Source organism: Rhinoraja longicauda, chromosome 10, assembly GCF_053455715.1.
Source record: "Rhinoraja longicauda isolate Sanriku21f chromosome 10, sRhiLon1.1, whole genome shotgun sequence".
NCBI classification, from domain to species: Eukaryota; Metazoa; Chordata; class Chondrichthyes; order Rajiformes; family Arhynchobatidae; genus Rhinoraja; species Rhinoraja longicauda.
Genome location: NC_135962.1, coordinates 51,131,244 through 51,415,921, shown reverse-complemented (window position 1 = coordinate 51,415,921; position 284,678 = coordinate 51,131,244). Strand labels below are relative to the sequence as shown.

General features: G+C 47.5%; 1 protein-coding gene across 2 annotated transcripts; it reads left to right on the top strand.

Annotated features, from left to right (window-relative positions):
* The first annotated feature begins 58,466 nt into the window (after positions 1-58,466).
* LOC144597445 (B-cell lymphoma/leukemia 11B-like) lies at positions 58,467-264,209 on the top strand. Of its 2 annotated transcripts, none has more exons than XM_078406849.1 (4): positions 58,467-58,986; positions 66,943-67,284; positions 255,730-257,814; positions 259,138-264,209. In XM_078406849.1, exons 1-3 carry the CDS (start codon positions 58,932-58,934, stop codon positions 257,799-257,801), a joined length of 2,469 nt encoding a protein of 822 aa, XP_078262975.1. In that variant the 5' UTR covers positions 58,467-58,931; the 3' UTR covers positions 257,802-257,814; positions 259,138-264,209. The 2 variants fall into 2 exon arrangements, with proteins under 2 accessions (XP_078262975.1, XP_078262976.1); XM_078406850.1 differs by having other exon boundaries at positions 255,730-257,680; positions 259,138-264,208.
* Positions 264,210-284,678: the final 20,469 nt, after the last annotated feature.

Here is a 284,678-nt window from a genome sequence, read left to right as displayed (position 1 = left end):
GTTCTATCATGGCTGATCTATCTCTCCCTCCTAAGAGTAATGCTGCATGGTAACGGGGCCCTTCGGCCCAACAGTAGAAAAGGTATAAGCTGCACTGCATCATTGGAGCTTGTATCTGGGACTGAGGAGGCTACTGAGAACACAATGGGAAGTCGTGCGATGGGCATTTATTGTCCTGGTCCCAAAGGACCTCAGTTTTCTAGCACAGCAGCAAAAGCTGATGGCACAACAGCAGAAGTTGACCTGCATTCAAAAGGCTTATTGTTAATGAAGACAATTGTTTGACCAGTACACTTTGCCCATCATGTTGACTTTACTTTCACACAAGAGGTGGTGGGTGTGTGGAACGATCTGCCGGAGGAGGAGGCAGTTCAGGCAGGTTCTAGCGCAGTGTTTAAAAACATTTAGACAGGGACATGGATGGGACAGGTTTAGAGATATACGGGCCAACAGCAGGCAATAGACAATAGACAATAGGTGCAGGAGGAGGCCATTCGGCCCTTCGAGCCAGCACCGCCATTCAATGTGATCATGGCTGATCATTCTCAATCAGTACCCCGTTCCTGCCCTCTCCCCATACCCCCCTGACTCCGCTATCATTAAGAGCTCGATCTAACTCTCTCTTGAAAGGCAGGTGGGACTAGTGTGGCGGGGACATGCTGGTCAGTGTGTGAAAGTTGGGCCGAAGGGCCTGTTACCATACTGCACGACTCTTAGAAGGGAGAGATAGATCGGCCATGATTGAATGGCGGAGTGGATCTGATGGGCCGAACGGCCTAATTCTGCTCCTATCACTTATGAATTTATGAACTCTATGACTCTATGACTCTACAAATCTATGACTAAATTAACCTGGATTCAAAAGCCATTGTTAATTAAGATAATTTAGTTTAGTTTAGAGATACAGCGCGGAAACAGGCCCTTCCGACCCACCGGGTCCGCGTCGACCAGCGATTCCCACACACTAACACTATCCTACACCAACTAGGGACAATTTTTTAAAAACATTTACCAAGTCAATTAACCTGCAAACCTGTACGTCTTTGGAGTGTGGGAGGAAAACGAAGATCTCGGAGAAAGCCCACGCAGGTCACGGGGAGAACGTGCAATGACTACGGGCGCCGTCTGTACGGAGTTTATACGTTCTCCCCGTGTCCTGCGTGGGTTTTCTCCGAGATCTTCGGTTTCCTCCCACACTCCAAAGACGTACAGGTATGTAGGTTAATTGGCTGGGTAAAATATAAAAATTGTCCCTAGTGTGTGTAGGATAATGTTAGTGTGCGGGGATCGCTGGGCGGCGCGGACTCGGTGGGCCGAAGGGCCTGTTTCCGCGCTGTATCTCTAAATCTAAATCTAAAATCTAAACTCCGTACAGACGGCACCCGTAGTCGGGATCGAGCGGCGCTGCATTCGCTGTAAGGCAGCAACTCTACCGCTGCGCCACCGTGCCGCTCTAATCTTCTAACCGGTGCACTTTTTCCATCATCTTGACATTATAAAGAGAAACAATAGTGGCCGTGACTGTCTGATAGACCGTGACCCTCCTGTTCCAAGAGGTGGTAAATGGGAACCATGGGGCCCACAATAAGCTGATCAGATATTGTGGTAAGGCTCACATTGACTTGGTTCGCCCTCTCAATGTACTGTACTTGTGCAAAAAAGCATGTACGAAAGACGACAACTTGGAGAAACACAGTTTATATATTGGGAGACTCGAGGGTGCTTTTAGGAGTTAAGCAGAAAAGGCGCAGAATCCACGTCTTCGGCCTTCGTCCGTGACAGAGGACTTGTTCGTCTGCAACTCACTGGTGCGTTTCTCCAGTGTTGTAAGTTTTGTAGATAGACGCAAAGTGCCGGAGTAACTCAGCGAGTCGGGCAGCATCTGTGGAGAAAAGGAATAGGTGGCGTTTCGGGTCGAGACCCTTCTTCAGACAGGGGAGAGGAAAACTAGAGGCATGAAAAGTTACAGAACAAATGAATGAAAGGTATGAAAAGAATCTGAAACGCCACCCATTCCTTCTCTCCTGAGATGCTGCCTGTCCCGCTGAGTTACTCCAGCATTTTGTGTCTATCTTCGGTTTAAACCCGCATCTGCAGTTCCTTCCTACTCTTTCTGTAAGTATTGCACTTGTGTTTTGGAAATCCTTTGTAAATTAGAGCCTCTAAAGTAATTACCCCTCAGAATTAAACGCACTTCATTTTAAAATATAATTGTATTTAAACAGCTTTGTTAGTTGGAAGATTTTTTAAAAAGTGTAAATTGTCCCTAGTGTGTGTGGGATGTTGCTGGTATCCTGGATGATCGGCGGTCGGTGCGGACTCGGTGGGCTGAAGGGCCTGTTTCCGTGTTGTATTTCTAAACTAAACTAAACTGAAAATTCCCCTTCCTAATTGCCTGTTGGACTTGCATGCTAACCTTCATCGATATGTGTGGGACCTTGTCAAAGCACTTCTGCAAGTCCAAACACACCACATTAACTGGTTTGTTCTGATCGATTCTGCTGGTTAAAAACTCAAAACATGATAGCAGGTTTGTGAAGCATTGCTAAACTTTCATAAATCCATAATAACTATGTCCAATCCTGTAGGAAAATAACTGCAGGTGCCGGTTTAAATCAAAGGTAGACACAAAATTCTGGAGTAACTCAGCGGGTCAGGCAGCATCTCAGGAGAGAAGGAATGGGAGATGTTTCGGGTCGAGACCCTAAACGTCACCCATTCCTTCTCTCCTGAGATGCTGCCTGACCCGCTGAGTTACTCCAGAATTTTGTGCCAATGTCCAATCCTATTCATTTAGAGGGGATCTTATCGAAACGTATAAGATTATTAAGGGGTTGGACACGTTAGAGGCAGGAAACATGTTCCCAATGTTGTGGGAGTCCAGAACAAGGGGCCACAGTTTAAGAATAAGGGGTAGGCCATTTTGAAAGAGGCCATTTTCAGTCAGAGAGTTGTGAATCTGTGGAATTCTCTGCCTCAGAAGGCAGTGGAGGCCAATTTTCTGAATGCATTCAAGAGAGAGCTAGATAGAGCTCTTAAGGATAGCGGAGACAGGGGGTATGGGGAGAAGGCAGGAACGGGGGTACCGATTGAGAATGATCAGCCATGATCACATTGAATGGCGGTGCTGGCTCGAAGGGCCGAATTGCCTACTCCTGCACCTATTGTCTATTGTCCATTGTCTGTTTCCAAGTACCCTGTTACTGTTTCTTTAATAATAGATTCAAATATTTCCTCTACAGTTGTTATCAGGCAAAAAGTATTCTCAGTTTTTCCTCTTTCCTCCCTTTCTTAAATTTATAGAGACACAGCATGGAAACAGACCCTGTGATGCACTGAGTCCAGCCTGACCCTCACCCACCCATTTACACTAATTATATTCTCTCCATATTGTTATAAGGTCACAAGGTCATAAGTGATAGCAGCAGAAATAGGCCATTCGGCCCATCACGTCTACTCCGCCATTCAATCATGGCTGATCTATCTCTCCCTCCTAACCCCATTCTCCTGCCTTTTCCCCCATAACCTCTGACACCCCGTACTAATCAAGAATCTATCTATCTCCGCCTTAAAAATATCCACTGACTTTGGCTCCACAGCCTTCTGTGGCAAAGAATTCCACAGGTTCACCACCCTCTGACTAAAGAAGACCAAACCACTTGTAAAGCAATGCTGACGTGACACGTGAAATGGAACTGATAACATCCATTGTTATCAAGTTCTTGGTCACGACTCGCAAATGGTCCATGGCCTGAAAAAACGTTAACTCTTTTTCTCTGCTTCTCTGTTCACAGGTGCTACTTGACCCGCTGAACGTGTCCAGGTTTTGTGTGCTGTTCGGCACCTCTAGCGACAGCAAGGCATCACTCAAGGCGTTTTACGTTCGCTTCGACGGGGAGATCACCGACGAGCCGGCTGGGTTCCCCCATAGCTCCTGAAGGCAGTGTATTTTGCTCAAGATTTCAGCATCTGCAGTCCCTTGTGTCTACACTTGATTAGGTCCCATGGATTTATCCACCTCTATGCGTTTTAAGATCTCCAGCACCTCCACATCTGTAATGTGCTCCCTCTTCAAGCCATCGCTATTAACTTTCACAAATTCCCCAACATCAATAGACAATAGACAATAGACAATAGGTGCAGGAGGAGGTCATTCGGCCCATCGAGCCAGCACCGCCATTCAATGTGATCATGGCTGATCATTCTCAATCAGTACCCCGTTCCTGCCTTCTCCCCATGCCCCCTGACTCCGCTATCCTTAAGAGCTCTATCTAGCTCTCTCTTGAAAGCATTCAGAGAACTGGCCTCCACTGCCTTCTGAGGCAGAGAATTCCACAGATTCACAACTCTCTGACTGAAAAGGTTTTTCCTCATCTCAGTTCTAAATGGCCTACTCCATATTCTTAAACTGTGGCCCCTTGTTCTGGACTCCCCCAACATTGGGAACATGTTTCCTGCCTCTAACGTGTCCAACCCCTTAATAATCTTATACGTTTCGATAAGATATCCTCTCATCCTTCTAAATTCCAGTGTATACAAGCCTAGTCGCTCCAGTCTTTCAACATACGACAGTCCCACCATCCCGGGAATTAACCTAGTAAACCTACGCTGCACGCCCTCAATAGCAAGAATATCCTTCCTCAAGTTTGGAGACCAAAAACTGCACACAGTACTCCAGGTGTGGTCTCACTAGGGCCCTGTACAACTGCAGAAGGACCTCTTTGCTCCTAAGATTCATTTAACACCCCGGGCAGCGCGGTGGCTCAACGGTAGAGACGCCGTCTTACAGCGCCAGAGTCCCGGGTTTGAACCCGACGGCAGGTGCTGTCTGTATGGAGTTTGCACGTTCTGCCTTCTGCCTCCGGTTTCGTCCCACATTCCAAAGACGTGCAGGTTTATTGGTTAATTGGCTGCTGTAGATTGTCCCTAGTGTGCAGGATAGAACTAGCATATGGGTGATCGCTGGCCCGCGTGGACTCAGAGGGTCGAGGGACCTGTTTTTCTTTTGTGTTGTGTTGGTTTGTGATTGTCTGTGTAATTGCTTATTTGTATTGCTCTTATTGTTGGACTGTGGGTGACGAAATCTCGTCCAAAAGACTTGTTTTTTTTGGATGACAATAAAGGTAATTCTGATTGTGATTCTGATTCCACACTGTATCTCTAAACTAAACTAAAAACCTCACCCATCTACTCCAGGTGATGGCTCCATACATGGATGACCTTGTCGATTTTTAAGAGCTCCTACTCGCTCCCTCTTCACTCTTTGCCCTGAATATACACACAGAATATATTTTGATTCTCCCTAACCTTATCTACCAAAGCTATCTCATGCAAAGATACTAGAGGAGCAAGATGAACCACTCCGTTGAAATCGCCTAAACTGAAGTGTAGTACGCAAAGGAGCGTAACGTCCGCCATTTTAGTTGGCAAAACCAGCCGATCGCTACGCCTCTCGCAGTGTTATCAGTGTTTTGGGGGAACAGTATGTGTGATGATACCATAAAAATGCAGAATATGTCTCATCAGTCAATTCACAGATTTTTGTTATTTTGCTTTTTAAATGTTTCTGCAAGTTTCTGCCTACTAGAATTGCACCGTAACATACTACGGTTTTTAGGGCCGAGTGGTCTATCTTCCTCTGCTCCATTATCTTTGATCTCATGTCCCCTCTTTATCCTCTTGATTTCCCTTTTAAACTATATTCCTATGCCACCTTTATTTCTCAAGGCAATTAGTTGATCTCTCCTGCTTATACCTGATCAAGCCTCCTTTGACTCCATTTACAGTTCACGCTGCCTCGGCAAGGCCAGCAGCATAATCAAGGACGAGTCACACCTTGGCCACTCCCTCTTCCCCCCCTCTCCCATTAATACAATACAATACAATACAATATATCTTTATTGTCATCGTACAGGGGTACAACGAGATTGTTAATGCGACTTCCATACGATGCAATAAATTAATTAGCTAATCCACAGAAAGGCAAAACGTACACTGTAGATTCAGGGACAGTTTTTTCCCAGCTGTTATCAGGCAACTGAACCATCCTACCACAACCAGAGAGCTACCATCAACCTCACTTAAGACCCTCGGACTATCTTTGATTGGACTTTATTGGCTTTTCCTTGCACTAAACGGTATTCCCTTATCGTGCATCTGTCCACTGTGAATGGCTCGATTGTAATCATGCCTCGTCTTTCCACTGGCTGGTTAGCACGCAACAAAAGCCTTTCACTGTACCTGACACGTGACAATAAACTAAACTCAACTCAACTTTTTGGTCAAACTTTTTCTTGACCAGAGACTCAATACCTCTTGTCAGCTAGAGTTCCTTCCTCCTACCACCATCGCCCTTCACTCTAACAGGAACTTGCTGATGCTGATATCTCCTTATAAGGCACACACCTGTCAGACGTCCCTTCACCTACAAACAGCCTTCCACTATCAAGTTTTTTAAAAGTTCCTGTCAAATACAATTAAATCCAGTATCATTGTGTGTCGATGAATGTTAACTCTCGAGGGCATTGATGGAATGGAGTTAGAATGCAATTAATGTGGTAGTGGTGTAAAGGAGTGGTAGTTGGTCGACATGGGCTCGTTAGGCTGGAGGGCCTGATTCTGTGCTGTACACCCCCGTTCAGATAAATCTTAGTTGCAACTGGTCGATTACTCCACGTCACCTATCAGTTCAGTACAATCATAGAGTCATAGAGGGGGGTGAGGGGAAGATAGGGGAGAGAGGGAGACGGGGAGAGAGAGAAAGAGAAAGAGAGAGAAAGAGAAAGAGAGAGAAAGAGAGAGGGGGAGAGAAAGAGAAAGAGAGAGAAAGAGAGAGGGGGAGAGAAAAAGAGAGAGAGAGAGAGAGAGAGAGAGAGAGAGAGAGAGAGAGAGAGAGAGAGAGAGAGAGGAGAGAGAGAGAGAGAGAGAGAGAGAGAGAGAGAGAGAGAGAGAACCCTTCGGCCCAACGTGCCCACACCGGCCAACATGTCCCAATTACACTACTCCCATCTTCCTGCGATTGGTCCATTTACCTGTCTAAATGTTTCTTAAACTTTGCAATAGTCCCTGCCTCAACTACCTCCTCCGGCAGCTCGTTCCTTACACCCACCACCTTTTGGGTGAAAGATTACCCCTCAGGTTCCTATTAAATCTTTGCCCCCTCACCTTAAACCTATGTCCTCTAGTTCTCAATTCTCGTACTTTGCGAGAGAGACTCAATGCATCTACCCGGTCTATTCCTCTCGTGATTTTGTACACCTCTATAAGATCACACCTCATCCTCCTGCGCGCCAACAAATAGAGTCCTAACCTTCTCAACCTCTCCCTATAGCTCAGACCCTGGAGCGACTAGGCTTGTATACACTGGAATTTAGAAGGATGAGAGGGGATCTTATCGAAACGTATAAGATTATTAAGTGGTTGGACACATTAGAGGCAGGAAACATGTTCCCAATGTTGGGGGAGTCCAGAACAAGGGGCCACAGTTTAAGAATAAGGGGTAGGCCATTTAGAACGGAGATGAGGAAAATCCTTTTCAGTCAGAGAGTTGTGAATCTGTGGAATTCTCTGCCTCAGAAGGAAGTGGAGGCCAATTCTCTGAATGCATTCAAGAGAGAGCTAGATAGAGCTCTTAAGGATAGCGGAGTCAGGGGGTATGGGGAGAAGGCAGGAATGGGGTACTGATTGAGAATGATCAGCCATGATCACGTTGAATGGCGGTGCTGGCTCGAAGGGCCGAATGGCCTCCTCCTGCACCTATTGTCTATTGTCCAGACAACATTCTCTGTACCTTTTCCTGCTTGACAACATCTTTCATATGACACGATGCCCAGACCTGAACACAAAACTCTAAATGCGGCCTCACCGACGTCTTATATAACTGGGTGGTGCAGTGGTAGAGTTGGTGTTTTACAGCGCTTACAGCTGTCGATTCTGACTACGGGCGCTGTCTGTACGGAGTTTGTACGTTCTCCCCGTGACAACATGGGTTTTCTCCTAGATCTTCGGTTTTCTCCCACAATCCAAATACGTACGGGTTTGTAGGTTGAATTTGTAGGTTAGATTTGTAGATTAATTAGCTTGGCATGAATGTAAATTGTCCCAACTGTGTGTAGGATAGTGTTAATGTGCGGGGATCGTTGGTCGGTACGGACTCGGTGGGCCGAAGGGCCTGTTTCCGCTCTGTATCTCTAAACTAAACTAAACTGCAACATGACTTTCCAACTTCTTGTTGAAAATGTAAAAGAGAAGTGTAATAAAGTCCACGCTAAGATACAACGCATCATTTTATTGAATCACTTACATCATAGGACCTGCAGTACATTACAGCTCCGAGCTGGTACATCTACTGCCTGACGTAGGCGAGTTCTTAATATTATAAAGCACCTACTACTACTAACAAGCACTACGATTGGCTAGCATGCAATAGCCCATCTGCAAGAAGATTATTGAACATTTCAACCACCTACAGGTAGTTCGAAGCTCACTTGAACTAGCAGAAACAAGCACTCCAACATTTATGCAGCTACTTTACCTCAAGTATCCACTTCGACTTAGTGACTAACTTTATTATTTCACTGAGTAAAAGAGTCCAAACTAATTATAAACACACAATTATATCAACTGGCGGTACTGCAAGGCAATATAAATTCTGTCTGGAAGGATTGGTACAAATTTCCCAAATTACTTGCTCCATTACTCTGCTTCTGGCTATTTGTGTTTTCCATCTCGGAAGTGCATTGGGACCTCACGACGGCCTCTCTCCACGAACCGCACAGCTTTCACAGCGGGAGCGGGCAGTGCACATCGTGGCTCTGGCATGTCTCTCGTCGTGACTCACAGCATTCTTCATCTCCGCTCTGCGATCACGGCCAAGTGCGTTTCAGCGGCGACCGCTGAGGACGTGAGCGGCTGCCTCGGAACGCGGGGGGGGGAGCGCAGCTTTCAGCGCCTCTGCCCAGACGCGTGCGGAGAGGAGTTGACATTGCCTGCGTTGCTTCATCGACTTCATTTTGGGTTACGACTCCCTGGGCACCAACAGCTCGCTGGTAGCTGGTCCTTACTCCTTGAGTGAGCCTCGACACTGAATGTTATTAGAATACTAGACCAAGTGGACCCGTTGGGCCCAAACCTCTCCTGCATTGGTGCAGCACCCTGTCCTCTCCCCCACTCCCCTCTCTCCTCAACCCCCCCCTCCCCTCTCCCTTCTCCCCCACTCCCCCCTTCCCCCCTCCCTCCCTCCTCCCTCCTCCCCTCCCCTCCTTTTAAACTTTAAAATGTGAATAATTTAAAAAACACCGATTTCAATAAAACGACTTGCATTATCACTAAAGTGACAATGGTGAGTAAGGTGGGCCTAAAATTGTTGCGCTATCGTGTGCCGTTTTGGCTGAAGTTCAGTCACAAACAAGATAACAAACGATAGTTTTAGTATATAGATTCAGCCATGGGAGATCCGGGAGAGTGCCAGGGGCCAAGACTGGTCCCATCCCATCCGAACGAAACTCGGGGCGAATGCAGGACAATGGGGTTGGGAGGGAGAGCTAGGGGCGGTCACGGTGGCGCAGCGGTAGAGTTGCTGCCTTACAGCGCTTGCAGCGTCGGACACCCCAGTTCGACCCCGACTACGGGTGCTGTCTGTACGGTGTTTGTACGTTTTCCCGCGTGGGTTTTCTCCGAGATCTTCGTTTTCCCATCGCACTCCAAAGACACACAGGTCTGTAGGTTAATTGGCTTGGTAGAAATGTAAAATTGTCCCTAGTAATTGTCCCTGTTAATGTGCAGGGATCGCTGGTCGGCGCGGACCCGGTGGGCCGAAATCCCTGATTCTGCGGTGTGCCACTAAATTATACTGAACTAATCAGCCATGATTGAATGGTGGAGTAGACTTGATGGACCGAATGGCCTAATTCTACTCCTATTCCTTATGACCTTAGAACACTCCAGGGTTGGAGTCCGATCAGCTGAATGTGTTGTAGAGTCAAAGGTGAATGCAGCGTCGAAACAGGCCCTTCTGCCCACCATGCCCATGCCAACCTTTAGACTTTACACATTATAAGTTCATCAGTTCATAAGTGATAGGAGCAGAGTTAGGCCATTCGGCCCATCAAGACTACTCCGCCATTCAATCATGGTTGATCTATCTTTCCCTCTCAACCCCATTCTCCTGCCTTCTCCCCATAACCCCTGACACCCTACATTAGAGATATATAGCGTGGAAACAGACTCTTCGGCCCGCCGAGTCCGTGCCGACCAGCGATCACCCCGTACACGAGCACCATCCTACACACTCGCACACACTAGGGACAATTTACAATTTTACAGAAGCCAATTAACCGACAATCCTGCATGTCTTTGATGTGTGGGGGGAAACCGGAGCACCCGGAGAAAACCCACACGGTCACATGGAGAACGTGCACACAGTCCGTACAGATCCCGTTGTCAGGATCGAACCCGGGTCTTTGGCGCTGTGAGGCAGCAACTCTACCGCTGCGCCACCGTGCCGCCCACTTCATTGAGATAGGGCAACCGTCAAACCTCCATCTGTTTCAGCATCTCAATAGACAATAGACAATAGACAATAGACAATAGACAATGGACAATAGACAATAGACAATAGACAATAGGTGCAGGATGAGGCCATTCGGCCCTTCGAGCCAGCACCGCCATTCAATGTGATCATGGCTGATCATTCTCAATCAGTACCCCGTTCCTGCCTTCTCCCCATACCCCCTGACTCCGCTATCCTTAAGAGCTCTATCTAGCTCTCTCTTGAATGCATTCAGAGAATTGGCCTCCACTTCCTTCTGAGGCAGAGAATTCCACAGATTCACAACTCTCTGACTGAAAAACTTTTTCCTCATCTCAGTTCTAAATGGCCTACCCCTTATTCTTAAACTGTGGCCCCTTGTTCTGGGTTTCCCCAACGTTGGGAATATGTTTCCTGCCTCTAACGTGTCCAACCCCTTAATAATCTTATGCGTTTCGATAAGATCTTCTCTCATCCTTTTTCGATCTCCTCTGCGCTAATTCAGTTTTTTTCTTCCAGGAATGATCCATTTCCCTCACCGTCCCACGACTCTCTATGTTGTGTTTCTTGATGGCTTTACCCTCTTGCCCCACTGTTGAGGAGCTTTCAGTTGCCTCACTAGTGTTGCATTCCAGAACGTTGCGTCAAAACAGCTACAAGTACCTCACTTCCTCCCACACAGAGTCTTTAGGAAACGAAAGCAGGGTGCCAGTAGAGAGGGGCTTGCCATCTAAAGAGAGCCCCAGGGAATTTGGCCAAGTTTGGGTGGAGCCATTGACTGTATACCAGGCCCTTCGGCCCACCATGTCCATGCTGACCATCAAGCATCGATGTAAATGAATCCGTCTGCACTAATACGGTTTTTTGAAAGAGCTTTTTCCAGGAATTATCCATGCGCCTCACCTGCCCGCTGGCTCTGTATGTAGTGTTTCTTGATGGCTTGATCCTTTTATTGCTATTATTGAAATAGCTTCCAGCAGCCTTGTAGGTCTTGCCTTCTCACTTAGTGCATTAAATCTGCTGTAAGCGCTTCACCTCATCTCACGCACGGTCTTTATGAAATCAAGATAGAGAGCCAGTTCAGAGTGGATTGCTATTCCAAGAGTGTCCCAGTGAATTTTGTCAAGTTTGGATTGAGCCATTGACAGTTTGTCGGTGTTTCAGTAAGGGGGGGGCACGGTGGTGCAGCGGTAGAGTTGCTGCCTCACAGCGCCAGAGACCCAGGTTCGATCCCGACCACGAGTGCTCTCTGTATGGAGTTTGTACGTTCACCCCATGACCCGTGTGGGTTTTATAGACAATAGACAATAGGTGCAGGAGGAGGCCATTCGGCCCTTCGAGCCAGCACCGCCATTCAATGTGATCATGGCTGATCATTCTCAATCAGTACCCCGTTCCTGCCTTCTCCGCTATCCTTCAGAGCTCTATCCAGCTCTCTCTTGAATGCATTCAGACAATTGGCCTCCAGTTTCCTCCCACACTCCCACACTCCGAAGACGTGCATGTTTGGGGGTAAATTGTAAATTGTCCCGAGTGTGTGTAGGATAGAACTAGTGCATGGGTCAACATGGACCCGGTGGGCCGAAGGGCCTGTTTCCACGCTGTATCTTTAATTTTAGTTTTAGTTTTAGTTTTAGAGAAACAATTTGATCTGAATGCGAGGAGGGAGATCCAACGTTAGCCTTCAGTTAGACTTTCGACATTAGAGATACAGTGCAGAAACAGGCCCTTTGGCCCACATGCCGAGCAGCAATCACTCCATCCACCAACACTATCCTACACACACCAGGGACAATTTACAATTTTTACCGAAGCCAATTAACCTAATAACCTGTGTGTCTTTGGAGTGTGGGCGGAAACCGGAGCATCCGGAGAAAACCCACGCGGTCACACGGAGAACGTACATAGGTGATAGGAGTAGAATTAGGCCATTCGGCCCATCGAGTCTACTCCGTCATTCAATCGTGGCTGATCTATCTCTCCCTCCTAACCCCATTCTCCTGCCTTCTCCCCGTAACCTCTGACACCAGTACTGATCAAAAATCTATCTATCTCTGCCTCACAAAATATCCACTGACTCGGCCTCCACGGTCTCTTATGTGGCAAAGAATTCCACAGATTCACCACCCTCTGACTAAAGACATTTCTCCTAAAAGAACACCCTTTAATTCTGAGGCTATGACCTCCTGTCCTGCAGACAGCACCCTAAGTCAGGATCGAACCCGGGTGTCTGGCACTGTGAGGTAGCAACTCTACCGCTGTACAGTTGATGAAACCTCAGGTTCTTGCTACGATATCGTCCGGACCTGTTGGTTTTTAGCTTATGGTTTTGCAACTTACCTGATGTAGTCAGGCATCGCCATGTGCTTCAGGGACTCATAGGTGATGAAATGAGGTAGGGAAGTGCCAGAGATAACAAGCGCTGGTGCACCATTTAACGATGCAGCCATTAATTATACACTGTTGGAGGACAGCCAGAGTCAACAAGGTGTGGAGTGATTTTCATTTATTTCCCCAGTTAGAAATATTCTCAGAATGTTTTCAGCAGGTTGAAATTGGCTACCGCAATTAAACGCACAATTAGTCAACTTTGGCGTGGAGAAAATCAGGAGCTCCGGAATACCTCCCTCTCCCCTCCCTCTCTTTCCTGTCCCTCCACCCCCAACCCCCCCCCCCCCCCCCCCCCACCCACCACCTTCCAAGTCAACCACCTCTGTATTCCTCCTTTGTACTCTCATCTCCCAGCTCCAAGTCTCTCAGAGCAGCACGGTGGCGCAGCGGCAGACTTGCAACGCCAGAGACCCGGGTTCGATCCTGACTACGGGTGCTGTCCGTATGGAGTTTGTACGATCTTCCCGTGACCTGCGTGGGTTTTCTACGTGTGCTCATAGGGGGGACTTTCCAAACCTGTACAGACAGCATTCGTAGTCAGGATCTAACCCGGGTCCCGGGCGTTGTAAGGCAGCAACTCAACCACTGTGCCTCCTAAAAGATGACCGCAAAAGTCGCACTGTTGTTTAAACTCATCTGGTTTGTTAATGCACTCTGGGGAAGGCCATTTTTACTGAGTCCATGATCCCAGATCAACAGCGATGTAGTCGATTCCTAATTACCCTCGAATTAGCCCAGTGTGTGTTCAGTTCACCAGGCAATAGCAACTGGGCAATCAATGCAGATCTTGCCGGTGACATTCGCAGTACATCAGTATATCAATTGAAAGGTTTGGGTGCTGCTGTGGGGGTAGCTTTGTGGACATTGCTTGTTAGGGGCAGCACAGTGGGGCAGCGGTCGCGTTGCTGCCTTCCAGCACCAGAGACTCGGGTTCGATCCTTACTACAGGTGCTGTCCGTACGGAGTTTGTACGTTCTCTCTGTGACTGCGTGGGTTTTCTCCAGGTGCTCCAGTTTCCTCCCATACTCCAAAGATGTACGGGTTTGTAGACTAAGTATAATTGTAAGTTGTCCTGAGTGCGTGAAGGATAGTGCTAACATGCGGGGATCGCTGGTCGGTGCGGACTCGGTGGGCCAAAGGGCCTGTTTCCACGCTGTATCTTTAAACTAAACTAAACTGTGCCTCATCTAATTGTACAGCCATGAAATGCTGGCCACGGAAAAGCTTGATGTTTAAGATAGTGGCAAAGAGCCAGTTAAACAAGTTCTGTTGTTCCGAGATAGTGCACATTCAGTTTAGTTATGCTTAGTTTTGTTCAGTTTAGATCAGTTTAATTTAGTTTAGCTTAGTTCAGTTTAGTTTAGATCAGTTTAGTTTAGTTTAGTTAAGTCAAGTTTAGTTAAGTCTAGTTTAGTTTAGTAATACAGCGTGGAAACAGGCACTTCAGCCCACTGAGTCCGTGTCGACCAGCGATGTGCGTACACCAGCACTATCCTACACACACAAGGGACAATTTACAATTTTTACCAAAGCCAACTAACCTACGAACCTTTGGAGTGTGGGAGGAAACCGGAGCACCCGGAGAAAACCATCGCGGTCACAAGGAGAACGTACAGGCTCCGTAACGAACAGCACCCGCAGTCAGGATCAAACCTGGGTCTCTGGTGATCTATGTCAGCCACTCTGCCGCTGCGCCACCGTGCCGACCCATGGATGTAGTTGCAGAAGCTCCCTTCATAATGAGGATTATTTGATCAGCCTCCTGACCAATGCCTTGTTGGTGGTTAAGAAACTTTGGAGAGTCAGGTGACGAGCCACTGATACAGACTATTCAGCTGTGATCAGCTATATATAGTCATAGAGTCATGCAGCGTGGGAACAGGTCCTTCGGCCCAACTTGTCCACGCTACCCCTTCTACACTACTCCCACCAGCCTGTGTGTCGCCAACTACATTCAACTGGCTGGTGCAATTGAGCTTCGAGTCACCCTGAGGATGTTTTGATGAGGTGCTCTAAGAAAGTATGTGGTTTGATTAGTTTAGTTTAGTTTAGTTTAGAGATGCAGCATGGAAACAGGTCCTTCGGCCCACCGAGTCCACACTGACCATCGATCACCCTAGCCCGCACTAGTTATAGAGACATAGAGTCAGAGGTCATACAGCGTGGAAACAGGCCCTTTGACCCAACTTACCCACCCGACCAACATGTCCCATCTACACTAGTCCCACCTGCCTGCGTTTGGCCCATATCCCTCTAAACCTGTCCTGTCCATCGACCTGTCTAACTGTTTCTTAAATGTTGCGATAATCCCTGCCTCAACTACCCCCTCTGGCAGCTCGTTCCATACAACCACCACCCTTTGTGTGGAAAAGTTACCCCTCACATTCCTATTAAATGTTTACTCCTTCACCTTAAACCTCTGTCCTCTAGTTTGCGATTGCCCTACTCTGGGCAAGAGACTCTGTGCATCTACCTAAACTATTCCTCTCATGAATTTGATGCACCTCACTATAAGATCACCCTTCATCTTCCAATGTCTTGTCTTTTTGGAGATAAACATCATCTGAAACAGTTTACTATCCATAATTCAGCTCAAGCCGAGGTGTTACCCAAGGCTTGAAGATTGTGGATATTTGAACTGCAAAGAAGCCCCATTTTTGACCTGAGGAGAATTACTGAAGGCAATGGGACCCAATCAGTTCTGGCGAGTGCCAAACTCACTTAAATTCCCACTAGAGTAAATGTTTGCAAAACAGGTTTAAGGTGGATTTCCAGACGTTCAGTATATTTAAGGTGATTTCAAGCTTTCAAGGCCACATAAACTGAACTAAACTAAACTGAACATTAAAATCAGCAATCAGCAAGATTACCACTTTTCCATCACTAGATGGCAGCAGTTCCCTTCTTTCCAATTATGTTCTCTCCCGATTTTGGACAAACGAGCTCTTAGAAGCTTAGAAGCTCAGTCTGAAGAAGGGTCTCGACCCGAAACGTCACCAATTCCTTCTCTCCCGAGATGCTGCCTGACCTGCTGAGTTACTCCAGCATTTTGTGAATAAATACCTTCGATTTGTACCAGCATCTGCAGTTATTTTCTTATATATATATATATATATAGATATATATATATATATATATATATATATATCTTAGAAGCTTAGAAATTTTATCACCGCCATCAAATAATTTCGAGAATAAGATATGAATCAACCAACTCATTTAGATTTGTTTGTAAACCCTAACAATGATGAGCCTGCATTTGGACAAACACATGGATAAGAAAGGTTTTGAGGGGTATGGGTCAAATGCGGGCAAATGGGACTGACATAGACTGGCACCTTGATCGGCATGGATATGTGGGACCATCGGGCCTGTTGCAGTGCTGTACGACTGCATTACTTTATGACGTCTACCCAAAATATTCCAGCCTCCTTACAATTCAGATTAACTTTTCCATGGTCCAATTAGCATGGAAACAGGACCTTCGGCCCATCAAGTCCATACTGGCCATCAAACACCCATTTACACTCATCCCATTTCTTCATTCTACTCACATCTCCCCATCTCCTCCACAGTTTCTATCTCTCACCTACACACAGAGGGTGGTGGGTGTATGGAACGAGCTGCCAGAGGAGCTAGTTGAGGCAGGGACTATCCCAACGTTTAAGGAACAGGTACGTGGGCAGGACAGGTTTGGAGGGTTATGGGCCAAACGCGGGCAGGTGCGACTAGTGTTGCTGGGACATGTTGGCCGGTGTGGGCAAGTTGGGCCGAAGAGCCAGTTTCCACACTGTATGACTCTCACTCTATGACTCTATGACTCTATGACTCTATGATCTACACACCTGAGACAACGTACAGTGACTAATTAATCCACAAGTATTTGGGAAGTGGGAGAAGATTGGAACACACTGAGGAAAGCCACATGGTCACTGGGAGAAGGTGCAAACTCCGTACAGACAGCACCAGATGTTAGAAGTGAACGAGGGCCACTGGCGCTGTCATGTAGTGGATCCGTCACTGTGCCACCCATAAAATCTGCTCGCTCGTGACATCAGAAGGCCTTCCAGCCCAGCTAGTTCTTCCCCAACATCTATCCACTGTGCCACAATATAATTTGGGCAGCACAGTGGCTTAGGGGTAGAGTTGCTGCCTTACAGCGCCAGAGACCCGGGTTCGATCCTTGACTACAGGCACTGTCTGTACGAGGTTTGTACGTTCTCCCTGTGACCGCTTGGGCTTCTCGGTTTCCTCCCACGCTCCAAAGGCATACTAGGTTTGCAGGTTGATTGGGCCTTCGGTTAAAAAATTGCCCTGACTGTGCCTAATTTCCAATTAGGTCTGCCTTCCTACTACCTACTTACCAAGGTATGCCTCACCAGTAGGCCTCTTGGCCCATCATAGACAATAGTCAATAGACAATAGGTGCTGGAGTAGGCCATTCGGCCCTTCGAGCCAGCACTGCCATTCAATGTGATCATGGCTGATCATTCTCAATCAGTACCCCGTTCCTGCCTTCTCCCCATACCCCCTGACTCTGCTATCCTTAAGAGCTCTATCTATCTCTCTCTTGAATGCATTCAGAGAATTGGCCTCCACTGCCTTCTGAGGCAGAGAATTCCACAGATTCACAACTCTCTGACTGAAAAGGTTTTTCCTCATCTCCGTTCTAAATGGCCTACCCCTTATTCTTAAATAGGAACCTAAGGGGCAACTTTTTCCACACAGAGGGTGGTGGGTATATGGAAGGAGTTGCCAGAAGTAGTTGAGACAGTTACTATAGCAACATTTAAAAGACATTTGGACGGGTATATGGATAGGATAGGTTTAGAGAGATATGGGCAGGTGGGGCATCTTGGTCAGAGTGGGCAATTGAGCCAAAGAGCCTGTTTCCGTGCTGTATGACTCTATGATTCTTGACCCACCAATGTGGTCGGCTCAAGGCTGCATCCAACAAATCAATTGTGATCATTCACAAAATGCTGGAGTAACTCAGCAGGTCAGGCAGCATCTCGGGAGAGAAGGAATGGGTGACGTTTCGGGTCGAGACCCTTCTTCAGACTGATGTCAGGGGGGCGGGACAAAGGAAGGATATAGGTGGAGACAGGAAGATAGAGGGATGATTGTGATCATGGCTGATCATCCACAATGATCATGCCTGCACTGGATGTTTTGAGTCGTGCGGTGTATGAGTGCAATTGAGGGCATGGACAGAAGGAGAACAGGAAGAGGGCAAATGTGCCACAAATATGTTTTGCCGGTAACAAAGGCGCAGTTGAGGGTTTTTAGCAGCTGAGCTGGGTGACGTTACAGAGGTGAAAGTAAACACTTTTTGATGATGCTGGAATCTAAAGCTTATCTCAATTATGTTTCCTGCACAACACATGGAAACATCCCCTTCCAGGTTAAATGCACTCTGTAAGTATTACCTCTCGAAGAAGGGTCTCGACCCGAAACGTCACCCATTCCTTCTCTCCCAAGATGCTGCCTGACCTGCTGAGTTACTCCAGCATTTTGTGAATAAATACCTTCGATTTGTACCAGCATCTGCAGTTATTTTCTTATACCTCTCGAAGCAGTTGGGTGCACTTTGACAATGCTGGATCGCACAGCTGCCTCAATAAGTTACGTAGAGTTTCAGACCAAAGCGCCTTTTAAGCCTGATTATCTCACGAAGGATGGTATGATTGCAAGTATGTTTCCCGTTACTCTTTGAACGGCCGCTTGTGGCTGACCGGGCTATATTTTTTATCTTTTCTAAGCTTTCCCTTGTGAAATATAAGGTGAAAGCTCTGCCAAGTTGCTGCTGATAACATTTGTCTGGCCCGGGCGACTCCTGACAGTGCCAATGCCTGAGGAGGTGGCAATACAAAGGTCAGTCGCAATGAGCCCAGGTGAAGATAGATGAGTCATTGTAGGTCAAACTCACACAACAAGCAGGAACGATGCGTCACTCCCAGCAACAGGGAAAAACATAGAAACATAGAAAATAGGTGCAGGAAGAGGCCATTCGGCCCTTCGAGCGAGCACCGCCATTCATTGTGATCATGGCTGATCATCCACAATCAGTAACCTGTGCCCAACTTCTCCCCATATCCTTTGATTCCACTAGCCCCCAGAGCTCTATCTAACTCTCTCTTAAATTCACCCAGTGATTTGGCCTCCACTGCCCTCTGTGGCAGAGAATTCCACAAATACACAACTCTCTGGGTGAAAAAGTTCCTTCTCACCTCAGTTTTCAATGGCCTCCCCTTTATTCTAAGACTGTGCCCCCCCCCCCTGGTTCTGGACTCCCCCAACACTGGGAACATTTTCCCTGCATCTAGCTTGTCCAGTCCTTTTATAATTTTTATACGTCTCTATAAGATTCCCTCTCATCCTTCTAAACTCCAGTGAATACAAGCCCAGTCTTTTCAATCTTTCCTCATATGACAGTCCCCCCATCCCAGGGAGAGGGCCCAGCAGGAATGAATCTATTTTGTTCCAAGTTCAACAGAAGCACTTTCCAATCTAAAAAAGCCAAGACACCGAAGGGGAGACTGGAAAGCCGAAGTGAAGGCTAACAAGTCTTTATTCAGCGAGTCATTCAGCCGGCTCTGGGAGAGGCACAATTGACAGTTCAGGTTAATGACCTTCTGTCAAGATTCATATTTACAATCTAAAGTTAATTCGAATGGGAGGCAGACACAAAATGCTGGAGTAACTCAGCGGGTCAGACAGCACCTCTGGTGAAAAGGAATAGGTGACGTTTCGGGTCGAGACCCTTCTTCGGACTACTCAATTTAAAAATGGGATCCTCTTCTTCAATCAGCGGGTAGTCTGTGTCTGGAATGAGGTGCCAGAGGAAGCTACAGAAATCTGAAGAAGGGTCTCGACCCGAAACGTCACCCATTCCTTCTCTGCATCTCTGAGTTGCTCTGGCATTTTGTGTCCATCCTCGGTGCAAACCAGCATCAGCAGTTCCTTCCTGCACTATAGAAACAGATACAATTCTGACTTTCAATAGACAATAGACAATAGGTGCAGGAGGAGGCCATTCGGCCCTTCGAGCCAGCACTGCCATTCAATGTGATCATGGCTGATCATTCTCAATCAGTACCCCGTTCCTGCCTTCTCCCCATACCCCCTGACTCCGCTATCCTTAAGAGCTCTATCTATCTCTCTCTTGAATGCATTCAGAGAATTGGCCTCCACTGCCTTCTGAGGCAGAAAATTCCATAGATTCACAACTCTCTGACTGAAAAGGTTTTTCCTCATCTCAGTTCTAAATGGCCTACCCCTTATTCTTAAACTGTGGCCCCTTGTTCTGGACTCCCCCCAACATTGGGAACATGTTTCCTGCCTCTAACGTGTCCAACCCCTTAATAATCTTATACGTTTCGATAAGATCTCCTCTCATCCTTCTAAATTCCAGTGTATACAAGCCTAGTCGCTCCAGTCTTTCAACATATGACAGTCCCGCCATTCCGGGAATTAACCCTTTCAAAAGACACTTGAACAGTTGTGTGGAGAGGACGGGTCTAGAGGGCTACGGGCCAAATGCAGGCAGAAGCGGACTGGCCCAATATGCCAACTTGGTCAGCATGGACAAGGTAGACCGATGGGCCTGTTTCCGTGCTCTATGACAACAAGAAACTGTGGCTTACATTGAAATAGCAGATCCCTCTTTATTTCACCGGCGGTGAAGTATTTATGTAAAACTTTGACACTGCTGTGATGTGAGAAACATGGCTGCCGATGCATATCCCCCCTATTCCCTGCATTTCCATGTGCCTGTCCAAAAGCCTCTTAAACGCCACTATCATATACCTACAACCATTAGATTCTCCTATCCACCTACACATCCTGGTGGGTACAAGGAATGAGCAGAGGTAGTTGAGGCAGGTGCTGAAAGAGCCTTATAAAAGACATTTGGACAACATACACAGATAGGAAAAGTTCAGAGGGATATGGGCCAAACATGGGCAGGTGGAACTAGTGTAGATGGGGCATCTTGGTTGGCATGGGCAAGTTGGCCCAAATGGTCTGCATTGATTCAAAGACTTTCCATGCTGCATGACTCTAAGACTTTAACTCTAAACCTACCTGAGCAATGGAGCAATGGAACACCTGGCACGACAGGAGACTTTGTTTCTCTTTGTGTTTTGCACTGATATCTAGTTTTTGCACATTCTTTTTCTTTTCAGTCTTGCAGAATTTATGTATAATTGTGTGTATTTTTATACACAATTCACACACACGCACAGACACACGCATGTACACACACACACACACACACACACACACACACACACACACACACACACACACACACACACACACACACACACACACATATATATGTCCACGCACTTATCCAAATGTGTACAAAGGAACTGCAGATGCTGGTTTACACCTAAGATAGACACAAAATGCTGGAGTAACTCAGCGGGACAGGCAGCATCTCTGGAGAGAAGGAATGGGTGACGTTTCAAGTTTACCCTCCTTTAGACCGATCTTATATATTCAGACCTATATATACATTCCTATTATTATTATACACACACACACGCACACGCACATGCACGCACACACACGCACACATGCACACACGCACACACACACATGCACACATGCACACGCACACACACAGGCACACACACATGCGCGCACACACACACACACACACACACACGCACACGCACACGCACACGCACACGCACACGCACACGCACACGCACACGCACACGCACACGCACACGCACACACACACACACACACACACACACACACACACACACACACACACACACACACACACGCACACGCACACGCACACGCACACGCACACGCACACACACACACACACACATATATATACATGCATATACATATAGTCTGAGTCTGTGTTGTTGCTGAAAGGACCTATTCCTGACAGTGACAATAAACTCGACTTGACATAAAACCAAAGGGCAAAGCACCCTGTAAATTTTATTAGTGTTCTCCAAGATTATTTTACTTCCTTCCCTGCTTAAGCTTTACAATCCACACTATGATACTGATAAGGGAATTGGCAGGACTGGGTCGGTTCAAGGTTGTGGACCATGGTATTAGCAAGTTAGCTGCAATGCAAGAAAGCTCTGTTCAGGTCAGCAAGCACAATCTGTACTGTAAGCGGTTACTTAAGTGCATGATCTGAATCAACGTCTGCACCTTATTGCAAATGTATAGGGCCCTGGTGTGACTACACTCATTATATTGTGTAGGCATCCGGACTCCAAACTACATCATCGTCTATACATCGCTCGTTTCCCTTATCCCTAATACAATACAATACAATACAATACAATATATCTTTATTGTAATTGTACCCAGGGGTACAACGAGATTGGGAATGCGCCTCCCATACGATGCAATAATTTAGGTAATTTAGACAGCAGCAACCCAACGAAACGAAACAGTTGTAACAGTTTTGGACAGGGTAAAGTGCAAGTTGATCTATGCGTTGTGGCCATCCGGCTCAGCAGGACCAGTTCATAGCAGCTATGGCCCTGGGGATGAAGCTGTTCCTGAGTCTGGAGGTGCGGGCATAGAAGGCCTTGTATCGTCTGCCCGATGGAAGGAGTTCTAACAGACTGTTGCAGGGGTGTGAAGAGTCTTTGTGGATGCTGGTGGCTTTTCTGAGGCATCGTGTGTTGTAGATGCCCTCCAAGTCTGGTAGCTGTGTTCCGATGGCCCTCTGAGCTCTATGGACTACCCGCTGTAGAGCTTTCCTTTCTGCCTCCGTGCAGCTGAGGTACCACACAGGGATGCCATGCGTTAGGATGCTCTCTATGGTGCAGCGGTAGAAGGTCGTCAGCAGCTGTTGGGGTAGACCAGACTTTTTCAGTGTTCTTAAGTAGAACAGTCTTTGTTGTGCCTTCTTGACCAACGCAGCAGTGTTATTGGACCATGTTAGGTCCTCCGAAATGTGAGTGCCCAGAAACTTGAAGCTGGACACTCTCTCCACACTGTCCCCGTTGATAGAGATCGGGGCATATTCCCCGTTATGTGACCTACGGAAGTTGATGATCAGCTCCTTGGTCTTGGTGGTATTTAGGGACAGGTTGTTATCCGAGCACCAGTCCGCCAGGTTCTGCACCTCCGCTCTATAGTTTGTTTCATCCCCGTTGGTGATCAGCCCGATCACCGTTGTGTCATCTGCAAACTTGACAATGGTGTTGGTGTCGAATGCAGGAACACAGTCGTGTGTGAAGAGGGAGTAGAGCATGGGGCTCAGAACACAGCCCTGTGGTGTGCCGGTACTCAGGGTGATAGTGGAGGACAGGTGCGGGCCCATTCTCACTGCCTGCGGTCGTTCCAGCAGGAAGTCCAGGATCCTGTCACATAATGACGAGCTGAGGCCTAGCTGGTGGAGTTTGGTGATGAACTTGGTGGGGATGACCGTGTTGAAGGCGGAGCTATAGTCTATGAATAGCATCCTCACGTACGTGCCCTGTCTCTCTAGGTGAGTCAGGACAGTGCGAAGAGCCAGAGAGATGGCGTCCTCTGTGGATCTATTTGCCCTGTATGCAAATTGATGTGGGTCCAGTGAGTCAGGGATGCTGGATTTGATGTGTGAGAGGACCAGCCTCTCAAAGCACTTCATGACTATCGGCGTTAGGGCAACCGGGCGGTAGTCATTCAGGTTGGAGATCTTTGTTTTTTTCGGCACCGGAACTATGATAGCCGACTTCAGGCACTTGGGGACCGTAGCCAGAGATAATGACAGGTTAAAGATCCTGGTGAATACCTCAGCCAGCTGTTCAGCACAGTCCTTCAGTACCCTTCCTTGAACTCCATCCGGTCCTGCAGCCTTGCGTGGGTTGACCCTTTGCAGAGCGCGTTGTACCTCCTGTGTGCTCAGTTGCAAGACCTGTCCCACCGCCTCGGCTGGGGTTCTTTCACTCAAGGTGGTTTTGCCAGTTTCAAAGCGGGCAAAGAAGGTGTGAAGCTCGTTGGTCAGTGCCATATCGCTGTGGGGGCAGGCAGGGCTGCTCTTGTAGCCAGTGATGTCCCTGACACCCTGCCACATGCTTCTGGTGTCCGTGGTGTTGAAGTGGTCTTCCACCCGTTGCCTATGGGTGTCTTTGGCCCTTTTAATACCTTTGCTCAGGTGTGATCTGGCAACACTGTATGCTGAAGTGTCACCAGATTTAAAGGCATTGTTGCGTGCCCTCAGCAGGTTCTGTACCTCCTTGTTCATCCAGGGTTTCCGGTTTGGGAACATCTTTATCTCCTTGTCCTCCGTGACATTCTCCACACATAGTCCGAAGAAGGGTCTCTACCCGAAAAGTCACCCATTCCTTCTCTCCAGAGATGCTGCCTGTCCCGCTGAGATACTCCAGCTTTGTGTGTCTATCTTTGGTTTAAACCAGCATCTGCAGATCCTTCCTGTACACTAAGGAGGTATATGCTTACTACAGAGTAGGTTTAGTTTAGTTTAGTTTAGTTTAGTTTAGTTTAGAGATACTGCATGGAAACAGGTCCTTCGACCCACCGAGTCCAAGCAAACCATCGATCACCCATTCACACTAGTTCCATGTAGTCACACTTTTGCATCCTACACACTAGGGGCAATTTACAGTAGCCAATTCACCTATGAGCCTGCACATCTTTGGAATATGGGAGGGAACCGGAGCGCCCGGAAAAACCCCCCACGCGGTCACGGGGAGAACGTACAAACTCCGCGCAGACAGCACCCGATGTCAGGATCAAACCTGGGTCTGGGGTGCTGTGAGGCAGCAAATGTGTCTTTGACCCACCATGCCGTGTGCAGACAGATTCATCGGTTTGATTCCTGGTTGATTGAGTTTAATCAACAGAGAAGTTCAAGGTGTCGTATTTTTGGAAGTCTAACCAGGGCAGGTCGTACACTGTGAATGGTAGGGCTCTGGGGAGTGCATTGGACAGTGCTCGTGTACGGGGTGATCGCTGGTCAGCGCAGACTCGGTATAGCGAAAGTCCTGTTTCCACACTGTCTAATATCTTTCAAAGATCACAGGATCACGGACCGCATTGGTAGGTTGCAGGTTTCAGGATGAACCAGACATAGCCGTTGTCTGTGTGAGACTCTCTGCGTCCATCTATCTTTACAGCTCAAGTCAGGGTGTGCATCAGTTGAGAGTGAAGCAGAGTTAATGTCTCAAGGGAAAAGCAATGAAAAAAGTAAGAGAGATGCCGATCTTAGGATGTAACCGAAGATAGACGCAAAATGCTGGAGTAACTCAGCGGGACAGGCAGCATCACTGGGGAGAAGGAATGGGTGACGATTCGGGATGAGAGCCTTCTTCTGTTGAACTTTTCCCAATGTTTGATGAAAAGTCTTTGACCTGAAACAGTTTAGTTGAGCTTAGTTTCGAGCTACAGCATGGAAACAGGCCTTTCCGCCCACGGGGCCCATGCTGATCATTGATCAGCCGTTCACGCTCGTTCAACGTTACCCCACTTTCTCCTCCGCTCCGGACACACTAGGGGGGCAATTTAAAGAGGACAATTAACCTAGAAAACCCGCGTCGTCTTTGGGATGCGGGAGGGAACCGGAGAACCCGGAGGCAAATTGTGTAATCACTGGGAGAACGTGCAAAACTCCCACGCAGTCAGCACCTGAGGTCAGGATGGAACCCGGGTCTCTGGAGTGGGTGAGGCAGCTGATATCGGCAAATGGCAGATCTTTTTTTTTTTTTCAGAGATACAGCGCGGAAACGGGCCCTTCGGCCCACCAGGTCCGCGCCGGCCAGCGATCCCCGCACACTAACACTCTCCTACACCCACTGGGGACAATTTCTACATTTACCAAGCCAATTAACCTACAGAAGCTGTACGCCTCTGGAGTGTGCGAGGAAACCGGAGATCTCGGAGGAAAACCCACGCGGGTCACGGGGAAGAACGTACAAACTCCGTACAGACGGCGCCCGTAGTCGGGATCGAACCCGGGTCTCCGGCGCTGCATTCGCTGTAAGGCAGCAACTCTACCGCTGCGCCACCGTGACCGCCCCTGCAGGGCGCTGGCTGACTGCCTTTATTGGGCGTTTCCCCCCCCCCCCCAAAAAATCCTGAGTTTTATTTCTTATTCTCAGCATCGGCAGCATTTATTTATTTCCGTCACCTCACCTCTCACCTGAGCAAGTGCGAGTTTCTGGCAGGCCATGCGTTTCCTCTTCCAGCCTCCGGAAACCTTCTGTAGGAAAATAACTGCAGATGCTAGTTTAAAATCGAAGGTGGACACAAAATGCTCAGCGGGACGGGCAGCATCTCTGGAGAGAAGGAATGGGTGACGTTTCGGGTCGAGACCCCCCCCCCTTCGGACTGAAGAAGGGTCTCGGCCCGAAACGTCAACCCATTCCTTCTCTCCTGAGATGCTGCTTGACCCGCTGAGTTACTCCAACATTTTGTGTCTACCTTCAAGAAACTAAAGGGTCTCGACCCGAAACGTCAACCCATTCCCTTCTCTCCTGAGATGCTGCTTGACCCGCTGAGTTACTCCAGCATTTTGTGTCTACCTTCAAGAAACCTTCTCCTGGTTTCAGTCGGCATCACATGCTCCATTGCCTCAGAGAGGGGCACCAACAGGCCCCAGCATATATATGTTGTTATTACGAACTTCAGGTGCTACCCTGTGCATCTAGAGCAATGCTAGTGAGCACAATTGTTCGACCGCAATACCGAACAAGAGTAAATAAATGAAGCCTGCAATCGAATGACTGCAGAAAACCACCAACCTCTGGTCCCTTTAAACTCAATTTATTTTTCATTTTGGGGAAGAACGATTTACACAGTGTATTAGTTTATATTTTCATTGAGAGAATTTGCTGGCAAATAGAAGGATTGCTGTCAACAGGAGAGAGTCACTTCTATTATTTATTTCGTACAACATCTCCAGAGGTGCGCGGTGCTGTTATTGCCTGGGCGCTGTTATGCCTTTCCATAACTAAGTTATGATATGTACAAATGACTTAAAATTATATAAAACAAGTGAAAATGATGAGGGAGCTACTTACTCCCTGGGCTCCAGCGACATTTTCTGCAGCATTGTGGACTGTGCTCAGTCTTCCTGTACGATACAACTTCTCAGCTGCCGGGGCAGATTGCCATTTGATTGCAGGCTGTGAATTTGCCGCACTGCACTGGTCCTAAGGTCATAAGGAATAGGAGTAGAAATTAGGCCATTCGGCCCATCAAGTCTGTTCAATCATGGTGGATCTATCTCTCCCTCCTAACCCTATTCTCCTGCCTTCTCCCCATAACCCCATTCTCCTGCCTTCTCCCCATAACCCCATTCTCCTGCCTTCCCAGAACCCCATTCTTTCGCCTTCTCCCCATAACCCCATTCTCCTGCCTTCCCAGAACCCCATTCTCCTGCCTTCTTCCCAGAACCCCATTCTCCCGCCTTCTTCCCAGAACCCCATTCTCCCGCCTTCTCCCCATAATCCCATTCTCCTGCCTTCTCCCCATAACCCCATTCTCCCGCCTTCTCCCCATAACCCCATTTTCCTCCCTTCTCCCCATAATCCTATTCTCCTCCCTTCTCCCCATAACCCCATTCTCCCGCCTTCTCCCCATAACCCCATTCTCCCGCCTTCTCCCCATAACCCCATTCTCCTGCCTTCCCAGAACCCCATTCTCCTGCCTTCTTCCCAGAACCCCATTCTCCCGCCTTCTCCCCATAATCCCATTCTCCTGCCTTCTCCCCATAACCCCATTCTCCCGCCTTCTCCCCATAACCTATGACACCCAGTACTAATCAAAAATGTATCTATCTCTGCCTTAAACATATCCACTGACTTGGTCTCCACAGCCTTCTGTGGCAAAGAATTCCACAGATTCTCCACCCTATGATTGAAGAAATTTCTCCTCATCTCCTTTCTAAAAGAACGTCCTTTAATTCTGAGGCTGTGACCTCTAGTTCTAGACTCTCTCACTAATGGAAGCATCCTCTCCATATCCACTGCCAGGTGCAGGAAAAATGTTCCCGATGTGCTAGATGCAGGAAAGAAATTCCCGATGTTGGGGGAATCCAGAACCATGGGTCACAGTTTAAGAATAAAGGGTATGCCATTTAGGACTGAGATGGGAAAAAACTTTTTCACCCAGAGAATCTGTGGAATTTTCTGCCACAGAAGGCAGTGGAGGCCAAATCACTGGATGTATTCAAGAGAGAGTTGGAATTAGCTCTTAGGGCTAAAAGGAATCAATGGATATGGGGAAAAAGCAGGAACAGGGTACTGATTCTGGATGATCAGCCATGATCATATTGAATGGCGGTGCTGGCTCGAAGGCTGAATGGCCTACTCCTGCACCTATTTCCTATGGTTCTATGTTTCTACATTTTACTCTATTCCAAGCTTTTCACTCGTCTGTACGTTTCAATGAGGTCCCCCATCATTCTTCTAAACTCCAGCGAGTACAGGCCCATTGCCGACAAACGCTCATCATAGGTTAACCTAATCATTCCTGGGATCATTTTTGTAAACCTCCTCTGGACACTCCAGTGCCAACACATCCTTCCTCAGAGATGGTGCCCAACTGAGCTATATTATGGAAGAAGAACACAGGGATAAACAGAAACAGGATAACGTGGAAGGTCCAGTCTTCCAAACCAGACCATTCGTCTCAACACGATCCTCCCAAAACCTCTCTTGAGTTTTTTAGTCTTAGTTTTAGAGATACAGGGTGGAAACAGGCCCTTCAGCCCATCGAGTCTGCGACGACCAGCGATCCCTGCACTATCCTATACACACACTTGGGGACAATTTACATTTATACCAAGCCAATTAACCTGCAACCCCTGTACGTCTTTGGAGTGTGGGAGGAAACCAAAGATCTCCAAGGAAGCCCGCACAGGTCACGGGGAGAACGTACAAACTCTGCACAGGCCACACCCGTAGTCAGGATCGAACCCAGGTCTCTAGGGCAGCAACTCTACCGCTGCGCCACCGTGTCACCCAGGTGTTAATGGGTTTGGCTCCTATCTATAACTATTGGGTGGTGCAGCGGTAGAGTTGCTGCCTTACAGCGTGTACATCCCCGGAGACCCGGGATCGATCCTGACTATGGGCGCTGATTGTACGGAGTTTGTACGTTCTCCACATGACCGCGTGGGTTTTCTCTGAGATCTTCGGTTTCCTCCCACACTCCAAAGACGTACAGGTTTGTAGGTTAATCGGCTTGGTATAAGCGTAAGTTGTCTCTAGTGTGTGTAGGGATGTGTTAATGTGCGGGGATCGCTGGTCGGCGCGGACTCGCTGGGTTGAACGGCCGGTTTCTGTGCTGTATCTCAAAACTAAACTAAACTAATCTAAAGAAACTGCCCACGTGTTGATCCATTGAAATTTCATTCAAATGGACCCTTCAGCAAACCATCAGACAGCATGTGGAGTGGAGGGAGTCGGCAATGGCGGCAGATGCTGGACAGAGGACCATTTTTCAAGATGGCGGTGGATGGAGGAGAGGATGGTGTCGTCAGGGCAACGGGCCTCTAAGGCCAAGGTAATACCGCACTCTTAAGAACTTTGTTGGCGCCAGAAACGTGGCGATCCTTGGTGTATTGTCTTGGTGAACTCTACTGTTACACTACAACCGTTGCAGTTTTGTACTTATCTATGACTGTGGTTATCTATAGAATGATTTTACTGGATTGTACAACTGGAAAACAAAGATTTTGACTGTGCCGAGGTATCTAGGTACAAGTGACAATAAAATATCATCATCATCATCGTCATCATGTGAGGCTGAAAATGAACCCCTGTTCTATTTCCCACTGGATTTCAATTCCATGAGGACTGATGTCTTCACAGTGCTTTACCCAAGGAGCCATTTCATAAGCCTCAATCCGGCCAAACAACACTAGTTTAGTTTAGCTTAGCTTAGCTTAGCTTAGCTTACTTTACTTTACTTTACTTTACTTTACTTTAGTTCAGATTAGTTTAGTTTATTGTCAAGTGTGCCGAGATGCAGTGAAAAGCTTTTATTTCACAAAATGCTGGAGTAACTCAGCAGGTCAGGCAGCATCTCAGGAGAGAAGGAATGGGCGACGTTTCGGGTCGAGACCCTTCTTCAGACTGATGTCAGGGGGGCGGGACAAAGGAAGGATATAGGTGGAGACAGGAAGATAGAGGGAGAACTGGGAAGTGGGAGGGGAAGAGAGGGGCAGAGGAACTATCTAAAGTTGGAGAAGTCAATGTTCATACCGCTGGGCTGCAAGCTGCTCAAGCGAAATATGAGGTGCTGTTCCTCCAATTTCCGGTGAGCCTCACTATGGCACTGGAGGAGGCCCATGACAGAAAGGTCAGACTGGGAGTGGGAGAGGGAGTTGAAGTGCTCAGCCACTGGGAGATCAGGTTGGTTAAGGCGGACTGAGCGAAGGTGTTGAACGAAACGATCGCCGAGCCTGCGTTTGGTTTCGCCGATGTAAAGAAGTTGACATCTAGAGCAGCGGATACAATAGATGAGGTTGGAGGAGGTGCAGGTGAACCTCTGTCTCACCTGGAAAGACTGTTAGGGTCCTTGGATGGAGTTGAGGGGGGAGGTAAAGGGACAGGTGTTGCAACTCCTGCGGTTGCAGGGGAAAGTGCCCGGGGATGGGGTGGTTTGGGTAGGAAGGGACGAGTGGACCAGGGAGTTACAGAGGGAACAGTCTGTGTGGAACGCAGAAAGGGGAGGGGATGGGAAGATGTGGCCAGTAATGGGGTCCCGTTGTAGGTGAAAAGCTTTTGTTGCCTGCTAAGATAGTCAGCAGAAAGCCAATACACGATTACAATCGAGCCGTCCACAGTGTGCAGATTCATGATAAAGGGAATTACGTTTAGTGCAAGATAAAGTCCAGCAAAGCCCGATTAATGATTGTCCGACATAGACAGTAGCTCAGGACCTCTCTCGAGTTGGTGATTCGGCGGTGGGGGGGGGGGGGGGGGGGGGGGGAAGAATGTGGCCACCTTATCAACACACCCATGTTCTGATGGGACACAGAAGGCCTCTACCTAAATGGATGTTTTTAAGGCGGAGATAGATAGATTCTTGGATAGTGCGGGTGTCAGAGGTTCTGGGGAGGAGGCAGGAGGATGGGGTTAGGGGGGGAGAGATAGATCAGCCATGATTGAATGGCGGAGTAGATGGGCCAAATGGCCTAATTCTGCTCCTATCGCTTATGAACTGATGAACTTGTGAACACATCAAAATTTCACGTTGTTTATTGCAGGATGCTGAAGAGTGAAGGTCCCTTAGAGCAAGTCACCAGCGTAATGCCAGCGGTGCCATATTCAGTGAAACAAGGACTACCATCTGCTATCACCAGGATGAGTAATGCACTGGAAATACTCAGCAGGCCAGGAGTTGTTTTGTTCGCTATTTTGTTCGTCCTCCTCCTCTCTCTCTCTCTCTCTCTCTCTCTCTCTCTCTCTCTCTCTCTCTCTCTCTCTGTTTATCGTCTCCAGCCTCTCCCCGTTTGGGATGAGCTGGCATCCAGAGCTGGAATGAGGGTGTGTGTAGGCCACTGGGGGGCAGCGGAGACAGGGGACCAGGCTAACGAGTCACCCCCGTGGGACCGTGTGCCTCCACTGGTGCTCGCAACTGGCCGGCACGGAGGGGGAGCCAGCAGGTGCCTGGGACCTCGTGAGACGCGGAGAAAACAAGAGAAAAGGTTGCTGTTGTTGTTATTCTTCTGCATGGGGGTGCATTTAAAAAAAAAAAAAATCATGCTGGGGACTTTTTTTATACAAAGGGGTTGGGGGGGGGGGGGGGGGTGGGTGCATGGAGCATAGAAACATAAACAATAGGTGCAGGAGTTCGAGTTACCACCGCCATTCAATATGATCATGGCTGATCATCCAAAATCAGTACCCCGTTCCTGCTTTTTTCCCCACATCCCTTGATTCCGTTAGCCCTAAGAGCTAATTCTAACTCTCTCTTGAAAACAGAAAACTTTTTCAGTCAGAGAGTTGTAAATCTGTGGAATTCTCTGCCTCAGAAGGCAGTGGAGGCCAATTCAATATGATCATGGCTGATCATCCAAAATCAGTTCCCCGTTCCTGCTTTTTTCCCCACATCCCTTGATTCAGTGAGCCCCATGAGCTCATTCTAACTCTCTCTTGAAAACAGAAAACTTTTTCAGTCAGAGAGTTGTAAATCTGTGGAATTCTCTGCCTCAGAAGGCAGTGGAGGCCAATTCCCTGAATGCATTCAAGAGAGAGCTAGATAGAGCTCTTACGGATAGCAGAGTCAGGGGGTATGGGGCGAAGGCAGGAACGGGGTACTGATTGAGAATGATCAGCCATGATCACATTGAATTGTGGTGCTGGCTTGAAGGGCCGAATGGCCTCCTCCTGCACCTATTGTCTATTGTCTATAACATCCAGTGAATTGGCCTCCACTGCCTTCTGTGACAGAATTCCACAGATTCACAACTCTCTGGGTGAAGACGTTTTTCCTCGTCTCAGTCCTAAATGGCCTGCCCTTAATCTTAAACTGTGGACCCTGGTTCTGGATTCCCCCAACATCGGGAATTTTTATCCTGCATCTAGCCTGCCCAATCCCTTAAGAATTTTATATGTTTCTATAAGATTCCCTCTCATCCTTCTAAATTCCAGTGAATACAAGCCCAGTCGCCCCATTCTTTCATCATGTGACAGTCCCGCCATCCTGGAAAATAACCTGGTGAACCTACGCTGCACTCCCTCAATAGTAAGAATGTCCTTCCACCAAAACTGCACTCAATACTCCAGGTGCGGCCTCACCGGGAACAAGCAGTAGGGAGGTGGTAGCTGAGACAGGGACTGCTGCAACGTTTAAGAAACATTCAGGCAGGCACATGGATAGGACAGGTTTAGAGGGATATGGGCCAAAAGCAGGCAGGTTGGCCTAGTGCGGATGGGGCCTGTTGGTCTGCGTGGGCAAGTTGGGCCGAAGGGCCATTTTCCATGCTGTATGACTCTATGACTCTGAGGAGTTTTGTGACATGCATCTCACCGAAGCAATCTGTTTTGTGCAACAACAATAATAGTCTTGACTGAAAAAATGTCGCCACCAACTTAAATTTGAAAAGAGATATTCGGAGGAAGAGAACGATTCAAAGCAAGATAGTTGGTGTCAGGGGGACCGAGCACAAGATGAGAAGTATTAGGCAAAACATGTCCCAGCAAAATGGTGCAAATACTCAACACAAAAGGGGTGCAAGGAGGAGGGCCGTCGGAGAGCGAGGGGGGCCGGCAAGAATGAAGGTGGGCAGGCGGGGGGGGCGGGGGGGGGGGGAGGGGGGGGAAGGCCTGCTGCCACATACAACTGCGCGCAGTAGATAGAACTGTTTGATGAACTTTTGTAACTTTGTCAGCGCCAAAACACAGCGACCCTTGTGTACTGCCGGGGCAAGGTCTACGATTTTACCGGGTTGCACGCAAAGCAAAGCATTTCACTGTAACTAGCTACACGTGACAATACAGTGTCGTTGAATCATTGATTCATTGAGCAGGGAGGAGATGAGGTGAGGGGTGGTGGGGTTGGGGGTGGTGGTGGAGGGTGGGGGTGGTGGTGGGGGGGTAGATCATCTCACAGTTGGGAGCTTGGGGAACCGGGAGCTGGAAAGTTTGCTGAAGGAACAAAGATGAACCAAAAGGGGGCAGTGTGAGTCAACAGTTCAGTCACATTAGCCCTCATCCGGAGATGCAGAGATCTCTGGTGATACATGAGAGCGAACGAGGAATAAAGACAGCAGAGAAATCCAAAACCATGCGGAGCCGTGCTTGTTAATGTCTCTCGATGGACCGGCCAGGCACCTGCACCGTCACTTCGGGTCCCAGTTTAGTCTATTGCCACATGTGCCGAGGCCATTTAGAACGGAGATGAGGAAGAACTTTTTCAGTCAGAGAGTGGTGAAGGTGTGGAATTCTCTGCCTCAGAAGGCAGTGGAGGCCAGTTCGTTGGATGCTTTCAAGAGAGAGCTGGATAGAGCTCTTAAGGATAGCGGAGTGAGGGGGTATGGGGAGAAGGCAGGAACGGGGTACTGATTGAGAGTGATCAGCCATGATCGCATTGAATGGCGGTGCTGGCTCGAAGGGCTGAATGGCCTACTCCTGCACCTATTGTCTATTGTCTATTGTCTATAAAAGCTGTCGTTGCGTGCTAAACACTCAGCGGAAAGACATAGAAACATAGAAACACAGAAAATAGGCGCAGGAGTAGGCCATTCGGCCCTTCGAGCCTGCACCGCTGAGTGGTTAGCACGCAACAACAGCTTTCCACTGTCCCCCTCACACGTGCCAATAGACTGATCATCCAAAATCAGTACCCCGTTCCTGCTTTCTCCCCATATCCTTTTTATTCCATTAGCCCAAAGGGCTATGTCGAATTCTCAAAAGACTGTACATGATTACAATCGAGCCCTTTACAGAGTATAGATACATGGTAAGGGAATAACGTTTAGTTCAAGGTAAATTTAGCAATTTGTCTGAACAAGGATAGTCCGAGGGTCACCAATGAGGTAGACGGTAGTTCAGGACTGCTCTCTGGTTGTGGTAGGACGGTTCAGTCGTCTGAGTGCTTCATACTTCAGACAGCGCCAGCATTACCAGACCGGACCAGGCCAGGCTGACCCCTGCAACACCGACCCAGTGCTGCCATCAGGAACGTGGGCCTTTAAGGCCAAGATAAGAACTTTTAAGAACTTAAAACGTGAAGAGGACAAGATAGCGGCAGAAATATGCCGAATCTTTGTGTCCTGCCTCGGTGAAGTCTACTATTCTTACACTGCCATCTTATTTATGTGTACTTATTTATGTGTACTTATTTATGTGTACTTATTTATGATTGTGCTTTTGTATTGTATGAATTTACTGAATTCTATGCCATAACAAAGAATTTAATTGTATCTAGGTACACGTGACAATAAAGTACAATTGACGCCTGGAGTCGTTGTTGACTAGATATGTCTTTAGACTTTAGACTTTAGAGATACCTGGCAGAAGCGGGCTCTTCGCCTCACTGAGTCCACGCCAACCGGCGATCATCCCGTACACTAACACTATCCTACGATTTAGCAACGTACTGAAGCCAATAAACCTGCAAAACTGTACATCTTTCAAGTGTGGGAGGAAACCAGCGCACCCGGAGAAAACCCACGCGGTCAAAGAGAGAACATACAAAGTCCATACACACAGCGCCCGCAGTCAGGATCAAACCCGGATCTCTGGCGCTGTAAGGCAGCAACTCTACCGCCAGCCCGAATGTTGAATGTTGGCAGGTTATTGATACGGTACGGTGAAGTGGGAGGAAAGGATGGTGGTGGGGGAGGGGTGGGGGGATGGGGGATTTAAATCCTATTGAAACAAGATCCTGTGTTAATAGGATGTTCAGATGTGAACACTTGCAGCAGGTGCCACTAGAGAACCATCAGGTTGAAGCTGGCTTTCTTAGACTCGAAGCATTGAGTTCACTTGTAACCTCCTTATCTCTGCCGATTCACTGTGGTCATTGTTAACCTAGGGGGCTCAACAAAATATATGAGGACTCACCTCCTTAACCTTCTGCACGTGCCCATCCAACGGACCTATCTGGGACTCATTAGGTCTTCAGCCTTGTTCTTTGGCAATACCTTGCATCCAAGAAGGTTTAGTGGGATATTGGGCCAAACGCAAGCAGATGGAACTAATGTAGGTGGGGCACTTTGGACAACATGGGCAAGGTGGGCCGAAGGGCCTGTTTCCATGCTGTACGACATTATAACTCTAGAACTGACTTACTTTCATAACGTTTCTGTATATTCCAATGACATAAAGTCACTCGTCCCTCAGAGTCGTGACATTGTAATGGCCATTCGTACCATCAAGCTGATGCTGGCTCCCAGCACAGCAATCTGACAAGTCGGGAGACTCGAGAGAGAGAGAGAGAGAGAGAGAGAGAGAGAGAGAGAGAGAGAGAGAGAGAGAGAGAGAGCCTGCAGATGCTAGGATCTTGAGCAAAACTGCTGGAGGAACATTTTCTCCAGAGATGCTGCCTGGCCCGTTGAGTTCCTCTGGCACTTTGTCTTTCCATCAGAAATCTTCCTTCAGGGAAGGTGAGAATATTGCTATCATTTTACTGGGCTGGTACACGTGATTTCGGATGCAACCACTACCCTGAAGCATTTCTGGAGCATTTAGGGATGAACAATAAATGTGCGCGGTTTCCAGTGATAGAAAGCCTCCTGAGAACAAATAAATCTGAGAGAACTGACCTGTCCGATTCAAAGAGGAAACTGCTGGAAGAACTCAGCAGGTCCGGCAGCAACCGTGGAAGGGGACAGACAGACGATGTTCTAGGTCTTCACCCTTCCCCTCAACGGCTGCTGCCTGACCTGCTGGAACTTAGAAGATTGAGGGGGGATCTTATAGAAACTTACAAAATTCTTAAGGGGTTGGACAGTCTAGATGCAGGAAGATTGTTCCCGATGTTGGGGAAGTCCAGAACAAGGGGTCACAGTTTAAGGATAAGGGGGAAGTCTTTTAGGATCGAGATGAGAATGGTTTTTTTCACACAGAGTGGTGAATCTGTGGAACTCTCTGCCACAGAAGGTAGTTGAGGCCAGTTCATTGGCTATATTTAAGAGGGAGTTAGATGTGGCCCTTGTGGCTAAAGGGATCAGGGGGTATGGAGAGAAGGCAGGTACGGGATACTGAGTTGGATGATCACCCATGATCACATTGAATGGCGGTGTAGGCTCGAAGGGCCGAATGGCCTACTCCTGCACCTATTTTCTATGTTTCTATGTTTCTATGTTTAATCTGAAGGAAGAATATTAATGAACCAGCCGGATTTTTTTGTTAACAAAATTCATACTGAGTGAGATTTACATTTTAATTCTAGATTCATTGTTAAATTCCCCAGCTGCCATTGTGGGCTTGAAACTCTCTTCTCTGCATCAATGGTCCAGAACTTGAGCTGCCAGTCGAGTAACTTAACCAATGTGCTACTGTACCTATAGACACCGTTACTGAACTTCTACTCGTATCATCCCAGCATTTAGCATCTCTGGCTTTTATCCCAAGCAACACAAATATCAGCCAGGTTAAGATTCTTCACCCACTCTCCTCCTGTCTTGAAGCAGTGCATTCTTATCCAAATCCGCACGATTCTCTTCGTGAGATTTTTCGATCCCAGATTCCATTATTTTGGTCTCCTTCTCTCGTTTCCTCCTCAGCACAAAACAAGGGTGACCTCCTCTTCTGAACCACTGCACTGTTAACGATCTCATTCATGGTATCCTGGAAAGGCGCCTGTCTGGCCAAATCTTTTACCCGCTGCTTACTGTAAGTTCCAAAGCATACCTTGCAACCTTTACAAAGCCACCAGGTAGATACCAACAATTAGCACTTAAATTGTACATTGCACTTAAATGAACATTGTAAAACATTCCAAGGTGCTTTGCTGATGAGAGAGCAGGTCTCGGCCTTTGCTGGCTTTACCTTGCACTAAACGTTATTCCCTTATCATGCATCTGTATGCTGTAAGTGGCTCGATAGCAACCATGTATTGTCTTTTCTTCTGACTGGATAGCGCGCAACAAAAGCTTTTCACTGTACCTCGGTACACGTGACAATAAACTAAACCATTATTAGGGAATTAGGGGCAGTAAGACAGTCACGAACACCGTTACATGAGAGCATAGAAGACTGCTGTAACGTACCATAGCACAAAGTGCGAAAACACAGAGGTTTCTGATATGCTCACAGTTTACTATGATTTAAAGAAAGCAAACTCCCTCCAGATGATACGTACCTTTCTCTGGTTACATGGTGAAGAATTCCTAGGCTTCATTGAAAAATGTGCTCTTGCTTTATTTATTAATGCCAGAATCCATGAACCACCAAACTAAGAAATTGCATTTAACCTAGTGTACTGCCTTCCAGTGCTGTACAATGGAGAGAGGACCACAGTTTGATCGAGACGATTGTAATGAGTGGGTAGACGAAGACATTAGACGTTGAAGATAGAGTGTAGGATCCAGCAACTCCAATTACAATAATCAGGGAGGTTTCAATATGTATCTCTTGCATCGTTTATTCTGAAAAAGAAATATAACATCTTCCACAACCTTGAGCTTTTCCAAAGTGTTATCTTGAAGTGATGGCACTGTGATAATTCAGGAAACCACTCGGGACCACTTTACATTCACACAAGTAACAATCTGGGTAATGTCCAGCTAATCGACTTTTCTGTTGACATCGGTTAAACCAGGCAATATTGATCAGAAGACACAAGAAACTGCAGGTGCTGGAACTTTGAGCAAAACACAAAGTGTTGGAGAAACTCAGCGGGTCAGGCAGCATCTGTGGAGAGAAATGGACCTCCAATGGAGGATTAATGGAGGACATATGGAGGTTAGGTTTTCAGCTCGTGACCCTTCTTCAGTGTTCGGGTTGCGACCCTTCCCATATTGATCAGGACTCATACAAAACATTGTATACATACATAACAATATGGTAATATGGTAAAGAGTCACCTTCAGTATCGCATGCATGGGTAGTTGTATCTTTGGTGCAACTCATTGTACCCGGGCCTCATTGGACTTGTGCACTCAACTCAACTTAACTTAACTCAACATTATGTTGCAAAATGAAAAGTAAATGTTTTCTTTCCAATTTTGGAGGGGATAGTTCACCAGACAATAGGTGGAGAGTTGATATGTCTCCGCAGAGAAACAGCAGGCATTTGTTCAGTCTAATTGTTCTTTGCAAGTGGACCACATAAAGTGGGAAAACAAGGAAGGCCAGGAGAGCACTCAAATTCATTCATTGTCCAATTAAGGGTCTCAACTCGAAACGCCACCCACTACTTTTCTCCAGAGATGCTGCCTTGACCCACTGAGTTACTCTAGCATTTGGTGTCTACCTTCCTTATCTATTGAAGCTGGTTGTAGTTGCTGCTGTGGCAAACACCTACCGTGAAATGGTGGTGGTCAAATTGATGAGGGACCCAGCAAAGGACTTGCCATCCCTGAGCCATGCCGTTCGGTTACAGAAAATGATGTCCTTAGCTATTTGCAAATTCTCACCTCTTTACCTTGGTCCTAATATATTTTTTGTTGTTGTGCTTTACAAATGTGGCTCCAGACCTACATCGATGTGGCGAACTCTCCAAGGCCCTCTGAAACAGCCCATCAATTTGCAAGATTCGAGGGACAAGTTGGCATGGACGATAAGTGTTCAAGTTCATAAGTTATTTTTTAGTTCAGAGATACAGCGCGGAAACAGGCCATTCTGCCCACCGAGTCCGCACCAACCAGCGATCCCCGCACAGTAATTAACACTATCCTGCACACTAGGGACAATTTGTACATTTATACCAATCCAATGAACCGTCAAAAAACCCGTAAGGTCTTTGGAGTGTGGGAGGAAACCGAAGATCTTGGAGAAAACCCACTCAGGTCACAGGGAGAACGGACAAACTCCGTGCATACAGCGCCCGTAGTCAGGATCGAACCCGGGTCCCTGGCGCTGTAAGACAGCAACTCTACCGCTCCACCACCATGCCACCCAAGTGAAAGGTGCAGAAGTAGGCCCATCAAGTCTACTCCGCCATTCATTTTCAGTCAGAGAGTTGTGAATCTGTGGAATTCTCTGCCTCAGAAGGCAGTGGAGGCCAATTCTCTGAATGCATTCAAGAGAGAGCTGGATAGAGTTCTGAGGGATAGCGGAGTCAGGGGGTATGGGGAGAAGGCAGGAACGGGGTACTGATTGAGAATGATCAGCCATGATCACATTGAATGGCGGTGCTGGCTCGAAGGGCCGAATGGCCTACTCCTGCACCTATTGTCTATTGTCTATTGTCAGGCAGCTTCTGTGGGAGGATATGGACAGGCGACGTTTCGGGGTCAAGGCCCTTCAGTGTTAGGTCCATGTGAGTGTCATGTTAGCGGGGGGGGGGGGGAGAGAGGAGAACAAGATTCTGTATGATTGCCTCCTGATGTAATTTAGCTGGGGGTTCTTTTTGCTCATGGTTCAGTGGGCTTGGCGCTGCTCCTCCATTGATCTCCTGCGACACAACCTGCTGCCTGCCGTGAAGTGAACAGAACAGAACTTGGGAGCGGGACGCGATAGTTTGCATGCACGAGGGCCTATTAATTGTACAAGGACATTGGAAGAGAGAGGCACCAAAACATATTGTAATTATACAGAGAATAATAGGTGCCCAGGGGGGTGAATTACTAGGCTGTAACCCAATTAGGGGCTTGGATGACATCATAAATCATTACAACGAAACCTGGGCAATTGGTAAACAGCATCGGAAGCCCAAGATCAGGTTGCAGCCTTTTTAAAGATTTTTTTTGCTATTCATTTATTTTTTGAAAATATATATACATTATAGGCCGGGCTGACAGCTTCAACTGAGTTGCTGTGGACTGGTAGTGTTCTTCAGTGTGCACGGTTGGACATTAATGAGCTCATGTGACTCAGAATGATATTACTAACTCTTCATGATGTGATTACACCTTGGTGTGACTGACAGAAGGGTATCACAAGGTTGCCCATTCAAAGTCGACCGTAATTTTATTTGTTTTTCGAAGAGGTGGGTATCATAATTGCTTTATTCTTTCCGATGCATTGAAATAAGGCAGCAAATTAAAAAGAGAGATGTTTGGTTTTTTTTGTTCATTTTGCTAATGCTCTTTCTGTCGTGGAGATTTACCGGGATAGGTAGTGGGGCTGATCCATGGTGTTGTCTGATGAATGCCTATTTCCCTTGTTTGCAAACTACTCCGCGACTGTTCAAAAGCTCTGGGCATCTCCTTTGACCCCTATACATTGCCCAGCCTTTGCCCCATCCTTGATCGGACTTTGCCGGCTTAACCTCGCACTAAAAGTTATTCCCTTATCAATGCAGACTCAAACAGCTGTAGTAACTCAGCGGGACAGGCAGCATCTCTGGAGAGAAGGAATGGGTCGAGAGCCTTCTTCAGACTATGTATCTATTTGGTGTAAATGGGTCGAATTTTTTGGTTTAGTTTAGTTTAGTTTAGAGATACAGCGCAGAAACAGGCCCTTCGGCCCACCGGGTCCGCGCCGACCAGCGATCCCCACACTATCCTAAACACACTAGGGGCAATTTTTACATTTACCAAGCCAATTAACCGACAAACCCGCATGGGAGGAAAGCGATCTCAGGGAAAACCCACACAGGTCAAGGGGAGAACGTACAAACTCCGTACAGACAGCGCCCGTAGTCGGGATCGAACCCTGGTCTCCGGCGCTGCATTCGCTGTAAGGCGGCAACTCCACCGTGACCGCCCTAAAAGACCGATTGCAATCAGGTGTTGTCTTTCTGCTGACTGGTTAGCGCGCCACAAAAGCTGTTCACTGTACCTCGGTTCACGTGACAATGAACTAAACTGAACTAAACCAAAGGAAAGAAATCCATCCCAATCCAGAACCGTCTGAAATATCTTTTATCCGCCCCTACCACCCAGAGTTTTGGAGAGGCTTCTGTTAGTTTTTAAATGTTGATGCTCAAGACTTTGGTGTGTAAATGTTTTGCAAGATAAGTATCCAAACACCGCGTAAGATCACAGGTAACATACCTGCCATGTGATGAAACGGGGCTGCCCTCGGGGAAAGGCAACCCAGGCAATCTCTCCCAGGAAGATGTTTTCCAATGGAAAACGTTGCTCTGAAAGTGGAATCGTTCTCATGAGGATCTCTAGTTATCACGGGGATTTCTGTCGCCTACACACACACACACACACACACACACACACACACACACACTGACGTTAGGTATTGTGTAAGAAGGTGACTGCATATGCTGGTTTACACCGAAGATGGACACAAGATGCTGGAGCCACATCTGGGGGACCAACTGGCAGCATCGCCGGATAGAAGGAATGGGTCTGAAGAAGGGTCTCGACCCGAAACGTCACCCATTCCTTCTCTCCCGAGATGCTGCCTGACCTGCTGAGTTACTCCAGCATTTTGTGAATAAATACTTTCGATTTGTACCAGCATCTGCAGTTATCTTCTTATAGAAGGAATGGGTGACGTTTCAGGTCGAGACCCTTCTTCTGAAGAAAGCACATTTAAGATGCTGAGTTACTCCAGCATTTCGTGTCTCTCTTAGACTTAAGTATCAATGGGAATCCGCTATCGAAACGTGGAGTTTCCTGGCAAGATATTGAACAGTGGCGAGGGGGGAGGTGATGGAGACTAACTGAGGAAGGAGCTGGCGACAGTGTTATGATTCTGGGGCTGAATGGGGGCGGAATAACAGTGAAATGCAGGGGACGTTCAGTAAACAAACACACTCCAGTCCACTCGCAGGTCGCAGATCGAAGGCTGATTGAGGACACACATCCTTCTTGATAGGACGATGTCAGTTTAACAACTGCTCTCGCCCAACCCTCCCTCCCTCTCTCTGTCTCTCTCTCGCTCTCGTGTAGCGTGGAACTGCAGATGCTGGTTTAAACCGAAGATATAGACACAAAAAGCTGGAGTAACTCAGCGGGACAGACAGGCAGCATCTCTGGAGAGAAGGAATGGGCGACGTTTCGGGTCGAGACCCTTCTTCTGACTTCAGTGTCCTCCAGAGATGAGGTCTGATCCACTGAGTTACTCCAACTTTTAGTGTCTCTCCTCTCTCTCTCTCTCTCTCTCTCTCTCTCTCTCTCTCTCTCCCTCTCTCTCTCTCTTTTCTCTCTCTCTCTCTCTCTCTCTCTCTCTCTCTCTCTCTCTCTCTCTCTCTCTCTCTCCCCCTCTCTCTCTCTCTCTCTCTCTCTCTCTCTCTCTCTCTTTTTACTCTCTCTCTCTCTCTCTCTCTCTCTCTCTCTCTCTCTCTCTCTCTCTCGCTCTCTCTCCCCCCCCCTCTCTCTCTCTCTCTCTCTGAGTTCAGTTCTCCCTCTCTCCCCTTGACATTCTCCAAGTTGTGTTTCCGCGTGTCTGAAGAAACGTCACCCATTCCTTCTCTCCAGAGACGCTGCCTGTCCTGCTGAGTTACTACTCCAGCATCTTGTGTCCATCTTCGGTTTAAACCAGCATCTGCAGTTCCGCCCTACACTGTATTTCCCTCAAATGTACATTATTCTCCATGCAATGGGGGCAAATGAAGGGGGGAATACTTTGCAGGAATGGGTTGATCAACATTTTCTCGTTTTTGTTGTATTGTTACAGTACAAGCAGAATATCTTAGGGCGCTCGCATCCAGTTCCAGTCCATTTTGTACCTTTGTAATCATGTAGATATGTTCAGTGTGGGGTCGAACCGGGGTAGTACCCACAGATTTGATATGACCGAGTCCACGCGAAGTCTGAGTCGATTAGGAGAAAAGATTCTTGCCAAACGGTAAAGGGCAAATTAAAATAACAATAGAAATAATAATAACGGTGTGTGTAGGAAGAAGGAACGGCAGATGCTGGTTTAAACCGAAGATAGACACAAAATGCTGGAGTAATCCAGGGCAGCATCTCTGGAGAGAAGGAATGGAGTAAAAAAATCAGAGTCACAGAGTGATACGGTGTGGAAACAGGCCCTTCGGCCCAACTTGCCCACACCGGCCAACAGGTCCCAGCTACACTAGTCCCACCTGCCTGCGTTTGGTCCATATCCATCCAAACCTGTCCTATCCATGTACCTGTCTAAGAAGGACACAAAACTCAGCGGGCCAGGCAGCATCTCTGGAGAGAAGGAATGGTTGACGTTTCGGGTCGAGACCCTTCTTCAGGGCGGGTTCTGCTCGCTGACTACAAATGTCGTAATCTTGCCGGCAAAATCCCGCTGCCAATGGTTTAGTGGTCAGGGTGGTCCATAAAGACCATGTGTGAGATAGACACAGAAATGCTGGAGTAACTCAGCGGGACAGGCAGCATCCCTGGAGAGAAGGACTGGGTCTGAAGAAGGGTCTCCAACCGAAACGTCACCCATCCCTTCTCTCCAGTGATGCTGCCTGTCCCGCTGAGTTACTCCAGCATCGTGTGTCTATCCTCGGTGTAAACCGGCATCTGCACTTCCTTCCTGCACGTTTCGTCTTTGTATAAGAGGTGTTCGTGATTGCACCTGCACGGCGAGCCAGTACAAATTCCCAACAAGATGTTTTATTTTAAGAAAATGTAAGATAGAAAATACAAGTGAAAAATTCCATTGCATTGCGCCCTAAGTTGTACAGGGCCCTAGTGAGACCGCACCTGGAGTACTGTGTGCAGTTGTACAGGGCCCTAGTGAGACCGCACCTGGAGTACTGTGTGCAGTTGTACAGGGCCCTAGTGAGACCGCACCTGGAGTACTGTGTGCAGTTGTACAGGGCCCTAGTGAGACCGCACCTGGAGTACTGTGTGCAGTTGTACAGGGCCCTAGTGAGACCGCACCTGGAGTACTGTGTGCAGTTGTACAGGGCCCTAGTGAGACCGCACCTGGAGTACTGTGTGCAGTTGTACAGGGCCCTAGTGAGACCGCACCTGGAGTACTGTGTGCAGTTGTACAGGGCCCTAGTGAGACCGCACCTGGAGTACTGTGTGCAGTTTTGGTCTCCAAATTTGAGGAAGGATATTCTTGCTATTGATGGTGTAGGTTTACTAGATTAATTCCCGGAATGGCGGGACTGTCATATGTTGAAAGACTGGAGCGACTAGGCTTGTATACACTGGAATTTAGAAGGATGAGAGGGGATTCTTATCGAAACCTATAAGATTATTAAGGGGTTGGACACGTTAGAGGCAAGAAACATGTTCCCAATGTTGGGGGAGTCCAGAACAAGGGGCCACAGTTTAAGAATAAGGGGTAGGCCATTTAGAATTGAGATTAGGAAAAACTTTTTCAATCAGAGAGTTGTGAATCTGTGGAATTCTCTGCCTCAGAAGGCAGTGGAGGCCAATTCTCTGAATGCATTCAAGAGAGAGCTGGATTGAGCTCTTAAGGATAGTGGAGTCAGGGGGTATGGGGAGAAGGCAGGAACGGGGTACTGATTGAGAATGATCAGCCATGATCACATTGAATGGCGGTGCTGGCTCGAAGGGCCGAATGGCCTCCTCCTGCACCTATTGTCTATTGTCTATTGTCTAACTTCCAGGGTGAGATATTGCTCTGATATACTTACAGCTATTAAACATTACCGATGACAATCAAAAGATAGACACAAACCGTGCTGGAGTAACTCAGCGGGACAGGCAGCATCTCTGGAGAGAAGGAATGGGTGACTTTCTTCAGACCCGAAACGAAACGTCGCCCACTCCTTCTCTCCGGAGATGCTGCCTGACCCGCTGAGTTACTCCAGCATTTATTTTTTTTGTGTGTCAATCGTCGGTTTAAACCAACATCCGCAGTTCCTTCCAACCCACGACAATCGCAAATTGGCCCGGTGTGTTTACGAGTGTACAGTGTATTGTGATTGACTGTGTTGGCTGTGTGATAGTCAGTGCGTGCCAACATTTATCCCTCTTTGTTACCCAATTTGAACTGAAGCTCTCGCGGGTAGAGGGGAGAGAGAGAGAGAGAGAGAGAGAGATTGCATCGCACAGAAGATTTTTTTTAGTTTGTTTTAGATCATCCATAGACGCCGACGTTATGTGAAACATGCGAGGCTTAGTTTTATGTGCTCGTTTATATTGAGGGGAAACAATATTCAAACAAGGGATGCGGTGCTCAGCCGTCTCCCAGTTGACAAGGATCTACAATTACAGTGTTAACTCTGGAGAGTAGCCACCGTATTAAACGGAGAGCGATTTATCTGCTGTACTAGGACTTCTGCACATAACATTACAGGACCTGGGACCACCCCCGAGATAACAGCGTAGACAATGAAGCCTATTTTGGAAGGTTTGCTAAGGGGTTGTGTCATTGTAATTAAATACATATTTGGAGAAATACTCAAAACCTCGTGGGTTTTTAAAAAACTAATTTGAGAGTGTGCGTAGGTTTTTGTTTTGTGGGGACGGGTCAGGGAAGGATGCGGGTTGGGAAGGCGTTAGTTCGTCTCTGTTATCAATAATCAAATCACCCGAAGCTCAGATTTAAGCCGGCACCATATGGCATGTTAGGCAGGGTCGCACTGGGGAAGACAGATACCATCCGATACCTTCCCCACGGCCTTCAATCAATGCTCACTCACTCGCTCACTCACTCACTCACTCACTCACTCACTCACTCACTCACTCACTCACTCACTCACTCACTCACTCACTCACTCACTCACTCACTCACTCACTCACTCACTCACTCACTCACTCACTCACTCACTCACTCACTCACTCTCTCACTCACTCACTCCCCCTCACTCTCCCCCCTCTCCCTCTCACTCTCCCCCTCACTCTCCCACTCACTCACTCACTCACTCACTCACTCACTCACTCACTCACTCACTCACTCACTCACTCACTCACTCACTCACTCACTCACTCACTCACTCACTCACTCACTCACTCTCTCCCCATTCCTCCCTCCCTCCCATTCCTCCCTCCCTCCCTCCCCCTCCCTCCCTCTCCCTCCCTCTCCCTCCCTCTCTCTCCCTCCCTCCCCCTCCCTCCCTCCCTCCCTCCTTCCCTCCCTCCCTCCCCCTCCCTCCCTCCCTCCCTCCCTCCCTCCCTCTCTCCCCTCTCCCTCCCTCTCCCTCCCTCTCCCTCTCCCTCCATCCCTCCCTCCCTCCCTCATTCACTCACTCGCACAATCACTCACTCGCAAACAGTGTGAAATTGGAAGCCAGCGTTGATTTAACAAGCCGATTTCTTCCTTGCAACTTTACTTCCAATCGCCCATGTTAACTCTGAGCGGCGTGTACTGAGTGAGATAACCATTCTTTTGCTCATCGTTTCACTAAACCCCGTGGTTTTCTTACCGGTGCGCTGATGTTTCGGGAAGTTCTTTTAAAAAAATCAAGAATGGGTTCCCGTGATAAAGTTTCAAAAATATAACAACCACGCTTTCTTCTCTCGCTCTCCCGACCACTAAAATGCCCTGGACAAATCCTAGAGCCGCAGAATGCAAGATGATGCGGGCATTACCTGCAGCAAATAAAAAATGATAATTTCCGCTCTTTTAAACGATCATCATTTTCGAATAATTTAATGCATTGCTGAGTTTTCACGGTGAACATTGCTCTGCATTGTAACAAGGTGAATGGGTGGACAATGAAAGCTCTTGCAAGCACAAGGCGTCCTGTTTGGTTTTCATGAAGAAAGCAGCTAATTGCATTTACTTAGAGCGCTGATTGCCAATGTTGTTGGTACAAGTAGCTATTTTTCACTGCGATGGTTCGCCCGCGTGTCTATTGTCTCCGAATGAATGCCCCACGACATGAGCTCCAGGTTTATATGAGTGTGTGTGTGTGTGTGTGTGTGTGTGTGTGTGTGTGTGTGTGTGTGTGTGTGTGTGTATGAGTGTTTGTGTGCATGTGTTTGTGTGTATTTGTGTGTGTGTGTGTATATGTGTGTGTGTGTATATGTGTATGTGTGTGTGTGTGTGTATTTGTGTGTGTGTGTGTATGTGTGTGTGTGTATGTGTATATATGTGTGTGTGTGTTTGTGTGTGTTTGTGTGTGTGTATGTGTATGTGTGGTGTGTGTATATATGTGTGTTTGTGTGTGTGTATGTGTATGTGTGTGTGTGTATATGTGTGTGTGTGTATGTGTGTGTGTGTGTATGTGTATATATGTGTGTGTGTGTGTGTGTGTGGTTTGTGTGTGTATATGTGTGTGTATGTGTATATATGTGTGTGTGTATGTGTGTATATGTGTGTGTGTGTTTGTGTGTGTGTGTGTGTGAGTATGTGTGTATATGTGTGTGTGTGTATGTTTGTGTGTATGTGTGTATATGTGTGTGTGTGTTTGTGTGTGTGTGTGTGTGTTTGTATGTGTTTGCGTGTGTTTGTATGTGTGTGTGTATGTATGTATGAGTGTGTGTGTTTGTGTGTGTGTGTGTGTGTGTGTGCGTGTGGCTGTGTGCGTGAGAGAGAGAGAGAGAGAGAGAGAGCGAAATTGGTCATACTGTGAGATAGAGCACAGAAAATAATTTGGCCAAGGCGACGCTCCAGTATCTGCCCCCCCCCCCTCATCGTTCAATGACTCCGTCCTCCCAAGACCAATGAAACCAACAGGAAAGTCAATTCCCGTCGTTTTTGCCATTCCGAATGTGGATATGGGTTGTGTGGGAAGACAATAACTACGGGTTGTTGCACCAGCTCATGTGCCCGCAGGCCTCAGAAGGTTATCTCCCTCTGCAAGTAACAGCCCAGAACAAAAATCAGGAGACTCTCTGATTAAATCAGCGAGAGAATTTATTCACAAAATGCTGGAGTAACTCAGCAGGTCAGGCAGCATCTTGGGAGAGAAGGAATGGGTGAGTTACTCCAGCATTTTGTGAATAAATCGATTTGTACCAGCATCTGCAGTTATTTTCTTATATTATAGGAATGGGTGACGTTTTGGGTCGAGACCCTTCTTCATACTGAAGAAGATGCTGGTACAAATCGAAGGTATTTATTCACAAAAATGCTGGAGTAACTCAGCAGGTCAGACTGAAGAAGGGTCTCGACCCGAAACGTCACCCATTCCTTCTCTCCTGAGATGCTGCCTGACCTGCTGAGTTACTCCAGCATTTTTGTGAATAAATACCTTCGACTTGTACCAACATCTGCAGTTATTTTCTTAAATCAGCGGAGAGAGGGTGGGTTTGCAAGCACAGCCGAGTTTATGGTATGGTCGAGCACTTTATTTCTCACATGTACCGAGATGCAGTGAAATTCATGTTTGTATACAGTCCAGTACAAGTATCACTACATATAACCACTATAGAGTTTGCGCCCCTCGTTTCTGTTTTTTTTTTAAAATTCAAAGCTTCCTACAAACCCCTGTGTGAATTCAGGTCAACTACACTGTGGCCACTGCTAGGATTTATTGGGCTCCATCGTCTTGTGCGTGACCCGAACTCTTTGCCTCCACAGTTAGAGGAGTAGCAATAGCGTACGTGGACATCGGTCACCCACTTGCTGTCAAACGCAGGTCCTGGGTCAAAGGTAGACACAAAAATGCTAGAGTAACTCAGGGGAGACCCTTCTTCTCGGCCCGAAACGTCACCCATCCCTTCTCTCTGCCTGACCCGCTGAGTTACTCCAGCTTTTTGTGTCTGTCCTCGGTTTAAACCAGCGTCTGCAGTTCCTTCCTACACAGTCAGTCTTGAACCATTAGTTAGTTGTTTACTCGTGGAGTGATATCGAGACCACATCTCACGGGCAGTTTTTAAAAGCTCAAAGATGCATGCACCATCAACCTCTTAACATTTTTAATTCAACTAAGGCGCATTTGACGATTAACCCTTGCTTTAATGGCGGAGGCGTGGAAGGTTTAAAATCCTACAGTGATGTAGTTAGTGATCAATATTAAAGTCGAAGGTATTTATTCACAAAATGCTGGGAGTAACTCAGCAGGTCAGGCAGCATCTCGGAGAGAGGGAATGGGTGACGTTTCGGGTCGAGACCCTTGTTCAGACATATTAAACTGGCTTAAACTTTCCAAGTTGTATCCATCCAACAAGGTGTATTTTGAGGTGTGAGTTTAGATACTGTGTCAGCGGGTGTGAGCTGAAAAAAAATCACAGTCCAAACCTCGCCACGATGTGTGTTTTCTTGGTGAATGTTAAAAGCAAAAAATAAGCGACACGCCGCAGGTACATGGACAAATCAAAGCAATTCCGCACATTGTTTCGCGAGCAATATATTGCTGATCGCAGTGAAAGTCGCCCGTCCCACCAGTGTGTGACACACGAACTCAGTGTGGAAAGTGCAAAGCCACCAACCCGCACAACCACAACCACAGCAGTAGACGTGAAGCCCAAAGCATCGCCAAAGTGGAAAGATGCACCTGAGGTGAAGTGGCTCTGGGTTCCTGGGCTGGGAAGTTTTAGAATTCAAGTCGCCGGAGGCGCGGCTGCCAAAGCTGGATTGATCACACACACACATCCGACCCGCACAAGAGTCCAGCATTTCAAGAGCTCAGGCGGCGGTGGGTGTTGAGATACAAGCTATCGAGGAACTCGCAAAAACACAGGAATTTAAACACGCAGTTCATTGCTGACAAAATGCCTGGTAACCGATAGATATCAACAACACTGGCCCAAAAGGTTTATGGCTGACAGTTTTTTTGTTTTTTTAGCACAGCACCACAATCTGACTTGTATAAGAAAATAACTGGTACAAATCGAAGGTATTTATTCACAAAATGCTGAGTAACTCAGCAGGTCAGGCAGCATCTCAGGAGAGAAGGAATGGGCGACGTTTCGGGTCGAGACCCTTCTTCAGACTGAAGGACCACAATCTGACTCGGTCCATAAGGCTTACTGTTAATTGAGATAAGCTTCTGACCGCTACACTCTTGCCATCGACTTGACCATAATCGAGAGAAACCGTACTGACCAACGGCGTCTTAAATAGTTAGATCCTCCTGTTCCAGGAACTGGTCAAAACGGGACCGTGGGGTCGACTGTATCCTTATCAAGATTGTGATGAGACTCTCATTGACTTGGTTAGGTCAGGCCATCATCCACTTGGGCTTCTCAATGTAATCGCATAACAGCACATACAAATAACGCCAACTAGTAGTGGGGAAAAAAAACCCAGTATAAATATTAGAAAGACAGGAGGCTTATTTTAAAAGATCAGAGAAAAGACACAGAATCCATTTCTCAGACTCCTGTCCTCAAGGCACGACTTGTTTGCCCGCAACACTTATTTGGTGTGTGTTTCTACTCTTGTAATTAATGTTTAGGAAATCCTTTTTGTACATTTTTAACCTCTGGAGAAATTACTCCACTAGAACTAAACGTGCTTCGTTTAAAAATCAAGTGTGTTTAAACTGCTTTGTTAGCTGGAAGTGTCTCATTCTTGGTTTGAAGGGGGAGACTCAACGCTCAAAATAGCGATTATTGGCAGATAAATCCATTCAGAAAAGAGACCAAGATAGCGAAGGTAGACACAATAATGCTGGAGTAACTCAGCGGGTCAGGCAGCATCTCTGGAGAGAAGGAATGGGTGACATTTCGGGTCGAGACCCTTCTTCAGACAGTGAAGATAGTGAAGTGCATTAGCCTTTGAAATATAGGTTGAAGCAGTATAATATCCCTAAAGTAAGGGTAGTGGTACATACTTATAACATACAGGGGTTAATTTCTTGACTGAGGGTTAGGATTCTAGAAAAGGGAGGAACTCAACAACATTCAAGGTAGAGGTTAGGTATGGTACTTTATTTGCTACATACAGTGAAATTCATTTCATTTCATTTTTGTAATTCATTTCATTTTGTGTACATTTGTGTGGGAAGGAACCGCATATGCTGGTTGAACCGAAGGTAGACGCAACCATCAGCCTGAAGAAGGGTCTCGACCCGAAACGCCACCCATGCCTTCTCTCCAGAGATGCTGCCTGTCCCGCTGAGTTACTCCAGCATTTTGTGCCAATCCTCATTTTGTATCCAGTTCAGTGCACATAGGTATCACTTATACACCAGGTCGGCAAGTCACAGGGCCGATGAGTGAGTGGACTGAGTGTGAGTTAGGTCACTCCCAATAAAGGTGAACAGGCAGCAGAAATAGTGGGGGCAAACAGTAGTGGAATGGATGATAGGTCCAGTGGAGACAAGAGCATGGGTGAGATTGTCAGGCAGAGAAACTGTGCTGTAAATAACAGCAAAAAAATGGCAATTGCTGACTTGCACTTCTGCATCACACACGTTGGTCTATGTCGTCCTTTAATTTAGAACTGAATTCCCGATAAAGCCAATTGATTGTCAGGGGGGTAAGCAATTGATTGTCGGGGGGGGGGGGGGGGGGGGGGGGGAGAAAGACAGAAGCATTTAAGTTGTTATAAGCTGCAGCTTTAAAATCTGACAAGCCCGACGCTAACTTCAGCAGCTGTTGCCAATTCAAGGGCTCAAGCCAGATGCATGGCATCTCACAGTGTGTCTCCTTGTCAGTCTCAGTCATCTTTTTTTAATTGTTCAAAAAAAAGGATGGTAGGGGGGTGTGGGGTGTGTGTGGGGGGTTGAGGGAAAACATTTGCCATTCAGAAAACTCGTGCAAAAGCAAGTGCACCAAAATAAAGGGGTAAGGAGTCAGATGTCATTTGGGCACAGTGCAACTCAGCTCTGAATGTGGAACTGCATACCACCTCGGCTTCTTTGCATTTCTCATTGCATGTGGGGGAGAAGAACGTGTGTATGGCTCTATGCAGTTAATTTATTTTACAGCACCGGTTTTAGCAGACCCAGTCATATATTCAGTTGCTGCTGTTGCTACGACAGAACACAGATTTGTGTCGCATTGAACTCAATGTATGATAGAATTTATGGCAAATACAATTCACTGTCATTGGCAAAATAAGAGTGATGGTTCGGGAAGAGGACGTTAGAACATACACGCGGGCACACACACATACATGAAGGTACGATTCAAGGAGACGTGTAGGAAGTAACCGAAGGTAGACACAAAATTCTGGAGTAACTCAGCGGGACGGGCAGCATCTCTGGAGAGAAGGAATGGGTGACGTTTCGGGTCGAGACCCTTCTTCAGACTGAAAGTCACGGGAAAGGGAAACGAGAGATATTGACGATGATGTAGAGAGGTGTAGAACATGAATGAATGATATGAAAAGGTGTCACAAAATGCTGGAGTAACTCAGCAGGTCAGGCAGCATCTTAGAGAGAGTGAATGGGTCGAGACCCTTCTTCAGACTGGTATGAATAAAAACCCTTCTTCAGACTGATATGAATGATATGGAAAAAAAGGTAAATATGATAAAGGAAACAGGTTGTAGCGGGTTGAGAACGAAAAGCTGGCGTGACTTGGGTGGGGGTAGGGATGGATGAGAGAGAGAGAGAGAGAGAGAGAGAGAGAGAGAGAGAGAGAGAGAGAGAGAGAGAGAGAGAGAGAGAGAGAGAGAGAGAGAGAGAGAGAGAGAGAGAAAGAGAAAGATAGAGAGGGAGAGAGAGAAGGAACGCCTGGGTTACTTGAAGTTAAAGTGTGTAGAGGGGGATGTGTCTGGGATAGCAGTAATTCAAAAACCCCAGGACTCCTGCCTGATTAACCAGTTAAGCTATTGGCTTCCACCACACCTTGACGTCGCCCAGGTGTGAGTTAGGGGCACTCTCGGCGTAGTCTCGGGTCAATGCAGGGCAGGAACGAAGTAAGGATGCAGAGGGACTATGTCGAAAGAGTCAGGCACACACACACACAGTGGAGATGGTGCGGAGGAGAGTGTCAGACAGAGAAATCTGATAATAAACAGCAGGCAATTGTGGTCACAACTGACTGGTGCCAATTTTTATTGTTCCACATTTTCTTCTATTTTCGAATCGCGAGAGTTTCCAGGAACTATTAAAAAGCCGCGTGCCAAATGTGTGAGGACATTAAAATATAAAATTCGCCGTTGATCGTAATATCTTTGAATGTTTTCAGAAGATTTTATAAAAAAATGGATTTGGAAGTTGCAAAGTGGGCAATTGTTTGAACAGGGAGGTTAGCTGCGTGTGGCGATAGTGCCTTCAGTAAATGAGGTGTTAACTATACTTCTCAGATTGTCCACACCATCTTATTTTTTTTTGTTTTTTGTTGCATATCTTTCATTCATTTGTTCCATATCTCTCCATGCCATCGCCTGCATCTCTCGTTTCCCCTCCCACCCCCCCACCCCAGCCCCCCAGACTCTCAGCCTGAAGAAGGGTTTGGACCCGAAAAGTCACCCATTCCTTCTCCCCAGAGATGAGTTACTCCAGTTTTTTGTTGTTGTGTGTGTCTACCTTCAGAAAGACGAGTGTCCTTTTCTCGCAGGGAGATATATGCGGCGTGGAAATACCAAGCTGCCAGGGATAGTGTGCCCTCCACGTTCAACCTCCTTCCTACCAAACAAAACAAATAAATAACTCACTTCACTTGAGCGTTCTCCCGGACTCGGCCGGGCAAGAAAGTGCAGGTAGCGGACACGAAGGTGGGCATTGGTCAGGCATTGGTCAGGCATGGCTAGGATGAAGGGGAGAGGGTATAATCTTACTCCATCGACCCCACGTTTGATTTCAGCTGCGTTGGAGATGATTTGTGGTACCTGGAGGTGGGAGGGAACTAAGCAGTCTCATCCTCCCCTCCCATCTCCAACATCACCCCAGCATGTTTTGTGTCCATCTCCCTCGCCTTCTTCACCTGACAACTGAAGGTCTGAAGAAGGGTCTCGACCCGAAACGTCGCCCATCCATTCTCTCCAGAGACGCTGCCCAGTCCCACTGAGTTACTCCAGTATGTTTGTGTCTGCCTCTCTGTTGATAACATTGCATTGGCTTGATAGGAGAAGGGAAAAATACTAACAACAAGCTATATTGTCTGGCCGTGCGGAGAAGTGGCAATCTTATTTATTTCCTATTTAATTCCTTTCAATTATATTGTATCCCTCTCCTCCCCCCCTTTTAGTTTTAAGGATTTATTTGAATAGACTGCTACCGGCCGCGGCATAGAAAGTAGTCAAGTTAAATCATATCGTTTGTCCGGCTTTGTGATCAATTCACTTCTTTTCCCCCACATTCTCTTCTATTTAAAATCAACACCATTCATTTAGACCGAAGCATTAACGTTGAACGTTGCCACGCGATGGTATTAACAATTCAGCAGTTTCTGTCGGGGGTTTGATTTGTGTGAGAGAGATTATACTTATGTAATAATCTAACAAATATGCTCCACTGTTAATCATCCTCACCTCTGCTAACGAAATACCCGTCTCCTGCAACACCATGTGTGTACACACACGCGTGTATGCCAATCCCTCGCTGTGGTTTAAATTATTATTATTTATTTTTTTGTGCCGGTGTTTAAAGACTCTTAAGTACTTCCGAAAATAAAACGTGAAGTTTTCCTTTTTTTTCACCCCGGCTGCAAAAAAATAAATAAGAAAGGTTCGCGATATTGTTTTCAAATGGGATTATCTCCATTCCAAACGCAACTGGGATTAGTGTAAAGATAATGCTAATCAATACCGAGGTGTGTCTTCGCACACGGGAAGTATATGGAGCTACTTGTCATTCAGTGGCTCGTGTTTTCTGTTGCTGCTTAACCCAACCATTGAGCAGCGAAGGGCGATAATGCCTTCCATACCCAACCATAAACACAATTTCCACTCATGATAATTGATAACGTGTGCGGTGTTTCCTCTCTCTCTCTCTCTCTCTCTCTCTCTCTCTCTCTCTCTCTCTCTCTCTCTCTCTCTCTCTCTCTCTCTCTCTCTCTCTCTCTCTCTCTCTTCTCTCCCCTCCTCTCCCCTCCCCTCACTTTCTGTTGAATGAACGCACGCCTGGAATATGGTTGGTGTTAATTTAACAAAACCAGAAAGGCAGTTCATTTCTCACTGTCATTTCTGCGGACTGTGTGTGTGTGTGTGTGTGTGTGTGTGTGAGAGAGAGAGTGTGAGAGAGGGAGAGAGAGAGAGAGAGAGAGAGAGAGAGAGAGAGAGAGAGAGAAAGAGAGGGAGAGAGAAAACTCTTTCACAAAAAGAAAAGAAATGCGTTGGAATCCGATTCCCTCTCAGTTCCCGCGCCGCTCTGAGTGAAACTGTACACCCGTGCTGAAATCGCGGCTAAACGAACGTTTTCAGTGTTTGCATTTGCAGTCCTCAAGAATAACATTTTCACGAGGGGGGGGAAGAAAAACGCACTTCAAACAAAAAATAAACCCCAGCCAGACCTGTATGCACATTGCAGTAAGTAAGTGGTCGATATTTCTCCACCCGTGCCTATTCCAAATGAGTGAATGGGAATTTTAACGTGGCTTGAGCGAAGGAAGATGTTTAAGTGAAGGCATGGTGATTTTTGTTTTATTCTACATACATTTTCTTGGGGGGGAGGGGGGGGGGAGGGGGGGGTGGGTGGGGTGGGGGGGGGGGGGGGGAGGGATAACAGCAAAACATGTTGAAACATGAAAAGGAGCAGTTGCAGCCAACTCTACAGCGTTGGGCTCGTGTGTATATACATTGTGTGTTAGTTAAGTCAGTGTGGCAGTAAAGTACAATGCACTCCGCCACCAGTAGTAACAGCATCTCCCTGCTTGAGAGAAAGAAAGAACTGCGAACATCGTATTAAGTAGCTTCTCAGGTTAACCCGCGTGTACGTGTGTGTGTGTGTGTGTGTGTGTGCATTACAGCGGATGAATGAACACCTTCTGGCATTCCACCCCCCTACCCCCTCCACACACACATTCACACCGCTCTTTAAACAGTTAAACCTCTCTGAAATCGAAGAATTAAACAACAACAACAACAACAAAATAAAGAACAGAAATAACTCCGTGTGCTTTATTGGACGGTAGTCAGAGTCCACCTCATGATGGATATTGGCTATCCAAGCCCCCAAACGCTTGTTTCTCAACCTCTGTCTAGAGCTAGTGGAAGCTGACCTGGGTGGAACAAAAAAAAAAAACCCCCAAAAAAACGTGCTCATCGTGAATTAAGATAAGATTCTGACCAGCGACAAGAGAAACGACACCGACCACGGTCTCCCTTAAGATTCCGAACACTCCTGTTCCGAGAATTGAGACATTCAAAGAAGCACTCGGTCCACGGTCATCTTATCAAGATTGTGATAAGGCCCCACATTGACTTAATTAAGTCACGCCAGCCACTTGGCCTGGACAATGTAACTGCCAAACAAAATATATAAATATAGATATATTTCACAAGCACACACAGATCATCAAAACAAAAACAAGTGTTGGAAGAACTCAGCGGGCCGGGCAGCCTCTGTGGAGAGGGCTGGACAGGGGAACGTTTGGGGTCGGGACCCTTCTTCAGACCTTCTCTCTCAGCATCTGCACACAGTCAACTGGTAGTGGAGGGGGGAAGAAAGCGGTGTAAAAGTGAGAAGGCATTAAGGGGTGGTGTGTGCGTGTGGGGGTTGGGTGAGAGAAAAGACACAAAATCCACCCTCGACCGAGGACTTGTTCGCTTGCAACTCGTTTCATATCTTTTGTCGTGCTGTTGTAAGTGTTGCACTTGAGCGATGGGAGTCATTTGTGAATGATAACCTCTGTAGAAATTACTCCTCGGAATTAAACGTGCTTCATTTAAAAAAAATATATATATATATATATGTGCATAAGTCTTTAAAACTGCGTCCTTAGCTAGAATTATCTCTTAGTTCTAGAAGGGAGGGGGGTGGGGTGGGGGATCGAAATAGTGATTATTGATAGCTAAATCCATTCAGAAAAGAGACTAAACGACAGGGAAGCTAATTACTCTTTGAGATATAGGTTGATACAACACAATCTCTTCAAAGTGAGATACATAACAGATAGGGCTTAACATCTCGACTTGATCTTAGAAGAGGTTACACTTAAGATCACAACTTTCAGGATGCAATGGCGATGAACGTGAACTTTGCAAATCAATTGAGCACATTTCCCGTTTCTTCACCAATGGTCGGATCGCAAGCATGTCTTCTTTAAAAAATAAAAAAAATTAATGGAAAGGGCAACTTCGCATCAAAGTTTCACCTGGAAAGATTTTTTTTTAAACCCACACACAATGCATTTCCTCCCCCCCCCCTCTCTCTCTCTCTCTCTCTCTCTCTCTCTCTCTCTCTCTCTCTCTCTCTCTCTCTCTCTCTTTTTCTCTCTTTTCTCTTTCTTTCTCTCCCCCCCCCTCTCTCTCCTCCTCCCCACCCTCTCCCTCTACACCTCACCTTCGACCAAACAACAACAACAAAATAGAAGGTATTTATTCACAAAATGCTGGAGTAACTCAGCGGGTCAGGCAGCACCTCGGGAGAGAAGGAATGGGCGACGTTTCGGGTCGAGACCCTTCTTCAGACTGAAGAAGCCTAACAAAATATGTATATATATATAATGTCTTGAATGCAAAAAAAAAAAAGACAAGCCCCCCCTTTTGATGCAAACATACATCTTTGCTGCCCCCCTCTCCCTCCCTCCTCCCCACCCGCTCCCCTCTACACCTCACCTCAATCAAACAACAAATATATATATATATATATGTATAATGTCTTGAATGCAAAAAAAAAAAAGACAAGCCCCCCTTTTGATGCAAACATACATCTTTGCTGCCCCCTCTCTCTCCCTCCCTCCTCCCCACCCTCTCAACTCTGCACCTCACCTCAATCAAACAACAAATATATATATAATGTCCTGAATGCAAAAAAAAATACAAGCCCCCCTTTTGATGCAAACATACATCTTTGCTGCCCCCCCTCTCCCTCCCTCCTCCCCACCCTCTCCACTCTACACCTCACCTCAATCAAACAACAAATATATATATAATGTCCTGAATGCAAAAAAAAATACAAGCCCCCCTTTTGATGCAAACATACATCTTTGCTGTTCCCCCCCTCTCCCTCCCTCCTCCCCACCCTCTCCACTCTACACCTCACCTTCAATCAAACAACAAATATATATATATATATATATATAATGCCTTGAATGCAAAAAAAAAAACACAAGCCCCCCCTTTTGATGCATCTTTGCTGCGGGTCGTTTGTGTTGTGAGAGAGAGAGAGAGGGAGAGAGGGAGGGAGGGGGGTGGGTGAGTGAGTGAATGGGAAGGCTGGCTGTCTACAGTGTGATGCCTTTGCCAGTAGTAGCCCTCATTGAGCTGACGGCCATTCACCGCCTTGACGCTCTCAAGTTCGGGGGAGCGTCACGTCCGCACTTGAACTTGAATGTGTGTGTGTGAATGTGTGTGTGTGTGAATGTGTGTGTGTGTGTGTGTGTGTGTGTGTGTGTGCATGTGTGCGCCGCTGCGCTGTGCTGTGCGCTGTGCTTGTTTGTGTGTGTGTGTGTGTATGTGTGTATGTGTGCGTGCAATGTGTGTGTGGTAGTAGCAGCTCTTTCTCTCTCTCTCCTTTCTCTCTCTCTCTCTCTCTCTCTCACTACTCTCTCCTTCTCTCTCTCTCTCTCTCTGACGGCGATCCCACAATCCATCTCCATCCGCCATCTTTGCATTATTTCCAATTTATTTTCTGTCAGGGGCTTCTGATGAAGATATTTTTCTCTGGAGTCTTCGGCTTCCCGCTCCAGATGTGATCGACCATGTCTCGCCGCAAGCAAGGGAACCCTCAGCATTTAAGTAAAAGGGAATTTTCGCGTAAGTAACAAAACATCCAAACAACACGCACGCACACACACACACACACACACACACACACACAAAAAGCAACAAAAAAAAAAAAAGAAAACCCCATCCACTCATAGGAAAAAAAGATCTTTAAAAAAAAAAAAAAAAAAAAAAAATTCATAACAAAATATTTATTTTAATAATAATATGCATTCATTTAAATAATGTTTCAGCTTTGGAGAGATATTGTTGCTTTGCAGCTTGCAGAGAGGAAATCTGAAGTGCATTTCATACTTTGCAATAGTCAGGGGTGACAACAGAGTTTTAATTCTGCAGAGTTAGTTTTTGCAAATCGATTGCGAAGGAGAGAATAATTGCGCTGTGATGTATTTCGGAAAAGGGTTTTCTTGTTTTAAAAAACATGTCATCTTCAGAGTATTGCATGTGTGTGTGTGTGTGTGTGTGTGATTTGTTGCAAATTTTTGTTGCAGTTGAATATTTTGCACCTCCAGTCTTTTTTTTGATAATTTTTGTAAAAAAAACCAATTTTTTTTTTTGGTGCTCAAAAACAAAAACCCCCCAAATCCTTCCTTTCCCCCACCTCCACCCCCCCCCCCCCAAAAAAAAGTTTGTGTAATTGAGAGTTGGAGCTAACCTTTTAATTGTTGTTGTTGTTGCATTGTTGCATTGCAATGGGTTTCAGCGCGTAGTTTGTTTTCAAATTCCAAAGTGTGGACGGTGCGTTTCTCTCTCTCTCTCTCTCTCTATATATATATATATATATATATTTATCTATAAGGTATAAAATAAAATGTTTTTGAAAACTTGCCAAGTGGCGCGTAAGCTGGGGCTGCCAAACGGAGACAGTGGATGGGGAGACGCGGCGGATAGCAACGTTGCAAACGTGGCCAAATAAGGAGAAAGTCGGAATATTTATGGTTTTTTATTCTGCAAAAAATTTAAATAAATATATTCCTCTCCCTCCCCGAAAAAAAAGAAAGAAGAAATAGCGTGTATGCACTTCGCTGCGGAGGCAGGCAGACAAGCGAGGTAGCTCCTCTTTTTCAAACCGTGCCACCTTTTTCTTTTTTCTCCCCTTTTTTTATTGTTAGCCTTGAAATTCTGGGGAGGATTTTGATTTTTTTCTCTCTCTCTCTCTGTGTGTGTCCCTTTTTTTGTTGTTGTTGCAAAATTGCGACTGAATTTCATCCTTGCAAACCCACCCCCCCCCCCAAAAAAAAGAAACATGTTTCTTCTTTTCGCTGCTGTTTTGTGTTCGTCTTCTTGCAAAGGTTGGAAATCACATTTTATTTTTATTTGCTGTTGTTGTTGTGTTTGGTATCGGTTGCATTTTCTTTGCAAACTGGAGGAAGGTAAAATGCGTTTGAAATAAGACGATGCATTTTTTGTTAGTAGGTGTCAAAACCTCATGCTTTTAATGCTTCGGCGGGAGATTAAATCCCAGGCGTTTGTGTTTTTCCCCTCCTTATTTTTGCAATTAATTGCATGCATTTTCACCTTTTTAAAAATTATATATAAATATATATAGAATAAACGCTCTCCTCGCTGCACGCTTCGGTCTTTATGGGGTTGGACTTCTTATTTGAGAGATCTGTACTCTATATCACCGAAAGGTAAATGAGTCTGAGACACATTGCAATTCCTAATTTTTTGACAGCGCTGTGTGTTTCTTTTCTTCTTCTGGGGAGCGGGTGTCTGGAAGAAATGTATGGGGACTATTGCCCCCTTTCTGTAAACGACCCCGGCCCTGATTTCAGTGAATGCTTTTAAAAAGCGACAAATAGATTGATTTGGAATTCGGAAAGCCACGTTCAATGCCCCCCCTCCTCTCTCTCTTTCTCTTTCTCTTTCTATCTCTCTCTTTCCAACACCCCCCCCCCCTCCACCTTTTCTCTCTTAAGTTTCATTTATTTAAATGCTGCACACATTTGTGTTATATTAGATATTTCTCCATCCATCCCTCCCCTCCTCTAAGCTTGCTCTTCCCCCCACTGTCTCTCAGAGCAGAGTAGAGAGGGGGAGAGATGTAGCAAAAATTATGCTGGGGGAATAGCAGGAGGAATCTGGCGCTCTCCTCCCCAATAATACCTTTCACTCGCTGACAAGAGGGATTGCAATCTCACCGCCGCTGCAGTTTCACTCCCTCCCCACTCCCCCACCCCCCAATTTCACTCGCAATGCTTCGGACTCTTGCAACTTGCAACCAGAGAGCTTCCAAACGCCGCCAACCGCAGGCACTCTTGATTCTGTGCAGAGTGCAATGTGTGCTTTCCGTTTGTTTCCCGATCAAATCCTTCCCTCCTAACCCTGCCGCCTGGTCGGGTAGTCTTGAGTTGTGTGTGTGTGTGTGTTTGTGCAAGGACCAGGGAGGGGGGTGGTGAAGAGAGAGAGAGAGGAGGGAGGGGAGGGGGGGGGGGGGGAAGTGTGGGTGCTAATGCCTTAAAATGCAGGTTACAGAAAGTTGTGTGTGTGTGTGTGTTTGTGTGTGGGTGTGTGTGTGTGTGTGTTTGTGCAAGGGGGTGGTGGTGGAAGAGAGAGAGAGGGGAGGGGGGGAAGTGTGGGTGCTAATGCCTTAAAACGCAGGTTACAGAAAGTTGTGTGTGTGTGGGTGTGTGTGTGTGTGTTTGTGTGTGTGTGTGTTTGTGTGTATGTGTGTTTGTGCAAGGACCAGGGAGGGAGGTGGTGGAAGAGAGAGAGGGGAGGGGGGGGGGAAAGAAGTGTGGGTGCTAATGCCTTAAAACACAGGTTGCAACGTGCAAGGTGTTTTATTTATTTTGTTTTGCACGACTTTACGACTTTGCAAACCGAAAACCTTTTTATTTGTGTGTGTGTGTGTTGTGTTATCTGTTGCAACGTTAAAGCTGGGTCTGGGGAGGGTGAAGGGTTAGCTAGCAGGCTGCACAGATGGGAGCAGGAGACATTGAACTTGGGCTTGCTTGCTTGCACCAGGTCTCCTTGCCTGTCTTTGTTTTTGCATAAAGAGCTTTGGGGAGGGAGGGAGGGAGGGAGGGGGGTTGGGACATGGTGTGCGTTTGCAAGTATAAAAAAAAATTCAAAGAGAGAGAGAGAAGGGGGGAATTATAAATCAGATATGGGATTGATTCTGCATGCAATTGGAAAATGCAATTTGCAAACAAAAAAATACAACGCGACAAAATAAATATCCGTCCGGGGTAAATTTTGTAGATAGTTGCAATTCTATTAAACTTTGTGCAAGGGCTCCAACTTAAAACGCGTGTCCCGCGGTTGTGGAGCTGCAGCGATGCGCCGCCGCCGCTCGGGGGCGCTCCAAGTCAACTCATCACCACTGTAGCTCCTGGTTTAGCTCCATTGACCAGTAGCACACACAGCAGCAGCAAGAGCAGTTACCTGTGTTTCAATGCACCGGGCACACATCATACACCCTTTACATGCATGCACATTGCATTCCAGCATTGGATTTATCTTCAATGCAACATAGTGCATGTTTAAAAAAAATTTTTTTTTTGTCTGGACACCTCTCTGAACAAGAAGATTAAAAAAAAGACCACCTTTTAATTTTTTTTGTTGCTGCTGCAGTTTTTTTTGCCCATTGTTTCAGCACAACACACATGCAGTTTTGTTAAAGACCAAAGGCATTGCTTTCAGAGCAACTTGAATCATTGCAGACAGGGGTTATAATTAAAATAATGGGTCGAAACATTTCCACCCTCCCCCCTCAAAAAAAAAAATGTTGGTATTGTTTATTAATTTGAATTAATTTCAAGGGCTTGTGGCTCCCGCATAATGAAAAATGTCATTTTGTCAAAAAGATCTGTGTGTGTGTGTGTGTGTGTGTGTGTGGCGGGGAGACGAAAAAATATTGGTCGTATATGTTTGCAGAGATACTTCTTAAGCTGCAGTGTGTGGTGGTTTATTTTTAATTGTGCGTGATCTGTGTGAGAGAGAGAGAGAAACGTTTTTGAAGGCGATATATGTATTAATTTCCCTTCAACTTTGAGACGGGAAGGAATTAAGACAGAAAGGAATTGTGTTCTGGTCAGGTTAGCTCCATGGATTAAGACGTTCCAGGCCGATGTGATAAACGAGGGAACAACACACACATTTTTACTTTGAAACGATCTTCCCTGTTTCCCTGCTTTCTCGCTGGTTTCGGGGTTGTAAAAAAACCGTGGACGAAAACACAAAAGTGCCTTAAGCAAGTTATTTAGAAATAAATTAATGCAGAGAGGATACACTTCAGCAGTTGTATACATGTCAATGAGTAGGTTAGATGAATATCATCATTTTCTTGCAAAAGTGACAGCAGATGTGGGAATTGATTAATAGAACGGCCGCCAAGAGCATATTTGCCTCTATTCTGTTCGGGAGTCTTCCGATATTAAACATCGTAGATTTTATTTTGTGTGTTCAAATGCGGATTTTTTTTTAAAATTACGTGTCGAGAGCTGGTGGCAGTGTGTGTGTGTGTGTGTGTGTGCAAAATCTAGAGCACCGGCCTAGATTTATGCAATTTCTTTTTGTAGCACTTAACAAAAAAATAAATAAGATCGCACCGTTCACACAAATCTGACTGTGGCTGCCGTCTTCCTTTTCTTGGAGGAGTTTCAGTGCTGATTAATATGCCTTGAAAACCTGTTAGGTCTTTTCAAATAAACCCCTCCCCACCCAAAAAGAAAAATCGTATCTCGCGAAATAATGAGGCTTCCTGTAATTCTGTGACAGTGCAAGTTGTTAAACTTTGAAGGACTGTCTGCAGAGAGCACTAAAATGTTACACGCTTGTCGCTACAATGGCCGGGGAGGCTGATGAATCAGAATATTCCTAGTCACGCTTTGTTTCCCAATCTCTCGTGCTCTCTTTTTCTCGTTCTCTCTCTCTCTCTCTCTCCCTCTCTCTCTCCCTCTCTCTCTCTCTCTCCCTCTTTCTCTCTTTCTCTCTCTCTCTCTCTCTCTCTCTCTCTCTCTCTCTCTCTCTCTCTCTCTCTCTCTCTCTCTCTCTCTCTCTCTCTCTCTCTCTCTCTCTCTCTCTCTCTCTCTCTCTCTCTCTCTCTCTCTCTCTCTCTCTCTCTCTCTCTCTCTCTCTCCCTCTTTCTCTCTCTTTCTCTCTCTCTTTCTCTCCCTCCCTCTCTCCCTCTCCCTCTATCTCTCCCTCTCCCTCTCCCTCTGTCTCTCCCTCTGTCTCTCTGTCTCTCCCTCTGTCTCTCCCTCTCCCCCTTCTCCCTCTGTCTCTCCCTCTGCCTCTCTCTTTCCCTCTGTCTCTCTCTTTCCCTCTGTCTCCCTCTCTCTCACTTTCATTCCTTTCTCCACCCTCCCACCCCCACTCCTCCCCATCCCGATTGCACCTATTAATGTGGAAACGTGCTGCGCACATTTTTTATTGAAATGTTCTTATTTATCAGGCGCACTACCTAATGAAGTGACTTGGCCAATTTATTTACATGTCCAAAGGCGAACCTGGTTGGGGCCGTGAAGTAGAATTACTGCATGCTAGTCTCCCGCTCCTCTACAAAGGGTCTTGCATGCCACTGCTTGTGCTCGATGTCTTTGCATGTTTAAAAACTGCGCTTTTATTTTTCTCGTTGCAATAAGGTTTTTTTTGTTTTTTTTTGCATTGCGCTGGGGGGGACACTGAGACTCGGCTGGTTTCCATTCCTTCTCACGAGGGTCAGGGAGGGGAGTGGAGAGGGTGGGAGAGGAGGGGAGTGGGGGGGGGGGGGGGGGGGGGGTGGGGGAAGAAACTGTTTGTCGGTAAAATAAACGACATTCATTTCCAAAGCAAACTGGGGAGGGTAGACATGTGTAAACCTCCCTCCCTCTCCCCACCAAAAAATAGCCAGCCAATCAACCATGAGCCTCTGTAAATAACGAACCTATCCAATGCTGAGGGGAATAAGAAACGATGGCACTCTTAAACGTAGAATTGCACACGGAATTAAAGCAGGAAGTTAGTGGGGGGGGGGGGGGGGTGTCTCGTCCAGAGTGGCGACTGTTCTGGAACGTCGCTTCGAGAGAGGGCCTCCCGAGTCAGGATTTCCGTTCGAACGTTGCTCGTCCAAAATTAAAAAAAATCTGCACTGCCCTTCACTGAGCCGACCAGCGCAAGGAGGGGGGGGGAAAGGCGAAACGAAAAAAAAACAAAAACCAGAGGAAAAGGGGCTGCGTTTGAGTGGTGGGCTCGCTGATCGAGCTTTTCCCCTTCCCTGCAGTTCAGCACGATTGCAAATGAAATTATTTATTCATTTATTTTTATTTAAAAAAAACCCAAACCCCTTTTGTTTAGTTGACTGAGGGGATGGCGAATCCGTGCAAGAGTTTGGAGGCAATGCTACTCTTTCTGTGCATTATAAAAAAATGCTTCATTAATAATTTATCCATGCAAACATGCATTCTCTTTATATAGACACACACACACACACACACACACACACACACACATCCCCGGGCCGGTAAATAATTACTCATTAACTCTCGGAGAAATCTATGCAACGATAATAATACAAAACGCATATCGCAATTCCTCACCCCTCCCTCCCTCCCTCCCCGCACACCGATGAAATAAAATTGATATGGTACCCAGTGATAAACCTATGTAGACATGAATATAATCTGCCCGTGGTATTCAAATTTTACGATGGCAATGTGTTCTTTCATAAATAGACAGGGAGACACATAAAGCACATTTATAGCACCGTCTTGCACCTTATAGATATAATATATATTTTATAATTATATTGCAGGGGTTATGCTTTCCTATAGTGTGCGTGGAGTGTGTTGTGTGAGGTGAATATTTGTCTAAAAACTGGCTCTCATTTAATAAGTAGGCTTGTAAACCACATTTATAGCACCATATGTGCAGCCAGTTTGGATGTAACATATATTTATAATTATATTGTAGATATTAGGTTTTGTTATAATGCATGTGGACTGCGTTGTGAGGTGAATATTTGTCTAAAAGGTGGCTCTCCCTTCGTGTGTAGATAGTACTCCTGAAGTACATTGATTGAATAGTCTGCAGCCTATATAGATATAGATATTAGCAGGGGTTATGTTTTCCAATGAAGTATATGAACTGTGTTGTGAGGTAGACGTTTGTCAAAAAAGGTGGTTCTCCTTTCATTAATAGACAGTGCTCCTAAACTACATTTAGAGAACAGTAACCTGTGTAGGTATAACATATATCCTCTCTTCGACGAGAGTTTAGCGCTCCACTATCATATATTTATAATTATATTGCTGGGGTTATGTTTTGTTATAATGTATGTGGACTGTATTGTGAAGTGAATATTTGTCCAAAAGATGGCTTTACTTTCATAGGTAGACATAGCAACTCGTAAACTACTTATATAGAGCCGTATGCAGCCAGTATAGTTATAATATATATTTATAATTATATTGTAGATATTATGTTTTCCTATGAGCTGGATATTTGTCTAAAAGGGGATCTTTCATCAATAGGCAGTACTCGTAAACTACATTTATAGGACAGTATGCAGCTTGTATATATATAATATATATATTTGGAATGATATTATAGATATTATGTTTTGTTATAATGTACATGGACAGTGCTGTGAGGTGAATATTGGTCTAAAAGGTGGCCCTTTCAAAGATAGGCAGAGCAACTAATAAACTACTTGTATAGCACCATATGCAACTTGTATAGATATACTAGTATAAGGAAATAATTGCAGAAGCTGGTACAAATTGAAGGTATTTATTCACAAAATGCTGGAGTAACTCAGCAGGTCAGGCAGCATCTCGGGAGAGAAGGAATGGGTGACGTTTCGGGTCGAGACCCTTCTTCAGATTGATCACTATTTGTATACTATTTGTTTTGATATATTGATATGCTATTTGTAATGATATTGTAGATGTGCTGTTTTGTTATGATGTTATGACGTGTCTAAATGGTGGCTCTCCTTTCTCTCCCTCTCTCTCTCCCCCTCTCCCCCCCCTCTCTCCCCCTCTCTCCGCCGGGAAGCAGAGGCTAACCATGTGGAGATGGCGAGCACGGACGAGGAGGACGCGGCGGCCATGGTGGGCCTGGGCAGCGGAGACCGTGACCTGCTGACCTGCGGCCAGTGCCAGGCCCACTTCCCCCTGGCCGACATCCTCGTCTTCATTGAGCACAAGAGGAAACAGTGCAACGCCACGGCCGTCTGCTTCGACAAGGCACTGGATAAACGTAGCCCATCGCCCCCACACACAAAGCCCCGGAGGGTGTCGGAACCCGTCGAGATTGGCATCCAGGTCACCCCCGACGAAGATGACCGTCTGCTAACGCCTACGAAAGGAATTTGCCCCAAGCAGGAAAACCTTGCGGGAGGTAGTGTGCCAAAATACCACTCAGTGAACTGATAATTGGCCTCTTTCGTATTGTGTGTGCGTGTGCGTGTGCGTGAGCGTGCGCGTGCGCGCGTGTACATGTGTGCGGGCGCGTGTTGGTGCGCGCGTGTATATGTACGTGTGCGTGCGATTGAGTGGTGTGCGCGCGCACGCGTGTGTGTGTGCGTGCCTCGGTCACGTGCCGCCAAGCGAATGCAAGCATGACAATAGACATGCCGTCACCTCGGTCTCGGCTGAGAGACCCAGTCAGAGTTTGCATTGAGTCTTTGCAGGGTTTATTCTGCGATCCGCCGTCCTTTGAACGATCCCTTCTCTGTACAAAGCTCAGCGACGAGAGCGGACAAACTACCTTTTGTGCAAACCGCCCTGGCGCGCTCTGATCATTGCTGTGTACAGGACAATTGTCGTGTTGTGCGTGCGAGTCCTCGTGTGTGTGTGTGTGCGTGTGCGCGCACATGCACAATTTTTTATTACCAGGTTAAATTTCACCTCCTGTGACCACTGTGTGCATTTTTTATTTGAAGCATTTTCAGGGGTTGATATTTTTTTATTATGGTGCCACTAGAGAACGGGTTCCTTCGACACCTGCACACACTGTTGACTACAAAACTTAGAAAGGAGACGACTTTAAATATTGACAGTGCTGATTTTATTTTAATTTTTTTATTATTTCTTATTTTTAAAAACGGTACTCCCAAGCAGTTTGTGCAACACCCCGTGTTTTAGTTTGAGCTGGCGTTTGCCAATATTACGTCTCTGTTTTGGAAGGGGATAAAGTTTCCCTGGTTGTCGAAGGATGATAATCCACATTTCTTTCTTGTCTGGGTTCATGAGAAAGGGTCTGGCCTGGTCTTGAAAGGGATTTTTTTTTTCTCTCCCGAGCTTCTTTCCTCTTGCCCCAGGAGATGCAGGAGGAAGCTTGAAGTTTGTTCATCAGAAGGGGAAAAGGCACTGTCAGAATGAACGTTAGGGGCTGAGGCAGGTTGGTTTGGATTTCCCTGTTGACGTTGTTTATCGGGGCTGAACATTTCCACTGCAGATGTCCGGGCCGCGTTTCTCTGCCTGTCGGTTCTTACACCGCAGCGGGAAACCGGAAGAACAAATGCTTACGATGGCAAGTTGTGAAATCGGTTCAGTGGTGTTATGTCAGCAGAAAATCAAAACGCCCTTCCAGGTTTGAGTGTTGGCGGGGTGGTGCAGCGGTGGAGTTGCCGCCTTATAGCGCCAGAGAGACCTGACTGCGGGCGCTGACTGTACGGGGTTTGCACGTTCTCCCGCGTGGGTTTTCTCCGGGTGCTCCGGTTCCCTCCCACACTCCAAAGACGTGTGGGTTTTGTAGGTTAAGTGGCGTCTGTAAAATTGTCCTCAGTGTGCAGGATAGAACACACAGGGTATGGGGTCGACATCGACTGGGTGGGCCGAAGGGCCTGTTTCCGCACTGTATCTCGAAAGCCTAAAGTAAAGCAAGACGTGACCTTCCGGCAGCTTGGCCCCAAAACACTCCGGCATCGTGACTTGCAAACATCTTGCCATTCCTCCACAGTCTTCGGACCCCTTCTCCCTCACACTTCAGCAGGAGGAGTGCAGCGCTTTAGGAAGGTGTCTCACCACCTTATTCCTGAGGGTATTGAGGGACTGAATGGTTGGCTTGCGTTCCTGTCCCCCCCGGCATGTACGCCTCTAGCATCTGAGAGGTGCATCTATTTAATATGTCCCACGGGAGCTGGAGAACTACACGGGAGGTTTTGGGTGAGTGGGTGTCACTGGTCCCATGACGTTGGGTTGGTTCATCGGGACTCTCTGCAGGGTTTGTGTGTGCGTGTGTGTGTGTGCGTGTGTGTGTGTGCGTGTGTGCGTGTGCGCGTGCGTGCGCGCATGCAAGGAACTGCGGATGCTGGTTACAGCACAAAGTGCTGAAGCAACTCAGCGGGTCAGGCGGCATCTCTGGAGAACGTTTGAGACTGAAGAAGGGTCCCGACCCGAAACGTCACCTCCTATCCACGTTCTCCAGAGATGCTGCCTGACCCGCTGAGTTACTCCAGCACTTTTGCGTCCTTTTGTGTGCGTGTGCGCGCGCACACATGTTTGTGCACGTGTGTATTTGCATGCACGCTGGCATGCACACCTGTCTGCGTGCGGGAGTCCACAGCCTGTACATACAATGCCCCGTGTACAGTTTAACCATGACCTCAGGAATAAGCAACTGCCGTGTCTGTCTTTAAACCTTCGCCCTGAAATGTCCACTGGGGGAATGTAACTGCATTTTTAAAATGCCTTTGAAGTCATTTTTCTTCGGCACTGTTGTGAGTGTTGACATTCTGTTGGAGTTTATATATTAAAAAAAAAAGATTTAAAAGCTCGAATGTGGATAGAATTCTCTTTTTAACCATTTAAGAACCTCTGGAATTGGAAAGTCTTTTTTTTTCCATTTAGGCGATAGCAGGTGTGTGGTTGGGTGAACTTTGAACCCGCCTCAGGCGCCCATATCCGTGACGTTTGCCGTAACCCCGTTGGGAGAGGAGGAGCTGGTGTGTTATTGTTGGTCACCGGTCAGTGGTGTGGAGCAATGCCTAGACTGCCCAGTCTCTCCAACCCTCTCCAGTGCCTGTCACAGCCTGTTGGTGTTTCAGGTGCTAACGTCTGTTGTCGGTTCAAGTCGATTGGGAATGTGTCGCGGGGGCAGGCGAGGATTTTGACTGTCGCCTGCTCGCACTGTCGTCTGTCTCCATGGCGGAACTGGAATGAAATGGAATATTCCTCGCCGCTGATGAGATGGAGGAACGATTAGATAGGGGAGATGTTTTCTTGGTACTGCCAGGGGCAGTGTTGGAGGCAGATACAATAGTAGCATTTAACTGGCTTTTAGATAGGCACAGGGAGGTGCAGGGAACAGAGCGATACGGATCATGTACAAACAGATGAAGTTGGTTTAACTTGACATCATGTCCGCGACTAACATTGTGGGCCAAAGTTCCTGCTCTGTACTGTTCTGTATATTCCATGTGGTCTGCAGAAGGGTCTCGACATGAAACGTCACCCATTCCTTCTCTCCAGTGATGCTGCCTGACCCGCTGAGTTACTCCAGCATTATTGTGTCTCTTTTCGGTGTAAACCAGAATCTGAAGTTCCTGGCTACACATCTTTATTCTACGTGGATGAGGGGGTTGTAAGGTTACTGATAGTTGTGATGCCATGGTTAAGTTCAGCTGCTTCTTCCTGATCCATGTGAAAGGGTTTATTTTTGTGAGCGGGTGGAATATTTTTTTGTTCCCTTCGCGATCTGCCATTGTCTTTAGAGTTTAGTTTTGAGTTTAGAAATACAGCATGGAAATAGGCACATTGGCCGAATGCGCCCACGATGACCAGCTAGCAGTGTCCTACACACACTAGGGACAATTTTTACCAAAGCCGATTAACCTAGACGTACCTAACCTGTACGTCTTTGGAGTAAGGGAGGAAACCGGAGCACCCGAAGAAAACCCACGCAGGTCACGGGGAGAGCGTATAAGCTCCGTACAGGCAGCACCCTTGGTCAGGATCGAACCCGGGTCTCTGGCGTTGTAAGGCAGCAGTTCTACCGCTGCGCCATTGTCATTGGATGTAAAGGAGCGAGCTAGCGCTGGAGAATGCCAACGTCTGCACGAGGCTGTGCACTTGTGAACATGCTTCAAGGGTGCGGGTGTGCAAATGTGCGTCAGTGCAAGTGGCCTCTCCAGAATGAAAAGGAATAAGTGGGCACCTTCAGAAAGGAGATGAGGAAGAATTTCTTCAGCCAGAGGGCGGTGAATCTGTTGTGGAATTCATTGCCACAGAAGGCGGTGGAGGCCAAGTCAATGGATAATTTCAAAGCGGAGTTTGACAGGTTCTTAATTTGTCAGGGGGGGGTCAAAGGTTAAGGTGGGGAAGGCAGGTGAAAGGGGTGGAGAGGGAGAGTAGATCAGCCACGATTGAATGACGGAGTCGACTCAATGGGCCGAATGGCCTAATTCTGCACCTGTGACGCTCAAACATATGGCAGTGCCGATCATCCTACCCCCCCCCCCCCCCCCGAACCTTACACAAACAGCGGCCATTTTATTGATACGTAGTAGAGAGAACAGGAAGTGAGTGACTTCAACACGATGTTACATTATTCAAAGAATATCCTTAAAAAAAAAAACACAATTAAAAAATCATATTCCACCGAGCCAGAACGCTGAATGTCGGCACGAGTTTTGAGTGATGATCTTTGACTCGTCTGTTTTGTTTGTAGTGAGGTAGAGGAAAATATTTTCTGCAGAACTTTGGAAGTGGGGCCGTGCCAGTGTCTGGCCTGTCATGTGGTTTCATATTGTTTGACTTAACTTGGAACGCAGTGCTGGTGCTTTCTTCCGCAAGGCCCATAATACCGGGTCACCGCTGCCCGTTTACAGACGGGGCAGGATTGTTGTTTGTCAGAAGCTGCAGCTTTCCACCGCTGCCCCCCCCCCCGCTCTCTGTCCTCCTCTCCTCGTCCCACCTCAAGCTGCACACGCTCAATCCCTCTCGCCCGCGGGCGCTCCCCTTAGCACCGGCACGCTCCTGTTAGCAGACTGGCAGCCCTGGCACGGGCACCCTCATGCACACCCTTGCACAACGGCACACATGCTGACACAAACATGCTTCACTCACGGCAGCACATATTCACACACACACACACACACACACACACATATTCACACATATATATTCACAAACGCACGCATATTCACGCACATACACACACCCACACAGAAAAACACATACTCACCCACTCACATACACACACATACACAGAAACACATACTCACACACACGCACACACACATGTGTGTGCACACATACAGAAACACACATTCACACACACGTACACACACACACACACAAACACACACACACACACACACACACACACACACACACACACACACACACACACACACACACACACACACACACACACACACACACACATACATACAGAAACACACACTCATATTCACACCGACACATATGCACTCACAAATACACACATATTCACACACACACACACACAGGGGCACTGATCAGTTTTCTCCAGCAGTCTGTGTGTGAGAGTGTCTGTGTGTGAATGTGAGCAGGAGTGTAAGTGTTGCACTGTGTGTGAGAGTAAGTGTGTGAATGTGAGAGAGAGTGTGTGTGAATGCAAGCATGAGTGTGTGAGTATGCATTGTGTGTGTGAGTATGCATTGTGTGTGTGTGTGTGAGTATGCATTGTGTGTGAGTGCATTTCTGTGTGTGTGTGTGTGAGTATGCATTATGTGTGTGTATGTAAGTGTGCATTGAGTGTGTGAGTGCATTGTGTGTGTGCGTGTGAGTATGCATTGTGTGTGTGTGCGTGAGTGCATTTGTGTGTGAGTATGCATTGTGTGTGTGCGTGAGTGCTGTGTGTGTGTGAGTATGCATTGTGTGTATGTAAGTGTACATTGAGTGTGTGTGTGTGTGATTATGCATTGTGTGTGTGTGTGGGCGTTGTGCGCGCATGTGTGCGCGTGTGTGTGTGTGTGTGAGCGTGTCCAGGTGGGGTTGGGACCCTGTAACTGGGGCACTCCAGAGTTGTGCAGTTTATCTTTGTGTTTCTGTCTGGGGAAGTGAGTGTACAGCTTGGATGTGCAGGGCTGCAGATGTGCAGAGGCAGCCAGCACTCAGCTGTGAGTCAACGCTGCTCTCCACAACCTCTCGGTCGCATTGCAACTTGAAGCCAGTAGCTAGTGCATGGATGGCAGCCAGCCTTGAGTAAGCTGTGCTTGAATTCCCGGCCGCAGCATCAAAGTTTATTTATACGGGCTGGCCCCGATATACACATCCAGACGTAAAAGTGGAAAGCGAGATCTGTTTAAAGCGGAGGTGTCTCAACACCGGAAAGAAAGTTGTCTGGTTGTGTGTGCGTGCGTGTGTGCGTTCATGTGTGTGTGTGTGTGTGCGAGCGTGCGTGTGTGTGTGTGCGTGTGCCTGCGTGCATTCATTAGTGTGTGTGCTTGTCTGGGTGTGCGTGTGTCTGTGTTATGCATGCACTTGCATGTGTGCCTGCCTATGTGTGTTTGTGTGCTTTTACCTTGTTTGCAAGTCTGTTTGTGTGTGTATGTACGTGTGTGAACGTATGCACGTGCATGCACGCTTGCCTGTGTGTGTTCACGTGTTTTTAACCATGTGCTTGCAGCTCTGTGTGCGCGTGTGTGTGTTTGCACATTTGGCTGCTCGTGTGTACTACCATGCGCCCCCGTGCATCAGGGTGCATGCATCAGGGTGCATGCACGTGTGCGCATGCAAGCGGTCCCTCCGTGCCGCTCTCTCCTGTTTTTCTTCCTCGCCTCTGCGCTCTTTTCTCCCCCTGCCCCGCCTCCCCATTTATGGAGATGTTTGCCACCTCATTTGATGCCTATTCACCAGACTGGCCCGTTGAAGAGATCAAATAGCAGTGGGAAAGGAGGTGGTCATCTGAGGGCAGGAGGATAGATCCGTGTGAAGATCTGTAGAGCGTTGTATATTTTCATAACTGGTTGCCCGAAGCCATCGCTGACGATGACATTTATTTGCATTGGCTGTTGGATTGGACTCCATTTGCAGCCAAATTTTATCTGCCTGGCTTTCAGCTTGCAGATGGGGCAATCAATGTGCAGGCTGCCTCCTAGTGCTCGCTGTATTGCAGCAAGGGATGGGAAACCAGGAAGCTTGCCTACTTTGCTCCCGCGATGGCTGAATCACACCCCCCTCCCGCTCCACCACCCCGACTCTCTTATACGCGAGGAAGGATGAAAGGGAGGAAAATGGACTCACGGTTCTCACGGTTTCTGTTGCTGGCAAATTGGCCAAAACAGCATTTCGAGCAGAATGCTTTCGTTCCCCCCCTCAAACTGTGAGAACATCGAGCATCAATGGGAACTGCAGGGAATAGAAGGACTTGAACCGGCGACAGGGGACAGTGGCGCAGCGGTAGAGTTGCAGCCTGACCAGCGCCAGAGACCTGGGTTCGATCCTGACCACGGGTGCTGTCTGTACGGAGTTTGTACGTTCTCCCCGTGACCTGCGTTGGCTTTCTCCGGCTGCTCCGGCTTCCTCCCGCACACCAAAGATGTGCAGGTTTGTAGGCCAATTGGCTTCGGTAAAATTGTGTTAGCGTACCAGGGAGATTGTTGGTCGGCACGGACTCGGTGGGCTGAAGGGCCTGTTTCTGCACTGTATCTCCAAGGTCTCAAAAGTCTAAAGACAGGACAAAAATACTCCTTGATCTTTCATCAGCTTGAGCTACACCCAGCTCCTCAATTCCTATCCTGTCCTGGATACACTATCACTGACCATCACAGTGCATCGTTAAGTGGAGACAGAAAGCAGTATAGTTTTGATGTAATTATAATTCCTGCAAATTCTCAAATCCCGTTTCTTTTCTTATTTTGAGGCCATTACAGATTTATTTGCTTCACTTCCCTTTGATTTTAAAGAGCAGTTTAACTTAGTTCAGTTTATTATTGTCACGTGTACCGAGGTACAGTGAAAAGCTTTTGTTTGTGTGATATCCAGTCAAGGAAAAGACTATGCATGAATACAGTGCACTGATAAAGGATAAATTGTACAACATTTAGTGCAAGATATAATTTGGAATAATTCCCTGGGCATTGGACCTCTCCTTTATATCAAGAGCATAAGACATCGGATCAGAACCAGGCCATTCGGCCCATCAAGTCTTCTCCACCTTACGATCATGGCTGATCCATTTTTCCCTCTCAACCCCATTCTCCTGCCTTCTCCCCGTAAGCCTTTGACCCCGTACTAATCAAGAATCTGTCTATCTCCACTTTAAAAATACCCAATGACTTGGCCTCCGCTGCCTTCTGTGGCAATGAATTGACCACCTTCTAGCTAAAGGAATTCCTCCTCATCTCCTTTCTCAAGGCACGTCTTATATGGGACCGGAATTATACTTAATTTTATAGGACTTTAAACCTCGGTGCTGCCGAATTCTGGGTGCTCAGCTTTCAGAACCGGTTGCTGGTTCCAGTAAATTAAGCTGAATGGTGGGACCTTGACTGGGGAGTTTATTGTTGGGTTCCAGTTCTCGGGGAGCTGCCATGTATTTCTGCAGGAGAGGCTTTTTGTCTTTCATACGACCATTCACTGTCCTGGTCCAAAAGGCTTATTGCTGGCTGACCTTGGCGTTTCTTGCACAGCACCAGAAGTTGACCTCAGTACAAAAAATCCTTAAGTCCCGAGACTCAGAATACACCTCTCGGCCTCTGTTCTCGACAGACCACACTTGTTCGCCTGTAACACATTGGTATGTTTCCCCCCCCCCCCCCAGTGTTGTAAGTATTGTACTTGTGTCCATGAAATCCTTTGTAAATTATAACCACTGTGGAAAATTACTCGTCAGAATTAAAGGCGCTTCATTTAAAAATCTAACTGTGTTTAAACTCCTTCGTTAGCTGGAAGTACGTCCTCTTTGGTTGGGAAGGGGAGGGGGAGGGGGGGGGGGCACTGCCCTAAATGGTGATTATTGATAGTTAAACCCCAATCAGACAAGAGACTCAAGATTAGTGAAGTAAATGAGTCTTTGAAATATAGCTTGACATGGTAATAATCTGTCTAAAGCGGGGATACTTGTAGATACTTCTAACAGATAAGGCTTAACGTCTTCACTTAAGGTTAGGACTCTGGGAAGAGTCATTGCACTCAATATCGTCACACTCAAGGGTATACACAATACAGCAGCAGTGGGCCGTTCAGTTATAGCCACTGATTACACCACAGAATCAGCAACCGTGGCATTTCCCACTGAATCGTTATAAACCTCCAGACACGAGAAACAAGAGGTGGCGTAGCAGGTGGGGCCGCTGCCTCACAGCGCCAGAGACCCGGGTTCGATCCTTACCCCGGGTGCTGTCAGCGTGGAGTTTGCACGTACTACTCTGTGACTGCGTGGGTTTCCACCTGCACTCCAAAAGACGCGGATTAATCGGCACTGACAAAAATGTGTAAACTGTCCCGTGAGTGTAGAGAACAGTGCGAGCGTAGGGGGCCATCGCCGGCCGGCGCGGACTAGGTGGGCCGAAGGGCCAGCTGTTTCAGCGCTGCACAGGTGCTCCCCGACTAACGACTAAAGTACAGCGAGCCGCAGCGCGTTTCCCGCCACGTGATCAGGTGTTTTAAATGCATTTCGACTTACGATGTTTTCGGTTTCCGAAAGGGGTTTCTCGGAACAGAACCCCATCGTAAGTTGAGGAGCACCTGTATCGCCGAATGGTGACTGGGCGTGCTTGTGGGCCAGTCTTCCTGGTCGGCCAAGTCTAATTAGCCTTTTGTGTTTGCAATCTGCCAGCTCTCAACACCAGGAATGTTGGCAAACACTCTTGACTGTAAAAAGAGGCTGCCCCTGCCCTGATAACTTGACGTGGATTAATGAGGCTAAACAAACCACTGGATTGGAGTCACGAACTGCCCCCTCTCCTCACTAAAAGACATCTCCCGCCAAGGTGTGGAAGTCAGGGACCGCACTCCTCTTGGGTTGCTGGGACCGTGCTGACAATAGACAATAGGTGCAGGAGGAGGCCATTCGGCCCTTCGAGCCTGTACGCACCGCCATTCAATGTGATCATGGCTGATCATTCTCAATCAGTACCCCGATCCTGCCTTCTCCCCATACCCCCTGACTCCGCTATCCTTAAGAGCTCTATTTAGCTCTCTCTTGAATGCATTCAGAGAATTGGCCTCCACTGCCTTCTGAGGCAGAGAATTCCACAGATTCACAACTCTCTGATTGAAAATGTTTTTCCTCATCTCAGTTCTAAATGGCCTATCCCTTATTCTTAAACTGTGGCCCCTTGTTCTGGACTCCCCCAACATTGGGAACATGTTTCCTGCCTCTAACGTGTCCAACCCCTTAATAATCTTATACGCTTCGATTGCGTATAAAATCATGAGAGGAATGGATCGGGTGGATGCACAGAGTCTCTTGGCCGGAGTGGGTGAATCGAGGACCAGAGGACATAGGTTCAAGGTGAAGGGGACATGATTTAATAGGAATCCGAGGGGTAACTTTTTCCACACAAAGAGTGGTGGGTGCATGGAACAAGCTGTCAGAGGAGGTGGTTGAGGCAGGGACTATCCCGACATTTAAGAAACAGTTAGACAGGTACATGGATAGGACAGGTTTGGATAGGTTGGAGGGATATGGACCGAACACGGGCAGGTGGGACTAGTGTAGCTGGGACATGTTGGCCGGTGTGGGCAAGTTGGGCCGAAGGGCCTGTTTCCACACTGTATCACTCCATGACTCTATGGTGCAACTCCCTGGGGCTGGCATGGATACAGGCCCTTCGGCCCAACTTGCTACTGCTGACCAAGATGCCCCATCGACACTACTCTCATTCGCCCGCATTTGCCTCATATCCCTCTAAACTGTTCCTAAATTGAATCCACACTTGTCTCTGTTGAATGAAGTCCTGACATTGTTGATGTAGAGTAACCTATCCACGTTCTCCAGAGATGCTGCCTGACCCGCTGAGTTACTCCAGCACTTTGCGTCCTTTTGTGTAAACCAGCTTCTGGTGCCCAGCAGCAGGTGTCAGAGGTTACGGGGAGAAGGCAGGAGAATGGGATTAGGAAGGAGAGATAGATCAGCCATGATTGAACGGCGGAGTAGACTTGATGGGCCGAATGGCCTAATTCTACTCCTATTCCTTATGACCTTATGCTCTGCAGTTCCTTGATCCACATCTTCAACAGAATATTATCGTCTATTATGGGGGTGGTGGGGGGGGGGGGGGGGGGGGGAATTGAATACAAAAGAGGCAGATAGACACAAAATGGCGGAGTAACTCAGCGGGTCAGGCAGCATCTCTGGGGAAAAAGGAATGGGTGGCGTTTCGGGTCGGAACCCTTCTTCAGACTGGAGAAAGTTTCCGACCTGAAACATTACCTATTCCTTCTCTCCGGAGATACTGCCTGATCCGCTGAGTTCCTCCAGCATTTTGTGTCCATCTTAGGTGACCAGTGGAGATGGGCTTGCGCTAATTAACAAAAGCGACAAGAGACCATAGTGGCACTAGGGTCCATTTTGAGTGTGCCGGCTCCTGGCTTTAAACGGGCCTAACAATGATTCTCTTTTTTTTTTTTGTTTTAGTTTCATAAAACTCCGATGAATTCTCTTTCCATCCTTCCACTTTGTGAGTTCCAGGTCCTAGCCAGTCTCTCCCCTCGACAAAGAGTGTTCCTCACGCAGTCTGGAGTTCGAGGCGTCAAAGTGGGAGGGGGGAATGGAATGAGTTATTCACACACAGGGTGTGGGTATCACAAGCATTTATCACCCATCCTGAATTGCTGCCTTGGTGGCGGTGAGCATCTGGAAACGCCACGGTCCTTCTGGTTAAGATCTTTCAGACGTTTTTTAGACGTACAGCGCGGAAACAGGCCCTACGGTCCACTGAGTCCGCGCTGACCAGCGACCTCCTCGCCCCGCGCACTAACTTCCCAACAAACTGGGGACAATTATACAACTTACCCGAGGCCGGTTAACCTGCAAACCCACACGTCTTTGGAGTGTGGGAGGGGATCCGAACGTCCGGAGAAAGCCCCACGCAGGTGACGTGGAGAACATACAAACTCCGTACAGACGGCACCCTTAGTCAGGATCGAACCCATGCCTCTGGCGCTGTGAGGCGGCAACTCTACCGCTGTGCCACCGATCGCCAGGTGATCCCTTTTGAAAAGGGAATGGGATGAGCAGAGCCATTCAGCGCGGAAAAAAGCCCTTCGGCCGACCACACCCACACCGACCATCAAACACTCATGAAAGTGCTCAGATGACCTTGCTCCCAGGCCTGCCAGAAAGAGCTGGAACGTTCTATTAAAGGGATGATAAATGTGATGGGCTGAATGGCCTTGATGATTTCGCAGAGAGGCATTGCTGCACTGAATTAACAAAGAAAGTAAAAGCCAAAGCACCTATGAAGTTCCCTGCGTATAGTCTCAGCAATCTGTTCCTCAGCGAGGGCGGCACAGTGACGCACACTGCCTGACAGCGACCCGGGTTCCATCCTGACCACGGGTGCTGTCTGTGCAGAGTTTGTACGTTCTCCCCGTGAACAGCGTGGGTTTTCTCCAGGATCGTCGCTTTCCTCCCACACTCCAAAGACGTGCGGGTTTGCAGGCTGGTTGGCTTCGGTATAGTTGTAAATTGTCCCTTGTGTGTGTCGGATAGCGTTAGCGTGCGTCGGCGTGGACTCGGCGGGCTGAAGGGCCTGTTTCCGCGCCTTACCTCCGAACTAAACCAAAAACAAATCATCGTTCCGCCATTCTGTCGGGAAAATTAGCTATTTATTTTTCCATGCTGTTCACGGAAGTCCCCAGTGTAACAGTCCCGATCACCGGCTGGGTTTAAGATAGACTGCAGGAAAGTAATTTCAAGCTGAATTCCTAAGTCGACGTTGGAGAACGGCAGACTTGAAAGCCTGTCTTGCAAAGCCCAAGATACCTTCTTACACTTCACTTTGTCACATTTCAGTGAGGACCCAACCACACTAAATCTTTAATATGGAAAGTTACTTCCTCTCTTCCTTCCTTCATAAACCCCCCGGTCCTCGGCACCTGCCAGGTGGTATTTGCAGACACTCTCTCACTCTCCCGTAATATCTCCTTCCTGATTGTACTCGTGTGACTGGCGAAGCCATTTCTCTCCTCTCCCGGTCCCTCGGAACAGTTGTAATTAATGTTGTCACTTCGCTCATTGGCGTTAACCTCTGAAGTGATTTGCTACTCGTTAAATCTGCGCTGATCTCAACGGCTGCCGGTGTTGGGAGGATTTGAAGGAAAAGTCGAGGCTTTTTCTTTTCCACGTTCAATCCTGTTACGTTGCCGAACCCTGAAGAAAGCAGCCCGTCGTTCACAAGCTGTTGGCTTTCGTGGCAACAGGACACAAACTGCCGGAGTAACTCAGCGGGTCAGGCAGCATCTCTGGAGAACGTGGATGGGTGATGCTTCAGGTCGAGAAACTTCTTCAGACTCTCCTTCAAAAGCTCATAAGTTCATACGTGATTCGAGCAGACACTCTCATTTCAATACATACATATATACACATACACACACACACACACACACATATTCACAAACACACGCACAAACATGCGCACACATATATATATGTGTGTGTGTGTTAATGTATGTGTGTGTATATATATATATATATATATATATATATATACGTGTCTGTGTGTGCGTATATATATATATTTGGTTTTGTCTTTTTGGAGTATTTTTGTTTCGTACTCCAAAAAGACCAAACCTATGCCCCCAACAATATATATATATATATATATATATATACATACATTTATATATGTACACACATACACACTCCAAAGACGTACAGGTATGTAGGTTAATTGGCTGGGTAAATGTAAAAATTGTCCCTAGTGGGTGTAGGATAGTGTTAATGTACGGGGATCGCTGGGCGGCACGGACTTGGAGGGCCGAAAAGGCCTGTTTCCGGCTGTATATATATGATATGATATGACATACACATAAAATCAAACAAACAAAAATACTCCACAAAGACAAAACCAATTCCCCCAAGTCTATGCAGTTCAGAGCTTATTTGGAGGTTGTAGTGTTTAATAACCTGATGGCTGTGGGGAAGAAGCTATTCCTGAGTCTGGACAATACAGTATTCAGGCCTTGCCGATGGCAGTAGTGAAGTGAGAGAGTGGGGCCAGGGTGGTGTGGGTCTCTGGTGATGCTGGCTGCCTCTTTGAGGCAACGACTCGGCCACAGATTCGCCTGCTCTTTCCGCAGCTCGCCAACAAAAGAAAATCACCTGACGTTACCGAGTGAGACGATAGCTCGGCAGGATTGAGTACGTACGGGTCCCGGCCTCGTCATCAGATACAATGTGTTTTTCACATTGATGGGGAAGCTGCCAATCCAGTTTGGCAGTCACTCAAGCCGAGTTACGAAGAGCCGTTTATTGGAAATTTCATAACGTGGAAATAGTTTGAATGCTTGGAGGAGGAAAGGTATTCCGTTCCATGTGGCGGGGATATCGGCTAGTAGCATTCCTCGGGCTTGCCGTGAAATTTATTGTCAGCTCAAGTCAGAATATCGCAACTGCTGGCAGCATTGATCCTGGCCAAGCTAAACCTGTGGCCTCGCTGGAAACAGAGCAGGCTTTAACTGGATGCCCCACGATGATGCCAATGGACCTCTCCATATATATTACAAAGCCAGAAATTAGCATTCCGAATTTATTAAATCTCATAACTCAATTTGGTTCCTTTTCAGGTTATAGAATTAACTGGTATAAAAGTGAAATTATGCCAATAATGGAGCATAATCCGGCCATACTTCAACAATTTCCTTTTAAAATTGCCTATGAAAAGTTTAAATATCTTGGAATTTACGTGACTAGGAAATATACTTCTTTATTTAAATCAAATTTTCCTCCTTTACTTGCTAAATTACACAGAAATATCCAATTTTGGAAAACACTTCCTATATCATTAGTTGGTCGTAGTAATGCTATAAAGATGATCTTTCTTCCACAGCTACTATACTTATTTCAAGCAATTCCGATCTACCTTCCAAAAAAGTTTTTTAAAAAAATTGATTCAATTGTTACTAATTTTATTTGGGACTACAAGACTCATAGAATAAATAAAAGACACTTATGTAAGTCTAAAATTAATGGAGGAATTGCTTTACCTAACTTTTTATTTTATTATTGGGCGGTTAATATTAAAAATATAACCTGCTGGTTGGATGATTCTGATCAACAACCGGATTGGTTAAAGATGGAGAAAGAGGATTGTTTACCATTCGATATTGGTGCGATCCTCTTAGCTCCAATAAATTTAAATAAAAAAACATATGGAGGTAATCCCATTATACATAGTGTTATCCGTACCTGGAAACAATTAAAGCTTACGTTAAAATTGAGTAAATTATCTGTTTTCCTTCCTATTGCGAATAATCCTTCTTTTAAACCGTCTGTCTTAGATAGAGGCTTTGCTCAATGGAAAAGTTATGGAATCAAAAGGGTGGGAGATCTTTATTATAAGGGAACTTTTCTTTCGTTTCAGGAGTTACAGCAGAAGTACGGATTACATGTTAATAATTATTTTAGATATTTACAATTTAGAGATTATGTAAAATCACACATGCAAGAATATAAGTTTAGAGGTCCAGAAATATTTGATGTATGCCTGAATCGACATTATAACTCAAATAAATTAATATCTTTTATTTACAATATTCTCCTTAACATTGACATTCCGTCATCAGAATCTTATAGACGAGCATGGGAGGACGAATTGAATCAATTTATAATGCAAGATATATGGGATGAAAGTTTACAACATATACATCAATGTTCATTGAATACTAGACATTCCTTAATACAATTTAAAATAATACATAGATTACATTATTCGAAGACGAAATTAAATAGGATTTTTCCTAGTATCTCTCCTATGTGTGATAAATGTCAATTTCAAGAAGCTAATTTAACTCATATTTTCGTAACTTGTATAAAAATGCAAAACTTCTGGTTGGAGATTTTTAAAATAGTTTCTAAAGTTATTAATAAAAAATTAGATATGGACCCAAAATTAATTATATTAGGATTATCAGAACATACTACAAATTTTACAGTAAGTCAGGTACATTTTCTTGATTACATTCTAATAACTGCGAAAAAACTAATACTTAAATTTTGGAAAAAACCAATAACCCCCACAATTAAAATGTGGACTATGGAAATGACAGAGACCCTGCATTTGGAAAAAATAAGGTTTGCCTTAATCGACAAACCTGAGTTATTTTTAAAAATATGGTCTCCATTTATTGAATTTTTAGAAAAGTAAATGGGTTTGGCACAGGACTAAAATTAAAAAAAATTAAATAAAAAGTTGAAACTTGAGTTGGGGGTTGGATGTACAGCTGTGGTTTTTGTCTCCCGGATCTACTCCCGTTAATTTTTATTGTTAGATCCTTTTTTTTTTTAACCCTCTTACTCTCTCTCCGCAAGTTTATAGTTTTATATTTTTATTTTTACTTTCTCTCTTCAAAAATTTAAAAATTGAAGCTATGTAAGGACTTTGTAACAAATGTGTTTTTTCTTATTTCGATTTGTACATATGCTTTTCAAAAATAAAATATTTTTAAAAAAAAACAAACATGCACACACATATATATATATGTGTGTTTGTGTTAATGTATGTGTGTATATATATATATATATACGTGTCTGTGCGTATATATATATATATTTGGTTTTGTCTTTTTGGAGTATTTTTGTTTCGTACTCCAAAAAGACCAAACCTATGCCCCCAATAATATATATATATATATACATACATTTATATATGTACACACATACATACACATAAAATCAAACAAACAAAAATACTCCACAAAGACAAAACCAATTCCCCCAAGTCTATGCAGTTCAGAGCTTATTTGGAGGTTGTAGTGTTTAATAACCTGATGGCTGTGGGGAAGAAGCTATTCCTGAGTCTGGACAATACAGTATTCAGGCCTTGCCGATGGCAGTAGTGAAGTGAGAGAGTGGGGCCAGGGTGGTGTGGGTCTCTGGTGATGCTGGCTGCCTCTTTGAGGCAACGACTCGGCCACAGATTCGCCTGCTCTTTCCGCAGCTCGCCAACAAAAGAAAATCACCTGACGTTACCGAGTGAGACGATAGCTCGGCAGGATTGAGTACGCACGGGTCCCGGCCTCGTCATCAGATACAATGTGTTTTTCACATTGATGGGGAAGCTGCCAATCCAGTTTGGCAGTCACTCAAGCCGAGTTACGAAGAGCCGTTTATTGGAAATTTCATAACGTGGAAATAGTTTGAATGCTTGGAGGAGGAAAGGTATTCCGTTCCATGTGGCGGGGATATCGGCTAGTAGCATTCCTCGGGCTTGCCGTGAAATTTATTGTCAGCTCAAGTCAGAATATCGCAACTGCTGGCAGCATTGATCCTGGCCAAGCTAAACCTGTGGCCTCGCTGGAAACAGAGCAGGCTTTAACTGGATGCCCCACGATGATGCCAATGGACCTCTCCCTGCAACACAGCGGAACACAAAGGCCAAGGCTTGGGGGTCTTTTATCAGCCTTGAAGTACGAGGGGTGGGGGGGGAGGCCCTACACAGAAGGACAGGTGGGATATAACCAACAGCCGAAGTAATGTTAAAATGGCAGACCTATGACTACGCGTGTGGTAACCAGGGTCAAAGAACAGGGACCCTCAACGCAACCTGCCCCCAATATACTTCCAACTTCAACTAAACCCTTGCTTTCCCTCTCACCATCCCTCCCCCATCCTGGTTCTCCAACCAGTCCCACTGTCCTCCTGATTAAATTTTATATTTCTATGCTTCGTTGTCATCTTCCCCCTCGCTAACAATGATCTCATCTACATTTCCCTCGAGCTTTGTCTCCTTTGATCTCTCGTTTTCACACCTTACCCTTCCATACCTCTGGGTCTCCCTCTTTCTCCCCTGACTCTCTGTCTGATGAAGGGTCTCTATCCAAAACGTCTCCCATTCCTTCTCTCCAGAGATGCTCCCTGCCCCGCTGAGTTACTCTGGCATTTTGTGTCTTATCTTCGGTGTAAAGCAGCATCTGCAGATCCATCCTACCCAATATAAGTTAATCGGGAGATAACTTTGACTGCTTTTAACTCCAGTTAAACTGTGCTCCAGTCGTTCGGAAGATGACAGCAGTGGGAAATAAGGAGCAGTGGCTATTAGGGCTAACGGAATCAGGGGAGATGGGGAGAAAGCAAGGACGGGGTTCTGATTTTGGATGATCTGCCATGATCATATTGAATGGCGGTGCTGGCTCGAAGGGCCGAATGGCCTACTGCTGCGCCTATTTTCTATGTTTCAGTCAGGTTTGCACGGTAGCGCTCCTCACTGCCTCACTCCGCCAGATAGCCCGGTTCGATCCTGACCGCGAGAGCCGTCTGTGTGGAGTTCGCACGTTCTCCCTGCGACCGCGTGGGTTTCTTCCGGGTGCTCCGGTTTCATCCCACACTCCAAAGGCGTGCGGGTTTGTAAGGTGATTGGCATCTGTGTATTACCCCCAGTGTGTGGGTGGATGTGACTGTGGGATAACATAGGATCAGGGCAATAGTTGATTAGTACTTGTGTAATACGTGCGGGGAGAAGGCAGGAGAATGGGGTTGAGCGGGAGAGTACGATCAGCCATGATTGAATGGGGGAGTAGCCCCTGATGGGTCGAATGGCCTAATTCTTCTCTGATCCCTTGTGAACGTATGCAAACATATGATGGGACGGTCGGCGCGGACTCGGTGGGCCGAGGGGCCTGTTTCCACGCTGTATCTCTAAACTAAACCATGGCTCATCAGACAAGGTTTACTAAGCCGTCAGACCGTTGTGTCAACTGGCTTCAGCCGCTGCCAGATTAGACATCTTCGCTGGGTAGGACAGGTTTGGAGGGGTATGGACCAAACGCAGGCAGGTGGGACTAGTGTAGTTGGGACATGTTGGCCGGTGTGGGCCGAAGGGCCTGTTTTCACACTGTATCATTCTATGACTCTATGAATACTCGTGGTACGCAGTTGTCAAAGTCTTTCTCCCCCCCCCCCCCCCCCTCCCTGTGATATTCTCGCCTCCAATGCCGGCGCCATTTTACGTCGGTGAGGGTTCGCCCAACTTTGAACAGGCTTTGCTCCACCTTGCTGTTCGCACTTCATTAAAACCCGGCCCTCAGTCCCGTTTCAACCCAACACTATAGCTGGAAAAGCAAAAACGTATCGCAGGCCAATTAAGTGTGTACAGCCTCCCCTCCCGAACTCAGACCTGTGTTTCTCAAGAGGTGAAACTCGAAGGGTTAACAGCAAGCCCTGTGACTCCCCTGAGAAGACACACAGTTAAACTCTGGGCCGACGAAGTCAGGTGGAAAACCAGAAGGTGCCGCTGAGTTACTCCTGCAGTTCTTTCCTACACACGAGTCACTTTATATATATATATATATATATATATATATATATTTTTTCCTTTTGATTTCCTCTTTCCTCTTTTTTTTTTAAGAGGTGTCTAGGGGGTGGGTTTTATGAGCTTGTAAAGATCTGTATACTGGTCGAGTAGCTTCCTGTGCAGGAAGCACAAAGTTAGCTCAAGTTGGCAGCCAGCCAGTTCACCTCCACTAAAACCAAAGGAGCTAGTCCAAGCATTGATTTGGGCCGTAGGGAGGGAGGGAGGGGTGAGGGGAGGGGGGAGGGGGGGAGGGACACAAGTCCAAGGACAGATTCATTCCTCGCAAACCTTAATCTGTTTGTTGCAGACAAACGACTCTGCCTTGTTCAACGTGTGCGTGTGTGTGTGTGTTGGCGTCTTTGTCTTTTGTTTCTTCTCCCCCCCCCTCCTCTCTGTGTCCTTGGCCTACAGGTTCTGCTGGGTGAAGCCTTTGTTAGGCGGGCAGGTGCCTTCAGCAGCGGGAAGTCGAGGAGCATTCTTTGCTCTTGGAGCCTAGAGACATAAATACCAATGCAAAAGAGTCACTGCAACAGGCCGGCGAAGCTCCCTCTGATCCTCACCATGTATATTAGTTTAGTTTAGTTTATTGTCATGTGTACTGAGGTACAGTGAAAAGCTTTTCGTTGCGTGCTAACCGGTCAGTGGCTTCACCAAGTTCCTCGGACCTGTTCTCCGTACAATAGCTGGGCAGAATGTGCTGCTCTGTTTCCTCGAGGTCCACGAGGACTTTTTATAACTCAGGGAACAGCCAGGCAAGAAATCAGATCTCCCAAAACCTTTGCAATTCGTTTTTTGTATTAAGTTCCCTTTTTAGGAGGAATCTGATACTACGGAGTCTGAAGAAACTCCTTGATTAGTACTGGGTGTCAGAGGTTATGGGGAGGAGAATGGGGTTGGCAGATCAGCCATGAATGAATGGCGGAGTAGACTTGATGGGCTGAATGGCCTAATTCTATTCCTATCACTTATGACCTCATGAAGGGTCTTGACACGAATCGCCACCCATTCCTTCTCTCCAGGGATGCTGCCTGTCCCGCTGAATTACTCCGGCATTTCGTGTCTGTCTTCGGCTTAAACCAGCATCTGCAGTTCCTTCCTGCACAGGTGCACCAAAGCCTTGCACTAACGTCATCTGCGAAATGCTGGAACAGCCGAGGAAAATGCAGCAAGTGTCTTCGGTGGCACAGCGGTAGAGTTGCTGCCTTACAGCGCCACAGGCCCAGGTTCGATCCAGACCACGGGTGCTTTCTATAAGGAGTTTGTACGTTCTCCCCGTGACCGCGTGTGTTTTCCCCGGATACTCCAGTTTCCCCCCCATGCTCCAAAGACGTAGAGGTTTGTAGGTTAATTGGCATCGCAAAAAACTAGCAAGTGGTCCTCAGCTTCTGTCCACCTCATTGGAGACCCCTGGTCTGTCTTTAATTGGACTTTACTGGACTTAATCTTGCACTAAACGTTATTCCCTTTATCATGTATCTGCACACCGTGGATGGCTCGATTGTAATCACGTATTGTCTTTCCATTGACCGGTTAGCACGCAACGAAAAGCTTTTCACTGTACCTCGGTACACGTGACAATAAACTAAACTATAATATACATGGTGAGGATCAGAGAGAGGGTTAAGCATCTGACAAATAATTCACTTCGAAGAAACACGAATATTAGAGTATCCAGAACAACAAAGGCTTCATACGGCGGCACGGTAGCGCAGCGGTAGAGTTGCTGCTTTACAACGAATGCAGCGCCGGAGACTCAGGTTCGATCCTGACTACGGGTGCTGCACTGTAAGGAGTTTGTACGTTCTCCCCGTGACCTGCGTGGGTTTTCTCCGAGATCTTCGGTTTCCTCCCACACTCCAAAGACGTACAGGTATGTAGGTTAATTGGCTGGGTAAATGTAAAAATTGTCCCTAGTGGGTGTAGGATAGTGTTAATGTGCGGGGATTACTGGGCGGCACGGACTTGGAGGGCCGAAAAGGCCTGTTTCCGGCTGTATATATATGATATGATATGATAACAGGAGGGAGAAATGTTCCATATTTAGTTGGACACAAGATGCACTAACTATATTAATAACACAAATTGACGTTGCCAAGTGACTGAATAACGCTTTCAGATCCCTGAAGAGAGAGGAATAGAAAGTTGAACCAGATCGAATAGATGACGGATTCAATACTATTAAAGCGTAAATAGCCAGGAAGTAATCCGGCAGCAAGTGATTCATCTGGGAGGTAATCCTGGAAGAAGGGGATGTCTGTCTAGAAAGATGAGAAGGGGATCTTTGTCTGGAAAGACGCACATTTTCTAAGTGGGCAAGATACTTGGAGGTTGTGGGGGAGTAGTTGAGGAGGGAGGGTAAGAGGAGATTATCGGGAAAGGTCAGATTTGCTGACTAGAGGAGGTTAGTAGGTGTTTTAGGTGATTTGTTGGCAGTGTGTTGTCAATAGACAATAGACAATAGGTGCAGGAGTAGGCCATTCGGCCCTTCGAGCCAGCACCGCCATTCAATGTGATCATTGTCAGTTCAAACCCGCAATGAATTTTAGGGAAAAGGGGTGTCGTGAGTGGGTGGGACGTGGTGACTAATATTTTTGCAGTAAAGTAAACTGTGTCACATGGATGTGTGCTGCATTATATATACACACGTAAACACACGCACGCGCACACACATATATATATATATATATATATACACACGCACATGTACACACATACACAAACACACACACATGTAAGCACACCCACGTAAACACACACACACATACATATATACACGCACATATACACACATACACAAGCACACACAGGTAAACACACACAGACACACACACATGTAAACACACACACATGTAAACACACACATGTAAACACACACAGACACACACACATGTAAACACACACAGACACACACACATGTAAACACACACAGGTAAACACACATACACACACATATATACACACACATATATACACCAACATACACACATGTAAACACACACACGTAAACACACGCACCCATATACCCATACACACACATATACGCACACATGCACACACACACGTACATCGTTCCTGTTCCTCATTATCTCAATCTATGACTTGAAATGTAATGTTTGGCATTCTTTAAAAACAAAATTCTCAATTCATAAATCCTCTAACTTTATGTAAGGTCTCATTAGTTTACCTGTTCTTCAAAAAGTCAAATGTGCAGGGATATTCAGACTGAAGTTTTTAACCGGTTCATCCTGCATGTATTTCTTTGCATTCAACGGACCTATTAATATTGGACTTGAAATTATGTAAGACCAGCCCACTGGCTGGACATATTTTCTTTGGATGCAGAGTGTAATGTTGTTATCATTATGCTCCATCATTACATTCCCCTTTTAAAAATACGTGTACAGTTCCTCCATACACATACGATTGCTAATTAAGTCCTTTACACTCTTCCAATACCTTTGCCTCATCTCTCTCTCTGCCTGTCTGTCTGCCTGTCTTTCTCTCTCTCTCTCTCTCCCTCTGCCACTCTCTGTTTGCCTATCTCTCTCTCTCTCTCTCTCTCTCCCTCTCCCTCTCCCTCTCTCTCTCTCTCTCTCGCTCTCTCTCTCTCTCTCTCTCTCCCTCCCTCTCTCTCTCTCTCTCTCTCTCTCTCTCTCTCTCTCTCTCTCTCTCTCTCTCTCTCTCTCTCTCTCTCTCTCGGTCTCTCTCCCCCCCCTCTCTGCCACTCTCTGTCTGCCTTTATCTGTCTCTCTCAGTCTCTCTCTCTTTCGCTGTCTCTATCTTTCTCCCTCTTTCTGTCTCTCAGACTCCTTACTTCCGCAGAGCCTATACCCCCTCCCACACCCCCCACCCCCCCATCACTTACTTTAACTCTGCAAGATCTGCCTTCCTACCGTGAGGATGCAAACAGCACTGGCTACAATGCCCTGTGCGTGTAATGGTGTCACCGTGTTGCCTTTGCCACACAGAGCCACCATTGGACATTTGCCTGTAAAGTGCATAGTCTACCTAGAAAGACCATCGTTCACAGCTCCGTAATGCACCCTCAGCCCCCCCAACAAAAATCTGCTCACTGCCAAGATTGTTTTAAACTACACATTTAAATCCCAACATTTAAGAAGCAGTTGGACAGGTTCGTGGATAGGACAGGTATGAGTGGGTATGGACCAAGCACAGGGCAGGTGGGACCAGTGTAGCTGGGACATGTTGGCCAGTGTGGGCAAGTTGGGCCGAAGGGCCTGTTTCCACGCTGTATCACTCCATGAAACGCTCGGCCATGACCCGACTATACTCAGGGTCATGGCACTGGACAGGTTAAACCCCTGACAGGTTAAGTCCGTGCTCTAGCAGTCTTGGTGAGGAACATCTTTCACTCCAGGTACAACGTAAGGTTGCAGTAGCAGCCAGCAGGATTTGTGATGCTGAAGATAACCGTCTCTGTGATTATAATCCGACTATAATTCACAGCGATGTTTTTGTCTGGCTCCTTGTTGAACTTTAAGGAATAATATAAAACACAGAGGTCTGTCGGTGAGCGTGGGGCTGGCTTGTGGGATTTTGACCGGACACAAGGCGTAGTTTTCAAACTATGTTGACCCCGGCGATATTGTGCATGCCCTCGCCAATAGGTTGCCAATACCTGCTCACAGTTCGGTTTCGACAGATTGCTGCTCATGCATTAACAAAGGGTGGCCAACAAAGCCTGCCCATCTCATACCGTCATTCGCACGCCATGGATCTAAGGCAGGTCTACGGAGGGGCTAATTAAGTTTTGTGAAGGTATGGAGAGGGACGACAGAACGTGGGATGATCGGTATTGGGGGGAGGTGAAGTCTGCAAAGGGCCTTTGTGGACAACTGCTGCCGGGACTGTAAAGTGGTGCCAAAATGGCGTCCCTTGCACATGGACTTGGTGGGCTGTTCTGCACGTTCTGTACTAACTGGGGCCATTGTGTTTATGAACTGGGATAGTCTTGCAGATCTGCAGCATGCAACAAATATATTTCATTGTACCTGATACAGTCGGCAGATCAATTTCCCTCCTGGGATAAATAAAGTTCTATCGTATCGTATCGTACTTCTGAAAGGACATGCGACAAGATGGAAACCACATGGACCATCGACCGTTGCGTAAGCAGGGGGGGTTGTCTTGTGAGGAAGGGGTTCTTAAAGTTAATGTTCCAACCTCAGGCAAGAACAGGTTCGCATGGAATGAGCTGTCAGAGGTCAAGTCAAGTCAAGTCAAGTCAAGTCAATTTTATTTGTATAGCACATTTAAAAACAACCCACGTTGGCCAAAGTGCTGTACATCTGATTAGGTCGGGAACAACTATTAAACTTAAACGGCACTTTGACAGGTGCATGGGTAGGAAAGGTTTAGAGGGATATGGGCCAAAACGTGGGCAAGTGAGACCAGCTTTGTTCTTGATTAGTCCGGGTGTCAGGGGTTACGGGGAGGGAGGAGGCAGGAGAATGGGGTTAGGAGGGAGAGATAGATCAGCCATGATTGAATGGCGGAGTAGACGTGACGGGCCAAATGGCCTAATTCTGCTCCTATCACTTATGGCCTTATGGCGACTTGGTCGGCATGGATGAATTGGGCCAAAGGGCGTGTTTCACTGCTCATTGACTCTGTGAGTCTATGGATAGGTAATGTTGGGAGGGATAAATGCTGGGAGGGATATAAATCAGATGTAGGCAAGTGGGGTTAGCTCAGTTAGACAGCTTGGCCGGCCTGGGCAAGTTGGGCTGAAGGGCCTGTTTCAGTGCTATACAGCTGCAAACATTGGAAAGGCAGAAGTGTCCCTGGCATGAATAGGAAATTGGAGGCAGTAAGTCTGGGCCAACTTTTACGCTGATAAAACTAACAGAGTGGCACAGCTGGTAGAACTGCTGCCTTTCATCGTCGGAGACCCAGTTCGATCCTGACCACGGGTGCTGTCCGTGTGGAGTCTGCATGTTCTCTCTGTGACCGCGTGGGTTTCTGGGTTTCCTCTGGGTGTTCCGGTTTCCAAAGACGTGCGGGTTTGTAGGTGGATTATCCTCTGTAAGTTTCCCCCAACGTGCAGTAAGTGGACACGAAAGTGGGATAACAGAGAACGAATGTGATCGACAGACAGCATGGACTTGGGTAGGAATGAACTGCAGATGTTGCTTTAAACCGCAGAGAGACACAAAAAGCTGGAGTAACTCAGCGGGACAGGCAGCATCTCCGGAGACAAGGAATGGGCGACGTTTCGGGTCTGAAGAAGGGTCTCGACCCGAAACGTCACCCATCCCTTCTCTCCAGAGATGCTGCCTGACCCGCTGAGTTACTCCAGCTTTTTGTGTCTTGTCTTCGATAGCATGGACTTGGTGGGCCGAAGAGCCTGTTACCATGCTGCATCAATCAATCAATCAATCAATCAATAAATCAATCAATCAATCAATCAATCAATCAATCAATCAATCAATCAATCGGGTCAATCGAAACTCTGGTAGTTTTTTTTTTAATACAAATACTTTTATTCAGAGAAAAAATAACCATACAAAAAAAGTCACACGATCAAAACTGGCAGTTTACAAAACAACAGACATCAATTTTAAAGTAACGTCATCATCATCAGTATTACACTCGACCTCCCCCGGCCACCAGCGTTCGCGGAAGGCTACCAAAGTCCCCATGGACACCTCGTGTTCCCTCTCCAGGGACACGCGGGCACGTAAACCCTGGTGTTGGGAGTGTGGGTTTGGTGGAATGTTTGTCCATTGAAAGCCATGGCAAGCACAGGAGAGACAGGTGCTGGCGTGGTTGGCAGACCACTTGTGGCAAGGAAGTGACCACAAATGGTTGGCATCGATCGGTTGATTCATTGCAGCAATGTATTTGGGTCAGACTTTTATTCCAGCCATCTGCCCTATCAAACCCCCTCCCCTCACCTGTGTCGATTTATTGCCTATCTTTGTCCTCTCTCCCTCTCCCTCTCCCCAGCTCTCTGCCCCCCCCCCACCCCCTTCCCCCAATCATTCTGAAGAAGGGTCTCGAGCCGAATCGTCACCTCTCCACGTTTTCCAGGGATTTAGATTTTTTTTTTTAGATTTAGAGATACAGCGTGGAAACAGGCCCTTCGGCCCACCGAGTCCGCGCCGCCCAGCGATCCCCGCACATTAACACTATCCTACACACACAAGGGACAATTTTTACAATTACCCAGTCAATTAACCTGCATACCTGTACGTCTTTGGAGGGTGGGAGGAAACCGAAGATCTCGGAGAAAACCCACGGGGAGAACGTACAAACTCCGTACAGACGGCGCCCGTAGTCAGGATCGAACCTGAGTCTCCGGCGCTGCATTCGCTGTAAGGCAGCAACTCTACCGCTGCGCCACCGTGCCTCCTGACCCGCTGAGTTCAGCACTTGGGGTCCTTTTGTGCATAAACCAGTATCCGCAGTTCTTTGTTTCTACCTCCAGCCTTTCCATTCTGGTTAAGAAATAAAGTCAAATTACTCCTGTCTGGAGCAGCCCAGCAATTGCTGTCAGAGTTGGGTCTAAAAAAAATTTTTGCCGATGTTTGGCGGCTCAGTTAAAAAAAAAACCACCTGGTTTTTCTCTCCACTCCCCGAGAGCAAACGGCTCTTTGTGCGAGCGAGCGGAATGCTGCATGCCAGACAATAAACGCTCTGTGTGACTCCGGGGTAGCACCGGGCCATTACCCGTTGGCCACATCCCTCCAGTCGGACTTCTACCTGCTCTGCAAACGTACCTTGCCCATGCCTTTGGTCGTGCCCGGTCGTAATGACCCGGTGACCCGCTAATACCACCATGTGCAGAACTCTGACCCACTGCCCACTGTCTTTTATGGCAACAGACCTATCCTTTCTGTCTTAATTGCATGTAAAAGAGGCAAGAGAGTTTTAATGTTATATGTCCCAAACAGAACAATGACATTCTTAATTCTTACTTGCAGCAGCACAGCAGAATATGTAAACATAGTACTGTAAACAGACTAATAAATGAAAAAAGTTTGTTTGTGTATGTGTGTTTGTATATATATATATATATATATATATTATACACACACATACACACACATACACAAACACAAACACACACATATGTACATTCATTTATTATATTGTATGTGTGTACGTATACTGTATATATATACACACACACACACACACAAACACACACACACACACACACACAAACACACACATATGTATATTCATTTATTATATTGTATGTGTGTACGTATACTGTATATATATACACACACACACACACAAACACACACACACACACACACACAAACACAAACACACACATATATATATTCATTTATTATATTGTATGTGTTTACGTATACTGTATATATATATACACACACAAACACACACAGACACACACACACACTCACACACACAAACACGCACACACACACACACACGCACGCACACGCACACACACACACACACACGCACGCTGCCTGTCTCACTGGGTTTCTCCAATATTTTGTGTCTATCTTTGGTGTAATATATATATACATGTGTAGGGAGGAACTGCAGATGCTGGTTTACACCGAGGATAGACACAAAATGCTGGAGTAACTCAGCGGGACAGGCAGCATTTCTGGAGAGAAGGAATGGGTGATGTTTCGGGTCGAGGCCCTTCTTCAGATTGTATATATAAATATGTATATTTATATGTGGACATACACATACGCACACGCATACATATATATATATATATATACATGCACATAAATCCATACACACACTTAAAACAAACAAATAAGCGATAATAGTGCAAAAAGACATAACGTTTTGTGTTGGAAAATTTAAAAATGAACATAAGATGTGCAGCACAATGAAACATGCAATTACTTAGCAGACAGGGTATGTTTTGTGTGGACATATTTTGGGGCAAGTCATTGCTCTGGATACTGTGGAATAAAACAAATGAAACCCCACCTTGATGTACAGTGCAGGCATGAAGAGAATGGGTCGAACGTCAGTGAATCACTGCACATACCACACAGGGGAAGTCTGAAGAAACATTGAACAAATACTGGCTTAATGCGGTTAATTGCGCCAAATTGAATAAGTTAAAACTGTCATAAGGTGCACGGTAGTGTTAAATCGAACGGGGTGAAATGCTCATGATGATCTTTTGGGTACCACCGATTATTTAAAAGGCTGTGCTTTAATGTAGTGAACAGAAGCAATGTTTTATTGCGCGGTGCAGACTGAACAGAATGCCAGGCGAGTGTACGTCGTGCAGGACAGGATGAATAGAATGGGTAATACATTGCTCTCGTGTGCGGAGCAGGATGAATAGAGGGACTGCAAACCTTACCTTGATGTCTCGGGCAAGATAAACAGAATGGCTAATGCACTGCTTGAGTGTACAGTGCAGTTTGAATACAATGTGGATCAAGTCAAGTCAAGTCTTTTGCCATCTGCATAAGTTTGGTTCGGCGCTGGTACAATGAAAATCTTGCATGGCTAGTTTAGTTTAGTTTGGAGATATAGGGTTATGTAGAATCAGACAACAGGCAGAACGTAAATTATACATGAATTATACAAGACAGTGAAAAGACACGCAATTAGGAAACAAGTCCCTGGTTATGCAAGTGGTGGTTTATAGTGTTCTGTGGCTGACACTGTCTCGCCAGCAAGGGAATCATGCACATCAGATCGGCCCGAATGTGCAGGGCAAGAATGGGACCGCAGTAGGCTCCACATTTCCTTATTCATCGTTGCTTTCTGCATTTCTTCCATTCATTTCTCCCAAGTACCGTCTATGTCTCTCGTTTCCCTTTCCCCCCTGACTCTCAGTCTGAAGAAGGGTCTCGAGCTTGGAAATCAAGAGATTAATTTTAACTTAAGAAAGACACAAAAAAGCCGGAGCAACTCAGCGGGTCAGGCAGCATCTCTGGAGAAAAGGAATGGGTGGCGTTTCGGGTCGAGACTGTCCGTCAGACTGGAGAAGGGTCACCTTCAGAGATGCTGCCCGACCCGCTGAGTTACTCCAGCCTTTTGTGTCTGTCTTCGGTTTAAACCAGCACCTGCAGTTCCTCTCTACAGAGAATGAGTGAGAGAATGTTTTAATTTGCAGGGAGGGGTGTTTGATGATCGGTGTTTTTTGCTTTAGTTTATTGTTACGTGTAACCGAGGTACAGTGAAAAGCTTTTGTTGCGTGCTGCCCAGTCAGCAGAAAGACAACACATGATCACAATCGAGCCCATTTACAGTGTGTAGATGATACATGATCAGGGAATAACGTTCCGTGCAAGGTAAAGCCAGGATAGTCTGATTAAGGATAGTCCGAGGGTCACAAATGAGGTAGATAGTAGTTCTGCACGGCTCTCTGCCTCTTGAGTATCCATCTTCCGATTGCTTTCTTCTTGTTCCTGCCAGATATCGTTGGGTACGTTTAGTCTCCCTGTTAGTAGTGGCTCATTGCTAAGGATCTGCATTCTGCAGCTGCAAAGCGTAATCGAGGGCTGAAATTAGTTCGGTGTCTCTCATTTTGCCGTAACGGCTGGTTTGGGTGCATCACGCGTTACGCACAGAGCTGTGAATTTGAGTAGCAACCCGTGCACAAAAATATTTTTTACAAGCACTGAAGAAACATTCCCTCCTTTATTTATTCCCCCCCCCCCCCCCCGAAACCGTAAAATTATCAATTTTATTTTTTGAAAAAAAGTGTTGGCCATCAGAAATATATAAAATCTAAAACTATGCAGCTTAACATTGCGGTCAGGAAATTACAGGAATCAAAAGAGCGTGGTTAATGTCAGGATAATTGAAAAACGCAGACGGAAAACATCCTGGAATTTAAATGCAGGAGGATTACAGGTTAATTATTAAAATTATTACTGCTTAATAAAGCAAAACCCAAAGGCTTCTGCAGCCCTTAATAGGGATTGTCCGATGGAGTAGTAGGATACCCTCTTCGTGATTTGTAGCCATGCAGATGGGAACTGCACAGGGTTAAATATGCCGCCAGCCAGCCTTCTGCAGAGCAAGATGATTTGTCATGATTAGTTCAATTGTAGTCGGGGAAAAAAGGGGCTGCTAAAAGTAGCATCCTTAATTGCGACATTTCTTCTTTTTTTTTTTTTTGAACACTTGCATGTGAATGGGGGAAGGAGCTATTGTTTGGCACTGCGAACTTGAGCGTATCCTCCTGGGCCCCATTTATTACAATCTAACAAGATACTATCTACTTTTGAAAATCTGTAAATATACTTCGGGATAAGACAGCTGTATTCATAATTCATGGCGACTAAAGAGGGAAAATGCTGTGTTTGATTTTTGTGCAGATAGAGCAGGGAGATGAAGGGGCAAGGGAGGACGAGGAGGATGTTTAACAAAGTGCTTCTTTATGCATGAGCCTTCAAAAGGCTTCTATCGAAAAGTAAAGTGAAGATTTCCTCTGTGCACTCAACGCCACAGAATTGTAAAGCTCGTCCTTTATAAATGTGTTGGTGATACACTAACACTTGGCACACGAGAACCCTTCCTGTGTGTTCTGTACCTGTAAATATAGCCCTGTCTGTTTTTATAACTTCGCTGCCTCTCAATTGACTCTGCTGCTTGCCCAGCCAGGATTTTTCAGTCTGTAGGATCACATTATGTTATTAAATTAATATTCTTTTTATTTTTTCTTTGCCGTGGAACTTTCTTGCCAGCTCTGTAGCTGGTGCATAGTCGACGTGCACCAAATCTGAGCTCGCCGATGAGCCTTTGGAGAATCGTTATTAACAATCTGACAGCTGTATCACAAAGGGCCGGTTTATTTTTTATTTTTTTAAGAAGTGTCTGAGGAAGGGCCTCGACCCGAAACGTCACCCATTCCTTCTCTCCAGAGATGCTGCCTGTCCCGCTGAGTTGCTCCGGCATTTCGTGTCTTAATTAAAAACTCTTTCCAACTGCTCACGTACCGTGTGTTTTAACCGTGTGAGTTAAGAGAACGGGATCCAAGTGCATTTCATTTGAGTTTCCGATTGTAAATGCCCGCTTTTTAAAATGGGATAAATCTCGACCCCAAATCACCGACGCGACGTCTCTGTTCGGAAACATAAACCTGTCGCGTCGCCTTCTCCTGACCGAGTCGCCTGTGATTTCAACACCTCGATGTGCAAACCAGACCAGAATGTAAGTCTCACGGAGGGCACGGAGCGGGGCATCGTTCCGAATAAATTGTGCGGGGCAGCTGCAGCTGAGGTGAACGCGACTCGCTGCCGATCCCCTTGACTTAAGCAGAGGGACCTGCTTTCTGACAGGTGCGCTGGCGATTCTGCCTTTGACAGCGGTCTGTCGACGGAATGTGCAGCGTCGCTGGAGGCACGGCGCAGAATTGCGTCTTGTCTCTCGGTTGCATTTCGAAGAATATCAAACTCGATAGGTTAACATAAAGCGCTGTGCAAAATCACTGCCAGTTTGCACGAGTAATACCAATTGAACCTTATTCGTACTGGTGTCGGTGGAAGAATGATTCTGTTCCTTTGTGTTCCCCCGTGAAGCACTTGTCATGGGTTGGGTGGGGAGGGGAGGGGATGGGAGGGGGAACGATTGAAGATTGCTTAGTCTATTCTCCTGGACCAGATGACCTCTCAATGTTTTAATGCCTCTGCCTGCCTCTCCGCTTCCGGTGGGTGAATGGAAGTTCAGGAGTCAGACAAACCACGTCTCTCGAGAAATGAACAAAATTTGTCACCAGGCACAGGGAAGACAGATGACACAATTGACCTAATTTAATGGCTGAAGTGTCTCGACCCGAACCATCATCCATTCCTTCCCTCCAGAGAGTTTTGTTCAGTTTACTGTTGTGAATCTGTGGAATTCTCTGCCACAGAAGGCAGTGCAGGCCAATTCACTGGATGTTTTCAAGAGGGAGTTAGATTTTGCTCTCAGGGCTAATTGAATCAAGGAATATGGGGAGAAAGCAGGAATGGGGTACTGATTTTAGATGATCAGTCATGATCATATTGAATGGCGGTGCTGGCTCGAAGGGCCGAATGGCCTACTCCTGCACCTATTTTTCCATGTTTCTCGGTTGTTATTGTCACGTGTACCGAGGTACAGTGAAAAGCTTTTGCTTCATACTATGCAATGAAAGAAAAGACTGCACGATTCCAGTCAAGCTGTCCACGGTGTACTGATACAGGTTAAAGGTTACAACATATGGTGCAAGATAAAGCCCAATAAAGTCTGATTAAAGATAGTTCGAAGGTCGCCAATGAGTTAGATGAGATAGTTGCTGACAGGATGGTCCATTGATGCTGCCTGTCCCGCTGAGTTACTCCAGCATTTTGTGTCTGACTTCGATGTAAACCAGCATCTGCAGTTCCTTAGTCTGAAGAAGGGTCTTGACCCAAAACATCACCCATTCCTTCTCTCCAGAGATGCTGCCTGTCCCGCTGAGTTACTCCAGCATTTTGTGTATGTCTTCGATTTAAACCAGCCTCTGCAGTTCCTTCCCACATATCACCTAATCCGCTCTTGACATCACTGGATTTCATTTAAAAAACTCAGGTCAAGGCCCGAACACCAGGACACCCCCGGGCTCCTGCCGTTTTCCTCTCAGGTTCCCATATCCAAAGGAAACAAAACCTCCCTCGCCGTGCTTGACTGCACCGTCCTCTTTTACGTCTTTGGTAGTGGTGTGACGGGGGTCTAGTATTCTGCAGTTGTACAGGGCCCTAGTGAGACCGCACCTGGAGTACTGTGTGCAGTTTTGGTCTCCAAATTTGAGGAAGGATATTCTTGCTATTGAGGGCGTGCAGAGTAGGTTTGCTAGGTTAATTCCCGGAATGGCGGGACTGTCCTGTTTGAATGGTACATCTTGGTCGGCATGGGAAAGATGGGCCGAAGGGCCTGTTTTCGCGCTGTTTTACTCTGTGACTCTTTATGAGTGGCCTGACGTTTTTGGTGAATCCTATTCTAAACCTTTTTATACTGAAGCCTGCTTGTGCATCAGTTCACTTTGTCTGCAGAAGGATGCACCATTATGGGACGATCCATTGCCCTGAAGCTTCCTCCCGCTCCCTCCACTCAAGCCTAACGGGCAGTACAAACATTTAACATTATGCCTTGGCTGTCCACTCGTTAGGCGAGGTGAGCGATTAGGCCATTCGGCCCATCAAGTCTACTCCATCATTCAATCATGGCTGATCTGTCTCTCCCTCCTAACCCCATTCTCCTACCTTCTCCCCGTAACCCCTGACACCCGTACTAATCAAGAATCTATCTACCTATCTCTGCCTTAAAAATATCCAATGACCTGGCCTCCACAGCCTTCTGTGGCAATGAATTGCACAGATTCACCACCCTCTGACTAAAGAAATTCCTCCTCATCTCTTTCCTAAAGGAACGTCCTTTAATTCTGAGGCTATGCCCTCTGGTCTTAGACCCTCCCACTAGTCATAAGATCATAAGGTCATAAGTAATAGGAGCAGAATTAGGCCATTCGGCCCATCAACCTCAACCCTTCCATTGACTCCATTTACGCCTCACGCTGCCCACGGCAAGGCCAGCAGCATAATCAAGTGCAAGTCGCGCCCTGGCCACTCCCTCTTCCCCCTCTCCCATCAGGCAGAAGGCACAGAAGAGTGAAAAATGCATACCTCTGGTTTCGGGGACAGTTTCTTCCCTGTTGTTCTCAGGCAACTGAATCATCCTCGCACAACCCGAGACCGGCCCTGAGCTAATGTCTACCTCACTGGTGATCCTCGGACCATCCTTGTTTGGGCTTTGTGGACTTTACCTTGCACTAAACGTCATTCCCTTATCATGTATCTATGCACTGGACGGCAATCATGCATTGTCTCTCCGGTGACTGGATAGCACGCAACACAAGCCTTTCACTGTACCTCGGTACACGTGACAATAAACTGAACTAAACTAAAAAGTGAACAGTGATCTGGCCAATGCTTCTATTTCTGCTGCACAATTTTTCCCTCGTTTTCCATTTCAGAGAAACTGTAGAGGTAATTATAGTTGATTTTCATTTGATTTTCACGTGCAAACTCTTCTGCATTCTCTGATATGCTTAAATCAGACTCAAGGTATGCATATTAGTGTACAATGAGACAAGGTTAACTAATAGGTCTTTTTTTGGCATATTCTTTCTTTTCGCTGCGGAATTTATGTATGATTTATGTTTATGTGTGTTGTCTGAGTCCCTGCTTCCGTGATGCTGCTGCTGCTGGGAAGATTTCCATTGTATCAGTTCCTCACTGTATCTGTGCCTCTGACAATATACTCAACTCAACTTGACTTGACTCGACTGAGCTTGCGTCAATAAGCTTTAACCACCAATTAAGTGGCGGTGGCGCTGCGGTATGTTGCTGCCTTACAGTGCCAGGGACCCGTGTTCGATCCTGACCTTGGGCGCTGTCTGTGCGGAGTGTGTACGTTCTCCCCACGACCTGCGTGGGTTATAAGGGGACGTTACAGAGACATATAAAATTATAAAAGGACTGGACAAGCTAGATGCAGGGAAAATGTTCCCAGTGTTGGGCGAGTCCAGAACCGGGGGCCACAGTCTTAGAATAAAGGGGAGGCCATTTAAAACTGAGGTGAGAAGGAACTTTTTCACCCAGAGAGTTGTGAATTTGTGGAATTCTCTGCCACAGAGGGCAGTGGAGGCCAAATCACTGGATGGATTTAAGAGAGAGTTAGATAGAGCTCTAGGGGCTAGTGGGATCAAGGGATGTGGGGAGAAGGCAGGCACGGGTTACTGATTGTGGACAATCAGCCATGACCGCAATGAATGGCAGTGCTGGCTCGAAGGGCCGAATGGCCTCCTCCTGCACCTATTTTCTATGTCTCTATGTTTCTATCCCCGGGATGCTCCGGTTTTCGTCCCACACACCCCCCAAAGACCTGCAGGTGTGTAGGCTAATTGACTTTGGTTTAAAAAAAAATGTAGGATAGTGCTCGTGTACGGGGATCGCTGGTCGGTGCGGACTCGGTGGGCCGAAGGGCCTGTTTCGGCGCTGCCATTCAATGTGAACTAAACTGAACTAAACTAAAGCAAACTAAAAAAAAGTGACAGGGCCAAACACCATATCAATGGCCAATGGGGTCAGGGAAGAGAGGAGGTTTACAACAAAGATAGGACACAGTGAAGGGCAAGTTCAAAGTGATCTCGGCCTGGTTCATCGGAATTGCGTGCATGCGTATAAATGCCAGGTTGTGTGATCCATCTCCAGTTCTCTTCCAACTGTGCTATTCCAAACCTCCCTCAGTGTTGGCCGGGGACTGCATTAAAGACTGCAATTAAATTGATTTGAATTTCCAGCTCTGTAATTCACACTCGGCTATCTCCCTTGTTCTCCGCGTAGCCAAGGCTGGTGACAGCTGCCGTGCCTTACCGAGGTGGATAAGGTCTTTGATCAATTGAAAAGGGGGAGAGAGAGAGAAAAAAATAAAAATAAAATTGAGTATGAATCTGATTGAGTTTGGTTTTCTGGCTGGAACCTAGATTAAAAAGGCACATTGTAGATGCTGGGGACCCGAAATTAAAAACAGAAAGTGCTACCAGTTCACAGCAGGTCCTTCAGCTTTTGAAAGGGAAGAGGCAAGGTTAATGCCTTGGAGTCCGAGCGCTCTTCATTTTTTGGAGTTTTCATCACAAACGCAATAAACCAATTCAGAAATTGAACTCTGATAACATCCGTTTCTTGGCAACGGTGAACCAGATGATATTTAACCCATTGCCCGCTGGATTTGCTCCAAGACGTTCAGAGGCAGGGCTATGGAGCAAGAGTAGGCAGTGTATAAGTCCCAGTGGTGGGAGCAGAATTAGGCCATTCGGCCCATCAAGTCCACTCCGCCATTTAATCATGGCTGATCTATCTCCCTCTCAACCCCATTCCCCTGTCTTCTCCCCACAGCCACTGATACCTTTCAAACTTCAGTTCTTCACACTTTATCCGGCCATTCATTCAGATCCTGGCCTGACTCCGCACGCTTCGTCTGCGCTTCCCTTATCATGTATCTGTACACTGTAAATGGATCATTGTAATCATGTATTGTCTTTCCGATAGCACGCAGCGCAAGCTTTTCACTGTACCTCAGTACACGTGACAATAAACTAAGCTGAAACTGAACTGAACAACCCCAAGCCTTTGATTAGTGCGGGTGTCAGAGTTTATGGGGAGAAGGCAGGAGAATGGGGTTAGGAGGGAGAGATAGACCAACCATGATTGAATGGTTGGAGACTTGATGGGCTGAATGGCCTAATTCTAATCCTATCACTTATGATCTTATGAAGCCCTCTTTCCATTTCTGTCCTGTTGCTTTCTGTGCGTTGTACAATAATTTTAGGTGAGCTTTTCTGGGAGGGAGTATGAATGCATGTAGACTTAATTCCATTCCCAGAGCAACAGAGAAGGACTAATGTTTGGGCTGTAGACCATTCACCTGCATGCCGTTCTGATAAAGGGTGTTGTTCTCTCTACAGACCTGCCTTGTACCTCCAACACTCTCTGTAATAATCCGCTATTCCCAGCTTTTGCAGTCTCCCCCCTCTTTTTCTCGTGATTCCCTGCTTTGATTTCCGCGCCTTGCTTCTCGAGAGCGGCCTTGCCCACTCCACGAGGCGTCCTGGAAGAGTTTGGACCTATTTTCAGGTAAAATCAACAAAATTATGACTGATGCCCAAGTCGAGCCTTTCTGAGACTTTGGTGCGATTTTGATTTAAAATCTGAGATATTAGCCCAGCCTAATGTGACGTGTTGCGTAGGTCAGGCAAGTGCATTAGTTGGTTGTATGAGAAGGAACTGCAGACGCTGGTTTACACCGAAAATGGACACAAAATGCTGGAGTAACTGAGCGGGGCAGGCAAACTCTCTGGATGGAAGGAATGGGTGACGTTTCGGGTTACTTCAGTCACGGCCCCAAAACGTCACCCATTCCTTCCCTCCAGAGATGCTGCCTGTCCCGCTGGGTTACTCCAGCATTTTGTGTCTACCTTCTGCATGTGTTGGTTATTCCCCCTTCCCACTTTTGTCCCCTTTTTAAAGAAAAAAAACCTTGAAATCTAAAGCTTAAACTTTGCATTGCACTCATTCGTATTCCAGTTCATTCGTGAAAATAGAGATACTTTAATATTCCACGGAGACCAGGAAGTGCTTTTAGATGTGTATCATCGTGATAATGTAGGAAACATAGCTTCTAAGATGCCAAAGTCTTCACTTGTGAGGTGTGTGGGTTCAAAAGTCAAGAGTGTGTTATTGTCACAGGTCCCAAACAGATCAATAAAAATCTTACTCGCAGCAAGCAAACACAACAGATATGTAAACATGTGTAGGAAGGAACTGCAGATGCCGGTTTACACCGAAGGTAGATGCTAAATGCTGGAGTAACTCAGCGGGACAGGCAGCATCTCTGGAGAGAAGGAATGGGTGACGTTTCGGGTCGAGACCCTTCTTCAGACTGTATATTTATATATGGACATACACATACGCACACGCATACATACATATATATATATATATATATGTATATATACATGCAGATAAATACATATACACGCATAAAACAAACAAATAAGCAATAATAGTGCAAAAAGACATAAAGTTTGGTGCTGGGAATTTTAAAAACGAGCAGAAGCTGTGCAGCAGAATGAAACATGCAATGAAATACTTAGCACACAGGGTATCTATTGTGTGGACACATTTTGGGGCAAGTCATTGCTCTGTACACCGTGGATTTTTAAAAAAAATCTGAAGAAGGGTCTTGATCTGACATGTAAACATTGTAATCTGTGAACACCATAATAAACAACAAAAAGAAGATGTTCAGTATAGCAATGCCCCCAAGACCATGTAGTTCAGAGATTAATTGTAGGTTGCAGCCTTTAATGAAGAGATGGCTGTAGGGGAAGAAGCTGTCCCTGAACCTGGATGTTAGTTTCCAGGCTCCTGTAACTTCTTCCCGATGGCAGGGGTGAAGTGAGAGTGTGGCCTGGGTGGCGTGGGTCTCTGATGGTGCTGGCTGCCTTTTCCAGCACAGCATAGGCTTGGATAGGTTTAATGTCGGGGTATCTTTACTGAATTGCTCCCTTTTTGTCTTCCCCTCCCACCTTTTCAGTGCTAATCCAGTCACGATTTGGCCTGGATATGTTTGTTTGAGCCGCGATATTTGGCTTAGTTCCTCTTAGCTCCTCAAGGCTATGCTGCAATATTCCGCACGTGCGACTGGCTTGGAAATCCGGCAAACTTGGAAATCCAGCAAACCTTGGGAGGCCGTGCTAGCTTTCACGGTTTCTGCCCTTGTGTAGATCCTCCGTCAGATTTACTGTGACCGGGGATATTCTTCAAAACTGCTCTGCTCCCCGTTCCTTTGAAGCCCACTGCTATCCAAAGCTCCTCTCATGTGAAAGGCAGCAAACATGCCAGCAATGCGTGGGTAAATATTCCGTCTCGGAGATTGATGCTTAAACTACCGCAGGTGGGCATTCCAACCCAAATGGCCCTCATTCGCCAAAGCCAGTCTTGAGGAAGGGTCTCGACCCAATGGACAATAGACAATAGACAATAGGTGCAGGAGTAGGCCATTCGGCCCTTCGAACCAGCACCGCCATTCAGTGTGATCATGGCTGATCATCCACAATCAGTACCCCGTTCCTGCCTTCTCCCCATACCCCCTGACTCCACTATCCTTAAGAGCTCTATCTAACTCTCTCTTGAAAGCATCCAGAGAATCGGCCTCCACTGCCTTCTGAGGCAAAGAATTCCACAGGTTTACAACTCTCTGAGTGAAAATGTTTTTCCTCGTCTTCGTTCTGGATTGCCCTACCCCTTATTCTTAGACCTGAAACGTCATCCCCGTTCCTTCTCCTGCCCCGCTGAGTTCCTCCGGCAATTTTGTGTCTGCCCCCAAAACTAACACCCTTACCGACCCCAACACGGCCCTCTCCCAGATTGGAGCTGTGCGTGGGAGTGGCGGGAGGCAGAAGGAGTATTGCCTTGCTCGTGGCCTCTCCGCCAGCACGTAAATTAAAGTTTTGACTACATTTACGCAGGAAGAAAAAAGGCTCTTTGATAAATGCAGTTTTTAAAAAAACACGGAGAATAGACAAATTGAGACGTAGCAGGGTGTCGTTTAGGGAGGAGGCTTGTCGTGCTGGCTGGCTGGCTGGTGGGGATGGTTTGAGATCAGTGAGCCCTTGATGCCCACACAAGGGTAACTCACAATTGCATGCCAGTCAGCCATTTTATATTGTACCTGGGATCTAATGCTGATTGTAACGATGCTGATGATGAAATTAAGTTCTGTCTTGCATTTTGTTTGTCCAGAAAGAGTTCGGTAGGGGGGGAAACAATACTTCCATCCTCCCCCAACCTTTCCCTTCCTGAAGGGCGGCACAGAAGGGCGGCACGGTGGCCCAGCGGTAGAGCTGCTGGCCCACAGCGCCAGAGAACCCAGTTCGATCCTGACCTCAGGTGCTGTCCGTACGGAGTTTGCACGCCCTCCCCGTGACCCGCGTGGGTTTTCTCTGGGCTCCCCGGTTTCCTCCCACACTCCAAAGGAGTGCAGGTTTGTAGGTTAATTGGCTTTGGTTAAATTGTAAATTGTCCCCAGTGTGTGTAGGTTAGCGCTCGTGTACGGGTTGGTCGCTGGTCGGCGTGGACTCCGTGTGTTTCCGCCCTGTATGTCTAAACTAAACTAAGCTGAACACCGTGGGATTGGTTCCTATTTTAGAATCCTGTCTCTCTCTGAATGTTGGTCAGGCGGATTTTTTCCTCACAGCATTGTCGGGTTGAATCAGACCTTCAGCCACAGCGGGCTTCGGTTTCCGTTTACGTTCGGCGCCTCCTGACGCCTACTTGCTGAGAGACATCTCAGCCGGTGTGGACTTCTCCCTTCGTAAACAAAGCTGTCAGCCTCTGCTGCCTCTCACAGGCAGCTGGCTGCCCAGCTCACATTCCCCGTCGGAGAGACAGGTCGAGGCCCACCTTCAGAGCCACCAGCAACATCTCGGCCTGTGCCAGCTGTGAGGACACGCCTCCCTTCAGCCCGGCTGCCCCTTGACCTGTTTTGTTTCATAATCTTCTTTCCTCCTTCCACCTGCATCGCTCCGGAACCTGTTGGACTTTTATCAGTCAGCTCTTTGGCACCACCTTGTCTATATTTAGCCACGAAGCAGGAACTTGTTGAGGACAATTCGAAGGGCAACCTTTGCTCGCTGCAACTTTCTGGCACCGAGCTGCACAATCTTGCACCGCACAACCGGTCCTGTCTCAAACCTGGAGAAGGACAGCCCCAATCTGTCTTCCCCTTCTTTATAACATCCAGGTTTAGGAACAGCTTCTCCCCTACAGCCATCAGGCTGCGAAACACTACAACCTCCAAATAAGCTCAGAAGCACATAGACTTGGGGCACAGGTTTTGTCTTTTTGCACTATTATTGTTTACATTTGTTTTTATGCTTATGTGTGCATGTGTGTGTGTGTGTGTGTGTGTGTGTGTATATACATATATATGTATGTATATGTATATATACTGTATATGCACACATATACATACACCCCCTCAGCTAACGATGAACTATTCTACCATTCCGTGTCATCGTCTGCTTTGATCTGTCGTTTTCACACCTTACCCATTCATATACATACGCAAACACACGCATATATATAGATGTATATATAGGAAGGAACTGCAGATGCTGGTTATGCACTGAAATGTATAAAATTCAGTGTGTATAAATATTCATTAAAACACACACACACACACACACACACACACACACACACACACACACACACACACACACACACACACATAGATATCTATATACTAAAACTCTCGTTTGTTATCTTGTTTGTGACTGAACGTCAGCCAAAATGGTACACGATAGCGCAACAATTTTAGGCCCACCTTACTCACCATTGTCACTTTAGTGATAATGCAAGTAGTTTTATTGAAATCGGTGTTATATTTTTAAAGTTATTCACATTTTAAGGTTTAAAAGGAGGGGAGGGGGAGGGAGGGAGGGGGGAGTGGGGGAGAAGGGAGGGGGGGGGGGGGTTGAGGAGAGAGGAGAGGGGGGAGGACAGGATGCTGCACCAATGCAGGAGAGGTTTGGGCCCAACGGGTCCACTTGGTCTAATATATATATATATATATGTGTGTGTGTGTGCGTGCGATTCTATATTAAGTGTAGATATAGACATTCTATATTATGTGTTATATATTATGTGTTATATATTATGTGTGTGTGTGTATATATATATATATATATATATATATATACCTACATAATATGTGTGTGTGTGTTTATGTGTATATACACACAGATAACTTTTTTTCTCGTTTACTATATTGTTTACAGAGTGCTATGTTTACACATTCTGTTGTGCTGCTGCAAGTAAGAATTTAATTGTTCTACCTGGGACATACGACATTAAAAACACTTGACTCTTTGCTTGGCTGGAGCCAGCACCTTATGTCTGCCGCAGAATCGCCGGCCCAACAGACCAGTGGCCTCTGCACCGATCCAGGCGGCAGTCACACGGAAGGGCCTTGGTTACAAAGCCTTACCTCTGATCCCCCCCCCCCCCCACTGTAAAACACTTTGTGTGTGTGTGTGTTTCTTACTCGAGGATCTTGTTTCCTCTGGTGGGATTTGCTGGTCAGGAATTTGGATGAAAAGTCCAACCCACAGGAATTTCCATCTGTTAAAATTTTATACGGGGTAGCAAAATCCCACAGGCCTCCCTTGCGGGAATCTCTGATCCGCGCTCCTGAGAGAAAGGAAGTTTGCGCCTTGCAGCCCGAATCGCTCCCGGAGTTGGTTCCCTCCCTCCCTCCCTCCCTCCCTCCCTCCCTCCCTCCCTCCCTTTTGTCCACCCAGCACAACACAGATTAATCCAGAGCACGGCTTTTGGTGTTTACAACATGTTTACATCCCAGCGCCATCCGCGGAGAAACGACTGATAACATATCGATAGTGCACTTGTTCCTTGGCTGCAAAGCGCATCGCAATGTTCAGAGGTTGTAAACGGGTCTTCGGAAATCTTGTTTCGGAGAATGTAATCTAATCAAAAGCTGTTTGATTTCCCTTGAACTGAAATCCAAAGGAAAGCCTTCAATATTTCTCTCGGTTAAAGGGGAATATCGCAGCACTTGAAAATTAGTTGCTTCGTGTGAATGCATTGTTTAAATGCATTGAATAAAGTATCGGTCGTTCATTCATTCATTTGTGCACAGGTGCCTGTCTTGCCAGCTTGTTGCACCACAGTGCAGCCATTCGGAAAGGTTGCAAAACCTCTCCAGATAAATGTGACCTCCTGCGCGATTTGATCTGGCTCTTTCCAAATACCATTTCTTGCACTAAACGTTATTCCCTTATCACATATCTGTACACTGGGAATGGCTCGATTGTAATCGTGTATTGTCTTTACGCTGACTGGCTGGCACGCAACAAAAGGCCAAGTCAGTGGATATTTTTACGGCAGAGATAGATAGATTCTTGATTAGTACGGGTGTCAGAGATAGACAGATTCTTGATTAGTACAGGTGTCAGAGGTTATGGGGAGAAGGCAGGAGAATGGGGTTAGGAGGGAGAGATAGATCAACCATGATTGAATGGCGGAGTAGACTTGATGGGCAGAATGGCCTAATTCTACTCTTCCTTATGACTTATGACTTAAAAGCATTTCACTGTACCTCGGTGTACATGACAATAAATTAAAACTAAACAATGATTTGGCCAATGCTTCTATATCTGCTGTGCAATTTCCCCCTTGTTTTCCTTTAGAGGGAAACTGTTCATGAAAATGTATAGATAATATCTGATTTCATTTGATTTTGACATGCAAACTCTTCTGAAACAGCTCGACAGTTCGGTTATATTCCTTGAGATGGTGTCTGCAATGGACCGTACAAGCATTTAGTAAAGGGGCACAAATGGATGCGAAAACAGCAATTTGGATTTTTTTGTTTCCGTGTTTGTCTTTCACCCCACTGGTTACTGTTGGCAAAACTGAGTCCTTGAGTGGACGATGGACTAGATGCCAGGCCTTCACTTTTAATGTGGGATTCATTATTTGAAGATCTCCAGAGCTCATTACGAATGCTTTCAGGTTTAATTTCTCTCTTTCTTTTACCACGGGTGATGAGGAATAACAATTCCAAGCCCCCCATTTACGGGGAATCAGTCTCTTGACTTTAGGCTTGTATACACTGGAATTTAGAAGGATGAGAGGAGATCTTATTGAAACGTATAAGATTATTAAGGGGTTGGACACGTTAGAGGCAGGAAACGTGTTCCCAATGTTGGGGGAGTCCAGAACAAGGGGCCACAGTTTAAGAATAAGGGGTAGGCCATTTAGAACTGAGATGAGGAAAAACTTTTTCAATCAGAGAGTTGTGAATCTGTGGAATTCTCTGCCTCAGAAGGCAGTGGAGGCCAATTCTCTGAATGCATTCAAGAGAGAGCTAAATAGAGCTCTTAAGGATAGCGGAGTCAGGGGGTATGGGGAGAAGGCAGGATCGGGGTACTGATTGAGAATGATCAGCCATGATCACATTGAATGGCGGTGCGTACAGGCTCGAAGGGCCGAATGGCCACCTATTGTCTATTGTCTATTGACTTGCGGCAAATGTTAACTCTCTTTATTTGCTCGGCGCTTCGAGGGAAAAAATGGAGATTGGGTGGGTATGCAAATTTCAATCAGATGTTTGAGTCCAGGTTGCAAAGGGAACAAGGAGGTGCTCACCGAAGACACACACAAAAAGCCGGAGTAACTCAGCGGGACAGGCAGCATCTCTGGAGAGAAGGAATGGGCGACGTTTCGGGTCGAGACCCTTCTTCAGACTGAGAGTCAGGGGGAGAGGGAGACACAGAGATATGGAAGGGTAAGGTGTGAAAAACGAGAGATCAAAGGGGACGAAGTTCTGGGAAAATGTAGAATGGATCATTGTTAGCTGAGGGGAAGGTGACAACGAGGCATACAATCAGTAAAAAATTTAATCAGGAGGACAGGGAAACTAGTCGGAGAACTAGGATGGGAGAGGAAGGAGAGAGAGGGAAAGCAAGGGTTGCTTGAAGTTAGAGAAGTCAATATTCATGCCACTGAGGTGCGGGCTGCCCAAGCGAAATATGGGCCTCACTCTGACAGTGGAGGAGACCCAGAACAGAAAGGTCAGTGTGGGAATGGGAAAGGGAGTTAAAGTGTTCCTGCTTTTCTCCGTGACAATGGGGTTGTCATGTGCTTGCTGTGGTTTTGCACCTTACTAGGTGAGCTGAAGTGTAGGAAGGAACTGCAGGTGCTGGTTTACACCGAAGATAGTCACGAAAAGCTGGAGGTTAATTCAGCAGGTCAGGCAGCATCCGTCTCTGGAGAAACGGAATAGGTGATTTATCTGGTCGAGACCCTTCCTGCACGATCTCCCATGGTTGTCAAACATCTCAACTCTCCTTCCCAATCCCACACTGACCCTTCTGTCCTGGGCCTCCGTGATTCTGTGCCTCTTGTCCTGAGTTGGGGCAATAGAAATGCAAACTCTTCTGGCAAAGGTTGAGGACCTGCAGAGAATCTTCTTTCCCCTGCCCCAGTTATTTATTACAGCCCTAACATTCTCTGTCTTAACTCTGAATGTATTTGCTCCAGTGCTCCATCCATCCTCCATTTATGAGGATGTCGGCTGGGCTTGAGGGCCTGAGCTATAGGGAGAGGTCGGGCAAGCAATGGACCTTATTTCTAGGAACGCAGGAGGATGAGGGGTGATCTTACAGAGGTGTGCAAGGTAGTGAGGGGATTAGATAAGGTAGATAAGGCACAGAGTCTTTTACCCAGATAGGGAAATCAAGAACCACCAGTCCCAGGTTTAAGGTGAGAGGAGAAAGATTTAATAGGAACCTGAGGGGAAACCTTTTAAGGCAGAGGGTGGTGGGTATACGGAACGCGTTGTCAGAGGGGCTAATTGAGGCAGGTACGATTAACAGCATTTAAAAGACGTTTGAACAGGTACATGGATGGAAAAAGTTTAGAGGGATAAGGGCCAAATGCGGGGAAGTGGGACTAACGTGGATGGAGCAGTTTGGTCAGCACGGGCAAGTTGGGCGTAAAGGCCTGTTTTACGCTGTATGACTCAATGGCTCGATGGCCAAGTCATTGGGTATTTTTAAAGCGGAGGTTGACAGATGCTTGATCAGTAAGGGTGTCAAGGGTTACGGGCAGAAGGCAGGAGAATGGGGTTGATCAGCCATGATTGAATGGCGGAGTAGACTCGATGGGCCGAATGGCCGACCTCTGCTCCTATGACTTCTGACTTGACTCGAAGCCGATTGATTCCGAGGCCCTAAACACTGGAAACTTCACTCGAAACCTCCCCGCCACTCTTCATCTTTTGTTGATTTTCCTTAAAAGTCGTGTCTTTGTCCAAACCTTTTCTGTATCTCCTTAACGGGCGACGGCAGTTTCTGTCCGCTGACCTCTTCCGCTGCCTTCAAGATGTCGTGGAAGTGTAAAGCCTTGTGGGTGACGGATCTCTAAAGCCGTCACCATGGTGACATGTGTTTGGGAGGGGGCCCCACCTATGCCCGGATGTCCAGTCAAGGGATGTCCTCCCCCGGTGCCCGCTCCCCGATCAAACGGTCCCACGCGTGAGTAGGTTGTCGCTGAGGGTGGAGATAGGTGTCGGGGGAAGGGGAACAATTAAGGGTTGAGGGGGGGGGGGGCTCTGATACGTCTCCGATGTGCCACTGCAACTCTGTACGAGACAACAGTAACTGGGAGAAGAGGTCCAAAAATACCTCAAGTAATGAATGCCTCCTAAAAAGCAGCACTCGAACCATGATAACCACATGGACGCAGCCCGGACCATCACACAAACCAACCTCCCTTCTATTGACTCCATCTACACCTCACGCTGTCTCGGCAAGGCCAGCAGCGTAATCAAGGATGAGTCGCACCCCGGCCACTCCCTCTCCTCCCCTCTCCCAATGGGCAAGAGGTATAGAAGTGTGAAAACGCACCCTGGCCACTCCCTCTCCTCCCCTCTCCCAATGGGCAAGAGGTATAGAAGCGTGAAAACGCACACCTCCAGATTCAGGGACAGTCTCTTCCCAGCTGTTATCAGGCAACTGAACCATCCTACCAGCAACCAGAGAGCAGTGCTGAAATATTATCAACCTCATTGGTGACCCTCGGACTATCCCTGATTGGACTTTGCTGGCTTTACCTTGCATTAAAAACGTTATTCCCACTGTAAATGGCTTCATTGTGATCACGTATTGTCTTTCTGCGGACTGGATAGTCCGCAACAAAAGCTCTTTTTTGACTGTACCTCGGTACACGTGACCGTAAACCGAAACTGAAACTGATAGCAGCTAGGTCCTGCCCATTCCTTAAAAAAATTCATCACCTCGAAAAAGCAATACTCTATCCACGATAGAAGATCGGGCGCTGTTAACCTTCTTTTAAATTCATCGTCTTTTCTTTCTTTACACGGTGGTTGCTTTGTGTGTTTTTTCAGTTTGGCAATCTATCTTTAAAAACCAAAATGTGGGCACCGAGTTGTGCATTGCAGCCCCTCCCTTCCCATTCCCAAATTCCCATTTTCCATTTTCCGTACACTTGCTCTTTGTTAATAATTCGGCAGGCTCTCTCATTTGAATATTAAAAAATTTCTTTAATCATCAAAGGCAGGAGCGGCCTCATGAATATTCATATTTTGACGGGATTTTAGTTCATTACCCTGCAGAAAAGCCAAACACTCATCAATCGCCTTCATTACGCCTTCGCTGCAGTTTTGATTGGGCGCTTGCCTCTCATCGATTCTTGATGAGTGTCCTCTCCCTGCGTTCCTGTCAAAACTTACCGCCACGCCAGAGATTTCCTTTTTTTTTCCCCCTCTTTCTAAAAAAAAAGCTGTTTCCCCATCCACAACCCTCCCCCCTCTCCCCCTCCCCTACCACCATCTCCCTCCCCTTTCCTCCCCACTGCCCCTGCCAACTTGTCTCTGCCTCTCCTCCTTTGCTCCTACCCCGACCACCTATACCTTATATTCCCCCCCCCCCCACCACCACCACCTTATTCCCAATCCACCCCACCAACAATATCAGCCCAGCCCATCTCCTCCCCTCACTCCCATCTCTCTATCTCTCTCTCTCTCACTCTCTATATATATATATATATTTTTTAAAATCTTGCCGAAATTGATTCTGGTGCTGAATATTTGTCAAGAGAGTTGACGTTGCTATAATTTGCATAATGACTTTGTACTTCTGCATTAATAAAATTTGCATATGAAGCTCTGTTAATTACTTTTGATCATGCCTTTTGCATTCATGCATGGTAATTTTCATGACTTTTGAGAATTAATGTCGGAGTGGGGGAGGGAGGGAGGGAGGGAGGGAGGGAGGGAGCTGAGGGTGATGCTTTTGCCATGGAGCTACTGTGGCTCCCCGCTCTACCCTGCCCGCCTGTCGATATCAGCCCCCCAGCCCCCCCCCCCCACCACCTCAAATCTCTCCTCAGAAGCACTCCGGACCTGCTGCTTTTTAACCCTTCCACCACCGGTCGCCGCCCTCCGTTTCGTTCCTGCCGTCCCGCTAAATCGATTTTCTTTTTGGCTACCCGCTTACTTACATTTTCTAAAAAAAACTCGCAAGTGACATGCGCTTTTTCTTTTCCCGCTGCGACTTTATTCCCGAGCATTTTCACCATGACTGCAACTCGCGTTGATTGAATAATCTGCCCTGTCACATTTTTTAAATCCTGTCTTCCCCCCCCCCCCCCCCCCCCACCTACCTCTCTCTTGTCTATCTCCTCAACTCAGTGTTGTTGAGGTCTGTTTTAATCTCTAAACTGTGCTGGAGGGGGGAGCGAGAGTGTGGGTGGGGGGGGGGGGAAAGACAACGCTCTTAAGAATCTGTTGCAAATTCTTTCCCCCGTCCTTGTGTTAAGGTGGGTGAAAGATTACAGAGGCTGTCACCTCCATAGTGCTCTGTGGATCAGGTACAGTGAGTTGTGTAGGAAAATAACTGCAGATGCTGGTACAAATCGAAGGCATCACAAAATGCTGGGAGTAACTCAGCGGGTCAGGCAGCATCTCTGGAGAGAAGGAATGGGTGACGTTTCAGATCAAGACCCTGAGTTGGTCAGGTATAGTGAATAGGATCAGCCCAATGTGTTAGTAAGGTGCCAAGACTATTGAGTGTGACACCATTGAACGTATAGCCAGTGCAAGAAGATTTTCTGCACAGTTTTCCATTTTGTATGTATTTTTTAATTCTGTGTTCCAAGTTTATGTTTGCAAAGGGGAAGTGCATAACGGGAGTTGTAGGTGACACTCCTGCAGAGTGGCTGATGGCTTCAAACTGCTCTACTTAGCTGAGATCTAACCCAGGTCGTGGAGAACATAAACATAGGACAGTACAGCACAGGAATGGGCCCTTCAGCTCACCGTGGTTATGCCGAACATGTTGTCTTGCTGAACTGATCTTATCCGCATGCATATGATTCATATCCCTCCATTCTCTGCAAATCCATTTGCCAGTCTAAAAGCTTCTTAAACGCCACGATCGTATCATAAGGGGCAGCACGGTGGCACCACGGCAGAGTTGCTGCCTTTCAGTGCCAGAGACCCGGGTTCCATGCTGACTGCGGATGCTGTCTGCACGGAGTTTGTACGTTCTTCTTGAGACCACGTGGGTTTTCTCTGGGTGCGCTGGTTTCCTCCCACACTCCAAGGACACACAGGTTTGTCGGTTAATTAGCTTCAGTAAAATTGTAAAAATTGTCCCTGGTGTGTGTGTGGGATAGTGCCAGTGTACGGTGGGGTGATCACTGGTCAGCGCGGACTCGATGGGCCGAAGGGCCTGTTTCCGCGCAGTATCTCTAAAGTAAAGTCTAAAAGCACCTCATGACGGTTGTCCATTTTTCTTCTAAGTTTTTTCTCTCTGTTCTGGGATTACCATTGTGTTCTGAATTGGAGGATAGGAGTCAGCCTGACACCTCTTGAGCCTTCAACGAGATCATGGTGGACCTGAATCCCACAGGCCTTTATTCCACATCACTTTAATACCTTTGGTTAATGTAAACCTATACACATCTCCAATGGAAAATGATCAGTCTGCCAGGCCATAAATGGCATCTGTGAGAAATGTTCCCAAATTTGTTATCCTTGGTCTAGAAGGGTCTGGCTCAAATTTTTAGATCATACACTTTACTCCTTTACTCTTGGACAGTATGTTCAATGGTTACACGATGAATGTATCCATAGTCTCCATCCCTCCTCCCCATCCTGGTTCTCCGACCAGTCTGACTGTCCTCCTGATTAAATTTTACATTGTATGACTCGTTGTCACCTTCTCCCAAGTTAACAATGATCCATTCTACATTTTCCTTGATTCAAGCTTTGTCCCCTTTGATCCCTCGTTTACACACCTTACCCTTCCATATCTCTCGTTTCCCTCTCGCCTGACCCTCAGTCTGAAGAAGGGTCTCGACCCGAAGCGTAAGCCATTCCTTTTTATCCAGAAATGCTGCCGATCCCGCTGAGTTACTCCAGCATTTTGTGTCTTTCTTCAGTGTAAACCAGCATCTGCAGTTCCTTCCTGCACGATGTATCGTTTGCTTTAGTGTAACCGTAGCCAACCCTGTTGAATTTTAATCCTTACCAGCCCAAGAACTATTAGGCTTATTAACCTAATAACCGGGTACTGTCTACGTGATAGTGTCTCTGGGGGCTAGTGGAATCAAGGGATAAGGGGAGAGGTTGGGCACAGGTTACTGATTGTGGATGATCAGCCATGATCACAATGAATGGCGGTGCTGGCTCGAAGGGCCGAATGGCCTCGTCCTGCACCTATTTTCTATGTTTCTATGTAAGACCTGGACTTCAAAGTGAAAAGCAATGATGGGAATACACAGTAGGTCAGGCAGCATCTGTAGATAGAGTATATTCCAAGTCAATGATCTGGCATCCCCTACAGATGGAAGGGTCATTGACTTGTAACATTGATTACGGATGAAATGTTGTTGACTTAAAGCTTTAACTCTGCTCTCCTGAGAGGTGAAATGTGCCAATCTGTTTTTGTGTTCCAAGACTATTATGCCTTTTTTTTAAAATATAGTACTTTAATGTAGTAAAACATGTCAAAGTCCATTTAGTTAAATAATTGAACCAAGCCAAAGCTGGGATCATTAGCACAGGTGACCAATACCTTATCTAGTGGTGTAAGGTTTTTATTGAATCACACAGCAACATAAAAGGAGCAGGAGTAGGCCATTCGGCCCTCAAACCTGCCCTGCCATTCTATATGTGTAGGAAGGAACTGCAGATGCTGGTTTAATCCGAAGGTCGACACAAAAGGCTGGAGTAACTCAGCGGGACAGGCAGCATCTCTGGAGAGAAGGAATAGGTGACATTCTCGAAACGTCATCCATTCCTTCTCACCAGAGGTGCTGCCTGTCCCGCTGAGTTACTCCAGCATTTTGTGTCTATCTGCCATTCTATATAATCGTGGCTGATACATGCTCAGCTAGCCTCAACTCTTCTTCTGTACCAGTTCCCCATCAATCTCTCTTCCCCCTGATGTTTCAAATATGTCTGTCTATCTCCAGCTTCTCCACCCCCTTTAGCCTAACCTTACCCACACCGACCAACATGTCCCATCTATACTACACCCACCGGCCTGCATTAGGCCCATATCCCTCTAAACCCATCCTATCCATGTACCATCCAAATGTTTCTTAAACGTTGCACAGTCCGCTGGTTGCATACTCCAGTCTGAAAAGGAGCCATTTCTATATGACAGCCAGTTTTCACTCCCTGCTAACAGTTCAACAGAGCTTTATTTGTCATTCGGTACCAAGGTACCGAACGAAACTACATAGCAGTCACACACAAAAAAGAACACAAGACACATGACCCCAACACAAACGTCCATCACAGTGACTCCAAACACCCCCTCACTGTGATGGAGGCAACAAAACTTCCACTCTCTTCCCCACGCCCACGGACAGACAGCTCGTCCCCGACCGACATCTTCCAGCACCTTGGGATCTTAATTAATGCACCAGCCTCATGTCAAATGCCTTCTGGAAATCTAAATTCCCCATATTTATAGAATGGAACAAATTTGTCGAACGTTATTTACCTTTCATGTCTGAAGAAGGGTCTCGACCCGAAACATCGCCCATTCCTTCTCTCCTGAGATGCTGCCTGACCCGCTGAGTTACTCCAGCATTTTGTGAAATATTTACCTTTCATAAAATCACGTTGATTAGGTTTGATTATATTCACCTTTCCCATACGATTATTTATTTCCTCTGAGACTGTAGTATCTTGCCAACTGTAGATGCTAAAGTAATTGGCCTCTAGTCGTGGAGGTGTGCAGTGGTGGATAGGTTCAGCAGAGGTATTTGTTTTGGGGAAACAACAGGCATGGGCAAAGTATTAGCATGATTTATTAGCACTACCAGGGGTGGGTAAAGCATTAGAGATTAGGACTAACACTGACCCTCTCCCGAAAACACTCGCCGCTACCAGGAATATATCGTTTTAAAGATACAGCACGGAAACAGGCCATTCGGCCCGTGCCGACCATCGATCACCCACTCACACGAGTTCCACGTTGTCCCACTTTCGCGTCCACTCCGGACACATCAGGTACGATTCGCAGCGGCCAATTTATCCACAATCCCCCGCGCCTTTGGGATGCGGGAGGAAACCGGAGCGCCCGGAGGAAACCCACGCGGTCACAGGGAGAACGCGCAAACTCCAGCGCCTGTTAGTCAGTCAGGATCGAACCTGTGACTGTCTCCGGCGCTGTCTGTGAGGCAGCAGCTCTACCCAGCCTTGTCATTGGTGCCGCTCCAGTTTGACATGGGTCTGTACCCTGTGGTGACAGCACGCACACCTTCACTTTATTCTGTCAGCGTCGTCTTTGAATTTAAAGATGACTTTTCAAACCCCATCAGTAGAAATGATGGGATGTTGTAAAATACACCACGCAATTTTTATACGGATATTTTTAAAGCAGAGACAGATAGATTCTTGATCGGTTCGGGTGTCAGGGGTTAAGGGGAGAAAGCGGGAGAATGGGGTGAGGGGGGAGAGATAGATCAGGCATGATTGAATGGCGGAGTAGACCTGATGGGCCGAATGGCCACAGTTTAAGAATAAGGGGTAGGCCATTTAGAACTGAGATGAGGAAAAACTTTTTCAGTCAGAGAGTTGTGAATCTGTGGAATTCTCTGCCTCAGAAGGCAGTGGAGGCCAATTCTCCGAATGCATTCAAGAGAGAGCTGGATAGTGCTCTTAAGGATAGCGGAGTCAGGGGAGAAGGCAGGAACGGGGTACTGATTGAGAATGATCAGCCATGATCACATTGAATGGCGGTGCTGGCTCGAAGGGCCGAATGGCCTCCTCCTGCACCTATTGTCTATAATGGCCTAATTCTGCTCCTATCACCTATGATCTTATGAAAATCTAGGGTTTCAATAAGATATGTGTCTTTAATAATTCTATTATAAAAATGGTGGCAATTTTTTATTCTTCAGCCGATTTAACGCTATTTACGATCGGCATTATAGAGCAAAATTAAGCCTCGACACAATTTAAATCCTGTGAAAATAAATCATCATACAGTTTGTACCAATTCATCAGGAGAATTGATTGGTGAAGTATTTTTGCACGGCAAATTGTTCCTTACCACGGGCTAAAAATAGTTATCGGAACTTGAATGGAATTAACAAATATAAATAAAGCTCGGAGAAATCATTTCTAATTTCCACTGAATTTGTACTTTGAAGAAAACGCAATCCTTCATGCCCTGATGGTTTTAAATATTGTCTCTCGCCTGCGTTCAAAGGGCCTTTTGCAAGGAAGTCTTTTCGGCATTGAGAAGGGAACTCGCTGCCAGTGTATTGATGTAGGTAATTCAGGTCCGGGAGTTGGGGGCTTTCAGCTAACTAGCACAAACGAGAAGTGGTGATCTTCATCGAGAGCCTCCCCTACCCCCCCCCCCCCCACCATCTCCCTCCACCCCACCCTCGTGTTTGCTGAGGGATATTGATTGAAGCTCCTCTACCTAATTATTATGCCAATTAAATAATCTGTCAGACACTGAAAGGAAGCGTTGACTGTTCTGTTTCAGTGTATAATCACTGCTTTTTTGTTTGCAGAACGACAAGCTGACGTTTTTTAGTTTAGTTTAGCTTGGAGATATGGCCCGGAAGCAGGCCCTTCGGCCTACTGAGTCCGTGTCGACCAGCGATCCCCGCACACTAGCGCTATCCAACACACACACACACGCACACACACTAGGGACAATTTACAATTTTTACCGAAGTTAATTAACCTTCAAACTTGTGCGTCTTTGCGATGTGGGAGGACACTGGAGCCACCAGTGAAAACCCATGCGGGTCACGGGGAGAACATACAAACTCTGTACAGGCAGGCACCTGTGGTCAGGATCAAAGCCGGCTCTCTGAAAGGTTGGGCTGAAAGGCCTCCTGTACTGGAGCGATTCTCTCAGTCCTTGGTGTTATCAGGATTGAATGGATGTATTGTCCCTCTCGAATCCTGTACACTAACAACTCTGCCTTGGGATTATAAAACCCTAGGGCACTGGAAACTTTCTGAACGATTGTACCTCTTCACTTGGACCCTCGGACTATCTTTGATCGGACTTTGCTGGCTTGTAAATTTCCCCGGTGTGGGACGGATAAAGGAATATATTACCTTGCACTAAAAGTTATTCCCTTACCATGTATCTGTACACTGTGGACGGCTCGATTGTAATCATGTATTGTCTTTCCGCTGGCTGATTAGCACGCAGCGAAAGCTTTTCACAGTACGCGCGATTAGTACGGGTGTCAGGGGTTATGGGGAGAAGGCAGGAGAATGGGGTCAGGAGGGAGAGTAGATCAGCCATGATTGATGGGCCGGGGGGGGTTTGAAGGTCAGGCAGTTTCAAATAATCGTCCCAATTAGTTATCATATCATATCATATATATACAGCCGGAAACAGGCCTTTTCGGCCCACCAAGTCCGTGCCGCCCAGCGATCCCCGTACATTAACACTATCCTACGCCCACTAGGGACAATTTTTACATTTACCCAGCCAATTTACCTACATACCTGTACGTCTTTGGAGGATTATTCAAGGAGGATTATTCTTCGGAGGATACGCCGAAGTTCTCGGAGAAAACCCACGTGGTCACGGGGAGAATGTACAAACTCCGTACAGCCAGCACCCGTGGCGAGGTCTCTGGCGCCTCAAGCGCTGTAAGGCAGCAACTCGACCGCTGCTCCGCCCCTGAATTCCCAGGATTAAACTCTCGCCTCCAGCTAATTCCCGGCGAAGGTTTCACAAAATGCTGGAGTAACTCAGACGGGTCAGGCTGCGTCTCTGGAGAGAAGGAATGGGTGACGTTTCGGCTCGAGACCCTTCTTCAGACTGAGAGTCGGGGGAGAGGGAGACACAGAGATATGGAAGGGTAAGGTTGTGAAAACGAGAGATCAGAGGGGTCAAAGACGAAGGAAAACGTGGAATGGATCATTGTTGGCTGAGGGGAAGGTGACAAGGAGGCTAACAATCAGTAACATTTAATCGGGAGGACAGTGAAACTAGTCGGAGAACTAGGATGGGGAGGGATGGAGAGAGAGGGAAAGCAAGAGTTTCCTTGAAGTTAGAGAAGTATGTATTTCTGTAGCTTCACGTAATCCATGCATCCCTCTCTCCGCCCCTCTCCTACCCAAGTCGTTATACTAGTTTCAAAGTCGTCCTGTTGAGTCTCATTGTCTGTAACTTGTTTTCACCTAGCCCACAGCTAACAGTGGCCCGTTTCCTTTATCATCGTTACTTTTCTGCACATCTTTCATTCATTTGTTCTACATCACCGTCTATGTCTCTCGTTTCCCTTTTCCCCCGACTCTCAGTCTGAAGAAGGGTCTCGGCCCGAAACGTCACCCTTTCCTCCAGAGACGCTGCCTGTCCCGCTGAGTTGCTCCCAGCTTTGTGCGTCTACGTTCAACGTTCGTACCGCCTCGTGGGTGTGAGCTGTCCAAGCTGAACCTCACGAGGCGCTGTTCCTCCAGTCTGCGCTGGGCCTCACTCTGACAGCGGAGGAGGCCCAGGACAGGACAGTTCCCGGTGGCTTGTTTTCTGTGAAGTCTTGTTGCGTGGAAGGCTTGCTGTGCTGTGCCGTTGGTACGTTGGCGTGGCATCAGGCGCGGAGAATGTGCAGGTGTACAGCTGGCGGTCCACACGCAACGGTGTTCACACCGCGGAATTTAACGGCTGCTTTCTCACTGCCTCACAATGTAGAATCCAAGGCCAGGCCAGCGGCACGACCGAGGACGAGTCGCACCCCGGCCACCTCCTCTCCTCTTCCTCTCGCATCGGGCGAAAGGTATAGAAGTGTGAAAAGGCGCACCTCCAGATTCAGGGCCAGTCTCTTCCCTGCTGTTATCAGCCAACCTGACATCGGTCTGAAGAAGGGTCTCGACCCGAAACGTCATCCGTTCCTTCTCTCCAAAATGCTGCCTGACCAAAATGCTGAGTTACTCCAGCATTCCGAGATACCTTACCACAACTAGAGAGCAATGCTGAACTATTATCGGACTATCTTTTATTGGATTTAACTGGCTTTACCTTGCACTAAGCGTTATTCCCTTATCATGTATCTGTACACTGTGAATGGCTCAATTGTAATCATGTATTGTCTTTCCGCGAGCAAGCAACAAAAACGTTTCACTGTACACGTGACAATAAACTCAACTAAACTAAAACTATTTTTAAAAATATGTATTTTTTTTATATACAATATATATTTTTTTGTTCCTCGGGAGTTGGCAAAGGTGCATCTCGAGCTAATTATTGTTGAAAGATTGGAGTGGCTAGGCTTGTATACACTGGAATTTAGAAGGATGAGAGGGGATCTTATCAAAACATATAAGATTATTAAGGGATTGAACACGTTAGAGGCAGGAAACATGTTCCCAATGTTGGGGGAGTCCAGAACAAGGGGCCACAGTTTAAGAATAAGGGGTAGGCCATTTAGAACGGAGATGAGGAAAAACCTTTTCAGTCAGAGAGTTGTAAATCTGTGGAATTCACTGCCTCAGAAGGCAGTGGAGGCCAATTCTCTGAATGCATTCAAGAGAGAGCTAGATAGAGCTCTTAAGGATAGCGGAGTCAGGGGGTATGGGGAGAAGGCAGGAACGGGGTACTGATTGAGAATGATCAGCCATGATCACATTGAATGGCGGTGCTGGCTCGAAGGGCCGAATGGCCTCCTCCTGCACCTATTGTCTATTGCCTATTGACCACTTTAAAAACGGCTGTAAATTCTGAGAATCAGTTTTAGACTTTTTTCAAATTCTGCCCTTGTATAAATGGCTCCATGATCAGTGTTGCTGTGCAGGTTCAGCAGCAAGCTACAAAAAGGATGCATGTTTGAAAGGGATATTTTGTATTTCACGTATGAAGGGAGGGAGGGGGCTGACCATCAAAGAACCAGCGCAGGTATAAAGGGCGGAGGGATTATCTACCGGTGCCGGGCAGTTTGTTGTTGCCGATACTCTGACTTGTGCCGCTGGGATTTACTGGGTGAATGGGGAGGAGCAGTTCATCCTGTTCATGAGCGATAGGAGCAGAATTAGGCCATTCGGCCCATCAAGTCTATTCCGGCATTCAATCATGGCTGATCTATCTTCCCCTCCTTACGCCTTCTCCCCGTAACCCCTGACCCCCAAACCAATCAAGAATCTATCTATCTCTGCCTTAAACGTCACCCTTCCCTTCTCTCCAGAGATGCTGCCTGACCCGCTGAGTTACTCCAGCATTTTGCGTCTGTCTTCGGTGTAAACCAGCATCTGCATGCTTCCTTCCGACTGATATCATATTATGGGATCTTTCTGCGAAGGCACTCCCAAAGTCTTGGTGACCCGCTATGAGAGAAGGGGTAGGCAAAAGCTACCCGGTCGGTAATGCTGAATGGTTGGGAAAGTATAACGGACTCCACTCTGACTAGATATAAGAAAATAACTGCAGATGCTGGTACAAATCGAAGGTTTTTATTCACAAAATGCTGGAGTAACTCAGCAGGTCAGGCAGCATCTCGGGAGAGAAGGAATGGGTGACGTTTCGGGTCGACACCCTTCTTCAGACTGATGTCGGGGGGGCGGGACAGAGGAAGGATATAGGTGGAGACAGGAAGATAGAGGGAGATCTGGGAAGGGGGAGGGGAAGAGAGGGACAGAGGAACTATCTAAAGTTGGAGAAGTCGATGTTCATACCGCTGGGCTGCAAGCTGCCCAGGCGAAATATGAGGTGCTGTTCCTCCAATTTCCGCTGGGCCTCACTATGGCACTGGAGGAGGCCCATGACAGAAAGGTCAGACTGGGAATGGGAGGGGGAGTTGAAGTGCTCAGCCACCGGGAGATCAGATTGGCCAACGCCGACCGAGCGCAGGTGTTGAGCGAAGCGATCGCCGAGCCTGCGTTCGGTGTCGCCGATGTAAATCTGACCAGATATGCAGGAAGGAACTGCAGATGCTGGTTTGCGCCGAAGACAGACAAAAAATGCCGGAGTAACTCAGTGTGTCGGGCAGCATCTCTGGAGAAAAGGAATGGGTGACGTTTCGGGTCGAGACCCTTCTTCAGCCCGAAAAACTGTTCCGACCCGAAACTTCGCCTAATCCTTTTCTCCAGAGATGCTGCCTGACCCGCTGAGTTACCCCAACATTTTGCCACTCTGTCCACTCTGACTACAATACAATACAATACAATATATCTTTATTGTCATTGTACAGGGGTACAACGAGATTGGGAATGCGCCTCCCATACAATGCAATAAATTAGTTAATTTAAACAACAGCAACCCAACGAAACAAATTGTAACAGTTTTAAGACAGAATAAAGTGCAATTAGATCTGTGCCGGTTCACTGTGCGATGTGACCATCCGGCTCAGCAGGACCGGTTCATAGCAGCTATGGCCCTGGGGATGAAGCTGTTCCTGATCGATGCATCGATGACTAGATTGATGCATCGTGTTATTTAATTCTCAAGATTAAAAAACCAATTCTGTCAGGGTCAGTTGTCCCTGATTTCTTATTGCCAAGCAACTTTGGTTGAAAAAAGTTTTCAGTCTCGGAGTTTTCTATTTATATTTCCCCTTTTCACCCCCCCCCCCCACCTTCATCCCCTTTGACTCTACTCGAGGAAATGATTTGAGATGAACAATCGGGACTAACAGAGCAGGGATTTGTACGTGCGCAGCAATTGATTTAATGTTACCTCGGCTGGACCCTGCGTTTAGAAGGCATCGTTGTCGGCTGGTGACTGTGCAGCTTCTAAACCGGCACTCTCGCTATTCCCACATAGGGGAGGCTCTAGGACAGCTTTTGCAGGGAAAGTGCTGGAGATTTATTAGACTACCACCGAATTAGCCATTTAACAAAGAGCAATGCTTCTTCTCTCTGCCTACCATCGAGTCGGAATTTCAAAGTAGCTATTTTGGTAAACGCACGATGAATAGTGATTTATTTTAATTTTTTTGCATACACTTTTCTCATTCTTCACGCTTCTATACAAATTTATTTTTTTTGAAATCGAGTTCAGGTTTTATTTTTGGCTTGAAAGTTTGTCGCTCCTGGTCGCTTGATCTTGACACTGTTTCCTCCCTCCCCCCCCCCCCCTCCTCTCTTCATTCCCCTCCCCCCCACCCCCTCCTGCCAGCGAGAGGAATGAAGGACTTCATCTCCTGGGTACTGCGTGGAATGCAGGACCTCCTGCGGAAGGTTCGATGGGTCAGGAGCGAGCCTTGTCACAGGGAGATGGAGTCTGCCTCTCGTGACTGCGTTAGACTGACTGGGACAGCGAGGCAGTGTCCTGCATTTGCGTTTAAATCACCCTCCCAATGTCTGCAGATGCAGGAACTGCAGACGCTGGTTAATACACCTTATCGAAACGTGTAAGATTATTAAGGGGTTGGACACGTTAGAGGAAGGAAACATGTTCCCAATGTTGGGGGAGTCCAGAACAAGGGGCCACAGTTTAAGAATAAGGGGTAGGGCCATTTAGAACTGAGATGAGGAAAAACGTTTTCAGTCAGAGAGTTGTGAATCTGTGGAATTCTCTGCCTCAGAAGGCAGTGGAGGCCGATTCTCTGAATGCATTCAAGAGAGAGCTAGATAGAGCTCTTAAGGATAGTGGAGTCAGGGGGTATGGGGAAAAGGCAGGAACGGGGTACTGATTGAGAATGATCAGCCATGATCACATTGAATGGCGGTGCTGGCTAGAAGGGCCGAATGGCCTCCTCCTGCACCTATTGCCTATTGTCTTGCCTTGCTCTGAAGACAGACACAAAGTGCTGGAGTAACTCAGCGGGACAGGCAGCATCTCTGGACAGGAGGAATGGGTGATGTTTCGGGTCGAGACTGATTCAGACTTCCTTTGCTCTGCTGTGCACAAGTTGTTTTTTACAGGCAGAAACAAAGGAACTGCAGATGCTGGTTAATACACCAAAGGCACAGAGTGCTGGAGTAACTCAGCGGGTCAGGCAGCATCTCTGGAGAACATGGAGAGGTGCCGTATCGGGTCAAAACCCTTCGTCAGACCCTTCATAATTCATAGGAGCAGAATTGGACCATTCGGCCCATCAAGTCTACTCCGCCATTCAATCATGGCTAATCTGCCTTTCCCTCTCACCCCCATTCTCCTGCCTTCTCCCCATAGCCCCTGACACCTTTACGAATAAAGAATCTGTCAAGAATCAGTCTGAAGAAGGGTTTCGACCTGAAACATTAGCTGTCCTCCATGTTCTCCAGAGATGTTGCCTGACCTGCTGAATTGCTCCAGCACTTTGTGTCTACTTTAGTTTAGTTTAGAGACACAGGCCTTTTGACCCACCCAGTCCGCACCGATCCCCGCACACGGACACTATCCTACACACACTAGGGGCAAATTACAATTGTACCACGCTAAGTAAACCTGCAAACCTGTACATCTTTGGAGTGCGGGTGGAACACACGCAGGTGCAACGTGTAAACTTTGTATAGACAAGCACCCGAAGTCAGGATGGAACCTGGGACTCTGACGCTGTAAGGCAGCAACTCTACCGCTGCGCCCGTGTTCTGTCCCTGCTTTAGATGTGCAGCTTTTGTTTTCTGACCGGCGTTAATGTCGGGTCAGGAGTGAGGGGGATATAGCTGGTGGGAGCCCAACGTCTATGCACCGGGTGAACATACGGCCAAGTAGCATCTTAGTCCCCTCCATACAAACACCGCCCCAGTGGCCTCCATTCACCTGCCCGGGCAGACAGTGTGTTTGCACTATATCGAGTGCACTGGAAGAACCTCTATCTTGTCCGCTATCCAGCTGACGAAAGATAGACACAAAAAGCCGGAGTAACTCAGCAGCGCAGGCAGCATCTCTGGAGAGAAGGAATGGGTGACGTTTCGGGTCGAGACCCTTCTCCAGTCTTCGATCCAAAACGTCACCCACTCCTTCTCTCCAGAGATGCTGCCCGCCCCGCTGAGTTACTCCGGCTTTTTGTGTCTGTCTTCAGTGAGAACTTACTTGTTCCCTTTTCAATCTGGACTCAAACATTTGATTGGAATTAAACCAGCATCTGTAGTTGCTTCCTACACGCCCAGCCGACAGCGACCGTTCTGCACTGAGCGCTTCATCAGCTGTTATCTAACCCCATTACCACTGAAATGATCCACTGCCTATTGCAACTGACTGGAATAAGAAAACCTTTACAGGGCACTTATAAGAACCACCTCCGACCTGCTCTTCCCCCACCACCGCCATCTGCTAGTTCACGTTGACATTTGAGTTATAGTTAACACTTCCACTTAAAGGCCTAACCTTCCAATAATACCTACGGGATCTGATTTAAAGCTGGTTTAGTTCAAACCAATGTACACGGAGATGTTTATACGGATGCATGGTTCTAGTGTAGAGTGTATTTACTTTGCTTAAAGGAATATGGCCATTTTTTCCTTGGGTTAGCTGTAGGGTTTGTATGGAGGGAGGTGCAGGAGGATTGAGGGTTTCTGACTGTTTGACTGGAAGGTCTGATTCTCATGCTCTGGGCTCGGGCAAATCACAGCGACTGTTTGAGAGACATGGACAGTTGTGACCAAAGCTAGGGAACGCTGGTTCAGTTGGACCATTGGGAAGGGCAAGCACGATGTGATCGTGGCATTTAAGAAGCTTTCAGATAAGCATGTGGGTCTGCAGGGTATGGAGGTGATATGGATTATGTGCAGGACGGTGAGAAATGGTCTTGGCATCCTGGTCGACATGGTCAGCCATGATCGAGGGGGGGCTAGGAACCATCTTGGTCGACACAGACATTGCGGGCTGAAGAGCCGGTCCCTGTGCTGTGCTGCTCTATGTGTCGAAAGTCAAGTCAAGTCAAGTCAATTTTATTTGTATAGCACATTTAATAACAACCGACGTTGACCAAAGTGCTGTACATCAGTTCAGGTACTAAGAGACGAACATACAATGGCACACAAACGTAACAGCACATACATAAACAGTTCACAGCGCCCCCTCAGAGGGCCTCAAACGCTAGGGAGTAGAAATAGGTTTTGAGCCTGGACTTAAAGGAGTCGATGGAGGGGGCAGTTCTGATGGGGAGAGGGATGCTGTTCCACAGTCTCGGAGCTGCAACCGCAAAAGCGCGGTCACCCCTGAACTTAAGCCTGAGAAAGGAACTGCAGATTCCTACTAGTTTATGCCGCAGATAGGCACAAAGTGCTGGAGTAACTCAACGGGTCGGGCACCATCTCTGGAGAGAATGGACGGCTGCCATTTCAGGTCGGGACCCTTCTTCGGACTGGGTCCGAAGACCGAAGAAGGATCCCGACCTGAAACTTCACCCATCCTTTTTCTCCAGAGATGCTGCCTGACCAGCCCTTGGTGACCTGTGTTAGAGACACAGGAACTGCTGGATGACATAGTTTGGAACATAGTGGTTGAGGGTGAAGAGGTTTGGACGTTCTTGTGGTCTCCTGGGTAGATGAAGTTGTGCTCACTCCACTGGAGCAAAGGAGGAATTGACAATGACTGTGGTGTTTAGTTTAGTTTAGTTTAGTTTAGAGATACAGCGCGGAAACAGGCCCTTCGACTCACCGGGTCCACGCCGACCAGCGAAGGGCGGCACGGTAGCGCAGCGGTAGAGTTGCTGCTTTACAGCGAATGCAGCGCCGGAGACGCAGGTTCGATCCTGACTACGGGTGCTGCACTGTAAGGAGTTTGTACGTTCTCCCCGTGACCTGCGTGGGTTTTCTCCGAGATCTTCGGTTTCCTCCCACACTCCAAAGACGTACAGGTATGTAGGTTAATTGGCTGGGTAAATGTAAAAAAAAAAATTGTCCCTAGTGGGTGTAGGATAGTGTTAATGTACGGGGATCACTGGGCGGCACGGACTTGGAGGGCCGAAAAGGCCTGTTTCCGGCTGTAGATATATGATATGATATGATTAACGCTACCCCACACGCACTGGGGACAATTTATTTACATTTACCGAGCCAATTAACTTACAAACTTGTACGTCTTTGGAGTGTGGGAGGAAACCAAAGATCTCAGAGAAAACCCACGCACGTCACGGGGAGAACGTACAAACTCCGTACAGACAGCGCCCGTATTCGGAATCGAACCCGGGACTCCGGCGCTGCAAGCGCTGTAAGGCAGCGACTCTACCGCTGCGCCACCGTGTGAGCTTTGGGAAATGGCGGTAGAAATTCTTACTGGAAGATGCAGCAAAGAGAACAGATCCGAATATCCTGACCACTGAAAATCCAAGAAAAAGAGTTCCAAAAGCTGGAAAAATCTGCGAACCTAAAATAGAATGTTTAGGAACAGCTCAGCCAGCCAGGCAACTTCGGTGGGAAGAAAAACCCAACAACCTCTTCGATGTATGACCCTTTGTCAGAACACGGGCGGCAGAATTGCTGCCTTACAGCACCAGAGACCAGGGTTCGATCCTGACTACGGGCGCTGTCTGTACGGAGTTTGCACATTCCCCCCCGTGACCTGCGTGGGTTTTCCCCGAGATCTTTGGTTTCCTCCAACACACTCCAGAGACGTGCAGGTTTGTGGGTTAATTGGCTTTGGTTAAGAAATTTTTTTGTAAATCGTCCCCAATGTGTAGGGTAATGCTATATAGTGTGTGGGGATCGCTGGTCGGCACGGACTCGGTGGACCGAAGGGCCTATTTCCGTGGTGCATCTCTAGATGGGGAACTAAGGTCCGAAACGTCGAGAGTTTCCCTTCCGATCGACGCTGAGCTTTTCTAGCATTTTCGGCTTCCTTTGGAGAGATTTCGGAGAATGTTTATGCTAATACCTTCTACCCTTGAACTCAGAAAGGATTTACAGACAGCAAAGACACTTTCCATCAACAGCGAAATTCTGGGAACAGCCCTATTATACGAAACTAATAGAATTAAAATGTAGAAGAGAAAACAAGAGCTGCTTAACTTTTTTGTCTTTACATGGTGCCTTTCATGTCCTGAAGCAAGTTAGTGAATTAGGTTACAGGGTTATTCTTAATAAAGCATCCCTTTTCCCTAAACAAAACCTGGTTCTTAACTGTGGCCGGGCCGTGGACGCCCTCGTGTCTTCGTAGCACATCTGTGAGTTATGTTGTGTGCACGGGATAAGTAATGGCTCGCCAGTCAATGGGAAATATAAGATATTGCACCAGTGACCCTGTGTTACAGGCTGTTCGATCGCGACAGCTCTCTGGATGACATAGTTTGGAACATAGTGTTTGAGGGTGAAGAGGTTTAGATGTTCTTGTGGTCTCCTGGGTAGATGAAGTTGTGCTCACTCCACTGGAGCAAAGGAGGAATTGACAATGACCGTGGTGTTTAGTTTAGTTTAGTTTAGTTTAGAGATACAGCGCGGAAACAGGCCCTTCGACTCACCGGGTCCGCGCCGAACAGCGATCCCCGCACATTAACGCTACCCCACACGCACTGGGGACAATTTTTTTACATTTACCGAGCCAATTAACTTACAAACTTGTACGTCTTTGGAGTGTGGGAGGAAACCAAAGATCTCAGAGAAAACCCACGCATGTCACGGGTAGTCACTTCATACAGTCTCGCTCTAGGTGAAGAACTGCTCGCGGGTTATAGACAATAGACAATAGACAATAGGTGCAGGAGGAGGCCATTCGGCCCATCGAGCCAGCACCGCCATTCAATGTGATCATGGCTGATCATTTCCTGCCTTCTCCCCATACCCCCTGACGCCGCTATCCTTAAGAGCTCTCTCTAGCTCTCTCTTGAATGCATTCAGATAATTGGCCTCCACTGCCTTCTGAGGCAGAGAATTCCACAGATTCACAGCTCTCTGACTGAAAAAGTCCCCACTCTTGTGAGTGAGCACGGAGTTCTCCCCATCGGGCAAACGGTACAGAAGTGTGAAAACGCACATCTGCAGATTGAGGGGCAGCTTCTTCCCGGCTGTTATCAGGCAACTGAACCATCCTACCGCAACCAAAAAAGAGCAGTCAATGAACTACCATCGGGCTAACTTTGATCGGACTTTACCTTGCACTAAACGTTATTCCCTTTATCATGAATCTGCACACCGTGAACGGCTCGAATTGCAATCATTCGTTGTCTGGGTTAGCACACAACAAAAGCTTCTCACTGTACCTCGCTCGGTACACGTGACAATAAACTCAACTCAACTGAACTGAACTGAGATGTATTGTGGAGCTTGTCATACAGCACCTGCCTGTCACAGTCTGTGCAGGGAGGGGGTTGAACTTGATCTTGCTTTGACGGCAGTTGACCTTCTGCACTGTTATGCCTCCAGAGATTGTTTCTTGTACGGCTCATCTGTCAGGATTAAGCCAAGTCCCAGGGAGGCGGCGTCCGGCTTTTGTTGAGTGCAGTTCAGTTTAGAAATACAGCGCGGAAACAGGCCCTTCGGTTAACCGAGTCCACGCCGACCAGCGATCCCTGCACATTAACACTATCTCACACACACTAGGGACAATTTACATTTTATACCAAACCAGTTAACCTACCTGCACGTCTTTGGCGTGTGGGAGGAAACTGAAGATCTCGGAGAAAACCCACGGGGAGAACGTACAAACTCCGTACAGACGGCGCCCCGTAGTCAGGACGAGCTCGTGTCTCTGGCGCTGTGAGGCAGCAACTCTACCGCTGTGCCATCGTACCACCGTTAAATCTGTGCCTGACTCACACTCTGGGACATGGCATTGCTCTGGGTTCAGTATCTCCATGTAATAAAATGGATATGCAGATTCCTTAAATTCATAAGTTCTCGGAGTAGAATTAGGCCATTCGGCCCATCAAGTCTACTCCGCCGTTCAATCATGGCCGATCTATCTCCCCCTCCTAACCCCATTCTCCTGCCTTTTTCCCCATAACCCCCTGACACCCGTACTAATCAAGAATCTATCAATCTCCACCTTAAAAATAGCCACTGACTTGGCCTCCACAGCCATCTGTGGCAATGAATTCCACAGATTCACCACCCTCTGATGAAAGAAATTGTTCCTCATCTCCTTCCTAAAGGTGCATCTGTTTATTCTGTGGCTATGGCCTCTGGTCCTAGACTCTCCCACGATTGGAAACATCCTCTGAACATCCGCTGTATCCAGGCCTTTCGCCACTGTAGGGTAAGCTTCAATGAGGTGATGCTGGTTTACACCAACGATAGACACAAAGTGCTGGAGTAACTCAGCAGGTCAGGCAGCATCTCTGGAGAGAAGAGATGGTCTCCGAAGAAGGTTCCCGACCCGAAACATCATCTATCCGTGTTCTCCAGAAATGCTGCCTGACCCGCTGAATTACTCCAGCACTTTGTGTGTGTCTCTCTCTCTCTCTCTACCTTCAGTAGATCCGTGTGCATTCCCCAGGTTCTGGTCAGCCAGCTTGGGCAGGCACCTACGGAAATCAGGGAGGGGAGAGGTGACCGGATCGGGTGTGACGGTGAAGCCTCACTGTCTACATCTCGGTCAAACAGCCTGGCGATCCTTGCTTAAATCCTTGACCCCACGCCCCCTAACCGCGCCCTCCCCCCCACACGCTGGTAAACGATTCGCATGGCAATAGACAATAGATGCAGGAGTAGGCCATTCGGCCCTTCGTGCCAGCACCGCCATTCAATGTGATCATGGCTGATCATTCACAATCAGTACCCCCTCTGTTCCTGCCCTCTCCCCATACCCCCTGACTCCGCTATCCTTAAGAGCTCTATCTAGCTCTCTCTTGAAAGCATCCCGAGAATCGGCCTCCACTGCCTTCTGAGGCAGAGAATTCCACAGCTTCACAACTCTCTGAGTGAAAAAGTTTGTCCTCATCTCCGTTCTGAATGGCCCTACCCCTTATTCCCACCCAAGAGTCGGTCGGGGGCCCTCGTGTGAAGCCGGGGAGAAGAAGCGGAGAAAGAGAGAGAGAAAAAAAAACGCTCCCGAGAAATTGGCAGATGAAAGGAATTCCTTTGCATTTCCAGTCTGTGGAACCAGCAGCCCCATTGAAAAGATCGGAAAAATAATGGAGGGGGTAGATGTGGATTTAATCACAAGTCCTGCTCACCATATGGAGTAAATCTAAATTGTATCAAGTGCATACATTTATTTTGACTTCTCTTTTTATTTTTTGGCAAATAAACCATGAAAGAAACATTTGAAATTGGAGTGCAATTTAAAAAAAAATAAACGCCGCACAGAAAATCTTTTCCTCCTTGTTCCAACACTCGTCAAAAGAGAAACCTTGAATGGGAAGTTTTTTATTTGATTTTTTAACACCCTGTGTTAAAAAAATTATGTACACATCAGCTGTTTACCCGGACACGTCTAGGGAGCGCCTAGAAGAAGCTGCTTGGACAGAAGATTAGCCCGACTCCCTGCCTCCCCTCCACGAAAGTGGCAGGGCAGAATCTCTGCAGAAATCCCGGCTAAATTTAGCACCAAATCAAAGTTCCCTGCTGTAAATCCATGCAAGATGTTGCCCTTTCAGCTATGAAAGGGAGTTTGGGGCGGTGGAGGGGATGGGGGAAGGGGAGGGGGAGGGGGGGGGGGGGTAGTGTTGGTTTGTGGGAGAGAGAGAGAAAGAGAAAGAGAGAGAGAGAGAGAGAGAGAGAGAGAGAGAGAGAGAGAGAGAGAGAGAGAGAGAGAGAGAGAGAGAGAGAGAGAGGGAGAGGGGGAGATGGAAGCCTGTTTTTTTTTTTATTGCTGTCTTTAAATTGAGTTTGGTTGTGGCACACAGCTGGTGCTCATTAAGATATGCACTATCAATAAAATACCATGTGTAATTAATTTTTAATGCAGTATTGTAAGTAGCACTTTAAAGCATTTCCAGCACATGGGGAATTTTTGATGACCAGTGAAAGAAGATAAAAGTGATTAGATCAGTTGTTTAAAAATAGGAGTCCCGCCACGGATCGGGAGATGGAAGTTCGGACGTGGGGGGGGGGGGGTGGGAGTGGTGGGTCGGGGAGCTGTGGGGGGGCCGGGGGAAGCCTCTAGCTCGCTGGTTGTGGGGAGGGGAGCCTGCCCGCGTGGAACACCCCAGGGGCCCGAGGGTTAGATTGGGAGGAGAGATGACGAGCAACAGGCAGGCTTCTGTTCCCCGGCTCGTGGGTACACAGGCGGTTTGACCGCAGTTTTCACGAACCTTGAAAGGGATCAATGAGATATCGACAGGGAGAGAAACGTCCGGCAAAGTAGCACACGGCCCCGGCTTTCTTTCTCCGCCGCCATTTACTTTAGTTTAGTTTCGACATACTAAACCAGGTGTCACAGGCCCTTCGGTCCGCGCTGGCCCTCCATCGATGGCCCGCTCACGCCATTACATCCCCTGCACACCCGGAACAATTTACAGAGGTCAATTTATTTATTTTTATTTATTTCGTTTATTTGTCATTCCACTCCTTAACAGATCATGCAACGAATCGGACGAAACGGGGGCCATCGTGCAATCCAAATGCTAAACATATATAGACAGGGGGTGACAGTGCAGTACAATACGATACAGTACAATACAATTAGACAGTGCGATACAATACAAGACATATAGACGGGGGATTAAAGCATGTAAACGGTAAACGTTAAAGCATTTAACCCAGAGCTTAAAGCATGCAAACGGTGAATTTAAAACCATCAATGAGAGCAGGTAAATTATTGATTGCACAATTGTTGCAATCAATAATTTACCTGCTCGCACGTCTTTGGGATGTGGGAAAAAAATGTGGGGAAAAATCCCGGAGCATCCGGAGGAAACCCACGGGGTCACAGTCTGAAACCAGAACTTGGCTGTTTGGAGGACGTAGTTCCTCATCCAATAGATGAAAGTGGCTTCAAACTCTCCCACAAGGAAAGGAGATGCCTGTCATGCCCAATCGTTTTAGTTTTGAGCTAAATAATTTTTTCATGGACAGATTGTTCTTATTATTTGTTTACTCTGTTTGTTTTGTTGTTACCTTCTCCTAGATCACAATGATCTATTCTACATTTTCCTTGATCCTCATTCCCTTGGCCTTGTTTTCACACCTTCACACTTCCTTATCTATCTATCTCCCCGCCACCCCCCCCCCCGACATCAGTCTGCAGAAGGGTCTGGACCAGAAACGTCACCCATTCCTTCTCTCCTGACTTGCTGCCTGTCACGCTGAGTTACTCCAGCATCTTGTGTCTATCTTTGGTTTAAACCAGCATCTGCAGTTCCTTCATACACACTAGTTCTGTGTTCCCCCACTTTCCCATCTACTCCCGACACGCTCGGGGCAATTTAATAGTACGGTATGGCCAGATTTAATTAGATAGCAGGCAACAAAAGCTTTTCACTGTACCTCGGTACACGTGACAATAATATACCAACACCAATAATATAGAGTGGTCTGCTGGAGCAGCAGCATCTCAGCGGTGGAAGGGAAGAGACTCGACAAGCTGGTCAGGAAGGCCAGCTCTGTCCTGGGTTGCCCCCTCGACTCAGTGCAGGCGGTGGGAGAGAGGAGGTTGGTGGCAAAGATAACATCGCTGCTGGACAACGACTCCCACCCCATGCAGGACACTGTCACTGCACTGAGTAGCTCCTTCAGTGACAGACTCCTTCACCCCAAGTGCGTGAAGGAGAGATATCGGAGGTCCTTCCTTCCCGCTGCTGTGAGACTGCACAACCAGCACTGCTCCCAGCAGACGAGTCAACAGTAAACAGTAAAGGAATAACACAGTAAATGATGACAATTTATCCGTATCTTTATTTTTATTTACAATGAATGTCTCTTGCTATCTAGTTTGCTGCTGTAACACTGAAAAATGTCCCCGGTGTGGGACAAATAAAGGAATATATATATATATATCTATTTCGAAATCTTTTTGGAAGATTTGCGCTGCGTTTTATTGCACTTTTTTTTTCTGATTCACTCACAAGATGTGGACATGACTGGCAAGGTTCAGCACTTACCACCCATCCTTAATTAGCCTTAGAGTGAGTGGCAAGTGAAGCATTTCTGAGAGCAGCTAAGAGTCAACCACATTGCCGTGGGTCTGGAATCATACATATAAAGGATAAGGATGGAAAATCTACTTAGAGTCACAGAGTCATACAGCGTGGAAATAGCACCTTCTGCTAAACTTGCCCACGGCAACCAACATGCCCCACCTACACTAGTCCCACCTGCCTGCGTTTGCCCCATATCCCTCCAAACCCGTCCTACCCATGTACCTGCCTAACTGTTTCTTAAACGAAACGATAGTCCCAGCCTCAACTACCTCCTCTGGCAGCTCGTTCCATGCACCCACCCACCACCCTTTGTGTGAAAAGGTTACCCCTCAGGTTCCCATTAAATCTTTCCCTCCTTACCTTAAACCTATGGTTCTTGTTTCCCCTACTCTGGGCAAGAGACTCAATGCATCTACCCGATCTATTCCTCCCATGATATTGTACACCTCTTTAAGATCGCCCCTCATCCTCCTGCGCTCCAAGGAGTAGAGTCCCAGCCTGCTCAACCTCTCCCTACAGCTCAGGCCCTCAAATTAAGGACACGTCCGCAAAGAGCATTTTTGAATTCGATAGGTTTTAATATCAAACTGTCCTTTTCATAAATATTCATTGTTATCTTTTTTATTTCAGACAAAAACCAATCTATTAGTCCCACTGATATATGTCACTACCCACAACTCCACACGTCACCTTTAGCCAAACGCTGTTATAGGACTTACATTTTCAGAAGATCCTTTCATGGGTTTAAAATGCATTTCGCTTTTTGTTTTTCCACAATATTTGGCTCAATTTTTTTTAAAAATCAATCTAACTTTTGAACATCTTTTTAGTCTATTAATCATGCATCTGCTGTGTTTGGGAATTTCATTTCTTCCCGTGAAGTTGTTGTAAAGTATGAAAAAAACGTAAAAAATAAATGTCTAATTCGTCCAAGCCTCATTTGATTAGATTGGAATCAACATTTGCACACATTGGCTCGTTAAAATACACCAAAGGAAATCACCTTCACATCCCCCACCCTTCCCTTTCCCCCCCAAATATCTAGAAAATCAACTTGTATAATTTACTATGATTCAGTTTGTACGTTCTCCCCGAGACCTGCGTGGGTTTTCTCCGGTTTCATCCCACATTCCAAAGACGTACAGATTTGTCGGTTAATTAGGCTTTGGTAACAAAAACTGTAAATGGTCCCCAGTGTGTAGGATCATGCTCGGGTACGGGTTGGTCGCTGGTCGGTGCGGACTCGGTGGGCCGAAGGGCCTGTTTACGCGCTGTATCTCTAAACTAAACCGATCTAAACAATGCATGGTCACCGGAGAATATTAACAAATAAATGAAGCTCTTGTTATGATCCTTAAATAGAGTGTCCTGTGAAATATTTTTCTAGAAGTCCTGAAGCAATAAATTCTGCATCTCCAAACCCCTTATATCTGCATGGAATTGGAAGTGACGGAGTGACATTTTGTCTCTGGATTTGCAGAACTGGTTCCATGTACGAATCCGTTGGAATTCTTGTACGGGTAGGGATGGATGGTTGTCGTTGTTGTTCGTTCTTCGGGTTCGAAGATGACCATGACTTCACTTTCAGTTGGAGGATTGGTGACCGTGGGTCCGGAAGTGGGTGGTGAGGCCAATCCGGGCCCGGAAGGCATGCCCACACGTAGGACACAAGTGGATGGGTGCTGCAGTGGAAGTGGAGGTAGCCCGGGCCTTGTGCGCGGTGCGTTTCCTCTGGGCCTCTGCAGTGCGTCTGTTCTCTGCTGCACGGGCTCCTGTGGTGAGCTTGGATGGATGAGGCTGGGACATGTGACGATGACCTGGCCTTTTCATTAATGCCAAAAAACATCACAAATTTCTGTGCTCCAATATGTGAAACGGTTTCAAAGACCAAATTTGATGGACGCCTTCCTTTTTTCTTCTCCGGTCCCTTCCTCCCAGCCTCTCCACCTTTGCCGTGGTGGAGAGGCTACGAGAAGTCTGATTAGACGCGAAATAGTGGAGTAACTCAGCGGGTCAGGCAGTATCTCTGGAGAAAAAGGAATAGGTGACGTTTCGGGTCGAGACCTACAGTCATCAGGTCTGTTGTTCCCCTACAGCTATTAGGCTATTAAACTCTACAGCCTCATATAAGCTATGAAATATGAAAAGCTTTGAAAAGCTTTGCGTAAGCTATACCTACATTTCATCCCCGAGCAGTAATGGCTATCGAAGTGGGACTTTGAGATGGTAAAGAAACTGCCATTACATAGACTATTATTGTTATTATTGCACTATTATTGTTTGTTTGTGTACGTATTCATGTGTGTGTGTGTGTATATACACACACTGAACTTTTTTTTTCCCCCATTATATCGTTTACAGAGTACTATGTTTACACATTCTGTTGTGCTGCTGCAAGTAAGAATCTCATTGTCCTATACATGGGACATACGATAACAAAACACACTTGACCCTACTTCCGACTCGACCCGAAACGTCACCTATTCCTTCTCTCCAGAGATGCTGCCTGTCCCAGACGCTGAGTGACTCCGGCTTCTTGTGTCTGTCTTTGGTGTAAGCCAGCATCTGCAGTTCCTTCGTGCACGGGAAGTCTGACTGCGTGGAGTAATAACGTTAGCGCTGACACCTTGGGGATTAATCTTTTGAGCACCACACCAAAATTAAAGCACCCAGACCGAATGCAAACATGTCACCCTAACAGAACTGGGAGCAGTGAAGCCGGTGGGAAAAGAAAGATTTTTTTTTCCCCTGCCCGCCCGCCCGCCAGCCCGCCCGTTGTTTGCAATGAAATTGTGAAGGCATTTATTTTACTACTGTTTGCAATCTTTCTATAAATAGCCTCTTCCTATTAGGATTCAGTTCTTGAATAATAATGATCAGGCTCAAAATGCAGAGCTGAAGTACAAGCCTTTATTTAAAAAAAAAAAAAATTGCTGGCATATAATTTCTTCTTGTTGGTGGGTGAATGTACACGACGACCGCTCTGATTTAATCCCCACCCGTCCGCTGTGTCCTTTCAGAATAGAGACCGGCTGCAACATTTTAAGGATGCGATTTTTGAAAGATGCTTCTTTCCTTCGCCCCTCAAAAATAAACTGTCCCATCAGCAATTGCAATATTTTGTCGTACATTAAATTAACGAGAGTCTTTGGGGGGGGTTATTCACGAACGTCTAGAGTATATTTATGGCATTGCCTCTTCTACCAGACTGTACAAAATGGGAAACCTTTCCTTGCCTAGAATCTCCTGCCGCAGTTATCCGAGGTGCTTCCACGCAACTATTAAATCAGGCGCAAAGATAAATGCAGCTATTCATACAGTCGTAGAGCTCTGCATCATCGTACATCCTTCTCCACGCCGACCAAGTTACCCAGCCAAGCTAGCCCCACTTACCTGCGCCTGGCCCATATCCCTCCAAACCTCTCCCATCTACGTACCTGTCCAAGTGTCTTCTAAATGTCACAATTGGACCTGCCTCATCCAGTTCGTTCCATATGTGCACCACCCTCTGTGTGGAAAATGTTCCCTTTTAAATTTTTCCTCTCTCTTAAATTTATGCTCACTCGTTTTAGATCTCTTGTTCAGTTTAGTTTTAGTTTAGAGATGCAGCGCGGAAACGGGCCATTCGGACTACCGATTCCGCTCCGACCAGCGATCCCCGCGCATTAACACTGCCCTACACACACAGGGGGACAACTTGACATTTATACCAAGCCAATTAACCTACAAACCCGCGTTACGTCTTTGGAGTGTGGGAGGAAACTAAAGATCTCAGAAAAAGCGCAGGCGGACACGGGGAGAACGTATGAACTCTGTACAGACAGCACCCGTGGTCGGGATCGAACCCGGGTCTTTGGCACTGTAAGCGCTCTAAGGCCGCAACTCTACCGCTGGGCCACGGAGCCGCACTTGCCTGGGGAAAGGACAGGGACTATTCACCTTATGATTTTATATAGATCTACGAGGTCACACCTCTGCCTCGTCTGCTCCAGAAAAATACACAACCCCCTTTCCAGCCTCTCCTGTCAACAAATATGTTCCAGACCCTGTAACATCTTGCAGAAATATGGCTACCTGATGACCAAAACTGAAAACATAATATTCTGTGATATTTTCCATTTGGGAAGTGCAGACATGAAGGAGAGGGACACAAAATGCCTGGAGTAACTCAGCGGGACAAGCAGCATCCCTGAAACGTTGGTGCAGATATGCTGCCTGTCCCGCTGAGTTACTCCCACATTTTGTGTCTATGGCGTAAACCAGCATCTGCTGTTCCTTCCGACACACGAAGGAGATTAGAGGTGGGGTTGTGCTCTAGTAAGGGGTGATAGCATTACAGTACTCAGCTTGGCAGATCCTGGCACAGTGTTAGAATCCATACCATGGGAGGTGAGAGGCAGAGGTGGGAGTCTGAAGAAGGGAGTCTGGAGAAGGGTCTCGACACGAAGCGTCACCTGTCCTTTTTCTCCAGAGATGCTGTCTGAGCCGCTGAGTTACTCCAGTATTTTGTGTCTATGTTCGGTGTAAACCTGCAGCCGCAGTTCCTTCCTACGCGCAGGGATAAAAAACATTGGCAGAAGTTGCTGAAAGAAGTTGTGAAGGGGGGCAGGGGTATAAATGAGGAAATTAAAGACGTCTGTAACCGGGGATAATACAGTAGTCGTGGGGGATATTAATCTGCACTGAGACAAATCAAATTAGCACTAATAAAGCAAAGGATGGATTCTTGCAATGTTTACTATTCCGTCTCAGTCTGCTGGTGAGCTAGCCATTTTAGACCGGGAAGGGCTTAATTAACAATTTTGTTGTGAAGTGGCTACAAGGGAAGACCGACCATAATCTGATGCCATTTCGCATTCAGTTCAAAAGGGAGTGCAATGTGAAACTGGGGGCTTGTAATCGAAACAAAGGAAATTGTGCAGGTATGACGGGGAAGGTTAGATTGGGAAAGGGGATTGAAGTGGATCGGCAACGGCTAACATCGCAAGAATTAATGCCTGATTTGCCGCACAAACGCATTCCTTCGTAGCACACAGACACAACAGGAAAAATGGTCCGAGCATTCATTGCAGGAGAAATTAAAGACAATATTAAAATGTAAGACAAATGGCTGCAAAGTGGCCAGAAATGCCCGAGGATTAGAAGCGTTTTAGAATTCAGCAAAGTATGACCAGTAAATTAATAAAGAAAGGGGAATAAAATATGAGAGTAAACTAACAAGAAGCTTTTAAAAAAAAAAAACATTGTCAGGGAGTTCAAGAGACATTAAACAGAAACCACTTGCGGGGGCAAATGTGGATCCTTAAACTGACGCAAGTGAGGGATTTTATAACAGAATAAAGGAAAGGAGAGGAGGAGGAATTTCTTTAGTCAGAGGGTGGTGGATCGGTGGAATTCTTTGCCACAGACGGCTGCCTGCGGAGGCCAAGTCAATGGATATTTTTAAGGCGGAGACTGGCAGATTCTTGAATAGTGCGGGTGTCAGGGGTTATGGGGAGAAGGCAGGAGAATGCGGTCAAGAGGGAAAGATAGATCAGCCATGATTGAATGGCGAAGTAGACTTGATGCGCCGAATGGCCTTATTTTGCGCCTGGAACTTATGAACTTGTGAAGTGGCTGAGAAGTTAAACAATATGTTGTTTCCTTTATGGGAGAAGGTTCTAAAAAACCTCTCTCAGAACTACGAGTGAACAAAGGATCCAAAGAAATTGAGGATGTAAAATCAATTCGTAGTGGAAAAGAAACACTACCAGAGAAGTTAATGAATCTGAAAACTGATAGAAACAGACACTAAACAGTATATAAGTCTGAAGAAGGGTCTCGACCCGAAACGTTACCCATTCCTTCTCTCCAGAGATGCTGCCTGTCCCGCTGAGTTACTCCAGCATTTTGTGTCTACCTTCGATTTAAACCAGCATCTACACAGGATATAAGCTATCTGTTTGCAATCTACACAGAGTAGGGCAATCAAGAACCAGATGACACAGGTTTAAGGTGAGAGGGGAAGGATTTAATAGGAATTGGGGCAAGGTTTTCACGCAGAGTGTGGTGGATATATGGAACGAGCTGCCAGAGGAGGTAGTTGAGGAAGGTACTATAACAACATTTAAAGGACATTTGGACATGGATAGGAGGGGATATGGGCGAAACATGGGCAGGTGGGACACGTACAGATGGGGAATCTTAGGTATCGCAAAATGCTGGAGTAACTCAGCAGGTCAGGCATCATCTCAGGAGAGAAGGAATTGGTGACGTTTCGGGTCGAGACCCTTCTTCAGAATCTTGGTCAGTATGGACAAGTCGGGGCGAAAGGCCTGTTTCCGTGCTTTATACGACCAGTGGTATGGCCATGGGGGAACAAAGTTAGTAGGTTTGCTTACACCATGAAACGAAGTGGGATTCTGAGCGGTGATGATGTTGTAAAATGGACTTCAAAGGAAGCTAGGCACGTGAAGTGGGTGAACAGCACCATAACAGCCAGTCTGTTATCCTCTTGGGCGGAAAAGACTGAAATGCTAAGTACATTTTAAATGATGATAGATTGGGACATGTTGAGGTTCAGGGGAACCTGCCTGTCCTTGTGCACAAGTCACTGAAAGTTAGCGTGCAGGTGCAGCGGGCGATTAGGGAGGCACATAGTACGAGAGGATTTGGGTAAACGAGTAAAGAATGTATTACTGCGATTATATAGGTCCTTGGTGAGGCCGCACCTGGAGTTTTATGTATGTTTTCAGTTGGCTTACATCCTGCAGAGCAGCGCAGCAAACATTAAGTAGATCGGTTCCTGGGATTGTAGTCCGTCATCTGAGGAGAGATTGATAGGCTAGGCCTTTATTCTCCCCAGTTTGGGAGAGTGAGAGGTAGCTTCATTGAAACGTACAACATTCTCAGAGCGGTCAACTGGATTTGTGCTTAGTTTCGGTTTTAGTTAAGAGATGCAGTGCGGAAACAGGCTCTTCGGCCCACCGAGTCCGCGCCGACCAGCGATCCCCGCGCATTAAGATTATTAAGGGGTTGGACACGTTAGAGGCAGGAAACATGTTCCCAATGTTGGGGGAGTCCAGAACCAGGGGCCACAGTTTAAGAATAAGGGGTAGGCCATTTAGAACGGAGATGAGGAAAAACCTTTTCAGTCGGAGAGTTGTAAATCTGTGGAATATTCTGCCTCAGAAGGCAGTGGAGGCCAATTCTCTGAATGCATTCAAGAGAGAGCTGGATAGAGCTCTTAAGGATAGCGGAGTCGGGGGGTTTGGGGAGAAGGCAGGAACGGGGTACTGATTGAGAATGATCATTGAATGGTGGTGCTGGCTCGAAGGGCTGAATGGCCTACTCCTGCACCTATTGTCTATTGTCTAACACTACCCTACACACACGAGGGAAAATTTACAATTATACTTGAAGCCAAACCTGCACGTCTTCAGAGTGTGGGAGGAAACCGGAGATACCGGGGAGAACGTACAAAAACCTCCGCCAGACAGCACCCTTAGTCAGGATGGAACCCAGGTCTCTGGCGCTGTCAGTCAGCAACTCTACCACCGCGCCACCATGCAACCGCCTGCTGGAAAGCTGTTTCTCCAGGTTAAGATAACTACAACCATCGAGTCAGGTATCACAAAATGCTGGAGTAACTCAGCGGGCCAGGCAGCATCTCTGGAGGGAAGGAATGGAATCTCAACCGTAGAGTCAGATCGCCTAAGGGGTCGGCCATTTTGGGCTGAAATGAGGGAAAAACAGTCATCACTCGTCATGTGGTGAATCTTCCAAGTTTACTCTTGAATCGGGTTCTGGACGCTCAAACATTGGTGGTTTTCAAAACAGATCGATAGAACTTTGGAGGTAGGCACAAAATGCTGGAGTAACTCAGCGGGACAAGCAGCATCTCTGGGGGGAGGACCAGTGGGTGACGTTTCGGGTCGAGACCCTTCTTCGGATAGAATTTTGGATACTGGAGGAATCAAGGGATGTGGAGGACAGGACAGGAAAACGGTTTCACAGTGGGAGAGTAACTATTGCGCAAGAGGATTTGAGTTTAGGAGCAGGGAGGTTCTACTGCAGTTGTACAGGGCAATGGTGAGACCGCACCTGGAGTATTGTGTGCAGTTTTGGTCTCCTAATCCGAGGAAAGACGTTCTTGCCTTAGAGGGAGTACAGAGATGGTTCACCAGATTGATCCCTGGGATGGCGGGACTTTCATATGAAGAAAGACTGGATAGACTAGGCTTATACTCGCTGGAATTTAGAAGACTGAGGGGGGATCTTATAGAAACATATAAAATTCTTAAGGGGTTGGAGAGGCTAGATGCGGGAAGATTGTTCCCGATGTTGGGGAAGTCCAGAACCAGGGGTCACAGCTTAAGGATAAGGGGGAAGCCTTTTAGGACCGAGATGAGAAAACATTTCTTCACACAGAGAGTGGTGAGTCTGTGGAATTCTCTGCCACAGAAGGTAGTTGAGGCCAGTTCATTGGCTATATTTAAGAGGGAGTTAGATGTGGCCCTTGTGGCTAAAGGGATCAGGGGGTATGGAGAGAAGGCAGGTACAGGCTACTGAGCTGGATGATCAGCCATGATCATATTGAATGGCGGTGCAGGCTCGAAGGGCCGAATGGCCTACTCCTGCACCTATTTTCTATGTTTCTATGTAATGTGGACAGACATCTCTCTTGACCCAGGGTTGGTGAGAAGTTACTGGGCCTCCCTTTACTTCACCGCGGTTTGTTGATGGAAACTCTCACGTGGAAGTTTCAATTGAAGTTGTGCAGAAATCTCGCCTGGTTGTTTGGGAAGTTTTTGACAGGAACTAGGCTCAGTTCCCAAGATTTCAGAGCCGGGATCTGCTGCCAGGGAACTTAAATGTTCAGCAACTTTGGCAGGGAAGCCTGCATTGCAATGTCTACAAGGTGTGATTAAAGCAGGAGCTAAATTTAAAAGATACGGCTTTGTGACAGGCAGTTCTCACAGAGCCATAGAAACATAGAAAAATAGGTGCAGGAGTAGGCCATTCAGCCCTTCGAGCCAGCAGCGCCATTCAATATGGTCATGGCTGATCATCTAAAATCAGTACCCCGTTCTTGCTTTTCCCCCATATCCCTTGATTCCTTTGGCCCTAAGTGCCAAATCTTACTTTACCTTACAATTCTAGCCTTACAGCGAATGCAGCGCCGGAGACCCGGGTTCGATCCCGACTACGGGTGCTGTCTGTACGGAGTTTGTACGTTCTCCCCGTGACCTGCGTGTGTTTTCTCCGAGATCTTCGGTTTCCTCCCACGTGCAGGTTTGTGGGTTAATTGGCTGGGCTAATGTAAAAATTGTCCCTAGTGGGTGTGGTGTTAATGTGCGGGAATCGCTGGTCGCCGCGGACCCTGTGGGCCGAAAGGGCCTGATTCCGCGCTGTATCTCTAAACTAAACTAACCTCTCGAGTTGCCTTGTGCATTTTCAGGCTGTGGTTTTGGTTTGGCCTGACTGTAGTCGGGCGGACCAGGAAGGCTGAGGTTTGACCGCGGTTAACAATCTTTACCAGTTGCCTGGGCCAACAGCTCCGATGTCCAGCCAAGTCTGGCGAAGGGCCTCGTCCCGACCCGAAATGCTTCCAAGATGGCGCCCAACCCAGGCGACTATTTGCCTGCCAGCCACAGAAGCAGATCTACAACTGCATATGACATATAAGACTGAAGAAGGGGTCTCGACCCGAAACGTCACCCATTCCTTCTCTCCAGAGATGCTGCCTGTCCCGCTGAGTTACTCCAGCATTTTGTGTCCACCTTCGATTTAAACCAGCATCTGCAGTTCTTTCCTACACTACAAATTGCAATCGCTCCAACCTTTTAAATCTCCACTCCTGCAGCAACATTTCTTATCCTGTTATCTGTGCACTGTAAATGGCTCGATTGTAATCACTTATTGTCTTTCCGCTGACTGGTTGGCACGCGACAGAAACTTTTCACTGTACCTCGGTACACGTGACAATACAATAAACTGAACTGAATCACAAATTACATTCACTCCACACTTTAAAACACTGTGAATGGCTGGATTACAATCATAAACTAAACTGAACTGAACTGAAGCTATTCCTTTTCTCCAGAGATGCTGCTTGACCCGCTGAGTTACTCCAGCATTTTGAGTCTATCATGAGCTCTCACACTCTTCTTGCAAGTTGCTGGAAAATTCTTCCATTTCGACATGCTTCCTCAATAGTGATAAGTTTCTCGAACGTGATAACCAAGCTTAATATTAACCTACTATCCTTACACTTACGTATAATTGTGCCTATGTATAGTACGATTTTTACAAAACTGGATGCAAAATATGACAAGTGACAAAAGTGACTACAGGTGACAATAAAGCGCCATTGAACCAATGGTAAATCTGCCATTCATAATCCCAGCAATCTGCTCTGGAATGAACCGGAATGTTCCGGGGGAGGTTTCATCTTCATTCTATTCCTTGCCTGCAATAGACGACAGGTGCAGGAGGAGGCCATTCGGCCCTTCGAGCCAGCACCGCCATTCAATGTGATCATGGCTGATCATTCTCAATCAGTACCCCGTCCCTGCCTTCTCCCCCATACCCCCTGACTCCGCTATCCTTAAGTATTGCAGTTTTGACTCATAAAGCAAACTCTCAGACCTTTCCCTGTGGGAGAATATGATCTCCTTCAAAGGGGACTTGAGTCAGACCTGCCACCCTTTTTCCTTCTCGATTTAATGGGGCGCAGTGCACCACAGGAGAGGTTGAAGGAGCTGCCTGACCCGCTGAATATTTCCAGCATGTTCCGTTCTTATGCCGGTCCACCACAGGAGGCTGATCAGAACCTGTTGTATATCATTGCTCGGGCTCAATAAGTGAGCACGGTATAATCGGAACATATAAGATTACTAAGGGGTTGGACACGTTAGAGGCAGGAAACATGTTCCCAATGTTGGGGGAGTCCAGAATCAGGAGGCACAGTTTAAGAATAAGGGGTAGGCCATTTAGAACGGAGATGAGGAAAACCTTTTTCAGTCAGAGAGTTGTAAATCTGTGGAATTCTTTGCCTCAGAAGGCAGTGGAGGCCAATTCTCTGAATGCATTCAAGAGAGAGCTAGATTGAGCTCTTAAGGATAGCGGAGTCAGGGGGTATGGGGAGAAGGCAGGAACGGGGTACTGATTGAGAATGATCAGCCATGATCACATTGAATGGTGGTGCTGACTCGAAGGGCCGAATGGCCTCCTCCTGCACCTATTGTCTATTGTCTATAATCGCAATATATGTGGCCAACAACAAGTAAACCGTTAATAAAACATCAATATTCATTGAGAAGCAGAAGGCAATCTTTTGACTGGGAATGTAGTATTTTGTAGGTTTGTAGGTTAATTGGCTGGGTGAATGTAAAAATTGTCCCTAGTGGGTGTAGGATAGTGTTAATGTACGGGGATCGCTGGGCGGCACGGACTTGGAGGGCCGAAAAGGCCTGTTTCCGGCTGTATATATATGATATGATATGATATATGATATGATATGATTTGCGGAAGAGATATCTACAGCTTTGCTGGTGGTGCAGCGGTAGTTGTTTTCTCACAGCACCAGAGACCTGGGTTCGATCCTGACTATGGGTGCTGTTCTGTGTGGAATTTGTACATACTTCCTGTGACCGTGTGGGTTTCCTCCGGTTGCTCCGGTTTCCTCCCACATTCCAAAGATGTGCCGGTTTACAGGTTAATGAACTGGCTTCTGTAAATTGCCCCTAGTGTGTGTTATATGAAACTGGAGTAACTCACAACCAGTGTACAGGTCGGCGTGGACTCGGTTGGCCGAAGGGCCCACACTCCACCCATAAACTAACAAAGTTTTGTCAGTGCCACTGAGGGATTCTTGAGGTCACAGCTCTGTAGGATGCTCTGTAGGATGTAAATGAAACTCCTAACCGAACTTCGTATCTTGAAATCAGTATTTCTCCCTCCCTCCCTCCCTCCAAAATCCCACTAAGTCACGAGACTCTGGTACTAGGGGTCCTTCAAATGAACTCTCTTTATTTCTCTGTGAATAGTTTGCTTCAAGCAGTGTAGTAGGAAATGGACGGGTTGGGAACAGGAATAGAAATAAACAAGGCATCCATTTAAATCACCTTTTGAGGGTACAGGTCAGCCGTAACCTCTCATGTTGATCCTGCCACACCGGACAGAGAAAGTTCCGGAAGGAGACATTGACAGTAGTCCTTTTGTGGAAGAAAAGGCCGCTTGGAACCCAAGTGCGTGTAGCTACTCATTTTCCAACTCTGATTAAAGACAAATGATCGGCGATGAGCCCATTTTGCTGCTCCGTTTTAAAAGAAAATTAAGAAGACCAGGCAGTTAAAAAAAACAAAAACAAATTCTTCCCAGTGCATTTAGAAGTGGAATTTATTTTATCTTCAGTTTGCTTTCGCCATGTCTTTTGTGAGTCAGAGCCAAAAAAGAGATTTTAATCCAAGCAGATCCCACCAACTTGTCTTTCTGGTTTTCTGCCTTTTCACCCCGTTTAAACCCGCTTGGCAGAAAGATGAATGGTCTACTTTTTGCTTATTCTGTTGTTTATTGATAAGACGTGCTGCCGTATATATATTTTTTAATTCCGCCTGTACCACCAGTAGCGTGGAATGACGGCGTCCGAATATCTCTAAGGGCCTTTGGGAATTTTTGCCCTCTGTTACGTTCTCTCTGTTTACGCCTAACGACGGTTATCGTCAGGTTTTCAGGAGCAGTTGGAGGTTGGGGGGGGTGGGGGGTGGGAGAATTCATGAAGTGAAGCTCCCGGTCTGCCTGTGTTCTTAGACCCCCGTAATTTGTTTAGATTTGTTTAGATTTAGAGATACAGCGCAGAAACAGGCCCTTCGGCCCACCGGGTCCGTGCCGCCCAGCGATCCCCGCACACTAACACTATCCTACACCCACTAGGGACAATTTTTTTCCCCCTTACATTTGCCCAGCCAATTAACCTACATACCTGTACATCTTTGGAGTGTGGGAGGAAACCGAAGATCTCGGAGAAAACCCACGCAGGTCACGGGGAGAACGTACAAACTCCGTACAGACGGCGCCTGTAGTCAGAATCGAACCTGAGTCTCCGGCGCTGCATTCGCTGTAAGGCAGCAACTCTACCGCTGCGCCACCGTGCCGCCCTTCTCCTTCGTCTCCTCTCCACCGAAACCCTGCCCGGTCACAGAACTCTGAGAGGACACGATTTAGAAGGGTCTCACCCTGAAGAAGGGTCTCGACCCGAAACGTCACCCATTCCTTCTCTCCTGAGATGCTGCCTGACCCGCTGAGTTACTCCAGCATTTTGTGTCTACCTTCGATTTGAACCAGCATCTGCAGTTATTTTCCTACACGATTTAGCAGTCGAGCTCCAGACAAGATGAACAATGATGGACACAAAAAGCTGGAGTAGCTCAGCGGGGCAGGCAACATCTCTGGAAAGAAGGAACAGGTGACGTTTCGGGTCGAGACCCTTCTTCCAGTCTTCAGTCTGAAGAAGGGTCTCGACCCGAAACGTCACCCATTCCTTCTCTCCAGAGATGCTGCCTGTCCCGCTGAATTGCTCCAGCGTTTTGTGTCTATCTTCGGTTTAAACCAGCGTCTGCAGTTCCTTCCTGCACATCAACGATGATGGATTGTTTCCACTGGTCAAAGAGCAGAGAGCACAGATTTAAAATAAATCATCGCAAAACCAGCTGATCAGGTGGCGTGCGGGAAGAGATGCATTTTCGGAGAGAGGGTAACTTCGGTAACGGATGTATCACTTGACAAAGGGGTACGGGACATTGGCGTTAGACTTCAAATGTATGATTTTTTTTAAATCACTGGGGTGGTCTTTTCACTGACCTTTTTTGGATTACTGCTCTGGCTGACAGGATGAATCTTTAATGTCCAAACTCACGTGCCAATTCTAATGTCCAAACTCAATTGGGCTGTGTCAGTCAGAAACACTTCGAGTTTCTGGCTTTGTAAAAGCTAAGATACAGGATGCAAGGGAACCCTCTGTGTAAATTAATAGAGGCATCTGAAGTGAATACGTTGCCGAGTCTGGCTTGCAGTATTGTTCACTACAGGAGGTTTGAGTCGGTTATTTAACCCTTTGCAATTCTGTTTTCTCCTGAGATTTTCAACCAGTTTACGATTTCATGAAATTGAAGATTTGCCGTTAAGCTCTTGTATTTCCGCTTGAAGGGGAAGCCAAGGGTGCAATTGAGGTTGTTGTAAGCGGTCGCAAAAAAACAACGGCAAAGATAAACCGAGATGGCGATATTTGAAATTAAGATGTTTAATAAAATAAAGTCTAAGAGATGCATCGGAATAACAGGACTAATACATTCAGAGGGAGGAAGGGTAACCCAGAGGGCTAAACATTCACTGGAAGAAGAGAAGGATAGAGAGAGGGAAGGAACTGCAGATGCTGACTTACACCGTAGACAGACACAAAATGCTGGAGTAACTCGGAGGGACGGGCAGCATCTCTGGAGAGAAGGAATGGGTGACGTTTCGGGTCGAGACCCTTCTGACTAAGAGTCAGCGGAGAGGGAGTCTAGAGATATGGAAGGGTAAGGTGTGAAAACGACAGTTCAAAGCAGATGATAAGGGAATGTAAGACAGGTTAATTGTTAGCTGAGGGGAAGGTGACAAGGAGGCAGACAGTCAGTAATATTTAATCAGGAGGACAGTGAAACTAGTCAGAGAGAACTGGGAAGGGGAAGGGACCAAGAGAGAGGGAAAGCAAGGGTTACTTGAAGTTAGAGAAATCAATGTTCATACTGCTGGTTTGTATACTGGAGAGAGAGAGGGAGAGTGAGAGAGAGGGACTTGAAGCCTTATCAATACTTGCCCCACACTTGACTTAAACAGCTGGAAGGGCAGTAGCAGAGAATTGGCATTTATGAAATATTTTATACAGATCTCAGAACTGAAATGTTAACCATTTCTCTTCGCACAGATGGTGTTTCCCTGCATTTTTTTTTTTTTAATTTCAGATTTCTAACGTCTGCATTTTTAAATCTTTTGTTTTAAAGGAAAGAATGACATTTCTCAAATATTTCTCAAAATTTTAAATGAAGGTGCTATCGCAGCAAAGAGAGACACAAAATGCTGGAGTAACGCAGCGGGACAGGCAGCATCTCTGAAGAGAAGGAATGGGTGACGATTCGGGTCGCAGAAACGTCACCCATCCCTTCTCTTCAGAGATGCTGCCTGTCCCTCTGAGTTACTCCAGCATCTATCTTCGATTTAAACCTGCATCTTCAGTTTGTTCGTACACATTTTGTCAGCTAATGCAGCAAAGTTGGCTCGGGCTAAAGCTTGGGGTAGCGGAGGAGTGAAATATTCTTCCATTTATATGAGGTAAATTGGTGGGTCAATTTAGTGAGTGAGCTTTACCCAGTGTTATTCCTTTGCTAGTGAAAGATCGCTGGGGATGTTTAGGAGGTGTAATGCTGGCGTCTGTGTGTGAGGGGTGCGCATATTTTTTTATTGTATTGTTACTTGTTTGCAATTGGAGTCAATGCATCAGTCCAGACACAACTTGCATCTGATGCTGTGTGACTCAAGCTTGCGGTCCTGTAAAACCTTTCCATAGACTTTCACCACCCGTGACTTGTTTTTATCATTGTTAATTTTCTGCGATGGCACACTTCGTGTGTTTCCACTCAGAGGAATAAAGGTAAAGACATGTTGTCCGTGAGATGTCATTGCTTTCCACATGACATGTCTCACTTTACTATCTACCTCATTGGTGACCCTCGGACTATCTTTGACCGGACTTTGCTGGCTTTACCTTGCACTAAACGTTATTCCCTTATCATGTGTCTTCACGCTGCTAATGGCTCGATTCTAATCACGTATTGCCTTTCCGCTGACTGGTTAGCACGCAACAAAAGCTTTTCACTGTACCTTGCTCGGTACACGTGACAATAAACTAAACTGAACTGAGATGTATTGTGGAGCTAGTCATGCAGTACCTGTCACGGTCTGTGCAGGGAGAGGATTGAACTTGATCTTGCTTTCTTTGACCGCAGTTGACCAGCTGCGCTCTGTTATGCCCCCAGAGATTGTTCCTTGTACGGGTCATCTGTCAGGATTAAGCCAAGTCCCAGAGAAGCGGCGTCTAGCTTTAGTTTTGCGTAGTTTAACTTAGAGATACACTAATTCAGTTTAGCGCGGAAACAGGCCCTTCGGCCCCCTGTACCTCGGCGGTGCACATCATAATAAACGAAACTGAAGATCGACACAGAAAGCTGTAGTAACTGAGTGGGACAGGCAGCATCTCCGAAGAGAAGGAATGTGTGACGTTTCGGGTCGAGACCCTCCCTCAGAGTTGACCCAAAACGTCACCCATTCCTTCTCTCCAGAGATGCTGCCTGACATTGAGTTACCCCAGCTTCTTGTGTCTATCTTTGGTTTCAACCAGCATCTGCAGTTCCTTCCTACACGATAAACTGAACTGAAACTGAGCACGCGACAAAATCTTTCCACTCTGCCTCGGTACACGTGACAATAAACTAAAGTGAAACTGTTGCCAGTGTTTCCCCCCCACCCTCCCACCCTCCCCGTTGCAGCCAGTTAGGAGGTTAAAATGCATGAAAGACAACACAATGCATGTAATTGGGATTGGGTTAGTGGATGTTCCTCTTGGGAGATGCTGAGTACCAAAAATACTTTTGAGTTTGTTCGAGGGATTGTTTTGCATTCTGTGGTTACTCAGCAATGCTCTATTTATATAACACATTTGGTTTCCTTTATTTGTGTTTTTTAATGTTTTAGCTGCAGTAATGAGTGTTGCCAAGTTGTTCTGTCCAATGCAGAATTCCCTCTCCCTCAGTGCAGACTCAGATATCCATACGGTTCACCAAACCTAGACACAGAATGCTGGAGCAACTCAGCGGGACAGGCAGCATCTCTGGGGAGAAGGAACGTGTGATGTTTCGGGTCGAGACCCTTCCTCAGACCCGACCCTTCTCATAAGTTCATAAGTGATAGGAGCAGAATTTGGCCATTCGACCCATCAAGTCTACTTCGCCATTCAATCAAGGCTGATCTCCCTCTGCCTCCTAACCCCAATTCTCCTGCCTTCTCCCCATAACCCATGACACCCGTACTAATCAAGAATCTATCTAACTCTGCCTTAAAAATATCCACTGACTGGGCCTCCAAGTCTTGGTCTCGACCCGAAACGTCACCCATTGCCTTCTCTCCAGAGATGCCGCCTGTCCCGCTAAGTTACTCCAGCATTTTGTGTCTACCTTCGGTGTAAACCAGCATCTGCAGTTCCTTCCTTACACACAGGATCACCAAGCACTTCAACACTGACCTGGAGAAGTCCACAGATCAATCTCCAAGGCGCTTAGGCAGGCACCATCCAAGGCATTTCTTTATAAATTAACTTGTGTGTGTGTGTTCTCCTATTTTCTTTGAAAGCTTTTGTTCGGTACAGGTCCACCACCGATTTTCCGGCCACTGTTGATCTGGCACCTCCTTTAATCCGGACAAAATCCTGACCATGGGTGCTGTTTGTACGGAGTTTGTACGATCTCCCCGTGACCTGCGTGGGTTTTCTTTGATATCTTTGGTTTCCTCCCACACTCCACAGACGTACAGATGTTTGCAGGTTAATTGGCTTGGAGTAAATATAAATTGTCCCTCGTGTGTGTAGGATAGTGTTAGTGTTAGTGTGCGGGGATCACTGGTTGGCACGGACTCGGTGGGCTGAAGGGCCTGTTTCCGCGCTGTATCTCTAAACTAAAGTAACAAAGGAGCATGGCGCGGGGGCGCATGCCCTTTTAGGACGTGTGCCTCCTTCCTGAAAGAGTTCATTGTTTACTTCTTTGTTCATTCTTAATCTAAGTTTCCAGCAGTCCATGGTGCTTTTAACACAAAGGAGGGAAATAATTAGTGGGTCAGAGGTAGATTGTTGAATTATTATTATGTGACCTCCGTTGGTCTGGCAAAAATGGATAATCCGACTGGGGTCCGGGACCAAGGGTGCTGGAAAACCCATGGGGTACCTGTGGCAGGCAGGAAGCCAAGCTGATTGACTGAACGCCAAGAGTCATGCGCTTTTCAAATTGCCAATGGAATGGCACGTTCAATGACCTGTGGTGCGCGTATCATCTATGCGTGCATGCGTGTGTATGTGTGCATGTGCGGTGTGCGTGTGAGTGTGTATGTGTGTGCTTGCGTCTCTGTGTGCATGTGTGTGTATGTGGATCTATGTGTGTGTAGGTGCGTCTATGTGTGTGTGCGTATGTGCGTCCATCTGTGTGTGTGTGTGTGCATGCGTGTGTGTGTACGTATGTGTGTGTGCGTGTGTGCCTGTGAGTGTGCGTGCGTGTGTGCATCCATGTGTGTGTCCGTGCTTGTGCATGCGTGTGAATGGGTGTGAATGGGTGGGGGTGGGCACTTTCAGGCTGAAAGATGGGTTGAAATCACCAAGTGGTGATGAGAAAACATTTCTTCACACAGAGAGTGGTGAGTCTGTGGAATTCTCTGCCACAGAAGGTAGTTGAGGCCAGTTCATTGGCTATATTTAAGAGGGAGTTAGATGTGGCCCTTTTTGCTAAAGGGATCAGGGGGTATGGAGAGAAGGCAGGTACAGGCTACTGAGCTGGATGATCAGCCATGATCACATTGAATGGCGGTGCAGACTCGAAGGGCCGAATGGCCTACTCCTGCACCTATTTTCTATGTTTCTAAGGTGAGTGAGCTTAGTTCAGTTCGGAGATACAGTATGGGGACAGGCACTTCGGCCCACCGGGTCCACGCTGACTATCGATCACCTGTCGACCGGAGCTGGATTTGTTTGGTATGTGTCGGGTGGTGACCAATGAGAGAGTTTGGCATTGTGTCTTCACTGAGTGACCCGGAAATAAAATAAAACGGCAGTGAAGCCACCCTCACATGTCGCTAAATAGTGTAGAAAGAACTGCAAACGCTGGTTTAAACCGAAGATAGGCACAAAGTGCTGGAATAACTCAGCGGGTCAGGCAGCATCTCTGGAGAAAAAAAGGATGGGTGACGTTTTGGGGTCAGGATCCTTCTTCAGACTGAGTCACCCATCCTTTTTCTCCAGAGTTGCTGCCTGACCCGCTGAGTTACTCTGGCACTTTGTGTCTATCTACTCACAGGCTGCTAAGACTTATAAATCTGGTCTTGAAGGCGTGCTGGTGGGACCCCAATCTCCTCTGCAACCATGCGAGGCGCGGAAACTGTGGATGATTGTTTTAGATTTGCTGTTCACGTGGAAACAATATGGTGCCTGCGCTGGCAGGGGCACAATCGCTCGGCATGTCGAGTGCTGAATGACCTTGTTTTTTGGTGTGACATTCATTGGGTGCGTCGTGTAAAAGAGAGCCAATGGAACCAATCTGGACTTCCATGAGCGAATTGGATAGGCCCTATCGAGATAATATTTTGCAGGGTAATGGAGAAAGTATGGGGAAATGACTCTTTTAACAGGATAGTATCCAAAGCACCAGCATTGACTAAATGGGCCGAATGGCCGCACTCCATCGCGCAACAACGCCAGGATTCTACGACACAAAGCAGCCGAGCCGGGCTGGTTTCCGCTTCTGTTTCTGCTTCCTGGGGGAACTACTCTAACAAGATAGTATCCAAGCAGCCAGCATTGACTAAATGGGCTGAATGGCTGCACTCTGTCAATAGGCAATAGAATTACAATAGACGACAGGTGCAGAAGTAGGCCATTCGGCCCTTCGAGCCAGCACCGCCATTCAGTGTGATCATGGCTGATCATTCACAATCAGTACCCCGTTCCTGCCCTCCCCCCATACTCCCTGACTCATTAAGAGCTCTATCTAACTCTCTCTTGAAAGCATATCCTGCAATAATGCCAGGATTCTATGACACAAAGCTGCTGAGCCCGGCTGGTATTTGCTTCATGACTTGCCCCTCCCCCCCGGCCCATCCTTGGAATATCCTCGCGTTCTCTTGTAAAATAACCGAGCATCTTTTCTATTCACCCCAGAAAATGACGTTTTGCATTAGAAAGATTCTCCAGGTATAGAGGTCTCTCCTGAATTTTCGATGAAACGTTCTACTTTTTACTATTTCCTTTAATTTCCGTGTAACCCTGAATGGACAGTTAGTTAATTAGTTCGTTTAGTTCATTTGTCAGGTGTACCGAGGTACAGTGAAAAGCTTTATTGCTGCGTGCTATCCAGTCAACGGAAAGACAATACATGATTCCAATCGAGCCGTCCGCAGTGTAAGGACGCATGATGAAGGGAATAACGTTTAGTGCAGGGTAAAGTCGAGTAAAGTCCGTAGGAAGTAAAGATAGACACCAAAATGCTGGGGTAACTAGGCGGGACAGGCAGCATCTCTGGGAAGAAGTCATCTCTGTGTGGTTGAGACACTATGCAGCAGATGAGACTCAATAAAACATTTTAAGTCTGGTCGCTAATTCAGAGATGAGAGATGATTGATTGTTCCAATTTGGATTTGCTGCAACAGTTCTTTTAAAAAAATATACTGAGCAAAGGTGTCTCATGCATGCAAAAATATTGCATCTTTCGATCCTATGGAATGAGATTCTGCAGAGTTTTTGCTCTCTCCCTTGTAGCTTAAAACATCTATGTTTGTAAGATAGGAGCTTAATGGAGTCAGATATCCTCATTCTGTTAATTGGCATTTGTTTTATTCTGGGGGTATGGAGAGAAGGCAGGTACGGGATACTGAGTTGGATGATCAGCCATGATCATATTGAATGGCGATGCAGGCTCGAAGGGCCAAATGGCCTACTCCTGCACCTTTTTTCTATGTTTCTATGTATTGAGACACTATATTCTGACAATAGGTTTAAGATGGAGCGACAAATCAGCCATGATTGAATGGCGGAGTAGACTAGATGGGCCGAATGGCCTAATTCCTTCCCACACATTTTGTATGCTCTATGTTCTCTGAGATCCACAGTCAACAACAAGGTGGCGCAGCGGTAGAGTTGCTGCCTCGGAGCCAGAGGCACGGGTTCGATCCTGACTACGGGTGCTGTCCGTACAGAGTTTGTACGTTCACCCCGTGACATGCGTGGGTTTTCTCCGGGTGCTCCGGTCTCCTCACACGTTCCAAGGACGTACAGGTTTGTAGGTAAATTGGTTTCCATAAGTTGTAAAATTGTCGCCAAGTGTGGGAATAGTGCACGGGGCGATCGCTGGTCGGCACGGACTCGGTGGGCTGAAGGGCCTGTTTCCGTGTTGTGTCTCTAAAGTCTAAAATCTTGCCACATGCCCACTCCTACCAAGGTAAATGCGTTTGAGTCTCATGCATGGCCTTTATTGATTCCCACAGGCTCAGAGAGCAGTGTTCAGAGCCACTGACTGCACTTCCAATTTCTTAATATTTTATTTCCTATGTTTCTGCCATCGGCCTCTGATGTATTAGAGGAATGCAAAGTGCCGGCCAGAAAAGATGATTTATTAGGATACGATAGCTTTGTGGTTGTATAGCTGGTCTAGTAATCCAGGGATAGACAAAAAAAAGGTGGAGTAACTCAGCGGGCCAGGCGGCATTCCTGGAGAAAAGGAGTAGGTGACGTTTCGGGTGGAGAACCTTCTTCAGACTGAAGAGGGGTCTCGACCCGAAACGTCGCCCATTCCTTTACTCCAGAGATGCTGCCTGCCCCGCTGAGTTACTCCAACTTTTTGTGTCTGTCTTCGCGTTTAAACCAGCATCTGCAGTTCCATCCTACACATATTAATCCAGGGGTATGGATTCAAAGCCCACGAAGATGAAGTGGGAATTGGAATTCCATAAATAGGAGAATCTGGATTGGTGATGGTCGCAGTGAAGCCATGGGATTGATGCTAATCCTCTCAGGCTGAAGAAAGATCTCGAACTGAAACATCACCTGTTCCTTCTCCTCAGAGATGCTGCCTGACGCGCTGAGTTACTCCAGCTTTTTGTGTCTGTCTTTGGATTGATGCCAAAGCCCGCCTGGTTCATTGGGGTACTAAGGGGAAGGAAATCTACTGTCCTTCCTCGGTCTGTATTTAGTTTAGTTTAGTTTAGTTTAGAGAATTTTAGAGGATTCCGGCCCTTAGGTGCCCGTCCGGCCCACGAGTCTGCACTGTCCACCGATCACCCCGTACACTAGCGCTACCCTATACACTATGGACAACTTACAAAGCCAATTAACCTACAAACAACCCTCCTATCCCACGGAAAATCAAGGAATCATCTGCAGGGAATGGAGGGACATGGTTGATGTGCAGGCAGATGCGATCCAGAACCAGGGGCCACAGTTTAAGAATAAGGGGTAGGTCATTTAGAACGGAGATGAGGCAAAACTTTTTCACTCAGAGAATTGTGAATCTGTGGAATTCTCTGCCTCATAAGGCAGTGGAGGCCAATTCTCTGAACGCATTCAAGAGAGAGCTAGATAGAGCTCTTAAGGATAGCGGAGTCAGGGGGTATGGGGAGAAGGCAGGAACGGGGTACTGATTGAGATTGATCAGTCATGATCACATTGAATGGTGGTGCTGGCTGGAAGGGCCGAATGGCCTACTCCTGCACCTATTGTCTATTGTCTATTGATCAGTTTATCGTGACATCATGTTCGGCACAGCCATTTTGGGCCGAAGGTCCTGTTCCAATGTGGACAGGAACTGCAGATGCTGGTACTTAGCGAAGATAGACGCAAAGTGCTGGAGTAACTCAGCGGTTCAGGCAGCAACTCTGGAGAACGAAGGATAGGTGAGATTTCGGGTCGGTACCCTTCTTCAGACTGAAAGTAGAGGGGATGGAACTGGAGGTAGGAGAAGCCTGTTCCTGTGTTCTATAGTGTTCTGTGTTCTAATGTATTTGTTCTATCAAAGACGTCTGCTGAGAAAATATATAAGAAAATAACTGCAGAAGCTGGTACAAATCGAAGGTATTTATTCACAAAATGCTGGAGTAATTCAGCAGGTCAGGCAGCATCGCGGGAGAGAAGGAATGGGTGACGTTTCGGGTCGAGACCCTTCAAAGGGTCTCGACCCGAAACGTCACCCATTCCTTCTCTCCCGAGATGCTGCCTGACCTGCTGAGTTACTCGCATTTTATGAATAAATACCTTTGCTGAGAAAATATACATGGTTATATCTTGTTGAAAGATGTGCTAGTGAGTGAATGACGCTACACAGAGATATCCCACTGTCGTGCACAATGTACTTTCCGTCGCGCTTGGGAGAGTAAGGCTCAAGTGCACTATTATTTTTCTGCAGTGCTAATGTGCAATCAAAACTGAAATACTCTGTGTTCAGTGCGTGCACAATTAAAATTAGCTTAATCCACCTCCATGGAATCATTATCGTTGTTTGGACTGAAATGTTGTATCTGAATGTATTTGAGCTGGGCCCATGTTTTGTAGGCTGTGCGACACCATGTGAACAATAAGCAATTTAATTCCGCTGCAAATGAAGAATTGCAGTGGAGTAGCTAGCTGAGTTTGGTTTCGGGATACAGAGCGGAAACGGGCCTTTCGGCCCACCGAGTCCACGCCGACCAGTGCATCAGTCACTGAAAGGAAGCATGCAGGTACAGCAGGCAGTGAAGAAAGCCAATGGAATGTTGGCCTTCATAACAAGAGGAGTTGAGTATAGGACCAAAGAGGTCCTTCTGCAGTTGTACAGGGCCCTGGTGAGACCGCACCTGGAGTACTGTGTGCAGTTTTGGTCTCCAAATTTGAGGAAGGATATTCTTGCTATTGAGGGTGTGCAGCATAGGTTTACCAGGTTAATTCCCGGAATGGCGGGACTGTCATATGTTGAAAGACTGGAGCGACTAGGCTTGTATACACTGGAATTTAGAAGGATGAGAGGAGATCTTATCGAAACGTATAAGATTATTAAGGGGTTGGACACGTTAGAGGCGGGAAACATGTTCCCAATGTTGGGGGAGTCCAGAACAAGGGGCCACAGTTTAAGAATAAGGGGTAGGCCATTTAGAACTGAGATGAGGAAAAACTTTTTCAGTCAGAGAGTTGTGAATCTGCGGAATTCTCTGCCTCAGAAGGCAGTGGAGGCCAATTCTCTGAATGCATTCAAGAGAGAGCTGGATAGAGCTCTTAAGGATAGCGGAGTCAGGGGGTATGGGGAGAAGGCAGGAATGGGGTACTGATTGAGAATGATCAGCCATGATCACATTGAGAGGCGGTGCTGGCTCGAAGGGCCGAATGGCCTCCTCCTGCACCTGTTGTCTATTGTCTATTGAAACTGTAGCACCTGGGGAAAACCCACATGGGTCACGGGGAGCACGTTCAAACGTCCGTTCAGACAGAACCCCGTGGTCTGGATTGAACCCGGGTCCCTGGCGCTGTAAGGCAGCAACTCTCCCGCTGCGCCACCGCGCCATCCCAAACTGTGTGGCCTGCTCAATCCGTGCGGGTCTTATAACATGGAGGTCTGACACACTCAGGACTTTAAACTCCACAGTAGGCTTTAAGAACTTGTGAATTAGAGGCAGGGGTAGATTACTTGATTCCTCAGGCCAACCCTGTGTTTCATGTCCACTTTCCTGGCCTGAACTCTTTTTCTCTGGTGTCCGAAAAATCAATGGATGGCAGCCTTAAAACAGTCAGCAACCGGCTACTCTTGTCAGGTTAGGAATTGTAACATCAACAACCCTCTGAATGAACGCCATTTTTACTTTGTTTACAACAGCTCTACATGTAAAAATGTTGATGCTGGTTGGAATAATAGCACAGTACAGCACAGGAACAGGCCCTTCAGTCCACAATTCCCGTGCGGAACATGATGCCCAGGTTACACTAATCTCCTCCGCCTGAATGTGATCTATATCCCTGCATAATCCATGTGCCTATCTAAAAGTCTCTTAAATGCCAGTATCATATCCCTTTCCATTGCCACCCTAGGCAGTTTATCGGGATCATGTGATTCACAGACGAGAAAGGGGATGATGAGGGTGGTGAATCTGTGGAATTCATTGCCCAAGTCAGTGGTTATTTTTAAGGCGGAGATTGACGGATTCTTGATTACTACCGGGTGTCAGGGGTTATGGGGAGGAGGCAGGAGAATGGGGTCGAGTGGGAAAGATAGATCAGCCATGATTGAATGGTGGGGTAGGCTTGATGGGCCGAATGGCCTAATTCTGCTCCTAGAACTCATGAATTTATGAACACAATTATTATCTTTTTAGACGAAGGAAGCAACGGTAATATATTCAAAAATTCATGAAAGCCTGGCCAAGGAATTGGGTTGAGGGAAAAGTTCTTCAGAGCCCATTTTCCTTATATTACATTCCCCCTACCTAACTAACCCTTCACACTTGATTACATTTTACTTCACGTGAGCCCGGTGCGAATGGAATCCTACTTCACTGCAGGGAAAGGAATATATTTTCAAATTTTATTTTTTCATCCCTCATCTGCACCTCCCCCCACCACCGATATTGCCTCATGCCACACTTAGAAAGACGAGTGCAATGCATCGTGAAAGGGCTCGTGTCTCAAGGCTCATCTGGTTTTGATTTCATTTAAATCCAATGGAACAAGCGGCAGCCATTTTAATTTAGGCCGTGCCGTAACTGGAGCTTCGTACCTACGCTCACTATTGCATTTTTTCTTTTTTTTAAAAAAAAGTTTACGAAATCATTTTTTTTTTTTCAATCTGCACATTGAAAAGTAAAATTTTGTATGTGTGTGTGTGTGAGTGAGTGAGTGAGTGAGCGGGAATAAAAAACAGATGGTTTTTGCTTGCAGGCCTGCAGGTGATGACAAGACTGTACAGCAATACGCAGGCATTGTACACAGTGTGGCCAGGGGTTATCCGCGTACCATTTCCTCAGCCGATAAAAGCCGCTTGTCCTCGGTGAGGGGGGGGGGGGGGGGGGGTGGTGGTGGGGTGGAGTTGTGAGGGGCCGGGGTGGGAAGGGATATTTAGTGTAGTTTAGAGATAAAGCGCGGAAACAGGCCCTTCGGCCCACCGAGTCCGCGCTGACCAGCGATCCCCGCACACTAGCACTACCCTACGCCCTGGACAATTTTTACATTTATACCAAGTCAGTCAACCTACAAATCTGTACGTCTTTGGAGTTTAGTTTAGATTAGTTTGGTTTAGAGATACAGCAATGAAACAGGCCCTTCGGCCCACCGAGTCCCCGCCGACTAGCGATCCCCGCACACTAACACTATCCTACACACACCAGGGACAATTTTGACACCCGTACTAATCTATCTCTGCCTTAAAAATATCCATTGACTTGGCCTCCACAGCCTTCTGTGGCAATGAATTCCATAGATTCACCACCCTCCGACTAAAGAAATTCCTCCTCATCTTCCTAAAGGAACGTCCTCTAATTCTGAGGCTATGTCCTCTGGTCCTAGACTCTCCCACTAATGGAAACACCCGCTCCACATCCACTCTATCCAAGCCTTTCACTATTTTTCTTGAGCTGTTGTGATTTTTCTTTCTCCAGCAAGATTCGAAGATCTGTATTTTCTTGCGTCTAGGTGCTGTACAAAGGCAGGTCGTCGTGGGAGGGGAGGGGGCGGAAAGTTGGTGTTGGAGTTTAAGTCACACGAGTATAATTTGAAGTGGTTAGCAGTCGGGAAAGGAATAATCATTGGTGTCGGTGGAGGCAGTGGCAGATTGAGAATGGAAAAGCTCAGTAATGCGACGGAGGCTAAAAACAAAAAAAAAAGGCCTGGAGACGGCATATTTTTGTAAAGGCCCGAGCGTGTACTGAAGGGCGTAGCAGTTCCTGCCTGCTTCAGATGACATAATTTCACTGCCTCAGCCTTGCTCTGTGGTTTATGAGATGAAATCCAATGGTCTGTGACGTCATCACTGCCTGGTAAACAAGCCAGCGGCCATTTTGTTCCTCCCTTCCCCGACACCCTCCAGGCACCAGGATCGCTGCGTGTCGGAATTGAATTGAATAGACTTGAATACTTCATTGTCATGTGTGACAAGTCGCAGTGAAATCCTTTGCTTGCACACCTTGCCAAGGTATGCAAATAGTCTCCCATAAAGGGCGCTAATAATGTTACAAATCCCTCACCCCACCCCCGCCAGTTCCTCCTTTGTTCTTCCCCCCCCCCCCCCCCCCTCCCTCATGGCGGTTCCCCCCACGCCGGGTCCTCCATTGTCCATTGTTCTGCGTGCATTGCACAGTTGCGACGGGGTTGGAGGGCTTTCGACCCAGCAGGAAACAACGCGGCGCTCCGAGTCCCGTGCCGACGGGCGCTGCTCCCCGTGCTCTGAGTGTGAGACCGCAGCGGAGATCAAACCCAGCTCCCGTGCGTGGGGTGTTAGTGCACTAACCGTTCCGCGCGTGTGTCCCCCAACAGCCCTCACCAACTTCTGCAGATGCGCCGTAGAAAGAATTTTATCAGGATGCGTCACAGCATGGTTTGGGAACAGCTCCATCCAAGACCGTAAGTCCGCAGGAAATAGCCCCGAATTGTGGACGCAGCCCAGACCATCACACAAACCAACCTCCCTTCCATTGACTGCATTTACACCTCACGCTGCCGCGGAAAGACCAGCAGCATAATCAAGGACGAGTCGCACCCCGGCCACTCTCTCTTCTCCCCTCTCCCAACGGGCAAGAGGTATAGAAATGTGAAAACGCACACCTCCAGATTCAGGGACAGTTTCTTCCCAGCTGTTATCAGGCAACTGAATCATCCTACCACATCCAGAGAGCAGTGCTGAACTACTATCTGCCTCATTGGTGACCCTAGGACTATCTTTGATTGGACTTTACTGGCCTTGCACTAAACGTTATTCCCTTATCATGTATCTGTACACTGTGGTCGGCTCGATTGTAATCATGTATCATCTTTCCGCTGACTGGTTAGCACGCAACAAAGGCTTTTCACTGTACCTCGGTACACGTGACAATAAACTAAACTGAACTAAATGTAATGCACTGGTGATCGGATGCCAAAGACACCTACACTTGTGAAAAAGTCTATTGAACCCATCTTTCCTTTGTAACTGTATCATCACGCCAATACAATCACTTATTCAGTGTGCTGACTTAACTGAATCGTGCAACACATTCAGATTTATAAATATGTGTAGGATGGAACTGCAGATGCTGGTTTACACCGAAGATAGGCACAAAATGCTGGAGTAACTCAGTGGCATCTCTGGAGAGAAGGAACGGGTGACGTTTTGTGGGTCGAGTCTGAAGAAGGGTCTCGACCAGGAACATCACCCATTCCTTACCTCCAGAGATGCTGCCTGTCCCCGCTGAGTTACTCCAGCATTTTTGTGTCTTTCTTCAGATTTATAAATATATATATTTCCGCACCCAAACTGGACCATTTTGCAGAAACTAGGAACTGCAGATGCTGTTATACAAAACAAAGACTCAGAGGTTTTGAGCCAATCTATCTGCATTCCATCGCAAAAGCCAATACCCTCATCACCACATTCCCCTGTACGTATTTTAGTATAATTGGTAAACCTCGAAACCTTATAAAGAAACAAGGAACTACAAATGCTGGTTTACAGAGACCACAGAGCACTGGAGTAACTCAGCGGGATCATAGAAACATACAAACATAGAAAATAGGTGCAGGAGTAGGCCATTCGGCCCTTCGAGCCTGCACCATCATTCAATATGATCATGGCTGATCATCCAACTCAGTATCCCGTACCTGCCTTCTCTCCATACCCCCTGATCCCTTTAGCCACAAGGGCCACATCTAACTCCCTCTTAAATATAGCCAATGAACTGGCCTCAACTACCTTCTGTGGCAGAGAATTCCATAGATCACCACTCTCGGTGTGAAAAAAAACTTTCTCATCTCGGTCCTAAAAGACTTCCCCCTTATCCTTAAACTGTGACCCCTTGTTCTGGACTTCACCAACATCGGGAACAATCTTCCTGCATCTAGTCTGTCCAACCCCTTAAAAATTTTGTACGTTTCTATAAGATCCCCCCTCAATCCTCTAAATTCCAGTGAGTACAAGCAGAGTCTATCCAGTCTTTCTTCATATGAAAGTCCTGCCATCCCAGGGTCAGGCAGCATCTCTGGAGAACATGGCTGGTTGAGGTTTCGGTTCAGGACCCTTCTTCAGACGGATTGTGTGGGGGGTGGGGGGGGGGGGGGGGGGCAGGAAGGGGGGGATCCTTTTTTTCTTCACGAGAGATGCTTTTAAGAAAAACTGCTGTAGGACCTGTATTCAAAAGCAGGAAAGGAGGAAAGATTACACAATAGTTCTTTGAGAGATCAAGATGGCAGAACGTTAAAATCCACGGTCCCCATTGTAACAGCTCTGATTCTGTTCGCAGTTTTAGAAGCCACTCAGACCGAAAATGTGGTCAATTGTCGTTGCACGATAGTTTTCTTCAAATCATGGCTGATCTATCTTTCCCTCTCAACCCCATTCTCCTGCCTTCTCCCCTTACCCCGGACACCCGTACTAATCAGGAATCTGGCAACCTCCGCCACAACAATATCCATAGCCTTCTGTGGCAATGAATTCCACATATTCTCTCTAAAGAAATTCCTCCTCATCTCCTTCCTAAAGGGACATCCTTTTATTCTGAGGCTGTGCCCTCTGGTCCAAGACTCTCTCACCAGTGGGAACATGCTCTCCACATCCACTCTATCCAGGCTTTTCACTATTCCCGTAGGTTTCAACGCGCACCCCCCCCCCCCCCTCACCCTTCTAAACTCCAGCGAGTACAGGCCCAGTGCCGTCAAAGGCTCATCCTGAGTTCACCCACTCATTCCTGGGATCCACCTCCTGTGGACCCTCTCCAACGCCGGCACATCCTTTCCAGACACGGGGGTCGAAGCTGCTCACAAACCCTCCAAACGCGGTCCGGCCAGCGCCTGATAAAACCTCACGTTGACATTGCCGTTCTTACAGTATCGTGGACATCTCACCTTTCTTCTCGAGCAATGCCAGGGCAACTGGGAATCAAGGCTCCTGCTGGACTCCTCTCCTTCAAAGCAGGGTGACAACCTCATCATCATATTCATTGGGAAACTTTAACAGGGGGTCACAGAAGTGAGCCATCTACGCTGGGACACAAAATGCTGGAGTAACTCACATAGGACCAGAATTAGGCCATTTGGCCCATCGAGTCTACTCCGCCATTCAAGCACGGCTGATCCATCTCTCCCTCCGAATCCCATTTTCCTGCCTTCTCCCCACAACCCTTGACACCCGTTCTAATCAAGAATGTGGTTATCTCTGCCTTAGAAAATATCCACTGACTTGGCCTCCACAGCTCCACTGTGGCAATGAGTTCCACGGATTAACTACCCTCTGACTAAAGTGGAATAGGCAGCATCAGCCATCTAATGATATGTGCATCATATCTAAGCATGTGTGTAGGAAGAAACGGCAGATGCCGGTTTGAACCGAAGATAGGAACAAAAAGCTGGAGTAACTCAGCGGGACAGGCAGCATCTCTGGAGAGAAGGAGTGGGTGATGTTTCGGGTCGGGACCCTTCTTCAGACCGAGAGTCAGGGGGAGAGGGAGACAGGGAGATATGGAAGGTTAGGGAAAAGGGAAACGAGAGATATAGACGACGATGTAGAGAGATAAAGAACAATGAATGAAAGATGTGCACAAAAGTGACGATGATAAAGGAAACAGGCCATTGTTAGCGGTTTGTTGGGTGAGAACGAGAAGCTGGTGCAACCTTCGTTGGGGGAGGAATGGGGGGGAGGGGATCTAAGATCCCCCTTAAATCTTATATCTAAGTATACACCGATCAGCCAAAACATTATGACCCAATGAGCCAAAACATTATGACCACCTGCCTAATATGCTGTTGGTCCTCCGTGTGCAGCCCCATACACAGCAGGGTGCGATGCACTGTGTATTGTGACACATTCCTCCCGTGACCATCATTAAAATTGTCTGTGACTTGTGCCACAGTAGACCTTCTGTCGGTTCGGACCAGACAGGATAGCCTTCGTTGCCCTCGCGCATCGATGAGCCTTGGGCGCCCAACACCCTGTCGCCGGTTTTGTGGTTTGTCCCTCCTCGGACCACTATCGGTCGGTACTCACCACTGCTGACCGGGAGCACCCCACAAGCCGTGCCGTTTCAGAGATGCTCTGACCCAGTCGTCTGGCCATAACAATTTGCCCCTTGTCAAAGTCGCTCAGGTCTTTACTCCTGCCCATTTCTCCTGCATCCAACACATCAACTTCAAGAACTGACTGTTCACTTGCTGCCTAATATATCCCGCCCCTTGACAGGTGCCATTGTAACAAGACAATCAATGTCATTCACTTTGCCTGTCAGTGGTCATAATGTTTTGGCTGATCGGTGCATGTTCTATGCTCTGTGCGCTCTGTGTAGATTTAGATTTAGAGATACAGCGCGGAAACAGGCCCTTCGGCCCATCGAGTCCGCGCCGCCCAGCGATCCCCGCACACTAACACTATCCTACACACACTAGGGACAATTTTACATTTTACCCAGTCAATTAACCTACATACCTGTACGTCTTTGGAGTGTGGGAGGAAACCGAAGATCTCGGAGAAAACCCACGCAGGTCACGGGGAGAACGTACAAACTCCGTACAGACGGCGCCCGTTAGTCAGGATCGAACCTGAGTCTCCGGCGCTGCATTCGCTGTAAGGCAGCAACTCTACCGCTGCGCCACCCTTGCCGCCCAGTGTAGAAGTTGCCTACTCCTCGCACAAGCATCGCTCACGTGGCATGGGAGGAACTCTGAGAGTTGGGCGGCGTGGGAGGGGGGACAGCGCGCGGGGAGAAGAAATAACAGAGTTTTCCCGCACATGGCCCGGGGAACTCCACTCCCATGGGGTCTTCCCGGGAGAGAGTGAGAGAGAGAGAGAGAGGAGAGAGAGAGAGAGAGAGAGAGAGAGAGAGAGAGAGAGAGAGAGAGAGAGAGAGAGAGAGAGAGCGAGAGAGAGAGAGAGAGAGAGAGAGAGAGAGAGAGAGAGAGAGAGATGAGAGAGAGAGAGAGAGAGAGAGAGAGAGAGAGAGAGAGAGAGAGAGAGAGAGAGAGAGAGAGAGAGAGAGAGAGAGCGGGGAAAGGGACCTTCTTCCGAGTCTCGTTGGATGCGGCCACGTCCGACGGCGACAGGATCCGGTGCGGGAAACGTCGACAGTTTTTGGAAAATCATTCTTGGACTGGAAGCGTAAGCCCGTTCCTGTTTGACAGCTTCTTTTTTTAGCAGGGAATTTAAGCTGCCTGTTCAGAGATACACTATTGCACCCAGCTGAGCAAATAAGCAATCTCACATCCCTAGTTGCAGGCCATGTATACATGATAGACTGTGGCGAAATGTATAATTTTTTTTTTCTCCCCTTCTTTTCCTTTCTCGAAAAATATTTTAAACTGTAACAGATGTGTGAGTAGGCACAAGTGTACCAAGTTTTCTTATGAAAGAGATAAGCCGCTGTATTTCATCGGGCTCGGGCCTGTGCTAAATTCGCCACGGTACCTTTAGGTTTAGAGCCAATCTATTGTAACTAGATTGAAACTCAAACTCCCCTACAAGTCAAGTCACCACTGCCTTTCCCCAGAGTTTATTGTGACTCTGCACAATAGCATATAATGCTCATTCAGCGCTTGTGTTTTCTATCAAAATACAATTCCCGGGAGATGTTTGGACTCATGGTGGTGTTGGCATTTGATATTTCAAGATTAAAGTTGAATACTCTTTGCGTTCCCTCCTCTATTCAAGGCCTTGAACTTCTCTCACTCAGGGTCAGAAAACAAAGGCCGGCCTGCCCCTCGATCCGGTTCTGTCCTTCAGTTAGTTTGCGGCCGTCCTTTCACTAAAGTGGTGCGTTGGTTTCTTGTATCCATTTACCTGCGCCTTGGATCCATGTGGCACGGTGGCACAGCGGTAGAGTTGCTGCCTTACAGCGCCAGAGGCCCGGGATCGATCCTGACCATGGGTGCCGTCTGTACGGAGTCTGTACGTTCTCCCCGTGGCCGCGTGGGGTTTTCTCAGGGTGCTCCGGTCTCCTCCCACAACTCCAAAGACGTACAGGTTTGTAAGTTAATTGGCTTTGGTAAAAATTGAAAATTGTCCCTAGTGTGCGTAGGGTAGTGTTAATGTGTGGGGATGGCTGGTCGGCATGGACTCGATAGGCTGAAGGGCCTGTTTCCCTGCTGTATCTCTAAACTAATCTAAACTAAACTGTTGAACAGTCTGAAGAAGAGTCTCGACCCGAAACGTCACCCATCCCTTCTCTCCAGAGATGCTGCCTGTCCCGCTGAATTTCTCCAGCATTTTAGGCAATAGACAATAGACAATAGGTGCAGGAGGAGGCCATTCGGCCCTTCGAGCCAGCACCGCCTTTCAATGTGATCATGGCTGATCATTCTCAATCAGTACCCCCGTTCCTGCCTTCTCCCCATACCCCGTGACTCCGCTATCCTTAAGAGCTCTATCTAGCTCTCTCTTGAATGCATTCAGAGAATTGGCCTCCACTGCCTTCTGAGGCAGAGAATTCCCACTGATTTACAACTCTCTGACTGAAAAAGTTTTTCCACATCTCCGGTCTAAAATGGCCTACCCCTTATTCTTAAACTGTGGCCCCTTGTGTCTACCTTCGATTTTGTGTCTACCTTCGATTTAAACCAGCATCTGCAGTTCTTTCCTAAACTGAACTGTTACCCTGATTTCTCCTGGTCTTTTCTAACCTCCAACTCTACAGTCCCATCTCTGGTTCTGGATCCTGGAACTCCCTGTCCAACAGTACTCTTGGAGTATCTTCACTGGAAGGACTGTTTTACTTCAAGATCAAAACTTATTACATCTTCTTGAGAGCAATCAGTTCAGTTTATCAGTTTAATTTATTGTCAGGTGTTCCAAGGTACAGTGAAAAGCTTTTGTTGCGTGGTAACCAGTCAGCAGGAAGACAGCACATGACAGAAGCAGGGACAATGTTCCCAATGTTGGGGGAGTCCAGAACCAGGGGCCACAGTCTAAGAATAAAGGGGAGGCCATTTAAAACTGCGATGAGAAGAAACTTTTTCACCCAGAGAGTTGTGAATTTGTGGAATTCTCTGCCACAGAAGGCAGTGGAGGCCAATTCACCGGGTGAATTTAAAAGAGAGTTAGATAAAGCTCTAGGGGCTAGCGGAATCAAGGGATATGGGGAGAAGGCAGGCACGGGTTACTGATTGTGGATGATCAGCCATGATCACAATGAATGGCGGTGCTGGCTCGAAGGGCCAAATGGCCTCCTCCTGCACCTATTTTCTATGTTTCTATGATGTATAAAAGTGTGGCGGGATTGTAATTTGTGATTCAGTTCAGTTTAGTTTCTGTACAGTGAAAAGCTTTTATTGCGTGCTAACCAGTCAGCGGAATGACAATACATGATTACCATCGAGCCATTTACAGTTATAGATACATGATAAGGGAATAACGTTTAGTGCAAGGTAAGGGCCAGCAGAGTCCGAACATGGATAGTCCGAGGGTCACCGACGAGTTAGGTAGTAGTTCAGGACTGCTCTCTCGTTGTGGTAGGGTGGTTCAATAGATCTGCGTCTGTGCCACAAATGGTCGCCTGGGTTGGGCGCCATCTTGAAAATTAGGGATGAGAGCTAAATGCTGGCCTTGCCCCTAATGCCCAGATCCCACAAACGTAGTGACTAAATACAAACCGGAGGAACCAAAAACAATTAAGTTGCGTCCGGACGCGCTCAGTGTAAACAAAACGCCGGATTGTTGGGATTAGTCGGGTGTCAGATGTTGTCACCTGCAGTATGTTTACACTTTCACTGTAGGCACGTGTGTGCGTGCATGCTAGACATACATGAGCAGGCTAGCGATTCCCTAAATCCCTTCATTACAATAGCCAAAGTCGGCATTTTGTGACAAAATAAGATATTTCAGTGAGCATTATAATTAAACCAAGCTGCCAGAAGGATAACCCTTTCTAATCGTCATGCCTCCTGCACTGTTCAGTGCCGGGACAGGTGTTGAGATGCAAACCGACCTACATAATGCAGCTGAACAGCCAACGGGTGACTGGACGAACCAGCCAGCCACAAAACAAGGTTACGGGCATAAAGTCGTTGAAACAGAATCCCATTAACCAGGGTGTCAAGGTGGCACAGCGGTAGAGTTGCTGCCTCACAGCGCCGGAGACCTGAGTTCGATCCTGACTACGGGTGCTGTCTGTGCAGAGTTTGTACGTTCTCCCCTCGACCGCGTGGGTTTTCCCCGGGTGCTCCGGTTTCCTCCCCACACTCCAAAGATGTACAGGTTTGTAGGTTAATTGGCTTCAATAAAAATTGTCAACTGTCCCTAGTGCTTGTGTCGGGTAGTGCTTGTGTACTCGCTGGGTTTAGTTTAGTTCGGGGGATACGGCGCGGAAACGGGCGCTTGTCGGCACCGCCAAGCGCTCCCCCCCCCCCCCCCCCCCCCACTGCACATTAACACTACCCTACACCCACTAGGCACAATTTTTACATTTATACCAAGCCAATTAACCCACACATCTGTACGTCTTGGAGCGTGGGAGGAAACCGAAGATCTCGGCGGCACGGTGGCGCAGCGGTAGAGTCGCTGCCTTACAGCGAATGCAGCGCCGGAGACTCAGGTTCGATCCTGACTACGGGCGCCGTCTGTACGGCGTTTGTACGTTCTCCCCGTGACCTGCGTGGGTTTTCTCCGAGATCTTCGGTTTCCTCCCACACTCCAAAGACGTACAGGTACGTATGTTAATTGACTGGGTAATATGTAAAAATTGTCCCGAGTGGGTGTAGGATAGTGTTAGTGTGCGGGGATCGCTGGGCGGCGCGGACTCGGAGGGCCGAAGGGCCTGTTGGACTCTGTATCTCTAAATCTAAAAAAAACAAAAAAAAACCTACGCAGGTCACGGGGGAGAACGTACTAACTGCCTACAGACAGCGCCCGTAGTCAGGATCGAAGCCCGGGTCTCTGGCGTAGGACAGCAACTCTACCGCTGTGCCACTGGCACTGGCGAGAGTCTTGCGGAGATTCTGGCGCCAGGTTGGTGATTTTGGCAAAGTCTGGAGGTGTTGAGGGTTAATTTCAGCTTCAGCCATGCTGCCGTGATCTCCAGATGACTCAAACATCTGCCTCGATTTGTATTCACTGGAGCTTAGAAAAATGAAAGGGGATATAATTGAAACTTGATTTCAAGAAAAAATATTCTGACAGGGTAGACAGACGGGATGGGATGTAAGGAGGATGTTTCCCCCCCCGACTGGGCTGTCTGAGACACAGGGTCACAGTCTCAGGTTGCAGGGCAGGAGATTTAAGACTCAGATGAGGAGAAATGCCATCACTCGGATACCGGTGAATCCATGGAATTTGCTACCTTTAAACCTTAACGTAAAGATACAGCACGGAAACAGGCCCTTCGGCCCACAGAGTCTGGGGCGACCAGCGATCCCCACACACTAACACTGTCCCACACACCACACTAACACTGTCCCACACACCACACTAACACTGTCCCACACACCACACTAACACTGTCCCACACACCACACTAACACTGTCCCACACACCACACTAACACTGTCCCACACACCACACTAACACTGTCCCACACACCACACTAACACTGTCCTACACACCACAGTAACACTGTCCCACACACCACACTAACACTGTCCCACACACCACACTAACACTGTCCCACACACCACACTAACACTGTCCCACACACCACACTAACACTGTCCCACACACCACACTAACACTGTCCTACACACCACAGTAACACTGTCCCACACACCACACTAACACTGTCCCACACACCACACTAACACTGTCCCACACACCACACTAACACTGTCCCACACACCACACTAACACTGTCCCACACACCACACTAACACTGTCCCACACACCACACTAACACTGTCCCACACACCACACTAACACTGTCCCACACACCACACTAACACTGTCCCACACACCACACTAACACTGTCCCACACACCACACTAACACTGTCCCACACACCACACTAACACTGTCCCACACACCACACTAACACTGTCCCACACACCACACTAACACTGTCCCACACACCACACTAACACTGTCCCACACACCACACTAACACTGTCCCACACACCACACTAACACTGTCCCACACACCACACTAACACTGTCCCACACACCACACTAACACTGTCCCACACACCACACTAACACTGTCCCACACACCACACTAACACTGTCCCACACACCACACTAACACTGTCCCACACACCACACTAACACTGTCCCACACACCACACTAACACTGTCCCACACACCACACTAACACTGTCCCACACACCACACTAACACTGTCCCACACACCACACTAACACTGTCCCACACACACTTACATTGGTCACTGGGCACTATTTTTACATTTAAACCAAGCCAATTAACCGACAAACCTGTGCGTCTTTGGAGTGTGGGAGGAAACCAAAGATATCGGAGCTAAATCCACGCGGTCACGGGGAGAACGTACAAACTCCGTACAGACCTGTGGAATTTGCTACTTTGACACTTTATGTCAGAGATACAGCGTGGAAACAGGCCCTTTGGCCCATCAAGTCTGCGCCATTAGCACTATCCTACGCACTAGTGAAGGTTAATTTGACTGGGTAAATGTAAAAAAAATTGTCCCTAGTGTGTGTAGGATAGTGTTAATGTGCGGGGATCGCTGGGCGGCGCGGACTTGGTGGGCCGAAAAGGCCTGTTTCCGCGCTGTATATATATGATATGATATGATATGATGATAAATGTCTTTTAAATGTTGTAATAGTACATGGCTCAACTACCTCCCTACACACCAGGAACATTACTAGAGTCCCTAGTGTGTAGGATGGTAGTTAAGGTAGGCACTATCACAACATTTAAAATACATTTGGACAGGTGCATGGATAGGATAGGTTTAGAAGGATGTGGGCCAAACACAGACAAGTGGGGCTAGTGCAGATGGGGCATGTTGGTTGGTGTGGGCATGTTGGGCCTAAGGGCCTGTTTCCGCACCGTGTGACTGTACAATATATCTTAATGTTGAAACCCGTGCAACAACCTGGAGAATGGACAAACTCCACACAGACAGCACCCTGACCTTGGGGTGCAGTCTTTGAGGAGATGGCCCATTCTCCCTGTTGCCACATGGGTTCTACCAGGTGCTCCGGTTTTCTCCCACATCCCAAGGACGTGCAGGATGGTCGGTCAATGGGTTGCCAAATGTTGCCCCCAGTGAGCAGACGAATGATAAGAAAATAGGATGTAGGGGTGGATTGATAGAAAATAGAAGCTGGTAAGAGCATGGAAAAGATGCAATGGAATTAGTGGGATTAGGTGCTTGATGGTCAGCGCCAACTCGATGGGCCGAAGGGACTATGAGTTTATAGAGGCATTCCAGTGGCAAAGAGTTTAGTTTTGTTTAGTTTAGAAAGACAGAGTGGACATTTGGCACATTGAATCCGCGCCGACCAGTAATCAATAGACAATGGACAATAGGTGCAGGAGTAGGACATTCGGCCCTTTGAGCCAGCACCACCATTCAATGTGATCATGGCTGATCATTCTCAATCAGTACCCCGTTCCTGCCTTCTCCCCATACCCCCTGACTTCGCTATCCTTAAGAGCTCTATCTAGCTCTCTCTTGAATGCATTCAGAGAATTGGCCTCCACTGCCTTCTGAGGCAGAGAATTCCACAGATTTACAACTCTCTGACTGAAAAAGTTTTTCCTCATCTCCGTTCTAAATGGCCTACCCCTTATTCTTAAACTGTGGCCCCTGGTTCTGGACTCCCCCAACATTGGGAACATGTTTCCTGCCTCTAACGTGTCCAAACCCTTAATAATCTTATACGTTTCGATAAGATGCCCTCTCATCCTTCTAAATTCCAGTGGACTGATTCCAGTTCCAGTTCCAATCCCCCGTTCATTGACATTGTCTTACGCACCAGTGACATCTTTACAATTTTTACCGAAGCCAAATTAACCTGCAAACCCATCCATCTTTGGAGTGTGGGAGGAAACTGGAGCACCCGGAGAAAACCCACGTGGGTCACGGGGGAGAACGTATAAACTCTGTACAGGCAAGCACCCGTGTTCGGGAACTCTTACCGCTGCGCCACCGCGCCGCCCTTTTTCGTCGCGGATTTTGATCCCAGGTTGCAGGGAGCCCAAAGTCTCGGAGGCGAGGCGGCTGAGTGATGGAGAGAGAGAGAGAGAGAGGGGGGGGTGTGCGGTGTCAGGGAATACCGAGACATGGGCCGGGGCGACAGCCCTGCTGGGCTCCAGTAAATTACCGTGACCCAGAGAAACCAAACCCCAGCGATCGGCCCCAGCTGGTCTTTAGATGCCAGCGCGGTACCTGGTAGATCAGGGGCCAGTCAGTATCTCATCGCCCTCCGCCCGATTAATGACAGACGTGCCATCAGAACTCGTTTAAAGATAGCCCCCCCCCATGGCTTTGTGGATTAGAGTTGGGGGTGGAGGGAGGGAGGGGGGGGGTTGGAGGGAGCGGTGGTAATGTCGGAGCGGCAGAGGCTGGGGTAGCCCGGAAAAGAAAAGATCCTGGAGAATAAGGTCGCAGAGTTTTTCCCTGGAATTCGATAGGCCACAAATCACCAGTTTAATGCGCGCAGTTAAAGCAGATCAAAATGACTAATACTGTATAAATTACGAAATTCCACTGCCCTCAAGATTCGCATCTCGGTTGCAAATCCATGGGGAGCAGTCCTTTTTATTTAAAAAATAAGGGGGGGGGGGGTGGGGGGCATTTTAGGTTCTCTTCAAATATATATATATATACGATGTTAAAAACATAAAAGTAAAATCTCAAATTTAGAAGCTTAGCCAGAAGCTCAACACTTAACCATGGCATGATGCCACTGGCCATAAAACAGAATGCAATGACTCTGTAATCCGAGCTGCCTTGGTTTGATCAGTCCAAAGATCTGACTGAGTGCTGAACTTACGTTGTACCTTTACTGTGTAGCAAAGAACTGCAGATGCTGGTTTGAAGCGAAGGTGGACACACACAATGCTGGAGTAACTCAGCAAAATAAGGCGGCATCTCTGGAGAGGAGGAATGGGTGAGGTTACAGGTCTTCGGACTGAGTCAAGATTGAGTCTGAAGAAGGGTCTCGACCCGAAACGTCACCCATTCCTTCTCTCCAGAGATGCTGCCCCCCCCCGCTGAATTACTCCAGCATTTTGCTCTTACTCAGGAAGAGAGGTGGAGTGCAGAAACCTTTCCTTGGATAAAGAAAATCTGTCAGGATAAAACAAAACAGTTTTAAGGCGGAGATAGTTAGAATCTTGATTAGTACGGGTGTGTCAGGGGTTATGGGGAGAAGGCAGGAGAATGGGCTTAGGAGGGAGAGATAGATCAGCCATGATTGAATGGCGGAGTAGACGTGATGGGCCGAATGGCCCAATTCTGCTCCTATCGCTTATGAACCTACGACAGTGTGTATCTGTGTGTGTGTGTGTGTGTGTGTGATAGATAGACACAGTCCACACCGACCATTAGCCACCCTTTTACACTGTTCCAACACCCTGGGCTGAATTGAATGGCGGTGCAGGCTCGAAGGGCCGAATGGCCTACTCCTGCACCTATTTTCTATGTTTCTATTTCATTGGCTATATTTAAGAGGGAGTTAGATGTGACCCTTTTTGCTAAAGGGATCAGGGGGTATGGAGAGAAGGCAGGTACAGGTTACTGAGCTGGATGATCAGCCAAATCATATTGAATGGCGGTGCAGGCTCGAAGGGCCGAATGGCCTACTCCTGCACCTATTTTCTATGTTTCTATGTTTCTATGAATGGCCTAATTCTGCTCCTATTACTTACGAACTTCTGCAAATGCTTATGCCGTTCATCTGCTCTGTTTTCGGAGTCCGAAGAGCGATGATCAACAGGGAGGTCGTAGGGGTGGAATGATGGAAAATAGTTGGCAGGAGCGTGGAAAAAATACAATGGAATCAGTGGAATTAGGTGCTTGACGGTCAGCACCAACTCGACGGGCCGAAGGGGCTGATTGAGTTGTGAGAGGCATTCCAGTGGCGAAGAGTTTAGTGTAGTTTCCGTGCAGAGTCCAGTACAGTTTCTTCCCTGGGCATGTGTTCCCTGCCAACACGCTCATGCCAAGAGCTTGGTTATGGGCAACAGCTCAGCAGAGGTGCTGGCAAAGCTGCCAAGCATCTGAAGGGGAGAGTTTTCAAAAGGAGAGGAAACGATTTGGCAGAATCGACACGGCAGCCTCTGCGGCGGCTTTTGCTTCACGATAGCTTCTTTGCATCAGTTCACAAGCTCGAGGAGCAGAATTGGGCCATTCGGCCCATCGAGTCTACTCCGCCATTCAATCGTGGCTGATCTATCTTTTCCTCTCAGCCCCATTCCCCTGCCTGCTCCCCGTAACCACTGACGCCCGTACTAATCAAGAATCTATAGATCCGTCTTAAAAACATTCCATGATAGACACAAAAATGCTGGAGTAACTCAGAGGGACAGGTGGCGACTCTGGAGGGAGATGAATGGGTGACGATTCGGGTTGAGACCCTTCTTCAGAAGACGGGTCTCGACCCAAAACGTCACCCATTCCTTCTCTCCAGAGATGCAGCCTGGCCTGCTGAGTTACTCCAGCGTTTTGTGTCTGTCCTCGGTTTAAACCAGCATCTGCAGTTCCTTCCTACACATTAAAAATATCCATTGCAGGCGGCATGGTGGACAGAGCTAGTGTTCGCTGCCTCACAGTGCCAGAGACTCAGGTTTGATCCTGATTTCGGGTGCTGACTGTGTGAGGTTTGTGTGTTGTCCCCGTTACCTGTGTGAGTTTTCTCCGGGTTCTCCGGTTTCCTCCTGCCTTCCAAAGACGTGCTGGCTTGTAGGTTAAATGGCTTGTGGAAATTGTAAATTGTCCCTCGTGTGTAGGATAATGCTAGTGTACGGCGCGGCCGCTGGTCGGCACGGCCTCGGTGGGCCGAAGGGCCTGTTTCCACACTGTAAAGTTACTCTCTCAGAAGTCTCATTGACTCGGCATATCCATACCATCTCCAGCTATATCCCATGCTGTGAATCCAATACTTGAACTGCTACTTGAGAAATCATTGTTCGTACCGTTTAATTTCAAGTCCCAGCAGTATGAACATTGATTTACATAGAAACATACAAAATAGGTGCGGGAGGAGGCCATTTTGCCCTTCGAGCCAGCATCGCCATTCATTGTGATCATGGCTGATCATCCACAATCAGTAACCCGTGCATGCCTTCTCCCCATACCCCCTGATTCCGCTAGCCTCAAGAGCTCTATCTGACTCTCTTTTAAATACATCCAGTGAATTGGCCTCCACTGCCCTCTGTGGCAGAGAATCCCACAAATTCACAACTCTCTGGGTGAAAAAATTCCTTCTCACCTCAGTTTTAAATGGCCTTACCTTTATTCTTAGACTGTGGCCCCCGGTTCTGGACTCCCCCAACACTGGGAACATTTTTCCTGCATCTAGCTTGTCCAGTCCTTTTATAATTTTATACGTTTCTATAAGATCCCCTCTGATATTCTCTCATTTGAAGTAACCCCTGCATTCCCCCTCTCCCCTCTCCTCCCCCACACTAGTCGGCCTACTAGTTCCACCGTTTGCATCCTTATATCCGTTCGGTACCACCTCTTCCCCAAGCAACAATGGGCCATTATGGGCCCCAACTTTCCTTGGCCTTCTGTTGCTGGCCCTGCTTTGTCCTGGCCTTTTCTTACCTCCGTTTCCCTCCCCTCTACTTTCAGTCTGAAGAAGGGTCTTACATAGTAGGGGAGTCGAGAACCAGAGGACACAGGTTGAAGGTGAAGCGGGAAAGATTGAATAGGAACCTGAGGGGTAACTTTTTCACATAACGGGTGGCTGGTGTATTGAACGAGCTGCCAGCGGAGGCAGATAAGGCAGGGACTATTGCAACGTTCAAGAAAAAAATAAGTCAGGTACAAGGAAAGGTCAGGCTTGGAGAAATATAGGTCAAACGCAGGCAGGTGGGACTAGTGTAGATGGGGCATGTTGGTCAGTGTGGGCAAGTTGGGCCGAAGGACCTGTTTCTTGGAGGAGCAGCGCCTCCTATTTCACTCCAGCTTTCTGTGTCTACCTTGACTGTGTACCCACTTTCTTTGAAGTGTAAAAAAAAGACACAACCGAGGGGGTTGACCACAACTTCACCACAGGAAGACGTCAAGCTCTTCCCGAGGGTAAAATGGAAAGAAAAGGGAGTGACGTGTGCCTGGGAGGAGAGAGATACCAGCGTTCCAGCATTGTGGGTCAGCCTCTGCTGATGAGCTCACGCTGGAAGCTGTGGAATTTAAAAATAAGTCAATAAAATGAATTAAGGAGCTTATATTAAACGAAAACGGTGTCAGCAAAGTTGGCTACCAAAGTTGCTATTAAAACCAAATTGGTTCACCTCTAATCTTCAAGAAGATTGCTACTCCTGACTTGCATGTGACATCACAATCTTTAGTCTGAAGAAGGGTCTCGACCCGAAACGTCACCCATTCCTTCTGTACATAGAGGCTGCCCGTCCCGCTGAGATACTCCGGCATTTTGTGTCTATCTTTAGTTCAGTTTAGGTTCGTTAAGAGATACTGCACGAGACCAGGCCCTTCGGCCCACCGAGTCCACGCCGACCAGCGATCCCCGCATACTAAACACTATCCAACACTCCAGGGACGATTTACATTTATACCAAGACAAACAAGCTACAAACCTGTGCGTCTTTGGGGTGTGGGGGGAAACTGGATCACCCGGAAGAAACCCACGCAGGTCACGGGTAGAACCTACAAACTCCGTACGGACGGCACCCGTGGTCAGGATCGAACCCGGGTCTCTGGCGCTGTGAGGCAGCAACTCTATCGCTGTGCCACCGTGGCTGCCCCCTGAGATGACTGATTCATTTCATGGGATATCCTAAGAATGTTGGCAGTGCTAGCAACACCACATCCTCTGAATTAAAAATCTCAAAATAGGACAATTGCACGATTTCACGAACGGGCTCATGATTGATTTGGCACGCGAAGAACAAAGTCACCTGACAAAGTAAGACGGCCTTTCATGGAGAATATTTTAAATAATGTTACATCTCCCGGGCCTGCCTAGATGGGATGGCGAGTCTGAGAAATAGAGGGTTTTATGGTCTTCACCCCACCCAAATATGCTTGCATTTGCCTCTCAACCCTTTTTTAAAGGGCGATTTGATGACAAGCTTCCTCCACCATGAGCGCCAGAGGAAGCAATCTGGAAGTAATACTGCAGGGCTGGAGGTCCTGGAATTAGCTCCAGCAGCAACCAATGCACTCGTATGTGACTGGATTGAAACAAAAAAAAACCCCATGTAAAGCAGGAAGCTGAGGCTGCTGCATATTGGTTCAGTGCAGGGATTTACATAACTGTCTGGAGTTAATTAACTACCTGTCCTGCCACAACTCTGCCAGTAGACTACTTCCTTTCTTTTTATAAAAGGAGGAGAAGAAGAAAAAAAAAACAAGTGGTGGAGACAGAATCACTCCGATCCCAGAGACAGGTATTAGAGAAATATTCCAATATTCCAATTAAAGCCGGCGTTGCGCTGAATACCAAGGGATGGCGGATCAGCGGAGCTACATCTCGGAGCTTCATTAATGATCGCTTCGCCGATTGAGTTGACCTCCACTCCGATATTCCCGCTAATTTCTTTGCTTTTCTACCAGTGGTATTCTCTTAAGTTGGCCTCAGCAAATCTCCCGTTGTTGCCAGTCGAGCCAGGCAGGGGTATTTCTGCTCCGTACCGAGTGGGTCTTTTATTTTCCTCAAGAGATCCTTTAACCGTCACTTTAGAGCCCTGCCTTTTTTTTCACGTCGACAAACAAGTGTCGGCAGTCCGCACGCGGCAGTCCGCACGGCACCACTAGACGCTGAGGAGAGACACGAAAAGCTGGAGTAACTCAGCGGGTCTGGAGAGAAGGAACAGGCGACGTTTCGGGTCAATAGTCAATATAGTCAATAGACATTTATTTGTCACATACACATAAATGTGCAGTGAAATGAAAAATTACCCGCAGTTCAACGATAAGACCAATAAGAATAATCAATAAAAACGCAATAACACATACAATCATAAACTAACACCAAACAAAAGAAACATCCATCACAGTGAGTCTCCTCCAGACCCTTCTTCAGACTGAGAGTCAGGGGAAAGGGAACGGAGAGGCAGATAGTAGACAGTGATATATAGAGATATAGGACAAACGAATGAATAATAGGCAAAACTCAACGATGATGAAGGAAGCAGGCTGTGGGCCTGGGTGAAAAAGAGTTGGACCCCTGTCCCACTCAGGCGATGTTTTTAGGCGACTACAGGCGACTAGGGTGTCGCCACACGGTCATCGGTGGGTGTCGCCTGTACGGTCGTGAGTATTCTCCTCAGTCGCCCAAAGAGCTGTAGCGTCTTTCCGGTCGCCGCTGGATTTTCAGGACGTTGAAGATTTTTGGCGACTAGGTTTGACGCCGATGACGTCTCCTGACGTAGGTGCTGTCGTAGGTTGTCGTCAGGTGACGTGGGTTGTCGCCGGTGCTGACTTTGGTCAATTCCATTGGTGACCACCTACGTCAACCGGCGGCAGGTACCGGCGTCAAAACCGGAGGCCAAAATGGCGTGAATTGTCTTCAGTTGTCGCCGACAGGGTCGTAGCTTGTCGCGAGTAGACCTAGGTTGACTTCGGTTGTCGCCTGCGTTGTCGCCTGTGTGGTTGTAGGTTGTCGTAGGCGCGGTCGTAGGTGGACGTCCTACTCGAGACGATTGGGTCGCCGGTTGTCGGTAGCTTGCCGTAGTTCGACGTGGACTAGGTGGTAGGTTGTTGTAGCTTGTCGTAGACATAGTCGTAGGGGGGGGTCCAGTCGCCGTTTTTTCGGCGACCTGCTACGACTGACAGTCGCCGGCAGTCGCCTAAAAAATCGCCTGTGGGACAGGCCCTTTATAGACAATGAGACTCAACAGGATGACTTTGAAACTAGTATGACCACTTGGGTGGGAGAGGGATGAAGACAGAGGGGATACAAGGGTTACTTAAAGTTAGAGACATCGGTAATCATACCGCTGGATTGTAAGCAAAATATGAGGTGCTGTCCCTCCAATTTGCGTGTGGCCTCACTCTGATCACTAGATGTTGTAAGTCAACTTTTTGGAGGTGGCACAGTGGTGGGGCATGGTGGCGCAGCCTGACACCTCCAGAGTCCCGGGTTCGATCCTGACCACGGCTGCTGTCTGTACGGAGTTTGTACGTTCTCCCCGTGACCTGCGTGGGTTTTCTCCAGGAGCCCCGGATTCCTCCCACGCTCCAAAGACGTGTTTCCCTCTGCCTTCCCTCCTTTGAGATGCTCGTTAAAGCACCATCTCCTTGAAGCAGCTTTTCATCATCGGTGCAGGAAGGAAGTGCAGATGCAGGTTTACACCGATGAAGTCCCCTGTAAAATCTTTCCCCTTTCACCTTAAACCTACGGCTTCCGCGTCTCGATTCCACCACTCTGGGCAAGAGACTCTGTGCGTCCACCCGATCTATTCACCTCATGATTTTATACGCAAGTTCGTAAATTATAGGAACAGGATTAGGCCAATAAGTCTACTCCGCACCATTCAAAGGAGTGGAAGTTGTCGGCACCTCTGCTCTTAGATACCTTTGAGCTTGGTGTTGTTCCTTTGCACGTTGGATGGGATCACTAAGAGGTCGTTGTGGACAAGCTGGCTTGGTCGAATTTTGCTTAATATACGTTTACTTATGACAGTGGTACTTCGAATCCTGGTCCAAAACTGATTTACTTGCCAAAGATTTCAAGGCAGCGTGGAATCAGGTCCTTCGGCCCACCGAGTCCGCGATCCCTGCACATTATCACCACCTTTCACACGCTAGGGACAAGTTTACACTTATACCAAGCCAATTAACCAACAAACCGACGTACGTCTTTGGACGTACCTCAACTCCATCCAAGGACCCAAACAGTCTTTCCAGGTCAGACAAAGGTTCACCTTCACCTCCTCCAACCTCATCTATTGCATCCGCTGCTCTAGATGTCAACTTATTTACATCGGCGAAACCAAGCGCAGGCTCGGCGATCGCTTCGCTGAACACCTGCGCTCGGTCCGCATTAACCAAACTGATCTCCCGGTGGCCAAGCACTTCAACTCCCCCTCCCATTCCCAGTCTGATCTTTCTGTCATGGGCCTCCTCCAGTGCCATAGTGAGGCCCACCGGAAATTGGAGGAACAGCACCTTATATTTCGCCTGGGCAGCTTGCAGCCCGGCGGTATGAACATCGATTATCTTCTTGTACGTCTTTGGAGTGTGGGAGGGAACCGGAGATCTCGGAGAGAACCCACGCGGTCACGGGGAGAACGTACAAAAACCGTGCAGGCAAGCACCCGTGGTCGGGATCGAACCCGGGTCTCTGGCGCTGCAAGGCAGCAACTCTACCGCTGCGCCACCGCGTCGTCCTTACGATAGGAGTGGCCGGGTTTCCTTGTTTTCTCATCCACGGGTTGGCTGGTGCTAATGTTCACTGCGTGCTATCCGTACACATATACAGCCAGAAGCTTGATACTCATGCATGGCCAGGCGGCCGGGAGCTGGGAACTCATTCCCTCCCCAATCCCTGGCCAATGCCTGCGTTTGGCCCATATCCCTCTAAACCTGTCCTATCCATGGACCTGCCTCAATGTTTCTTAGGCTGGAGCGATTGGGCTTGTATACACTGGAATTTAGAAGGATGAGGGGGGATCTTATTGAAACATATAAGATAATTAGGGGATTGGACACATTAGAGGCAGATAACATGTTCCCAATGTTGGGGGAGTCCAGAACAAGGGGCCACAGTTTAAGAATAAGGGGTAGGCCATTTAGAACGGAGATGAGGAAGAACTTTTTCAGTCAGAGGGTGGTGAAGGTGTGGAATTCTCTGCCTCAGAAGGCAGTGGAGGCCAGTTCGTTGGATGCTTTCAAGAGAGAGCTGGATAGAGCTCTTAAGGATAGCGGAGTGAGGGGGTATGGGGAGAAGGCAGGAACGGGGTACTGATTGAGAGTGATCAGCCATGATCGCATTGAATGGCGGTGCTGGCTCGAAGGGCTGAATGGCCTACTCCTGCACCTATTGTCTATTGTCTATTGTCTATAATAGTCCCTGCCTCAACTACCTCCTCCGGCAGCTTGTTCCATACACCCTCCTCGTTTTGTGTGGAAAAAGTTACCCCTCAGGTTTCTGTTAAATCTTTCTCCCCCCCCCCCCCCCCCCCCCCCACATCACCTTAAACCTACGTTCTCTGGTTCGTGATTCCCCCACTCTGGGCAAGAGACTCTGTGCGTCTACCCGATCTATTCCTCTCGTGATTTAGTTCCTCCATTGATGGGCGTGCTGCTGTTGTGGTTTGAATGGTGTCATGATGATGACAAATGGCCTATGCCTGCTTCTAGTTCGTGTGCTCGTGTGAAACATATTCAATTATTAAGGGAGAAAATTATTACGCGAGATTAAGGAAACGTGTCCTCGATGTTGGGGGAGTCCAGAACCAGGGGCCACGGTTTAAGAATAAGGTGGGAAGGCCATTTAAAACTGAGATAAGGAAAAACCTTTTCACCCAGAGAGTTGTGAATTTGTGGAATTCTCTGCCTCAGAAGGCAGTGGAGGCCGATTCACTGGATGCTTTCAAGAGAGAGTTAGATAGAGCTCTTGGGGCTAGCAAAATCAAGGAGTATGGGGAGAAGGCAGGAACTGATTGTGGATGATCAGCCATGATCACGTTGAATGGCGGTGCTGGCTCGAAGGGCCCAATGGCCTCCTCATGCACCTATTGTCTATGTATCTACGTGCACCCACGTGCCGGGAAGGAGAGGTGAACTCATTCTGCGGGCAGGGCATTAGTACTGTTTGGAGTGGTCCCCCTTGAAACAGCTTCCGTCCTTGTGTCCCCGGACTCAAGTCAGAAGCGGAGCTGCTGCACAGCATCAGTTCCAGCACCGCGCATCAGTAAACCTGGCACATCATCCCACTCTTGGGTCTGTTTGGGAACAGGCCATCGACACGGTGTGAGACACCAGTTACGCGATTATGGCCCATTAAACCAGTGGCTAATGGGCCGTTTTACAGGCGAGGGTCACCTTAGATCGCTGGAGTGTGCAGAAGCAGGAGAAAGAAATGTGTAGCGAAAGAGCAAGGAAGGCGGTGGGAAAAGAAATGGGCAAATCAGAGAAGGAAATCGTGCTCCCCAGTGATGTTTTGCCGAAGGAGGTAGCTGATTGCTAGCGTATGATATGTTGAGGAAGGTTGCAACGTACGGTTCTTGCTGTTTTAAACCGTTAAGTTAATGGGTTTCTCAACCTTGTGGCAAATTGTATTCGAAATAGGACATGAGAGGGGATCTTATCGAAACGTATAAGATTATTAAGGGGTTGGACACGTTAGAGGCAGGAAACATGTTCCCAATGTTGGGGGAGTCCAGAACAAGGGGCCACAGTTTAAGAATAAGGGGTAGGCCATTTAGAACGGAGACGAGGAAAAACTTTTTCAGTCAGAGAGTTGTGAATCTCTGCAATTCTCTGCCTCAGAAGGCAGTGGAGGCCAATTCTCTGAATGCATTCAAGAGAGAGCTTGATAGAGCTCTTAAGGATAGCAGAGTCAGGGGGTATGGGGAGAAGGCAGGAACGGGTACTGATTGAGAATGATCAGCCATGATCACATTGAATGGCGGTGCTGTCTCGAGGGGCCGAATGGCCTCCTCCTGCACCTATTGTCTATTGTTTATTGTCTATAAATAAGAGGAACCAGAACTAACTCCTGGAGTCAACTGCTGAAACCTGGAGCAGACAATAAACACGTGGCTCACCTTGCCAGGGACCATAGAGGCAATGAGAAGCACAACTCTCTTGCCCAGAGTAGGGTGAATCGAGGACCAGAGGACATAGGTTCAAGGTGAAGGGGAAAAGATTTAATAGGAATCTGAGGGGTAACTTTTTCACACAAAGGGTGGGGGGTGTATGGAACAAGCTGCCAGAGGAGGTAGTTGAGGCTGGGACTATCCCAATGTTTAAGAAACAGTTAAACAGGTGCATGGATAGGACAGGGTTGGAGGGATATAGACCAAGCGCAGGCAGGTGGGACTGGTGTGGCTGGGACATGTTGGCCGGTGTGGGCAAGTTGGGCCGAAGGGCCTGTTTCCACACTGTGACTCTATGACTCTATAGGTCTGAAGAAGGGTCTCGACCCGAAACGTCACTCATTCCTTCTCTCCAGAGATGCTGCCTGACCTGCTGAGATACTCCAGCATTTTGTGATACCTTCGATAACCTTTGGGAGCCTGTCAACCCAAAGAGGCCAATTCTCCGAATGCATTCAAGAGAGAGGTGGATAGAGCTCTTAAGGATAGCGGAGTCAGGGGGTATGGGGAGAAGGCAGGAACAGGGTACTGATTGAGAATGGTCAGCCATGATCACATTGAGTGGCGGTGCTGGCTCGAAGGGCCGAATGGCCTCCTCCTGCACCTATTGTCTATTGTCTATTGTTTCAGGTTGGGACCTTTCTTCAGACTTAAACTCAAACAGTAGGTCTGAAGATAGGTGTGAAGAAGGGGCTCGACCCGAAACATCGCCTATTACTTCTCTCCAGAGATGCTGCCTGCCCCGCTGAGTTACTCCAGCACTTTCGTGACTACCCTCGGTGTAAGTCAGCATCTGCAGTTCCTTCCTGTACAAGGAAAAGGAACTGCAGATGTTGGTTTATACCAAAGATCGGCACCAAATGCAGGAGGAACTCAGCGGGTCAGGCAACATCCCCGGAGAAAATGGATACTTGATGTTTCGGGTCGAGACTGAGTCTGAAGAAGGGTCTCTTGACCTTGGCCCACGTTCTCCAGAGATGCTGACCGACCCGCTGAGTCTCTCCAGTGTTTTGTGTCGATGTTAGATCTGAAGAAGGGTCCTGGCCCGAAAGGTCACCTGTCCGTGCCTGAGTTCCTCCAGCGCTTTGATCGAGATTGCAGCATCTGCAGTTACTTGCGCGCACTTTACCCTCTGACCGAGAGGGATGAGTCTGCAGGTCATCTCCAAGTCATGGCAAGGCTGCGTTTCTTGCGAACCGTTCGTAACCCGAGCAGTTCGCCAGTCGGAGGTACAGCCGAGAACTGAGTCCCCTCATTGCAGAAGATACCCGCTGCTCAGCAGCAGCGGCCATATCCAGAATTCAGTGCAGCACAGCGGGTAGAGCTGCTTCCTTACAGCGCCAGAGATCCGGGTTCGATCCTGACCACGGGTGCTGCCTGCACGGAGTTCGTACGTTCTGCCCGTGACTTTTCTCCGGGTGCTCCGGTTTCCTCCCACACTCCAAAGACGTACAGGTTTGTAGGTTAATTGGCTTCGGCACAAATGTTAAAATTGTCCCTCGTGTGTGTAGGGCGGGGCTAGTGAGCGGGGATCGCTGGTCGGCACGGACGCAGTGGGCCGAAGGGCCTGTTTCCCCCCGCTGTATTTCTAAACTCCATTGGGTCATTGCCAGAATGTCAGAAAGCTATCATCTGGAGGACATGTCATTTGCAAGCTGGCCGCTAAACTGCAGAATAATGAGATCCTGGAGAGCAGGCAAGATGGGTGCAGCTTTTTTTTAATAGTCTGAATCTTTCTCTGTATTTTGCTCATTCACCAGTTACTTTTTTTGTAGCTCTGTGTTTAGTTTATTGTCACGTGTACCGAGGTACAGTGAAAAGCTTTTGTCGCGTGCTAACCAATCAGCGGAAAGTCAACACGTGATTCCAACCGAGCCAGTCACTGTGTACAGGTGCAGGATAAAGAGAATAATGTGAATGACGCTTATAGAAACATAGAAAATAGGTGCAGGAGGAGGCCATTTGGCCCTTCGAGCCTGCACCGCCATTCATTGTGATCATGGCTGATCATCCACAATTAGTAACCCGTGCCTGCCTTCTCCCCATATCCCTTGATTCCACTCGCCCCTAGAGCTCTATCTAACTCTCTCTGAAATCCATCCAGTGATTTGGCCTCCACTGCCCTCTGTGGCAGAGAATTCCACAAATTCACAACTCTCTGGGTTTCTTCTCACCTCAGTTTTAAATGGCCTCCCCTTTATTCTAAGACTGTGGCCCCTGGTTCTGGACTCCCCCAACATTGGGAACTATTTTTCTTTAGTGCAAGATTGAGTCCAGTGAAGCATTATCTGAAGAAGTATGAGAAAATAACTGCAGATGCTGGTACAAATCGAAGGTATTTATTCACAAAATGCTGGAGCAACTCAGCGGGTCAGGCAGCATCTCAGGAGAGAAGGAATGGGTGACGTTTCGGGTCGAGACCCTTCTTCAGACTGACGAAGGGTCGCAACCAGAAACGTCACCTATTCCTTTTCTCCAGAGGTGCTGCCTGACTGACCTGCTGAATTACTCCAGCTTTCAGTGATGCATTGTCGGTTATTGCACTTGTGAATGCAGTGTGAATTTCCAAAAGGTGGTGAATCTGTGGAATTCATTGCCACAGAAGGCTTTGGAGGCCAATGGATATTTGTACGGCAGAGATAGATAGATTCATGATTGCGGCTGTCAGGGGTTATGGGGAGAAGACAGGGGAATGGGGTTGAGGGGGGAAATGGATCAGCCATGATTGAACGGTGGAGTAGACGATGGCCTAATTCTGCGCCTATCACCTACGAACTTATGAAGAATAACAAGCTCACTCCACTCCTTGTGTTCCATCAAAAATTCCAGTTTGGGTTGTAAACAGTTCCTGGATGTACGAGCAACTTAATTTTACCGCAAGGATCTACAAACTTACTTGGGGTTTGTTCACTGATCAGAGTGTTTCCATGGTCAGGGCTTTGGTAAATATAGAAACATAAAAACATAGGAAATAGGTGCAGGAGTAGGCCATTCAGCCCTTCGAGCCAGCTCCGCCATTCAATATGATCGTGGCTGATCATCCGAAATCAGTAGCCCGTTCCTGCTTTGTCCTCCATATCCCTTGACTCCCTTAGCCCTGAGAGCTATATCTGACTCTCTCTTGAAAACGTCTCACTGGCCTGTAAATTGAAGCCATTTAACCCCTGTGTGTCGAAGCTCCAATCTAATTGAAGGTAGCGGAAAGGAGAGTCGCAGATTGTGACATTTACGCTGGTTCGACTTCAGTGTTTAGTGAACTGTCGGGCCGTTAAACAGCGGCATTTGCGTTGAACATTGAAGGATTAGCCTTTGTAAAGTTGAGAATAGGGTCATTAATCTGTTGCTTAAGGGTGCGTTGTGTGCGCGGACAGCAAAACTATTTACTTACAATGCGGAACAAGTGCCCTCATGCACTCAGCCCGAACCAAACGGGTGTCAGGGATTACGGGGAGAAAACAGGGGAATGGAGGTAGGGTTAGAGGGTTATACTTTAGTAAGGACATTTTTTTAATGAATATGTGTAGGAAGGAACGTATGTGTAGGAAGGAAATAATTGAACCAAGCCAATGCCGGGTTCATTAGGACGGGTGACCTATATCGTAGCTCTCGGTTTAAGGTTTATTTATTGAATCACGCAGCAACATAATAGGACCACTCGGCCCTTAAACCTGCCTTGCCATTCTATATATGCGTCATAGGAAAGAACTGCAAATGCTGGTTTATACCGAAGGTGGATACAAAATGCTGGAGTAATTCAGCGGGGCAGGCCGCGTCTCGGGAGGGAGAGAACGGGTGACGTTTCAGGTCGAGACCCTTCTTCAGACTAGAAAAAATTAAAATGGACCTACACAGAAACGTGGCTGTTGATGTGAGAGTGTGCATCGGCTTGCAGGGAGTGGTGTAGATCATTGAATGAGCACTCGAGGCGTTAGTGCAGCACTATCAGTGGAGGCTTCTGCCACAGAGCTGCATCTCTGCTAGAGGTGAAGATTAATGCAGAAATAACAACATGTCTGTAAATGAAAATGAGGAACAGATGCTTGTTGATTAGGAATGTGCTTTTTATAACAGGACTGCGCTGGTACAGTGAGCACTCCGATAGAAAGCAGCTGTTTCGCAAACCCTCTGTCTGATAACTATATAAATCATCCAGTAAATATTGGAGATGAACTGATACCAGGTACCATTTATCTAGGATCTGACACTTTATATATACACGCACGCACATACGCGCGCGCACACACACACACGTGCACACACGCACACATGCGCGCACACATACGCACACGCACACATATATACTCACAAATACTCATACGCAAACATATACGCACAAATACACATACGCACGCCTATACACATACATATACACACACATGCAAACACGCATGGACGCACATAAATGCACAAATACACATACGCGCACACACACGCACATACATTTATACACAAATACACACACCCATACATATACGCAGACATAGAAACACACACACATGCACACGCACATACACAAACACGCACACTCACACACGTATATACACACACAAACATACACACACACTCACACACACACACACAAACACGCACACACACACACAAAGCAAAACTGTTTCTCTCTGGTATTGATGCAAATTGGAGGATTATCTCCTCTTAAGATCAATTTCCTCCCAGATAGATCCCATTTACCAATGGAACCACACAAATCACTTTCACTGCAACGTTATGTGGTTGAAGAAAGATATGCACAATGCAATTAGCAGGCCGCGATATTTGCACTAAATCCCCAGTAACACGTGCTTAGCAGAATTATTATGATAGCTGCTCGTCACATAGTACAGCCTCAGGAAAAATATATTTCATCATGCTGTGCATCATTAAACCAGATAGCTAAACGTGCTCGGAAATACCCCAGTCCACACTTAGGAATAAACTGCGCTGATTAAGACTTAATTTTCTTCATTGTCTCCGCATTTGAATATATAGGCAAAAATAACCCTGGCCTGCTTGAAGATTTAATGGGAAATTCCCATTCAATGTATGAAAGATCCTGCAGAGGTGTATAAAATCATGAGACAAATAGATCAGGTAGACTTGCAGATTGTCATGCCCAGAGTAAGGGAATCGAGGACCAGAGGACATAGGTTTAAGGTGAAGGGGGGAAAGATTTAACAGGAATCTGAGGGGTACATTTTTCACACAAAGGGTGGTGGGTGTATGGAACAAGCTGCCAGAGGAGGTGGTTGAGGCAGGGACTATCCCAACGTTTAAGAAACAGTTAGACAGGTACACGGATAGGACAGGTTTGGAGGGTATGGACCAAGCGCAGGCAGGTCGGACTGGTGTTGATGGGACATGTTGGCTGGTGTGGGCAAGTTGGGTCGAAGCCGAAGGGCCTGTAACACTCTACGCCGCCTGACCTGCACTTTGTGTCAATCTTAAAATATGAAGATATTTTGGGCACTCAAAGTTATCGAAATCTTATCGAAACGTAAAAGATTATTAAGGGGTTGGACACGTTAGAGGCAGGAAACATGTTCCCAATGTTGGGGGAGACCAGAACAAGGGGCCACAGTTTTAAGAATAAGGGGTAGGCCATTTAGAACTGAGATGAGGAAAAACGTTTTCAGTCAGAGAGTTGTGAATCTGTGGAATTCTCTGCCTCAGAAGGCAGTGGAGGCCAATTCTCTGAATGCATTCAAGAGAGAGCTAGATAGAGCTCTGAAGGATAGCGGAGTCAGGGGGTATGGGGAGAAGGCAGGAACGGGGTACTGATTGAGAATGATCAGCCATGATCACATTGAATGGCGGTGCTGGCTCGAAGGGCCGAATGGCCTCCTCCTGCACCTATTGTCTATTGAAGCAACTGTGTTCGGAGGTTCTAGGGACAGAAATGGCCTCCTCCTGCACCTATTGTCTATTGTCTATTGTTCTGTTCTCTTCTGCTGGCACTGGATGTTAATAAGCAGCAAACTGCTTTGACAAGATTGTCTCTGAATTCAGGTGCATGGGGGTTGGACTCTTTTGAGGGTTTGAGAGCATGGTTCATGCTGGAGCACGACTGCTGGTTCACACAAGCTCGACAAATTGGTGTTAAAATTGATACAGCCAGACTAACAGACCATGTCATCATCTAAACTTGGCCACAGTCTGGTTATGTAAGCCCACTGTTGCCAACCCTTTGGGAACCATAAATTAATCTCCAGGACTCCGCTGTGAGCCAATCTGGAAAAAAAACTTAACAGGAGGGACTTCAAGGGAGAATTTTTTTTTGGGGGGGTTGGGGGAATCCATTCCCTTTTGATTTAGTGGTTGGAGATGAGAGTGTTGGGGGATAAATGCCGACCGAGTTTGACTGGGCAGTTGGGATCCCAGGATCACGTACGGCAAGTGTTGTACCCACAACGATCAAATAACCCGTGGAAGGACTCGATCTGGATTGAGCTCTTTTTGTTCCGAAGAAACTGGGTGAGAATTTAGAATTCAAATTTTTATATTCTGAACATTGCAAAGCCGACAAACAAATAGACAGTCTGAAGGAGTCACCCATCCCTTCCCTCCAGAGATGCTGCCTGTCCCGCTGAGTTAATCCATCATTTTAAACCCGCAGGTATTTATTCACAAAATGCTGGAGTAACTCAGCAGGTCAGGCAGCATCTCGGGAGAGAAGGAATGGGTGACGTTTCGGGTCGAGACCCTTCTTCAGACACTTCATCAGTCTGAAGAACCCATTCCTTCTCTCCCGAGATGCTGCCTGACCTGCTGAGTTACTCCAGCATTTTGTGAATAAATACCTTCGATTTGTACCAGCATCTGCAGTTATCTTCTTATACTATTTTAAACCAGCATCTGCAGTTCTTTCCTACAACAAAAAGTATTGCCGGTCAGTCCTGATCTGGAGACTGAGAAATGATTTTACTTCCAGTTTTCACCAGTTCATGGGAGAAGAAGTAGGCCATTCGGCCCATCGAGTCTACTCTCCCATTCAATCACGGCTGATCTATCTCTCCCTCTCATCCTCATTCTCTTGCCTTTGCCCCATAGCCCCTGACATCCTTACTAATTATGAATCTATCAATCTCCACCTTAAAAATTATCCATTGACGTGGCCTCGACAGCCGTCAGACAATGGATTCCTCAGATTCACCACCCTTCTGACGAAAGAAATTCCTTCTTATCTCCTTTCTAAAGGTATGTTGTTTTATTCTGTGGCTATGACCTCTGATGCGAGACTCTCCCACTAGTTTCCTCCAGAGAAGAATCTTTCTCCACTATTTGCTAAAATCTTTCTTTTTGTTAATTTTCCATTCACGAGAAATTATCTGTCGTTAAGTGCCGACGTTTTGCAGAGTATATTGGATATTTTGTCACAAATGCAAAGGGGTTGGAGATGCATGCCTCCATCCGGCACGGTGGCGCAGCGGTAGAGTTGTTGCCTCACAGCGCCAGGGACCCGGGTTCGAACCCGGCTACAGGCGCTGTCTGTACGGAGATTGTACGTTCTCCCTGTGACCTGCGTGGGTTTTCTCCGGCTGCTCCGGTTTCCTCCCACACTCCAAAGGCGTACGTACAGGTTTGTAGGTTAATTGGCTTTGGTAAAATTGTCCCCAGCGTGTGTAGGATAGTTTTGGCGTACGGGTCGACAGGGACTCGGTGGGGGGAAAAAAAGGGCCCTGTTTCCGCGCTGTGTCTCTCAACTAAAACCAAACTTTCTTGTGAGCCCCTTGACTGACCTTGGAGGGACTTTTCATTAACCGCGAATAAACTGGTCACTCCCCCCCCCAACCCCCTCCTCACACACACACACACACACACACACACACACACACACACACACACACACACGAAACAAAAATAATGCGAGCATCTTGCTTTTGATGTTGATATGAAGTCAGCTTTTATCTCCTGTCATTATTATCCAACGCTTTTTTCCTGAGGAAGAGATGAGTGGGGTGGAAATTGTTTGATTATTACCGCAATGAATGCGACGTCAGTAAGACGAGGTGTGAAATTAGAGCCTGCCAACAGCAAGTGGCAGATTTAAACTAATGAACTGCGGGCTAAATAACAGAGCTATCTCGCAGAATTGTCAGGTCAATTTAACACAGCATGAGTTCGCAACCTCACTCACACAGAACATGTTAACTCAGGCCTGGCTGCTGTCAAGTGACACAATAAAATGGATATCATTTAAAGATAATTCAATCTGCAATTTATTGTTTTTCCCCGGATGTAGGCAGCAGAGAACGTTTCTTCTGTGACGGGCTGGGTGTGGCGGGGGGGGGGGGAAATTGCTGTTTTTTTGTGTCGTGCCACCCCTGGCAGAAGCAGCGTACAACTGACCCAGCAGAGGGCAAATTGTACCCCTGTCACACGTCCATCCGAGACCGCGAGGCACAAATCTGTGCGCAGAGTCTCTTGCCCAGAGTAGGGAAATCGAGGACCGGAGGACGTAGGTTTAAGGTGGGAGGGGGAAAAGATTCAGTAGGAATCTGAGGGGTGACTTTTTCACACAGAGGGTGGTGGGTGCACAGAACAAGCTGCCAGAGGAGGTAGTTGAGGCAGGGACGATCCCAAAGTTTAAGAAACAGTTGGACATGTACATGGATAGGACGGGTTTGGACCATGCGCAGGAAGGTGGGCCTAGTGTAGCTGGGACATGTTGGCCGGTGTGGGCAAGTTGGGCCAAAGGGCCTGTTTCCACGCTGTATCACTCTATGACTCTATGAAACCCTTCTGTCTCCTGGCACCCATTTCCCAATTCTACATGCTGGCTGGATGTGTGCACTCGGTTGTCCTTTAGGCTTTAGAGATACAGCGTGGAAACAGGCCCTTGGGCCCACCGACTCCACACCGACTAGCGACCGCCCCATACACTAGTTCCATCCTACACACTCGGGGCAATTTACAGAGGCCAATTAATTGATTAGTACGGGTGCCAGGGACTATGGGGAGAAGGCAGGAGAACGGGCTTGAGACGGAGAGAGAGATCAGCCGTGATCGAATGGTGGAATCGACTTGAGGGGGCGAATGGCCTAATTCTACTCGTATCACTCATGAACTTAGCCAAGAAACCTGCACGTTTTTGTTCAGAACGTGAGAGGAAACTGGTGCACCCGGAGAAAGCCCAGGTGGTCACGTGGAGAATGTATTCATGCTCAGCCTGTAGACGTACAAATAAATCTGAAGTGTTCATGTCAGAGTTATGAAAGCAAGGAGTGTAGGATACGAAAATGGGATAATATAGAACTAGTGTACAGGTGATTGTTGGTTGGTGCTGACTTGATGGGCCGAAGGTTCTGTTTCCACGTTGTACCTCTAAACTTTAAAAAAAATCATAGGAAAATGATTATGACTATCTTATCCTTGCCTCTTATCATTTTACGTATTTCTATCAAGTCACCACTAAGCCTTCTTGGCTCCAAGGCCTCTATGGTTCATTGGAGATTGATTTTGAGAGCCTGTGGGACCAGGCCTTGGGCATTGAACCTCACAGGCGCCATTTTGAATCGATCATCTTGAGTCAGTCGAAGAATGTTGGAGTGCAAACATAAAGGAACAATTTACGAACCATGGAATGGCATCTGTGAACAAGCGTTGACTTCGGTTCTGTCTCAGCCCCACACACACACACACCTGGTGTGAGTTGGAGCAGAGATTGGCTTTGCAGAAGTCTCCACGCTCCACTGTGACAAATCAAGATTCTAAGCAAAGCTAACCTCGGTAGAGTTTCTGGGTGAATTCTCAGCGGCAGTGGTAGATTTGAAGACGGTCTCGACCCGAAAAGTCACCTATTCCTTTTTCTCCAGAGAAGCCGTCTGAGTTTAGTTCAGTTTAGAGATACAGCGCGGAAACAGGCCCTTCGGCCCACCCAGTCCGCACCGACCAGTGATCCCCGCACACTAACACTGCCCTGCACGCCCTACACACACTAGGGACAATTTACACACACACCAAGCCAATTAATCTACGTACCTGTACGCCTTTGGAGTGTGGGAGGAAACCGAGGGCCTCGGAGAAAACGCACACGGTCACGGGGAGAACATACAAACTCCGTACAGACAAGCACCCGTAGTCGGGATCGAACCCGGATCTCCGGCGCTGCAAGCGCTGTAAGGCAGCGACTCTACCGCTGCGCCACCGTGACCCACTGAGTTACTCCAGCTTTCTGTGTCTGTCGTTGATTCGAATGCCAGATTGAGCGGTTTATTTGTGGCCTTGCCAATGTTGATTTTTTTGTCCCGTTACTAAATTGCAGAGGAGCCCACCGAGGTTAAGTGAGACTGGCTATGTTTTTTTTTTTTTCCTTTGCAAACTGATTCCACTGATCAAAACTGCTTGAGTGTCAGAAAATTATCTGGTGAGATATCGCAGGCCCTGGAGAAGTCGGTGGAAAAAACGAACCCTCCAGTGATAATCTCGCATAAATTTTTTTATTGTTTGCACTTAAACTGATGTGTGCTGTGATGGGTTGTCGACTTGGGTTTTTTCAGTTTGGCCGAGAGGAAATGAAGACTTGAGAGACAACTTTCGTTTATAGCCCTAACCAGCCAGCAGGGGAGGGAGGGAAACAGCAAGACACGCAAACTAAAGAGAGAGTTAGATTCAGCCCATAGGGCCGATGGAATCAAGGGATATGGTGGGGAGAATGGGCAGGAACGGGGTACTGACTTTGGGTGATCAGCCACGATCATATTGAATGGCGGTGCTGGCTCGAAGGGCTGAATGGCCTACTCCCATTCCAGGGTGGTTAAAGGTGAGGATGATCACACAAAAAGGCCGGAGTAACTCAGCGGGTCAGGCAACATGTCTGGAGAGAAAGGAAGAGGTGACGTTTCCGGGTCGAGACCCTTCTTCAGACGGGAGAGTCAGGGGAAAGGGAAAGGAGAGACATAGGTGGTGACGCGGAGAGAGAGATATAGAACAAATGAATGAAAGATATTCAAAAAGAGTTAAGATGATAAAGGAAACAGGCCATCGTTAACTGTGGGCGAGGTGAGAACGAGTTGAAGAGAGAGCTGGATAGAGCTCTTAAGGATAGCGGAGTCAGGGGGTATGGGGAGGAGGCAGGAACGGGGTACTGATTGTGGATGATCAGCCATGATCACATTGAATGGCGGTGCTGGCTCGAAGGGCCGAATGGCCTCCTCCTGCACCTATTGTCTATTGAAGATCAAAGTGAAGCTGATCTAATGGGGAGAGCAGCCGGCACGGTGGCACAGCGGTAGAGTTGCTGCCTTACAGCGCCAGAGACCCCTGGTTCGATCCCGACTACGGGCGCTGTCTGTACAGAGTTTGTACGTTCTCCCCGTGACCCGCGTGGGTTTTCTCTGAGATCTTTGGTTTCCTCCCACACTCCAAAGACGTGCAGGTTTGCAGGTTCATTGGCTTTCTGTGAATGTAAATTGTCCTTAGTGTGTGTCGGATAGTGTGAATATGCAGGGAGGGTTGGCTGGTCGGCGCGGACTCGATGGGCCGAAGGGCCTGTTTCCCGTGCCCTACCTCTAAACTAAATGTACATTGTCCGTGGCGGGTGTAGGATTAGTGTCGGTGTGCAGGGATGGCTGGTCGGCGCGGACTCGGCGGGCCAAACTAAAGAGATCTGTGAACTAAACAAAACTAGAGAAGAGACTCATTCACAAAATGCTGGAGTAACTCAGCAGGACAGGCAGCATCTCGGGAGAGAAGGAATGGGTGACGTTTCGGGTCGAGACCCTTCTTCAGACTGAAGAAGGGTCTCGACCCGAAACGTCACCCATTCCTTCTCTCCCGAGATGCTGCCTGACCTGCTGAGTTACTCCAGCATTTTGTGAATAAATCGATTTGTACCAGCATCTGCAGTTATTTTCTTAGACAAGAGACTCATTCAGCGGTGTCTGTCAGCTCCTCAATGTGAGCGTGTCGGGGACATAAGGCCTCCTGTAGCCTTCGACCTCGTGGGGAGGAACCCGCCTTAGATCTGTGCCAAGTGTCCAGCGTGCCTCAGCCACCGTCTGCCCGTTAAGACGGCGCTGGAGAATCGGCACAAGTCTAAGGCGGGCTCCTCCCTACAAGGTCGAAGGCTGCATTTACGACAGGAAAGACATGCCTGCAAGCGCGCCGTACTTGCGCGCCCCTCTGCAGTAGGCAGTCAGACAGACTGTCTGAATTCCCTGACCAGTGGTCCCCTCTGATCCTCTCCAGCTGGCCGCACTCCTTAAAGCGGAGATGGCTGGCAAATCTCACCCTTTTGTTTTGTCAGCCCCGGTAAAATCCCAAGTCGGAGCAGTTTCCCCGATGCCGCTGGGTTAGTTTTCCGGGAGTGCGTACCATCGGGCGACTCATCGCGAGTACCATCGAGTCACGTCGAAGTGACTGTGTGGGGTGCCCCGGCTTTTCCCTTCCCCCCCCCCCCCCCCCACCCCCCACCCGCAGCATCACACAGACGGGCCGGTCAGTAGGTTAATTGGCCGCTGTAAATTATATAAAGTGTGTTGGATTTGGGTGGTCGAATCTTGGGTGCGAACGTGGGATGAATTTAATGGTTCACTCTAGAGATACCGCGCGGAAACAGGCCCTTCGGCCCACCCAGTCCACGCCGACCAGCGATCTCTCGGACACCAGTTCTACCTTACAACTTAGGGACAATTTACAGAGGCCAATTAACTTACAAACCTGCACGTCTTTGGAATGTGGGTGGAAACCGGAGCGCCCCAAGAAACCCACGCAGGTGACGGGGAGAACGTACAAACTCCTTACAGACAGCGCCCGTAGTCAAGGATCGAACCCGGGTCTCTGGTGCTGTACGGCAGCAACTCTACCGCTGTGCCACCGTGCCAACCCTCCAGTCAGTTCGGGTTAGTGAGATAATGGGTGAGTCAAAGACCTGTTGAGTCAATAGACAATAGGTGCAGGAGGAGGCCATGCGGCCCTTCGAGCCAGCACCACCATTCAATGTGATCATGGCTGATCATTCTCAATCAGTACCCCGTTCCTGCCCTCTACCCATACCCGCTGACTCCGCTATCTTTAAGAGCTCTATCGAGCTCTCTCTTGAATTCTCTGCCTCAGAAGGCAACGGAGGCCAATTCTCTGAATGCATTCAAGAGAGAGCTAGATGGAATCATCCTCTCCACATCCACTCTATCCAGGCCTTGCACTATTCGGCAAGTTTCAATGAGTTTTGGAACGAAGGTAACTAAAGTGTTATCTGTGACAGCCAGAATAGTTGAGTGGTTGCCCGGAATGGAAACAGAAGCCATATTGTTTCTCCCACTCTAGGTGCTGCCTGACTTGCTGGGCTTTTTTCAGGAGATGCAGTTTTTGTTTTAGACTTCTAGATTTTTAGCTTTAAGACCCAAAGATAATGAACTTGTGACAGTACGCTTCTTTTCACCTCTCTTGAATAACGGCACTGCACTTGACTCTTTTGTTTAATACAAAATGCTTTTATTCAAAAACAAACAAAATGACAGAGTATGTGGTTAACACGATCAAAGGCTGCCTATATTGGCAGTTTACAAACAAACCAATATCGGCAACTTTATCAACAGTCGACCAGCGTTCACGGAAGGCCTCCCGTGGACACCGCATGCTCCCCCTCCAGGCACACCTGGGCACGGACGTAGGCGAGGCGTGGCCGATGGTGCTTGGTATTGGTAAGGGGCAGCAATACTATTCCTGATTCCCCCAGCCAGTTGTCCCTGGGTCATCCCTCACTGCCGCTGCCAGCACCTACTGTCCGTTAGTGGCGTCACGGGGGCACAGCGGTAGAGTCGCCCCGGAGACGCGGGTTCGACCCTGACCACGGGTGCTGTCCGTACGGAGTCTGTACGTTCTCCCCGTGACCGCGCGGGTTTTCTCCGGGTGCTCCGGTTTCCTCCAACACTCCAAAGACGTGTTGGTCTAAAGGCTAATTGGCTTCGATAAAGTTGCAAATGGTCCCTTGCGTGTTGGATAGTGCTCATGTACGGGGATGGGGGGGAGGGTGATCGCTGGACGGCGCGGGCTGGGTGGGCCGAAGGGCCTGTTTCCGCCCCGTATGTCTAAAGTCTAAAGTACTACGCTGCACCTCCTCTTTAATTGTAGGACGTCAGGTCCACAAGCAGACGTACAATTAACCGATCCTTAACACCATGGACGGGGAAGTCTCGATCCCTCAACGCAAACACTGGATAGTCGGTTGTTTTGGTTTTTGCTGCTTCCTGAAGCACATTAAACGAAGCACTACATATCACTGGAACAATGAAACGATTTAAAAGGGGGTGGTGTGTGACTCTCCCAGTGAGGCGTTTCCTGGGTCAGACCAGCTTTGGCAGTTCACTGAACTGCTGTGTTCAGCCTCTGTGGAAAGTTTGGTGCAGCAACACAGGGAATTTTTTTTTCTCATTGCAGTGTTGTATTTTTAGCTTTATTTTAATAGCCTGTGTTATTAGCCGAGACTTTGACACAACGTGTTGTGTTTAACATCTTGCCTAATAACAATTGTCATTCAAATGCAAAACGTATTCGTGTTTGTCGCGTTAATCGTTCATCCATGTGAAAGGCACCTTCGCCACTTTGGGGGCGCGCACGGTGGCGCAGCGGTAGAGTCGCTGCCTCTCGGCGGCAGAGACCCGGGTTCGGCCCTGACCTCGGGCGCCGCCTGTTCAGAGTTTGTACGTTCTCCCCTTGACCGCCTTGGGTTTTCCCCGGGTGCTCCGGTTTCCTCCCACGCTCCGGAAAACCCCACGCAGGTCACGGGGGGAACGTGCAAACTCCGTGCAGACAGCGCCCGTGGTCGGGATCGAACCCGGGACCCTGGCGCTGGAAGGCGGCGCCACGGTGCACGCCCCAGCCCTGTCAGGATAAGATGGCGCCTCATCCTCGGATGGCAAAGACGCCGGCGAGGGAGATGTTCAATGTTTTCAACTGCGTTGAGTTTTCTTATTTCTCCGGAGGTGCACTAGGAAGGGAGGTGTTATGTAATTAAAGTGGATATAATTTGTGTGGTGCCTGAGCGTGAACCCGGTGCATTATTGTGCATTTTCCGTAGTGCAGCATCGCGTTTACACACGGTGCACAGCGACTGTGCAATATCTATTTTCAGATTTTCCAAGAACTTCGAGTCGCAGCTGGCACCACAGTGCAGATCACGTAAAACTAATCAGAAATCTCTCTCGATGTTAAATTCCCTCATTCCCTTCCCCCCCCCCCTTAAATAGGGAAAGGTAAACTACATCCAATTGCACTGCGTTGTAATTGCAATAATTTAATTTAGCTATTTAACCTGTAATTCAGCAATATTTATTAAAGCGCTGTTCGCAGAATGAGGCCATTAAGAGCAAATGATGAATACATTTAAATTAAAATTAACAGTTCTAAGAGCTAGTTGACCTCCATTTTGTAATGGTTTTATTAGACTGGTCACACTAATTACAGCCAATGATTCACTCTAACACGAAAACATTGTTGCAGTGTAATTTTCTCTCTTTATTTGAGAGCGTTTACCAGTGAAATGCAAAGTGAGAGTATTTATATGTTTGGAATAAAATGAAATGTTCTTTATAAATATATGTACATAGCCATCTCTGTCCCGTTTGCTTTATTCTTATAGAAGACAGACACAAAATGCTGGAGCAACTCAGCGGGGCAGGCGGAATCTCTGGGTCGAGACCAGAACCAGGGGCCACAGTTTGAGAATAAGGGGTAGGCCATTTAGATGACGGAGATGAGGAAAAACTTTTTCAGTCAGAGCGTTGTAAATCTGTGGAATTCACTGCCTCGGAAGGCAGTGGAGGCCAGGTCTCTGAACGCATTCAAGACAGAGCTGGATAGAGCTCTTAAGGATAGCGGAGTCAGGGGGTATGGGGAGAAGGCAGGAACGGGGTACTGATTGATAATGATCAGCCATGATCACATTGAATGGTGGTGCTGGCTCGAAGGGCCAAATGGCCTACTCCTGCACCTATTGTCTATTGTGTATTGAGACCCTTCTTCAGACCCATTCCTTCTCTCCAGAGATGCTGCCTGAGTGACTCCAGCACTTTGTGTCTATCTTGAGCACAAGAACAGGCCTTTCGGCCCAACGCGCCCACACTGGCCAGGTTGCCCCATCTAAGCCATTCCTATTCACCCACGTTTAGCTCATGTTGCTGTAGATCTTGGACCCAGTGTGGAGCAGCACCTTAACTTCCTCCTCGCCTCGTGCTGTTGGGCCTCTGGGATTGGGATGGAATGGCAATGAAGAGGAGGAGATATGTTTTCATGTCAGTACGTACGGTGTGTGCCTCTGAGGGGGAATGTGCACGTGGTGGTGTTTGGGGAGCAACGTCCCTCTCTCTGATCGACACGGAAGTAAAACAGTCTGAATCGGAAAGGTTGATGACCTTTATCTAGGAGCCGTTGATGGTTTGTTCCACTGTCGTGTCGAATTACACTCTGCTGCCCAGTGAGGGACCTTTTATTGGTACTGTTCTGTCTCTTAAGTAAATTGACTGCAGCTTTCCTGGATGATGTGCTTATTAGTCCACAGTCATCGCACAATTGTGGTGTCACATTTGAAGGCATTCATGATTTAATAAGGAACTCGCTGGATCAAAATGAAATATTGAAACAAGCTGACACCGAAAGACGCTCGAAGTTCTGCCCTTTATTTATTTTTTGTTGCATCTTGATCTCTGCTTCTGCTCTGCCACCGTTGATTTTATTTGGGTAGCTCAGCACTCCTTGAATACCAGGGGGGTCCCTGCCCTTTTGACCGAACGTAAAGTGTGCACCCACAGCAGCTTCCCTTCCTCACCCCTCGCTCATTAAGGCAGGTGCGGTGAAAGAGTTTGAGCATTGATTGCCTGACCATTTGGCAGGTATTTGTTTGCTCGCCTCATCCCTGCCATCCACATACCCCGACACACGGGGGGGGGGGAGCGAGAGGGAAAGGCTCCAACCTCTGGGCCGTTTTCCCCCGATCCTGCAAAACGCTGCTCGTTAGTTGATGCACTGCCGCACTGCCCAGTGCATTTGACAATAGCTGCATGTGGCTAATTGAGAATCCAGATGTGGCTAATTGCATTCATGATTCCTAAGTAAAAACGGAGTACTAGACACTGCTGGGCGCGCCCCTGTCCTTTCATGTGGCACGCTCGGGCACTCTGACCTTCCTGTGCGTTTGTGCGATTGTTTGTAAAATTAACTAAAAGTCCAATCGTTTTCAGTCGGCGTCTGGGACTTTACTTGCTTGAAGTGCTGAAATGATGAGAAGGCTGTGGAGAGCCAAGTCGATGGATATTTTTAAGGCAGAGATAGATTGATCCTTGATTAGTACGGGCGTCAGGGGTTATGGAGAGAAGGCAGGAGAATGGAGGGAGAGATAGATCAACCACGACTGAATGGCGGAGTAGGCCTGATGGGCCAAATGGCCTAATTCTGCTCCTATCACATGAAGCTGGATATTTGTTTAGTAAGCACACGTGAAGTGCATTTACTTAAATGTACAGTGGCATCTGTTATTCATCTCTAACTTCAGAGGTACAGAGTGGAAACAGGCCCTTCGGCCCATCGAGTCCATGCCAACCAACGATCACCCCCCGTACACTATCACTATCCTACACACTTAAGGCAATATAAGATTTTTACCACAGCCAATTAGTCTACAAGCCTTTACGTCTTTGGAGTGTGGGGGGAAACCGGAGCACCCGGAGAAAACCCACGCAGTCAAGGCGAAAACATGCAAACTCCGTTCAGAAAGAACCCGAGGTCTGGATCGAACTCGGGTAACCTGGCGCTGTAAGGCAACAACTCTACCGCTGCGCCACCGTGCTGCCCCCACCGCCCGCATTTTGCCCATACCCCTCTAAACCTATCCTATCCATCACCCTCTGCTTCCTTCCATGAAGCCGATTCTCTATCCAGTCAGCTAACTCTCCCTGGGTCCCATGCGATCTAACCTTCCACACCAGCCTGTCATGCGGAACCTAATAAAATACCTCGTTGAAGTCCCTTTCTCTGCATGGAGCTTAGCACCAGCTATGTTGGACAACATTTCCAAGCCCCACATGCATAAGGTTTAGTTTTAGAGATATAGCGCGGAAACAGGCCCTTCGGCCCACCGAGTCCACGCCGACCAGCGATCCCCGCACACTTAACACTATCTTACACACACTCGGGACAATTTATGTTTATAGCAAGCCAATTAACCTCCAAACCTGTACGACTTTGGAGCGTGGGAGGAAACCGGAGCATCCGGAGAAACCCGCGCAGGTCACGGGGAGAACATGCAAACTCCGTACAGACAACGCCCGTAGTCAGGATCGAACCAGGGTCTCTGGCGCTGCAAGCGCTGTCAGGAAGCACCTCTACCGCTGCGCCACCCCTGGACGGAACTAGATAAAGGCATGAAATTGGAGGAAAGTTACCTGAGATTGCAATCACTGTGCCTGTCGTGGAGCTCACAAAGGCACCTTCCTCACCGCCGAGCTTCTCCTTTAGATTCCGTTACTTTACTCCGCCAAAGTTGTTTTGTTTATGCCCAGAGGGGGATTTAGCAGCTATATTTAAGGTAGTGAATTGGACACAGGTTATGGAGGTGAGCACCAGCCATTGGCAATAGCTTCCATTGCAGCAGTGTGTAATTAAGGATGTGCAACACCCATGAAGTTCATTTGGCATTAGACGACAGACACTGCTTAAAGATCTTTCAAATTGACGCAACCCCAACCATGCTGTCATCCAGCCGAAACTCCCCGTCGCAGGAGAGACGTGGAACTGTGCAAACTTACAGCGAGGGTAAAGGCCATTCCTCCCGTTCACTTTAGTCTAGTTTAGAGCTACAGCGCGGAAACAGGCCATTCGGCCCCGCCGAGCCTGCACCGACCGGCGATCCCCGTACACTAACACTACCCTACACAAGGGACAATTTTTACATTTTTATACCAAGCCAATTAACCTACAAACCTGTACGTCTATGGAGTGTGGGAGGAGACCGAAGATCGGGGAGAAAACTCAGGCGGTCACAGGGGAGAACGTACAAACTCAGAATGAAAGGACTTTCTTTTAGGAAGGAGATGAGGAGGAATTTCTTTCGTCAGAGGGTGGCGAATCCGTGGAATTCTTTGCCACAGAAGGCTGTGGAGGCCAAACCAGTGGATATTTTTTAAGGCGTAGATAGATAGATTCTTGATTAGTACGGGTGTCAGGGGTTATGGGGAGAAGGCAGGAGAATGGGGTTAGGAGGGAGAAATAGATCAGCCATGATTGAGTGGCGGAGTAGACTTGGTGGGCCGAATGGCCTAATTCTGCTACAACCCCTTATGATCCTATGACTACCGCCGCGCCACTCTGCTGCCCCAGTGTGTGTGAGAGGGAAAAGGAATAGGCGCCGTTCTGGGTTGAGGCCCTTCTTCAGACTGGAGAAGGCTTCCCGGCCCGAAACGCCACCCATTCCTTCTCTCCAGAGATGTTGTCTTGACCCGCTGAGTTACTCCAGCTTTTGGTGTCTATCTTCACACCTCTATTGTCCGTTGGATTATTAACAAGGCGGTTTGAGGGAAGGTGAAATGCTTCATTAAAAAAAAACGTTAATAACGCCTTGCTCGTCTGATGGACTCGTTCATTGTGGCCTGGTGAAAGAAAGCTAATCACTCAGTCGCCTGCCTGTGCCTCTTAATTACTGTCGCACTGACATTTTTATAGACTGTGGCACGTTGCCCGTGCAGCTGATGGCTGGTGTGGCAATGTTTGTTCTTTGGATTGATGTCCAGCCTGTGCCAGGGTTAAGCGGTGTAAACACTTCCTCTGGCTCGCCGTCACCCAAAACCAGCCTCCCTTCGACCCGAAACGTCGCCCATTCCGTTTTCTCTCCAGAGATGCTGCCTGTCCCGCTGAGTTACTCCGGCATTTTGTGGCCACCTCCCTTTCCACTGACTCCATCCACACCTCTCGCCGCCTCGGCAAGGCCAGCAGCCCAATCAAGGACGAGCCGCACCCCGGCCACTCCCTCTTCTCCCCTCTCCCATCGGGCAAAAGGTAATAGAAGGGTGAAAATGCACACCTCCAGATTCAGGGACAGTTTCTTCCCAGCTGTTATCAGGCAACTGAAGCATCCTACCGCAACCAGAGAGCAGTGCTGAACTACTATCTACCTCATTGGAGATCCTCGGACTATCTTTGATCGGACTTTACTGGATTTATCTTGTGCTAAACGTTATTCCGTTATCATGTGTCTGTACACCCGTTCTCCCCGTGACCGCGTGGGTTTTCTCCGGGTGCTCCGGTTTCCTCCCACATTCCAAAGACATGCAGGTTTCTGGGTTAATTGGCCTCGACAAAATTGTCCCTAGTGTGTGGTGTGTGGGTGTTGGTTGGTCAGTGCAGAATTGTTGTCCGAAGGGCCTCTTTCCACACAGTGTCTAAACTAAACTAAGCTAGTCAGGGTATCCCAACCAAGAATGGCTCCACAGAACATCGAACAAGGGATTTCCCAAGCCAAGAAAATCAGAGGTTTGTAGAAGGGGAAATAAAAATCAGAGGTTTATCGGTTAGAAACCCATCCCCACCCCTTTAGCACAATGCAGATGAGGACATAAGGTTCCAGGAGCAGAATTCGACCCATCAAGTCCACTCCACCATTCAATGATGGCTGATCTATCTTTCCCTCTCAACCCCATTCTCCTCCCTTCTCCCCATAACTCATGGACAACCGTACTGTGCAAGAAAACACATGTATCTAACAACTCGGGAAGGGTGAGGAATGCACTTTGTTGGAGCCGATGGCAAGGGAAAATCACACATTAATTCACCACTCATTGATCGAGCATTGGGTGGGGGGGAGGGGCAGGAAGGCGGTAGGGTTTATAAATGGGTCGGAGCAACCACCTCCTTCCATCGAGCCGCCACTATATCTCAGTTAGTTTATAGACCATGATGTAACCATCTTCCAGTCAGAAGGGCCCGCTTTCTCTGAGCTCCGTTTCATTGAGCCCAGGAATGAATGGGTTAACATATGATGAGCATTTGACGGTACTGGGCCTCGACTCGCTGGAGTTGAGAAGGATGAGGAGGGACCTCATCGAAACGTACCAAAGATTGAAAGGCTTGGATAGAGTAGATGTGGACAGGATGTTTCCACTAGTGGGAGAGTCTAGGACCAGAGGTCATAGCCTCGCAATTAAAGGACGTTCCTTTAGGAAGGAGATGAGGAGGAATTTCTTTAGTCAGGGGGTGGTGAATCTGTGGAATTCATTGCCACAGAAGGCTGTGGAGCCCAAGTCAATGGATATTTGTACGGCTGGGATAGATAGATTCTTGAGTAGTACAGGTGTCAGGGGTTATGGGGAGAAGGCAGGAGAATGGGGTTAGGAGGGAGAGATAGATCAGCCACAATTGAACGGCAGCATAGGCGATGGGCTCACTGGCCTAATTCTGCTCCTAGAACCTATGAACTCATAAATTGGAGAGTAATGCACCAAGGACAAACTGAACCAAGTGCCATCAAGACATCATTGGGGAAGACATGTTGTCGATGGTGGGCGTCCGTATCGTGACATGAACGACAATAAGTTGGACACCTTGAGAATTTTCTCTCCGGCTCAAATAAGAATATTGACAGATTGACGGAGATTGACAGGTTCTTGGTTTGTACGGGTGTGCGCGGTTATGCGGTGAAGGTAGGAAAATGGGGTTGGGGGGGGGGGGGGGGGAGGTAGAGCATTGGTAGACCAATGATTGAATGGCGGAGTAGACTCGATGGTGCGAATGGCCCATTTCTGCCCCTAGAACCTACGAACACAGTTGTTTCAATAGACAATAGACAATAGGTGCAGGAGGAGGCCATTCGGCCCTTCGAGCCAGCACCACCATTCAATGTGATCATGGCCCGTTCCTGCCTTCTCCCCATACCCCCTGACTCCGCTATCCTTAAGAGCTCTATCTTGAATGCATTCAGAGAATTGGCCTCCACTGCCTTCTGAGGCAGAGCATTCCACAGATTCACAACTCTCTGACTGAAAAAGTTTTTCCTCATCTCAGTTCTAAATGGCCTACCAATGCCAATAACGTATGTGTTGGATTTCCTGAGCTTCGTATTATACTCTGTTGTTTGCCATGGTTCTACAATGGGTCAAGGGTCAAGGGATGAAACTCCCTCCACCTGTGCCACATCCAAACCCTTCCCACGGCCACCGCGCCTCAAGGACAATGAAGGGAGTTCCTGAAAGGTGGCTTGAGCCCTGGGTTACCGTCTGACTAGACAATGGAAACCAACACAAAGTAGGGTGGTTTAAAATAAAATCCATACCATCGTCAGGAGAACGCCCCGTGGACTGGCATTGCCCTTTGTATTGTTGCTTCCGATTAATGTCGCCATGGTTGCGAAGAAGTCCCTTGAGCGAGCATTTGAAGAGGGAAAAAAAAAAATTGGCCCTTTTCTACGAGGAACAAAAGATTGAGTCTTTTTCGACAAGGTGTTCTTATTAATGAGGTTTCAATTGACTGTAATGAAGTAATATTTATACTGTAACTGTTGGAGAAAAAAAATAAGGTTCAGAAGAAAGTACACACATAAGAGATTTAATGGGACGGCGCGACACGGAACCATAAATTATACAGAGAAAAATAAATGGCTATTGGCCCAGAAATGCTGTGCAGATTGAACTGCGATTAACCCTAACTTCACTGAATGAATGAGAACCTGTCCCGTTGGCATGTCGAACATTGTGTCTATTGATTGGAAAGGCTGAGTTACACATGGTGTGTTTTAGTCTTAGCTGTCAGTAGAGTCAAGATAGACACAAAGTGCTGGAGTAACTCAGCGGGTCAGGCAGCATCGCCGGGGAACATGGATAGATGACGTCTCGGGTCGGGACCCTTCTTCAGACTGACTGCAGGGGTGCGGGGGAAGAAAGCTGGAAGAGAGGAAGAGCAGGACAGGTAACAGGTGAACACAGGCGAGGGGCGTTTTTGACAGGCAGATTGTTGGAAAAAAGCCAGAGATGAAAATACAGGTGTGAGCCCAAAAGGATAGAGAGTTTAGTTTAGTTTAGTTTAGTTTAGAGATACAATGCGGAAACAGTCCCTTTGGCCCACCGAGTCCACGCCGACCAGCGATCCCCGTACATTTGCACTATCCAACTCACTAGGGACAATTTACCTTTTTTTTAAACACCAAAGCCAAATTAACCTACAAAACCTGTACGTCTTTGGAGTGTGGGAGGAAACCGGAGCACCCGGGGAGAACCCACGTGGTCACGGGGAGAATGTACAAACTCTGTGCTCTGTTACTCTGGCGCTGTAAGGCAGCAACTCTACCGCTTAGTGTTAGAGTATAGGTTGATCGCTGGTCGGCGCAGACTCAGTGAGCCGAAAGACTGTCACAAAAAATCTAAAGTCTAAAGAGTGTGGAGTTAGGTGGAAGTGGATATTTGCAAACGATGGATTGAAATCAATCTCAATGGGAGCACGGTGGTGCAGCGGTAGAGTTGCTGCCTTACAGCGAATGCAGCGCCTGAGACTCAGGTTCGATCCTGACTACGGGCACCGTCTGTACGGAGTTTGTACGTTCTCCCCGTGACCTGCGTGGGGATCTTCGGTTTCCTCCCACACTCCAAAGACGTACAGGTATGTAGGTTAATTGACTGGGTAAAATGTAAAAATTGTCCCTAGTGTGTGTAGGATAGTGTTAATGTGCGGGGATCGCTGGGCGGCGCGGACCCGGTGGGCCGAAGGGCCTGTTTCCGCGCTGTATCTCTAAATCTAAAAAAAAAATCTAAATCTTGCAAGCAAATGGGACTCGAGGGCACGCGAGTGTGGGCAGCTGAGAGGACTGGAAGCACACGACGGGCCGTGACCCTGCTCGATAGAGCAGCTCGGGATGAAGCTCGGGCAGCACAGTGGCTCAGCTGGTAGAGCTCATGGCGCCAGAGACCCGTGTCCGCTCCTGACTGCGGGTGCTGTCTGCGTGGAACTTCCACGTTCTCCCTGCGACTGTGTGGGTTTCCTCCGGGTGCACCGGTTTCCTCCCACCTCCCAAAGACGTGCATCTTTGCAGGTGAATTGCCCCTAAAGTGTAGGGAGTTCATTAGTTCTAGGAGCAGAGTTAGGCCATTCAGCCCATTCAATCATGGCTGACCTATCTTCCAACCGCAACCCCATTCCCCTGCTTTCTCCCGATAACCCCCGACACCCGCACTGATCAAGAATCTGACAATCTCTGCCTTTGAAATATCCATTGATTGAAGTGGATGAGGAAGTGGGAGAACATGGAACTGGTGTGAAAGGGTGATCGATGGTCGGCGTGGACTCGGTGGGCCGAAGGTCCTATTTCCATGCTGTATCTCTAAACTAAACTAAACTATTTCTGCTTGTGTGGCATTATTTATGTCGTGGCCACAATACAAGAACATCATCCCTTGAAATAGTTGCTGCAAACGCTAGTACATGCACAGAGCGATGGTGTTTGTGTACGAAACATGGGCTGCAGCGATGGGATGGGTTTAGTTTAGTGTAGAGATACAGCGTGGAGCAGGCCTTTCGGCCCACCGAGTCCGTGCCGACCAGCGATTCCCGTGCACTAGCACTATCCTACACTCACTAGGGACAATTTACAATTTTACTGAAGCCAGTTAGCCGACAAACCTGCAGGTCTTTGGAGTGTGGGAGGAAACCGGAGCACCCGGAGAGCACCCACGCAGGTCACGGGGAGAACGTGCAAACTCCGTGCAGACAGCGCCCGTGGTTAGGATCGAACCCGAGTCTCTGGTGCTGTCAGGCAGTAGCTCCACCGTCGTGCCGCCCTGTGCGAGGAAACCGGAGCTCCCAGAGAAAGCCCACGCAGGTCACGGGGAGAACGTGCAAACACCGCACAGACAGCACCCGTAAGTTAAATGGGTGTTTGAGGTTTCTATGCCAGGTTACAGGAAAACACATTGCATCACCCTCAGTGGCAGATGCAGATCAGATTAGACAATGCAGTCTTTAACCTTTTATGAAAAGCACCAACCTTTTAAAAGATTTATCTGCTGCCACCGCGCATAACATTGCAACTATTTATTGTGTGCCACTCGGCACAGAGAGATTTCTTTCCCCCGTTCCCGACAATCATTCCGTTTCACGTGCCCACAAATGTGACACCGCCCATCGTCTATTGGAATAGGCTGCTTCTAATATAACGTGGTCATTCAATGTCGCTGTGAAATTCAGTGTGACATCTCCCCAGGGAGCTCAACAGATCATTTCAATAATTGAAAGGGCACATGGAGCTGCCATATGACAGCTTTCCTGTTGAGTTCAATTAACCCTTTCTTACCTTCTCATGACTCCGGTATTGTTTGAAGCATTCCCTTCATTTAATCTCAGTCTATTGCACTGTGCTCGATGATGCTGTAATGGAAATGTGCTTTCTTTCTCACAAACTTATAACGCCTTGTGTGAGGCAGTGTCAGAATGTGGGGCATTCACATTGCTTTACCAATATAGTGCTTTGTATGGTTATCTGGACTTTGCTTTACCTGTATGTATGTGTATATATATATTTATACATTTATATAGTGTAAGAAAATAACTGCAGATGCTGGTACAGTCTGAAGAAGGGTCTCGACCCAAAACGTCACCCATTCCTTCTCTCCTGAGATGCTGCCTGACCTGCTGAGTTACTCCAGCATTTTGCGAAATATATATAATATATATATACATATATGTGTGTCTTTGTGTGTAAATATATAACTGCAGACGCTGGTACATATATAATATATGTGTGTGCCGGTTTTCCTCCCGCCCTCCAAAGACGTACAGGTGTGTAGGTTAGTTGGTTTGGTATAAATGTAAATTGCCCCTAGTGTGTGTAGGATAGTGTGAGTGTGCAGGGACCGCTGGTCGGCACGGACTCGGTGGGCCGAAGGGCCTGTTTGCACTCTGTATCTCTAAACTATACTAATGGGGTCTCAAAGGTCGCGAGGAAGAACAACCGAAGCAACGATCAGTCGCAGGGTGACAACGTCTGCAATGGTTTTGATTCCATGTTGTCGGAAGGGTAGTCTTGGACATTAATCTTCGAGAGTTTTGCCAGCGCTGCATAAGTGAGCTGTAGCCAATAAAAATGATGCAGCACCTTGCACTTCACAACCTTTCTCAGTGTTGATGGAAATACGTTCACCCTTGCAAGCTTCGAATGATTCTTTATTAACCATTCCACCAGGCCGTGATGTCTCTTAGCAGACGTACTTGTTAGCTGCTGTAAGGACATAGCATTCTGTGTACTTGAGGTTAAGAAGGGGGGGGAGAGGAGAGGTCTTTCCAAAATATAATCAACTCAAATAGCAATCTGCGGGATAAATCACGAGACGAAGCAGTTGATTTTATGCAAGTTTGTTTCACTGTTTGCAAGCGTAGCACGGTGGCACAGCGATAGAGTTGCTGCCAAACAGTGCCAGAGACCCCGGTTCGATCCTGACTACGGGTGCTGACTGTGTGTGGAGTTTGTACCTTCTCCCCCGTGACCTGCGTGAGTTTTCTCCGGTGTAGACAATAGACAACAGACACGAGGTGCAGGAGTAGGCCATTCGGCCCCTCGAGCCAACACCGCCATTCACTGTGATCATGGCTGATCATCCACAATCAGTACCCCGTTCCTGTCCTCTCCCCCATGTCCCTTGACTCCGCTATCTTTAAGAGCTCTATCTAACTCTCTATTGAAAGCATCCAGAGAATTGGCCTCCACTGAGGCAGAGAATTCCACAGATTCACAACTCTCTGAGTGAAAAAGTTTTTCCTCATCTCCGTTCTAAATGGCCCTACCCCTTATTCCTAAACTGTGGCCCCTGGTTCTGGACTCCCCCAACATCGGGAACATGTTTCCCGCCTCTAGCGTGTCCAATCCCTTAATAATCTTAAATGTTTCAATAAGATCCCCTCTCATCCTTCTAAATTCCAGTGTATACAAGCCTAGTCGCTCCATTCTTTCAACATATGACAGTCCCGCCGCCATCCCGGGAATTAACCTGGTGAACCTATCTTAGGTTTCCTCCCACACTCCAAAGACGTACAGATTTGTAGGTTAATTGGCTTGGTAAAATGGTAAATTGTCCCTAGTGTGTGTAGGATAGTGCTGGTGTGTACGGGGATCGCTGGTCACCGCGGACTCGGTGGCCTGTTTCTGCGCTGTGTCTCTGAACTAAAGCAATGCAAGCTGCCTAACATGCATCATCATCTTCCCAGTCGTAACTGCTTTCAGCAATGCAGCGGTCGTACTTGGGTCTTGTGAAAACCTGCCCATCTCTCCTCCGAGCCCAGCTGCCTTTTCGAAACAGGGCCTAAAAATGTCTGCTGAATATTTTACCCCGCGTTCGAAAAGACGGCAGGGATCGGAAACCACTAATTCCGATCATTGCAAAGCTGTCAAAATTAATCGCAGTTGTTGACCTGCCCTCTTGCATTCTGCGCGTATTTCTTTACTCTTTAACAAAAATACCAACACTCCTGTTTTGGCTCCTTCTCCCGTTTGGCAAGGACCGGCGTACATTTTTGGGTGGAATTCCCATTTTGAGGTTACGCTCAGCAGTGCAGACGTGCTGGCTCTCTCTCTCTCTCTCCCTGGGTTTGAAGGTATGTTTGCTCTCTGGAGAAACATTCCTTCCATTTCTGTGGCACCTTTCGGGGATCTTATCGAAACGTATAAGATTATTAAGGGGTTGGACACGTTAGAGGCAGGAAACATGTTCCCAATGTTGGGGGAAGTCCAGAACCAGGGGCCACAGTTTAAGAATAAGGGGTAGGCCATTTAGAACGGAGATGAGGGAAAACTTTTTCAGTCAGAGAGTTGTGAATCTGTGGAATTCTCTGCCTCAGAAGGCAGTGGAGGCCAATTCTCTGAATGCATTCAAGAGAGAGCTAGATAGAGCTCTTAAGGATAGCGGAGTCAGGGGGTATGGGGAGAAGGCAGGAAGGGGGCACTGATTGAGAGATGATCAGCCATGATCACATTGAATGGCAGTGCTGGCTCGATGGGCCGAATGGCCTCCTCCTGCACCTATTATCTAATGGTCTCAGCCAGAAATGTCACCTATCCATGTCTGACGAAGGGTCTCAACCAGAAAGGTCCGTTCTTCACAGTTACTGCCTGACTTGCTGAATTACTCCAACACTTTGTGTCTTTTTTTGTAAACCTGGCATCTGCAGTTCATTGTGTCTACAAGTGCCTATCAATTTTGCCCCCACTATACTCCAGAACTTCGTACGGAATCGAAAAGAAGCTCTGGTAAACACTTTACTGAACTGCCAACTCCCTTAAGAAAAGGGGAACAAAAAGAGACCATTCGGCCCCTTGAGCCTGTGGTTACCATTTAGTTCAATTATGCTTGACCGTCTCCTCATCTATAACCTTCCCCCTGTGGTTCTGTAACACTTACTTAGCCAGAGTGCTCTATACCTGAGATGGGCACAAAATGCTGGAGTCACTCAGCGGGACAGGCAGCATCTGTGGAGAGAAGGAATGGGTGACGTTTCGGGTCGAGACCCTTCTTCAGACTGAGAGTCGGGGGAGAGGGAGACGGAGAGATGTGGAAGGGTAAGGTGTGTAAACACAGATCAAAGGGGACGATGGTCAAGGAAATGTAGAATGGTACCTTTGTTAGTAGTATGTTGTATTTGCATCATCTTTGAGGGTGCGATGCAGATTTCCCATTTGCCTTTTTCCTCACTACCCCTTCGTATTTAGGACGCAGAAATGAATTGTTGCTCAGTGATTAGACTATACAATCAGTGCACATTCTTATGGTGAAGTGCTGCTCGGTTTAAATATAGACCCAGAGCAATGTAAACACAGCGGTCTCAAAGCTTCAAAGCTCTTGTAACATTTGCCAGTTCCTCAGCTTCTTTCACAAGATTACTGTGGGAAACATATTGCTTATGTCTTTGGAGCAGATTTACCCACGGCCCTCCAAACAATAGATAGCCGAAGGAACATTTTGATCTTGAGGAGAAATTCTTTTCTGTGGACTTTCCGTGGATGATGTTGCTTTGCTCTCGACCAAACCCGTTCCCATGACGGCCGTCAAGTGCCGACATTTCTGGCTGAGACTATTAGATAATAGGTGCAGGAGGAGGCCATTCGGCCCTTCGAGCAGGAAACCGCCATTCATTATGATCATGGCTGATCATCCACAATCAGTAACATTCTTCTGACATGTTCTCCAGAGATACCTACTGAGTACACTGAGTTATTCCACTTTGTTGCTATTCTTGCTAATGAGGGCGTGCAGCGTAGGTTTACTAGGTTAATTCCCGGAATGGCGGGACTATCATATGTTGAAAGACTGGAGCGACTAGGCTTGTATACACTGGAATTTAGAAGGATGAGAGGAGATCTTATCGAAACGTATAAGATTATTAAGGGGTTGGACACGTTAGAGGCAGGAAACATGTTCCCAATGTTGGGGGAGTCCAGAACAAGGGACCACAGTTTAAGAATAAGGGGTAGGCCATTTAGAACTGAGATGAGGAAAAACTTTTTCAGTCAGAGGGTTGTGAATCTGTGGAATTCTCTGCCTCAGAAGGCAGTGGAGGCCAATTCTCTGAATGCATTCAAGAGAGAGTTCGATAGAGCTCTTAAGGATAGCGGAGTCAGGGGGTATGGGGAGAAGGCAGGAACGGGGTACCGATTGAGAATGATCAGCCATTGAATGGCGGTGCTGGCTCGAAGGACTGAATGGCCTCCTCCTGCACCTATTGTCTATTGTTTCTCCTGTTTCAAAATCTGAGGAAGGGTCCTGACCTGAAATTCACGCTTTCCATTCGTCGGCACTTGACAACAAACCAGATGTTATTAAACAACATTTGGGCGGCATCGTGGTGCAGCGGTAAAGTTGCTGCCTGGGAAAGGCAGCGTCTCTGGAGAGAAGGAATGGGTGATGTTTCGGGTCGAGACCCTTCTGCAGACCAGTCTTTGTGGATGGTTTACGTTTTAACCACAGTCACCAGTTTGGGTTGAATTGTTTACTTAAGTGTTAGATTTACACCCCAATCATTGGCGATCCGCTCCGAAGTTGCATTAACAGCACAGAACAGGCGTTGCGCTGCGGTAGAGTTGCTGCCTCACAGTGCCAGAGACCCAGGTTCGATCCTGATCGTCAGTGCCGTCTGTACGGAGTTTGTACGTTCTCCCCGTGACCCACGCGGATTTTCTCCACGATCTTCGGTTTCCTCCCACGCTCCAGAGACGTACAGATTTGCAGGTTAATTGGTTTGGGAGAAATGTAAAATTGTCCCTAGTGTGTGTCGGGTAGTGTTAATGTGCGGGGATGGCTAGTCGGCGCGGACCCGGTGGGCCGAAGGGCCTGTTTCCACAGTGTATCTCTAAACTAAACTAAATAGATCTTTTTGCCTGACTGGTTTACGCCCTTCAAGCCTCTTCCCACCCTTTGTCGTCTTGCCTTGTTAACAAACGGCGAAGTTAAAATGGCCTCTACTGCTTTTATTCCCCCTCCCCCTAAAAATGGATTAAAATCATAGAATCATCATTGCAGAGAAAGGTGGAAAGAGACCATTCAGACATTCAAGTCCATCTTGATTCTTCAAAGAGCAGTTTATTAAATCCCAGTCCCTTGTGTTTTTCATGTGTGAAACGCTTCTTCAAGTGCCTACCACATCACTTTTGAAAGCCCTGACTGACACTCTTTGCACCACTCTTACTGCTGATATTTAGACACCGTCAGTGGAAAATGTAGGTCAGGTTTTTTTTTTAATTAACATTCATCCTTGACATGTGGGTAAGGCCACAATTCATGCCTGCAGTGAAGTAATTTTCTTCTTTAATTTGCAGTCATAGAGTGATACAGCGTGGAAACAGGCCCTTCGGCCCAACTTGCCCACACCGGCCAACATTCCCCAGCTAGACCAGTCCCACCTGCCCACGGTTTCGTCCATTTCCCTCCAAACCTGTCCTGTCCACGCACGTGTCTAACTGTTTCTTAAACATTGGGACAGTCCCTGCCTCAACTACCTCCTCCGACAGCTCGTTCCATACGCCCACCACCCTTTGTGTGAAAAAGTTACCCCTCAGATTCCTATTAAATCTTTTCCCCTTCACCTTGAACCTGCATTTGGATAGCAGTAACAGGATTGGTCCAAGTCAGCATGGATTTATGAAGGGGAAATCTTGCTTGACTAATCTTCTGGGATTTTTTGAGGATGTAACAAGTAAAATGGATACGGGAGGGCCAGTGGATGTAGTGTATCTGGACTTTCAGAAAGCCTTTGAGAAGGTCCCACATAGGAGATTAGTGGGCAAAATTAGAGCGCATGGTATTGGGGGTAGGGTACTGACATGGATAGAAAATTGGTTGGCAGACAGGAAACAAAGAGAAGGGATTAATGGGCTCCTTTCAGAATGGCAGGCAGTGACTAGTGGGGTGCCGCAAGGCTCGGTGTTGGGACTGCAGCTATTTACAATGTACATTAATGATTTAGATGAAGGAATTAAAAGTAACATTAGCAAATTTGCAGATTACACAAAGCTGGATGGCAGTGTGAACTGTGAGGAGGATGCTATGAGGATGCAGGGTGACTTGGACAGGTTGGGTGAGTGGGCGGATGCGTGGCAGATGCAGTATAATGTGGATAAATGTGAGGTTATCCACTTCGGTGGCAAGAACAAGAAGGCAGATTATTATCTGAATGATTAGGAAAAGGGGAAGTACAACGAGACCTGGGTGCCCTTGTACATTAGTCTGAAAGTAAGCGCGCAGGTACAGCAGGCAGTGAAGAAAGCTAATGGCATGTTGGCCTTCGTAACGAGAGGATTTGAGTTTAGGAGCAAAGAGGTCCTACTGCAGGGCTGGTGAGACCACATCTGGAGTATTGTGTACAGTTTTGGTCTCCTAATTTGAGAAAGGACATTCTTGCTATTGAGGGAGTGCAGCGCAGGTTCACTAGGTTAATTCCCGGGATGGTGGGACTGTCATATGATGAAAGAATGGAACGACTAGACTTGTATTCACTGGAATTTAGAAGGATGAGAGGGGATCTTATAGAAACATATGTTATTAAGGGATTGGACACACTAGATGCAGGAAATATGTTTCCAATGTTGGGGGAGTCCAGAACCAGGGGCAACAGTTTAAGAATAATGGGTAGGCCATTTAGAACGGAGATGAGGAAAAACTTTTTCATGCAGAGAGTTGTGAATTTGTGGAATTCTCTGCCTCAGAAGGCAGTGGAGGCCAATTCTCTGGATGCTTTCAAGAGAGAATTAGATAGAGCTCTTTGGGCTAGCGGAATCAAGGGATATGGGGAGAAGGCAGGAACGGGGTACTGATTGTGGATGTCCAGCCATGATCACGTTGAATGGCGGTGCTGGCTCGAAGGGCTGAATGGCCTACTCGTGCACCTATTTTCTATGTATGTCCTCTGGTCCTCGATTCCGCTGCTTTGGGCAAGAGATTCTGTGCATCTAGGCAATCTATTCCTCTAATATCTTGAGACTGTTTGGAGTCACATGTAGGTCAGTCATGGTGGGGATCTGATCATGCTCTCCCCAAGTGTATCATCAGGCTTAGGCTGTACGGAAAAGACATGGTACTGTTGAAGGTACCACCTGTCGGCTGAGACATTGAATTGGTGCTCAATTTGGTCTCTCAGGTGAATTTGGCACAATATTCAAGTGTACCCCCCCCCCCCTGAGGCATTGTAGCTATGTTTCATCCCCCACCCATTCAAGGGATGATCACAATGCTGTTGACGCAAGGAAGTGCAGATGCTGGAATCTTGTCCGTCAGTTTGAAGAAAGGTCCCGACCCAAACCATCACCTATCCATGTCCTCCAGAGATGCTGCCTGACCCCGCTGAGCTATTCCAGCACTTTGTGTTCATGGGGAGCTTGCTGTGTTATTTGAATGCCAGATCTCGCCTTCCCCCTATTGCACTGACGGCACTTCACAAGTGTACACTGACTGCAGAGTTATAGAGCCATGTGGAAACAGGCCCTTCGGCCCAACTTGCCCACACTGGCCAACATGTTCCAGCTACACTAGTCCCACCTGCCCTGCGCTTGGCCCCTATCCCTCTAAACCTATCCATGAGTTCCTTGGACCTTATTTTCCTCACTTTTCATCCTCCGATTTATCCTCTCTCTTGCCCTTTCACAGTTTTTTTCTTACTCTTCCTCTCCCCTCTCCCTTCCTCTTCTCTCGCCCTGTTTCTCCCCTCTGTCCCTCTCCCTCCCTTCTCGAATTCCTCTCTCTCCCCTTTCTCTTTCTCTCCCCTTCTCCCCCCCCTCTCCTCCTCCTCTCTATATCTGAAGAGCTGGCCCGAGAAACAAGGTTTAGTTTAGTCGAGAGAGAGAGAGAGACGGCGCTGAAACAGACCCTTCGGCCCGCCGAGTCCGCGCCGACCGGCGATCCCCGCACCCCCACACCATCCTACAAACACCAGGGACAATTTACAATCTTACCAAGCCCATTAGCCGACAAACCTGTACGTCCTTGAAGCGTGGGTGGAAACCGGAGCTCCCGGGAAAAAAATCCACGCAGATTCACGGGGAGAAGGTACAAAGGACTAGAGCCCTCTCTGTCTTCCCCTGTTCCACATCACCACCATAGCTCCACGCACAGAAACTCATCCCCCGACATCAGTCTCTGAATATCCACCCCCTTGTAAGGAAATGCCAATTATTTTTTTTAATTAAAAAGTGTCCTGCAGTGCAGCAGATCATTAGTATAAGTTAAGAAAGTCTTCATTTGTGCTTCAAGTGGATATGTTCCTTTCAGGAGAAATTTTTTTGGGGGAGTATAGAGTCGGTAGAACTGGGTGGCACGGTGGCACGGTGGCGCAGCGGTAGAGTCGTTGCCTTACAGCGCCAGAGACTTGGGTTCGATCGTAACTGCGGGTGCTGTCTGCACGGAGTTTGTACATTCACCATGTGGCCTGCGTGGGTTTTCTCCGGGTGCTCCGGATTCCTCCCACACTCCAAAGATGAGCAGGGTTGTAGGTTAATTAGCCTCTGCAAATTGCAAATCATCCCGAATGTGTCGGGTAGTGCAAGTGTACAAGGCGATCAGTAGGGGGGAAAAAAACTGCAGATGCTGGTTTAAATCGAAGGTAGACACAAAATGCTGGAGTAACTCAGCGGGTCAGGCAGCATCTCAGGGGAGAAGGAAGGGGTCACATTTCGGGTCGAGACCCTTCTTCAGACTGAAGAAGGGTCTCGACCCGAAACGTCACCCATTCCTTCTCTCCTGAGATGCTGCCTGACCCGCTGAGTTACTCCAGCATTTGGTGTCTACCTTGTACAAGGTGATCGCTGCTCAACATGGACTTGGTGGGCCGAAGGGCCTGTTTCCGCGTTGTATCTCTAAAGTCTAACGAATGGAATGATTTTATTCTTCCATTTGGGGACAGTTTGTTGCTGGCATCTTAAATGAACCTTTTCATATCTCGCGTTTTCCCCCGTCTCTGGACTCTCAGCCCTGAGGAAGGCTCCGGATTTGTACCTGGGCACAAGTTGAGTCTTGCGTTGACTGCACAAGTTTAATTTGGCCTCAGTCAGAGTCTAGTCGCAAAACCCTCTGGAAATGACACGAGCCCGCTTGGGCTACCAGTGTACAGAATTTGTTTTTACTGGATGAGGATCATTTACCAGTCTGGTCTTGTGTGTGATCAGTGTTAGCACTATCCCCCAGAGGGCTATTGAAGTATTATGAGGTTTATATAAAGCCCAGTTTGTTTTTAATGGAAAGTCCGCAGATATTAAAATGTTGTTACTGAACCTGCCAAGATTAGAAAATTGCAAGTTGAGTTCGGGGATTTCAGATTATTGCCAGTTATTTGCCAATATGTTCCAGGTTTGTTCCAGCCTGGTATTCATCAGAAAGAGATCAAGTCTTTTCAATCTGCCAGTTAAATGAGGAGTGCTGGAGCATCTTTGCGCTGAGCATTAACGCGGCAAAGAACCGCGGGGACCTAATGGACAGGCCTGGAACGGCAGTGTGATCAATAAAACACACGCTGACTTCCTCACTCCTGCGCAGTCTCACACTCGTTCACTCTCCCTTCCTCTCACACACTGGCACACTTGCTCCCTCTCACTATCACTGTCACTCCCTCACGCGGAGCCATCCCTCTTCCTTTTTTCTCTTTTTTTCTCCTTCTCTCTATATCCCCTCTCCCCCTCCCTCTCACCCTCCCCTTCCTCTCCCTCTCTCTCCCCTCCATCACCCTCTTTCCTCTCCCGTGCCCCCCACACTCTCTCCCTCTCCTCTCTCTCTCTCTCTCTCTCTCTCTCTCTCTCTCTCTCTCTCTCTCTCTCTCTCTCTCTCTCTCTCTCTCTCTCTCTCTCTCTCTCTCTCTCTCTCTCTCTCTCTCTCTCTCTCTCTCTCTCTCTCTCCCTCTCCCCCCTCTCCCCCCTCTCTCCCTCTCTCCCTCTCTCTCTCCTCTCTCTCTCCCCTTCTCCCTTCCCCTCTCTCCCATCCTCTCTTTCTCCCTCTCCTTTTATCTCTCTCTCTCTCCCCCCCTCTCTCACTGCCCATCTGCCTTTTGCTTTATCTCATGTAGACATATATATATATATGTAACACACACACACACACACACACAGACACACACACACACACACACACACACACACACACGAGAGGGAACAGCACTTTTATTTTAGCTTGGGGGCCTAGTGTAAATGCAGCCAAGCAGCGGGGATTACGTTGTGGTGAATGTCAAGGCATGTTTGGATCAGTTGCCATGCTGGTGGTCGCCTTGGCATGAGATGAACCAAATGGACAGAGGCACGGTGCATCAAAATGCCAGTGATGTATGCAAATCCCCAAATCCTGTTTCTGCCATTTTATTCTGCAAGTTTCATGGCCAACCTGCTGAATAGTTGTGTGTCTGTATCTGTGACAGTTCTTCCTGAGATTTGTTTGACTTAAAACTCCTTTACTGCCTGTGATTACTCATCCCCTAAGCTTGATTATCTTCACCGTGACCAACTTCGTAAAGGTTTATTCCAACTCTTCAGTGCTCTGTCTCATCCCTGGTGACGGCTCAGATCTCCAACTAAAGACCCCTCGACTTTGGTTTGGGAATGTGGAAACCATTTGTTTAAAAAGGTGTGGAAAGCCACAAGCCTAACTCTAGTGAATGAGCAGATAGACGTCAAGTGCTGGAGCCGCTCAACGGGCCAGTCAGCAACCCTGGGGAAAAAGGATGGGGGACGTTTTGGGTCGAGGCCCTTCTTCATGACTGGATTCTTGCTATTGAGGGGGTGCAGTGTAAGTTCACTAGGTTAATAGACAATAGACAATAGGGGCAGGAGTAGGCCATTCAGCCCTTCGAGCCAGCAACGCCATTCAATGCGATCATGGCTGATCACTCTCAATCAGTACCCCGTTCCTGCCTTTCTCCCCATACCCCCTCACTCCGCTATCCTTAAGAGCTCTATCCAGCTCTCTCTTGAAAGCATCCAACGAACTGGCCTCCACTGCCTTCTGAGGCAGAGAATTCCACACCTTCACCACTCTCTGACTGAAAAAGTTCTTCCTCATCTCCGTTCTAAATGGCCTACCCCTTATTCTTAAACTGTGGCCCCTTGTTCTGGAATCCCCCAACATTGGGAACATGTTTCCTGCCTCTAATGTGTCCAATCCCCTAATTATCTTATACGTTTCAATAAGATCCCCCCTCATCCTTCCCGGAATGGCGGGACTGTCGTATGTTGAAAGACTGGAGCGACTAGGCTTGTGTACACTGGAATTTAGAAGGATGAGAGGGGCTCTTATTGAAACATATAAGATTATTAAGGGATTGGACACGTTAGAGGCAGGAAACATGTTCCCAATGTTGGGGGAGTCCAGAACCAGGGGCCCCAGTTTAAGAATAAGGGGTAGGCCATTTAGTACGGAGATGAGGAAAAACCTTTTTCAATCAGAGAGTTGTAAATCTGTGGAATTCTCTGCCTCAGAAGGCAGCGGAGGCCAATTCTCTGGATGCTTTCAAGAGAGAGCTGGATAGAGCTCTTAAGGATAGCGGAGTCAGGGGGTATGGGGAGAAGGCAGGAACGGGGTACTGATTGTGAATGATCAGCCATGATCACATTGAATGGCGGTGCTGGCTCGAAGGGCTGAATGGCCTACTCCTGCACCTGATTGTCTATTGCCTATTGTCTATTCAGACCCGAAGCGTCACCCATTCCTTTTCCCCCAGAGATGCTGCCAGGACCCACTCCTGCACTTTGAGTCCTGCTTCGGTATTAAACCAGAACTTGCGGTTCCTTTCTCTGCACACTGGTAAACGAGACGCAGTTTATGTTTAGAGTGCAGCGTTATGGTCAGTCGGCCTGTGGAAGGAAGGTAGCGAGGGACGGGTGTGTACCCACTCCTGCAGCGCAGAGACCAGTTATAATCTACAGCAAGTTGTAGGCTTCGTAAATTTGTAAAATTGTCTCTAGTGTTTGTGTGTGGGATCGTGTTAGTGTGCGGGGATCGCTGGTCGGTGGGAACTCGGTGGGCCGAAGCATAGAAACATAGAAAATAGGTGCAGGAGTAGGCCATTCGGCCCTTCGAGCCTGCACCGCCATTCAATATGATCATGGCTGATCATCCAACTCAGTATCCCGTACCTGCCTTCTCTCCATACCCCCTGATCCCTTTAGCCACAAGGGCCACATCTAACTCCCTCTTAAATATAGCCAATGAACTGGCCTCAACTACCTTCTGTGGCAGAGAATTCACAGATTCACCACTCTGTGTGAAAAAAAAACGTTCTGATCTCGGTCCTAAAAGACTTCCCCTTATCCTTAAACTGTGACCCCTTGTTCTGGACTTCCCCAAACATCGGGAACAATCTTCCTGCATCTAGCCTGTACAACCCCTTAAGGTTTACACAGTTCTCACACACAATGCTCTTGAATACTCCACCCAACATTGGGAACATGTTTCCGCCTTGTATCTCTGAACTAAACTATACTAAAATAACAAACAAACTAAACCCTGCATTTACGGTTTCTGTGTTCTCCAACATATATACTCTAGGTTCTCAGTGTTCTAGTAGGGCTATAGGTGTTGGTTTACACAGTTCTCACACACAATGCTTTTTGAATTTTTAGTTTTGGTTTGTTTAGAGATACGGCCCACCGAGTCCGCGCCGACCAGCGATCCCACCACATTAACACGATCTAATACACAGGGGAGAATTTACACTTATACCAAGCCAATTAACCTACAAACCTGCACGTCTTTGGAGTGTGGGAGGAAACCGAAGATCGCGGAGAAAACCCACGTGGTCATGAGGAGAACGTACAAACTCCGTACAGACAGCGCCCGAGTCGGGTCCGAACCCGGGTCTCTGGCGCTGTAAGGCAGCAACTCTACCGCTTGCCACGATAATAAACTAAACTAAACCTTTGATAGACACAAAAAGCTGGAGTAACTCAGCGGGACAGGCAGCATCTCCGGAGAGAAGGACTGGGGACGTTTCGGGGCCGAGACCCTTCGAAACGACACCCATTTCCTTCCCTCCAGAGATGCTGCCTGTCCCGCTGAGTTGCTCCAGCATTTTGTGTCTACTTCGGTTTAAACCAGCATCTGCAGTTCCTTCCTCAACTAAACCCTTCCTCCATTTCGGTCTTCTGTGTCCTCCCAACACATACACTCTAGGTTCTCAGTGTTCTAGCAGGGTTGTTGGTTTACACAGCTTTAACACAATGCTCTTGAATACTCGGCTGACTCAACCAAATATCCCACGTGTTGCCTTTCGTTTGGGAAGGCAGGCGGAAGGCTTCGTGTCAGCGTAGGCCGCACGAGAATTTATTTCTTGGATAAGAGGCCTGTAACCCGCTGCTCTTCCCGATCACCGATCCCAGTTTCTGTTTCAGAAAGTTTATTTGGGAAGTCACTCATGTTGTAAAGCACCTCCCTTTTCTTATGAAGAAAGGCAGAGCAGCTTATGGTTTTCACGGCAGCTGTCACCGAGTAATGAACATTTTTCAAGAGCCACTTTTAAATTGTAAATTTGTAAAGGCCTTGCACCTATTCCCAGGAGTTGCGTTGTGCAGTGTACGAGTTTAATAGCCCCGCGCCAAGAATTCCTTGGATCCATTCCATTTCAGGCAACACACACAAATAAGCTCTCTTGCTTTTAAATGTTGAAGTGACAGTAAGCCTCAGATCTGTGACTTCAAGGTGGTTATTTAATATACGTGCTTCTTTCCTAAATGGGAGGACAGAGTGTGAATGAAGATGGCTAGGAGGGTTGACGTCTTTTGCGTGTTTTAATTTTAAATATTTCGCTCCGGCAAGGGGGGGGGTGGGGGGAGGGGTTTTAAAAATGCAAGCGAAGGCAGGCATCACAGAAGACTTAGTCCTGGAGCCATACAAGACCAAGTCCATTATGTCCAAGGGGCCAGCAAGTGCCTTTGTATACTCATCGCACTTAGCAGGGCGTGCACGGTGGCGCAGCGTAGAGTTGCCGCCTTACAGACCCAGGGACGCCGGTTCGATCATGACCACGGGTGCTGTCTGTACGGAGATTGTACGTTCTCTCCCCCCCGTGACCCGCGTGGGTTTTCTCCAGCAGCCCCGGTCTCCTCCCACAACTCCAAGACGTGGCAGGTTTGTAGGTTAGATGGCTTTGGTAAAAATTGAAAATTGTCCCTAGTGTGCGTAGGGTACTGTTAATGTGCGGGGATGGATGGTCGACGTGGACTCGATGGGCCGAAGGGCCTGTTTCCCTGCTGTACCTGTAAACTAATCTAAACTAAACTGTTGAACAGTCTGAAGAAGGGTCTCGAAGTGAAACGTCACCCATCCCTTCTCTCCAGAGATGCTGCCTGTCCCGCTGAATTACTCCGGCATTTTGTGTCTACCTTTGATTTAAACCGGTATCTGCAGTTCTTTCCTAAACTAATCTGTTTTTATATTATATTATTATATTACAATAGGTGCAGGAGCAGGCCATTCGGCCCTTCGAGCCAGCACCACCATTCAATGTGATCATGGCTGATCATTCTCAATCAGTACCCCGTTCCTGCCTTCTCCCCATACCCCCTGACTCCGCTATCATTAAGAGCTCTATCCAGCTCTCTCTTGAAAGCATTCAGAGAATTGGCCTCCATTGCCTTCTGAGGCAGTGAATTCCACAGATTTACTACTCTCTGACTGAAAAAGTTTTTCCTCATCTCCGTTCTAAATGGCCTACCCCTTATTCTTAAACTGTAGCCCCTGGGTCTGGACTCCCCCAACATTGGGAACATGTTTCCTGCCTCTAACGTGTCCAACCCTTTAATAATCTTATATGTGGCCCTGATTTCTCCTGGTCTTTCCTAACCTGTTTGTACATTCTCTCCCCGTGACCTGCGTGGGTTTTCTCAGGGAGCTCCGGTCTCCTCCCACACTCCAAAGACGTGCAGGTTTGTAGGCTGTGTAGGAAGGAATGGCAGATGCTGGTTTACACCGAAGATAGACACAATATGCTGAAGTGCCTCAGCGGGTCAGGCAGCATCTCTGTGGACAAGGAATGGATGGCTTTTCGGGTCGAGACCCTTGCTCAGACGAATTGGCTTTGTTAGAAATTGTAAATTGCCCCGAGTGGGTGTAGTATAGTGTTAGTGTCCGGGGTGAGCGCTGGTCGATGGGCCGAAGGGCCTGTTTCCACCCTGCATCTCTAAACTAAACTAGATGAGATACTTTTATTGTCAACTAGACCAAGTGGACCCGTTGGGCCCAAACCTCTCCTGCATTGGTGCAGCACCCTGTCCTCCCCCACTTCCCTCTCTCCTCAACCCCCCCTCCCCTCTCCCTTCTCCCTCCCTCCCTCCTCCCCCTCCCCTCCTTTTACACTTTAAAATGTGAATAACTTAAAAAATATAACACCGATTTCAATAAAACTACTTGCATTATCACTAAAGTGACAATGGTGAGTAAGTTGGGCCTAAGATTGTGGCGCCATCTTGTACCGTTTTGGCTGAAGTTCAGTCACAAACAAGATAATTCAAGAGAGAGCTAGATAGAGCTCTTAACGATAGCGGAGTCAGGGGGTATGGGGAGAAGGCAGGAACGGGGTGCTGATTGAGAATGATCAGCCATGATCACATTGAATGGCGGTGCTGGCTCGAAGGGCCGAATGGCCTCCTCCTGCACCTATTGTCTATTGTCGATAACGAACGAGAGTTTTAGTATATAGATGAAACAAGTCACTTTGAGATGCTTTGTTTTGCATACAAAGGGCACTGACAAAGTTACAAAGCACCCTTTTCTTACTCCGATGGTCTCCCCTTCTCCCCTTAGTTCTCGGCACTGCCCCCCCCCCTCCCTTCCTCCCCCCCCCCCCCCCCCCCCCCCCACCACCTTAGTTCTCGAAGGGCGGTAGAGTTGCTGCCTTACAGCGCTTGCAGCGTCGTGTTCCATCCCGACTACGGGTGCTACGGCGGCCCGATTAAGTAAGATGTCAGGTCAGCACGGTGGCGCAGCGGTAGAGTTGCTGCCTTACAGTGCTTACAGCGCCAGAGAGCCGGGATCCATCCCGACTACGGGGGCCGTCTCTACGGAGTTCTGTACGTTCTCCCCGCCACCTCGTGGGTTTTCTCCGGGTGCGCCGGTTTCCTCCCACGCTCCAAAGACCTACAGGTTTGTAGGTTTATTGTCTTAGTGTAAATGTAAATTTCCCCTAGTGTGTGTAGGGTAGTGTTCCTGTGCGTGGATCGCCGGTCGGCGCGGACTCGGTGGGCCGAATGGCCTGTTTCCGCTCTGAATCCCTAAAGTAAACATAACTAAACTAAAGTAAAGGTGTGCCGTTCCCCCACCCCCTCTCCATTTCCTTTCCTATTTGACCCTCACACCCTCTGAGAGGCATCAGTTAGTCGCGCGGTATGCGGGGCGGTACATGCGCCGGCCCTGACCTCACCCCCCCCCCACGCCGACAACCGCCATTTTGGGCGGCGCGTAAAGCTTCGGGCTCCAGCGACAGCGCCTTCCAGCGACTGCTCGGCTAAACGGGGCTAAATGACAATAGACAATAGGTGCAGGAGGAGGCCATTCGGCCCTTCGAGCCAGCACCGCCATTCAATGTGATCATGGCTGATCATTCTCAATCAGTACCCTGTTCCTGCCTTCTCCAATGGTCGGGGAACACTCGAATGAGAAAGCCAGTCAACGGGGAACGAGCCAGTCACGCTTGGCTGGCGACGAGAACGTTCCAAAGAACGCCCTCTGAGTCTTGGGCCAACCTAGCTAATCACGGCCTTTATCTCAAATCAGCCGGCAAGAGCCTGAGCTGTAGTTTTAAAAGAGGAAGTTAGCAGTAGCTGTTAAGAGTTTAGGAAGGCATCCAAAGTCAGCATTTGTGTATACAGAGACCGCTGCCTAAATAAACACTCTCTATAAGTCAGGAGAGGCTGCACCAGACAGGCAGTTTGTGAACACATGTTACTTCATTATAATATAAAAATAAATAAACACTTGGCAAGCCCTCGTGCTGAAATTTTTTTTTTTTTTTTGTTGATCTTGCTTCCCTTGGCACGTGCGATGTTAGAAAACGGATGGAAGGAACTGTTAGGATGTGAGTTTGAGCTTCTCTGACGGCACTCTCGCTGCCTGCCTGCCTTCCAAGCTGCCTCTGCCAACACACTGTATGAATGGGCTCCAAAGCAAGCAAAGCATTCCTTCCAGTAACAGACCATGCCGACTGATTGGGATGCTTTAAAGACACCTCCTTCTGCACATGCTTCTGCTTTTTCTCACAGTCTTTCTTCCCCCCCCCCCCCCACACTCTTATTTCTCTTCCTCTCTCTCTCAGCTACATGTTTTTTCTCGTTCTCTCCCTCTCTCTCTCTCTCTCTCTCTCTCTCTCTCCCTCTCTCTTTCTCTCTCTCTCTCTCTCTCTCTCTCTTATTCTCTCGCGCTCACATGCATTCACCCGTGCACACACTCACATTCATACGCACACGCATGATCACATGCAAACACACACACTCACATTCGCACACAAACACATTCACATTCACACGTGCGCACATACATTCATAGGCACACTCGCACACTTTCACTCTCGTTCGCACGCACTCATGCACAAACACACTCACATTCACACACTCACATGCACAAACATACACATATTCACATACAAACACATCCACTCACATTCACACACACTCACGTACACACACACATTCACACACAAACACACTCATGTACACATGCGCACACATATTCACGTACAAACATACACTCACATTCAAGCTTGCAGCTTGCACTCACATTCTCTCACACATACACATATTCATGCACACAAACTAGGGTTGCCAACTGTCCCGTATTAGCCGGGACATGCCGTATATTGGGCTAAATTTGTTTGTCCCGTATAGGACCGCCCTTGTCCCGTATTAGGCCCAGAGGGGTGCTGTAGGCCCGGATACTGTAGGCTGGGACACTGTAGGCCCGGACACTGTAGGCCTGGACACTGTAGGCCTGGAAACTGTAGGCCCGGACACTGTAAGCCCGGACACTGTAGGCCCGGATACTGTAGGCCCGGACAGTGAGGGCAAACGGAGTGTGTTCGGGGAGCGGGGCCGAGTGTGTTCGCCTAACGGAGGTTGCGTAGCATCCCGGCCCGGGCGGCCGCCATTAGTGGAGTGGGAGCACGTGGCCGCTGGCTGGGCGAGGTCACGTGGGGCGCGGGCGGTGACGTCACCTTTTGTCCCTTATTTGGGAGTTCGAAATTTGGCAACCCTGACACAAACACACACACTTCTATTCACCCTCACATTCACACACACACACACACACTCCATGTTTTCTTTTTCTCTCAGCCTGACTTTGGCTCATCGGAAAAAAACTGCCACAATTGCACAATTTGCACGTAAAAACATCTTCCAGACATCTCTCTCTCTCTCTCTCTCTCTCTCTCTCTCTCTCTCTCTCTCTCTCTCTCTCTCTCTCTCTCTCTCCCCCCCCTCTCTCCCTCCCTCCCTCCCTCCCACCTTCTTCCACCCTACCTTCCTCTCCTTTATTTCTCTCTCTCTATCTATCCACCTCCCTTTCTCTCACTCCATCCCCCTCGTCATCTCTTCCCCTTTCCTCTCTCTCCCCTTCCTGTTCCCTCTCCTTCCTTCAAACCTATCCTCCATCCTCTTCCTCCCTCCCCCCCCAACTTGTTGAGTCTCATTGTCTGTAACTCGTTTTCACCTAGCCCACAGCTAACAACGGCCTGCTCCCTTTGTCATTGTTACTTCTTTGCATATCTTTCATTCATTTGTTCTATATCTCTCTACATCACCGTCTATGATCTCTCGTTTCCTTTTCCCCTGACTCTCAGTCTGAAGAAGGGTCTTGACCCGAAACGTCACCCATTCCTTTTCTCCAGAGATGCAGCCTGAGTACAAACGCTGGATTTTTTTCTTTCTCTCTCGTATATTATTTTGTTTGCAGTGTACTATGCACTAGATAGAGCTAGATAGAGTTTGCAGTGTACTAGATAGAGCTAGATAGAGTTATATATTCTGATGTGCTGCTGCAAGCGAGAATGTCATTGTCCTATCCGGGATATACGGCAATTAAACACTCTCGATCCTCTTGGCTCTTGAGTTACTCCAGCTTTTTGTTTCCCTCTCTTTCTCACTTGTGCGATGGACAATTGTGAAACAAGCCACAAAAACAATAGCTTTAGAAACATAGAAATTAGGTGCAGGAGTCGGCCATTCGGTGCTACGAGCCAGCAGCGCCTTTCAATGTGATCATGGCTGATCATCCAGAATCAGTACCCCGTTTCTGCTTTCTCCCCATATCGGTTTTGAGAAAGGACACTGTTTGTATTCCCATCAAAGCTTTTGGCAGATGTATTTCTGCAGTGCATTCAGGCAACTGAATCATCCTTCCACAACCAGAGAGCAGTGCTGCACTACTATCTACCTCATTGGTGACCCTTGGACTATCCTTGATCGGACTTAACTGGCTTTACTTTGCTCTAAACGTTACTCCCTTATCATGTATCTATACCCTGTAAATGGACCGATTGTGGTCATGTATTGTCCTTCCGCTGACTGGTTAGCACGCGGCAAAAAGCTTTTCACTGTATCCCGGAACACGTGACAGTAAACTAAACTGAACTGAACCCAAATCTCACCCCCCTTGCTGCAGTTTTGATCTGTGACACTGTTCGATTTCTACGAAAAAAAAGGTGCATTATATTAAGAAGATATGCTTCATGTTTTTCAAAATATAATAACATTGATTTGAAATGGGTTTACGTTTTCAATATCGAAAGGCTTTTGATTGAATCAGTGGGCTTTGCTATCTTCCTGTCTGCTGCTGTTAACACTGTCAGGGTGTCAGGGGTTACGGGGAGAAGGCAGGAGAATGGGGCTAGGTGGGAGAGATAGATCAGCCACGATTGAATGGCGGTGTTGACTTAATGGGCCACATGACCTAGTTCCACTCCTATCACTTATAAACTTACTAGTTTCTTTCGGTTCCTGACGATTAATCACCTCTACCACCAACGTGAAAATTACAAAACAAAGACAGAAAACGCCCGAGCTGTTCTGCAGGTCAGGCAGAGAATGCTGAGCCTTTCCTGCATTGAGTGTTTTTGTTTTTGATTTCCACCGGCTGTTCTATTTTGATTTTCATTTAGTTCAGTTCAGTTTAGTTTATCGGCGAGACCAAGCGCAGACCGGGCGATCGCTTCGCTAAACACCTACGCTCAGTCCGCCTCGGCCTACCCTTGTCTCCCGGTTGCCAAACATTTGAACTCCCCTTCCCATTCCCACAATGACGTTTCTGTCCTGGGCCTCCTCCACTGTCAGCGTGAGGCCACAGGCAAATTGGAAGTACACCTCCTCATAATTCGCTTGGGCAGCTTACAACCCAGCGGTTATGAACTGTGATTTCTCTAATTTCAAGTCTTTTCCTCTCTCTCTCTCTCTCCCCCCATCCCCCACCTTAGTTGGCCTAATGGTTCCACTGTTCGCCTGTACCACTTGTTTGTTTTCACCTCTTCCCCAGCCAACAATGGCCCACTATGGGCTCCACCCTTTCGTGGCCATCTGTTGCCTCTGATTTGTTCTGGCCTTTTCCTACCTCCAGTTCCCTCCCCTCTACATGCAGTCTGACGAAGGGTTCCGACTCGAAACGTCACCCATCCTTTATTTCTCCAGAGATGCTGCCTGACCCGCTGAGTTACCCCAGCACTTTGTGTCTATCTTTAGCTTAGTTTCGCTTAGAGATGCAGCGTGGAAACAGTCCTTTTGGCCCACCAAGTCCACACCGACCATCGATCGATCGCCCACTCACACTAGTTCTGTATGATCCCACTTTCACATCCACTCCCTGCACGCAAGGGGCAAGTCACAGAAGCAAATTAACCTAGGAACCCGAAAGGCTTTGCGATAAGGGAGGACATTTAGCAGGATGAGGGGATCTTATTGAAACATATAAGATTATTAAGGGATTGGACATATTAGAGGCAGGAAACATGTTCCCAATGTTGGGGGAGTCCAGAACAAGGGGCCACAGTTTAAGAATAAGGGGTAGGCCATTTAGAACGGAGATGAGGAAAAACTTTTTCAGTCAGAGAGTTGTGAATCTGTGGAATTCTCTGCCTCAGAAGGCAGTGGAGGCCAGTTCTCTGAATGCATTCAAGAGAGAGCTAGATAGAGCTCTTAAGGATAGTGGAGTCAGGGGGTATGGGGAGAAGGCAGGAACGGGGTACTGATTGTGAATGGTCAGCCATGATCACATTGAATGGTGGTGCTGGCTCGAAGGGCCGACTGGCCTACTCCTGCACCTATTGTCCATTCTGTATTGTCTATTGAAACTGGAGAACGCGCAAACTCCACACAGATAGCACCCGAGGTCAGGTTCGAACCTGGATCTCTGGTGCTATGAGGCAGCAGCTCGACCAGCTGCACCACTGTGCCGCCCCTATGTCCTGATCACCTGTAGCAGTAAACCTGTCTCCTCTCTCCTCTCCTGTCTGGGCTATCTGTTTATATTGGAGACCTGTGCTCTTTGAACAGAGACCCTACCCTCTGCAAGTTGCCTCTGTTGACAGTTAGAGGAAAGAACACACTAACCTTCAGAATCACTAATATTTTGGAGAGGGTATTGCTGTCGGCTTTCATGGCTGAACTCTGCTCTCCTTTCACAAGGTCTGTTTCCAGTCTGGGAAGGTACCTGGCACCAACACAAATAACATGGGCTTGTTATTTGCAGGCTTGCATCGTTCTGAATCAGCAGAACAAGGCGGAGATGGTGATGAGCTGACTCTGTACCATCCCCAGGCGGGCAGGCATGAATAACAACCAGCATTTACCTGGGCCCCTACGGGGGCAGATACAATAGACAATAGACAATAGGTGCAGGAGGAGGCCAATCGGCCCTTCGAGCCAGCACCACCATTCAATGTGATCATTGCTGATCATTCTCAATCAGTACCCCGTTCCTGCCTTCTCCCCATACCCCCTGACTCCGCTATCCTTAAGAGCTCTATCTAGCTCTCTCTTGAATGCATTCAGAGAATTGGCCTCCACTGCCTTCTGAGGCAGAGAATTCCACAGATTCACAACTCTCTGACTGAATTTTTTTTTCCTCATCTCAGTTCTAAATGGCATATCCCTTATTCTTAAACTGTGGCCCCTTGTTCTGGACTTCCCCAACATTGGGAACATGTTTCCTGCCTCTAACGTGTCCAACCCCTTAATAATCCTATACGTTTCGATCAGATCCTTGATTCCCCACCGCAGCGTAGTGCAGTGATATTCGGCATCCACTGAAGGACTGTGCGTGGCTCCACTGTCATCAGCTTGGTCCTATCTTTGCCGCTGTAAATACCTTGGAGCCTGTGATGTCTGCTGTGGCCTGCCTTGTGCCTCTGGCTTAGCTCAATGGACCTTTATTTGTCACATACTCGACTACACAGTGCAATTACACAGAGGCGGGAAATATAGGTGCAGGAGGAGGCCATTTGGCCCTTCGAAGCCAGCACCGCCATTCATTGTGATCATGGCTGATCGTCCACAATCAGTAACCCGTGCCTGCCTTCTCCCCGTACCGCTTGATCCCGCTAGCCCCTAGAGCTCCATCTAAATCTCTTTTAAATTCATCTAATGAATTGGCCTCCACTGCCCTCTGTGGCAGAGAATTCCACAAATAACAAATTCCTTCTGCAGATTTACACAGGCAGGCGCCGCCATGTTTTGGCGCCGTTTCCAAAGTCCGGTCGCTCGATGCGCTGGAGCAGTTCCCAATGTTGGGGGAGTCCAGAACAAGGGGCCACAGTTTAAGAATAAGGGGTAGGCCATTTAGAACGGAGGTGAGGAAAAACGTTTTCAGTCAGAGAGTTGTGAATCTGTGGAATTCTCTGCCTCAGAAGGCAGTGGAGGCCAATTCTCTGAATGCATTCAAGAGAGAGCTGGATAGAGCTCTTAAGGATAGCAGAGTCAGGGGGGTATGGGGAGAAGGCAGGAACGGGGTACTGATTGAGAATGATCAGCCATGATCACATTGAATGGCGGTGCTGGCACGAAGGGCCGAATGGCCTCCTCCTGCACCTATTGTCTAAAAACCAACGTACCGCTCTTGGTGACCCGGGGGCACCTCCCGCAGCCGACCTTGAAGGCGCTGGAGGCATTACCCTGAGTGTCCTTTGTGCTACAGGTGGCTCATTGGACTTGGTTGCCCATTGCCACCATGTCCCAGTGCTGTGGGAGAACGGGTTGGAATATTTGTAGTAGAGGTAAAAGGAGAGACTGTAAAGATGACGTTACTGGACCAGTATATTGTACAACCAGAGGATCTGGAAAATATTGTACGCATGATGGCAAAACTAACAGAGGGTTAGTTGGTTAACAAAACATAACTGGCTCAGGAATGTAAAGTTGGGCAAGAGTGTACGATTTGGTCCGGTCATCATGTCCGTACAGGTTGAAGATAGACACAAAGAGCTGGAGTAACTCAGCGGGAACAGGCAGCCTCTCTGGAGAATAGGAATAGGTGACGTTTTGGGTCGAGACCCTTCTTCAGACTGAGAGTCAGGGGAGAGGGGAACTGGAGGTCAGAAAAGGTTCAGGACAAATCAGAGGCAGCACCGATGGCCACGGAACGGTGGAGTGGTCCGTTGTTGCCTGTGGAGGAGGTGGTGAGGAAGGGATGTGTGTGGATGTGAATGGTGGAACCAGCGGGACGACGAGGCTGGGGGAGGGGCCGGAGAGAGAGGGAATGCGAGGGGTTTACTTGAATTTAGAGAAATCGACTTTCACACCATTGGGTTGTAAGCCGCCCAAGCAAAATATGAGGTGCTGTTCCTCCAATTTGCGTGTGGCCTCACTCTGACAGTGGAGGAGGCCCAGGACAGAAAGGTCAATGTGGGAATGGGAAGGGGAGTCGTTGTTAATGGATAAGGTGCCCATTCCTCCCTCCCCCCCCCCCCCCCCCCCCGCCCCATTCAGTCCCATGTCCATAGCCCTGTTGCTCTCAGCTCTTAAGTTCATAAGTGATAGGAGCAGAATTTGGCCACTCGGCCCATCAAGTCTACTCCGCCATTCAGTCATGGCTGATCTATCTTTCCCTCTCAACCCCATTCTCCTGCCTTCTCCCCACAACCCCTGACACCCGTACTCATCAAGAACGTACCAATCTCCACCTTAAAAATACCCGTTGACTTGGCCTCCACGGCCGTCTGTGGCAATGAATTCCACAGATTCACCACCCTCTGACTAAAAGAAATTCCTCCTCATCTCCTTTCGGAAGGTGCGTCCTTTTATTCTGAGGCTGAGGCCTCTGGTCCTAGACTCTCCCACTGGTGGAAACATCCTCTCCACATCCACGCTCTCCCCTTAAAGTGCAGTCGTTAAAGGCGATGGGGTTTTCTACTGTTGCCATCCATTCCAGGCACTGGCTTTGCGTCACCGACTGGGCGAAGAAAGGTTTTAAGAGGCGTCTCGCCTCTAACTCTTCTACCAGCGACCTTAAGCGGATGCCACTGTGGTTTTTTGACCTCGTTCCAAGGTAAAAGGGTCATTACTGTTTACTCGGTCTGGGCGAAAGGTGGTACGTGAGCGGAAGCCTTTCTTCTCCTGCCTCGGTCTGCCCCACCCTTTGAAAAGATGCTAGCAAGATTTGGAGTAGAAGGTAACCACAGACACGACATCCGGGTCTGCACAATCTACACACCAGAGGCAACAACACAAGAAGCAGGAGCAAAGGTCCATTCAACACAGTCGCGGCCGGTCCAATGTGACCTTGCAGCCCATCCTGCATCTTCCTAACCCTCGGTGCCCCTTAGTCATCCCAAAAAAAACTGGTCTCGCCTCACCCTCGCGAGCGCACTCAATATACTTCATTAAGATCGAGAGGATCCAATCCTTCCGTGAGATCGCATCAGAGGCAGGAAGTGGCGAGTCAGAGGCAGGGCACCATTAATGTTCTTTGACCCGTGCTAACATCTCCACACAAGACTGAGGGTGGTGGGTGGGTGGGTGGGGGGGGGTAATCGCCTAATTAATCCCAGCCAGCCACCCCTCAGTTTGTTAAATCAGCCGGAGATTGTGAACGGAGAGATACTTGGGGGGGGGGGGTTTGTTTTTGCTGAGCTGAAGTGGTTGGAACGACATGAAACAAAGTGGCAGAATCAGACATCAGAGAGATCACAACTTGGTTTGTTGAGTTGGTGTGTGAAGTGCCGGGGGGTGGGGGGTGGGGGGGGGTGGGGGGTGAGTTGAAAGATCCTTTCACATCCTCCTCTCTTTGCGGATGTAAAGTGGGTTGCCTTTTCTGAATGGCTGTAGGTCGACCCAAACTGGGATGTGGTAACCGTTGCACTTCATAAGTTATAGAAGCGGAATTAGTGCCATTCGGCCCATCAAGTCCACTCCGCCATTCAATCATGGCCGATCCATCTTTCCCTCTCAACCCCATTCTCCTGCCTTCTCCCCATAACCCCTGACCAAAGATACTAGAGGAACAAGATGGACCACTCTGTTGAAATCGCCTATACTGAAGTGCAGTGTGCAAAGGAGCGTAACGTCCGCCATTTTAGTAAGCAAACCCCGTCGTTCGCTATGCCTCTCGCAGTGTAATCAGTGTTTTGGGGGAACAGTATGTGTGATGATACCATTAAAATGTAGAATATATCTCATCTATCAATTCACAGATTTTTGTTATTTTTCTTTTAAAATGTTTCTGTGAAGTTTCTGCCTACTAAAATGGCGCCGTGACGTACTACAGGTTTTAGGGTCGAGTGGTCTACCTTGCCTCCGCTAGTATCTTTGCCCCTGACACCCGTACCAATCATTTACACCAATCTCACTTGGGCCGTTTTGTAAATAGTGATTCTCTGGCCAACTTGTGCGAAGAGCAGTCTCGTTTCGAACAGCGTAATTCTAACAGTAGTCAGGAGTGAGTACCCGGTGAGATGCGCATCTGACCAAGGACATCTTGCTTGTCGTCTAGCTACCTTGGTTGGTTGTACTGCACTGCTGTTACAAGAGGGGTAATTTTCTTCTTTAATGCGTCATCAAAGGTTGGCCGATGCCAGATCTGGTACGAGGGCCCTCCTCGGCAGCAGCTCCTGTGGCAAATGTGACCCACAGGCCCAACGTTGACATAGGAACATTCACCTATTCGGTTGACGTTCCTTCGTTACCCATGACATAAGGGCAGAGCCCCCGGCAACTTTAGCCTTGAGAGATGCAGCGTGGAAACAGGCCCTTCGGCTCACCGTCCGCGCCGACCCGCGTTTACCCCGTACACTACCACTACTAGGGACAATTTATGATTTACAAAAGCCAATTAGCCTAGAAACCTGCAGGTCGCTGGAATGTGGGAGGAAATCGGAGCACCCGGAGAAAACCCACGCGAAGAAAAGGCCACGGGCAGAACGTACAAACTCCGTACAGACAGCACCTGAGATCGAAGGTATCACAAAATGCTGGAGTAACTCAGCAGGTCAGGAAGGAATGGGTGACGTTTCGGGTCGAGACCCTTCTTCAGACTGATGTCAGGGGGGGTCTCGACCCGAAACGTCACCCATTCCTTCTCTCCAGAGATGCTGCCTGACCCGCTGAGTTACTCCAGCATTTTGTTGATACCTTCGATTTGTACCAGCATCTGTAGTTATTTTCCTACGCACCTGAGGTCAAGATTCAACCGGGTGGCAACTCTACCGATGCGCCACCATGCCACCCTTGTGTCTTTCTGATCTCAGAGGGGCTGAATGATTGTGCTTGCTGTCCAGCCTCTCTCAAGAGGTTGGCTTCCCATTCATCTCAAAGGTTTTGGTGCAGAGGGATTGGACTGTCCCAGTTGCTGCCATCAAACCAAAACCCCATTCAGTGGTTAAATCTCCCACGGTGTAATTTCGCTGGAATTTAGAAGATTGAGGGGGGATCTTATAGAAACTTACAAAATTCTTAAGGGGTTGGACAGGCTAGATGCAGGAAGATTGTTCCCGATGTTGGGGAAGTCCAGAACAAGGGGTCACAGTTTAAGGATAAGGGGGAAGTCTTTTAGGACCGAGATGAGAAAGGTTTTTTTCACACTGAGAGTGGTGAGTCTGTGGAATTCTCTGCCACAGAAGGTAGTTGAGGCCAGTTCATTGGCTATATTTAAGAGGGAGTTAGATGTGGCCCTTGTGGCTAAAGGGATCAGGGGGTATGGAGAGAAGGCAGGTACAGGATACTGAGTTGGATGATCAGCCATGATCATATTGAATGGCGGTGCGTACAGGCTCGAAGGGCCGAATGGCCTACTCCTGCACCTATTTTCTATGTTTCTATGTAACTCGGAGGAGACACTGTATGCCATGTGGTCTCCCTGCCGCTCATTGTCAAGGTTGTTTTGTGGAGATGCAGCAGCTGCGATTTTGATTATTGTGGTGCCATTTTATGTTTGTTTGTCCCTTTAGGTTACAGTCAACAGTAGTTGCAGGAAGGGCAAGGCTGCCATCGAGTCATAGAGTGATACAGCGTGGAAACAGGCCCCTCGGCCCAACTTGACCGCACTACCAACATGTCCCAGCTACACTAGTCCCACCTGCCCGCGTTTGGTCCATACCCTTCCAAACCTGTCCTATCCATGTACCTGTCCGACTGTTTCTTAACCGTTAGGATAGTCCCAGCCTCACCTACCTCATCCGGCAGCTCGTTCCATACACCCATCACCCTCTCTGTGTGGGAAAAGTTACCCCTCAGATTCCTATTAAATCTTTACCCCCTTCACCTTAAACCTACGCCCTCTGGTCGTCGATTCCCCTGCTCTGGGGCAAGAGACTCTGTGCATCTACCCGATCCATTCCTCTCATGATTTTACACACCTATATAAGATCACCCCTCATCCTCCTGCGCTCCAAGGAATAGAGTCCCATTGTAGTGATGGGCTGTGTCCGAGGTGCCTTGGGTATTTTCTTCTTCATATGGAAATGCAGAATAATGGGGTGATTAAATAGAGCTGTATATAAAAGTACATCTGACATTAAAATTAGCATAATACCGTGTAGCCTAGGGCTGAAGACTTTATTTGCCATCTGTGACTGAGCAAAATCCCCCCCGGGGGTGACTAAAATATTCTGAATAAACTCAACCGAAAGCCTTATTGAAAGTAAAATACCATTTTTGGCACATCATATTGATTTTGCTTAATTGCAGCAGAGCTAAGAACATTTAGTTACTGATGACTTTTGTACTGCGTGACAAGTCTGTGGTGAGCAACTCTCTTACTTGAGAGGATGGGGTTTATACGCGGTCCTCGTCTGCCCCGCTGTTGACACAGAGCCGGCTAATCCCCCCGAGCTCTGGTCTCTATCCTCCTGCTCTGCCGAGGGTTTTAAACAGATTACAAAATCTTCGTTTAGAGTTTGGGAGACGGAGGAGGAGGAGGAGGAGGAGGAGGAGGAGGAGGAGGAGGAGGAGGAGGAGGAGGAGGAGGAACGGCGTCCAAAGTGAAGGAATGGCATCTGCCCGGTGAAGTGTTTCAGTCGGCATTCCTGGTGTGTGCCGGACCTAAACTCCCATCCGCAGGCACCCCGTCAGAAACTTGCGTCGAGGTGCGGAACGGTGGCTCAGCGGTAGAGTCACTGCCTTACAGCGCCAGAGAGTCGGGCTGTACGGAGTTTGTACACTCACACTCACTCACACACTCACTCACTCACACACACTCACTCACACTCACTCACACACACTCACTCACTCACACACTCACACTCGCACTCAATCACACTCACTCACTCACACACTCACTCACACACACTCACACTCAATCACACTCACTCACACATTCACTCACTCACACATTCACTCACACTAACTCACACTCACTCACTTACACGCACTCACTAACACTCACACACACTCACTTACACACACTAACGCATACTCACTCACACTCACCCACTCACACTCACTCACACATTCACTCACACTCACTCACTTACACGCACTCACTAACACTCACACACACTCACTTACACACACTAACGCATACTCACTCACTCATTCACTCACACTCACCCACACTCACACACACTCACTCACACACCCACTCTCACTCACTCACTCACTCACTCAAACACTGACTCACACACACTCACACTCACTCACTAACTCACACCCGCACAAACAAGACCCGCATACGGCCCCCACCGTTCTATAAAGGATGGTATCCAGCAGGGGCTAAAAGTCAGCACATAAAGTCAGAGAGAAATGCCCTAACGTTTCCACCTCCTGTGAATATCCAGGGCTTCACATCCATTATTCATGCTGTTGAGCTCTAACTTGCTTCATTAGGCTTCCTTTGTTCAATGTGCGTGTTTGGCTGTGTAGTCGTTTTGAAGTCGCGTCGAGGACTTCACACTGGCTGTATTTTAACGTGTACATCAGGAAGCAGCTGTCCTGAGGAACGCGAGGTGGGCAGCGAACCAACGCTGAATTTGCTTGCCGCTTTTACACTCGCTCCCTCTCTCCTCCACGCCACATCTTTGCAGTAACCTCAGCAGTTAAAGAGTTCCTCAGCAGCTAAGAGTTCCAAGTTTCCCACCACTAATGCGCGCGGAGAGCAATTTAAAAGGAAAGCTGCTCCTCGAGATATAGAGACCAATTTTTAATAACTTACTTCCAGTGTAAAAGTGAGTTACTTCAGTCTAGATCTATCCAGATACACTGCAGATTGGAATCGGGGACCTGCTGCCTTACGGCACCAGAGACCTGCCTTCGATCCTGACTACAGGTGCTGGTCGTGTGGAGTTTGCACCTTCTCCCTGTGACTGCGCGGGCTTCCACCGGGGGTTCCGGTTTCCTCCCTTGGTAGAATCGCGCAGGGTGCACGCGTCTGTACGGAGTCGGTGCTCTCTCTCTCTGCGACCACGTGGGCTTTCTCCGGGTGCTCCGGTTTCCTCCAAAGACATTCAGGTTTTTAGTTCAACTGACTTTGGTTGAGAATTGTAAATTGTCCCCCTGTGTGTAGGATGGTGCTACTGCAAGGGGGGGGGTCGCTGGTCGGCGTGGACCCGGTGGGCCGAAGGGCCCAGTTTGTACTTGTTCGCTTGTACTCGCTGGAATTTAGAAGATTGAGGGGGGATCTTATAGAAACTTACAAAATTCTGCACCGCCATTCAATATGATCATGGCTGATCATCCAATCTCAGTATCCCGTTCTTAAGGGGTTGGACAGGCTAGATGCAGGAAGATTGTTCCCGATGTTGGGGAAGTCCGGAACAAGGGGTCACAGTTTAAGGATAAGGGGGAAGTCTTTTAGGACCGAGATGAGAAAGTTTTTTTTCACACAGAGAGTGGTGAATCTGTGGAATTCTCTGCCACAGAAGGTAGTTGAGGCCAGTTCATTGACTATATTTAAGAGGGAATTAGATGTGGCCCTTGTGGCTAAAGGGATCAGGGGGTATGGAGAGAAGGCAGGTACGGGATACTGAGTTGGATGATCAGCCATGATCATATTGAATGGCGGTGCGTACAGGCTCGAAGGGCCGAATGGCCTACTCCTGCACCTATTTTCTATGTTTCTATGGTGTATCTCCAGAGTCTATACTTGGACCTTGTGAAAAGCAAGTTCAGGAATACAAAAATTATGTTTCCAGTTGTTTCATCCTTTACCAGCATGGAGCCATGATCACATTGAATGGTGGTGCTGGCTCAAAGGGCCGAATGGCCTACTCCTGCACCTATTGTCTATTGAGACGAATGGCATGCATGGTCACTTACAGTGACTACATACCAGTGGAACCTGCTCAGCCACTGTGAATGCTACTGGAATGCTTTAGTGGGTGGGTGGAGGAGAGGGCAATTTTAATTAAATCAACTTTAATTGTTGCCTTTTTCATTCTTTCACTGGACACGGTGATTGCTAGTTTGGCCAGCAGATATCGAGCTGAGTGTTGTCGCACCAATTGCCCACGACATGATATTCTTTGGTCTCGATTTAGTCTTAATAAAATACAAACAAGCCAGGGACTCGGTAACATAACTCAGATAAGCAATTTACTTAGAACACGGAACAGTACAGCAGAGGAGCAGGCCCTTCAGCCCACTGAGTCAAGTCTGTGCTGAGCATGATGCCAAGACCAAGTCTTTCCCTTAAACCTGTGTCCTCTGGTTGCCTTTCCCTGGGTAAAAGACTATGTGTAGATTGTAAACACTTAGCTCCCCCCCCCTCAGCTTAAACTCATGTCCTCTGGTTCCCAATTCCCCTCCTGTGGTGCATTAACCTGATCAATTCCTCTCTTGATTTTGTAAACCTCGGTAAGTTCGGGCGGTCACGGTGGCGCAGCGGTAGAGTTGCTGCCTTACAGCGCACGCAGCGCCGGAGACTCCGGTTCGATCCTGACTACGGGTGCTGTCGGTACGGAGTTTGTACGTTCTCCCCGTGACCTGCGTGGGTTTCCCCCGAGATCTTCGGTTTCCTCCCGCGCTCCAAAATACGTACAGGTCTGTTGGTCAATTGGCTCGGTAAATGTAAAAATGGTCCCTGGTGTGTGTAGGAGAGTGTTAGTGCGCGGGGATCGCCGGTCGGCGCGGACCCGCTGGGCCGAGGGGCCTGTTTCTATCTGTGGAATTCTCTGCCACAGAAGGTAGTTGAGGCCAGTTCGTTGGCTATATTTAAGAGGGAGTTAGATGTGGCCCTTGTGGCTAAAGGGATCAGGGGGTATGGAGAGAAGGCAGGTACGGGATACTGAGCTGGATGATCAGCCATGATCATATTGAATGGCGGTGCAGGATCAAAGGGCCGAATGGCCTACTCCTGCACCTATTTTCTATGTTTCCGCGCTGTGTCTCTAAAAACGAAACCTAAAAAAAAGCTTCATCCTCCTGCGCTCCAACGCGCGGAGTCCTAGCCTGCTTAAGCTCTCCCTGTAGCTCAGGCCCCTGGAGTCCTGGCAACATCATCGTCAATCTCCTCCGCTTGTTCTCCCTCACTCACCCTGTGATTCGAGAGTAAATCAAGTGCGAGCGAGGGACGTGGGGGGCGAACCTCTTCGGGTGCCGTGCCTCGGTGTGGCAGAGGGGAGGATGAAAGCTGCCCCCCCCCCCCCCCCCCCGACGCTCCTCCAGTGGTACACCAGCCTGTTGACCTGGAATAAAAGGTGCTGGCCAGTGATGGCCCTCCATGGATCTCGCAGGCCCCTTGGGCAGGAGACAGGAAAGCCACCGAGTGTACGGATGGAACTGAGAAAAAGGGGCTGGGCATCGGCGAGAAGTCAGACGGAAGAAGCAGCAACTCTGAAGTTACGGTGTTTTATTGCGTTTCAGGTCAGGAGGCTGACCTTTAATTTAAAAGACAAATGAGACAAATTTACTTGTAGCTGTTGCCATTTTTCCCTGTTTTATAAATCCCCCCAGACCCAACACTCTCAACATCACATCATTCAGCACTGCATACATACATTACCATTTGTTTGCCCTGCCCCATTAATGGCTCCCCTCTGCATTTGCTAACCTATATAATGTGGCTCTGAGACTGTGTCTGTGTAATGTCAATTACCACTTAGTCGCTGAATGTATGCTCCGCATAACTCCATTAAAATTAAAATACTGTCTGTACATTGACTCGGGGGATTAGTCTGGAGGTTTGCGTAGATTTACAGCAAAGGGGGCTAATGGAAAACATAACTGAGGTTTTCAATTAGACATTCTCAGATTGATTCTTATGAAATCTCATCAGCTGATCACCACGCATTGCTGAGCTAGACACAGCACACGCTGGGATATCGGTTATTGTTTTAATTTTATAAAATAAAACATATTTTATACATCTCCCCGGAATATATTATTATATTTATTCCGAGCAGGTCGCACCGCCGCGGTGTTCTGTGGCCGAGCGGGTTTGCAAGGTTTCCTGAGAGTTTCGTCTCGTTGCCGTGTGTGTTTTTGCCGAGATTGGATTTGTGGGTTCGTTTGGATTCCGCGAGATGGGCCGTTGCGATTTATTTTTCTCAATCGAATGTCTTCATCGTCTTGTATCCCACTTCCTCGATCGGGAGATCTGCCCGACCTTAAAGGAACTTGTCTTAGCACGGTAGCTGAGACACTGCTTAGTGCGAATGGAATAAGGCAATCTCCCAGTTTAAATCCGAGGGATTTTTGCCCCCCATCTCCCATTTGTGTTCTGCCAATTTACCTGTTTTCCCACAGCGGGCTTTGCGTTCAGATGTGATTTAAGCCGGCTCTGCGTACGATACTGCTGGAGTTTCTTCCGTTTTTCTCCAATTGATACCTCCCAGAGCCACTGAAAAAGAGAGAAAGATAGATAGATGGAGAGGGAGAGAGAGAGAGAGAGAGAGAGAGAGAGAGAGAGAGAGAGAGAGAGAGAGAGAGAGAGAGAGAGAGAGAGAGAGAGAGACAGAGAGAGAGAGAGAGAGAGAGAGAGAGAGAGAGAGAGAGAGACAGAGACAGAGACAGAGACAGAGAGAGAGAGAGAGAGAGAGAGAGAGACAGAGACAGAGAGACAGAGACAGAGAGAGAGAGACAGAGAGAGAGAGAGAGAGAGAGAGAGAGCGAGAGAGAGAGAAAGAAAAGTGAGTGAGAGAAAGAGAGAGAGAGAGAGAGAGAGAGAGAGAGAAAGAAAAGTGAGTGAGAGAAAGAGAGAGAGAGAGTGAAAAAAGAGAGAGAGAGCAAGAGAGAGAGAGTGAGAGAGAGAGAGAAGTGAGTGAGAGAGAAAGAGAGAGAGAGAGAGAGAGAGAGAGAGAGAGAGAGAGAGAGAGAGAGACAGCAGACAGACAGACAGACAGACAGACAGACAGACAGACAGACAGACAGGCAGGCAGGCAGGCAGGCAGGCAGACAGACAGAGAGGAAGGGGACTATGAAGTTAAAACTTCACCAAAAATGAATAGAATGTTTTGCAAACCTGTACGTCTTTGGAGTGTGGGAGGAAACCGGAGCGCCCGGAGAAATCCCACGCGGTCACAGGGAGAACGTACAAACTCCGTACAGACAGCACCCGTAGTCAGGATGGAACCCGGGTCTCTGGCGTTGTGAGGCATGGAACTCTACCGCTGCACCACTGTACCATCCACAGTGCAGGCCACCGTAAATCATTCCTTAAGTGAAGGAATGTACATGAGAATGGAGGGAGCTGTAGAGGATGTGCCAGAGAATAGTGGAGGAATAAGCAGAGGAATGGGAATGCTCTGAGAATCAGCACAGATTTGATACGATCATAAGACCTAAGAGCAGAATTAGGCCATTCGGCCCATCGAGTCTGCTCCGCATAAGACTGTTAAGACAAAGGGCTTCTTTCTATGGTGAGAGAAATGTGAGATAGGAGAAAGCTTGGGCATGTTTGGTCCATCACTGACCTTATTCACTGTATAAGAAAATAACTGCAGATGTTGGCACAAATCAAAGGCATTTATTCACAAAATGCTGGAGTAACTCAGCAGGTCAGGCAGCATCTCAGGAGAGAAGGAATGGGCGATGTTTCGGGTCGAGACCCTTCTTCAGACTGTATATCATTGTCTCAGCTCACCTGTCAATACATTGGGCGGTAAATGCATTGGCCTTTGAAGTGGTTGCCTTGTATTGTAATCCATACCAGACTCTAACAAAGGTAGATTCAAAATGCTGGAGTAACTCAGCGGGTCAGGCAGCATCTCGGGAGAGAAGGAATGGGCGACGTTTCGGGTCGAGACCCTTCTTCAGACTGATCAAAGGTCTCGACCCGAAACGCCACCCATTCCTTCTCTCCCGTGATGCTGCCTGACCCGCTGAGGTACTCCCGCACACTAACACTATCCTACGCACAAGGGACAATTTTTCAATGTTACCAAGCCAATCAGTCTACAATTGGCTCCAGCCTCTTGAAGGGTCTCACACCTGAAACGTCACCTATTTCTTTTCTCTGGAGATGCTGCCTGACTCGTTGAGTTACTCCAACATTTTGGCCATAGAAACATAGAAAATAGGTGCAGGAGGAGGCCATTCGGTCCTTCGAGCCAGCACCGCCATTCATTGCGATCATGGCTGATCGTCCCCAATCAATACCCCGTGCCTGCCTTCTCCCCATATCCCTTGATTCCACTAGCCCCTAGAGCTCTATCTAACTCTCTCTTAAATCCATCCAGTGATTTGGCTTCCACTGCCCTCTGTGGCAGAGAATTCCACAAATTCACAACTCTCTGATGGAAAAAGTTTCTTCTCACCTCAGTTTTAAATGGCCTCCCCTTTATTCTAAGGCTGTGGCCCCTGGTTCTGGACTCATCCAACATTGGGAACATTTTCCCTGCATCTAGCTTGTCCAGTCCTTTTATATTTTTATATGTCTCTATAAGATCCCCTCTCATCCATCTAAACTCCAGTGAATACAAGCCTAGTCTTTTCAATCTTTCCTCATATGACAGTCCCGCCATCCCAGGGATCAATCTCGTGAACTATCTTCTGCGTAAACGAGCATTTTTGCAGTTCCTTCCTACACATCAAGAGTTGAATTGTCATTAGGGTTGAGGATATTGTGTATAATACCGAGCTGGATCTGAGCATGAAAGGTTACTGCGATTTAACGTGGCTTTCATGAGTTTCAAAATTGTAATTACTCTGTATGACCCAGGAGCCGATGAACCTTTGAGTAGGATGGAACTGCAGACGCTGGCTTGCACCGAAGTGAGACACAAAATGCTGGAGTAACTCAGCAGTTGAGGCAGCATCTCTGGAGAAAAAGTATAGGTAACGTTTTGGGCCGGAACCCTTCTTCAGACTCAACGTTACCTATTCTCTTTCTCCAGAGATGCTGCCTGACATGCCGAGTTACTCCAGCATTTTGTGCCAATAACACTTAATTTTTTTTGGTGCAAAACACAAACCTCTGGAGAAACTCGGTGGATTGGGCAGCAATTGGGGAGGGAATGAGCAGGCGACATTTTGTGTCGGGACTGTTTTGGCCATCGTCCGTTCAAGTGAGGGGCAGTAGCCTTCTCCAGGTGCTGCCTGGCCCGCTGAGTTCCTCCGGCATTGTGTGCTTTGCTCAAGATTCCAGCATCTGCAGCCTCTTGTGTCTGCGTGTCTGCTATATTCATTACAAAGGACGGTGGGTAGGCCTGTGATGGCCAGCATTTATTACCCATCTCCTAAGTGCCTGCTGCTGGTTTGTGTCAATGAGTTCGGTCCGCTGGGATTTGTTGCCGGGATGCAGGTGAGCAGAGATCATTTGGTATCCAAGAAGATGCGGAATCCCAAGGAGATAGTCAGTGGCTCAACAGGGAACTGGGAGGAGGTAGGGAAGTCCTACTGGGGATGGCACAGTGGCGCGGCGGTAGAGTTGCTGCCTCACAGCGCCAAAGATCCAGGGTCGATCCCGACTACGGGCGCTGTCTGGATGGTATTTGTAGGTTCTCCCCGCGTCCTGCACTCCAAAGACGTGCAGGTTTGTAGGCCGATTGGCTTTGTCCCTGGTAGGTAGGATAGTGTTAGTGTGCAGGGATCGCTGGCCAGCACGGACTCGGTGGGCCGAAGGGCCTGTTTCCGCGCTGCATCTCTAAAGTTTAAAGATGATTAGATTTCAATTGGCCTCTTGGGTGGATACTTCCAACCAAATGAGGCATCTTGGTTCTTGGCACAGTGCGTACATGCAAGCAGATCTGGGTGTTCAAGCATTCTTGGTTTGAATGATTTGCTATAACGTTGATTGGGCCAGTGCAGAAACAGTTTTAGTGAAATTTGTGGTGGACACAATAGAGGGATGTCAAGCCAAGCCCACACACAAGATTTATCCCACCTCTTCACTCATCTGTTCATTCTCTCTCTTACTCCTCTCTTTCATCTCTTTCCTTCTCACCCTGTCCCCCTCTCACTCTGACTCTCACCCTTTCTCCCTCCCTCCCTCCTCCCTCCCCCTCTTCACTCTCTGTATTCACCTCCCTCACTCGCTCTCTCCCCTCTTCCTCTCACATCTCTCTCTCTCTCTCTCTCTCTCTCTCTCTCTCTCTCTCTCTCTCTCTCTCTCTCTCTCTCTCTCTCTCCCTCCCTCCTTTTCCCTCTCTCTCTCTCTCTCTCTCCCTCTCTCTCTCTCTCTCCCCCTCCTCTCTCTCTCTCTCTAATTCCATGGTTTCAGCAGAGAAGTGTGCAACTCCCTTTATGTCACGTTAGTTGAAAATGAGAGCCACAAAATTTAACAATGGGTCGTTATTTTAGTGGGGAGAATTGTGGAAAGAATATTGGACAAGAAGATACCAGGAGAGAAAAAGACATGGAAACAGATGGTTGTTTGAGCAGCTAGCACGATGCCATTCTTGTGAAGCAGAGAGGGGAGGGGTACGATGTAAACTGGGTGAGGGGGAGGAGGTGGAAGTATTAAATTCAGTGCAATCCACTGAGAGATTGATTGCCCGGGTAGTCTCTTCCAGTCCCTGTGGCTGAGTGCCAAGGACATGCTTTTCGGATGGCGAGAGACCACAATGCAAGGCATTGTTTTTCTCCAGAGGGGTAGCTGAACTGCACAGAAATGCCGCGGACACCGTGATGAAGGGCTGCTGCATGTGAACTTGCTTGGAAAAGTTTCAAGGCATCTTTGTGAGGATGCTGGCTCAAGGCCACAAGAGCGCTTGCTAGGGTCAGTGGGAGGATATCAAAACTTTGTTCACTCTGTGTACATTGTAAGTTTGCCCTTTGAACAGTCCTCATGAAAAGACTTGTGTGTTCAGAGAGAGTCACACAGCGTGGAAACAGGCCCTTCGGCCCAACTTGTCTACGCCGACCGTCGTGCCCCATCCGCACTAGTCCCACCTGCCTGCGTTCGGCACATATCCCTCTAAACCTGTCCTATCCATGTACCTGTCTAAATGCCTCTTAAACGTCGCGAGAAGCACCTGCCTCAACTACCTCCGGCAGCTCGTTCCATACACTCACCACCCTTTGCGTCACCCATCAGGTTCCCAGTAGATGTTTCCCCCCCCCCCCCCCTCACTTTAAACCTATGCCCTCTGGTTCTCGACTCCCCTACTCTGGGCAAGAGACTCTACGCGTTTACCCGCTCTATTCCTCTCATGATTTTGTGACACCTTTATAAGATCACCCCTCATCGACCTGCGCTCAAATCAATAGATTTTAGATTGAGATTTAGAGATAAAGCGCGGAAACAGGCCCTTCGGCCCACCGGGTCCGCGCCGCCCAGCGATCCCCGCACATTAACACTATCCTACACCCACTAGGGACAATTTTTACATTTACCCAGTCAATTAACCTACGTACCTGCACGTCTTTGGAGTGTGGGAGGAAACCGAAGATCTCGGAGAAAACCCACGCAGGTCACGGGGAGAACGTACAAACTCCGTACAGACGGCGCCCGTAGTCAGGATCGAACCTGAGTCTCCGGCGCTGCATTCGCTGTAAGGCAGCAACTCTACCGCTGCGCCACCGTGCCGCCTCTAGCTTGAAGTCCTAGCTTGCTCAACCTCTCAAGCCCTTGAGTCACCCGTTTCCTTCTCTCCAGAGATGCTGCAGGACCCGCAGAGTTACTCCAGCATCTTGGGTCTTTGCTCCTCTCACCTCAAAGCCATGCCCTTTATTCTTTGACATTTGGTTCTGGCTCTGGTTCTGGCTGATTACTGCACAAACACCTCATAAGTGGTTATCTCGCGCAGGTCGGAGTGAGTAAGAGTAGTGATTACGTTTTGAAGTGGGCCTTTTGGACCAAGTTGAATGAGATCTGGTTGCTCAATCCCCTTTTTCAATGACTGAACATCAGGAGTGGCACATGTGTCGGGTGGTTTCACACTCTGGGGATACGGTTCTGTCTGGCTTTGGCGTTGCTTTTGGGCCTATATTAGGCGTTGACATAGCGGGCAATCTTCGAATCAGACGGCCATTACCCGCAGCGGCTGATTATTAATTTTGTTGGCCGCAGAGGGATTAAACAATGGACGGTGTTGTTCTACAGAGGCCTGATCCACTCCGCCTATCTCATTCCACTGCCCCTTGGCCCAAGCTCCAACCCGAGAAAAGATCTCAGGCCGACAAAATAATTGTTCTTTGCGATGTATTTTGACACTTAACCTGTCGTGGGGAGGGCGGGGGGGGCGGAGAGAGGAGGCTCGGCCTCCTCATCTCATTGCCGCTCTGTGCAAGTCAGGGCTGGCGAGGGTTAATTCCTGTCAGTGTAAGATAAAGAATGAGGCTATCATATTAACACAAACGTACTGGGACAGCCTTAATGAAAAAACATTAATGGCACTCTTCAATGAGCTGAGCAGCAGTGCGCAGGTCATTAAAGTTCCCCTCATCAGGCACCATATGGAAATGGCTGTAGAGATCTCCTGTAAATTTTTAGAAGTCTAATTGAACAGCTGTCTCTGATTAATTGATTAATTTAAAGCCAGGAAAAGTAGGTAAAAACCCAAGGTGAAGGATGAGGCTGCTCATTAAATGGATGGAATACCACTCCCGAGACCAACCCCCCCCCCCCCCCCCCACCACTGGCCCTGCGTGGTGGGGGACGGGCCGGGCGGACAGCATTAATGACGCAGCAGGAGCTCCAGAGACCCAGGCAGTCGCAGGGATAACGTGCGCTAATCCAGGCAGGGGCTGCCAGCAGTTGCAGCCACTGTCAGGGGGCCGCCCGCCCCTATGTCGCAGGCTGTTTGCCCAGGGTCCCCTCGCGTCCTGATCCCCCAGCAAGATCCCCCGGGGGCAAACCCCCGAGTCACGGCGGCGTTAGCCACAGCCTTGGGTCGGGCAGCAAGCTGGGTCGTGGGTTCAAATCCCACGTGGGCGGCCTCGACCACGGTAAATCGGGACCCCAGTGCCACGCGGTGGGGGTTGGGGGTGGGGGCGGAGTTGGGGGGGGGCTGCTCTAGAAGAGCTGTTGCTTTTCCATGGTTTGCCGAAACAAAAATACCGCATGAAGCTGTTTTCAAGGAGAGTGCAGAATTACTAGCTGCATCCGCGGAGTCAAAACAGTAGAAATGAAGTATTTAATGGGACACTATCACACGAATCCTCACGTAGCCCCCTCCCTCCTGGGTGGCGCAGCTGGTAGTGCTGCTGCCTCACGGCGCCAGAGACCTGGGTTCGATCCTGACCTCAGGTGCTGCCTGTGTGGAGTTTGCACATTCTCCCTGTGAGCGTGTGGGTTTCCTCCAGTTTGCTCCCACATGTGGGTTTATAGGTTAACTGTAAATTGCCCCTCGTGTGCAGGGAGTGGATGGGAAAGTGTGCTATCCTAGAACCAGTGTGAACGGGTGATACAGGGTCGGCATGGACTTGGTGGGCAGAAGGGCCTGCTTCCATGCTCTGCCTCTAAACTAAACCATCACGCAATGGGTGGTCCTTTTCCAAACACAGGGAGAATCCTGAATCAAAGTCCTGTCCCCAGAAGAAACAATGGCATTGCAGCTAAAAATTATTCATCAAATGTGTGTGAGTCAAGAAACACCTGTGTTCCCTGCAAAGGAACACCCATTTTCTGATAAGTTCATTGAGTGCCTTAAAGACATGAAAGGTGCTATAAAAATTCAAGTCTGTTTAAAATGGCCCTTGAACTTGAGCAACCAATGTAGGTATCACAAAATGCTGGAGTAACTCAGCGGGTCAGGCAGCATCTCAGGAGAGAAGGAATGGGTGACGTTTCGGGTCGAGACTCTTCTTCAGACCTGACGAGCAACCAAAAACACAGTGTGGGCCAGAGGGCGCATTTTGCAGAATGAAAGATAAGATCAAAGATTATGTTATGGGTCTTTTCTTTGACTGGATAACACGCAGCCAAGGTTTTTCACTGTACCTCAGTACACGTGACAAAACTAACTTAACCGTCGCAATGTTTAAGAAACGTTTAGACAGGTAGAGTCAAGAGCGTTTTATTGTCCTTGGCAGACCAATGAAATTCTAAGTTGTGCAGCAGCACAACAGAATATGTAAACATAGCACTCTGTAAACAACATAACGAAGGAAAAAAAGATCAGTATATACACACACACACATACACACACACATACACACACACATACACACAAACACACACATACACACACACACACACACACACACACACACACACAAACACACACACACACACACACACACATACACACATATACACACACACATACACACACACATACACACACACACACACATACACACGTACACACACACATACACACACACACGTACACATACACACACACACGTACACATACACACACACATACACACACATACACACACACATACACACATATACACACACATACACACACACGCACACATACACGCACACACACACACATACACACACACATACACACACATACACACACACATACACACACACACATACACACATACACACACACACACACACACACACACACACACACACACACACACACACGTACACATAAAAACAAACAATAATAGTGCAATAAGACAAAACCATTGTCCCCGAGTCAATGTAGTTCAGAGCTTATTTGGAGGTTGTGGTGTTTAATAAGCTGATGGCTGTTGGGAAGAAGCTGTTCCTGAACCTGGACGTTTCAGTTTTCAGACTCCTGTACCTTCTTCCCGATAGCAAGGGTGAAATGAGTGTGTGGCCAGGGTGGTGTGGGTCTCTGAGGCAGCGACTCCTGCAAATCCCTGAGACGGTGGGGAGGTCAGAACCCGTGATAGATCCGACCGTGTTCACCACCGTTTGCCGTCTTCTTCATTCCCGAGCGTTCAAGTTCGCCGAAGCAACCGGTGGTGCGACCAGTCAATGTGCTCTCCACTGTACACTTGGAGAAGTGCGAGCCCTCTCTGACATAGCAAATCTCCGCAATCTTTATAATCGCATCAGTTTGTGCTGGGTCCAGGAAAGATCTTGAGACATATGCACGCCCAGAAATTTGACTCTCTCCACCATCTTCCCATCGATATAGCTCGACAGGTTTGTGGGTCCTCATCCTTCCTCTTCCAAAGTCCACAATCAGTTCCTTGGTCTGACTTTTTTTTTAGATTTAGAGATACAGCGCGGAAACAGGCCCTTCAGGCCCACCGAGTCCGCGCCGCCCAGCGATCCCCGCACACTAACACTATCCTACACACACTAGGGACAATTTTTACATTTACCCAGTCAATTAACCTACAAACCTGTACGTCTTTGGAGTGTGGGAGGAAACCAAAGATCTCGGAGAAAACCCACGCAGGTCACGGGGAGAACGTACAAACTCCGTACAGACGGCGCCCATAGTCAGGATCGAACCTGAGTCTCCGACGCTGCATTCGCTGTAAGGCAGCAACTCTACCGCTGCGTCACCGTGCCGCCACGACTGACACGAATAGGAGAGGTTTATGGGCCAAACGCAGGCAGGTGGGACTAATGTAGGTGCGCACACGTTGGTTGACGTGGGCAAGTTGGGCCGAAGGGCCTGTTTCCACACTGTATGACTCTAAGCTAAAAGAATGTGACTGATGAGGGTTCTGAAGCACAGTCAACGAGAAGGCCGAGATTTTGGTCAGCATCTCCCACTCCCATTTGGGAATTCAATCCCAATACGTTGTTGAGAACCTATAGACCGAGCTATAACGCGACTGCAAAGAAAGCCGTGTCCCATTTAAAAAATATTTCTTTCATATTTTTATGAATAAAGTTCATATTTTGAAACGTGACCAAAAAAAAAAGCAAAGATTCTCTGCATTAGGAAGCTTTCCTTCTCGGTACTGGCTGGAAGAGAGTGTCGCGTGTGTGTCTCTGTGTGTGTGCCTGCTGCGAATCGAAATGTTCGAATGATAAGGGGAGGACTAACTGGTCTTAACTGGTAACCTCCGTTAGTGTTGGAGGTCTCTGGTTTATGTTCATTCACCAGGGAAGATAAATGCTATCTTATTCAGTTCCATGCTTTGTTTGCTAATTATTGAAAATAGCTTTTGGATGTCTGTGTGTCATAATTGATTCTGTCACAGCATTAGATCAGACTAATAGAAAATTGACTTTCATTGAAATGTGGAAGTGATGAGAACGACTGCACACATAGTCTCTTCTTCTGTCCCCTGAACCCACCCGATGGTCTTAAAAGTCCAGGCGCATCTCATCCGTGCCCACAGCTTTCAGCCATAGCATGCCTTACCTGCATCAGGTGCCTGCTGTGCGTGAAGCAGGCCATTCAGCCCCTCCTGCCTCTGGCAGCTTTGTCAGGACTCACTCACCCTTTCCCCCTTCTCTCTTAACCCTGCAAATGTTTTCTGACGCATTTATCGAATTCCAATGAATGGAGCCCCATCTCTTGCAAAGACCTACATGTTGGTAGGTTGTAGGGTCTTGACCCGAAACGTCACCCGTTCCTTTTCTCCGCAGATGCTGTCTGACCCGCTGAGTTACTCCAGCCTTTTGTGCCCATCTGTAGGTTAATTGGCTTTGGTACAATTGTCCGTTGTGTGTAGGATAGTGCTGGCCGGCACGGACCCAGTGGGCCGAAGGGCCTGTTTCCGTGCTGCATCTCCAAAGTCTAAAGGCACACTTTCTGCGCCACCCATTTGCATCTGCAAATTGTCCTTAACGTTAGGGAGTGGATGTGAAAGTGGGACGATGTGGAACGAGTGGTCGATGATTGGTGTTGACTTGCTCGGCCGAAGGGCCGGTACCATTGCTGTGTCTGTGAACTAAACTAACGTTGTACTGTGGTGGTGAGATTATTCTAACCCGTGCTCTCGTTGTTTTTCTTGCAGGTAAAGACGAGCCTTCCAGCTACATTTGCACAACCTGCAAGCAGCCTTTCATGAGCGCCTGGTTTCTGCTCCAACACGCACAGAACACGCACGGATTCCGCATTTACCTGGAGACCCACCCGTCCAACAGTCCCCTAACTCCACGGATTGGCCTTCCTCCTTCCCTGGGCCCGGACCCCATCTCGCAGTCGCCTCTCACCAACTTCCTGGGCGAGAACAACCCTTTCAACCTGCTGCGGATGACAGGGCCCATCCTCCAGGAGCACCCGGGCTTCGGCGACGGGCGCCTGCCCAACACTCCCCCCATCTTCAGCCCGCCCCCTCGGCACCACCTAGACCCCCATCGCTTGGACCGCCTTAGTGCCGACGAAATGGGCTTGGTATCTCAGCATCACAGTGCCTTCGACAGAGTAATGCGCTTGAACCACCCGCTGGGCATGGAGTCCCAGACCATGGACTTCTCCAGGAGGCTCCGGGAACTGGCAGGGAACAACAGTTCCACGCCTCCTCTCTCCCCCAGCCGCCACAACCCTATGCACCGTCTGCTCCAGCCCTTCCTGCCCAGCCCCAAGTCGCCCTTTCTGAGCACCCCTCCGCTGCCGCCAATGCCGCCCAGCAGCACCACCCCGCCACAGTCTCAGGCCAAGACCAAGTCGTGCGAGTTCTGTGGCAAGACCTTCAAGTTCCAGAGCAACCTGATCGTCCACCGGCGGAGCCACACGGGCGAGAAGCCCTACAAGTGCCAGCTGTGCGACCACGCCTGCTCGCAGGCCAGCAAGCTGAAGCGCCACATGAAGACCCACGTGCACAAGAGCTCCTCCATGGCGGGCAGGTCGGACGACGGCCTGTCCGCCGCCAGCTCGCCGGAGCCGGGCACCAGCGAGCACGCCGGGGGGGAGGGCTGCGGCCTGAAGGCCGGCGGAGGAGGCCCCGGCTCGGGCTCCGGCTTCATGAACGAGAACGAGGAGGAGGAGGAGGAGGAGGAAGAGGAGGAAGAGGAAGAGCTGGAGAACGAGAGCCGGCCCGAGTCGAGCTTCAGCATGGACTCGGAGCTGAGCCGCAACCGGGAGAACGGCTTCAAGCTGCCGGTGAACGACAAGCTGCAGCTGCAGCAGCACCATCAGCAGCAGCAGCAGCAGCAGCAGCAGCAGCAGCAGCAGCAGCAACACTGCGTGCTGGGCAAGGTGATGGAGAACGTGGGCCTGCGCGCCATCCAGCACTACAGCGAGGCACAGAAGCGCTCCATCTTCTCCAAGCGCTCGTCCGACGGCCAGAGGGACACGGGCGACGAGGACTCAGTGGCCGGCGAGATGGAGAGGCCCGGCGAGGAGGGCGCGGTGAACGGCCGAGGCTTCGGGCCTCCCCCCGAGGCCTTCCCCATGCTGCTGCCTCGGAAGCCGCCCCTCATCGCCAGCCCGTCGCCCTCCTCCATCGCCTCGGCCAAGAGGATCAAGATGGAGAAGGACCTGGACCTGTCGTCCCCCGCGCCCTTGATCCCCTCAGAGAACGTTTACTCGCAGTGGCTGGTGGGCTACGCGGCCTCCCGGCACTTCATGAAAGACCCCTTCCTGGGCTTCGGCGACTCCAGGCAGTCGCCGTTCGCCACCTCGTCGGAGCACTCGTCCGAGAACGGCAGCCTGAGGTTCTCCACCCCCCCCGGCGACATGCTAGACGGCGGCCTGTCGGGGCGGAGCGGCACGGCGAGCAGCGGCAGCACCCCTCACATGGGCCCCGGGCCCGGCCGGCCGAGCTCGAAGGAAGGCCGCCGGAGCGACACGTGCGAGTACTGCGGCAAAGTGTTCAAAAACTGCAGCAACTTGACAGTGCACCGCCGGAGCCACACGGGCGAGCGGCCTTACAAGTGCGAGCTCTGCAACTATGCCTGCGCCCAGAGCAGCAAGCTGACCCGCCACATGAAAACGCACGGCCAGATCGGCAAGGAGGTTTACAGGTGCGACATTTGTCAAATGCCCTTCAGCGTTTACAGCACCCTCGAGAAACACATGAAAAAGTGGCACGGAGAACACTTGCTGACGAGTGACGTTAAAATCGAACAAGCAGAAAGAAGCTAAAGCTCCTTGAAAGGTTTTTTTTTTTTAGAAATTATATAAGGCAAAAAAAAACACACACACACACACAACACACACTCGGGCACACACGCGCACACAACACAACACGCAAAAAGAGGACTTGGTTATATAAAAAAACACACAAAACACACACATACACGCACAAAAAAAAACTTTTTTTTTTCAATTGTAAAAGCTTAATTAATTGCCAACTGAGAAAAAAAGTCTGCCACAGTGCCTCTTGTGGCACTTAATTTTCAAGGTATAATTTGTGTCTGAGAAGCTCAATCAAATCAGAGGGTAGAGGCAGTAAAATAATGTTGAGCCTTTTCCATTGTGCAATAATTTCTGTATTTATTATTTTTTTAAACTAGTTTTTTTCAAGTATCACGTGCAGGTACTTTTTCTTTTATTTTTTTCGTTCTTTGTTTTGATTTTATTTTAGGGTATCCCTTTTTGATTTTACCCTCTTTTTGTTAAGGGAAAAAAACAAACCTGAGATGACTTGCATTTTGAAGTGCAGATCTGTAGAAATAACCCTTCTCTGGGGCCTCTGCTTATTTGGAATTGAATAGTTAACACCGTAATTTCTTGGATAGAAGCCGCGTTTTGTTGATTCCTTTAATTTTCTATTTTTTTCTTTTGGTTTCATCAAGGGAGGGGTCGCTCGGGGAGTGAGACAGATTGGATTTGCACAAAAGAAAAAACTTTTTTTTGTGTGTTATTTTTTACAAAAATTTGTTTCCGTTTTTGAAAGACGAAGGGAGGAGAGAGCCTGCCGCGGCGGATCGCAATCCTAAACGTAGCACTTAAATAGTCGTTTCTCTAAAAATGAAAAAATTGCAAACTGGGTTCGAATCGTAGCACAGATCTTGCCATCGTCCACTGGAGTCTGGAACTGCCGCTGCCAATTTTCGCCAGTGACCCTTGGCTAAAAACTAAAACGAGTTTTGAATGAGGATGAAAGAAGAGAGAAAAAAAAAAAAAAGAAAAGGGGCGGACAGATGAGAGAGGCAACTTTCTCTCTAGTGCCCAGTGATAACCGGCCAGAAACTTAACCTAAGCAATAACGGTCTTTCAGTTTGTGTTACTAACTAGTGAGTAAAATGCATAGCAAACGTAAATCGAGCAAAGTCAGAAGTGCATTATTGCCAACGCCTATCAAAACATCTGTGCTTGATTGTATGCGATAAGCATTATTGCAGAAATGCACAGGTATTTTGCCAACAGGAGATGAATGGTCTACTAAGGCCATTGTGTTTTAAAGAGCTAAATTTGTACCTGAGATATTTCCTTTTTTTGAACCCGCACCTTAACATATTTGTTTTTTTAATTATAGAAACTGCGACTTCTGAACAAGAAAAACTATGGGAAATCTATGGTCCAAAAAAAGGGTTATGGTATACAATAGGGAACAACTGAGATTAAAGTGTCAGTGTTGCTTAGAGTAGCATTCACAATACTGGCACTATATTTTAAAAAAAAGTTAATGTCAGTTGACAGTTTTTATACTGCCATTCAATTTGACATGAGTGCCTTGAATATTTGATCTTCCTAATGAGTCTCTGAGACAAATGCAAAACCACTTTTTGTGAAGTTAAAAAAAAAAAAAAGTACTGATTTGAAGAAGAGAGGAAAAAAAAATCACACAACAAAGAGAAAGATGTACGTCATTAGATTCTAGAGTTCTACATGCACCAACAATCCAGAATTTATAGACAAACAAAATAAAACAATCAGCGGATCTTCACGCCAGACGCTACAAGTTGGTGAAGATGTGGCATCATCCCTTTTCCCCCCAGTTAACCCAATAACCCCCAACCCCAACTACGGAAACTGGTCTGTCGTTCTATGATCATCAATTGACACTGCAGGACGCTGCTTAAACTGTGGGGAACTCACTGTAGCAAGGCTCAATAGTAAAATAAAAGATGCCTCCAGAATCCCAACGTGAACATAAAGACAGTTACTCATCAGGAACAATGGCTACTCCTTATTTTTTATTTTTTTTTTGGTTCTGAACAGAATTTAGTGCACTCAGTCTCGAATAAGTTTACAGTATTGAATATCTACAAGAGTGGAGAGAAAAAAAAACAACAAAAAAAAAATATTGTGTGTGCGTGCGTGCGTGTTTGTTGAATGATCAAGAGGTTTTTTTTTTCTCGAAGTTCGCTTCGTAAATTACATGGGTGCCATTATGGCCATGTGTATATTGGTTATCTGAATCAACTGGTGACGGGGTTTAATATATATATTACAGTTTCTTGATCACTGTAAAAGTGTACCAGTATTTGTAATAATGGAGAATGCCTGGGCATTTTACAAAATGGAGAGGAGGAAAAAAAACGACAAAAAAAGATTTTTTTTTTTTTTTTTTTTTCAAAAATGGAAATTGTTGCAAGTAAATTTGTGGGTCTAAAATTGTTCTTGTCACTGTAATTGTAAAGTCTAATTGACTATCAGTTTTAGTAGACTTTTTTGCCTTGAGTGTTTTATCTTTTTTCAAAAATTGTATAGAACTTGTATTGGGAAGAACGATTACCGCTACCATATGTAGACAAGAAAAAAAAATTAGTAGAAAAGTGCATATTCATGTAATTGCTTTGCTAAAATCACATTCCTGACCTGTACTTTTTCCCCCTCTGTTTCTCTGGAATAGTTACTTGGTATTGGTTCATAATAGTGTAGGCACTTGCTGTATTTATACAGGAGCTTGTATTTTTTAACTGTTTGCTTGTCCTTTTAAAGGTACAACAAAAAAAAGAAAAAGTACCTTTTTTTTTGGTAGTGGATTAGAAGGAAAAAAAAACACACACAAGCTGCCATAATATATTTTTTTAATTTTGGCAGGATAAAAATAGTGCAAAAATAATTTGTATGTTCTGAAATCTTATTGTACAGGAGAAAGAAAGGTCGTGTAACGACCTTTTGTTTAAAAAAAAAATACAAAAAAGGAATTAGGAAATGCATTGCTGGTCACTGATAATTTGATTTTCAGTTGTACAGTTCCCCCTTTCCCCTACCACCGCCCGACTTTCCACCTCGATGAATATGCATGGTTTACAGTTTTCTGCCAGTCTGTTTTGCGTTTTTTTTTCTTCTTTGTGATTTGCAACCTTCGCTCTCCCTGTTCACACAGACTCTGTTTTGATCCGTTGTGGTCAGAGTTAGATCAATGTAAATCCAACTGAAGGAAGACCAAAACATGTTGTGGCCCCCACACTGCTTTAGGGATCATTCAGTGTGTGGCACGGGAGGCGATGGGTGACACATGCTGAGCAGGTGTACGTCCCTCAGGGACAAAGTTTCCTCACGTTGGATGCCATTTTTGCCTTTTATTTGTTTTGTAAAATACGTGGACAGTCCTTTTCTTGAAGTAAAATCAATGATTAGCTCATTGATTTGTGCAGTATTAGATACCACTAGATGTCACTAAATGTAGAGACCATCAAAAGTGGAAGTGAAAAAAAAATACTGCATTTACCAACAGTGGACCTACCTTCAATAGTTCTGCATTTTTCTTTTCTTTTTTGTTTTGTCCCTGATGCATCCATGTTGTGTGCATGGCACTGTTGAGTCCCAACGTTTCCATGGGGATTTGGGTTTTGGGCCTCGTTGGTCTGCTGCTGTGTAAAACCGATGAGGCAGGGTATCGATGTGTTGATCTAAGCTGCCATTTGGTTTCTTGTGTTAACAGAATCATTCACTTCTAATTTCGCATTCCACAGTTCCTCAACATTTGTAATAATAGCGGAGGTGGGATGAAACCATTTTGTATTTTGACACTTTGAAATTTGCACTAAAAACAGGGATACAAACCATTCTGAGCACTTAATTGGCACATTAGGAAAATGTAATACTTCAAGTTCTCAAACCTTAGTCCTCCACCATTTGAAGGTGCGAGCAGCACTTGTTAACCTGATTGTGTTTTCGGTTACTTACAGTTCTTAGTAAGTTTTGTTATTTAGCCAAATTTTTGCATTTCCTGTAAATAAAAAATTACAAAGCCGTCGAGGTTTCAATGCTGTTCTGCAACTGTTGTCAATTGGAGTTGATTGTGTCAGCCGTTGATGGTTGCATGATTTTATTTCATTTTAATAATAATAATAGCTGCTGGAGACGGTCATTATTCTCAAGGATGCCTCATGCTTCCCTCTGCACGACCCTATCCAGTATAGGCAGCTCACTGAGACAGAATAAGGGTCAATGCCATTCCGAACCCAGGGCTAGTATCAGTTCTCCTAGTGTACAAGCTACACCTAGATTGCCTTGGAACTGCCCAGGTAATAGTGCCAACCTTGACACTTGGCCAAACTGCAACGGTGTTCCAATGTTACCATCCTTGCAGCCTTCCCTCTCCATCCACTAAAAGGCCTTCTGCCACCTTCCCTGGTACGTTGACCTATGTTTTCCCGGATCAGTCTGGTGCTGGAGAACCCCTGAACTGTTTCGAGGCTCATTGTGCCATTTTTTCCATAACTCACCTGCAGCAAAAATACAATCATTGTTCGACCTTTCAATGTCCCATGCACTGTAGTAAAAGAGAGGACTGGAAGTGATAAAATGGATTCATATCTGTTACCCCCCTCCACTCTGCCAAGGGGTTTATTTTTCACTCTAAAGTGGCAGTGTTTGCTTGTTGCATCATCAAGCAAAGTCCACTTGAAAGGATTTGGGGGACGGGCATTAGCTGAACCTATAGGAAAGACAAGTGCCTCGTGATCTGCCACTGAAGGGACGTTAGGAAATGAAAGTGGCGTTGCGTTACAGACCCTTTCCAAGGCACTGCCTTCTCAGCCTACACAGAGGGAAGGAGGCGTTCATCTGGGCAGTGACCAAGAACCTGCCTGTTCACAGATGTGGCCCCCTGTAGAAATGGCGTGCACACCATTGGGTGTGGGTGTACAGGCAAGGGCAGACCTCTGTTATTCACCCAGGTGGTCATTTCTCATCGTTGGCTAGGTGAGGATGTACAGGTGCAGAAGGAAGCACCTGTTGAAAGTGTCAGATGTCATTACCCGGGAATTGAGGACCTTTGAGCTGAGCAAAGGTGATTGCACAATGACTTCCAGCAGAGAACTTTGATAGCTGCTTCCCTGAACTTGGCAAACTTGTTTTCTTTAAAAAAAAAACTGGGCTTGTTTTCTCGTGCAGATATTACCCCCCCCCCCAACCGCCCCAGCGACCATTTGATATCAGATCACTTTGAGCATCAGTGGTTACTCCTTTAACGTGGTACCATTTAATTATGTGACGTCGCCCATCTCTGGTTAATGTTCAGGCCATTAGCAGTTTATGCCATAGTGCGTCGTCAGGCAAGACTTAAGCCCCCCGCCGCAAGCTGCCATTTACCACTAGCCTGACAGCACGGTGAACTTCCCTGTTTGGAGATTTAAGAGAAACAAAACTCTGATTAAAACATTCAAAGTTCAAGAACTTGTGTTTCATCCTGCCTCTGTCAAGTACAGTCCATAGCTTGTTTTTTTTATCATGACCAAACACTTTAATAGTGCTGTTGTATTTTTAAGAATTGTACTTAAAATGCAAAGCAAATCAATGCCACTTGAGTTGGACCTATTTGTAATGGCAAGACAACTATTTTATTAGCTTTTTTTCTATTTCTGTATTTAGAGCTTTTTATTGTAACTTGAGATTTGTTCTTATACTACAGGTTTGAACTATTTATTATTGCTTGTGTTGTGCTCTGTTTAAAACAGATGCACTTTATCCTTTTTTTTATGTTGAAGTGTTGACCAGAGGTCACATCAGCTTGGCTTTGTGAAATATTTATTGTTCTGTTTTCTGTACAAAATCAAGCCCTTTCTTAAGCCACACTGTTTTCAGCTTGTGTCTACCATTTCACTCATACACTCATCCAAAATGTTTGTCCCATTTTCAAGTGAAAAAAAAATAAATCAGAAGTTATCTTTACAATCTTCAAACTTTTACCTTTCTGCCTATTTTTTCCCCATTTCCGTATCATGAGTTCAACAGCGTATGCTTATCAGTTCGCACCTGTGCAACTGATGGTACGACAAGTCAAGTCAAGCACAATCGGTTCAGAGTGAGGCAAAAAAACAAATATCAGACAGCACTAGAAAAGATAACGAAACTCCTGAGATATTCACTGTGGCATCTGGCAAAAGCCGAAAAGCCCCCCCAACCCCATCCATGGACTGGGCCAGTGATGATCAGTTTTGTTTTATAGGTTATCTGTCTGGGTTCTCGGTCAAAGGCATAATGTGACTTATCATTGGGGATTAGACAGGACACCATGTTTTTGTTTTATTTTAACCATCTTTTAATAAAGAACCCATTCAAGCCCAACTCGTATCTTCTGAGTAGAGTTCATTCTTCGGCTGAAGCACGCACAAGACTCGGTGTGGAACATTTTCCATTCACAAAACAAAATCGTTTTGTTTTCCCTTTATTTTCCGGTAGACAGCTGCCCCTTTTATTTTATACTGTTGTGTTTTTACTTCATATCCCTTGGCACCAGTTCATCTAAGGTTTTCTAATAAAAAGAACTTGACTGCTTATATTTATATATATATATAAAAAAAAAGGACTTTACTGTGTCTACTTATTGTAATGATTCCTTTATTTTCTAAAAAAACAAAAAGAATTAAAATGATCGTAATTTTTTCCCCCCCAACCTCAGTCTATCCTGAGCATGACAGAAAACAGCTGAGCCTTTTCAAGAGGATACAGACGGGGATGGATATTATTTTGTCTTCCTGCCAATTTCTATAGCCCATGGTAGGTTCTGTTTTGGAAAGCGATCTAAGAATTATGAGGGATTTAACTTTACAATAATTACACAGATTTGGGTAATGTGTTGCAAAGCAGAATAAAGTCTTCTTCAGATACCCCCATGGAAGGGGATTGCTCTACCTGGAAGGAAAGCTTAGTGGACAGATGTGCCTTGAGTTGGAAACATAGGTGCACGAGGAGGCCATTTGGCCCTCCGAGCCAGCACCGCCATTCATTGTGATCATGGCTGATCATCCACAACCAGTAACCTGTGCCTGCCTTCTCCCCAGTCTGAAGAAGGGTCTCGACCCGAAACGTCACCCATTCCTTCTCTCCCGAGATGCTGCCTGACCTGCTGAGTTACTCCAGCATTTTGTGAATAAATACCTTCGATTTGTACCAGCATCTGCAGTTATCTTCTTATACTACTTATTCTCCCCATGTCCCTTGATTCCGCTAGCCCCTAGAGCTCCATCTAACTCTCTTTTAAATTCATCCAGTGCATTGGCCTCCACTGCCTTCTGTGGCAGAGAATTCCACAAATTCACAACTCTCTGGGTGAAAGCCATTAAATATCTGGCAACATGAACAGTGGCAGCAATACATCTTTGCCCAGTAAAGATGGTAACCAACCAGTGAGATAAATGCCCAAAGAAATGATTAGAAGAATCATGATCAAGGAACGGAACACCTTGTAATATTTTCCAAATGGCTGAGGCAGGCTTCTTCCATATTGGGAAAGATTTAACAGGGATCTGAGGGGTAACATTTTCACACAAAGGACGGTGGGTGTGTGGAACGAGCTGCTGGAGGAGGTAGTTGAGGCAGGGACTATTGCAACGTTTAAGAAGCAATTAGACGGGTACATGGATAAGACAGGTTTAGATGGGCCACACGCAGGCAGGTGGGACTAGTGTTGATGGGACATGTTGGTCGATGTGGGCGTTAGACTGAAGGGCCTGTTTCCATGCTGTGTGATTCTATATGACTCATTAAAACATTCAAGAACAAAATGCTGGAGTAACTCGGTGTGTCAGGCAACTTCTTTGGAGAAATCCAATCGCTGATGTTTCAGGTGGGGACCCTTCCTTTCAGGGTCCCGACCTGAGATGTCACCTTACCCATGTTCTCCGGAGATGTTTGGTGACCCGCTGAGTAACTCCAGCACTTTGTGTTCTCTTGTGTAAACCAGCTTCTGTAGTTCCTTGTTTCTACTCATCAAAACATTTAATTGACCAGAAACATATTTAAATCAAAAACTTTTTTCCCCACCCCTGGAGATGGAGACAGGAAAACATAGAGTGGAAATAAGGAAATGACGAGAGGTCACAGCGTGGAACAAGGTGCAGAAAGGCAGGTCATATTGTTTCAACCTTTAGCGGATGGGGAAGGAAGTTGTAGTAAAGATGGCAGGAAAAGAGGTATAAATTATGTCTGACCCGAGAATGCTTGGTATAAAACTTGGGTGCAACGGGAAAAGCCACACTATGTTGTAACAGTAGTCCCTCAGGTACACAAAGTAGGGTATTTTAGAAGATCATTATACATATTTTTTATATGGCTAATAACATAGGTTATTTATTCCTGCATTGCATGGCCATCGATCGTACTTTCATCTCAACTGTTTGGCTTAACCTTCCTGTCACGAGCACAATGATGGAGACTGAACCATCTGATTAAAAACAAGCAAGTGTAGCTGCTAACCACTGAGCTTCAGTGACAGTCTTAAATGATAAAAACAACACTGAGACAAGATTTTCGCATTAAGACGTCCAAATGCCTATATCATCAAAAAGGTCGCAGAAGAACGAAAATGTGCACAATAAAATTTCCCAACTCCCACTGTTGAAACTGTCCTGTCTGATGTAGGATGCCCAAAAGTGCGCTGCCAGATATAATGCCACGGTTCAAATAATGTTACAGTCTGACACTTATTCTCATCATGTTTTGCTTTCCTTGGAATTTTCCAGTGGCCTGCCAACATACTGCCAGTACTACAAGCAGGTGGTGAGTTTTTTTACTTGCTTCTGACTTTCTCAGGAACAGTTTAACACATCTCTCCCGCTGCACAGCGGCGCAGCGGTAGAGTTGCTGCCTCTTAGCGCCAGAGATCCGGTTATGATCCGTGTGCCATCTCTACGGAGTTTGCACCTTCTCCCTGTGACCGCGTGGGTTTCCTTCAGGTGCTCCGGTTTCCTCCCCCCATTCCAAAAAAAAAAGCGTGCAGCTTTGCAGGTTGATCGGCTTGTGTAAATTGTCCTTTGATAGAACTAGTGTGCCGGGGGTCATTGGTCACGTGCGCAGACTCGGTGGGCCGAAGGGTCTGTTTCCACTCTGTATCTCTAAACTAAACTAATTTGGAACCCTGCTAGGTGTTCCCTCAGTAGAATAATAATAATGAATTTTCCACTGTCAAAAACGACATTGAATCAATGCACCTGCTAGATTTGTATTTATGGTTGTTATTGGCAAGGTCAGCGTTTATTATTCATTCCGTGATTGCCCTTGAGGAGGTGATGGGGAGATGGCTTTTTGAACCACAGTGGCTTCTAACCTTGAGGTTATGACACAACTGTACAGTCTGCATTGAACAAGTCGCCTGCATTCATGCGCTGGGTCTGACCTGGAAAAGACAGCAAGTTTCCTTCCCTGGGGGGATGTTAATTAACGAGAAGAGTTTCGACAATAATCTTTGATCTAATTAAGGGCGGCACAGTGGTGCGGCAGCAGAAGTCGCTGCCTTAGAGCGCCAGAGACCCGGGTTTGATCCTGACTCCGGGTGCATGCTGTACTGAGTTTGTACGTTCCAAAGACATACAGGTTTGTAGGTTAATTGACCTCTGCAAATTGTAAAATCTGGTCCCAAGTACATAGGATAGTGTTAGTGTACGAGTTGATCGCTGGTCTACGCGGACTCGGTGGGCTGAGGGGCCTGTTTCCACGCTGTATCTATAAAGTCTCAAGCCGAAATAATCTGTAGTTTTGTGAACACTATAATCGAGGCTATTTTTTTTTTAAAATCGGTATCATATTTCCTTGACTAAATTTATAAAGGTTGTTGAATAGTTTGCACTGCCACCCTGACAGTTTCATCCCAGCCACACATATTAATATCCACAGCAAGGTTAAACAGCAAGGTTTGGACAGGTACATGGATAGGAAAGGTTTAGTGGCTTATGGGCCAAAAGCGGGCCATTGGGACTAGTGTAGAGAGGGCACCTTGGTCGGCATGGGCAAGCAGGGCTGAAGGGCCTGTTTCCATGCTCTCTGACTCTTAACCATCTAAACGATAGAACCAAACACAACCTTGAAACCGTGGCGGGGGGGGGGGGGGAGTTATCCATGCAGGGTCAATGTAAGAACATTTTTCCCAAGACCAGCCATAACAAAAGCTGTCCAGAAGCCCTGAGAATTCATGGTTGTAATTCTCACTGGGAAGTGTTTTCAACGCCTATTGCTCATCTCATCTGCTCATTACATGACTTCTTATTCTTTATCAACTTCAATTATTCCTTTTGTCACCTCCCTTGATGCTACTCACACTTTTTTCTGTAGACAAGGGCAGTATTTGGCATTAAAAAATAAATGTGTCAGTTATTACACTGTGGTCATGAAAATGTTCCCCGGAAAATAATTATGGAGTTGCTGTGATCTGGCGACAAGGTGCTCACAATTGCTTGCACTAGAAAATGGACGCACACCTTACAGACTCGCTGAGGAAGTTCTGGAGAGCATTGATTAGTAGCGATATGCAGGGTAAGTGTCAATGAAGAGTGGTCCACTATGTCTCATCCCCCCCTGTTTTCTCCCCTCTGGTATGTTTTGTTTTCCATTTAAAGGCCATGATAAACTGTTTCTGTCAGCTCCGAATTGTTGTATCTTCCTGTATTTGGTTCTAAGCATATCCATGGCTGAATGCAAAAGTTTGCTTCAGTGCGGCATGGTGGCGCAGCGGTAGTAGAGTGGCTGCCTTACAGTACTTGCAGCTCCGGAGACCCGGGTTCGATCCCGACTACGGGTGCTGTCTGCACGGAGTGTGTACGTTCTCCCCGTGACCTGCGTGGGTTTTCTCCGAGGTCTTCGGTTTCCTCCCACACTCCAAAGACGTGCAGGTTTGTAGGTTAATTGGCTTGGTGTATGTGTAAATTGCCCCCAGTGCGTGTAGGGTAGTGTTGATGTGCGGGGATCGCTGGTCGGCACGGACTCGGTGGGCCGAAGGGCCTGTTTCCGCGCTGTATCTCCAAACTAAACCTAGCTTATCATAGCTAATCATGTAGGTTTGCCCCAGGAAAGGCCACCACTTGGCAAAGGAAAAGTCTCCATGACAGGACTCGGCAGCTCTGAAATCGGTTCTGTGTTTGCTGCTTATTTATGGCGATTCCCTCTTCCCTCAAACCTGCATGCACACTAGTGGCCAAGGTCACTTCCAAACAGTCCAGATTGCCACCCTAAACCTCAACCGCAAACGATATCCCAGTTTGATCCCTAAATTCCCAAGGGAGAACGAGATGGGTTTGGAAGAGGTGGGCAAGCGGGATGTGGCATCCAAAGATGTTTGCCTCTGCGTTCCAGTGTGGGAATGGCGGGAATGTGATGGGCTATCTACTGTTTGGGTCAACGGTTCATAGCAAAGAATACGACCAATTCGTTTTGAATTTAATCAGAGGGCAGTGAATCTGCGGAACTCTTTGCCGCGGAAGGCTGTGGAGGCCAAGCCAGTGGATATTCTTAAGGCAGAGATAGATAAATTCTTGATTAGTAAGATTGTCAGGGGTTATGGGGAGAAGTCAGGAGAATGGGGTTGAGAGGGAAAGATAGATCGACCATGATTGAACGGCGTAGACCTGATGGGTTAAATGGCCTCATTCTCCTCCTATCACTTACGATCTATGATTTTATGAACGGGGAAGTTGGCCTTGGGCCCTATCGAGCCTGTGGTTGGTATTTAGAGGGTATTGAACCCATGGTTTTGGTGGATTGGGCTTGGGCCTGAGAATGATGGGGGGGAGGGGGGGGACCCAGAGTGGGCCTCTGAGATTGAAGGGGGGCCTGACAGGGGGGGGGGGGGGCACGAAGATCATAGGAAGAATAAAGGGTAGGCCATTTAGAACAAAGAGGAAAAACTTTTTCAGTCAGAGAGTTGTGAATCTGTGGAATTCTCTGCCTCAGAAGGCAGTGGAGGCCAATTCTCTGAATGCATTCAAGAGAGAGCTAGGTATAGCTCTTAAGGATAGCGGAGTCAGGGGGGTATGGGGAGAAGGCAGGAACGGGGTACTGATTGAGAATGATCAGCCATGATCACGTTGAATGGCGGTGCTGGCTCGAAGGGCCGAATGGCCTCCTCCTGCACCTATTGTCTATTGAGACCCAGGCCTGGTTCGCAGCTTTGAGCAGAAGATAATTCTGTTTGATGCACTTTACGCAACTTTGTCGGCACCAGAAAAGTGACGACTATTGTGTGCTGGCGAGGTGTGGTCTGCTGTGTGATTTTACCGGGTTGTATGCAAGACAAAGTATTTCGCTCTACCTAGGCACACGTGACAATAAAGTACCATTGGATCACCAATGTAAGCGACCTTGGCCATTACCGTGGACGCATGGGTGAGGGAAGGGCCAACCTTTGTACTTTGGAAGGTGGATCTGGCTGGGTCTATGGGGTGCATGAATCAGTGGTAAAGGATGTCAGAGGGTACTGAGTGGGAGAAAGTGGGTGCGCTCCTGGAGACGTGTGAATAACATACAGAGAAAGCAATTCAGCACAATGGGAGTCAGACCACGTTTCCCCAAGAGCTCCCACAACCACACTCATCCCCAGGGCAGTGACAATTACCCCGCACACTATCCTACACACTGTCCTACACACCAGAAACATAGAAAATAGGGTGCAGGAGTAGGCCATTCGGCCCTTCGAGCCAGCACCGCCATTCAATATGATCATGGCTGATCATCCAAAATCAGTACCCCGCTCCTGCTTTCTCCCCATATCCCTTGATTCCGTTAGCCCTAAGAGCAGGTCTGCACGGTGGCGCAATGGTAGAGTTACTGCCTTATAGCGCTTGCAGCGCCAGAGACCCGGGCTCGATCCCGACTACGGGTGCTTGTCAGTACGGAGTTTGTACGTTCTCCCCGTGACCTGCGTGGGTTTTCTCCGAGATCTTCGGTTTCCTCCCACACTCCAAAGACATCCAGATTTGTCGGTTGATTGGCTCAGTGTATGTGTAAATTGTCCCTCGTGTATGTAGGATAGGGTCAGTGTGCGGGGATCGCTGATCGGTGCGGACTCAGTGGGCCGGAGGGCCTGTTTCCGCGCTGTATCTCAAAACTAAACTAAGGTATATCTAACCCTCTCTTGAACACATCTAGGGACAACTTACAGTAGCCAATTAACCGACAAACCCTCCATTCCCAGGGACAAATAGGGAATCATCTGCAGAGAATAGACAATGGACAATAGATGCAGGAGGAGGCCATTCGGCCCTTCGAGCCAGCACCGCCATTCAATGTGATCATGGCTGATCATTCTCAATCAGTACCCCGTTCCTGCCTTCTCCCCATACCCCCTGACTCCGCTATCCTTAAGAGCTCTATCCAGCTCTCTCTTGAATGCATTCAGAGAATTGGCCTCCACTGCCTTCTGAGGCAGAGAATTCCACAGTTTCACAACTCTCTGACTGAAAACGTTTTTCCTCATCTCTGTTCTAAATGGCCTACCCCTTATTCTTAAACTGTGGCCCCTTGTTCTGGACTCCCCCAACATTGGGAACATGTTTCCTGCCTCTAACGTGTCCAACCCCTTAATAATCTTATACGTTTCGATAAGATCTCCTCTCATCCTTCTAAATTTCGGTGTATACAAGCCTAGTCGCCCCAGTCTTTCAACATATGACAGTCCCGCCATTCCGGGAATTAACCTAGTAAACCTACGCTGCACTCCCTCAATAGCAAGAATATCGTTCCTCAAATTTGGAGATCAAAACTGCACACAGTACTCCAGGTGCGGTCTCACTAGGGCCCTGTACAACTGCAGAAGGACAATGGAGGGAGGGAGGGAGGGAGATGGATCATGTGCAGGCAGATGCGATCAGTTTATCTTGGCATTGCGTTCGGCACCGACATTGTGGGCCAAAGGCCCTGTTCCAGTGTGGACAGGAACTGCAGAAGCTGGTGCATACCGAAGGTAGATGCAAAGTGCTGGAGTAGCTCAGCGGGACAGGCAGCATCTCTGGAGAATAAAGGATGGGTGACGTTTTGGGTCAGGACCCTTCTTTAGAATCCAAAACTGGATTGCAAGAGGTCCAATTTTATGAATGAGGCAAAATTACGTGGAAATAACTGTGACTGTGATCCGTTCATGCAAAATAATTATTTTTTCTATTGCATAAAACGGGGAGAGACGATGTTATGCAAGATGAAATCCCAGATAATTTGATGTATTGCAGACAAACTATCTTTAATTGGTTTAACATGAAACCGTCAGACATTGGCAGGGAACTAATATCACAATGCCTTTTCTTTTTTTATTTCATAATGAACAAATAATGCAGTTTATTGAATGTTTTCCAGTGGTCACTTGAATTCTCTCTGTGGATCCTTGCAGAAATCATTAATACGTAGCACGGAGGTAATTTCATTTGCTTACAATGATGAGCTTTGTAAGCACATTAGTGATTTTCCTCGCCAACCCATCGTGTGTGTGATTTTACTCTCAGTCTAGACAATTTAGAGTAGGCTGCTTTCAATCTCATACCACAAAAACTACACACCTAAATGGCTTTGGTGGTGCACTCAGTACCGGTCTAAACTCGCTGGAGTTCAGACGCATCTGGTGATTTTCCGAGGGTGTTTTGACAGTGTTCGTGCTGTGTGGGCATTTCCCATGGTAGGGGAGTCCAGAAGTGCGGGATAGACACAAAATGGTGGAGTAACTCAGCGGGCCAGGCAGCATCTCTGGAGAAAGTGAATAGGTGGCGTTTTATAGACAATAGACAATAAACAATAGGTGCGGGAGGAGGCCATTCGGCCCTTCGAGCCAGCACCACCATTCAATGTGATCATGGCTGATCATTCTCAATCAGTACCCCGTTCCTGCCTTCTCCCCATACCCCCTGACTCCGCTATCCTTAAGAGCTCTATCTAGCTCTCTCTTGAATGCATTCAGAGAATTGGCCTCCACTGCCTTCTGAGGCAGAGAATTCCACAGATTCACAACTCTCTGACTGAAAAAGTTTTTCCTCATCTCAGTTCTAAATGTCCCTACCCCTTATTCTTAAACTGTGGCCCCTGGTTCTGGACTCCCCCAACATTGGGAACATGTTTCCTGCCTCTAACATGTCCAACCCTTTAATAATCTTATACGTTTCGATAAGATCCCCTCTCATCCTTCTAAATTCCAGTGTATAGAAGCCTAAATGATATCCTGAAATTATTTCCCGTATCCGTTGTTCCCGGTGTGGGCTCCTGTAAATCGGCGGGACCAAGCATGGACTTCGCGATCGTTTCACCGAACACTTATGCTCAGTCCGCCTTGGCCTACCTGATCTCCCAGTTTCCAAACATTTTAACTCCCCTTCCCATTCCCACGCTTGACCTTTCTGCCCTGGGCCTCCTCCACTGTCAGAACGAGGCCACATGCAAATGAGAGGAACAGCACCTCACACTCCGCTTGGCCAACTTACAGCCCAGTGGCATGGACATTGATTTCTATCTAATTCCAAGTTACTTCTGCATTCCCTCCCCTCCGCCATCTCTCCCCCATCCTAGTCGTCCTACCAGTTCCACTGACCGCATCCTTGTATCCCTCTTGTTATCTCACCTTCCCCACCCAACAATGGGCCATTATGGGCTTCACCCTTCCTGAGGTCATCTGTTGCTAGGGTTGCCAACTTTCGCACTCCCAAATAAGGGACAAAAGGTGACGCCACCGCCCCGTGCCCCACGTGACCTCACCCAGCCAGTGGCCACGTGCTCCCGCTCCACCAATGACGGCCGCCCGGGGCGGGTGGCGCGTTGCTACGCAACCTCCGTTAGGCGGCGCCCGGGCCTCTGGGGCTACACTATCCGGCCATGATCACATTGAATGGCGGTGCTGGCTCGAAGGGCCGAATGGCCTCCTCCTGCACCTATTGTCTATTGTCTATTGTCTATTGATAACGCGACGTTAAGTGAACAACGAGTTGTGAGGGATTTTTTTATTTTTTTTGCTGAGAAGGTTTTTAGAATCCTATATGCCAGTAAGCTGTGGAGGCTGAGCCAGATTTCTCATCTGCATGGACATCGAGAGTTAGGGGGATCAAGCAGAAAATTGGGATTGAGATCAAGATATCAGATTAGTCAGTACCCAGTACTCAAGCGTACCTATGAAGGACATTTGCTCCTACATCTTATGTTGACATGTGGCAACAATACAGAGGACAGGGGTAGGCAGGTGCAATTAGAGTCATAGAGTGATACATCGTGGAAACAGGCCAATTCAGCCCAACTTGCCCACACCAGCCAACATATCGCAGCTACACTAGTCCCACCTGCCCGCGTTTGGTCCGTATCCCTCCAAATCTGTCCTATCCATGTACCTGTCTAACTGTTTCTTAAACGTTGGGATAGTCCCAGCCTCAACTGCCTCCTCTGGCAGCTGGTTCCAGACCACCACCACCCTTCTGTTTGGAAAATGTTACCGCTCAGATTCCTCTCAAATCCTTTCCACCTTCACCTTAAACGAATGTCCTCTGGTCCTCGACACAAGTGGACACAACTCAACACAACCAAAGTACGGTGCAAATATCTCTTCCCCAGCTTAAAGACGATTGACTGCAGAACGCAAGGCACTGCAGGGTCAACCCAGAGATACAATGTGCAAAGTTCCAAAGCAGTCAGCCAGCTCCAGGGGGGACGACGACTTTGCTGTCACAGGCTACATAACCATCGTGCATTAATGTAAAGTGCTTTTGAGTGTACATCAATGTGAAAGTGGCAGGACAAGTCGGAAGATGTCTGAGCGCACTAAAACCCTGAGGTTTGAGCCACCAAGGCACACGGTATAAATCCGACCTCTGTGCAAGAAATCCTTCTAATGCTAGGGAGAGGCTGCTTTTGCAGACAGAACCCTGGGACGTGCTCAGCGATTCCCTGTGTGCTGAAGGTGACATCTTCACAGAGTCCCAGAAAAAAAGATAAAAGTTCTGTTTTCTGTTCAGTTTAGTTTATTCTCACGTGTGCCGAGGTAGAGCGAAAATCTTTTTGTTGCTTGCTAACCAGTCAGCAGGACAACACATGATATCACTATCGTTCCCAATGCTATTGAGGGCGTGCAGCGTAGGTTTACTAGGTTAATTCCCGGAATGGCGGGACTGTCATATGTTGAAAGACTAAAGCGACTAGGTTTGTATACACTGGAATTTAGAAGGGTGAGAGGGGATCTTATCGAAACGTATAAGATTATTAAGGGGTTGGACACGTTAGAGGCAGGAAACATGTTCCCAATGTTGGGGGAGTCCAGAACCAGGGGCCACAGTTTAAGAATAAGGGGTAGGGCCATTTAGAACGGAGATGAGGAAAATCTTTTTTAGTCAGAGAGTTGTGAATCTGTGGAATTCTCTGCCTCAGAGGGCAGTGGAGGCCAATTCTCTGAATACATTCAAGAGAGAGCTAGATAGAGCTCTTAAGGATAGTGGAGTCAGGGGGTATGGGGAGAAAGCAGGAATGGGGTACTGATTGAGAATGATCAGCCATGATCACATTGAATGGCGGTGCTGGCTCGAAGGGCCGAATGGCCTACTCCTGCACCTATTGTCTATTGTCTATTGATCCATTTTACAGTGTATAGATACATGATCAGGGGATGGATAAGGGATAAAAGGGGTGATCATCAGGTATTTTGGGGGTGTCTGACTCCAGGATGTTCTGACACTCATTCAAGTGCTAAAATAATGGGAAGGACACTCCGACTAATGATTTTTTGAAGGAAGTAAAGAGATGCTTTTCATCTCTGGCTCAGTCTATGGCCTGAAATACAGTGCCCTCCACAATGTTTGGGACAAAGACCCATCATTTATTTATTTGCCTCTGTACTCCACAATTTGAGATTTGTAATAGAAAAAAAATCACACGTGGTTAAAGTGCACATTGTCAGATTTTATTAAAGGGTATTTTTATACATTTTGGTTTCACCATGTAGAAATTACAGCAATGTTTATACATAGTCCCCCCATTTCAGGGCACCATAATGTTTGGGACACATGGCTTCACAGGTGTTTGTAATTGCTCAGGCATGTTTAATTGCCTCCTTAATGCAGGTATAAGAGAGCTCTCAGCACCCAGTCTTTCCTCCAGTCTTTCCATCACCTTTGGAAACTTTTATTGCTGTTTATCAACATGAGGACCAAAGTTGTGCCAATGAAAGTCAAAGAAGCCACGATGAGACTGAGAAACAAGAATAAAACTGTTAGAGACTTCAGCCAAACCTTCGGCGTACCAAAATCAACTGTTTGGAACATCATTAAAAAGAAAGAGAGTGCTGGTGAGCTCATTAATCGCAAAGGGATTGGCAGGCCAAGGAAGACCTCAACAGCTGATGACAGAATAATTCTCCCATAATAAAGAAAAATCCCCAAACACCTGTCCGACAGATCAGAAACACTCTTTAGGAGTCAGGTGTGGATTTGTCAATGACCAGTGTCCACAGAAGACTTCATGAACAGAAATACAGAGGCTACTCTGCAAGATGCAAACCACTGGTTAGCTGCAAAAATAAGATGGCCAGGTTACAGTTTGCCAAGAAGTACTTAAAAGAGCAACCACAGTTCTGGAAAAAAGTCTTGTGGACAGATGAGATGAAGATGAACTTATATCAGAGTGATGGCAAGAGCAAAGTATGGAAGAGAGAAGGAACTGCCCAAGATCCAAAGCATACCACCTCATCTACACTGGAATTTAGAAGGATGAGGGGGGATCTTATTGAAACATATAAGATAATTAGGGGATTGGACACATTAGAGGCAGATAACATGTTCCCAATGTTGGGGGAGTCCAGCACAAGGGGCCACAGTTTAAGAATAAGGGGTAGGCCATTTAGAACGGAGATGAGGAAGAACTTTTTCAGTCAGAGAGTGGTGAAGGTGTGGAATTCTCTGCCTCAGAAGGCAGTGGAGGCCAGTTCGTTGGATGCTTTCAAGAGAGAACTGGATAGAGCTCTTAAGGATAGCGGAGTGAGGGGGTATGGGGAGAAGGCAGGAACGGGGTACTGATTGAGAGTGATCAGCCATGATCGCATTGAATGGCGGTGCTGGCTCGAAGGGCTGAATGGCCTACTCCTGCACCTATTGTCTATTGTCTATTGTCTATCTGTGAAACACGGTGGTGGGGATGTTATGGCCTGGGCATGTATGGCTGCTGAAGGTACTGGCTCACATAGAGTCATAGAATCATAGAGTCATACAGCGTGGAAACAGGGCCTTCGGCCCAAATTGCCCAAACTGGCCAACATGTCCCATCTACACTAGTCCCACCTGCCTGCGTTTGGTCCATACCCCTCATTTCTGTCCTATCCAAGTACCCATTTAAATGTTTCTTAAACGTTGTGATAGTCCCTGCCTCAACTACCTCTTTCGGCAGCTCGTTACATACACCCACCACCCTTTGTGTGAAATAGTTACCCCTTAGGTTCCTATTAAATCTTTACCCCTTCACCTTAATCCTATGTCCTCTGGTTCTTGATTCCCCAACTCTGGGGCAAGAGACTCTATGCCCATATGTATAAGAAAATAACTACAGATGCTGGTACAAATCGATTTATTCACAAAGTGCTGGAGTAACTCAGCAGGTCAGGCAGCATCTCGGGAGAGAAGGAATGGGTGACGTTTCGGGTCGAGACCCACCAGATCTATTGCCTGATCTATTCCTCTCATGATTTTGTACACCTCTATAAGATCACCCCTCATCCTCCTGCGCTCCAAGGAATAGAGTCCTCACCTGCTCAACCTCCCCCTACAGCTCAGGCCCTCAGGTCCTGGCAACATCCTCGTAAATCTTCTCCGCACCCTTTCCAGCTTGACAACATCTTCCCTGCAACACGGTGCCCAAAACTGAACACTATATTCTAAATGTATTGGAGTGTCTTTCCAGGTGAGACAAAGGTTCACCTGCACCTCCTCCAACCTCATCTATTGCATCCGCTGCTCTAGATGTCAACTTATTTACATCGGCGAAACCAAGCGCAGGCTCGGCGATCGCTTCGCTGAACACCTGCGCTCGGTCCGCATTAACAAAACTGATCTCCCGGTGGCCGAGCACTTCAACTCCCCCTCCCATTCCCAGTATGACCTTTCTGTCATGGGCCTCCTCCAGTGCCATAGTGAGGCCCACCGGAAATTGGAGGAACAGCACCTCATATTTCGCCTGGGCAGTTTGCAGCCCAGCAGTATGAACGTCGACTTCTCCAACTTTAGATAGTCCCTCTGTCCCTCCCTTCCCCTCCCCCTTCCCAGATCTCCCTCTATCTTCCTGTCTCCACCTATATCCTTCCTTTGTCCCGCCTCCCTGACATCAGTCTGAAGAAGGGTCTCGACCCGAAACGTCACCCATTCCTTCTCTCCCGAGATGCTGCCTGACCTGCTGAGTTACTCCAGCATTTTGTGAATAAATATTCTAAATGCGGCCTCAATGCTGGAATCTGGAGCAAAAGTAAGCTGCTGAAGGAACAACATAGAAAATAGGTGCAGGAGTAGACCACTCAGCCCTTCGAGCCAGCACCACCATTCAATGTGATCATGGCTGATCATCCATCAAGAGTCCTACACCCAACGAGTCAGGTAGCATCTGCGCAGGCAAAGGGTGATTGACGTTTCGGGTGGGGACACGACATCTAAACTGGGCACAGGTTCTCGACCCGAAGCACCAACCAGCACTTTGTCTCCACAGAGGACTACCCGAGGGCCGAAGTGGCTGAGTTCCTCTCGCGGCCTTGTTGTTGCCTGGTAATAATGGGGCAGAGCACAAGGACCACTATTATGAGTCACAGCCTCAATTAGTCGTGGAATGTTGTGCAGAAATTAGAAGGTTCTTGCCACATTGGCAATTAGTTAACATAACAGCAGTGAGGAGAAATTTCCTTTGACACATGAAATAGGAATAATGTGGGTGGGTGGGTGGGTGGGGACTGCTGGAAGGTTTAGGGTTGTGGACTGATTCTTTTTTAAATGGATATAGTTTACTTACAATGGTCGCAAAATGCAGTCCTCATTATTACCCTTTCCCCACGGAAAGTATGAATTATTACAGGAAGCAACGTTTTTAAGATTGACTTGTGATAGAGACAAAATATACTATAAAGGTTTAGTTTAGTTTAGTTCAGAGATACAGCACGGAAACAGGCCCGCCAGCCCACCGAGTCCGCGCCGACCAGCGAGCCCTGCACACTAACACAATCTTAACACACGCTCGGGACAATTTACAATTTTTATCAAGCCAATTTGCCTACCAAGCTATACGTCTTTGGAGTGTGGGAGGAAACTGGAAATCCTAGAGAAAACCCACGCAGGTCACGGGGAGAACGTACAAACTGCATACAGACAGCACCCGCAGTCAGGATCGAACCCGGGTCTCCGGCGCTGCAAGGCAGCAACTCTACTGCTGAGCCACCATGCCAACAGTTCTTTGCATTTTATTAGCGCTGGAAAAAGGGACCATTCAGGGCAATACACAGCACTAGTTTTCATGTTCATAAGTCATACCTATATGAGCAGAGTTAAGCCATTCAGCCCATCAAGACTACTCTGCCATGGAAGATGCAGTTTAATGTGGATAAGTGTGAGGTTATCCACTTTGGAGGTAAGAATAGGAAGGCAGAGTATTATCTGAATGGTGTCAAGTTAGGAAAAGGGGACGTACAACGAGATCTGGGTGTCCTAGTGCATCAGTCACTGAAAGGAAGCATGCAGGTACAGCAGGCAGTGAAGAAAGCCAATGGAATGTTGGCCTTCATAACAAGAGGAGTTGAGTATAGGAGCAAAGAGGTCCTTCTGCAGTTGTACAGGGCCCTAGTGAGACCGCACCTGGAGTACTGTGTGCAGTTTTGGTCTCCAATTTTGAGGAAGGATATTCTTGCTATTGAGGGCGTGCAGCGTAGGTTTACTAGGTTAATTCCCGGAATGGCAGGACTGTCATATGTTGAAAGACTGGAGCGACTAGGCTTGTACACACTGGAATTTAGAAGGATGAGAGGAGATCTTATCGAAACGTATAAGATTATTAAGGGGTTGGAAACGTTAGAGGCAGGAAACATGTTTCCAATGTTGGGGGAGTCCAGAACAAGGGGCCGCAGTTTAAGAATAAGGGGTAGGCCATTTAGAACTAGGATGAGGAAAAACTTTTTCAGTCAGAGAGTTGTGAATCTGTGGAATTCTCTGCCTCAGAAGGCAGTGGAGGCCAATTCTCTGAATGCATTCAAGAGAGAGCTAGATAGAGCTCTTAAGGATAGCGGAGTCAGGGGGTATGGGGAGAAGGCAGGAATGGGGTACTGATTGAGAATGATTAGCCATGATCACATTGAAAGGCGGTGCTAGCTCGAAGAGCCGAATGGCCTCCTCCTGCACCTATTGTCTATTGTCTATTGTCTAAACCCATTTTCCTGCCTTCTCCCCATAACCCTTGACACCCTTTCTAATCAAGAATCTGCCAATGTTAATCCCCGCCTTAAAAATATCCTTTGACTTGGCCTCTTCAGCCGCCACCGTCTGACTAAAGAAATCCCTTCTCATCTCTTTCTAGTGGTACGTCCTTTTATTCTGAGGCTGTGCTTTCTTGTCCTAGACTCTCCTACTAGTGGAACCATCCTCTCCATAACCACTTTAACCATGCCGAACAAGTCCCAAAAAATTGAAAGGGTAAAAATTCAAAACAACAACTCATGCTAATTGAAACAAACCTTTGGCATTGCTTGTATTGTTTAGACCTCAAGCCTTCATTCTCTGTATTGGAGAAGCAAGACTTTGGGTTGATGATAGCAGTGTTCGGTATAGTAAGTGGGTATTGCATCAACATTTTAGCAAAATCTTCATCTGATGTTTAAAACCTTTTTCACCAAAAGAAGTATTATTTATCTACGTAAAATCTAGCTCTCTGACCAAGCCTTATGTCATAGAGTTATAGAGTGATACAGCGTTGAAACAGGCACTTCAGCCCAACTTGCCCACACCGGCCAACATGTCCCAGCTACACTCGTTCCACCTGCCAGCGTTTGGCCCATATCCCTCCAAACCATGTACCTGTCTAACTGTCTCTTAAACGTTGCCTCAACTGCTGTACCTCCTCTGGCAGCTTGTTCCATACACCCACCACATACATCAACCATGCAAATATCCTTTTGGAAGCCGAATGCCAATGTTTTCTTTGAAGATTGAATGTCATGAAGTTTCCTGACATTTTATTGAACTGAACGCTGCCATGATCTCGGAAAACTGCCCAGCCATTCAGAACTATTAGATCTGTCATGAGTCCATAAGTTATAGTAGGAGAATCAGGGCGTTTGGCCCATCAACTCTACTGCTGCGTCACTGTGCCGCCCACTGTAACGGCCACTGTAAATCATTCCTTAAGTGAAGGAATGTGCAGGAGAATAGAGGGAAATGACGCGCACATGAGCGGGAATAGTGGAGCGATAAGCAGAGCAATGGGAATGCTCTGAGAATCAGCACAGAGTTGTTTAGATCACGAGACAGAGGGGCAGAATCAGTTCATGAGTTCATAAGGTATAGGAGCAGAATTAGGCCATTCGGCCCATCATGTCTACTCTGCCATTCAGTCATGGCTGATCTATCTCTCCCTCTCAACCCCATTCTCTTGCCTTCTCCCTGTAACCCCTGACACCCTTATCGCCCCAACATTAAGGCAAGTTAGCTCTGCCGGTAAAGTGCCAGAAGCAAGCGGTGGCGCAGCGGTAGAGTTGCTGCCTTACAGCGAATGCAGCGCCGGAGACTCAGGTTCGATCCTGACTACGGGCGCCGTCTGCACGGAGTTTGTACGTTCTCCCCGTGACCCGCGTGGGTTTTCTCCGAGATCTTCAGTTTCCTCCCACACACCAAAGACGTACAGGTATGTAGGTTAATTGACTGGGTAAATGTAAAAATTGTCCCTAGTGTGTGTAGGATAGTGTTAGTGTGCGGGGATCGCTGGACGGCGCAGACTCGGTGGGCCGAAGGGCCTGTTTCCACGCTGTATCTCTAAATCTAAATCTAAACAGTAGGAGATACCAATCAGCTTCCACTGCGCCCGTGAAGAGGTGAAACGAATCTTTGTGCTAACTTACAGCCTCCCGCCTATATCAACAAAACCTCGTTTCTTTAGGCTCCGACATGATCAACATTTTTCAATTTAAAATTGTTATCTTGGTGGCCATTTGAGCCTTGTTGGGCATTAAAATTGCATGGGCCCGAGTGATACCTGTGTGAGCATCCTACCCAAGCAAAGAACCGTCTATTTTCCTAACATTGCTGAAGGACGTTTCCCCAGCCGTATTCAGTAGATCTGATCAGATAAATTGCCGGAGAGGACTTGATATCCCAGAGAAGCAAGTTGGCCCATCTACAACCGTGCGGCGAAGGCAATTACCTTGCCTTTCCATCACTTGCTCTAACTGTGTAACTATAGTACCTAATATTAAGAGAAGGATTACTCAAAACTGTGCTAACTAATCTTCCTCTTGATAGTTGGCACTCTGGTTGCAGAATAATGCCAAATTATTCACTTGAGACTGGGCCTCTGTGAAATGCTGTGCATAATACCCATGGCTCAGAATTTATCAGTAATGTATTTAAGTTGCAGGCCTTTTTAAGAAGGAGAATTATTTACTCCAAGGGAGCTTTAGGTAAGGTATCAGACAACAGGGAACTAGTTTTAGTTCTTTTCGTTTTAAGAGATACAGTGCCGAAGCAGGTCCTTCAGCCCACTGAGTCCGCGCCGACCAGCGATCCCCATACACTAACACTACCCTTACACACAAGGGACAATCTTACAACTTACCAAAGCCAATCAGCCGACTAGGCTTGTATACACTGGAATTTAGAAGGATGAGAGGAGATCTTATCGAAACGTATAAGGTTATTAGGGGGTTGGACACGTTAGAGGCAGGAAACATGTACCCAATGTTGGAGGAGTCCAGAACAAGGGGCCACAGTTTAAGAATAAGGTGTAGGCCATTTAGAACTGAGATGAGGAAAAACTTTTTCAGTCAGAGAGTTGTGAATCTGTGGAATTCTCTGCCTCGGAAGGCAGTGGAGGCCAATTCTCTGAATGCATTCAAGAGAGAGCTAGATAGAGCTCTTAAGGATAGCGGAGTCAGGGGGTATGGGGAGAAGGCAGGAACGGGGTACTGATTGAGAATGATCAGCCATGATCACATTGAATGGCGGTGCTGGCTCGAAGGGCCGAATGGCCTCCTCCTGCACCTATTGTCTATTGTCTATTGACAAACCTGTACGTCTCTGGAGTGTGGGAGAGAGGCTGGAGATCCCGGAGAAAACCCAGGGGTAGAAGGTACAAACTCCGCACAGACAAGCGCCCGTTAGTCAGGATCGAACCCGGGTCTCTGGCGCCGTAGGGCAGCAACTCTACCGCTGCGCCACTTGTGTCTTTCTGATCTCAGCGGGGCTGAATGATTGTGATACCTGTCCAACCTCCCTCAAGAACTTTGGTGCTCATTCATCTCATGGGTTTTGGTGCAGAGGGATTGGATTGTCCCAGTCGCTGCCATTAAACCAAAACCCCATTCACTGGTTCAAGTACTTGGTCAAGTCTCATGGTGTCAATCAGAGGAGATACAGCTGGCGTGTGGTTGCTACCTGAATCCCTCAAATGACGGTGTTAAAGATTAGCCACACATCTCCATCATGGGTATTTCTGGACTGGCTTAAAGTGGGTTTTACATGTCGTCAGTAACTACACAATAAATTAATTTGTTCTACATCAATTTCCAAGGGATATCTGTGGCCATTGTAGTGACATCCCTTAATGAATGTAGTTAATCTTGTGCAGGGCGGCACGGTGGCGCAGCGGTAGAGTTGCTGCCTTACAACGCCAGAGACCAAATTTTATCCTGACTACGGGCGCTGTCTGTACAGAGTTTGTACGTTCTCGCTGTGACCATGTGGGCTTTATTCTCCGGGTGCTCCGGTTTCCTCCCAAAGACGTACAGGTTTGTTGGTTAATTTGCTTCGGTAAGTTGTGAAAATTGTCCCTAGTGTGTGTAGGTCAGCGCGCAGGGTGGACGCTGGCCGGCGTGGGCTCGGTAGGCCAAAGGGCCTGTTTCCGTTCTGTATCTCTAAAGTCTAGAGTCTAGTAAAAGCACAAAGCTCTGCTGTGGGAACTCTGAAAATGAGAATTAACCACCTCTCAAGACGATTGAACTTCAAACACTTGTGGACCATCACAATAGTGGCATATAAGAACTTTCAGATGTGCCACATGGATGTGTAGGGAATGGAGGAATATGGATCAGGAAGAGGCAGATGAGATTAGTTTAACCTGGCATCCTCTTCAGCACAGACATTGTGGGCCGAAGGGCCTGTTCCTGTGCCGTACTTTTCTATGTTCTATGTTCTATGTTCTATTTGGCTTCTTACATCACCTAAGTTCATAAGTTCGTGAGTTAGGAGCAGACTAAGGCCATTCGCCCCATCAAAACTACTCCGCCATTCAATCATGGCTGATCTATTTACCTCTCAACAGCATTCTCCTGCCTTCTCCCCATAACCCCTGACACCAGTACTCATCAAAAATCTGTCAATCTCCACCTTAATATCCATTGACCTGGCCTCCACAGCCATCTGTAGCAATGAATTCCACAGATTCACCACCCTCTGACTAAAGAAATTCCTTCTCATCTCATTCCTAAAGATACGTCCTTTAATTCTGAGGCTGTGGCCTCTGATCCTAGACTCTCCCACTAGTGGAAACATCCTCTCCACTTCCACTCTATCCAGGCCTTTCACTATTCGGTAGGTTTCAATGGGGTCCCCCCTCATCCTTCTAAACTCCAGCGAATACAGGCATGGTGCCTTCAACCACTCATCTACTACTTGTCCAGTCCTTTTATGAGACGTATAAAATTATAAAATGACTCGATAAGCTAGATGCAGGAAA

Excerpts from the sequence above, each read along its gene's own strand:
- LOC144597445 (XM_078406849.1), top strand. The coding sequence starts at position 58,932 with ATGTCTCGCCGCAAGCAAGGGAACCCTCAGCATTTAAGTAAAAGGGAA. Across the intron at positions 58,987-66,942 it reads AAGTAAAAGGGAATTTTCGC|AGGCTAACCATGTGGAGATG; the intron begins GTAAGTAACAAA and ends GCCGGGAAGCAG. Across the intron at positions 67,285-255,729 it reads GCAGGAAAACCTTGCGGGAG|GTAAAGACGAGCCTTCCAGC; the intron begins GTAGTGTGCCAA and ends TTTTTCTTGCAG.